The sequence below is a fragment of the Anser anser genome, assembly GCF_964211835.1.
Source record: "Anser anser genome assembly, chromosome: 15".
NCBI classification, from domain to species: Eukaryota; Metazoa; Chordata; class Aves; order Anseriformes; family Anatidae; genus Anser; species Anser anser.
The window spans coordinates 1,447,830-1,693,635 of NC_139736.1; the positions used below are offsets into that span (position 1 = coordinate 1,447,830).

Genomic DNA, 245,806 nt, shown 5'->3' on the forward strand with positions numbered 1-245,806 from the left:
CACCTGGCTCTGGGGGATGTACAGGATTTGTCCCTCCGCCTTTCGGTCCAAGCCTCTCAGATTTCCCTGCCCCAGCCACTTGGCCTGCGGGGGCAGGCCCCTGCCCACTGCTTCCCCCCAGGCTCCTCTGCCTTTCTCAGCAGCCTGGTGCCATGCTCTGACCTCCCGCACAGCCTACGGCACGCTCTGAGCAATCCCTGCTGGGCAGGAGCTGATGGCTCTGGTTTCCAGAGCGATGTGGCCCTGAAGATGACGAGCAGTTCAAAAGCAATAATTTCTTCCATTTCTTCCACGTTTTATCTGAGCATCCGTCCATCCTCCCCTCGCCTGATGGCTGGGGCCACGCTTTGCACACGCACACGCAAGCGGCGCTGGGAGCCCGATGACCCCGCTACGGCCAGCATTAGAAAGCGGCCCCGAGCAGCGCCTGCCCTCGCCTCTCCCCAGCACACCCCAAACACCTGCCGTGCCCTAGGTGTGGAACACGCACCCTGCGGCCCGGCCAGCATCCAAAGCCGCCAAGTCGTGGTGTACCCAGCACCGGGCACGGCCGGGCGCAGGCGAGCCTCACGTTGCCCTCGGGAAGAGGCAGAACTGCCCGGGGGGGGGGGCCCGGGGTGCCGAAGGGCCCGGCCAGCAGCACACCCCCGGCTGCCTCCCGGTCCCCATCGCCCAGCAGGGGCCGGGGGCTCCGTGCCCGGGGCGGGAGGCCGGGAGCCCTGCGGGGAGGCGGTGGCGGCAGCACCCCCAGCTCCCCCCGCACCCCCACCGCCCCCAGCCCCCGCAGCTCCCCCCGTACCCCCGACACCCCCGGCTCCCCCCCCGGCTCCCCGCAGCTCTCGGCGGCGCCGGGGCCGGGCGGGGCGGGGGCGGCCCGGGCGGGCGGCGGGGCTGGAGCGGCGCCGGGTTTCCGCCGGGCGGGAGGCGGAGCGGGAGGCGGCGGGCCGCGGCCCGGGCGGAGCGCACAGCCCAGCCGAGCCGAGCCGAGCCGAGCCGAGCCGGGCGGCGCCGGGCCGGGGCTGTCAGCAGCGGCAGAGCGGGAGCCCAGCGGGGCCGGGCCGGGCCGGGCACCGCGGCGGGAGCAGCGCAGCCCTGCGGGGAGGCCGCCATGCCGGGCGGGCGCTGAGCCGGGCGGAGCGGGACCGGGAGCGGGAGCGGGGCGGAGCGGAGCGGAGCGGAGCGAGGCCGGGCCCGGGCCGGGCCGGGCCGGGGGAGCGGCGGTGCGGGGCCATGCCATGCCCGTAGGGAGAGATGCCTTTTGGAAATGGAGACACTGGATCACAGCGCAAACATGGCGTCCCCGCGGCGCGGCTGCCCCTCTCGGGCTGGTGCCTGCTCTGCTCCCTGCTGTGCGGGGGGCTGGCGGCCGGCAGGACCCCCCCGGCCCCCGCCTGCCAGCCCTGCGCCGCCGACTGTACCTGCGCCGGCGGCCGGCCCGGCGCCGCCTGCATCGCCAACTGCTCGGCCCGGGGGCTGCAGCGCCCCCCCGGAGCCCCCCCGGCCGCCACGGCCCTGTGAGTACCGCGGGGCGGCGGGGCCGGGAGCGGGGCTGCTCGGGCTGTGCGGCGGGGGGACGGCACCGGGGCGCCCGGGGAAGTTAGCCGGGGGGGGGGGGGCTGCGGCGTTAGGCGGCCGCAGAAGGGAAAAGGGCTTCGGTGCGTGACCCCTGCGGGCCCGGCTGCGGCGCTGCTCGGCTCCGGGAGCCGGAGCGGGAGCGAGGTGCCCGGCACGGTGCTGGTGTCCGGGCGGTGACGGCCGCTGGGCGCCCGGGCACGCACCTGGAGGCTCGCTGCCAGGCGCCGGCCCCGACCCGCTGCTGCCGCCCGCCGCTCCCCAAGCGCTGGTGGCCCGCGGGGCGAGTGAGACCCCCCCGGAGACCCCCCCCGGGATTGTGCAGAGCAGAGCTCCCCGTGGGCGGATCCAGGGCAGCCGGGGGTGTCTGGGGTGCTGGGGGCTGCGAGGCGGAGGGGAATGGCCGGGGAGAGCTGCGGCGAGAAACGAGCGGCTGGATGCGGCTTAAGGGCTGTCCTGTTCGCAGCAAGTGAAAAAGGCTCGATTCAGAAGTTCAAACCAAAATCCTATGACAAAAGTGCTAGAATGGGGTGACCCTTGTGCTTGCGTCCAGGTACTGACTTCGTTGTTTTGGGAACATCAGCCTGAAAGGTGTGTGTCTTGGAGGGGTGTTAGAGGGGTCCGTATGCTCAGTCCCTTCGAGTTACTGTGTGATGTGAAAAACAGCAAGGGGAGAAGTTGTGGGGGTTGTTTCTTTTCTTTTCTCTTCTTTTCTTTTTTTTTTTTTTTTAACATCAAAATTTGTTCTATATATGGAATAACTTTCCTCTTCTCGAGGACACAAAAGTTTTGAGTGATTCATGTAGGAAAGATGACGTGGGGTCCGGCACGATAGAAGAATCTCCTTTGAACTAATTTCTACGGGTATTTCAATAAGTTAAAGGTCTGCTTTTCTCTTCTGAGTTTCCACTTTGTAGTGTCAGTATAGATGAACAAATATTGCAAAAGTCATAAATACCACAGAAAACATTAAATCAGCGAGATGTATCTTGATTAACTTCAGGAAAACACACAACCTGTAAGTCCAACAGATGAGGTGTTTTCCAAGTGTTTACTTACATGACATGTTTCGAGTTTTCCAGAGAAAACCATTGCTTTGTGCAGAAAGTCCCTAACTGGGAGAGGCTGATTTTTATCTAGGGCTTTCTGAGGTTGCGTTATCTGTTGTCGGTTAGACTTGTGGATCTACTGCTCCGAAGACTGAACGTGCCGTCGCAGCAGAGGTGGAACGTGCCAGGGCTTCGCTGGTCGCTTGTCGAGCAGCCTTCTGAAGACTGCCTGTGCTAGGTCGCTCCTTTGGCTGCTTAAGGATTTGGGGCTATTAGAGTGTGTTTCTAGGATTATTAATTTTGGTAGTAAGTGTTTGAGACTGTTTATGTTACTGTTGTTCAGAGGCATTGAGTTATAAAAGCTCCCAGACCATTTTGGATTGGATCCTGTTACGCAGTGACAAATTGAAGATAGACATAAAGCTTGGGCAGGTCAACAAAACAAAGTGTCCAGAGTGCGGGAAGAGGGAATCCACTAAAGCAAATAGACTGAAACTGCAGGGTGGCATTACCGATGTTTTCTTCCATTTTTAATGGGGAAATAATTCTTTACTGCGCTGTTGAGAGCCGTGTGTTAAGGGGAAGAGCTTTGCTCCACTGAGGAATGGTCGTCAGCCTGTAGTGGACAGTAAGGTCCCTTGTCAGCCAGCAGATCGTCTGGTGTGTGTAGTCACGGCTCAGGTGAAAAAATGTGTGCTGGTAATCTTCCAGTGACTGGTGAAGATGTGCTGAAGTGGTCTGCTGTGGCACGCAGGTGTCCTCTGGGGAGAAGTTTACTTTCCTGATTGATCTCCTGACAATGAGAAAGAAGGCAGGTGTGCTTACGTTGTTGTTATAACCATGAAAGATTTACAGATGAATTTTGGTTGGGGTGAGAGGGACTCTGGCTCGTGACCGAGTGAGGTTATGCAACCGGTTTTATCTATGTATTTCACGTTTCTTTTATTGAACGCCATCAATTTAGGTAAATAATGCTTTTAATAATTTGCTGCCTGTTCTCTCATTAGAGGAAAAATTTATATCTCAACAAAATATTGCTTCTTAATTACTCTGAAATGAAAACAGCCTTTAAGAAGGCAGAGTTCAGAAAATTACCGTCACCGAAGCTCCCTGATTCTGCGGCAGGCGTGTGCCAGCAGTTGCACTAAGCAAACGTGACACCGTACCACACTGTGCAAGTAGGGCCTAGGAAATGAATTCCTCTTGTATCCGGCATCGTGGACCTAGCAACTCTGAATAACAAAATGCCAACTTTGGCAGCGCTGTTACTATGAGTTCAGAAGAAATGCCACATGGAGGAATCACTAAGGAAATAAGCTCTGCTGCTTGCAGCCGTAGCTGGGAGCAGTGTCCGGGCAGACCGAACGGGGATGTCGGCCCCAGCCCGCTGCTGCAGCCGGGTTCCCGAAGTGCGGTGCAGAGTCTGGCTGGAGGCAGGAGCACAGCCTGTTTTTTCCAAAGCGTCTGCAGTGCGCAACGTAAAAACTGTGCTTCACGAGCAACACGCTTCAAGTGGCAGCATTTGCACTTCTGAGATTCCTCATCTGAGAAATGTTCTGCTCTGATCTCTTTGCACGTGCGTTGCTTTCAGGGCTACTGGGTTTTGTTCACGTTTACTTTCAGACCTAGCTGTTTGACGAGACGGTATCGCCTCTTTCATTCCTCAGCTGGAAATAAACCTCACAAAGCTTTTCTGACTTTCCCCTGCAAATACTGACTGTTTCTGGCATATCTTTAGTATCGTGGTAATTTTGAAGCAGAGATTAGAATCTCAATTTGTAAGACTGTAGAGCTGAAACTCCCTTATTTTTCCTCCCTCATTAATGTGGAGCACTATTTGTGGATGGGCAAGAAAGAGGAGGTGAAAATATCAGAGCAACTGCTATCGCCACACGCCTGCATAAGCTTTGCAGGTTTAGGGGTCATAACTTTCATCCAAAACCCCGTGTGTGGGGTTTTTTGTTTGTTTGTTTTTTGTAGATTTGGCAAGGAGTCCTGGGGTTACGCTGCCCAGCTGGTGACTTCACCTAAGCAAACCTCCTAAAAATAAACAGATTTCATGATTCAAGAACCTACAGTCTGTAATAAGTCTTTAAATTGCAAGAGTTGGCAATGGTCAGTAGATTTTGGTATTGTTACATGATGCAGTAAAAGCTTTTTCAAAGCTCAAGGTGTCTTCAAAAGCTATTGGAAAAAAAAATCCAATTAAAACTAAAATCCAGTTCAAGTAAAACCACAAGCTGTGGAGTGTCTGTACAAAGCTGTCCAGTCTACAAAGGCAAAATAGATTAACTTCTGTTTCTAGAAAAAACGTAAATAACTTGGAATGTCATTCTCATAAGAAGCCGTATCCCTAGTGAAAAGAAGGCTGTGTTTCTCTTCTGTAAGGAATTTTGGAGGGGGAAAAAGGCCCAAATGAGGTGCTAGATAAATATTTTGCAAACAAGATTCATTCAGCCTGTGGAAGGAACCAATCACGTAAGCAAATCGTAAATGCAATTAGAGCACCAAACAAGGAGGCAATTCTGCATTATTCTATCAGAGCATAATGGTTTCTGGTGTTAGTGAAGTGTCACCGTGATGCCATCACAGCAATGGCACGAGCATGAGGTTCGGGTTATTTATTATGCTGCTTCCTTCAGTTTCGGGGAAGTTTGAACGCTGATCCCATGACTGAGAAGTTTACCTGGAAACCTTGGCCTTTTTTTTTTTTTTTTTTTTTTTTTTTTTGCTGGTGTTTAAAAATGTAGTAGAAGAAAAGGCATCCACCGGAGGGGTGGTGGTTGCAGGTGTCCCTGCTCCTTGGCAAATGTAATAAAACAGCCACGAGCAGCATCGAAGTGTCTCACTTCTTTGCCCTGGGATCTCAGCGGCTGGAGGGCCCTGCCTTGGAGAATCCAGGGGAGCTTTTGGAGCAGTGAGTAATTCCTTCCCCTGTTCACCATGGAGAGATTACAGGGGTGTGATAACTTCTGGTATTAGTAGAAAGGATCGTGGTAGTGCTCGCCTCATGTTTCGGGGTTCCTTTGACATCTGGTTTATTTTTTTTTTTAACTGATACTGTTTTTACATTGATATTTTCCCTCCTATTTCCTGCGAATTTAAAGTTTACTGGTGGCGTCTCAATCTATCTGTGGCTTTTTCCCCATTGGAGTGAAAGTGTGGGCCCAGTCCTGCCTTTTTCCTCCTGCTGGCAAGCCCCCTCCAGGTCTCTCTCAGGTTTCACCCAGCTGCTTTGTTAAACTCGTGTACAGGGGGGTAAGCAGAAAATCACTTGATCGGAAGGGGGGGTGGAACAGACTCATCTGGTTTGTTGATGCTTTGCTCCCTGCTTGCCATTTAACGGAATCCCTTGTTTTATCTCGTCATGCCGCGGTTTCCACGCTGTGGTTTCCACGCTACGTCTCCGCGTCATCCTTTTCTCATTTCTTCGAGCTTTGTTGTCTTTTGATTGATCGTTGCAGTTCAGCTTGATTTCGTGTCTTGCATTTATTTACCCCACATGTCCCCAGACGTTTCTCCCAGCTGGGAGCTGTACGGAGGTCCCCACTCTTATGTGGGGGACACGGCACTTGTGAAATAGTCCCCCCAATAGCCAACAGCAGGGTTTGGGCAGTCGCTGTCAGGCTTAAAAAGAACATTTCTGTCCCTTCCACGGTGTGCTCTTGGCGGCTCTGCTGGTGGGCAGTGCCCAAGGCACTGTCACTGTTCGGAAGGGTTTTTTTTGCCCACCCTTCTCACCCGGGTCTTGCTGAGATCGGGCTGAAGGCCTGGCCAGCGACATCTGGGCTGCAGAGCTGCCGGCCGCGCTCCCCTCGCAGCTTCTGCCACCTACACGCCCTGCCGCGCGTCACCGCCTGTCCGTCAGGAGGGTGAGGGCTTCGCATCAGGCCTCCCCGGTCCTCAGTTCTTAACCCACATTTGCACGGAACAATTAGCTTGTTTTTCATATCAAAGGGCTGTTGTTTGCTTAGACATTGAATCTATGTTGGCGTCTCTGTTTGCCAAAACTAAAAATGTCAAATTGAAACATAACATTAGTTTTTGCTTTGCAAAGAGCACAGGGAACAAGAAAACACTACTACCACCATTCCCATTTTTTAAAGGGTAACTATCGTCAGGAAGAGTTTCAACAACATGCAAGTTGACCATCCGTAGCATTTGTGGTAAATTATAGGAACCATGACAAGTAAACAGATTTTGTCCTCACTTTTCCAACTGCTCCCTTTCTCCCAAAAGATTGCATCAATTTAATGATGTGCTACCACTGAATTTGAACAGAGATAATCAGAACAAACTAAGCACAGTGTTCTGGAGTCAGCTGTTCCCTGCCTGTCTGGTGGTAAAAATAGTTCCCCTCAGGTTAGGAACAAGCACATCTCTTTGGCTTCCCGGCATCGGGCCTAGTAAAAACTTTAATAAACTGAGATCAGAGAGGAAGCTTCAGATATGGTGTGCGTTGTTGTCTTCGATGCAGTGTCATTTTTAATTTAATTGGAAACCTGTGGTGAGATAGTGTGACAGGCCGGTTTGGTAGCAGTGCTCGATGGAAGGGAAACGATGTTCAGTTTGTAGTGGGGCATCTCCCACCCAGGGCGTTTTTCAGTCAGGGTGCACGAGTGTTAACGCTGGGTCCCGCTCTTCCTCCAGCCCCGGAGCCGTGGGCTGCACCCCCCGGAGCCGTGGGCTGCCCCAGCAGCGCGGTGCCGGAGGTGCTGGCTGTTGCTCTTTGCTCCAGCGCGATCAGAAGGTTGTGCCAACCGACAGCAGATGGCCTGCAGCAGCTCTGGATTTTGATGTGCCTACGGGGCAATCTGTAGTGACACAAATTGTGGCTCCAAGCCAGGATCCAGCCAGTCCTTTCCTATTCATTTGGAAGTGCGCCTGGGCACCATACCGTGCCCTTATTTCTTCTAGCTAGCTGGGTAACCTGCATTCTGCCCTCCTATGCAGACAAATCCTTGTATCAAAAAAAAACCAACCACATTTGGCTCGGTGTAATGCTGTTTTGCACGTCTGTGATGAAGTCATGAGGTCTAATCGCTAGTTTGAAACGGAGATTTCCAGGGTGGTGTTTGTAGCCTCGGGTGGAACGTGTGCCCGCTTCCCCGGGCAGACGCCGCTGATGGTGCTTGCAGACCCCCGCGGTCGCCTCCTCACCGTTCGCTGCAACATCTGCTGGCAGTACCTCGGCCCTGGCTCGCGCAGCATCCACGCTGCTTGGGCTCCTCTAGCAGGGAGGCAGATTTCTGCAGACCCCAGAAGCAACAGAGCATTTCTCTCTGCAGCTTTGAGACGGGCGGTGGAGCCTTTGCTTCCTTTCCCTTGCGTGGGGGCTTGGATGGGATTCCGTAAACATCTTTCCCTGCCTGGTCAAGGGGCACTGGTTGTGCTGGGAATGGGTTAAATAGGTTCTGCTGCAGCAAATGCTCCATGTCGGAGAGGTGGGAGTGGCTCTCTAAAAAGAGGATCTAGGGTGTGGGTTGAGTCCTCCTGAGGGAGGGACCCGGGGAACAGCTAAGCCTGGGAAAGCAGAGCCGAGAGCCCGGCCGAGCAGTTGCCTTGGCCAAAGCTGTTAGTTTCTCTCTCAAAGCCACGCCTCGGGAAGGGGGTGGAGTGAGTCCGGCCCGAAGCGTGCGGCTTTTGGTGTAGGTCAGGTTGGTAGCAGCGTCTGTGCCTGGTCCCACCAGGACCTTGTGCTGGAGCTGCGTGTGCTCCTGCTGCGTGTGCTCGTGCTGCGCCGCAGGCAGGTCCGGCGCTGCGAGCTGTCAGGCGGCCGGGGCGTGCGAGGAACGCGGGGCCGAGCCAGAGGGATCCGCGCGTTGTGCCGCAGCCGTGTGAGCACACGGGTCCCTCTAAGAGCTGAAAAAAACATTGTTCTTTTTAATGTATTTATTTTAGGGCAAACTCATGTTGTTTGAAAGAGCACTCCAGAAGCGGCTATTTTTGTACTTGTGTGCTCATCGGCTTGCCTCACAGCTGGGCTGGTTACGTTTTTAGGGCTGAATACAGTTTAGCCTTTCCAAGCGTGGCCTGGATAAAACAGATGTTTCGATTCCCGTCTCCGCTGCTGACGCTCCCCTATACCACATTTCTGACGGGAGGACCCCCGTGCTGGCACGCGGGCCCAGCACCGTGTGCGGTGGAGGGCCAGCGCCCCGTGCCATGCGTGGGGCCCAGTGCCAGCACCCCCTGTCCCGCTGGCAGCAGGGAGCGGAACGCTGTCAGAAAGGGAATTAATGTTGGTGGATTTTGCCTCATGGGTTGCTTCTGTGCTGTTGCTTAACGGCTTTCACGTGCAGAGGCTGTGGAGCTGTTTGAGAGCAGGGAGAACCATAGGAGCCAGGCTCTTCAGCCAGTGCCAAGTTGTCCATGGAGAGATAAAATGATAATTGTGGGCCCCATCCTGCAATGCGTGCTCCCAGCACAGAGCATGTGTGCAGCATTTCCTCTCCCGGGGCTTAGAGCTATGGGAACAGTCAGAAACCTCAGTGAGATGCAGAGTAGAGAGTCTCCAAGACAAGTGTTGCAGCCACATCCGCTGCACATAGCTGTGCTCTTCACTCCCTCAGACACCTCTGCGTAAGCTGGCTTCCTTCGTCGGAAGGAGGAGGACAGGGATTTGGGGACAGTGTCTCGTCATCCACAGACAGATCCTTGCACAGGAGCATTGGGAAGGCGTCGTGAAAGGGTCCTCGCTCCGCCTGCAGCAGTGCAGTGAGCGTAGTGTGCTGCCTGCGGCGTGGAGCTGGCCCTCGGCAGAGTTGTGTTTCACCCCAGATGGAAAGAGTTGGAAAGCCTTCTGGAAAGAGTGAGTTTCAGAAGGGGAAGTTTGGATATGGAAAGAGCAATCAACTGGCACCTTTATTATTTTGTATCGCTGGACCACTTCGGGGATCTCATAGGTTAGGCACTGTGCAGACGTAGTGAAGAGACAGGTCTTGACCAAGGACTGCGGATTGTTCAAGCAGGGTGATTCCCTGGGAGTAGAGCTTCCATTGGAAAAATATCTTGGCTCCTGACCAGCCCTCTGCGAAGCAGTTTTAGAGGACAGCTCATTATTGCTACCTTGGTGATTTTCTAGAAGAGAACTGTTACATAAGCAACAAGTTTGTGAATCTGTTAGTCAGGATCCCTTCTCAGCTGTTTCACCACAATATTTAAAAAAAAAAGGGGGGGGGGGGCATGGGGGAAGGTCCCTATGTCCTCCCATACACAAGAGGTGACTGCAAGTAGAGAGCCACTGAAATGAGCAGTGACATTGGCCAGAGATTCATAAGTAATGAATTAAATCTGTGCAGATCAAAGGTTTCTATCAGAGTGTGGGAACATTATTTTACTCCAACAGAGGGAAAACATGAAGTCATTGGCTTTATGTCCTGAACTTTGTCTAGATTTGCAACCCTTGATTGCATAGATCAGTACAAAATTTGTATCAGAAGTCTTTAAAAAAGTGAGTGAAGAGAAAACGAAGGTACTAAGACAAAAGCTAGAAAGGGCCGACAGACTTTGTTAGTCTTTCAGTTGCATTAAGAAAATTCGCTGTAGCTAATATAAGCGGTGCATTGGGTTCACACCAGCAGTAAGCAAAGGCTTTCCTTAAGAAAAAGACAAAAAAATGCTGCCGCTTTGTGCAATAAAGCTGTTGTAGGGCACAGAACATACTAGGACAGGACCATGGAAACAAAGCTTGGGTGGTACTTGAGGCTCTGCTAGACCGACAGAATACAATTCCCAAGTTTTAATTTAGAAAGAAGACACACCCCATTTTTTACAGGGAGTGCCAACAGCATCATTAGTTCTTGATTTTTTACTTCATACAAGACAAAACAACTTCAGTAGCATGACAGTCAGAGCCTGAACTCTGAGGCCCGTGGCCCTTGCAGCTGCCCCTGCTTTCAGTCATTGCATCCAGCAGTAAGTAATTTCTTGAAAAGCTTTCTGCCTTTCCAGTGCTTGCAAGAGAATAAACTGTAAGGGTAGTAATGTCACTGTCCTTGGACAGTTTAGTTTCTGATCACACTCGCAGATTGCATCTGATACAACCAACAATTTAAGTTGTATTGGATTTTTTTTTTTTGCGCTGAGTGCAGTGACCCATGTTATGCAGCCAGCCGGGTTGGAGGATCGCCCTCCAACATGATTTAGAATTTGCAGCATTTAAAAGGTTAATAACAGCTAGCTATCAGATCTGTAAAACAAGCCAGCAAGGCCCACTGCTACATTCTGGCTTCCTTTGGATTGACAACTCCAAGTCCGTAGCATGATCCCGTAACTTTGGAGAGAATCGGGAGAGGAAACTACATTTGAAAAATAATCTCCAACACCCCCACTCCCACAGGACACAAAACTCTCTAGCTACTTGGGAAAGACATTTCACAAGTCATCGGACTGCCCTGGATCTTTTGAGGGCCTGCAGCCCTACCCCAAATCCTCTCCTCTTGCTGGTGGTTGGTGTGATCAACAACATGGAGGCCTTTTTGTCCTTGTGCCCACTGACAACTCCCGTCCTCTCCTAAGGAGAGGGGAAATGAAAGTGGAGCCAGTGTTTTGTGCATTGGCTTGCCAGGCAATTCCTGAAATTGCTAAGTTCTGCAGCAGCCCTGGAGGCTGTGTACAGCACGCTTAAGGCCATGATTTGTTTCTCCTTCTGTCCTTCTCCCCTCCACAATCAGAGAATTGAAGTGCATACCTTAGTTTGGGAAGAGAGCCGAGCTACTGGGGGCAGTGTTGTCTAACAGCTGGAACACAGGGGAAAGCAGGACTTCTTGCTTTTGTTTTCAATTCTGACCCTGGTTGCGTGGGCTGGGCTGCCATTGACTCGGCTGCACTCAGTCTCCCCTGTCTGAGCAATGGGGCTGATGCGTCCTTGCCTCATGGGAGTATTGTAGTGGTTATTTATGGGAATTAAGTGCTTGTGGAAGGCTTAAATGTGTGGCTGCTGGATAGATGCCCTGGATTTCTAATTCCTACTGCTTGGTGCTCTGCCATCCTTGTGAGAAGGCAGCGAAGCAATGTCCTGTACCAACTCTCGGGATGCTGATTCTGCAGTCCGAGCAAGGTACAGGGCAGGGCAGCAAAACACAGGCTTTTGCTCATTTTGGTGGTTTATTTGTGATCTTGCTCCTGCCCTCTTGCCTCATCCCCGCCCTGCCATCATCCCCCAAACGAAGCACACCAGCTCCGCTGGCGCGTACGGTGCGGCAGGTATTGGAGCCAGCTGGATCCCGCTGTGCTGCTATAGCCATCATTTTCCTTTTGAACGCATCTGAAAAGAGAAGAGTCTGGTTTGCTGCCCAGTTTTATTTTAGCTTCAAGGCAGTGCCATCAGTTTCCCAAACAGACATCCCAGCCCCAAATACGAAGTCTGTGCTGGCTCCAGGGTGCCAGCTCCCAAGAAGAACGTGGCTGCGGGCTACTCGTGGGAAGGACGTGGGGACAGGGCTGATTTCCTCACCAGGAGCAGCCCGAGGAGAGGAGCCGTGCAGCCCCAGGCTGCAGTTGCAGATGGGACTGCACAAGGCCAGAGCCATGCTGCTGGGACAGGACGGCCTGTGTCCACCCGGCAGGCTTTTGGCCACGTTTGTGATCCTCGCTGCCCTCTGCGGGGAGCAAGGCCTGGGCTCGGCCTGCGGTGCTGCTCCAGAGCACCCTGCCTCGGCCTGGCACCATTTTACCTCGGCCGGGTGCCATTTTGTCGCGCCAGCGGCCATCTTACACAGCTGTGAGGCAGCTCTGGCTCTGTCGTGCTGTCCCCCTGTGCCGCTGCGGGCAGGTCTCTGTGGTGTTAACGGTCCAGCCCTGCTCCTTGGCCCCGGGCAGCCCTCCTGGGTGCCTTCAGGCAGCAGGTCTGGGGCACTCAGCCTCTCTCAGCCACCGCTGGGCCCATCGTGGCACTGCAGGTGGCTGGCAGCGATGTGGTCTCACAGGCGGGCCTCAGGAGATGTGAGGTCTGTCTGGGCTGGGGCAGACCTCCACGTGTCCGCCTCCTTTCCTGCTTTGTGCCGCTGTGGTCTCTGTCGGCTCCACGAGCAGCTGGCGCCTGCTGGGCGTGCAGGTCCCCAGGCTGTGCACACCTCACCATGAGGCAGGGCTCGGCCGCAGGGAAGGGGTGCTGCGAGCCGTGTTTTTGGGGCTGGGCATCCCATGGGGCCGAGCCGGCTGCCAGCCTCGGGCTGCAGAGCTGGGCCTGCCGCCACTGTGTGGGTCTGGGATCCGGCAATCGGTAGCTCTTGGCTGTGGCGCGTACTGTGGGATCCCTGCTGTTGGTTGTTTGTTTAATGATGGCTGATTACAGGGAGAGGAGACTGCCCCTTTCCACCTCCTTAGGGGTGCGCTTCAGTATTCCTACTGGGAGTGCGAGGACGCCTTGATCCTCTGCCTAATCAAACTGACTGGAGGGCACTAACAGCCGTGTTTCGGCCGCGCTGCTGCCACTGCAGCCTGGAGTGTGGCCTTCCAGAGGGAGGGGGGTTGTCTTTTACAATGTGAAACACATTTCAGCAGCAGCATTTTTTTTTTTTTTCATTGAATCTGGAGGAATAAAAGCCCCCAGCAGGAGCCTTGAGCTTACTGTTCAGATGAGATACAGGCCTGTGGCAGGGATAGGTCCCAGATCTCCTGGCAGCAGCTCAACTACTACACTTGTTTCTTTTAAGTTCTCGGGGTCCTAATTCTTCCCGTCTCACGGGCAGTCTGGCGGCAGCGCAGGCGGCGCTGACAGCCTGTCGAGGAGCACGCGAGCTTGCCGTGAGTGGCAGAGCATCAGCACAGAGCCGCGTGTGTGGTGTGGCCGTGAGAACGGTCCCGTCAGATTGATGTTACTGAATTAATCTACAGAACTGAAGAGCGTGGGTGACTTGTGTTTTGTGAGTCTGGTTGCTGCACAGGCCACAGGCGGGTGAGAGCCTTGGCCTTGGCAGCATCAGGTCCTGGCTTCTGTCGAGCAGTGTGTCAGTCCTGCCCGTCCTTCCCGGGGGCACCACGCTGTGCTGAGCAAGGGCTGCTCCTAAACCCTGCTTGGCTGCCAGCGTGTGCATGACATGAAATATTCCAACTCTCATACTGCAAGGACAGGTTTCTGGGTCTTGGGATACTGGGAGTCCACATATTTCAGCTCTCAATATACAGCTTTAGCTATGACCTGAGTGCGCTGTGGAGGTCCTGGTGTTGAGCAGTTTCAGCAGACGTCTATTCTGGTGCACAGGCTGAGGCTGCACAGGGACTCAGCACCACTAATTGACGAAACCCAGCCCTAGCAATGGGTGTACAATAGCCATTTACTCACATGTCACACTTTACGCCAGGGACTTTGGTGACAGACTGTGGAAGTAAGTGGCTTTCAGCAGATGCCTGTAAAATTTTACAGCCAGTCTTATAGTGGGAACTTCAGGACTGTTTGTGTTGGGCCCAAAGACTTTCTGTCCTGACAGCAGAACAGGGCTTTCAGGCCTCTGACCTACTACCAGTCTTTGGATGATGAGGAAGAAGCTGGTGGAGTAAGTTCCTGACATATCAACAGTGCTGGCATTTATTCGTACGTAAAGCTCAATTCAAAATGCAGAGATTCAGTTGTATCTGTGCTGCATGATACCTTGCATGGTACGTGTGGGCTTGCAGAAAAAAAACAAAGCTCTGGAAATTGTTAATTGTATGTGTACTACTGTGAGCCATGGACAGGACTGGGACCTTGTAGTGCTGGGTACCATACACAGGCATGCTGAATAACAGACTTTATCCTCAGGATCTCGTGATAGAAATAGACGAGGCAAAAGAAAAAGGAAATCTTCCTGTTTTACAGCTGGTTAAGGCTGTAAAAGCTTTATGCGCACAGGGTTTGAGGTCCTACAAGCAGCGTGTATCAGAGCCGGGCCCTGAGCCTCCCGAGCTTCTGAGGTGCAGCTGAGTGCGATAAACGTGGGCTTGCGAGTGCACATGGGGCTGATCTGCCACGAAGATCTCGCAGTGCAAGTGCAGGATTACATCTAGGTGCCGCTGCTCTGGAGCATCTTCAGACTGGGAGAGCTGTAGTCAGTCTTGCCCTAGTCCCGAATGCAGCGCAGCATGGCTTAGATGTGGTTCGGTTCGGAGTGGGGAGAGCAACACCTAGTCACCGTGTTCTTTTGCTGCCTCTCAGAGAGCTGTCCTTGCTCCAGACCCTGTTCCTGGTGTGCGTGGAGGCCCTGCCTCTGCAGGCCTGTGTGGGGACTGTTCCTCTGCGCTGACCTCCAGGAAGCAGGATTCGTTGGGAGAAGTTTGGTGTGACAGACGGGAGGAACAACAGTTCACCATGAGTTTGTGCCCGGGTTCTGGATTAATCATTACTGCACTTAATGTGTTTTAGCTCAAAGCCAGCACCGTCTACATCACCTGACCGCTCTACAGGCAAAACCAACGGGATATCAGATTTTGGCATGGCTTCGCTACCCGGAAGCGGGGTTTCTGCAAGGCATGAGGGAATGGAGAGCAATGGTTAATCGGCAGGATGGAGTTAATCATTCACTGAATTCCTTAGCTACAAACCCTTTCCTCAGTAATTTTTTGGTGCGTTGCTGGAAAGGAAATTGGGGTATGCGAAGCAAAACCATACTTAACAAGTCACAGTAGCCCTGGTGTGTGTAGGATTTCTTGCTTTTTGCTGAGGGTGGAGCTCTCCTGTGGGAGGAGATGCTTGAATGAGCTGATAGAGCTGAGCGGTGCTGGGAAACTCGATATATCTGCACCTTTCTCTTCGGATGCATGTGCCAGAAATTGGGATTGAAGAAGGAAACGTCTGGCCTTTCACCTACCTGAGACCCAAGGCAAAGATCTGTATTTTTCTTGCAGCAGTCAATGGCATCAGCAACACCTCCAACACAAGTGGGAAAACTTATCTTAATAAACTAGCTAGGATGCAGTTACTCAGAAGAGTCTGGCTTTGCCAGCCAAAACATGAGTCAGCCATCTCTCATAAATCTCGAGATTAAAAATAAACCAAAAAAGGCCAAATGTTGCCTTGAGCCTCAAGTCCCATGTCAGAGACATCTGTATCTCTTAGAAAGGAAATGTATTTAAAAAAATCAGCAAAATAAAAGGGAAGGAAAAAAATAGAGATTATCGTTTAATGCCACGATTTCAGGAGGCAGGTTTAAGGAAACCATCCCTTCTCTAATGGCACAGCTCAATGCATCTTCCAAGTCCCCTTTTTGTGTTGAAGTGGGTTGGGAAACGGTCATCTAGAGCCATGTACCATGGGACACGATATGGAAGTTGGTTAGGATATCAAGTGAGGCTGATAGAGTCTTTGTGGTTGCTAAAGAGGCAGCCAAAATCTTGAGGGTCATTTTTAGAGGATTAGTCCTGTGATCAGATGGATTATATGATATTTCTGCTGTTTAGCAGTAAATATTTAATCTGTAGGTAACCCAAGGCTGAACTGATTACTGTGTTAGACAGAGCTAGCCTTTGATCCAGGAATCTGGGTCTGTCTTCCTTCTTCCCAGCCCTGATTCAGCTCCCGTTGCCTTCTTCAGGAATGCTGAGTGGACCCACACTGTGTGACTGTAATCAGGGGACCTGATGATTCAGGCTGTATTTTGTGTGTAATACCAAATTCAAGTACTGTGAAGTGTGAAATGGGAAGGGCAGGTTACTCCAACTCACTGATTTCAGAGGTCTCTTCTGTTCTCCCCGTTCTGCCAGCTTCACCATGTCCGCATGTGAAACAGACATATCTTATCAATATTTCTTCATGCCTTCTCAGGACTCCTGTGAAAAAATATCATTTGAAGCCTGATTCTGATCCGGCTCCTAGCAAGAAAATCACGGTGTTGTTGAGCTGAATACTGTAAACTCACACCAAGAAGTACATGGGTAGGAGAACAGATTCGGACTTCTCCTGTGCCAGTAGAGCTTGTGAGACCTTGGATGCCAAGTCCAGTGGCTTGTGCCAGCCCCTGGGGTGCGTGCACATAATAGACGTGGACTGATTGCTTGTGTAGCTGATTGCTTCCAATCTGAAACTACAAGCAGTAATTGCTCGCTGTAAGTTACCAGGACTCCCCACATGGAATCTTATTAGACAGTTAATGGGAGAGCAGAGGGAGCATTTTGAAGCACACTTGGTGATATGTTGAACTAAGGAAGATTTGTCTAAGAGTACAGATGTATGCTTGTCCAAAAGCTTGCCTGTGGCTGCTGGGTTGACAGCTCTCTGACCGTGGATGCTGGAGTGCTTGAGCATCCTGCTCAGATTCCAGGTAGGATGAGCGTGCCAGCTGCTTCCAGGGTCCTTTGGGAGCTGCTGTTGTGCAGGGAGGGGCTCCTGGAACCAGCTCTGTGGTTGCATTTCTTGGGAAGTCTCTCCCACTTCTTTCCATGCCATTAGTGATGTTCCCGACCCGGTTTGCCTCCTCCTTTATGATGAAGCCACAGTCTGGCAAGGGAGGGAAGAGGTTGCGGAAGGAGAATTCTGAAATCACCCAAATCCATAGTTCAGAGACATCCAGTTGCGAAAGATTCTTCCTGGTAAGGGGAAGCGTTGGTTCCACAGGGTGCTTGATAACCCACAGCCTGCCTCCTGCTTTCCGGGCTTGTCTGTCCTGCTGCCAGACTCTGGCTAGTTAAGTGGGTGCCATTGATCAGAGTCTGACAGTAGCTTTTCTGAGGAAAAAAAAAAAAAAAGAGGTTTCTCAACCTCCTGGAAGCACAGGGCAAAGCATTGCTCTCAGGACCATTGGTGCAAACGCAGAAGAGCCCAGCTAAGTCAGCAGAGGCGCTGCAGTTGCTTGCCGAGGGATGGAGCCAGCCTTCTGGGTAGTCACCTTGCTCCCTTAACTTGTGTGGCGGTGCCCTGTGGTTCTTCATCTTTTTCCTTCTGCCACTCTGTCTTAATCTGCAACATCAGTTCAGTTGGCCTTTATCTGAGAGAAAGCCCTATTTGCACATCCCTTTTGCTCACTGAATCAGGGAATGTAGCCACTTGTCCCTACACCTTTTCAGTAACAGAGTAGCTGGTGAACTCTTATTGTGCTCGGCACACACCCAGAGCAGTGTTTGTCACTCACCTGGTACTGTGCTGCTCTGTTCTCTTCTCCTGTCTGCTGTGACAGGCAGATGGAGCCAAAATAAGCCAAATAAGAACGAAAAATAACCCAGTTGGTGTTAGTCATGCTGCAGAATGCGTTAGCAGTTCAACAATGGCCTTAAACACCTAGTGGGATCCAATTTAAACCCATAAAAGTGAGGAAGTCCGGACTTGGAGCCTGTTCTACCTGTGTGAGCAGCCGTGCTGTAGTAGCTGTGGCACAAGCAGCCTAGGGAGGTGCTGGGATTTTTTTTGACTCTGTTAAACAATTGTCATTTGTTTCCAAGGATTTGATTTTATTGCTCCTCCTATTTCAGACAGCAGGAAATAAAAGAAAAAAATCAAGACACCTCAGATACAAATTTTCACTTGCTCAAATTGTGCTGAAGGTAGGAGATGGGGACTCCAGGTAGCTTCATGAAAGTGTCATAAGATTTGACAATTCCGAATGTAATAATAAAAAATATATGAAATCAATGCTAAATGCTTGGACAGAAGAACACCCGTAAACCTGGAGCCTGGCAGCTGTGGGATTTGTCATCTTTGGGTGCCCTCATTGGCCCTGTTTTAACTTTAAGGTGGTTCCTCTTTGGCCCTGCCGTTGATAGAGGGTTCCCTGGAGAACCCCTTGAGGTCAGCTGGAATGGAACGAGTTGAAAATACTGCAGGAGGATGGCTGGGGTGGGAGAGGGATGGCCTTGCCACTCTGCTGGTTATCAGGCTGAGCAGTATGTTGGCCTGACCATAAGGAATGGTTTGGGTCACGCTAGTAAAGGTCAGCAAATTCTGTTCCCCCATCCCTTCTCCTTGGGAAGAGTTCGGGCACCTGAGACCAGGAGCTCGGTCTTTGTGTGATACAAGGGAACAGTGTCACAGACACAACCCCCTTTTTGCACTGATAACCAAGCCCTAAGCATGTGCGAGTAACGGTTATCTCGTTTCCAGCGTGCTGCCTTCCTCTTCATCTGCTGTAAACCTTGGCATGAGCCCTCTGATTTAACACAGTTTCCAAACCCTGTGGGAGGTGGGGAGCCGGCCTGCCTGTGCAGGACCCAAAATGCTTCGGGGTCTTCCCCGGCTCTCCCTGAGTCTCTCCTTCCTGGGGATGTGAGAGGAGCCCCAGCCCTGGTGCGGGGTGAGGACAGAGCTCTGTGAGCATCCTGCTGCCCCTCGGAGTGGTGCTCAGCAGCCAGCCCTGGGGCAGTGTGCGTGTGCGTGTGCTGACGGGGAGCGCTGTGCAGGAGGAAGCGTTTGCCAGACATGGCAGGCAGCTCTCTGAGGTTTCTTGGCAGGAGGGTGTGGAAAATGTTGGAAAGGAAAAATGGAGCAAAGCAGTCTGCAGCTCAGTCTGCCTCGAGATCAGACGTGTGCGGGGCTGGGAGGCTCTGCCTCACACGCTCCCCGGTCCTTCTGCCTGCATGAAACCCCCCTTCAGTCACTGCGATACTCACGGTCCCTACGTGCTTCTAATTTTATTTTATTTTGAGGGAAACAGTAGCTCTTTGACAGGCTTCCAAAGGATAAGAAAGGCTATTTATCTGGAAAACCCTCGGGGTCTCTGTCTTCCTGAACCCACCACAGACTAAAGCACAGCTTCCAGCAAGTCTGAGCTGCTGTTTGCAGGGGAAGAGGGGCGCACTCGGTGCAGGTTCTTGTTCTTTGAGTAGGCATGGCTGGGCAGCGATCCCAACGTGGCTCGGACACGTAACGGGCTGTTTTTGTCTTTTAGTACATGACCCAGGACCTTTTCTGACCGCAGGTGCCCGGGCTGCAGTTTCCCATTCTGCTGGAGCAGCTCTGCTCTCCGGGCAGGCGCAAGGCACCTGGCAGTCTGTCTGTCTGTCCGTCCGTCGGGGTGCACAGCCTCTGTCGGGACGGCACAGAGGTGCTGCCCTGCTGGCTGCTGCTGCAGGGGTCTCTGGCATTTCTCATCGTCCCAGGGAGCTGTGCTTGGTCCCGTGAGCAGAAAGCAGCACTCCCCGGCAGGTGTGCGGACAGCAGGCGATGGATCAGGGGCACGTCAGCAGGATGACAGAGGTTTCAGGGCTTGCTCCGTGGCATCCCTTTCCCAAGGCACTGGTGGTTCTTCTTTCCATCTGAGGCTCTGCTTCGGTGCTGGATTGCAGCAAGAAATAGCAGCGGCTGCGTTTCAGTGGTGCATGACATAATCCCTGTGCACACAGTGGGTTTCAGTGAGTTAAGTTGGTAATGTCCTTTTGGATCTGAGAGGCAGAGAGGTGCTATGGAAACGTAACTTGTTATTATTATATGGGAATGAAATTTGTTATTTCACTCTTCTGCCTCGGTTTGTGATTACACCATGGAGCAATTTTTAGCCTTGGCAAGGAGGTGATTTAACATAAGACCAAAGATGCAGCTTAACTCAGTGTCTACCATAAATCCTGAGAAATGATGATGCTGTCTGAGGCTCTGTGCGCCTTGAGAACTGGGCGAATGTTCTTTCTGCCAGCAGAGCTGATGTAAGGTCTGATTTATGAATGTAATACTTCTTGACATTGCTGCGGTGTCCAAAGATTACCAAGGATGTTTACCGAAACCCTCTGGAGTCTCCGTATGGAGCCTAAGAAGGGATCAGACTGAATTTACATGTCCTGCTGTGCCAAGCCTGCTCTTGGTAACCGTCCAGTCTCCGCAGCGCGTAGGGCAGGGGCAGCCGATGGCGCTAGCAGGACATGCTGGCACCCTCTTTGCCCGGCACGCAGCGCAGGAACGCGAGCTCACACCTCCGTTGTGCAGGGCCCCTTTCCTGAGCACTTTGGGGGCTTGGTGTTGCTCGGATTCGTGCTCTTCTTTCCATTTTAAACAAAGCACATTTACTGGCAGTTTGTGTTTACCACTAACACTCTCTTACACAATCACCCTCATGTTTTTTTATTTTTTATTTTATTTTTTTATCTTCAGCTTATAAGAGTAGGGTAGAGTCGTTTTTAACGTAATCATTAAGTTGAGACATAATCCAAGACAGTTGTCTGAACCTGAAGCGAAGCACCAGGCTCCCCAGAGGCTCTTCAGGCAGCGCTGTCAGCGTCTCATTTTGGGCAGCACTGTGCCAGGGAGGGGAGCCGCTTTGGTTGTGTTGTACTCAGCAAAAAATGAAACAGCAACAACAAAATCAGTTTGTTTACAGTAAAAAAAAAAAAAAAAGGAAGGGGAAGGGATGTGCCTTTTTTCTTTTTCCTTGCCTGTCTCTGCTCCAGTGACATCTGCCCAACACCTGCTGGCTCTCTGCTAGCCCCTTCTCCCTTCTCGGTGAGTGCCCCGACCAGCGTGTGATGTGCACTGGCTGTGGGTGTTAGCAGCAAATGCCTGTAGTCAAGGTGAATTGTCAGAGGACCAGCTCCTGGGAACTCTGGAAGAAACCTGAACTGGGGAAGACTGAAGCTGAATAATGAAGAAAGGATTCTGAAAGCAAGGATTCTGAGGGCTGCTTTGGTGGGGAGCTGGGGGGGCACCCCGAGCCCTGCTCTGTCCTAGTGAGTGCTTGGTGGGGAACAGACAATCCTTAAACAGATTTACAGGTGGATGTGCATGTAGGCACTGACCTGGGGAAGAAATGTCTCTTGGCTTTGCATATGAAAAGCAAAAAAGAAAAGTACATAGAATAGGCTACCATCGGTGAGGTTCACCCCGGGGCACAGAGCCAGCACAAACATGGGCCATGAAACCACTTCAGCCTTCTCCTGAGGTCTGGAGGGGGACAGCAGTGTTTCACGGGCCTTGTTCTGGTCTTGTAGGTGGGGGGATGATAACCCCGGCTAGCTGAACCGCAGCAGGCTCTGCCTGGGACTTCTCACCAGGGCTCAGGCACGCGGCGCGTCGGGCAGAAACAGAAATCCAGCTGTGGGCTCTGGGACGTCCCCTGCCTGCTCTTGCTGGTGTGATTAAGAAATCGGGGCAAAAAGCATCGTAAAAACTGCAGGGAAGGGATGCTTGCCAGAAAGAAAGAGTAATTAAAGAAAAAGGGTGGCTGTAGTAGAAGAAAAAATGCTGATTGTGAATCATCAACTGTCCGTGACTTTCCCGCTGTAAAAGGTTGAATGGTCCGGTCTGTGTATTTGTGCTGGCAGTGAGTGATCTCTACAATAACAGCCATACCCTGTTTAGCTTTGCTACTATTTGGAGGAACTGTGCCAGGACTTATTGGAATCCCCCAGGCAGGCATTTAGAAGTCTTTAAAGATCAGGGGGGCTGGTGGGGAGCATAAACCCCTACTCGGTCTCCAGAGAAATTGGCTTTGTTTAATAAAAAAAAAAAAAATCCACAGTAGGATGCTGAAGTGTGGTGAGACGTTTAATATGACAGCTTTTAATGCGATCAGGAAAGGAATACCTCCCGGTAGTATTTGCAGGTATTAAATCATTAGGAAGATTACCAGAGTTGCAAGGCCATTTTTTTTTCCCTAGGCAGTTTATTCCACATAATGATGATTTAAAAAAAAAGGTTATAGGCGTCAGTCTTGCGGGAGAAAGGAGCAGACACAGTAGTGATCCTACCTCTAAGAGACCACAAACATGACCTGTGGTCTGAAGTGAATGGAATTATCCTCTCTGTGATTCTCTCACAACAAAGTCAGACCAACCGAGTCTCTGTTGTGTGATTAATCCGAGGGACAGACATCCATCCCTTTTCCAGAGCTGATCGGCAAAGCAGACTGCAGAGACAGGCACCTGCTGAGAAGAGGGCTGTGCGCTCGGCTAGCCGGAGGCCTCCTTGCAGCACGCCCCGTGCTGGTGCGAGCACTGCCTGGGGGCCGGTGGCCCTGCGGCAGCCGGTGGCCCTGCAGCGTCCGTCCCTGCCATCGAGGCGTGCTCCGGCAGTGAGAGGGCTCCCTGCTGCGGGCTGGGTTTGTGGGCTGTGGTTGGGGTGCAGGCCTGGACCTCGGAGCCCCTTTCCTGCCGGCTGTTGTAGCTCTGATTTCCTATTTCTGCTTGGGCTGCGATGGAACAGATTCTCCAGAGATGGTGTTCCTCACCTGAGAGCACTTCGGACTTGGTACGCAAGTGGGTAATGTATGTGCCAGGACAGGGGATGGGCATGGTGAAGGGCTGGGGCCTTCTGTGCCTTTCCCCAAGGAAGGCAGAGTGCACCTCGTGCTCTCAGCAGCTGGTGGCCGTGGGACGCAGCCCCAGCTCTGGGAGCGCAGCACGAGCCCTTCTGGGCAGCAGGTAGTAGGAAGAGGTTGCACTTGCTGGAGGTCTTGCAGTGAAGCAGCACAGAAGCTTTGTCAAAGCCAGCAGAGGCGAGCCCAAAGGGCCTTTGGCTGAGCCAGAGGTCGGAGGTAGATTGGTTTCGTTGCTCCAGGCAGGTGGAGGCCAGTCCGTGTCTTGGGGGAGAGTTGAGCTGAGGGGAGCGGTGCGAGAGCAAGTTATCTTGAGGTCAGCTGCATCTTTCCAGGATAAGCTGATGACTGGACTGGAGCATTGTTCCAGAGCTCTTTCCAGGGATCTGTTCTTTGGTCTCCACCCCATACCCCCAGATAGGCCGCACCGTGGATTTATCAGCCGTTAATGTTTGGCAGAAGTGCGGACAGCTATTCTTCACAGGGAGATCGTGTTAAAAGTTTTGGCTCTCTCCTATCTAGACTTTAAATTTTCCAAGGAATGGGTAGAGAGTTAGAAGTGCAACTCCTGTTTAACCCGTGAGATCCAAACGTTTCCTTTCTGCGGCGCGAGGCCCAGGTTGTTCAGCTGTGGCACTGCTAACGTGTCGGTGTGCCGTCTGCGCCCTTCGCACGCTGAGAAATCGCTGGCGTCTCTTAATGCGCAGCGCATGAAAACGAGTGGATCCCTGGGGTACATCTGTTGACGTCAAGGCTGAATTCAGCCCATCACTTCTTGACAAGTCTTGTCCTAAAATTCCCTGTAATTGTAGTGTTTTGACGGGTTGAGCAGGGAAGAGTCCATCTCCTCTGATGAGGGAGGTGTGACAAAAACCCCGAGTCTGGCTGGTACCGATGCAGGGAGTGCAGAAAGCAGGATGGGTTTACAGGCAGACACTGAGCAGAACCCTGCTCTCGGTGGTCCAGCAAAGAGCCAGCAATGTTCGTCAGGGGCAGCCGGGCCTGGCACACCGTCCGACCTGCTGAGGACCTCCACTCCGCTGGCAGCAGTGTCTGCACACACTCAGCCTGGCTGCTCGCTGAAGAAGCACAAAGTATGGCCAGCAACCGGAGCAAACCTCAGATTCCCTCTGGGTGATGGGAGCCTCAGGTTGCTTCTGGGTGATGGGCCCGACCTGAGCACTCGAGGAGCTCCTCGAGCCTCTGTGCCTGTGCCTAAACCAAGAACCGAGGATGACCGAGGATGAGGAGAGCGGCAGGGGCTCCTCAGCCCTCGCTCAGCAGCCCCAGCAGCAGAGGCAGTGCTAAGGACAGGCCGTGTCCCCTCTTGCCGGGGCAGTACATGAGCTGTCAGCTCTTCCAAACAAATCCACTATTGTGTCCCACACCTGTCTGCAAGATCTTCTGGAGGGGGCAGCTGTGCCTCAGGTCCCTGCCGAGGCCCAAGCAAGCTGCTCAGTTCCCTTTGTGCCTGCTTTGGGGCCTCTGAACATCGGTGTTTTCTGGAGTCAAAATATTCCGACTACATCACAGAAGACTTTCTAATGCTAAAAGGAAGCAACCCAACCACACGCATTAATAATGCCAGAAACATGCAAGTCCATTCTGCCCTGGAACCAGTGGATCTATATTGGGTTCTAATTGGTTTTTGTTTTCAGAAGGAAGATGTTTGAGGACCTATAGCGAACGTATTCCAGAAACGTTCAGAGCAGAGCTCTCCAATCCAAACAACCACATTTGAAAAAATACAGGGAGAGCTCGTATCAGTAACAGCACCGGAACACGCGGATTAAGGAAAGGCCTGTCCTTGGGCGTTCTGTAAACCATTTCCCTCCTCTCCTCCTTTCTGTCTGTCTTTCTGTCTGTCTTCGCAGTTGCAGAGCAGACTGGCTTTGGGTCTTTATCGTGCCCCGTGATTTATGGCACATAACAGCAAGCAAAGCTGCTGTTTAATGAATTCCTTGGACGTTTGTGTTCCACTAGGGATTCGCGGGCCAGACTTCGAATTACCATGCCCTTGTGCATGAGATGTTTACAGCGAAGCAGGAGGTTGGAAGCCCTTTCTCCCTGGCAGCTGTGGAAATGCCGTTACCTAAAGCTTCAGCAGGAGCCGTGACGCAGGGAGACCCCAAGGTGCAGCCTGCCTGCCGCCGGGCATGCTGCTGCTGCTCGGGGTGCATGCCTCTGTTTGCTTTAGGGTGCTTAATTAATCAGTTTTGCTTTTTTTGCCCTTTAAATAGATAAAACCTCTAGAGCTGATTCTAAGTCTCTGTTATTTGCCCCGCAGACCAGAATGTTAACTGCATGTTTGGGCAGTTTCTCCAGATGTGTTTTATTTAACAAATAGACACAGCAACTCCTGCAGAACTCCTGCCTGGACCTTTTAGTGAAGTACATATTTAGACATTTAAAACAACAGTCTCAGATTCGTTTGTTTCTGTAGTTGATAAAATGGATATGAATAAGAAAATCCCTTTGGGGGCAAAATATCTATCTGTTTGTCTGTCTCTGAGTCTATGTATGTATGTATCTGACTGTCTATCTATTTTAAGACCTAGAATATTTTAACTCGCAGGAATCTAGGGAGTGTGGAAGTGAACTGGGACAGGAAAGGAGATGTGCTTTAGCAGCTGCCATAGGTGATGTTGCTGGACACTGCAGCAGCACTCGGGTGTAGGAGAAACCCGAATCCTTGGCCAACGTTTCAGAAGTCACCCCGGTGTTGGGTGCCCACCCTGAAGCACAGGGAGGAGATGAAGGTTTCAGGAGCTGTCATCTGCAGAGCCAAAATCTTCTGCCGGGCTCAGCATCCCCCCGGTGGGGCTCCAGCTGGGCCCTGGTCACAGCAGCCCAGCAGCATCTGGGCCTTTCAGGGGGCCACCTGGGATCATCCTGGTGCCTGCCCCATGCCTCGTGCTGGTCTGGTGTCCCTGCCAGCGTAGCTTCAGCCTCAGGAATCACAGAGCTTTGCCCTTGTTACTGCTTAATGCGTATCACTTCCTGAGGACTTTAAAGGTTTTTTTCTCCGATTGCTGTAGCACAGGACTCGTTTCCCTCACCGTACTCATGTCACTTCTTTTCCTGCTGTTGGTGCAGACTGCCAAACGTTTAGTTTCTTCCTCCCCCGTAGATGTGTCTGCATCCACTGCTGTTTGTGCTCCTGCTTTCATTTAGATGCTTTTTTTTTTTTTTGAATGTCAGTTGCATTTTTATCATATTTTGTTCGAGTTAGTTACGGATCGTTGCACTGCCTGGGTGAGGGAGAGGATGCTGCACAGATAACTGCCCCGTTCCTTCACCTGGCTTAGGACTACAGTGAGCAGCCCAGGCTTGCTGCAAACCAGTGCCCGAAGCATGTATATAACCAGCTCCCCTAGACTTTTTAAGAAGCACTAGCTTGGAGACAGCTCCGCTCCCGGATCAGGACCATTCCTCTGCAGGCACGTGGTGGGGAGCAGCCAAGTCTCCCTCCAGCTCCTCTAAAGTTTATTTTGCTGTGGAGAGCTGTGGCAAGCGCTTTTCAGAGGTGACCATCAGAAAAGCCCTACTCGTCGTCTCTCTGGGGTGTTCCTTGAAGAAATGGGGTACCTGGAAGAGCGGCTGGCTGAGACCTAGCCCAGATCTGCGGAAGGGACCTCGCGGGGAGGCAGCGCTCCTGCGGGTGGCCAGGATGGGGCCCGGCAGCGTGCGGGTGCCCCGCGACAGCCGCCGGGGTCCCTGGGTGCGGGAGCGGGGCCGGGAGCGGGTGGAGGTGGCCGAGCGTTACATAACGCACCGCTCCGCTCCAAAGACACATTCAAGTGATTAATTTGAGGCTCTGGCAGCCGCTTCCCTGTAATAATATTTTAAACATTACTTTTCCACTGCTTCTTGCCAGCAATCGTTATTTTGCGCTGTGGAGGCTGTAAAATTTCACTTCAAGGATGGGTTTCACTCCCGTTACAAAATGTGTCTGGAATGTGCAGATGTTTCCTTCGGGGAATAGGGAGCCAATCCGCTGTAACACATCATCCCCACGGGGAGGACTCAACGTGCTAGGCAGCCCTATTCACAAAATCACAAACAAACACACACACACAGAGCCCCGCGGAGCCGTACCCGGGCCGGGGATGTCGCTCAGAGCCCCGCTGATGGCTCTGATGGCAGAGGCTTCGGTCCGGGCTGCGGGGACGCGCGCTGGGGGCAGAGCGGTCCCGCTGCCTGCAGGAGCTGTGCACGTTGTTCGTGCAGCTTGGCTCTTGCTCGGTGCCACATATTGCTGTTCGCTGGAGATGGATCGAAAGAGCTATGAAAACTTTGGTACATTGGGTGCTAACGGCCTGCAGGTATCCAAGGGCTTTGCGTGCCAAGGACAAAGGAGAGAGGTGCCAGAGCTAGAGAAAACGGAGAGCTGGGATTTAATTGGACAAAAAAAGTTTGCGTGGAGTGTGGGGACCGCTGAAATCCCACTTTCGTGGAACAGCCACTGGCAAGAGGAAGCCCCGGCTTTTGGGACTTCCAATTAAGACTGTAGCTATCCCTGAAGAATATCTTATGGGGCTGGTCCTGTTTTTATAGGAGGATCCGGGAGATCACTCATTCTTTTGCTCGTGTCATTTTCTCTCAGTGTCATCCTTACTGCAGAGCCCTGCTGCTGGGGGGGTCGGGCCCTCGGCTCTCCTCGAGGGGTGGTGGTGGCGGTGCCCACGGCCGGGGGTGCCTGGAGCAGGGCTGCCCCGGGACCTGGGAGTGCTGGAGGTGCTCTGCAGTCCTCCCTCGGCCCCACACCGACTGCTCCCTCGGCCCTGAGCCCCCTGCACAGCTCTTCTCCTGTCTGCAGGTCAGGAAACCCAGTCTGTCGGGGATGGGTGCTATTTTTCTGCAGCTCCACGTGGTGTATCTGGGCTGTCCTAAACTGTGCTGAGCTGCGTTGTTCAAAACCCTGCCTCTAGCGTTGTGAGGTCATTTGGGGCCCATAGCTTCCCTAGAGAGAACCTAGTTTGGGGTGTTGGGTAGATTTTGGTAATGGGGTCTGCCTTGATCCTGATGTGCACCTCTGTTTTTATCAATGGACGGGCTACCTTTGCTTTATACCCCACAGAAAAACTAAGTGGAGCCTGGAGAATAAATGACAGCAGTTATGGGAAAAAAAGCGTACAAGAGAAATGTTGATAGCAACAAGTATGGACTGAGGGGTCGAGTGCATCAAACACTGATAAGCAAAAGAATAAAACGAAAAACCTGTGGCCAACAAGGTTGGGAACAGTAAGGAGTTGCTCGAGTATATTGGGAACTAAAGAAATTGAACGATACCGGTCTGGTAGTAGATAGTCATGGTCAAATTATCAATGAAAATACAGAAAAGGCAGGACTGTTCAGTAAATATTTGTTTTCTATTTGGAAAAAAGCCAGATGATGTATTTGTATCATATGAGGATGATGAAATACTTTCCACTCCAACAGTAACTGAAGAGGATGTTAAACAGCTGCTATTAATGTTAGACCTTCTTAAACTAGCAAGTTCAGATATTTTGCATCCAAGAATTTTAAAAGATCTGGCTGAGGAGCCCTATGGGCTATTAATGTTCACTTTTAGGGAATTTTTGGGCAGTAGGGAAATTCCCAAGGACTGGAGCAATATGAACACGGTGCCAGTGTTAACAGAAGGTAAATGGGATGGTGCAAGTGTTTATTAGGCTGCTGTCCTGATCTTCTAGCCCGAGGCAAAACAATACAGTGCACAGCATGGACATAAGCTAAAACTTAAAGGGGATAGTGTAATTAGTGGCAATCAACATGGAAAATTCACTTGTGGAAAATAGATCTCGTGAACGTCTGCCTTTTGAGTAAGTTTACAGATGGAGTAAATGAAGATGATGATGTTGATGTAATACACATATGACTTCTGTAGGTATTTGACTCAATGCAACATATATTTGTCGGGAATTGGAAAGAAAAAAATCATGACATATATTAAAGGGATTAAATATTGGCTTCAGAATGTAAGAATAAACGGAGTCATCCTGAAGAGCTGGGTTGCAGCGAGGTCTCAGCCTGATTGCTGACTGCCTCTGTAGCGTATTTGTCCACAGGCTGGAGGACAACAAGAAACGGAGCTCTGCTGCGGCTGAGCGTTGGACGCAAAAATAGAGCAAGGATGCTGCCAGTTGTCAGAGCGCGCATCTGGGAGCGAGGGGCACCGTGTCCTGGTGTGTGGGATGGGATTTTCTCCTGGACACCAGGGCTCGCAGGGCGGGTGCTCGCTGGGTGCGTGGTGGAGGGCGCTGCCACCAAGGGAGGTGTAAGCCCGGAGCTGTGGAGTAGAGGGGCTGTGTTTCCTGGTGTCCTCACCGCCTGAAGGTAGTGATGTGCTAAAGAATTCAGCCATGAGCATGTCCAAAGGACTGTGTTCGGAGAGACAGCAGGAGCCGCCTGCTTGCTGCACCAGAGGGACAGAGCTAGGTGACTGCGGTAGCGCAAGAAGCAGGCTGCCAGAAGGGAAGGGTTGGTAGCTTTGTGTCCCATCCCGGTCTTTCCCCAGACTGGCTCATGCACTGGGTAGGTCCCAGGGCTTCAGAACATCTGGAGAGCCTGTCCCTCTCTTACGAGACCACGGAAAGCAGAGAGAGCATCAGGATTGCAAGGAACACACAGACCGGACTGTGCTGCAGCCGTGGTTTGGCCAGGTCTCCGGTCCCGAACACGCTGCGCTTCTCTGCTCGTCAGGCTCCCCTGGTCTGTGGCTGTCTGTCGCAGGCTGCGGGCCGTGAGCTCTGTGGTTGTGCTCAGCATTGTTGTTTTCGCAGAGCAGCACCATTTACTTTGGGCTATTTTTAAACATAGCGAGTGCTGATGTGACCGCCCCAAATCCCAGAGTTTTCTCTCTGCAGAAGGAGAAGAAAATAAGTGAGGGGCTCAGCGTCCTCGCAGCTCAGGCGGTGCCGCAGAACGTTGCTGAAGGTTGATCTTCAACAGCTAGCGGCGCTGCCAGGCCCGGGCCGGGCTGCATGTGCCCGGGCTTTGCCTCCAGTCCCATCCCCGCTGCCTGCAGCTGGCAGCCTGCCCTCGCAGCTGAAGGGTGCTGCTGAGAGCCCGGAGCAGGGAATCTCCTAGGTGTGAAGAAACGGTGTTGGTAAAACACGTCGGAGGTGAAAATCATTTGACAGACACGGTTAAAATATACACAGAAATGTTTTTCTTTAGCAGCCACCCGGGAACTTGGGGAAACTTGCTCGTCTGTTACAGATTGCTGTTAGCTAAAGGTCAAACCAATTGGTAGTGTCAGCTACAAAAGGGAAAGCGTTTCAGGGAGCGTTATCGCCCGTGGGAAGTGACTGCAGAGATCTGGCGACTGGGCCAGCGCTCCCGGCGGTGGAAAAGACGGATCTGCTCCTGCACTGCGGCGGGTGGCGGCGGGTCTGTGCCGGCGGTGGCACACGGGATGGTGGCATGCGGGGTGGTGGCATATGGGATGGTGGCATGCGGGGTGGTGGCACGCCAGGCAGCTGCTGCCCCGTGCCCTGCAGGAGGTTTGGGCCGGGGGCACTTCGGAGCAGGCCCTGGGTGTCTGGCACTCCCTTTGGCAATGACCGCTGAGCAGGTCACCCCAAAACCTTGACGTTAGTCTGCTTCCCCCTCGTGTTTTGTGCTGCTCTGGTGGTTGCAGGTCCGAAGCGGGGTTACGTGTAGCCCCGGCTGCTCACACAGCCAGAAGGGAGCAGTGGGGACATCGGTAGAGGGCAACACTGACCCTTGTCCCTCAGCAGCTTTCAGCCCCGAGTCCTGCCCTATCTGTTTCTCAGTGTTTTGGGTCCAGATTGTCCGCTTTGTCCAGCATGCACAGGCGACTTTGGCTGGTAGGTGATGTTACCACCAAATCCCTTGTGAGTCCTTCGTGAACCCCCATCAGGCCCCGTTGTGCTGCTCCGTGGCTTTGTGCTCCTCCTGGTTGTGCAGTGGGGTCTGTGAGCGGTGTGTCAGCCTGCGATGCCACCGAGGGGGGGGGGCTCCCCGGGGTGGGGCTTTTTCGGGGAAGAAGTGTGCGTCTGCTTGGAAGGCGGCTGGACTTGGGCTGCGGGCTTCTGACATTGTCTTCTTGAGCTCTGCCATGTGTGCTGGGAAGATGCTTTGTTTTGATGGATCTTTGGTTTCTGTGCAAACTTTCCATGAAACAAACATATATTTGCAGGGCTGACATTTAGCTGGATGAAGCTGCAGACAGCTTGTTTATGTGCAGCACTAATTATGGACATTAACTTTATTTAAATATTTGGGTTGCTGCTTTCTCAAACTCGGTCTTCTCTGTTCCGATCTTTCAGTGTGATGTCGGAGGCCGAGCAGGGCTGGGTACCTCCTGCCGCGATGTCTCGAGCCCTGTGTTTTGCCACCTTAGCTCACCTCTTGGCAGTGGGAGGACCGCTTCCAGTGCCAGCTGTGGGCGCTGGTGGCTCGGAAGGTGGAGCCGCCTTGGAAAGCCTCTCGTGGCAGCGACCATCCGGAGCTGTAGCCAGCTCCTCACCCCACCGTGGTGCTGGTGGGAGCTCCTGCTGACCCCCACAAGCGCAGGAGGCCCTCGGTGGCTCCCCAGTGCCCCCCTTGCGCTCGGCTCCATTGTTTAAACGTTGGGAACGAGGAGATGAAGTCAGTCACAGCCTAAAAATAGCCTGTAAAACGAGCCGTTCTGTGGGTCCCTGTGCAGACAGCAGCGCTCCGGTTCCTGGGAGCCTCTGTGAAAAGCCCCCACCCAGCCCTCCCGGCCGGGGGGAGCGGGACGGAGCGGGGTGGCAGTGCCTGGGAGCCGCCCTGCCAGAGCACGACGTCGCTCCGGGAGGTAACGCGTCCCCTCGTTCCAGTGCCTTCATCCCCGCTCCTGCTGCTCGTAACCGTATTTGGGAAGGTCTGAGCGAAGCTGCCTGGCTGCGGGAGGCGAGGAGCTGCTCTTTCGGTCCCAGCTGTGCCTCAGACAGCCCCCACCTGGCGCTCGGGTGCCTTCGGTGTGCGCTCAGCTGGCGCCGCGTCCCCGCGTGGTCCCCGTGCCGCGGGTGGGCGCAGCCGCAGGGCGAGGAGGGAGCGTGGGCGAGCGGCGGCACAGCCGTGCCTGGCGGGTCCCCAGCTCGGCTCCGTCTCATGCAGGGCTCAGAGCAGTCTCCTCCCGTGCTGCTGGAAGCACAGGCTCTCCCAGCCCCTTTTTTTGGCTGCCGAAAGGAACCCGGACACGCAGTGCCCAGCTTCACCCCTGAGCTCACCCGTTATGCCGAGAGCCACGGGGAGCGTTCTGTGCACCCTGCAGATCACCTCCCTCTGCGGGATCTCCGGGAACCTGTGCCCGGAGCAGGACGAGTGGGATCTACTCCAGATCCGCGTGTCCGCTCTGCTGGTGCTCCGGGAGAGCTCCGTGCAGGCTGCGAGGGGAGGGAGCTCGGAGGGGCAGCAGGAGCAGGCAGTGCCTGCACCCCCTGCTCCTGGTCCTGCCCCAAGCCCGTGGCAGAGCTGGGGCTCACACCTGGGGCTCCTCGTGCCGAGCCCGACCCGCTCTGGGCACATCTGCCTTGCAAGGGCATGTGTGAGAGCGTTGTGCAGCTCTCCCAGGAGAGCACAGCGTGTACGAACAGTGCAGAAACGCCTGTGTCCCAGCCTGCCTTGTCCTTATCAACAGTCAGGATTTTGCTGTGGGAAGAAAAACATTTATTTTTTAGATGAATATTTGTGAAAACATCTTTTGGGGCAAATTCCTCGGAGAGAGCTGATGCTCGGGCCAGCGTTTGAAACTCATAAATTTAAAATGAGCAAATAAATTGTCGTCGTGCTGTGACAGCCTCGGGAGCTGAGGGTGCTCCCCCGGCTGCCAGCCCCAGCGTGCTGCTCCCCGCTCAGGACTGCACCTCGAGCAGGGCTGCAGGTCCTCCCCAGGCACCCCGCTCTGCACAAGTGAGCCCGTGCTTTTTCACATCTCCTTCGCCACTGTGGCATCAATCTCTGTTCCTTGCTCTGCGCACAAAGTGCTGCTACTCCTACTGTGCTTCCTAGGAGAGGTGCAAGCCAAAAACGAGGAAAAAAAAAAAGGAATCAGATCAGCAAAAACCTATAATTTTCCTGGCTCAAGCATGCAAAAACACATAGGGTTTTTCCTCCGCTTTTCTGGAAAGTCTATTACGTACGTCAGGCGGTGTCAGCACAGCGCTGCTGCGTGGGGCACCGTGCTGCCTGCTGTTCCTGGAGGCAGAAGAGCACTTGCCGTGGTGGCACCTAGGACAGCGTTTTGGCGTGTGGGCTGCCTCTGGGACAGGCTGCTGCCGGCAGCTGGCCGAGGGCTCTGAGGGAGCGGGGCTGTCGTGTCCCAGAAGCCGTCTTGCGTGTCCCCCATCACTTGTTTTCCCTCTGCAAGGTGTGAACGGTGCAGCCTGGCTCTCGGCGGGGAGCGTGACCCAGCGGGGGGTTAGAAATGGGAGCGGAGGTGCCCTGATGCCACCTGTGGAGTCCCCTGGGCCGGGGCTTGCTGCTGCCGCCGGTCGGTGCCTCTCCTGCCCGCGTGCCGCGCGCTCGAGCCCGGGCACCCGTCGTGTCCTGAAGGTGCCCCCGGGTGGGTGTTGGGCGAGGTCTGTGCGGTGTGCCGAGGGCAGAAAGGGGAGCTCCTTCCCCTGGCAGTTGTGCTGGGGAAAGTGGGACTGAGGCAGCCCAGGAAAGGCCTCTGGAATCGGGAGTGGGGTGGAGAAGTCGAATAAGAACAATTATTCGGTGTTCACCGTGCTGAAAATAGGGCAGCGTCCGATGAAGTGGTATCTCTCACAGGTCTAAACAAACCCAAGGAAGCAGTGGGTCTTGTAAAGCGTGCGGGCGAGGGGACTTGTTGCTGTGGGCTCTTGCAGAGCCCAGGCTGGCTGAGGAAGGGGTCAGACAGCACCGGCTGTTGGATGCCGTGGGCACAGCTGTTCTGCAGTCTGTGTAGCTGCTCCAGCTGCTAAAACTCTGTCTTTGGACCAAAATGGGGCCCGGCCCTGTCCCATGACTTTCACTTCGGTCACACAAACACGAGGCAAACCCCTTTCTGTGGGGGCTGTCCTGGCTCAGGGAAGTCTGGCTGGTGGAGGGAGGCTGCTGGGGATTGCTCAGCCTTGCACACCCACAGCAAAAAAGCGATTCTCCCCAAAGGGTGCTGCAGAGGCTTCGTTTACTCACCTCGTGCATCCTGCAGTGCCAGGCCAGCTGGGGAAGATGGGCTGGGAGAAAGAAAAGCTTTTGCTGTGATTGCAAGATGGGGGTGCGTGGACACCTGGTGTGCTGGAGGCAGAATGCTTTATCCCTCCTGCTCTGGTGTAAGCCCCTTTACAGACACTGCAGAGGCTCCTGTGCAGGCTCTGGGTGGAAACAGGAACATGCCCAAGCTGCCTCCTTTCCCTGGCACCTCTGGAGCTCCACTGCCTCCAGCAGTCAGCTCTGCTGCGGCTCACAGGCCTGGAGCTCCTTTGCTAATGAGTCGCTGCAGCTCTCCCCCCGCCTGCACGCAGGCTCCCCTCTGCACAGACGCTTCTCCCTGTCTGCGGATGCTTTTCCCATTACTGTTCTGGCGGGGCTCCACGCACCAAAAGGGCTGGGGAAGGCACAAGCCAGCACTGCCCCCCTTCCCTTCCCTTCCCTCCCTTTTTTTTTGTGAAGTGAGCGGGCCCACAAATGACATAATGAGAGCATGACATCAGGCTTGGCAGGCGGAGGCGTGCTATACTCTGCTCGACATTATATGTTCTGTGGAATTAAGAAGAAAAAAACAGCAGTGCACCAAAAAAAGCCCGTCCACCGCAGCGCTGCAGAAATAAACACCCCGGCTGCCCGGGGCTGCCGCGGGGACGTGGAGCCGCTGTTCCCCGGCCGCCCCCCGCCTGCCGCAGCGCCAGTGGCCCGGCTGGGGGCTCCCAGCGCTGCTGCTCGTCCCTGCCGGCGGCTGCTCTAGGGCACGCGAGGGCTGTGTGTGATTTGTGCCCCCAGAAGTGATGGGCCCTGTCCAGGAGATGTCTGTGGCGGTGTCTGTGGCTGATGTTTGCTCACACTCCGTCCGTGGGACGGGCTGCTGCTAGCCCTGCCGCTAGCCCTGCCGTTAGCCCTGCCGTTAGCCCTGCCGCTAGCCCTGCCGCCCTCCCTGCGGCACACGCGGCTCCAGAGAGGTTCAGGGGCTCGCCCAGCCTCGCGCAGGAATTGGTAGCGGAGCTGGGAAGGAGCTCCAGGCTCCCAAGGTTCGGGCAGACGCCCTCGTTACCAAATGTTCGCGTCTCCGCAGCTTCGCCTTCCCCACATGACCGATTCTACTTCCAGAAGAAGTTTTCTCAAAACTTCCCTTGCTCGCTATGTAAGTTAAATGTGGCTGCGTTTTCTGGGGTGTCTGGGGAGCGGCGCAGGGAGCTCTCCCCGCAGGGCATCCTTCACACAGTTCTTGTTCTGTACCGAAGTCGTCGGTGGCTTTTGGTGCCTCTCCCAGGTTCTGCAGAGGGGTGGGCCAAGCTCTCCCTGCCTCCTTTGGCAGCACACAGCTCCGCTTTGCAGGTGTGGAAACTGAGGTGGGATCAAGGAGTTGTGGCCGGCCCACAGCTGCCCTCTCTCCAGGCACCACAGCGCGTTCTCAGTGCCACCCCCGGCACAACTGAACCAAGTTTTTCTTTCTTCTCGTGGGGGAGAGCGGCAGTCTGCATGTGCTGCGCATTTCAATGGGGAGCTTTGTTTGCTGCTGGCTTCGGCTCTGCCTTGAACCTGCTCCGAATTTCCTCCAGCCTGGCAGTGGGCTGGGAAAACACAGTCGTGGCAGTTTGTGGCACCGGGGCTGAGCTCCGTCCCGCAGCCTGTGCCGGGGGTTTTATTGGTCGGTAGTTCTTTCCTGCCTGTTTTTTTTTTTTTTTTCTGCAACCTACTTTGGTTCGCAGCCATCTTTCCCATGCCAGGAAGGCGTAATATTATTTTCCATACAAGTTGGGGGGGGAGCAGCGGGAGCCGAGCTGAGCCAGGCGGCTGGAGGTGGCAGGCGCTGGCACCGCCGCCGCTCCCGGCCTCTCGCCCGGGGCCACCAGCGGGGCTCTGCTCCCCTTCGGGGCTCCTCACCGGGGGGCTCTGGGGAGGCGGAAAGCTGGGAGGCCTTCTGCTGATTCTTCATCAAATCGTGATGGCGAGGGTAGAAAATAGCGAAGGAATTAGGCTCCGGCCTGTACCTAACGGTGCAGGATCTCTTCCCCTCTGCGCTGCTCAGCGCGCAGTGACATCTAGTGTCAGTCCGCGAGCCGTGTAAACGCAGCGCTGAGCTGGGACCTGCTGCCCCTGCTCGCATCTTCCCTGTTCGCCGGGGCTGGTGTCAGCGGCCCTGCCCGGGGGCTCCTCCTGCAGCAGGGGCAGCGTGGGGGCAGCCGGGGCCTGGGGCCGGCATCCCCGGCCGCCACATGGTCCCCAGCGCCATCGGTGGTGCCGAGGGCTTGGCCCTGCCCTGCGCACGCTCTCCGTGCAGCCAGCCGACGTCGCCAAGGGGCTCTTTGAGACGCCAAAGCCCCGATTTTGTAACAGCAGGACGGTTTGTTCTGGAGGTTTCTCTTGTCTGGGCAAGGAGCAAAAAGGCCAGGGCACGAGAGACGTCGGAGCTGGAACGCCATTTCCTTCTGTCTGGGGCTCGAGGTGCTGCCTAAAAATTAACTGGATAATTTTCCAGTTTCCCAGAGGAGCAGAGAAATGCTCTTGCTGTTAAAGCTCGGCCCTTGCTTACCTGACAGGTACACCGTGCTTCTGCAGCGCAGTCCTGCTGGCGTGGCCCTCCCGCCGTAGGCTGCCTGGCTGGCTGACACATTTGCGAGCTTTTTTTTTTTTTTTAAGTGTGTTTGTTGATCTTTTATTTTGCACATTTCTTGGCCTTCTTTAGTGGTGTTGCTGGTGAACTCTTCTGAATCCACTCTCAGCTTGGCAGAGAACTCCTGGACAGCAAAATTGGGAAAAATAAACTCAAACCTTTTAAAGAGACATCCATCCTTGTTACTTATCCCCATAGTTTCCTGGAATCATAAGTAGTTTGTCTGCCAATTTGGCGTAATTCTCTTCATTCAGATAAATTAAGTTTAAATATCAAAATCAAGAATTAATCCACGAGAGGGTAAAAATAAGAAGTGAGACAGTGAGGAGAAGTTACAAGAGGTGCTCGGGATAAAGGTGAGGAGGGAGCAGGGTCGGAGGATGTCTCTGTCGGTGCAGCGTGCCTACAGCTGCGGGGAGCTGGGCAGCGCCTCCAGACCTGTCCGCCTCCCTGCAGCGCTGCCAGAAATCCTGGAAGGAGAATAACCATTGCAAGGGCTCGGAATAAGTATTTTGGTGCTGCTAAAAGAAGGTTTTGGCCAACGGGGATTCATCTGAAACCGAAGAGTGAAGTTTATTGGGAACGAGCAGGGAGCAATCAGCGAAACTTTCACTTCTAGCTGAGTGACATTTTAAAATTGAAAGAGAGGACGTGAGGTGAAAACAGAGAGCTGAATAGGAGGACAAAAACAATTTTTCTTTGGATGAGTTGAAGGCTATTAGTGTTACAGAGAGTGATTAAAGATTTTCTAAACGGTGTTTGTTTTATAGGGAAAGTCTAGCCTGATTTTAAACAGGAAATATTCTTTGCTCCTTCATTTCTTGTACGCTTTTTCAAAAAGGGACAAAAAGATCTTTAAAGCTGAATGCATCAGTTGTGTAATTAATTACCTGTTCTTTGGCATTAGGGATAGACTTGAAAGTTCCTCCAAATTTTTCTTCTGTAAGTTAATTACTATTTTAGCCTAAACTCTTTCTTAATTATTTCTTTGAACATATGTTAGACTTGCATAATTTTTTGAAGGATACCTCAAATTTAGTAGTACGTTAGTCATGTCTGTAATTGCTCTAGATATGCTGTAGAATGGTATGCATATAATGATAGTCCTAATCTTTATGTACACTTCATACAAAGCTGTGAGCAGCAGATGCTGTATAGCTGGGAGAGGTGTTTTCCTTGGCTGGGAGAACCGTTCCCTGCTAGCACACCGAAACCTTTCTGCCTGCAGCCTGGACCGAGTTTGGAGCGAGGCTCTTCTAAGCTCCAGTGATGGAGGAATGACAAAAAGTTGAACAAAAGCTGAAAGCTGTGTTTTCTTTCTCTAGGGATCTTTCCAGTAACGAGATCAGTGTTTTAGATGTTCAGACGTTCAGAAGCCTGACTTCTCTGGCAAAACTGTAAGTACCCGCGGCGCCCTTCCAGCCGTCCCGCTACCAGCGCGGCCCTCAGCTGGTACCACGCACACGCTTGTGCTGCACGAGTCAGCCTGGTTCTCGCTCGACCTCAGCTGCTGGGCCCCAGCTGCGTGCGTCCGTGGTCTCGTTCCTCGGGGCGTTGAGCTGCACAGTCCCGGGAACGACCGATCGCTCACTGGCGTTGGGAGTCAGGCAGGGGCGGGCAGGCTGCACTGCCAGGTGGAGGGGGGATCGGGGCGGGAGAGCAAGCTACATTTGTCACAAGATGGGTTGCAAAACAGAAAATGAGGATAAAGCTGCGGTGTTCAAATCCCACTTACCTTGGAGGGAATTGGGTACTGAATACAAGGGTCCTTTGAGGAGCCCAGCGTTGGTGGAACAAAGGCCTGCCTGCGTGTCCACTGCTCCCAACACCCTGCCATGTCTCATTTCACCAAAACTGTGCAGACTCCTTGTGGGCCAGGAGAAGGGGGGAGACCGTTCGCAAACTCACTGAACGGGCTGCCCCGAGAGGTTGTGGAGTCTCTCTCCTTGGAGATGCTTAAAAGCCACCTGGGTATGGTCCTGGGCAGTCCTCTCCAGGTGGCCTTGCTTGAGCAGGGCTTTGGACTAGATGACCTCCAGAAGTCACTTCCAACCCGAAACACTCTGTCATTCTGTGACGTAGTTTCTCACAGAAAATTTTGCTATCATATGTAAGTAGCTTTTGAGACCAGGGGTGGTCAGAGGGTAGCCAGTCACTAAGCAGGGCTTGGAAGAGAGGTTGATCCTGTGTGTTGGCAAGGAAGTTGTTACCAGTATGATGAATGATTGCTGAACTTCCCTTTTCATTTTTTACAGAGATATAAGCCACAACAAGATTTCTACATTAGAAGATGGAATATTTGATAATTTATTTAATTTAAGTGAAATGTAAGTTCATTCTCTTTGTTTCCCCGGCTCTTTACTGAGACCTGCCCTTGAAACAGCCCTTCCCTTTCCTGGGGGTGGGAGGCAGCACTGTCCTGGGGAGATCAGGGCTACGAACTGCTCCGCCACGAGTGGTGGCACACTCTTTGCTATTTGTGTTAAGGGGGGAACTGAAGCCCTCCGTCCCCATTAACCCCTGCAGCTCTGCCTGCTTGCCAGCTGCTCCCTTGGTGAGGTTTTGACAGTGCAAGCCTCGTCTTTCTCTGTGACATTTTGAAAACTTGTGAACCTTAGGAAACACGGAGCTGGTGGAGGGAGCCTAAATCTGCTTGGCTGCTCCTCTGCCGTGAAGGGATGAGGAGTGGATACGCTGACTGCCACCTTCTCATTACCAGGCCTCCCTGATGTTACTTCTCCTCTCTCCAACTGCTGCTTCCTCGCCCTCCTGCAGTCTCTGCAGCTCCTTTTTGGACTCTCTCCAATTTCTTCCTCAGGCTGTGTCCTGCTCCTGGGTCCTCTCGGTACCCTTCAAGCCTAACCTCCTCCCAGACTTTGCTTCTGTCTCCTGGATACCTCCAGACTCTGCTGCTGCCCTCTTGGCCTCTCTGCTTCTCTCCCACACCAGCTCTGCCGGAGGTGTCACGGTTTCTGGCCGTGCTCCAGGCCCTGCTCGCTGTTCCTGGTTGTGTGGTCACACACTGGGACCGGGGACCTAATGAAAAGCTGCCACACAGCTGTCAAAGTCGCTTGAAGACACTTGGAGAAGTTCTCCCTAAGTGATTCAGGTTCTTACCCTTATAATGCTTTTTAACTGAAGTAATTAAAATCCGTGCTGATACGTGACGTGATGCCAGGGAACGCCACACAGTTCCAGAAGGGGTACACGAAATCACAGCACAGAATGGTGTTTCTGTATCTGCACGACCCCAGGGATTAACCCTGTGCAATCGCTCTCAGCAAGCAAGAAAAAAGCTCAGCTATGCACTCTCCATGAAGACTAAGACACAAAGAGCATTTTCAGCTCTGCATTTTTACTTGCAAATGGCACTGAAAAGACAGAAGGGATCCATGCTGTGTCCAAGTGAGCCTGTCCCTGCTGAGGCTGGCCTGCAAAGTGGTGCTTTCAGTATAAAAATCCTGGGTTCAGCCCCTGCGGCAGCCCAGCCCAGCTGGCGTCAGCTAAACAAACATCTTTCCATCTCTGTCCTGTTCGCAGCTGAATGCCAAAGGCTGTAATTTGGATCAAGCTTAGCTGCAATTAAAGTTTCCATCTTTTCATTAAACTGCCACATGGAAAGATTATCATTGACTTTGCATTTCTTTTTTGACAGATCAATTTTATTCTCTTAGCTATTTTTTAATGGAGCTGTAAATAGTCTCCCTTAGCTGCTGAGGCTGCCATTACATCCAATGGCTGTTAGATGGCAGACTATTTTAAATATAAGACTGTGTCTGTAATTTGCTTCTAATTGCAACAATTATTTGTAGAGTGAAAAAAGTACTTGGAGTACTTGCCTAATTCTAGCCTCTAGAAAAATCATGTTAATTATTGCTTGATTCCCTATTCATTAACTCCCCTAAGCAGTTCTTTCTGAAGCATTTCGCTGGAGTTGCGCAGATGGGAACAGTGAGGGATCTGCACATTGCTGTAATTAACACTTAGCACATGCTTCCCGTTGTCAAGTTAATGCACAACTTTTCTCTGATCTCCTGTTACAGAAACTTAAGTTGGAATCCATTTTTTTGTGACTGCAAACTTTCCTGGTTGCCCCGCTGGGTGGAAGACAGAAAAGTGACGGTTCTCCAGGCATCAGATACGAGATGTGCCCAGCCTCCTGCGGTGGCAAACCTTTCTCTCTTCAACGTTTCATTCGTCAACACTACTTGTGGTAAGGAGGCACGGCGGGCTGTGGTGGGCGAGGTGACTAAACCCGTGGAAACGGTGGGCCCGAGGGGAGCTGGTGATCCCAGCTAGACCTCCGTATGCCTCAAGTCCCTAGTTCTAACCTAATTAAGCACATAATGGTAACAATTGTCTGTACCTTGATGCATTAAGGATAGTCGGTCACACCACGGCTGGGATCAGCAAACTCATTACAGACCCAGCTTCAAGCAGCCCTCAGGTGGTGCTAGCCCCGTCTCTGGCTGGAGGATTTCGTTCTCTCGTGCATTTAACAATCTGACTCTAAGCTGTGAAATATCATTGGAGTTGGTGGGACTGGAGGACGTGCCAAGCTGAATCTTTGCAGGTGATGTTTTCTGGGGCAGTTCAGTGTAAAAAGGGGATAGGCTGGGGAGAGCCTGCCAGCTGCTGGTAGCTGTTACTGGCCAGCAGGGAGCTAAGGAGCACAGCCAGGCTGGTGTTAAAAACAAGGTAGTTCCCACGCATGGCCCTCCTCAGGGGGACTTTTCTTCAGAAAAGTGGCCCGGCGTTTGCAGGAAGGCCGTGGAGAAGGCCGGACGGTTGGATGGGTTGGATATGGGAAGATCACGCGAGGCCAGCGCCGTTGAGATGTTTGGGGGAATGTTGTAGCAACCAGCAGAAACACGCAGGCAGCCCCGGCTCGGCTGCGTGGGCAGAGCTGGACGGGAGGCAGGCGGCCCCAGCTGGGCTGCGGCTGAGCACCGTGTGCCTGGGGCAGGGCCTCTGCAAGCGGCTGGGGGGGGAGCAAAGCCCCGCGGGTGAGACACGGACGTCTGTGAATGCATCCTTCTGCACCTCCCGGGTACAGGCTGTGTGACACTGTCCTCTTCTCTAGCACCACGTTTTGTCTGCAGGCGGGTGGGAAGCTCTCGGCTGTCCCCAGGGCTGAAGGTGGCTGCAATGTCTGCGCACCCCCAGTGTGGGCCTCGGGGAGAGTCCTGTGGCAATTCCCCTGTGCCCCAGTGTGCCCCTCTGCCCAGCTGTGTTTGGTTACAGGCTTGTGGCTGGATGTGAAACTGCACCAGCCCAGCCACGGTGCTACCGAGGGACAGCCTTTTCTCCCGGCCCTACCTGGGGGCTGCTCCTTGGGCCTCCTTTCAGGGTCAGACTGTGAGCGGCTCCGTGTCCTGTGGCACCGTCAGGCTCTCCAATGACCCCTGTTATTGTGCATTCCTGCTCCATAAATCTGTGGAAGTGGCTTTATTTCTGTTGGCATTAGTTAGTAGAAAGAGATGGAAGTCATTGCTGAGGGATTGAAGACTGCCAGGCAAGACTCAAAAAGGAAGCGGTTGGAGTAGAAGCAGCCCACTCACCGGGGTGTGGGGTGGTGTCTCTTGGAGTTTCATCAAGCCATGGCTTCACAGTGTCAGTTTGTAAGAGGATCTTCTGTTCTCCCCCCAGGAGCTCAATATATAACGTGCCTGACAAGCAACCACACAGGTGATGCTGAACTGGTCATCCTCTTCACGTCTGCTCTCCCCGGGAACCTCACCGAGGAGACCTGCAGTGCCCTCTGTTACGCCGAAGGCCAGGAATACGGAGGTTTCAGCACCCAGGGGCAGTGTTTGTGTGGTTCTGCCCATGAACCGAACTCTTCCTCCAGTTGTTTGCTGTTTTGCACTGAGCATTTGCCTGGGCAGGCCTGCAGTGGCCCATCGCTCGTCCACTTTCCCTTCGAGGCTCAGCTGTCTGTGTCTTTCACAGGACTCCAGCCCCGGTATGGCCTACACCAGGCCGTGCTCTTCAACGTCAGTATTCCCATTGCCGTCAGCACTTTACAGTGGGATTTTGGGGACCAGACAGAGGTTCTCAACACCACTGGAAATGCAGTTGTCCACAGGTACGCCTTACCTGGGCAGTACAATGTCACCGCCACCCTCTTTGTGGGCACCAGGTTCACATACGTGCAGGCAGAAGTTGAGGTGGTGGCTTCGCCCCAGAAGTTAGAACTGCAGTGCCCTTCCTTGATCAAGACCAACGAGAGTCTGGACATACGGATCCGTAACAGGGGCGGCAGTGGCCTCACGGTGTTGTACGGTATCACGGCAGAGGCTGGAGAGCTGGGCAGAGGTAAGCGGGGCTGGCTGGGAGGCCTGAGGGTGCTGAGCAAGGGAGGGGGTGGCTCTGGGTCCTGAGGCTACCCTTGCCACTCCTTCCTAATGAGGAGTAAGGGGTGAGTCCATAGGTACTCCTGGCACCCCTGTGTGCTTTACCTGGGCTGACCAAGCAGTGCTTTGCCCTGTGCTGGGCCACGAACAGGACCGCACAGAGAGCAGCTGAGCAGTGAATGGGATTTGCTGGCATCAGGACGGGCAGGACACTCCTGCTGCCTTGTGCCCCAGGTTGGGTTGGGGTGTGTGATCCCATAGGAAGGGCATCATGCCTGTGTTCTTCTGCCTCTCGCAGCGGTTCACCCCATGTGTCCCCCCGACGGCTTGGTTTTTCCGGGCAACAACCACTGCTACCGGCTGGTGGTGGAGAAGGCCGAGTGGCTGGAGGCGCAGCAGCACTGCCAGGAGCACGGCAACGGAGAGCTGGCCTTTGTCAGCAGCCCTGAGATCCAGGGCTTCCTGGTCGCTCACGTCATCAGGTAAGCGGGGAGGGTAAGGGTTAAGATTTCCTGGGGAGGGATGTTGTGCTTCTGGGGTTACATCTGCAGGGGTGTCTGGGGGGAAGAGCCCGGCAGCGGGCAGCCCTCTGCAGCCAGTCGGTCTGGTGGGATGCATGGGTCCGAGCTGAGGGTGATACGGCACGGGGAGAAGCTGGGTGTGAGGCTGCTGAGCAAGGAGGAGGAATAAGCAGAGCTCGAGCCTTGCTGTACTTGGCTTGTTTCTGCAGAGGCTGTAGAGGGAAGTAGAGTCAGAAAGACTGGAAATCAGAACTGGCATTTGTGGGATTGCGGCTGGTGGGCATCTTGTGCCTGTGTTTGTGCCTGTGGCTGCCTCTGAACTGGGTCAGAGACGTCCACTGGGTCCAGCACAGTCTGCAGGCAGCGAAGGGGGTCAGGTGCTGGTGGCCAGGAGGTGTTTGGCTGCTAGGCAGGGCCGGAAGGTGACCTTAGAAGCAGCTCCCCCCATCAGCAGAGCTACAGCTGGATTGTCCAGTGCGGGACACCGGGACGTCCAGCAGCTGCTCCAGCACAGCACAAGCCAGCGCTGTAATCCTGCCTCTCAGCTAGGAATCCCACATCCTGGACACACGGCTGCAGCCTGCAGCCCAGGCCACATCCCCTCTGCTTTTGTGTCCCGAGAAGGAGCAGCGCTCCTCTGAGCGTCAGGCTCCGGGAACATCTGTTCCACCTCAGCACTCGGGCTCTGTAAACAGGCATCGCTGGAGCGTCAGCCTGGGGTTACGTGGCCTCTCCAAGTGCCCTCTCTGCACCCAGCCGGCATGGGGGAAGGAACACGAGCAGGGGAGCTGTGGGGGCCTGACAGCTCTTGTCAGCACTCCCAGGTGAGGATGTTGCAGATACCGTGTTAATAAACGTGGCCCAGAAAGCACGTGCAGAGGGAACAACTGCATGTGACGTAGGTTTTGAACAGACCTGCTTGAGGCCTGGCAGCCCGTCTCCCCAAACGTGTGTCCTTGCCTCGTTCCCTTCACATTAGGCTTTATCCTGAGGTTACAGATGTGGTCCCTGCCCTGGGGAAGAGGAGTCTGCCCCTTGCCGTGGGTTAGGAGCTGGTCACTTGGTGTGCTGATTTTTCAGGCATTGCGTGCAAGGCTTTTGATGGACTGCAGTGCAAGGAAATCATGAGACCTCGGATTAGAGTGAGCCGCCCAAGCTGTTTCCCAGCTGCTGCCCCACATTGTTCTCCTCCCCAGCCCCCTTTATTTAATCTCTTTATTTTATTAATCCATTCAGATAAACATGAATGAGACAGTTCCAGGATGCGATTTCCCTGGTGATAAAAGACAAATCAAGCAAGCCGCAGGTTTTTGGAACATGCAGCTTCCATAGTTTCTTGTGGGAAAATGACAGAAGCTGAAATCTGTTTTCCATTAGAGCACGTAGCAGCAAGGACTGCTCTTTTCTCTCCTTCGCTCCTATCATTTGATGACCTCCCCAGGAGCAATGCGCACTGAACCAGTGCCCTCTCCTCCTCAGAGCCCACACCCCTTCCAGGGGACCCCCTTTTCCTCTGATGCAGTGCAAAGAGTCCCTCTTCCCTTTCAGGCCTCCTCAGACTTTGTTCTGCTCCTGCTGCCCCAAGGAAGGCAGCTCTTTCCTTCCTCGGAGGTGGAGGGACACCCTCCCCTTGCCTCAGATGAAGTATCTGGAGCCCACTCATTGCTCTCTGCAAGGTTATGGGCCTAGCAGTGGGGCAGGGGTGGGAAGCAATCCATCCAGCCTTTTCCTTTCTCTCTTTTTTTTTTTTTTTTCTGATGACTTGAAGTTAGATCATAGCTGGAATTAGAAGAGGAAAAACTCGATCGGGTTTTACTGATGGCAGCAAACAGGCGGTTTCCTACCCATTCTCCCTAATCCCCTGCCAGTGGTTCGGGAGCAGAGCGGAGCGGCTATTTATTTTTTAATCTTATTTGCAGTGAAAACGACTGATTCACAGAACAGTTATTTTCGTCGTCGTTTTTCAGCATGACCTCATTAATCATTCCATCTGTCGTGAGCCCAGCGGTGGAGAGACACCAGTTACCTCCCCTGTCTGCTCGGTGCACGGCAGCTGGACCGGGCTGCCAGCGTGCTGCAGCAGAGGGCAAGGCCACAGCAGGAGGGGCTGGGGAGAAAAAGCGGGGGGTTCGAAGGGTGTGCGGTGAGGCTCTTCCCCCCAGAAGTTAATGTGGAACAAACGCCTCGCTTTCTGCTGGGTGCGATTAGAAACAGTCGTCGAGGCTGTTTGTGGCTATGAAAGACCATTCAGCACTTTCCACCAGGATCTCTGCTGGGATTCATCCAGTTTCCAAATGTGGAAGGGCCGTGTCATCTTCCTAAAACGGTCCTGGCGGTTTCTCTTGCATGTGGGGCTCTTCTTCCTGCAGTGCTTTGGCCGCTGCTGCTGTGCGTTGCCCCCCGCTGTGTTTGCTGCCTTTCGGTGGTGACTGAGGAGTTTATTATCTTCCAGCAGCTGCATCAGAGCTGAACGGGAGCTGAACAGGAGCTCCCATAACTGGCACCATCTGAGCTTTAATCCTGCCCTGGTGCCGATTCCACTTGCAGTGGAGAATCAACCAATGGCAAATTCCACAGGTCCCCAGAAACCAAACGAAAGCTTTCTAAAAGTTGCATCTTTTTTTTTCAGACAGTTTTGTATGACCGTAAAATTCCCCTCAAGTCATGACTCAGTAAAAAAAAGTATCTGTGAAGGTCATTTAAACGGCGACGCAGGCAGGCTGCTCTAACAAACTGCTCTGCTAGGAGAGGCCTGAGGTTGCAGTCAACCTGCTGAACCGCCTGCTGCAGCCATCCCCATGAGCTCCTTCTCCCTCCCTTGCAGTGTGCCGTTGGTTTGCTGGCTCTGTCAGATCCTTTGGGCTCTGCTGTCCCCTCTACACCAGAGGGCGGGTGGCTTTCTGCAGCCAGTAGTGCAGGGGCCTGAGCAGCTGGTGGACAGCAGAATGGTGCACCAGGAAGGAGCTGCTGTTAGAACAATAAGTGTTAGTGGCAGAATGGATTCTGGAATCCTTTCGTAACTGAAAGGTTCCTTTACATGCGTCTTCTTACACCCGGATGGAGCTGTTGTTGTTAAGATTATTATTTTCATAGAGAACCATAGATGGCATCTGTCCCAGATCTTTCTAATACTCATAATTTCCTGAAATCCACCCCCCCCCTTCTTCTTCTTCTTCTTTTTTTTTTTTTTTTTGAAGGAGCCTTGATGTCTGGATTGGATTCAATGATTTTGCAAGCACTGGAGCACAGCAAAGAGGCGAAGGATTTAATCTGGAGAGCTGTCAGAACTGGCTGCCAGGAGAACCCCATCCATCAAACGCTGATCACTGTGTCCGGATGGGCCCAACCGGGCAGTGTAACACAGACCTGTGCATGGCCAAGCACAGCTACGTGTGCGAGTACAAGCCAACAGGTGGGCTCTGCTTTCCTCCTGCTCTCAGCTGACATCTGAGGCAGGCAGGTGTCCTGGTGGTGTGTGCCAGGGAAAAATAGGGCTGCATGGAGGGGGCTGTCCAGACCATTGCCCCCTTACCAAGTGGCACTGTCAGCAACCACAACATTCCTGTTGCAAGGAATTTGGCCCACTCCTATCTTTGCCATCTATAGAAGTAAAGAGAGAAGTGAAGCTCTGATGTGGAGCTTTGGAAAGAGCTTCTCCCCATTATCTGAGCAGTCAGTGCTGCTGCCTGCGTGTGGGGCTGTGGCGCTGCTGTCATGACTTCTTTCTGTGCCATCTTGTAGTTTGTGAGATGTTGGGGTACTGTATAGGAATATATATATATATATATATACTATGGGGCCTTGGAGATTGTTACGTGAGCCTCATTTGTCCAAATACTTGCTTTGTAAACAGGAGTTCTCTTAAATGCCGAAAACTTCCTTGTGGGAAACCCTGTGTTTGAGACACACGTGGCTTTGAAAAACGTGACAGAAGATGTGCTGTCAGCTCCGTTGCAAACTGGGGAGGTAAGGAGAGTTTTCTTATCCTATTGCTGCAGAGATGGTCCAAGAAGACACGGGTAGGTGAGAGCCTTGCTGTGTTTTGCAGGTGATGGTGTTCCCTGAGCTGGCGTTCAGGCATGAGGGGTATTTGACTGCCCTGGAGTTTGTGACACAAGACCTGCATCAGCCCGTTCAAGTGAGGTTCCAGGTGCACAGACCAATAGATGGAGAAGGTGAGACATCTCTCAACACTTCGGCTGTTGTTAGGGCTGATGCCACGAGGGCCATGTCAAACTGAGTGTGAGTGGCTTTCTTGTGGCCCTCTGGCTTCAAAGCTTCTGCTTTGAAGCCTTAAAAACTCAGAGATTTGGTTCTATGCTTTATGGAGACTCAAGTGCAAAATCTGCAGGTGTAGCTGGACAGCCTGAGGTTGCCTTTAAGAAGTAGGTGTCCTGGGGAAATGAGTAGAGGGACAAACCAAGTGGATGAATTTTACATTGGCCTGACAGCTTAGAAAGGGGCAGAGCCGCAACTGCATGGATCAAAGGCAGGATAAAAACGGTCCTGTTGGAGCCAACCAGCACAGCCAGAGGAGAGATTTCTGGGTGGAGCGGTGGTCCTGGAAAAGCAGTGACCAGAGAACAGCTGAGCAACTAAATAACGGCTCTTCATCAGCTGTGGCAATGTGGATGTGGTGGGTTAGCAATGGGGACTGGAGTCTGGGCTGACAGCTCTAACAGGGACGGTACAAAGGGACAAACTCAGCTGACTGCAGTGCTGAGAATGTCTCCTCTCCCATTGCTTTTGTGGCAGAAGTCCTAAAACAAAGAAGCACTTGTCTTATTCAGAGACCCCAGGGTGTTGCCAGTTATGCCTGTGGTTATCCCTGCTTAGTGAACAGGCCTCTCCTGGACCTGCGTGTGAGGATGGTTCCAGGCACGTCTGTCCGCCAGCTCTGACTTGAAGCGGAACATTCAAATTCGACATCAAATGCAGAGCTGGTAGTTATAGGGTCTTGTGTTTCTCTGTTTAGTTTAAGCTGACCAGCAGCTGCCACTTAGGAATGATGCTTCTTCCCCACAAGAACCCCAAGCAGTTTCTTACAGCTTTGTGACCTGTCTCCGTGCCCGAGGAATGATGAGAGCGTATGGAACACACGTAGAAGGGAATTAATCTTCTGAGTTATACTTTTACACTTTAGGAAGACATGACATGTCTAATGGAACGTGTTCTGGTCCATCTGGCCCTGCAGGTTAATGAGGAAGAGGATTTTCTTGAGCCCGTTTGTTCCTGATGGATGAGATGATCCAGAAAGCCCTTTACTGCTTGTACAACAGCTCGATACTCACAGTTTGACAACAATTAATTTTGCAGGCAATTCTTTGCTATAGCCATATATTTGGCTGATTACGAAAGGATATTTTTTGACACTGAAAATCTGATACTTTAACATGGAAACATTAACTTAAGAAAAGGTACTTAATGTGTTTTCAGTGTCAAAGCCAGCTCTGCTTTTGCTTGGAACAGCTTTCGCTTGAACATAGATCTCTCTTAGATTGCAAATTGGCGCATTCTCACTGGAAAAGAGACTGACTTTGTTTTTAACAATCTTCCTGCCTTTGTGAAATTTTCCACTAAAACAGGACACTTTTTACTTACGTAGCACCAGGATGCATTGCAGTTGCAGCTTTTACTAAGACTGGAGTCATCATCAGTCACAGTGGGAAAAAATATGGTGAATTTGGAGCAATGTAGAAGTGCACTAAGAGTTGCCTGTTAGAACACTAATCTTTGCTTCCTCTTTCACCTCTTCCAGATTACCAGGAGGGACAAAATGCTACAGAACCATTCCGTACTTCTCAGGATGATGGGAACTGGACTCTACTTGAATGTCCTCCTGGCTTCCAGTGGTGTCATTTGACTGATTTGTGCTCATTGGCAAACAACTGCTGCAATGCGACAGAGTGCACCAACAGTTCTCTTGCCAGCAGCCCCGCGTCCCTTCAGCACAATGAGAGCCAGCCCAGCTATCAGCTCACCAAGGAGTTTCTCTTCACAGTACCAGCTGGCCCTTCCTCCCCCTATCTGGTCAGTGTTTATTACTGCTGCGCCTCGTGGCTGGGTGGGCGGGTGTCTCTGGGTGCTTTGGGTAAAGTAAGAATTGTTCCCAGTTTGCAGATGGAGAAGCTGAAGTCCATTCAGATGAAGCGATTTGCCCAGAATCACACGGAATACTTGGCAGGCCTGGCACAGGGCTCATGCCACCACTGTCTGTTTTCTTCTCTGCAGGCTGTGGCTCCCTGCAGTAACGACCTAGTGCAGTCAGTTAAAACACCGTGCAGCCTCTCTGCTATTCCCATTGCACTTAGCAAGTGCAGATAGAGCATAGAGCTGAGTTCCTTGTTAGCACATGACATTTTTGGTTTAAAGTGGCCAAGGAGAGCAGAGTGGTGAAATATTTCCCCACGCAGCGTTTGGATCTGCGGCTTTTCTGTGGGTTTCCCTTTGGCAGTAAATCCAGCTGTTTTGCCCAGGCAGGAGTTGGGTGCTGAGTGCTCTCAACTTGATGCATCAATCCAAAAATGTTCCCTCTCTCTGCAGGTCACATTCAGAAAAGAAGATATTTTTGTCAGGGCCAAGGATGTCTTCAGTATCCAGCACAGCGCAGGCTTGGGCTCGTTCCTCCAGTGCCAGCCAAGCCCCACGTCCCCTTACAGAACCAACTTCTTCAGCACAAACTCTTCAGGTTGGGCACTCGGGCCGTCTGCCAGCTCCGCCGGCGCCACCTGGATCAACAACACAGTTTGCTCTCTCCGAGTCCGCTACGCCGAGGAGCAGCGGGTCCCGGTGATCAGCCCCCACAACACGGGGCTGGAGCAGCCGGGGCACTACACGGTCAGAGCCAGCGTGGACAACGGGCCCTTCAGCGCCAACCTCTCTTGCACTTTCTGGGTCGCCTCCCGGGTGTCGGGCCTGCGCGTTGTCCACCCGGCCCCCCAGGGAGGCAAGGTGTACGTGCCGTCCAACCACACTGCCCTGCTGGTCAAGCTCTCCTCGGGCGCCAACGCCACAGCCCGCTGGCTGGGCGACAACCACACCGTCCCCTTCGAAGGGAGCTGCCCCGCGGCTGTGGCTCTGCTGACTTCCGACTGCGCCAGGGAGACCAACGACACCTGGTTTGCCGTGCTCAGCCTGAGCGGGCTCAGGGAGGGGGCCAGCAGCCACGTGCTCGTGGCGGAGAACGCCGTCAGCTCCCAGAACATCACCGTCGTAGTGAAAGTGGAGGAGCCCATCCGCGGGCTGAGGGCCACTCCTGACCCTGAGAGCAGAGTCCTGCTGAATACACGCGTGGTGAGTGGCTGCTGCTGCTGCTAATTAATGATTTTTAGCCTTTACTGCTGACGGCGTGGGTTTGACAAGAGGAGGACTGGGGGTCAGGGCACAGCGCTGCTTGCTGCTAAGCGCTGGCTCGTGGGCCATGCAGTCAGCGTTGCTGCTGGGACGTGCATGTGGCAAAACCCCCTGCTGCTCGCTGGCAGGAAGGCAGCTCAGCTGTGTGCTCACTTTAATTCCCTCAGGTAAGGCAGCACGTAGTGTGAGGGGCATACCGGCTTTGCATTTGCCCAGGGGATCGCTCAGAAAATTGATGTATTATCAGAGGCCAGTGATTACCTCCTTTTGACTTGTTAAGGTAGTTATCCTTTTAGGCATTTTGATTTGCTCTACTAAATCCTTACACCAGCCGGCTGAAGCTATAGGCATGTTTCACCCATCCATCAAAGTCTTGGATTGCTCTGGTGTTTGCAGTCTGTTTTTTTTTCCCTCAAATCCGCTGTCCCCAGAACTACAGCCGAGCGTAGGAACCTGTTTAATAGCTGCCCGTTGATATCTGTGAAATGCTGTGTTCAGCTTCTGGCTGCTTGTGGCAGAACCCTGTGCCTGCAGTGCCTTCTGGTCTCACCCTCCCTAGCTGCCACGGTCTGCTCAGGAGGCATGGTAGGAGGGAGGAAGAAACCCTGCCCTGTCCAGCGTGAGGCAACCACGTTAGCCTTTGGGTCAGGCAGCGTCCATGGATGAGAGTCAGAGACTGAGTTTGCAGGTGTAGGTGAAGCTGAGTCGTTTCTGTAAGATTTCAGAAATGTTTTCAGCCAGCGAGGAGACCTGATGCCCAGAGCAGAGCATTACGGTGTGGGAGCAGGCAGTGTGGCTTCTGCTCCCAGCTCTGCTGCTGGTTTTTAGGGTCGGGGTGTGCAGTGCTCTGTCAGTGACACAGCTGCAGATGGTCTTGCAGCCCTGTGTCGTGCTCTGAGAGTGCTGTCTGACTGATACGTGATGCCTCCCGGTCTGGCTCTGCTTCTTCTCCAGGTCATCTGGAGATCTCCTGGGAAGCACTGTGCATGCTTTTCCCTTGCCCTAGTGTAAAATGTCCTCATGCCTTTCAGAGCTACGTCCCTGTGATGGAAGCCGGGTCAGATGTGACTTTCCGCTGGACAGTAGATGATAAGCCATCTTTCACTTTTTACAATGTTGTCTTCAACGTTATCTACCAAAGCCCAGCTGTGTACAAGCTTTCGGTAAGCTAAGGCCTTTCCCATAATACCATTTTAATCCTGGGTTTCCATTTCATCCCGCAAACTAAGCAGGAAAAGCAGCAGGGAGAGGAGAAAGCAGAGGTTTCTGCAGACACCGTGCCCCGTTCAGGAGCTGCCAGCAGTGCAGGCTTATGCTGTGCGCCGCACTGAGTTGAGGTTTTCACTGGGCTCCTAACGAGCTCATCTGTTGTTCCTCACTGAGCTGCTCGTGCAAATGCACATAGTCGGTTTCTTCTTATGGCCTCCTCTCCTGCTGGCTTCTCCATCTTTCTCGTCTTTGTGTTCCCTTTTCCCCACGTTCTACTTTCTTTTCATGGGGTACCTGTCCTTACTCCCTCCCAGCAGGAACGAGGCAGTGACCCCCCAGCAGGGTGCTGCCCACTGCCTTGGCACGCAGTAGATGTGCATTTAGAACCAGGCAGGGGCAGGATTCAAATGTAAGACTTCTGTAGCCAGGACAGAGCTTCTGCCACAAGCTCTTCTGGTCTCTGTCCTGTTCTCTTTCTACTGGTGCAGACAGGAACAGTGATTTTTGTCATGACACCAGAAGAAGGAGGGAGGAATCTGCTTTGGAAGAGGAGCTTACCTCTGGCCAGGACATCTTTCTGGTTCATGCCATGTACTGCCATGCACAGTCTTGGTCTGGCTCCAAGCTGCTTGACACATTTGCAGGGTAATTGCTGGCTTCCTGAAGGGACACCAGCCCTAGCTCTGAGGGCACGCTCATGCTAACTTGCTGGGTTCAGCACCGTGCTGGCAAGCTTGGGTTGCTTTTACTTACGGAGTTGAAAAGGTGCCGTTAGTCTGGGCTCAGTGTAACAGGTCCACAGAAGCAGAGGCACAAACTTTTATCTGCTGGTACTTTTATCTGCTGGTGCGAGAGGTCCCAGCTGGGTTTGAAGGGTCCCTTCTGTCAGCAGCTCAGCTCTCCGGCAGGTGAGGAGATGGCAAGATGCCTCATCACTAGGTATTAGTGTTACATGCCTGGATAATCTTGCGGATCCTGCTCTACTTCTGTCATGCTCCTTCAGTCTCTCGCCTGTCCCTTCCCCTCCTCTGCCCAACTTTGCTCTCACTGTCTGCACCCACCAAGCACAGGGTGCTGGGGCTGCACTTGGCATGTTGAGTTTAGGAGTCCCCCCATCCCCACACTGTGCTTGGAGCCACTCACCTGCAGCTGTCCCAGGGAGACTGGGTGGTTCTTGCTCCCTCGGTGTCTGCAAGTCCCTGTGCTCAGCAGCTGGAAACAGAGCACGGGGCACACAGAGCAGGCAAAAGGATGGCTGGCAGGGTCAGGGCCAGAGGAGCCTCGGGATGAGCAGCCTTTCTGTCCTCTTGCTGGCCAGAACCAGCCCTTCCTTGGGCTTAGTGGTGGAGGTGTGGTGGGTCCAGTAAGAGGAGGCTGTGCCAGGTGGGTAAAACCATAAACCTTCCAGTTTATGCTGCTTTCCGGTGCCATTCAGGCCACTGCTTCTGCCTCCCTGTCCCCCAGGCTGCTCTTCTCTGACCTACCCTGCCCGCCTGCCTGGGGCGATCTCTCCCCGGTGGTGAAGCCCCTCTCCGAGGAGAGGGCAGCACAGCACGGTGATCCCAAACGCGTTCTTTGTCCCACTGTCCTTCCCAGCTCACCGCCTCCAACCACGTCAGTAACTTTACAGTCAACTACAACGTCACAGTCGAGATGATGAACAAGATGAAGAACCTGACTGTGCTGGGCGTCCTGCCGGTCCTCCCGCAGAACAGCACCGTGGAGTTTACAGCGAGAGTTCAGGTTGATTCAGCTGTGGACGCTCTGTTCCTGTGAGTCCTTTGCAAGTTGCCTGGACTTAGGGTTTTGCTGCGCATGACTTACCGGCCTTCCCTACATTAGGACTCTTCTCAGGGCCAGTTGATTTCCAATGTCCCATTCTTCAGCCGCTGTCTCACCGATTTGACATGTTAACTGCTGTCTAGTTAATCCCTGGAAGTGTGATTCAGTCACACTAGCTGGGACCTGTACTTCAAACCTAAAATACTTTTCTTTTAAAGGTTTGCAATGCTGCTTCAATGTTTAGTTCCCCCTCTTCTTACCAGTGCTGTGTTCCTCTTACAGCCACGGTTATGCAGCATTGGCACAGCTACTGCATTGGTACTTGGCATTATAATTCCTGTGTTTTTTTTTTTTTTTTCCAAAAAAAAAAAACATCCCTGCCTCTGAAAGACCCGAGCTTGGGGCTTGTGTTGAACAGTGCAACATGGTCTGTATATTTCTCCAGGTGGGATTTTGGAGATGATGTCCAGGAGACATACCAGTTCAAACCTCCCTACAACAAGTCTTTCCTTGTTCCTGATCCCAGCGTCCATGAGGTTGTAATCGAGCACAATGTGTCACACGTCTATGAACACCCAGGTAAGCTCGGGCTGGTTCTCTGTGGACGAAGGGACTCAGACATTTTTGTTGGGGGGGTCACAAGGTGTCTTCAAATAAAATGGCTTGCTCGTTCTTGAGCAAACTGCCGGAGGAAATGGAAGTCTCTAGCAGTTTGCCTAATTTTTCTGCTCTCTTCCTCTGCAGGTGAATACGCTCTGGTGGTTCAAGTATCAAACCAGTTTGAGAACCTCACCCACTTGGCCCCAGTTCACATCCACAGTTACCTGATCGATGTGAAGATGGAAGCAGAGGAAGATGTTTTGGTTGTAAGCCGTCCGGTCACCTTCAGAGCTAGTGCACTGCCGTCTCCTTACGGTGTCTGGTACACCTGGGACTTCGGGGACGGGTCCTCGCTGTTGACAGTGAGCCAGCCTACGGTGACCTACAGCTACTCCAGAAGAGGGGTCTACAACATCACCGTGTCAGTGAACAACACCATAAGCAGTGTGGAGACAGTGGAGTGTTACCAGGTGTTTGAAGAGATAACGGGGCTCCGTGTTTCTGTAGATGAGGCAGCCGAGCTGGGTGCAGCTGTAACTGTTAATGCTTCGGTGCAGACAGGGGACAGTATCACCTGGATATTTGATATGGGGGACGGGACGGTGCTGAGGAGCCAGGTGCCAGTGGTCGAACACGTGTACACAAAGGACATCAACTGCACCGTGAACGTGACAGCTCTGAATCCTGTGAACTCTGTCTCCCAAGCTGTTCCTGTCCGGATATTTGTCCTGGAAGTACTCAAAATAGACCCTACTTCTTGCATCCTTGAGCATCCAGATGTGCAGCTCACTGCGTATGTGACGGGGAATCCTGAGGAATACATCTTCGATTGGACCTTTGGAGATGGGTCATCCAACGTCACGGTCAGCGGGGACCCCGTAGTGATGCACAACTTCACCCGGAGCGGGACGTTCCTCCTCTCGCTGACCCTCTCGAGCAGGTTTAACAAGGCTCATTATTTCACCAGTGTCTGTGTGGAGCCAGAGATAGTCAATGTCACGCTTCTCCCTTCCAAGCAGTTTGTGAGGCTTGGTGAGGAGAGCAGCTTCCAGGTCAGCGCCATGCCCCCCTACCAGTACCGCTACCGCTGGGATTTTGGAAACAATGAGTCCACGAGATCGAGTGGGACTGAAGTCACCTACACTTACAAGAACACAGGGGTCTTCCTGGTGACAGTGACTGTCTCCAACAATGTCTCTTTCAATAACGACACAGCATTTGTGGAAGTCCAGGAACCCATTGGGGTAGCAAAGATTGAATATAACGGGACGAGGGTGTTGGAGCTGAACCAGATCTACCTGTTCTCTGCCAGCATGAATGGGACCAAAGTGAATTACTTCTGGGACTTCGGAGATGGCACTACCCAGCCTGGCCAAATCACCACCCACTCCTACAACAACACAGGCCACTACACAATTAGTGTGACAGGCCGGAATGACGTGAGCTCTAATGAGACCAGGATTGATGTCACAGTGAAACGGCGGCTTCAGGGGATTACCATCAATGCCAGCAGGACAGTGGTGCCATTGAACGGCTCGGTGACCTTTGTATCCACGCTGGTAGCTGGCAGTGCCATCCGCTACTCTTGGATCCTCTGTGACCGGTGCACTCCCATCCAAGGCTCCTCCACAATTTCCTACACCTTCCGCTCCGTGGGCACGTTCAATGTCATTGTGACAGCAGAGAACGAGATCAGCTCGTTGCAGGACAGCATCTACGTCTACGTCCTGGAACAGATCGAAGGCCTGCAGGTGGCTAGCAGTGACCTGGTGGAGGACATCTACTTCCCAACGAACAAAACACTCCATCTGCAGGCAGTGGTGAGAGAGGGGACAAACATCTCTTACAGCTGGGTAGCCCAAAAAGATGGCCATGCTGTGCAGACCTTCACTGGGAAAACCTTCTCCTTGAACATCCTAGAAGCTGGGAACTACACTGTCTATCTGAAAGCCACTAACATGCTGGGATGTGCAACCGCTAACAAGACACTGGAATTCATCGAAAGCCTTGGTCTTTTAAAGCCTTATGCCTTCCCCAACCCAGTTGCTATTAATGCCTCTGTTAACATAAGTGCCACCATAACCAGTGGCACTGGTATTACCTATGTTTGGTACCTGGAGGATGGCTTCTCTCCTGTTACATCCGAACCCTTTATTATACACTCCTTCCAAAGCCCTGGAACTATGGAGGTCATCGTTGGAGCAGAAAACAAGCTGGATTCGACCAATGCAACAATTTATGTCTGTGTGGAGGAGGTCATAGAGGGCCTGAGTATAGGCACTGCGGAACTGGACTGTAGGTATGTCTCATCGGGCTCCACCGTGGTCTTTGAGGGGGAGTTGCAGAAGGGGACCGAAGTGACGTGGCTTTGGGAGGTGCCAAACGGCACGTTGACAGGCCAGTCCGTGGCAGTCACGTTCCCCACAGCGGGCCTTTATACGGTCTATCTGAATGCATCAAATGACATCAGCTGGGCTCTGGCCAGCAGGAATATCTCTGTGCTGGACAGGATTCAAGGACTGGAAGTTCTTGCCAGCAAGAAGGTGGTAGAGCCAGGAGAACAGGTCACCTTCGTCATCAGGATGGTGTCGGGGACCTCCGTGAGTTACTTGGTGAGCATAAGCGGGGACTACTCCGTGGTGCTCAACGGGTCCAAGTACACGCATGAGTTCACCAAGAGCGGTGATTATTTGGTGACCGTGACCGTGCAGAACCAAATCAGCATCGCGCACGCCCAGGTGCTCATCTCCGTCCTGGAGGCCGTCCGCGATGTCAGGCTCCTGAACTGCTGCGAGCGAGGCGTACCCACGGGCACGGAGAAGAGCTTCAGCGCCCAGGTGGGGAGCGGCTCCCGCGTGTCCTTCTCCTGGCAGTTCTCCCTCTGGAAAGAGCAGGGCCGCTCCGTGGTCACCATGGCAGGAGAGAGTGTTTCCTACACTCCAGAAGCTGCGGGGCTGCTCGAGATTTACCTCCGTGCCTTCAACGACTTGGGAGGTGTCAATATCACCAGAACCATCCAGGTCCAGGACCCGATAGTCCACGTCTCCCTCACCGCCTCCAATGCCTTCGTCAACAGGACAGCGCTGTTTGAGGCCGTGGTGGTGCCCAGTGCCAGGGGCGTGGAGTTCCTGTGGACCTTTGGGGACGGCTCTTCCACTCAAATGACCAGGGTCGCAGTGGCCAACTATTCTTACCTGAGCCCTGGGGATTACCTGGTGGAGGTGAACGCCACCAATCTCATCAGCTTCCTCACGGCCCGCCTCACCGTCACTGTCAGAGTTCTGGAGTGTGAGGAGCCAGAGGTGGAGCTGGCCTTGCCCCCTCAAGTCGTGATGAAGCGGTCCCAGAGGAACTACCTAGAGGCACAGCTTGACCTGCGGGGGTGCATCAAGTACCAGACGGAGCACCTGTGGGAGATATACCGGGCACCCAGCTGCCTGAGCCTGGACGAGTCCAGCAGGATCCATCTGCCCAACGTTGATGTGAACAGGCCGCAGCTAGTTATACCAAAGCTTGCCCTGGAAGTTGGGAACTACTGCTTCGTCTTCATCGTCTCCTTTGGAGATACCCCACTGTCCAAAAGCATCTTTGCCAACGTGACCATGATACCAAGTAAACTGGTCCCAATTATTGATGGGGGCTCATACCGCGTGTGGTCCAACACGCAGGACTTAATCTTGGACGGGGAGAAATCCTACGACCCGAACTTGGAAGATGGTGAACAGACTCCGCTGTTTTACCAGTGGTCTTGTACATTCTCCTCCAAGGTAAGAGCATTTTTGCACGGTCACAGAGGGTGATAATTTGGGAGCTCCAGCTCCACGTCAGCTCCACTATATGCATTAAGGTCTGGGTGAAATGGTGACAAGGGGAGCTTTTGTCAGCACCTTTAACAAAGCTGCTCAGGAAGGAGGGTTGCAAAGATTGCCCAATTCCCGGCTCAGCGTGGTGGTACAAAGGTTTTGGGAGGAGCTGTGCAAGGCAGTCTGCTGCGGTCCGGGGCTGTGCACTGCCCCTGCGTGCTTCAGAAGCATTTGCACTGGAAGCTGAAGCATCCTCATTGCTGCTTCCTTTGGACTTGGCCTCTGCATCACAGTTTCAGTGTAGCTGCTTCCACAACCTGGAGGAATTACAGAGCTGCTGAGTGCAGTCCAAGGAGCTGAGGGCCCTGGTCCCTCTTCCATTAACAGTTCAAGGTCTCTGATAGCAGCGGGGGCCAGCACTGGACTTCAGAGGAGGCAAGTCCCCAGGAGGCAGTCCCAGACAAGTCAGTGTGCCTGTCCTCCTGGCACACCGAAACGATCTGACACTGCAGTGGTAAAAGGGCAGGGGAGAGTTGCCGTTCAAATTGTCATGGGAGATCCACCTGGGGAATATTTTTTTAATTGAATGCAGGATTGTTTTGCTTGTAAAAGATCATTGTTTTCTGTCTTTACAAAGTAAAAAGAACGTGAAGTGTGTGCGGATTAGACTTTCAAGTTTAATTTGACGTTTTTTGTGTTGTTTGGCAATGTTTATAAACTTTAATTCATGAAAAGTTAATTGCTATCAAATAAGAATTTGGAACTCAGATGAAATACAGGAGTGTTTCAAATACTTCTTACTAACCTGAAGAATAGGATAATGTGCTTTATTATCCACACCACCCCGTTGCTCCCACCCCGGCGGTGGCGTTGTGCAGTAAGGTCTGTGGCAGTGATTTGGCGTTGTGTGGACCTGAATGTTTTGGCTGTGGACTAACCCGACGTGCACCCGTACCAAGGAGGGTTTGAAAGTTCTTTTCTCCTTGCAAGCAGAGCTCGGCTGCAGGGTGCTCTCTGAATTTCAGTGCCAAGGGAGGAAATGTCACAATTCCCAAAGCTGTATTAGAAGCAGATGTGGAGTACACGTTCAACCTCACTGTCTGGAAGGAGGGTATGAATCCCGAGGCAACGAATCAAACCGTACGTACCACAAAACACTGTCACTTTCTGCCTTTGTGCGCCTGTTGCTGGGCACAGCCAAGCTGGACGTCTGCTGGATGTCTGTTCTGTCTAGAACCTTCCAAGGAAGAACTAGAACTTTCTGAGGTTCTAGTTCCAAGGTCTCCTTCCCTGGCCTGAGCCGAGAGCCAGCACCAGTCCCGTGGGGGGCTGTGGAAGGCTCTGCTGTCGGAGGTGCAGGGGAAGGAGATTTTCGGGCATCACTGGGGCTCCATAACCAATCCCACCCAGGTCATTGGCAGGAACAGACACGGGTATTTCCGTGATATATTCGTCTATGCAGCCTTGGGCTGTCCTGCCAGGCCCTTTTAGTTTCTTCCTTCCTGCGGAGCTGGGGTTGGTCTCACTGTGCAGCCTGGTGTTAGTCACCAGCAGCAGATCTGTAGGAGAACAGCAAAGCAGCCCATGGTCAGTCGCTGTTCCGCTGCTGTGTGCAGTGCTGGGCCCTTCATACGTGACGTTTCTAGGATCTTCCCTGATTTTTGCCCAGAGAGAGCTTCCTAAGAGTTGGTCCTTAATTTCACTGTCAACAGTTCCTCTCTTCTCTCCTTCTGAATTTTTTTAAGGGAGGGTTTTTAAGTGCATGTTGTTTATGTCAAATTAAGCCCAACACTGAATGCATCTGCAGTCCGACAGCAGTTATGGTTTATGTCAGAAACATTCATCGTGGTGTGTTTGGCAATTAGAGATATAGTTAGTCTGAAAATGGAAATTCTTACTGCCTGGGTTTTAAACCAAAGCTGGAGGATAAAAAGAAAAAAATTAAATTGATAGTCTTTCAAGGACATTCCGTACTATCTGGTTTCCATGCATGAGCGCAAAACAATGATTCCAGTGTCATAGGAAATTTGCAAATACTGGAGGAATGAATGAAGCTTCAATGCGCTCAGGCTTAATGCTGCGGAATATTTATCCCCTTTTAAAAGTCTGCCATACTAAACAGTGTCTTCACTACTGTCTTTCTTTGAATTCAGAATATTCACTATGCCAGGGCAGAGGGCTCTGGCCCGTGCTAGACAGTCCTGCTTCCTAGGGGATTAAAGGCGTTTGGACAAAGAACGGGGCAGAGCTCAGCAGTCATTGTGTCTGGAGACCGGTGCTTCTGAAGCCTTCCTCCCTCGGAGTGCTTTACCGGGGAGGTGTGGTAGATGCCTTGAGATGTGCAGCTTAGATCAGAGATAGAAGTCCAGAATAACACCCTGCTCTCTGGATAAGGCGGTTCTTCCACCTGCCGAGCAAGGAGCGTTTGATGCACAGCGGGAGTTGCATCTAGCTCATTTTGCCATCGTTCCTGTCTCTCCGGGACGTAGTTGTGCCAGAAGTGCTCACAGCACTCGAGAGCCCAGGCGTCGGGCCCTGAGAGCTGGCGTGCAGGCTGGTGCCAAGCTCGGTAGCTGAGAGCAGGAGCTGGCGAGGCAGCCTGGGGGACCGGGCGCTGCCTTTGCAGAGGACACCCTCAGTTCACCAGGCTCACTGGCTTGCTCTGAGCCCTCTGTTGTTCTGTAAATGCTTCCTGCTAAGCACCCTTTTGTGCCGAGGACAGGAACCCACAGCCCCGCACTGTGTGCACTGCAGAAGCGTGTGATCCCTCGGGGTCAGGCTCTGCACAGCTGCAGAGGCAGGGCCAGGGGTTTGGCCCCCAGAAAACAAAGGAGAGTTGCAGTTGCTTCCTGGAGCAGGTGCTCACCAGATGTTTGGTCTGCGTTATAATGGAGGCTTTCCTCCTTCCATTTAGACTTCTCTTTCCCAAGATGTAGTGCAGATTTCTCTTTTGTAGGGCTGAGAGCTGCCCTGAGATGCTCAGAACAGCAAAGTGCTTCAGGCAGCATCATCCCCACCCTAAATGGCAAATAGGACTCACTGGGAATTCAATAAGGGGTACAAGAGGGGCATTTTGAAAATGATTTGTGTTGAAAAATGCAAATAAAATAAACCCAGAATTTCCTTGATTGGCCCAGCTTGGCTTTGGGTGTCTCTTGAAAACTGGTGGCAGAACAACTCACCTCGCCCAGCATAAGAAAACTGAGGTAGCTTAAGTCTGACCTGAGATCCTTCGGAAATCCCTCTCTGCTGTTCCCTTAGCACAGAGTCGGCTGGTGCAGAGCAACTTCTGCTCGGAGAACCAGGTGCTGGGATGGCTGCTCACTGGTTAGATGTCTGTATTCTTGTCCCCCAGCCTCTCAGATCTCCTGACGGAGCCTCTTGTTTTCCCAGGTGTTCATCAAGAGGGGAGGAGTCCCTATCGTGTCCCTGGAGTGCGTTTCCTGCAAGGCTCAGTCTGTCTACGAAGTCAGCAAGAGCTCCTACGTGTACCTGGAGGGGACCTGCCAGAACTGTCACAATGACTCCAAGCTCGGGGTAAAGCCATCAGCAGTGCTGGTTGTTGCTCCACACTTGGTAGACTGCAGGGAGAATGGGGGAGTCAGAGAGGACAGGGTGGAAAGACTGAGTCCCCTGGCAAGCTGTCAGAGCTTCGCCTTGCCCAAGGTTGTGCCAGCTGCATCCTGATGGAGATAGCTGCTCTGGTGGGCCTGCAGGCTGCGGGACACGTGCCCTGTTAGTCCTCCAGCAGTGTCTACCCAAGGGGAGGCCTTGCTGCGTCGTTTTCAAGCCAAGCCTATGAGTGACCAGACCTTTCTATGCAAAGGCCACATTTTTCCTGTAACAGATCAGTAAAATGCTTTTATCTCCCTGCTGGTTGGCATTTCACACGCTGTTCTGGTGGTTCAAGCAGAGGTTGCTCAGTCCCTCATGCTCTCCTTTAATTACGGCTTCCACTACACAGCATCTCTGCAACCTGTTGAATGAAACAGGTCTTAGAAGTGGAAGTCCCTCTGTGAGAGCTAATCTGTATTTCACCCAGCAAGGCAAGCGTGTACTTGCATGGCATTTTCTGGCCGGCTCTCTCACCAATCCTCTTGTTATCGCAATTGTACATTTGTGCTATTAACAGTAATCATCCAGGACACGTTCAGCTTACAGCATATAAAACATGGTATCCCGTGGAGACTCCACCAGTACTTAATTTATTTCCTGTGTTTTGTATTCTGTATTATGAAATATTCTGTCGGAGGATGATGTAAGCCCAGAGACTAAAGTAGATCTCACAGTGGAAATATTCCCACCAGACATTTTGGAAAGGTTCCAGTTCTTGTTGCTGTAGCACACGAGACTAAAGCTGAATTATCAACTGCAAATTTGGCAGACGCTCCCACTAGAAATCTGTTACTTTTTATAAGAGACTCAATCTGAAAACGTTTCAGGGGCATAACTTCAGATTTAAACAAAACCTCTCCTGTCTTTCCCCTCTTCATCTCTGTAGAGATGGGCAGCGCACAGCTTTAAAAACAAGTCCCTCATACTGGACAAAAGAACTACATCCACTGGCGACACAGGAATGAACCTGGTCTTGAGGCAAGGGGCGCTGAAGGACGGGGAGGGATATACTTTCACCCTCCACATCACAGACCTCACGACAGGGGAGGAAGGCTTTGCCTCTATCGACCTGCTGCCCAACCAGCCACCCGTCGGAGGGTCCTGCAGGCTGTTTCCCAAAGGACCGCTCAGGGCACTGATGGCAAAGGTGCACTTTGAGTGTACAGGTGAGTGTGCTGGGCACTTGCCAGCCCTCTCTGTTCTTTGTAGGCAAATGCTTCTCCTGCTCAGTAAGTTACCAGCTGCCCTTATTCTCACTGAAGTTTTCTTTTCCCTGAACTCCAGCCCCAGGACACTGTTGGTCAGGCGTGAGTTCAGAAGCGGACCTTTCCATTTCTGTTCCCTAGAGCTTGGACCATGAGCAGTTTTGTGTGATCAAATCAAGGAGCTCTCTAAAATTCATGGCAGGCACTTTTTTTATATATATTTGTCCATGTATTTGAATGGCAGTATCCAGGGCAGGACAGTACTCATGGAAGAAACTGGCGTTTGGGGGCAGGAAAAAGAACATAGATGCTCAAAACTGAGTCACACAGACGTGGGAAGAGCAGAGACAAAGCACTGGGGCCTTCTCTTCCATGTGGGCTGGATGTTCCCATCAGCAGTTACCTTCTCAACCAGCTGCAGAGACAGCAACAAAGAGACCAGCTTTGGAAAAGCGGCCTGGCTGACAGCCTATAGCCTTGGGCCAACGAATAAGTGCCTCTGAAAACCTTATTTCCCCAAATGATTAGTGTTAGAGATTAATGTGTTCTGTGCACAAATGCTGGGAAGCCACGCCGCAGAGGAAATGACGAGCCCTGCTGGTTCTGGGGAGGCTGGTCACCAAAGCGCAGCTTAAGCTGGAGGAGAAACAGAAGTGTGTTCAGCGTGCTGTGACTGTAACTTTGGTACGGGCTACCCAGAGTAATTATGAAATCAGTACATCTTTGGAGCAGTGGGAATTTTAGCTCTGGGTGATTGTTTTTAAGCTGAAGGGAATGCTCAGGACACAGCCCTGCTGATCTGTGTCCAGTGCTGCGAGCCCTGGCACAGCCAGGTCCTCCCAGTCCTTCGGTGGTGCCCACTGGCAAATGCACAGTGAATTTCCCCACTGCCCGGCCCCACAAGATACCCTGTATTTCCCAGGAGCTTCAAGGAAACCTTTGTGCAGGTTCTGTCCTAGAGCCTGAGGGCTGCACCAAGCTCTGCCTAATGTAAGATTTTGCAGGATTGGTGCAGAAACCGTGGCCTTGGATGAGTGCTGCTCTATTCTCACTTTTATTTTATTTGGGAGCTCTTCACAAACCTGTTTAAATGTTACAGGGTACAAACACCCACGCAGAAACCCCTAAACAGCAGGAAAAGAGTGTCAAACCTTTGCATTGCAGGCCTGAAAACATCATCTGGCCTGGTGGAAGCTGCCCCGACTGTGGGCTCCAGGGTGGTGGCAGCAGCCCCCCGGTGCCCTCGCCCCCAGTCACCTCTGTTTGGGTTTGTTTGCAGGCTGGCGGGACACGGAAAACGTGGACGACCCGCTGGTGTACATCCTGCTGGCGTCGCGCCGCCGCGCCGGGCACTACCACGAGTTCTGCGTGTACAAGGGCAGCCGTGCCGAGCACAGCGCCTTCCTGCCCCCGGGCTTCCAGGAGAGCGGCTTCGTCGTGTCCGTGTCAGTCCTCGTCCAGGACCAGCTGGGTGCCACCGTGGTGGCCGTTAACCGGTAAGGCTGGGGGGAGGCTGCCGTGGGGCTGCGCGCCGTGCCAGGGTCCGGCCGAGGCTCCCGAGTCTCAGCATCATGCCTTAACCACCGGGTCCCTTTCCTGAAGGGCTCAGCACATCCTGGGTGAAATGTTCACCTCCTGGACAAGGCCGCTGGCAGGAAGGCAAGGGGAGACTCAGCAAAAGTGAGGCGCTGCTGTCACAGAGAGCTCCACTCTTTGTGGTCATCTCCCAAGGGGGAGACTTTTTCCCAGCAGTTGCGGCTCTCCTGACCTCCCTCTTAATTTTCTGCTGATGTTTTGCTTTTAAGGCACGATGTCGCTTTTTCAGAAGGTCTCTGATGCTCTGTGCTCTGCCACCTTCTGTGCATCAAGAGCTCCCGAAGGAGAATTGGCAGCAGCAAGCACTGGTGCTGCGGGAGGCCTGGTGGCCTGCTGCTGCGAGCCAGGGAGGTGCCGCGTAGCTGAGGTGGAGAGCACGAGCATTGGAACAGGGTGAAAGGCATTGCAGCTCGAGTCTCAGCAGGGCCAGCGCCTTAAAATCCCAGTTACCCCTTCTACAAACACCCCTTGGCTTCCAGTGTGCTCCGTGCAGGCAACAAGTGCCCCTGGGTCCTGGGGAAGCCTCCCGAGCTGGTCTCAGTGCCTCCTGACCCAGCTCTGTGCCTGCTCCTCCTCCGGGCCGATTTGCAGCTCTCCGCACTGTCCGTGCGGTCCCGGCCCCCCGGGGGGGAGCACACAGCCCTGCAGTGCCTGGGGAGGACAATCTGTGACCCAGCTGTTCCTCAGGCCCGAGGGAATGGTGCCAAAAGCAGCGCAGCTCCTCCCAGCACTCTGGTCCTGTTTTTAAGCGCTCTTTACTCTCTGTCCCATTAAACCTGGATTTTCTCCTCTGGGCTCAGCGCACCTGTGTGTGTCCGCAGAGCTGGGCCACCGAGGAGGCAGGCTCAGGTCCCCGAAGTTCCTACATACTGGTGCAAACTGGGCACCAGGGCAGGCATTAGCAATGCTCTCACTGTTGTTTAACCATCTGGTCCCCCCTTATCTTCCTTCCCAGCTTCCCGTTCTGCCCCCAGCCCCGTCTGACAGCATGCACTTCAACCAAACGCCTTTTTTCTTTGGCAGCTCCATGGAAATCGGCTTACCCAGGGGGTTCCCCAGCCTCTCCTACTGGCTCTACAATCAAACTGACACCGTGCTCCAGGGCTTAGTGAAACAGGGGGACCCTCAGCAGGTCATCGAGTACTCCCTGGCCCTCATCACCATCTTAAATGAGGTAAAGCAGCACTCTGCCCAAGAGGGGCCTCCGGAACCCCTTGCGATCGCCAGTAATGTTCTTTGGCCAGGTTTTGTACAGCGATGTAGGGAAATGACTAATGCTACAGTTTTCCATGTAAATCGGCATATGTGCATGGTGGGAGCTGGGCTGGAGTGGTTTTCACGCATCAAAAAGAGAGTAACAGTCTCCAGACACATGATGACCAGAGAAAGCTGAGGGGCTGTAAAATAAAGCAGGGGTCCCAGGGAAGGCAATGGCCAGGGCATCCCCTGTTCAGCTATCATGTTCAGATAGTTTTTCCTCTCAACTGCTAACCTCAAGACTAACCGCTGAATTTAAAAGCAGAAATCTTGGCCCAAATTCCCCCATCTGCCCCATGCTTCCCTTGAAGCCACCCCACTTCATTGCAGCAGGCCTGGAAACTCCCGGTAGCTGCTCAGGTGCTGCCCCGGGTGCGAAGGAGACCTCCTTGTCCTGACTGCTGAGCTGGAAAGCTCTTCTGGCTGCACAAGAGGCTCTTGATCTACAGTGCAGGAGCATCATCCTCCTGGCAGCTTTTGCTTTCACTCCTGTCTAACGTAGGGCCCAGTCCCTCCGTGCGTCTCTGTAGGCAGGGTAGGAGTTTTGGTCTGCAGTCGTGCTTTCCTCCCCCAGAAAAGCCTTCTGCATGCCTGGGCACCAGGCGGGGGTGAGGCCCATGAGCACAGGCACTGTGCTGAGCTGGACAGGGGCTGCACACTGGTGTGCTGCCGAGCTGTCATGTGCGAGGCTGGTAAGTGAATCGCTGAGAGCGCACAGGTGGAAGTGAGGAAGTTCTGCTGGAAACCCAGCTCATTAGATCGCCGTCTGGGGAGAAGAAAAGGCAGGGAGAAGGTGTAGAATGCAGGAGAGGTGCCTTCAGCACAGCTCATTACTCTGAAGCAGCCTGATGTGTTCCCTCACTGCCTGCTTTGATCCCCTCAGTATGAGCGGTCAGAGCTTCTGGAGCCCGAGACTGGGAATGAGTTTGAGCTGCGGACCTGGACTCGCAACAATATCACAGAAACCCTGAACTCGCTGAACGTGAACACGGTGGATGATATCCAGCAGATCTCAGCAGCGCTGGCTCAGTGCACGGTACGTACTTCGTCACCACCTCCTCCCACCTCCTGCCCTTCAGGTGCAGCTTAGGAGCTCTCCAGTTCTTGTTCTGCTTCCCTGCCCCTCTCTGCCCCACACGCACTGCACAAGGACAGGTGTCATTTGTTGATATCGTTAGGGTTTCAGTGGAGATGCCCTAACCATTGTCAGCTCTGCCCCTTGCCACGCCACCGATCTGGCAGGCAGGGGTGAGATGATGCATTCATATGCTGGAAGGCAGCACCTAGGAACTCTGTGCTTCTCCATACCAGCCTTGCTATGGCAGCTTGCTAGCAAGAGGGTTCTTTAACTAGCAGATGAAGACTGTAGGAAAGGCCCCAGCAGGTTAGAGAGACACTGGAATAAGTTGCTGAGGGATGCGCAGCGTCTCCAAGGACAGGCTGGGCTCCACCAGGAGTAACACAAGTAGAGGCAGACCTGCCTTGAGCCAGGGGCCAAAGCCAAGGGCTGATGTTCCTTCCAGCCCTGTACAAGACGAGAAGCACTTCTTTGCTCTGCCGTTGACTGGAAGCGCTGTTTTCCCCGGCCAGCCAGCAGTTTCAGCTCCCTGGTGCTGGGGCTGCTGCCTGTTGGATTGAGGAGTGGTATTATGTGTTTTGTCAGATGGGCAAAGGGAAGAGAGCCCGGTTATATAATGCACTGGGGTTTTGGTGGTCAGCCAGGCTGCTCTGGCATGCCGTTGCTTCCCCGCCCTCCCAAGTCTTTCCTTCTCGGGACAGGAGTCAGGTACCCTGACCTTGGCTGCTCATCGCCCCCCCAGCCAGGTCAGCAACCTTGCTCGCTGGGAACAGGCTCTCATTGAAATCATGGACAGACTACTGCATCCCACCCACAGAGTCCCTGGTCTGCTGCTCCTTCCTCAGCTTCGGCGTCTGTAAACCTCAAAAATCACTTCTGTCTGTTCATCCTTGTTCAGGGATTTGGGGTTCCGCACACCCCGTTCTGATGCCAAAGTGCTTTGTTTCTGTCTCTCACCCTTGCTCTTGCCTTGTGACTTGATCTCACTGTGGAAGCTTAAGTCTAAAAATAGAATTTTTGTTCCATGGGAAAAGGTGATGTCCTAGGATTAGTTTGTGCTCTGGATTGGAATAAAAAGCTTATAAAAAGAGTAATATAGAATTTCCCAAATGGTTCAGAGTTCATAGATAGAACTAGATTTTATTCATATAGAATATGAATCACTATCATATTCACTAGATTCTATTCATATAGAATTCACTTTCCTAAAGCAGTGTCAATCAGTGCTGATACTTTTTGATTTTTCCTACAGGGGAGAGGAAAAATCAGAATGAATTTCTCCTGGAGGGGAAAAAAGCATCTCATTCTTCTTAGTAGGTTCTTTCCTCCTGACCTCCTTGATACCTCAGTCTGCCTTGCTGTCATACAGCGTACATCCTAGCTTCTCATAGCTTACAAATACAAGCAAAACCAGGGGAATTCTAGACCTGCAGACGCTGTTTTAATTCTTCACCAAAACATATGGTGAATCACGTCTGAATCCTGTGATGATTAAAAGAAAAAGATGAATAAGAGCTAGGAACTGGCCCGTGGTAACAGCTTCCATGTGTTGCCTCGGTCCCTCCCATCCAGCCCTCGAGAGCGCTGGGAGCTGCAGGCCGTGGCTGGAACATTCTGTTTCTTGGACACGTCTGGGAGCGGAGGGAGGGACATCCATCATGCCTGAGTGGCAGGATCCCTCCCACAGTTTCCAGGAGTATTTGGACACCGAAGTGGATTCAGTTAGGGCCAGACCTTGCTGCCATTGAAGACAGTTGAGCGTGTGGAGGAATCCTGTGCAGCTCCTCCTGGTTGATTTCTGTAGGAGCAGTGTGTGGGCCCAAGCGGGTGATCCATGAGTTGCAACGCCAGGAGCACGCTTGGTCCTTACGGCCGACTTTCAGGGAATCTGAACGTGCTGCCCTTCGTGGTCCTTTCCAACCCTAACACGTCCTCCATCACCTCTTAGCGTGTCTGCCTGCACGCTGGCAGGTGGGAGCATGAGGGGAGGTGGATGGAAGGCTTCTGGAGACACCCACAAAGTCTTGGCACCTCTCAGTGTGGGCAGAGCAGCCCTGGTCTCTGCGGGTACCTCCTTGGGGCTGGAAAGAGTAAGGATAACTTGGAGAATGAAAGCAGTGTTTGAACGAATGTTCTCGGGTCTTTGTAGGACTGAGCCAGCTGAGTCAGGCTGTGTTTCCCTGTGCAGGTGGTGAGCAAGGAGATGGTCTGCAAGTCCTGCCTGACGAGGACCTTGAACAAGCTGGAGACCATGATGACCATTCTGCAGGGGGAAACGACCCAGGGCACCGTGACCCCGACGGGCATCGCCGACAACATTCTCAACATCACGGGTGGGTTCTGTTCGCGCGGGAGCGGGTGGCGTTTGACCACGCTGCTGTGGGCACAGAGCTCCCTGCTCGGGCTGCTGGACAGCAGCAGGCTGAGGGAAGCTCTGCAGGCTTTCAGCTGGACCAGAGGTTTGGCTCGTGCCTTTTTGAGATGTTAGGGGAATCGTGTCTAAGATGTGGAGCATGGCACCCCCATTGCTTTATTCGTCCTGCACTGTTCCCAGGGTTATCCTGGCTTTGTCAGCTGTCTCTGTGGATATTTAAATATGACAGCTGTTAGTAAACTCTCCAGTACTTCAGGGAATTGTCGTTCTTGTAACGAATGAATAACAGATACGGTTTCCAGATACTCGCCTTCCTGGTTGCATTCTGAGCAGGGTACCAATCTTCACTGGGGCACCCCTGAATACTGGAAATTCCCACCTGGCTACAAGCAGTGACACCTTCTTTGCACTACTCATTATACATTTCTGAGTGTTTTTCACTATATGATGCAAAACCTTGGTAACATGTTTGTTTTATCCGTTCCTTCCCTGTTTCCCAATCTGCTGTTCCTGTCACCTCACAGGGGGAAAATAAAGCCTGTTGTGATTAAGTCCTCATCACCAAACGTTGTAGATGAGTCCAGACATGGCAGGAAGAGTTGACAGCTCTATTTTCAGCTCAGGGCTACTGAACGCTTCCAGCATGGAAGGTCACATGTATGCAGTGCAGAGTTACAGTGAGAAAACAGCAAGGAAAGGCCTGTCTGATTGTTTTGGGAAGGTGTCAGATGTTACCTAGTCGTTAGTAGTTATCTAGACTATTTACCAGTTCCTCTGTTTGCTTTTTCATTTCTCTCCTGACAGGTGACTTAATCCACCTCGTCAATACGGTTTCACAAGAGTCCAAGCCCCAGGAACTGCTTGCTGATTCCCACAATCTGCTGCTGGCTCCCAAAGCCTACAACCTGTCTTCCAGCCTGATGCGCATCCTCATGAAGTCTCGAGTGCTGAATGAAGAGCCCCTTGAGCTGGTGGGAGGAGAAATTAAGGCCACAGGCAAAAGATCTGATCCCTTTAACTTGCTTTGCTATGAGAACACGCCAAACTGCCAGTTCTCCATCCCCCAGGCTTTCAACACCACCCTTTCCAACTTGACCGACGTTATTCAAGTCATGTTCCAAGTGGACTCCAATCCATTCCCGTTCGGTTACATCAGCAACTACACCGTGTCCACGAAGGTGGCCTCCATGGAGTTCCAGACCCACAACGGAGTGCAGATCCCCATTGGCAGCCTGGACTCGGAGAAAGCCATCACCGTGATGGTGTCAAACAACACGGACGCTGACAATCTCGCTGCTGGCACCGAAGTCATCGAGGCAAGAACGTCTGTGAACCTCATCGTGACCATGGAGAGCAACAATCGAGAAGCAGGGCTGCACTTCAGGCTCACCTACAAAGTCCTGAACGGTAGCTCAGAGCCAGCTCCCCGTGCTTTTTGCTGTTTCTTCCCGTGGGTGGGGAGGGCTGGGTTGGAGGCACAGGACAGCTGTGTCAGGGGATGTGTTTGGGAGCACATCTCGGGACAGCAAGTCCCGTACTGCACTGCTGAGGTTCCAGCTGTCATGGGCATTATCCAACCCCGCTGCAAGCCTTGTCTGATTCTGACACTGAGAAGCCTTTTGCTTTTCCCAGCAAAACGTGGTTTCTGTGAGCCGTGTTAGCACTGCAGGCAGTTTGTCCCGTCTCTGGACCAGGTACACTGGTATCCAGAGCCTCCTGCTCAGGAATCCTCCGAGCTGCAGGCAGAGTGCAGGCAGGAAAAGCATCTCTCCCAGCTCTGCGTTCCTGACACTCCACCCTGAGCATCCACTGCTGGCAGCGGCCGTGTGGCTGAGCTCTCCCTGGTGTTTATAAAGTACTTTCTGTTCTTTCTCTCTCTCCCCGTGCAGATCACTACGTCGCGAGCGAGCCTGAGCCGTTCATCATGGCCTATCTCCACCATGAACCAGAGCCCAACGAGTACAACTGCACTGCCTCCAAGAAAATCAGCCTGGAGGCCCTGTCTGGAGATGACCACAAGCTCTACACCTTCTTCACCTCGCCACTGTAAGAGCACCCTCCCTTGTGATCCCTGCCGCTGTCCCGTGGACGTACACGAGGGATTCCCAGAGCTTTGCCATGGCTAATGCCAGGCTGCCGCGGGCTGCTGTGCATGTGGGCTTCGGAGCCAAGCTCTCTTCTTTTTGTCAGAGCAGTCTTCTTGTAACTTCAGTCGCTGACTTGCTGCCTTTCCCAGGAGTGTGTGTGTTCATGCCTCCTGTTATTTATGAGCTGTTCCTAGGCGTTATCTGAGAAGAAAGACGGGCAGCTTGGGAATAGGCGGGGCAGGAGTGGAGCCACTGTTGTGTAAGTTGACACAACTTCCATGGCTTTTGGTAACAGCACGCTCAAAGAGGAATTAATCCTCCTAATGAGCGAGTCTGCTCCCAGCCAAGAACTGAAGTTGCTCTGGAAGAGTCGTGGGGGTCAGTGGGACACAGGGAAGGGCGGGCGGGAGAGCTATGTAAGGCTGCCTGCACAGAGAAGAGAGGGGGGCAGGCAATGCAGTGCTCCCAGGTACTGAAATAATGCAAAGAGAGAAGAATTCAAGGGGTCTGTAGAGCCCCAGAACTTCTGCACAGAGGGCTGTGCAGATTATACCATGTTCACCGGGCCTTTCTTTCTCCTCCTGTGTGCTTACCTGTCCCTGCAGGGGGGTGATTTCCGTGGGCACACATCCGTCACACTGGGGTTTGTGTCTCTTCAGCCCATGGGTACTAATGTCTTGCTGTCTTGCCCTTTCCAGAACGGATGACACCATCCAGAAGTATTACTTCAACATCACCAACCATTTCAGCTGGTCCCCGGTGGAGGTGACCCTGGGGCTGTACACGTCCCTGTGCCAGTACTTCAGCGAGCAGGAGAGGCGGTGGAAGACAGAAGGCATCGTCCCGCTCGAGGAGACCAGGCCAGACCAGGCTGTGTGCTTAACCCAGCACCTCACCGCCTTCGGGGCCAGCCTCTTTGTGCCCCCAAACTCTGTCCAGTTCATCTTCCCTGTGAGTAGAACAAAGCAGAGGCTGTGTGACGTTGTCACTTCTGAACAACCTGTGGTCACCTAGAGGTCTTGGGCTCCTGCTGGCGTTCACGTTCGGGCTGGGTGGTGGCTGGCAGACCAGCACCCGTACCCGCGTACCTTTGGGAGCCGCAGACAAGCACAGAGGGGCTGTGTCCCCTGGGCATGAGTCCTGGCTGCTGATGCTAAAAGCAGACGTTTGCAGATGGCTTTATTCCCCAGTCTGAATACGTCGCAGTGTGCTCACCTCTTTCATGAGATGCCAAATGCTCCTCCCAGCTGTCAGAGCATTGTTTTATCCCAGAGAGCTTGCACCTGCCAGCTGCTCCCTGGCTCCCGGGAGCAACTGGGGCTCCTTCCAGCTCCGTCGCTGTGCCGTAGGTGGGAGCAGAGAGCTCTCTGCAGCTGCTGCTGTCTGCTCTGCAGGGGCTGCGAGCGAGTGAGCCCTGAGCACGGTGTGAGCAGGGACAGGTCTCTGGTTGCACGTGGTGTTGTGAGTGATGCTTGTAGCCAGCAAGGAGGCAGCACAGCCCCCAGGGAGCAGCGGGGTCCTCCTGAGGAAAGACAGTGTCTTTCAACATGGCTCTTTTTTTCCAGGCTCCAGGCCCTGGCCTCAACTACATCGTTCTGCTGACGTGCGCCGTCTGCTTTGTGACCTACTCGGTGGCCGCGCTGATTGTGCACAAGCTGGACATGATTGACATCAACCGCGTCGGGGTGATTCCCTTCTGCGGGAAGAACGGGCTGTATAAATACGAGATCCTGGTGAAAACTGGCTGGGGCAGAGGATCAGGTTAGCCCACAGACCCCTCCCGTGCTTGACTGCTAGGGTGACATCTGTGCAGCTCCCTGAGAGCTCCCCTCAGCACATCCTGCACCAAATGTTCCCTGGCAGAGCCCAGAGCCCAGCTGTCATGTGAAGGAGCACCAAGCGGTCAGCTCAGGGCCTCCCCACAGCATTCAGATGTTTTTGTGTGTGTGATGATGGAGCCGGTCAAGAGCCAGGAGAAAAGCGTGCTGCCTCACCTCTTGCTGTAGGGTGCACCTGCTGCTAGGGGGAGCCACCCGGTACAGAGATACCTGCAGGAGCAGCTGGGAGGCAGCGGTTGTGCATCACTGCTGAAGCTCCCCTGCTCCAGATCCCTGAAAGGATCATCCTTTCCTGCGGAAGCACCCAGGCCTTGTGGGCACTGTAGATTGATCATTTTGCTGTCCACCCCCATCCATCGCTTCGTTCTCCCTGCTGAATCTTTCCTAGCAGCATGAAGGCAGAAAGCTTGGCTTTCTGATCTGGGGCTGGGTTTGTAGCTTGAGCTGCCAGAAATATCATCCCAAGCCTGGAAAACGCAGGGAGCTGGGATGTGGGAGCTCTGAGCAACGGTGGAGGTAGGATGCCATCATGTCACTGCTAGAGGCATGTTCCCATTGATCGTAGTGTAACCACTGGTTTCACTGGGAGCTGCTGTGTTCCGAAGTCACCCCAAGGACCATCCAGGTTGAGCAGGTGGACTGGGGAGCATCTGGCAATGGGTACCGGAGAGAAGTCAAAGCAAACAAGTCTTCTGACTGTCTGATGGAAAAAACATCCAGAATAAACGTCTCCTCCCAGTAGGGTGTTGGCAAGTCAAGGAATTCCAGATTCAGTCCCCTCCAAAGTGGAAAACCACGAGTATGCCAAGGAGCATGCACCAGGCCAGTCTGAGCAGCTGCCCTGCAGGTTGTGTGTAACACCGTCCCGGGGCGTGGGACAGCTGTTGAGGGCATTTCTTCCTACCAGGTCCCCAGGTGGCCACTCTGAAGGACCAAGGAACCTGGCCCCACGTCCCTGGCAGGAAGGCAGGGCTGGGAACAGCTCCACCTTGGGTGAACTTCCCTAACCAAGCCCCGTTAACCCTGCCAGGTACCACAGCGCACGTGGGGATCGCCCTGTACGGCGTGGACAACAAAAGTGGGCACAGGCACCTGGATGGGGAAAACGCCTTCCACCGCAACAGCCTTGACGTGTTTCAGATCGCCACGGAGCGGAACCTGGGCAGCATCTGGCGCATCCGCATTTGGCACGACAACAAAGGTGGGGCAGGAGCAGGCATGGGGGGCTGAGGCTGCCATCGGGCATCGCAGGCTCACACAGGGGATGTCTGGTGCGAAACACATCTCTTTATCCCTTAACCCTTAGGACTCAGCCCCTCGTGGTACCTGCAGCACGTCATCGTGCGGGACCTGCAGAGCAGCAAGAGCTACTTCTTCCTGGTGAACGACTGGCTGTCCGTGGAGAGCGAAGAGAACGACGGCATGGTGGAGAAAGAGGTTTATGCTGCCAGTGAGTGCTCAGCTCCTGGGCGCAGGGCAGGGAGGCTGGGCAGCGCGGCAGCTCCCATTGCACCGAGGAAGGGCTCGTGCAGGAGACTGTGCAGAGAGACCGCAGAGCCTGCGCGCTGCTACTGTCTCACTGATGATTTGCACAGCCAGATGCTTTGCTGGGTCCTTTGTGCTAGAGGACAAGGCATAGCTGGGATCCAGCTTTGCAAAAAGGTCTGCGTAGGTGCAGTGGGGATACTCTTTGAATATCAGCCTGCAAGGGGGGACTGTGCCAGCCCCAGCTGGGTACCCTCTCCTGTGCTGCTGACCCTGAAAGTCTCTCTTTGTGCTCAGGTGAGACGGAGCTGAGGAGCTTCTCCCGGATCTTCATAGCAGAGCTGCAGCGAGGATTCTTCGAGAAGCACGTCTGGCTGTCCATGTGGGACCGCCCGCCTCGCAGCCGCTTCACCCGTGTCCAGAGGGCCACCTGCTGCTCCCTCCTCGTCTTCCTCTTCCTCTGTGCCAATGCCGTGTGGTACGGCATGGTGGGGAACGTACACCTCAGGTGCGCTGTGCTCTGCCCAGTCCCTGACCTCCTCCTCCTGTGCTTCCCCTTAGGTGGGGCAGGACAGACCTTAGGTCTGCTGCAAACAGCTGCCTTGCTTGTGGACTTGAGCCTGCCCTGCCCCTTGCAAAGAATTTGGGATCAGGACACGGGTCGTGGAGGACCAAGGAGAGCCTGATCAGCTTTTCCCCTTGCCCAGTTTTGCTGTGCCATCTGTTAGCACAGCCTGTGCCCCATTTCTTTCCCTGCACGCCTGAAATACCCAGTTGTGCTCTTCTGTCTTACTCTCTGCTTGGCTGGCAACCCTGAGTGCGCCTGCTAACACCCACTTCTGATCTCTCCCGGTTCTCTCCAGCAACGGAGCCATTTCCAACCTGGTGCCTGTTAACGTGGACACCGTGGCTGTCGGTCTGGTGTCCAGCGTGGTGGTCTACCCTCTCTACTTGGTCATTTTATTTCTCTTCCGGATGGCTCGTGGCAAGGTAATAAGGAGTAGCTGCTGGCTGCCCAAATGGGTGTGCTCGTCTGGTTTGCTCATCTGGGGCTATGTTCTGCCCTTGGTGGTATATCCCTTCTTCAGCTCGTTGTCTCCCTGCTGCCCTTCTGCACTGCCCTGCCTCATGGCCGCAGCCTGGGAAGTAGCAGGGCTCTGGCCCCCTGTTGAGCAGGGAGCAGCCCCTGGCTTTATTTAGAGGGACAGATCACTGTCATACACATCTGCTGGGTGATACTGGGTGCTGGCAGTGCCCAGACAGACACCAAAAGGATAGGTTCTAAAAGCTATTTAGGCACGCACTTCATCTTGATTTTGGTAGGTGGTAAGTACCCAAATGCCACTGAAAGGTGTGACCCTCCGCTGCTTTGGTAGGAGCTTGAGAGAAGCTCAGTCGAGCATTCCTAATGAAATACCTGCCCTGGGTACAAATTCAGCTGCCTGAACAGAGCTGTGGTTAGGCAGCTGTGGAAGGATTAGCTGGGGATTTAATGACTAGTTACACACAATTAACAGCCTCATTAAGTACTGCAGCCAGCTGCTCAGTGACTGATGAGCAGCAAATGTGTCTGATATTTCTTTTTCCTATAAGCACTCCCTGCTTCTGCAGGAAATTGTAAACCCCTGCAGCTTTTAGGGAACTTGTAGGGGGTGCAGCCCAGAGGGTACTGGGCTGTGGGATGGTGCCCAAGGCAGCTGGGAGGCAGGGAAGGATGTGCCTGTTCTCAGCCCCACCGGGCACATTGTCACCTCTGCTCCTCGAGTTCTGCTCAAGCCTTCCTGTCTCCTGCAGGTCTCCATCAACCACACGCTGACTCACTCCGACCAGCAGTCCCTGGAGATCGACAACTACCTGGACTCCTCGATCCTCGACAGCTCCTTCCCCACCTTCCCTGGGCTGCGGGCAGAGGTAAGCTGCTTCGTGCCTGGAAGCCACGCGGGCTCTGTGGGCTCTCCCCGCACAGCTGCATCCACCGCCGTCAGTGCCAGGACTAAGGCACTCGTGCCACTGGACAGCACTGGTGGTGGGGAGAGCCACAGCCTTTTGTCTCTGCATACCTGCTGTTCCGGCCAGGCAGCAGCCAGTGTGACATCCCTGAAATGCCTCCTCTTCCTCCACAGGCCTTCTCTGAGCAAACCAAAACAGATCTGTTCTTGGAGGATTCCAAAAGGTAAGTGGGCTTCTGGGGATGGAACAAGTAGGATTTCAATTTTGTTTTCTTCTTCTTGTCTCCCGCAAATTATGTCTTCCTTATCAGGGCTGCAGGCTAGCACATGTGAAACTTGACGTTTCACAGCTTATGTACTGTTTTGGGTGGGAGAACGGAGGGCCTTCAAAGGCCGGCTGCCCGCAGGCAGTGGAGCTCTGCTGGCCTGTGGTTTACCAGAGCCGGTAACTCCTTGTTGCCAGGGGGTGGGAGGTAGCTTTGTTCTGAGCAGTCACGCAGAGCCCTGCGGATCTCAGCCCAGCCGCGTGCGGGCAGATGGGGCTGTGCTCCCGCAGCTCTTCCCCTGCCAGGCAGGCCTGCATGCTAGCGCCGTGCCTTCCTCGTGCTCCCCATTCTGCTGACCGCACACCGCGCTCTGTTCTCCCGCAGCCTCGTGCGGTGGCCCTCCAGCGAGGCCCTGCTCAGCTGGCCAGACCTCCTCAGCGACCCCTCCATCATGGGCAACACCATCCAGAAGCTGAAGAGAGGCCGGGCCAGCCGCCACCTGGGGCTGGAGGCCCCGCTAGCGGCTGAGGAGGACAGCCTGTCGCTTGGCGTTCACCAGGGGCAGCCGCGATACTTCTCTGCCTCAGGTGGGTGCGAGCAGCGCTGCTCTGTGCCGGGGCTGGAGTGCTGCGGGGAGGTGCGGGAGAAGTGGTCTGGTGCTTGGGAGCTCCAGGGAAGCAGAATAGCAGAGCTTGCCACCAGGCTGGCTTCAATTTGCAAGGCAGAATAAGGGGATCGCATCTTTTAATGGGGATTTCAGAACCCTCCCGGGGCGGGGGTCTGCGTGCTGTGCTCCTGCTGATGCCCTGTGCTCTGTTTCCCCAGATGAGGACCTCATACGGCAGATCCTAGCAGACGGAGCTAGTGGCATCTCGCACTCCCAGGACCTGGGGCCGTACATGAGGGCTGAAACGGATCTGATCTCAGGCCTGTAAGTACGGGGGGAGTGGAGTTCCCCCCCACAAGGCAGGCGGAGCCGGTGTCTCCTGTCCTTGCCCTTGCTGGTGTTGTGCCTGCCAGCTCTGCTGCACGCAGCCACAGCGAGCTGAGCTGGGCTTCGTGGCATTGCGAAGCCCCGGGACAGCCTTGTCACGCAGTCACTGTGATGCCTGCAGCCTCCACAGCCTGGGCTCCGGGAGGGCTCTGCGTCCCTTCCAGGAGCCACCTGGAATATCCCCTAAAGCCCTGGCTGGAGAAATGTCTCCAGAGCTTCGTGGGCTGCTGCTGAAGTGCCAGGGAGGCACTTCGGGGAGGGGGTTTGAATCCCCGGTGTGTTACCGTGCCCAGAGCACCCTGCGTTGGGGCGCTGGCACTGCCTGCTCAGGCTGGCAGCTCACAGCCAGATAGCCAGCACAAAGCAGCAGGGCGAGGGAGGAGAAAGTCTTCCAGCCCTCTGCAAAAGGCAGAACAGTGTCAGTGCACTGGCAGCCTGAGCCTGCTGCCGTACAAAATGCCTCTGCCTGGCCCAGGCTGACGCCGCAGCACCCGCACAGCTCACCGACAGCACCCCTTTGCCTCGGCAGCTCCAGCGTGTTCGGGGAGAAGGTGGAGACTGTCATGATGCAGAAGCTGAACGACAAAGGCCAGGGCATGGCAGCCCCTCCCCGGGAAGTGAGCAGGTCGGCCAAGTCGACGTGGACAGGTACCAGGGCTGTGCCCAGCGGCAGCACCGTGGGCCCTCGGGGACGGGCAGGGGCCTTTGGGGACGGTCGGGGGCCTTGGCACACAGCACGGCTGTGAGGAACAGGCAGGTAAGCAGAGCGTTAGGAGAGGCTGCTCCCAGCAGGGGTGCGTTTGCTGTTTCCTGCCAGTTTGGGGGCCTGAATCGAGCAGACCCCAGGACACCATTCGTTCTGTCGTATCCCCTGCCATACACCCTGGGGAAGCTCAGCTCGCAGCTTCCCCGGTTCCTCTGCTCCCTGCAGCTCCCTGCAGCCACCAATTCCTTCATTCATCTAGCACAAGGATGCAGAGCGAGGGTCTCTGTATGTAGCCTGGGGGAAAAAGGAGCCAAATGCCAACAAAAGTTCAAACCAACCAACAAAGCAGAGGAGAAGAGGTGCTTCCTACAGGACCGTGCGACACAGCAGCCAGCCAGCTGGGGCCGCACGAGCGGGATGTCAGGCCTGGGGGGTGGGAAGTGCCAGGCTGCCCTGCACAGGTCCCATGGAGAAGCTAAGCACCAGTTCTGGTAGTGAGCTCTTGGCTTCCCGAGGCACAGCCTCCTTAGGACAGGCTGCAGCAGAGAGAATTGGACACGGCAGTAAATCCTCCTGGATCTGCTAAAATCCCTCCGTTCGTCAGCTTGATGAATGGCCGTAGTATCTTTATGCCGGCACTGGTTCAGATGGGTGGGTGAAAGAAGCTGTGCCCGAGCAAGCCCCAGGGCAGGGTGGCTTGGCAGTCTGAAGCCGCTGTGACAGATCTGTGTGGCTTTTCACAGGTCTTGACCCACAGCACTTCCAGGCAGGCCGGGCATGCCCTGTTTCCTGGGGCTCTAATGGAAAGCAGGGAGCTGATCCCACTGCCAAGGCAGGATCCCATCTCCTGCTGCCCACCCTGCTGCTGCAGATGGGAGGCTGCTGTGCTGGGCTGGCTGTGGTTCAGGCTGCTGTCCCTGTTCGTGCTTAGTGGGAGATGTCTGGGACAATCCCTCCAAACTCTCCCGGGGCTGGCGGTTCTCTGCTGCGATGAGGGATGTGCTCAGCCCTTCCTGTGCCCGCTGGGGCCCTTTAGCAGTGACGGTTGCTCTCGTTTCTTCTCCCTCCAGTCACAGACCAAACATTCAGGAAGCGCCTGCTGCCCCCCTGGTGCTCCTATCTGGCTCATGGTATCAGTCTCTTCCTCTTTGCCACCTCCACGGGGGTCTCCGTGTGGATTGGGGTAGGCTTTTCCTCCAGCGTCGCCCTCATGTGGCTTATCTCAGGGATATTCAGCTTCCTGGCATCCTTCTTGGTCTGGGAGCCCCTGAAGGTAAGGACAACAAAAGGGAGGACACGAGCACTTATCTGTATGTGTGCACATATTAGCTGTAATTAACATCTTGTCCAGGTACTAATTAAGTCTTTATCAGACACAGGGGACTGAATTCTGCAGAGGGGGGAGGGTGGGCACGATAGCAGCGTTAGGGGCGGCAGGGCTGGTGGCAATTCGTTTAACAGGCAGTCTGGCTGCTCCACAAAGTGGTGCTGAGCTGTCGTGCCTGTCGCTGAAGGGCAAACAGGAGCTGCTGCCCAGTGGTTCTGGCGGCACAGCTCTGCTCTGCGAGCCCACAACGTGCTGGTGTCCCCAGGTGCTGCTGGAAGCCCTCTATTTCTCACTGGTTGCCAAGCGCTTGCACCCAGAGGAAGACGACACCTTGGTGGAGCACCCGTTTGTTGAGCACGTTTCTGAGAAGATCAGCAAAGTCCGACCCCCGCAGGGATTTGCCCTTTTCCAGGCCAAGGAGGAGGCCAGGAAGGTCAAGCTGCTGCACAGGATGCTGAAGGTAAGGCCCTGATGCCCGGGGTGAGCAGAGGTAGAGCGCTGGCTCCAGCAGCTGAGCTCCGTCCTTGTGTGGGTCCTCCCAGTCCACCTGTGACCTCCTGAGCTAGCAGACGCAGGTGTCCAGTCCCTGCCTCAGTTTTCCCATCTTTAGAAGTCAGACAGTGACGTTCATCTTCTCTGTGAATATCTGAGGTGTCCGGACAGCAGAACTGTAAGGGGGCGGCCGTGTGTCCTCGATTTGGAGCAGCTGGTGTGTTTGTCTCTGTAACTCGGGTGTCTGAGGCTAGGGCAAGGTGTGCAGCATCAACTTGCACAAAGAAAATTAATTAACGGGGTCTTGTGAAACATAACAAGTCCCCGCCTAGGAGCAGAAGTCTCAGTTTCTTTGTAGATCATTCAGTACTTACCTTCCACGCTGGTGCTGGGAATACACGGCTGCTTTAGAGCATCCAGCTACTGTTAACTGAGTGCCATTCCTTTAAAGAAGGGAAACTCCTGTACCTGCTTTTATAAACCGAGCTGCCAGCTACAGCAGCTGCTGCAGGGAGGTTGTGCAGTGCGTGTCAGTGGTGCTGGGCTGGCCGCTCTGAGGGGAGGAAAAAAAAAAGCCTGTGGCCTGGGTTTTGTTTTAAACTGCTTCCCACGTGGGAATTACCAGCACGCTCTGGGGCCTGATCCTGCTGCAATCAGTGGAAGGCATTGATTCCTGCAGGATCAGGACTGGGACCTGACCTCATCCTGCTGTTGGGTACAACCTCTTTCTGCTCTCTGCTTGCCAGAACTTCCTCATCTACATGATGTTCTTGCTGGTGATCCTGCTTACCAACTACGGAGATGCCACCCGCAACAGCAGGGCCTTCCTCCTGCAGAGCTCCATCAAGCAGCAGCTGGGCAGCAGCGAATTCCTCCGCATCAAGAGGTAACTGCAGAGAGCCTGGGCTGGGGAGGGCTGAGCGATCCCCTCCTCAGGGTGCTCTGATGGCCAGCCAGCAGGGCGAGGGGGGCAGGTACCTGCCAGTCCCTTCCAGGCCTCCAGGATTTCCCTGGGGGTCAGCATCGAGTGGATTCATTCACCTTTGGGTCTTGCCCATCAAAAAACCGTTCTCACCCACCTGGAGCACCGCTCACAGAGCGGGTGCAGGAACTGCCCTGCCGGCTGGCCGGCCACGTGGAGGAGAGCAGCCCAGTTACCTGCAGCCCAGTTACCTGCCCAAAACGCAGCTCCTCCCCTCCACGTGGAACCCAGACATTCGGATCACGGCTGAGACCTGCAGACACTGCCCCAGCAGAGCTGCTCCAGGAGCTTTGCCTCTCACAGCCGTTCCCTTTTGCAGGTCGGATCAGTTTTGGGTCTGGATGTCGCAGGTGTTCCTCCCGTACCTCTACAACAACCGCTCGGGTCAGGAGAGCCACAGCACCACGCTGGGGGCGGCCCGGCTGCGCCAGCTCCGGCTGCAGGAAGGTAGGGGGGCAGCAGCCTGGGGCCCCGCTGTCACCTGCTGGGGGGGTGGCACTGCCTGGAGGGTGAAACGGCTGGGTCTGGATGCAGTGGGGTGCTGAGTGGAGCAAGGCAGGGGTTATGGAGGCACTTTGCTCTTTGCAGCATATGTATTAGTTGCTTCTGGTTCTCCTTCCACCAGCGGTGAAATGAACTGGGGGCAGTTATGAGGATGGAGGGGTTTACACTGAAGGGAGAGGTTGATGTGATTTCGGGAGGTGTGGGTGAGGACATGGGGGTGGAGGGGAGATGCTAAGGGTGAAAGCTCAGCTGTGTGCCCCCGCACCAGGGTGCTGTGCGGGTGACGGTGTTGGTCTCCTTCCAGCTGAGTGCCAGCTCACTGCCCACGACTTCCTCCGTGGGCTGGGCACAGCTGCCGGGAAGAACTGCAGCACCTCGCCCAGCTTCTCCACGGCTGACTACGCAGCTGGCTGGGAAAGGGCAGCCGTGAACGTGACAGCCGCGTGGTCCTACTCGCCGCCCGACCTCGCCGGGTAAGGAGCTGCCCAGCCCGCAGCTATCTGTGCCTCTGCTCCACGTGCTGGGGACGTTGGGACTTCTCGGGTGATTTGGTGCCCTGGGTGGTTCCCAGCCCTCGCCTCAGTAAGGTCAGCTGCAGCCCCTGAGCCCAGCAGAGAGTAAATTAACACAAAAATGCCAGGGGCTTTTCCTGAAGGCATCCATGCTGGCCCCTGCATGCTGGCAGTTTGAGTGGTAGCAGGCACTTGGCTCCTGCTTTAGCTACCTGCTCAGTCTGCCCGTAGGAGAGCGCACCGGGGCTGTTCTGTCTCCAGCTCTCACCCCGTGGCTCTTCTTCCTCTGCAGGGTCTGGTACTGGGGTTACATCTCTTTCTATGATACCGGTGGTTACATCCAGGAGCTGGGGGCTTCACTAGAGGAAAGCAGGGCTCAGCTGCATTACCTTCAGCAGCACACCTGGATCGACAACATGTAAGTGTGGCAGGGGCGAAGGAAATGTTTTGCTGTCACCAAGATTTTTAAGGGGCACTACTGGGGGTGCCACTGGGGAGAGGGAGAGAACCTACGACCCTACAAAGTGATGGCACCAAAGCCCAGGGTCGGTGTCGCCCCAGGCCCCTGAGCTGCTGTTCTTCCCTCCGCAGGAGCCGGGCAGTCTTCGTGGAGCTGATGCAGTACAACCCCAGCGTGGACCTGCACGCGGCCATCACCCTGCAGCTGGAGTTCCTGGGTGCCGGCCAGGCTGTCACCGCGCTCACCATCAGCCCCTTCCCGCTGCTGCGGCTCAGCGGCGGCGTCACGCTGCAGCTGCTCATGATGGTCAGTGTGGTGCCTCGCCCTGCGCCCCTCTCCCCTTCGGTCACCCCAGAGGTGCTCGGGGGCCTATCCCCAAGAAAAGCAGCGCTGGTAACCGCAGACTAAAGCTCCCCCGGCTGGGCCAGGGCCGGGTGGAAGCAGAGCCCTCTTCCCCGGGTGCTGCCACCCTGCCACGTGTGCCTTGGATGGGCTTTGGGGAGCTTCGCTGCTAGGGCAAGATGGAGCAGGACAGAGGGAGCAAGGGGAAGGCATGGGAGGACTGAGGAAGTGTGCTCCAGGGGTAGGCTTGCAGGTCTTGGCCTAGTACGTGGGGTTTTTGCTGTCCTGGGGTGCTGCAAGGTCTCCTGGTGCAGCCTGGCAGGCAAGTATTGCCCCCTCCTTCCCTGGTAACCTCTCCCTTCTTCCCCCAGGTCTTCCTCATGGTGTTCGTGGTCTACTTCGTGGTGTCTGAGTCACTTTCCATCAAGAAGGAGGGCAGGGCCTACTTCACCCTGTGGGGCAACTACGGCCAGTGGGTCTTCATCCTCCTCACCACCTGCACCGTGGTGGTGCACCTCAGCCAGGCCACCCTTGCTGACCAGCAGTGGCTCAAGTACCTCAATAACAGGAAGGGCTTCACCAACTTCTACCAGGTGGCCTTTCTCAACACCATCTTCAGCACCTTGGCAGCCTCCCTCCTCTTCCTCCTGACCGTGCAGGTACAGAGAGGGCTGGCTGGCAGGGGTGTGGGCTTTGGGCTTTGGTCAGGGATGTGTTGGTTTTTGTTGGTGTTGTTTATTTTTTTTTTTAACATCTGGGGCTGGAATCAGACCCAGGGATGTCTGTACCTCCACATTAATGACCGGACAGCCCCATGTCCTGAGCCCGTGGGCTCTGGTTTAGCAGACGTGCAGGCTGTGCCTGCTTTCCCATTACAAGTTCGTGTGCGCGGTCCAAGAGCAGGCAGCGCTGTAATGCCTCTTCTCAGGGCAGGGAGAGCAAGGGAGAGGCTCTGCGGTGCTGGGCAGGTCTCGCAGCACCCTCTGCACGTGTTGTGACACCGTGTTGTGACACCGTTCTCTCCCTCGGTCCTAGGCAGCCCAGCAGCTGCGCTTTGTCAGGCAGTGGTCTGTGTTCGGGAAGACCTTTCAGAAGTCCATGAAGGAGCTGACGGCTGCAGGGCTGGCCTTCGTGGTGCTCCTCCTGGCGTATGCACAGCTTGGCTTCCTGGTGAGTACCTGCTCCCCTTGACTCGCCTGGCGGGGGGCTGGCTGCAAGCAAGGACTGCCCAGGGTTGTGTGACCCACCCTGTCCCTCCTCGTGCCACAGCTGCCAGCAGAGCCCCGCGGCTCCGCAGGGCAAAGACTTTGTAAGATGGGGTAGTGAGTGTTGGGGGACACTGTGCCACCAACTGATCCCTTCTTGTTGTATCTCTGCTGTCCCCTTTGCAGCTTTTCTCCTCCTCCTCGGAGTCCTTCCGCAGCGTCGGCAGCAGCCTCCTGCTGCTCTTCACCATGGTGCGGGGCAGCACAAACCTCCGCCCCGGCCCGCCCGAGTCCTCCGGCCTCTACTACCTGTTCTGCACCAGCTATATCATCCTGGAGGTGTGGATCGTGCTGAGGCTCTTCACCGTGGTGCTTGTCTACAGCTACCGGGAGATGCACTTTGAGCTGTACCGCCCTGCCTTCGAGCCCCAGGACTACGAGATGGTGGAGCTCTTCGTGCGCAGGCTGAAAATGTGGATGGGCTTCAGCAAAGCCAAGGAGGTGAGTGCAGCCCAGGAGAGTTTATGCAGAAGGGCTCTGGCAGCAGGCTTTAAGGTGCAGGCTATTGCAGAGAAACAATGTCCTCCGTCCTCAGCCCTGCTTTGCCTCCAGCTGCTTCCCACCACTGCTCACAGTCAGGTCCACCCAGCCCCCCTGGTGGGGAGGGATGGAGCAGGGGCAGATCCTAGAGGCCCAAGGGCTGGTTCAGTGATGGGGCACTGTAGAGGCCTTGGCTGCCAGGTCTCAGACCCGTTGTTCCAGGTGATTTTTCTTTGGGATCCATCCCCAGGTCGCTGGGGTGCGCTGTACCACAGCATTCCCACTTGTCAGCTCCTGAACTAATTCCATCTCCCCTCTTTCCCCCACCCCTTTCTCTCCCAGTTCCGCCACAAGGTGAGGTTTGAAGGGATGGAACCGCTGCCGTCCCGAGACTCCAGCGATTCCAAGTCCTTTCGGGGCCCCACGCCCAGCGCCGCCTCCGACAGCTCCAGGGCCTCCACCTCCTCCAGCCAGCTGGACGGGCTGAGCCTCGTGCTGAGCGCCCGCGACAGCCTGGAGGTGGACGCTGACATCCAGCGGCTCCTTTCCCTCTTCGAGATGCTGCTAGCCCAGTTCGACCGGGTCAACCAAGTGACGGAGGACGTGTACCGCATCGAGCACCAGCTGGAGGGCTCCCAGAGCCGCCGCTGCAGGAAGAGGCACGCGCAGGGGGCGGAGGACGTCCTCAGCAGGTACTGTGCGGGCAGCGCAGAGCAGGGGCCCTCGCCCGAAATCTCCTCTGACGTGGACCTGCAGCCCCCGCGGGACGCCCCCCTGTCCCCCCAGTCCCCCGCCGCCCCGCCGGGCAGCAGGGGCTCGGTGCCCAGCCGGCTCCTTCGCGCCAGCAGAGGCGTCAGCGCGGCGGCTTCCCTGCTGCCCCCGCACAAGGCGCACGCCGCGCTGGCTCCGGCCGTGAAGAAGAAGCGGCCTCTCCGGGCCAAGAACAGGGTGCACCCGACTGTCAAGTAGCCGTGCTGCGGGAGGGCAGAGCGAGCCTTGGAAGGGGTTTGCGGAGGTGGGCTGTGCCCGCTGCGCTCACCCGGAGCCTCGGGAGCTGCCGCTTCCGAGCGCCGCGCCGTGCCGGCTGTGCCTGGCGGGGCGCGCGGGGCCGCTGCCGGCGACGGGGCTGGCGCAGCCTCCGTCCTCCACGCTCCTGGCCTCGCGGGTCGGGCGCGCTGGCGTCCTCACGGGTGGCTGCCAGCGTCAAGGGTTCTTTGGAAAAGGCTGAGCCTTTCCTCGTGGACAGCCGGGGAAGACGGCACTGGTTACGGTGAGCGTGCAGAAAAAAATCGATTACAGTAGGGCAGTATTAAAAAGTTGTCTCTTTCGTTAAACGGCCCCATCTTCAAGCAGACCGCCTAGGGCGACTGTGACGAGGACACTTTACTGGGGCCCAGCATAGGGTGACTGGTACGAGGCTCACCTCCCCTTCCTTGCTGGCTGTGCCAGGCGGAAGGGGGAGAGGGGAGCCCCTGGCCTTGAGGGTTTGAACTGAGTCTTGGATTTTGTCGACCAGACACACTGTGGAGGAAAGCTACAGGTTTCAAGAAGATATTTAACCTTTTTTTTTTTAAGCATAAATATATATAGATATAGATAAATGATATCTACACCCAGATCAGTTAATTTCCAGTATTGGCTACTTTTATCCTCCAGAAATTGGTATTATTTGTATTTAAAGAGATCCAATATTTAAAACAAAGGACATTGCAAGCGGCGAGCTGCCAGCCCTGCTGCCCAGCCAGGCTCGGAGGGGTAAGGAGCAGCAGTTTGACCCAAAGGGGCCGGACACCCCGGGCTGCTTTCAGTCGGCGCTGAGCAGGGGGTTGCCAACGTGCTGGCTTCGCTGCGGACCCCCCCACCCCACCCCGCCACCCACCAGCGCTCGCCCCCCGTGCGGCGGCCCAGGGGTGAGCGTGCTGCTGGCTGCTTGGCTTTTCTAACCCAAGGAATGTATTGACGTAAGTATATGTATTTTTTTGGTTTACTTGTTCCTATGTACTGCCCAGCACTTTAAACAATGCTTTCCTCAGCTAACAATGACACATGCGATCTAACAAGAACGGGATAATATATCACAAAAGCAGTATTTTTTGTTGTTGTTGTTGTTTAAATCATAAACTGAAATGAGCAAGTGAAGGATAAACTGAACGCAGCCCCCACCCCAGCCCGAGCTGGCCACAGCCTTACCTCCTGGGCTCTTCACAGGGAGAAGCCCGACTGCATTTGGAGGGGGCTCTAACAGCGCTTTTGTCGGGGCCAGAAGGAGGCAGAGTGCCCGCAGCCCCGCTCGGTGACTCGCAGCACGCTGGGGCTGTGCCTGTGCTTGCAGGGCTGGGGCTGGGGCAGCGAGCGCCCCTGGTGCAGGGGCAGCGAGCACCACGACCCCTGCAGCAGCTGAAGCCTTGCCAGGGCCTGCGTTCACTTTGTCCTCGCCATTTCACATTATGTATATTGTAAGTAATTTATATGTTGGTTTTGTTGTGTTTTGTTTTTTTTTAAATGTATATATTTTTGTATGTTTGCTATATTTTCATAGCATCGGTAACGTGTTTGAAACATGTAGATAGGAGACAGAATACTATTGTCAGAGTTATTTAAAGGATGTATTAAGTGCTTCTTTCTGGGAATGTCCCATGTATATAAAGTATTAGGTGTCTGTGTGCATGTGGTGCGTGTGCTCTCGAGGTTTGGGCCGGGCTGGCTCAGGGCCAGTCCCCGCAGGTGCAGCAGGGCGTGGTGGGGATCCCGCAGTGCACTCGGTGCTTTTCCTGAATCTGCTCCCCGCTTTGGAAGCGTAACGGAAGGGAAGCCGTGGGCAGCACGAACGCCGCCGGGGGGGGACAGTGTGTCTTGCCGCGGCTGCTGCTGCTCCTGGAAGCATCCTTCCTGGGCACCGGGGGTGCCCAGCCCAGGGAGGAGACCTCTGGGAGCAGGCAGACGCAGGGGTCTTCTTGGATGCTTCCACGGGTAAGCACGCCGGTGGTGAGTGTCCCCCTCCAGCTCCGAGCACTTTCTGCCATGCTGTTAGGTACCTGCGAAGATTTCATTCCTGGGCTTCAGGTGCCTGCCCCCGTCCCTTCCGGGTGACTGTGGGAGGATGCACAGGTGCTCTTTGTGAAGGCTTCGGGCCTGGTGTAAAGTGCCCTTGAAAAACTCCATTGCTATGAAGGACAGGGGCTGTGGAATGTTGCAGAAGGCTGCAGACAGGAGAAAAGGTGCGCTGTGCAATGAAGAGCGCTTACAGTGAGTTGGTGGTTGGTCACCATAAAGGTTGTTGCAAGAGCAGATTTCAGAGGGAAGTGGAGTGCAGAGTGGTGAAAACTGTTAGTGCCCGGAAAGCTTTCCTCAGGGAACGGAAGAGGCAGGTTGAAGAGATGGCAGAGAAGTGCCAGGGGTTGAGTAGAACCAGGGGAGAGGGGCAATGGCAGCCCTCGAGCAGCTGGGGATGGGGGTTCTCGCCCAGGAGAGCTCCTAAGCACAACTGCACCCCAACAGCCACTTTTAAACTCCAGCTCCACACGTGACTGCACATTTCCTTCCTGCTGCAGTGGAATAATGTGGGTGGATACAGCCACCCCTAAGGGCCATGCCCCCTTCCCCTTTGGTTACAGGTGCCTGCTCTCGCCGCACCACCAGCACCCGCGGTCAGCACCAGCGCAGGGCGGGACAGGGACGGGGCTGTCAGTGCCAGCCTGTGGGTCAGGGGGACTGGTCGGTGAGTGAAACGAACCAAGCAGGTCTTGGAAGGCTCTGGGTCGCTGGCATCACTAAAAGGCCTTTGCCCCACCCCCCGAAAAAAAGAACCAGTTCAGAGCTCAGCTCCTTCCCCCTGACCCCCAGCTTGAATATGTTCATTGAAAAGAAGTTGTTACTAGAGTTAAGTACAGGTAGGAGAGAGGGAGGCAAGAGGCAGCAGTGAGCAGGGACCTGAGTGCTCAGAACAGCCTTCAATAAGCTAAATGTGCGGGTTGGACAAGGATGCTCCCCAGTGAAGCATCGGGATTCTTGGTCCCAAGTGTCTGTTCCTTACCAAGCTTGCTTCGTGTGTGTGTGAGTGTGAGTTGATGCACGTGACTTACCAAGTGCTTCTTCTAATCAAAGAGGAGCAGAAACAGGCCAAGACAACTGCCCTACTTCTTACCTTAACTTGAAGTATGGAGAGCAGCTCTGGAACCCACACAGGTGTTTCTTGAAAAGCCAGACACCTCAATGAGGGCCCATGTGCTTAGTGGGCGCCACGGACAGCTTTCAAGCAATCATAGTTCTCACTGCAGCATTTATTTGTACAAACTATAGCAATACTCACAGGGTTCCTTCACTGTCACAGCTAAGGTACTACATATACATGCACTTAGCTGCAGCCAGCGTTACTAGTCATGGAGTTATACTGTCAGCAGCAATGAACTTGACGTACAGCCCTAACCAACAGGTACTCCTGAATGTATATTTCTGTGTTTGTAGTCACCAAGAGATGGTTTCTTATTTATTGTCTTTAGTCTCATACAGATGTAACAGTATCAAGCTGCTTAAATAAAATAAAAAAAAAACTATCCACTAGTTTAAAAGGGAGAGGGAAGGACCTCTATATAAATGCTTTTTTTTTTTTAAACAGATGATTGTGATCAATATGCCAATTTTAACTGTCTGGTCAGCATTTCACTGCAACCAAAAATACCGTATTTTGTAACTGTGGGGATGTTTCTTAAAAAAAGTGACAAGGTCAAATAAAAGATGACTGCTACAACCTGGCTCCAGTACTTTTGTTGCACTCACTCCAGCCCCTCAGCCAGGCAGTGACCTACCCACCGCTACCAGCAAGAGATCAGGAAAGGCGCAGGGGCACTCACCAGAGCCTGTCCAGCTGCCTGAACAGGCAGACATTCCTACCCACCCCATTTGTTCTTTTTGTCCGTGACCAGAATTTTAATTGAGGTTTCCTGCACAATATGCGAGACTTTCTTACATCAATGAACCAATTAGGGACGCTTTGGTCTGTAATTAACTACATCAGCCTGCTAGCGAGGGATCTGCCATCACCACAAAGGCAAATTGCCCATGACATTATCATCAGACATGGTTCGAGTCTTCCCAGGTCAGCAAGCACCCACTGACCATACAAATACTTTATTTCCTTTAGGACTTATTTACTTATAAACACTCAAAACACAACATACACTTAGAGTTCCCAAACAGCCCTGCATCAATTAGTAGCATTTCATACATTGTCCTTTTGCCAGTCACTTCACAGTTCCATGTGCTGAGTGCACTTGTATTCAGCTCCACTGCAAAGGCTCTGCAGCTACCCCTTATCAGAAAGCCACACTTCCCTTTAGTCACAAAGCAGGAGATTAAAGTACTCACAGTATAGGCCAGCTTACATGGTGGCTCCCAGTTTGGTAGTGTAGTGTCTGAGGACCATCTCACCACAAGATGGGCTACGTAATCCCATTCCACCTGCACATGCTTGCACTGAAAGGACAGCTTGTTAATTACAACAGCCAAGGTCCCAGGAGGAGAGCCTGGCATTCGGCGTTAGTGCAATAGGCAAAACTCATTCAGCGATGATGCCACCAGGACAAGTCAACAGTCCTTCAAAAAGGGCTTTACCGAGTGCACAGAGAGGGCTGAGTTATCCCCAGCACTGCTGCAATTAGTAGAAATCCTGCAGCTGAACCTAGAAACCCCATCTGGCCTCTGGCTAAAATCCTTGCAGCCAGCCCCCAGTGGGTGAAACTGTTTCGCCCAAGTGGTTCGTGCCCCAGCCCTTTGTCATTCTGCTCCTTCACTGAGTGACACTCACCTCCCTGCTTTGTGTTACTTCTGGTAGCAAAAACATTTCTCCTGGGCTGAGGGAGGGTTTGATGCGAGTCTTTCACAATGGAGATGCATTCTTGGGAATTTAAGCAGCATGTCTAGCTTAACCTTTACCAGAGCTGGCAGCAGAGCAAGTCTCAGATTCTGTAGAGTTCAAGTCCCAAGAGTCAACGAGACCTGGAGAGAAGCAGAGATTCCAGGTTGCTTAGAAATAGTGACTGGGTTTCCAGTACTCTGTATTTAATTCCCAATAAAGGGGTCAAAATTCCTACGATTCTGCCATCTTCCACCTCTGTGATGAAGTGCAGAGTATCACACTTTGTCTGCTCCCACCAGACACTGGTGTTGAAGGAGTCTAGAGAAAGGTTCTGCAAGAATGTTCCCATCAAAAATGGAAGCCCTGGAATAGCCCAAACCAAATAAAAACAAAATGTGGAGTTGGTCCTCTCTTGGAGCATCTGCTGGGGATACACAGTATCTTCATCAGACAACAGTGGCAGGCTGAGACAGTGAAACATACTTGAACCTCCTGATAAAGTTCAGCGCTGAATCCACAAGAAAGCAGCACAGCCACACTGTTATTTGCCAAACCTTTCTCCTCTGTCTGGGCAGCTGCACAGTCAGCAAGCAGGTGAAACGCATTCACTGCCTTGTCTGTCCCAGGACACACCAACCCAGTGGGATCTACACAAATTCGGTGAAGTCATCCACCGAGGAGATCAGCCGCTTCCTCTGACCAGTCTCATAGGTTGGTGGAGGATCCTGAGGTATCTGGGGAGGGGGCTTTGTCGGAGCAGATGAATGCATTTGCAGAGGAAGGCCAGGAGTTTGGTACTGGGTTTCTTCACGTAGCTGAAAGTCAAATGAGAACAGATGAGCTCCGTATTCTCTGAAATTCTTTTCACTCTCCATTTGGCCACGGCAGGACAGGTTACTCAGTACAGCTTTTTCTGCAATCCCTATTACAGTGCCGAATACAGGCAGCTCTGTGTCCAGATATCGGGGTCCCCAATGCACTTATCACAAGGGAAGGTGCTTGGAAGCCTATAAATCCAGATCTACATCACTCCACTTACCATTCCTGCAAGAGCTGGATTTTAACCTTTATATATGCATTATTCCTCTTACTCAGTAAGTTTTGACAGCTGATTTTATTTGCCTTATTTATAACAACACAGTAAGGCAGAGCCCGGTTCTAAACACCAAGAACAGACATCTTTACTCACCCGGTGCCTTAGCCTCTTGATATGACGTAGCCTAGCAATCCATTTGGATGGGTAGGTGTCAGTAGGGTTTGATCGACTATGGTGAACTTGGGAAGCCATCTAATTTGGGAAGGATGGGGAAAAGCAGGGAAAGAGAAGACGGATGCACATTAACATAACCATGCCAATAACATTAACAAGAACATTTCAGTACTGTTTGACAGCGATTGAAATGTAAGTTCACGTAGTAATTGACTCAAAGGTTGGCAGAAATAACTGAGGCAGAACGCTTATTTGTTTTAGCAAGCCCTACTCACCAGCTACTTTCCTTGGTAGCTGGTGAAAGACCACGAAGCCAGTTGAAGGACAAAGTCTCAGGGAGCGCAGGGGTACTCACGTTAGCATGCAGGGCCATCTGACGGGCTACGAACGGCAGATTCTTGTCAGAGATGATCTTAGCGACACTTGTGTCTACAAGACCCTCCATGTCTTTGTTTTAAAGAAAGAAGAAAAGTTCTTGTCAGGCAGTTAAGAGAGAAGAACAAGACAAAAGTTGCCAGTAACTAAATGGACAAGTGACATAAACCTGAAGAACTGCTTCACAGAATTTCAGAAGCTCCCATCAAACACTACAGCTCCAACTTTAACAGACAGAATTTAGACCACAACTTAACACAACAGGATCTCAAATCCTCTGTAAATGTTTGAGGGGAACCTGCTGAGCTCATTATTATATGAACTAAAGTGGAACAAAAAAATACCCCAGAAGTGCTCATTTGGTAAAAGGAAAGCAAACACCCCTGCAGGTAACTGCATGAGCATTGCTGAACTCAGCGTGGAACCCCAAGGATCAGGACCTGCAGCGCTGGGAAGGACACTGGCAGCCAACAGCTACAGGGGTCTCCACCTCCCAACTCCCACAGCATTCCCAAGCAGTGCTTGGAGGGATCTGCTCTACTCTGCGATCTTTATCTTAAGCTTGAAGACGATACGAGTGGCACAGTGGAAAGATGTCAAAAATAGGGTAAGACACATAAATAGGATGTATACAGATGTCACTAGGCAGCAAATTGGTTTTGGAGAGTTTTTCTTGGAAGCTTTTACTTTTGGAATGCAAAAACATTGCAAAGTGATGTCAATTATTGCACCACCACCAATAAAGAAAAGACTGAGAACAAATGCTGGAGGGATTCCTACCTTTTCGACACTGCAGCGTCACCAGATTACAGTCATAGTCAAGCGGTGTTATGATAACATGCACAAAATTGAACTGACCCTAACGGGAAAACAATACAACAGTCAAATACATTTTACTGGCATCCAATGTGACTCTGGTGAATGCTGTACACTATCATGTGTGAATCCACTTGAGGCAAATAAATTCCACTCATGATCTCAACACTGCTCACCAAGATAATGCACATCAGATTAAGGTTTTACAAACAGCCAAATGCCTGTTTTATAATATGCCTGCAAGTAAAATCTTGTACCTTTATTGTTCCCAGTTTAAAGTCCTCTCCAGAATCATTGTAAACAATAGAAACAAAATCATTCCCAAGGTGCCTTTTCTTGTCACAGCGATATTTATCCAAATCCTTTGTGGGCATCAGAGTAGCAATGTGGAAAATGGCTGAAGAGGAAACAGAAGGACCCTTAGGCTGAGCTAGGAAAACAATGCTGCAAGCAGCAATGGTCAATACGCAGCATTTGTCTGCAAGACAACGTAGTACCAGCACCACTGTAATGAAAAAATACATTGTGCTCCCTCAATAGGTTTGTCCCTGTTTGTGACAGCTGAATCCAGTCCTTCTGGATTGCTCCTGTGGTACCCGGAGCATGGAGCACAGTGGGCAGCTCTTTGCCAGTGAAAGGGCGGCCTCTGAAAGCTCTGCAGCTGCCAGTTCTTAGGTGCTGCCTTCCATGGTCCTCCCTAGCACCACGCTTAGAAAAGTGAATTACAGGTCTGGTTTACAGCACATGATGTACACTGGGATAAGCATTCTCATCAAGCTGGGGTAGTTAGCTATCTGTTCGTAGAAAATGAACAGGGGACTGGGCGTGTGCTTCTGGCTAATTTTTTCCATGTCACACTGTAGCATGGTGAGCAGAAACTGGTTTGAGGAAGAACGGTTGAATACCTTAAACCAGGCCTTTCCCTAGCTGAGCTCTGCAGAGCACCAGGGGCCCTGGTGAGTAACATGCAGCTGCTCCACTGAACCGGACAAAGTCTGATGACTGGGATTCACAGAGCTGCATGAAAACGTCTGGGAAGTTCCTCATGGCTTGCTGGATCCCAGTTGGTATCTGCACTGCTTAGTACTGTGGGAGCTGGGTAATGCTGCAGTTCAAAGAGTGACCACAGTAACAACCCTCCTGCTTTCAATGCTGCTCTTCATCGAAATCGTTAGCAGAGTTTTGACATGCACGTACTGTCCTCAGCTAACAGCCTTCAAAGCGGCTCAGGACCAAGCAGTTTATTCCGCAAACCTCTACACAAATCCCTATCAATCTTTCATAGTACAGATTATTTTAGAAGTGGTATGATTTTTCTTAAAGAAGGCAGGTATGCACCTCTCCCTTACTTGGGTTGCAGAGACATCAGAAAGAGAATGGAGGGAGAACACAGCCCCAGGCCATCCTTACTAAACTCGTGGAAAAGGAAGCTTGTAGAAAGCAGCTCAGTCTTAAAATAAGAAGAAACCATCCTTCCACTTCTAACTTCTGGAGAAGTCTTACCTTGCATAATGTCATCGTGCCAACAGTAGGTAAACTGTCCATCCTCCCCACACACGTCCAGGCCACCAAGGTAAATTTTATCTGGCTGACAATCTTTAAGTTCAATGAGTTTCCCTAAGCCAGTCAGGAACTCTGTATAGCGATAGGATCCGTGTTCATTCGACAGAATAGCAATTTCATTGTTGCTCTAGAAAACAAGAACATAGCAGTCCCACAATGAATGTTAAGAGCACTCCATCAGCGTGAGTGATTAGGTTATTACCTCCCCAGAAGGGATTCACACAGGCACTGATTTTTAATGCAAGAAGCTAAGGAAAAACAAGGCTACTGCAGGAGCAGTACAGATCACACAGCTGGAGTAGCAGAGCCCAGCCTTCTGTTGAGATGTAACCATTAAATCATGAACGCAACTGCTCACAACTCACCTGGCCTTCTCCAACGTAGAGCACTGCGATCTTGTGTGTATCGTAAGAAGGAATTTGATCCAGGAGCTGCACTGATTTTTCAAACGTCTGCAATCAAAACATTTGTCACATCTTTAAAAAGTTACATCTCCAAACATTCACTGCCCTCCATAAACCAGGACAGCAGCAGGCCACACACAGACTATGACAGCACAGTGTAAGCAAAGATTCCTGACCTTCACTAGTGCCCTCATTAAATGCTGCCCTACTTTGTTCTGCAAGAGCAGAGTGCATCAGGTCAGGGTACAGAGCTGTGCTATATGGCAGCTGTCACCAAGATTTTTTTAATACTTCAGATGAGATTAGTCTGGCAAACTGCACAGGCTAGATGTCCTTTTGATGACATATTACATCATCTATTCACTTCAGCTCCAGGCATGAAAAATTATCACGTCTCTTGCTCTGAAGAATATTGTTAACACAAAGCATCACCTTATCTCACCTAGGCTCCCTGCTGCCTCACCACCTGAACTAGAAGCGAGGGAAAAACTTTCACCAGAGGGTCTGTGGTGCTCAGCTCATGAGCACTCCCGCGCTACTTCCCCAGGAAGCCTGTGATTTATTTCTCCTGCAACCACAGAAAGCATCTTGGCCACTCCCAATTATCCTGATGGCTGACAGGTTTGTCTAGCCATGTTCTGCCAATACCACCTAGTGCTCAGTTTTCATCCCTCACTCCTCCTACCAGCAATAAAACAAGAACCCACAAATCATCCTGTCTTCTGGCTGGGACTCTGCAACAGCACCAACAGAACCTCCCAACATCTCAAGCTGAATACACAGGCAGAATGTTGGAGCTACCGGGAATGGGGTATAGAAAATTTCCCATCTGTAGCACTGTCAGTAAGAACCACCTTTAAATCGCACCATATGAGCTGGAAAGTAATAAGGTTAGAAAAATTAACTACGAGAATTAAAAAAAAGATCCTTGCCTACCTCGTTTGGCAACAAAAGGGGCTTGTTGTTTTCATCACCAAAGAATGGGGAATGGTACAATTGTAAAAACACAAAGCTAAGGGAGAGAGAGAAAAACATGTCCTGTTACCATACAAAATTCAGTCCATTTTGACCTCTTGTATGTAAGAACATTACGTAAAGAAGAAAAAAGCAATTAAAATGCTAGCCGAGTATTACTCATCTTCTAGAGACACTGGGTGCCTGGACTACCTGCAGTTTGTAATAAACCCCTGTCATAAAAAACAATCATTATGTCAAACGGTGGCAGCTGCACAAAGCCTCAGTTAAAAAGGCAATCTACTGGTAGAACAAAGGAGTAGGAACACACTCCTTCCTCACAGTTACGTGGGGTACTTCTAGTCTGCAAGACAGATGATTTTAGAGACACTTGTATTTTATAAAATTAACCGTAAGACGAAGATTGTCTCATAACATAATCTGGGGCAACTACCAAGTTCAAAAAAAAAAATATTATACTCCCTCATCTTTCTTTTGCACATTAGATTTCCTGAACAGCAAGACTAGCAATTCATCCTATTTACAGCAAAATTAACTCTAGGTGACTGCATTCAAGTCACACGTGCATTTGGACCCTACACTGGGTTCCATTTATTTATACTTATTTCCTAAGACTGCGAAGTTAATTTAGTAACAGAGGATTGAACATTTCTATATTAGGGCCTGAAAAAAAACAAGTAATTCATCTTTCCTTTTAATCTGTTACTGTCCCGTAGATCCCACAAAGCCTGCAGACCCATTTGAATAAATCCAGCCCTGGCTCCAGCAATTACAAGCTTACTGTTTCTAGATTCAGATATGCTCCTCAACGCACCTTGGGTTTATTCCAGGTACTTTCTCAGCATTGGAGGCTGCTGTCCTGCTCCTGAAGGCATCTCTCTCGATCCTTTTCCCTCTCCTTGATGGGGCTGAGTCAGAGATGGTGTATCCCCTGGGCCGGTGCCCGGAGGGGGAGCGAGGCGAGGTGGCAAGGCCAGTTCCATCCAAGCCCCCTGACCCAGCTGCTCTGGCATCCTCTCCCTTGCTCAGCCAACTGCCCAGCCCTTCCCCTTCCAGGTTCCCAGACTGAGATTTTGATTTCACTTCTGTGCTCAGTCTCCTTGTTACTTCTCTGCCATTTGCATCTTTGAGAACCTCCTGCAGTGTCTGTAGCTCGGGGGAAGAGCTCGACTTGCTGAGCGGCTGGGATGGCTGGAAGGAAAGCTCCTCCAGCGTTCGGCCATCCTCCGGGGGCAGGACTCTCCCGATGGGAATACCACCCTCCACCAGGTCATCTGATTTCAAAGATTTTTCTTCTTGGCTAGAGGTTGAGGAGGACTTAAAGAGAAAGAAACAAATACAAACAGTTTTCCTAATGGACAAAACATAAGTTGACAACAGTAATAATTAAGGCAGCCTATGACGCTTCCCGAGAAAGATGAGTAGATTGGTCCCAATACAAAGGAACACAGATCGAGGGCCCTGCACGAAACAGGTATTTACTGCTCCTGCTCCGCATGCAGTCTCCCATGAGCCACACAACTCAGTCATGACTGTGTGCGCATTTTGGTACCACCAGTGAGTAACTAAAAAAGGTGCCAAGAGGCACAGACAACTTATCCCATGTGTCTGAAGATGGGGTTGCAATACAGCATAAAAGTGCTGTTTGTTTCTGCTTACCCTGCTATAAGACTCGTGGGGTTTACCAAACCTTTCCTCACTCAAGACTTGTTCAGAACATGAAGTTTCAAAATCTTCACTCTCCGGAGACTCAGCCGGGAACTCAGTTTCCTTTAGCTCCATTTCGGATGGGCTCCCTTCCTCCAGCACTACCGCAGATTCTACCAAGACACAATGCAGAAGAACTGAAGTCTGCACGGAGGTATAGACTGGCAGGTCCCCATCCTTTCCTCTGAAGTACCAGCCTTTTCCCTATGGGATTTCAATGGAAGGCCATATTGAATGAGTGGTCTGGTTCTTTGATTTCACATCATGTCAGACTTGCTCCTGGTTTCCCTTTTGTAAAGAATAACTGATCACCTTACCCTGACAGCAAAGGCCTGCGTCTACGTTTGTCAAAACAAGTGCAGTTGTTTCCAATTTTCACTGATGAACAAGCAGGGGACAGAATGAAGAAAATGGGACCTTGTACATCCATACTCAGCTATGAGGACACACAGGAACTACAGAGATGTAAGAAAATACAAGACTAGCATTAAAAGTTCATCGTTATCCAGGCAGTGAAGAGATCAGTTCTATGCAAGTATGCAAAGAAATAAGTTTTTCTTGTATTGAAATGTAATGCTCCTGGTGCCTTGTAGTGGCCTAGAAGGAGATAAGAAATTTTACTAGGAGCCATTTACTTGCAGTTTGGCAGTTTTCCTAGTATGTCTCAGTAGAAGCAAAACAATTCAGCCCTAGACATGTGAAAGGACAAGAGAGCAGGAGTAATACATGCACTGCAGCAATACTGGGAAACCTGCATGTGGCATCTGATCAGACAAATGGGTAATGAAACCACACTGACAAGAAAGCTCCTTGGAAGCCCTGCCTACGGTGGAGGAAGTTATTGCAGCGTTTAACGTTCTGTCTACTTCAGGCTGTGACCCTGACCACAGGGATGAGTCTGACCAAAGGCTCCTCCTGGCCTTGCTTTTTGTCCTGAGGAAAAGGCTGGAGAACAGGAGGCTTCCCATTATGCACACAAGGGACTGGAAGACCAATCTGAAAGGCCAAGATTTGTTTTCCAAATTAAAAAAAAAAAAAAAAAAAAAGCACACACCAAAACTAAAGAAAAATCAGCAAAACATTAAAAAAAAAATCACTAAAGCAGCTTTTCCTGGATTGATTTCAGCTCGCAGGACCAAAGTTATTTCAAAGAAGCAATTAAGAGTTAGCATTGCACACACATACTTTCAACGAAAAAAAAATAAAAAAACTAAAACAAAACAAAAACAAAACAACGTGCTGATCTGGTTAGCTGTCCAAGCCAGAACACACCTGCATATATCCAGCATTTCCAAGCTTCCCTAGCTCTTGCATCACTGCCAAGATTGCTGGTGATTTTTAAAAATGTAAACGCTCGCTGATTATACTTTAGGTGGGAATAGAAGAATTTGAGCAGGGAGAAGTATAGAAAAACATTTTACTGCAGCATCTTTGTGCTGCTTTAAGAAGCCTATGTCAAAAAATAAAACAGCAGATAAGAATACTCTGGTGTTCTACACAGAATTTTCCACTGAAGGAAAGAAGACAGAAGGAAATTTCAACCCTCCAATTAAAGTCACAAAGTACTGCAGATCATCAAAGCAATGCAGGGGCTGTGCTCACAACCTATGCAATTTGATCTCTGCTTAATTTAATGACAAAGTAAATTTTACTGAAGCAGAGAAAGTTTTTATACTGATATTGGGCCTCCAAAAAGCTAGAATTTAATCCCATTTCCACCTTTTCTTTTAAAAAACTGTAAACCAGCATCCACTGTAACATCAAACTTTTAATATGTATTTATCGGCTTCTTTCATCAGATTCTGTGTCCAATTCTGACAGATTTCTGTGGGCTGAGTAGCAGGGGACTTCGTTTCTGGGTAGCTTGTCCTGTAGCATATTACACGTTATTCTCAGAATAGGGAGCTTTCACATTTAGCAGAACACAAAGCCAATTGTAAACTGAAGCTGAAAATAAATAATTAATCAAGCCACTCAGACATTTTGACAGGCCATTGAATGCTGTGCCTCATGACTCACAATCCACCCCAGTTAAAAGAAAAGTTGCTTTAAGAAATTGCCTGCACTTGCAAATGTTGCATCTGGCTTGGACTTCTTCATGCTAGTCAAGATCCCATTTGTTGAGAGTAATGAGACCGGGTACAGACAGGAGACATGGAAGGGGAAAATGAAGTATGAGGGATACATTTTCTATGAATCAGAGGTGTTCTTCTATGGCAATACTTTTTTTTTTTTTTCCCTTAAAGATATATAAATATACCTGCCCAGGATATGCTCCTGTGCAACTTCCCTTGACAACTGGACTGGTACATGGAAGAGAAAGAGGCCACTGCAAAGGGAAATCAAGTGAGCAGCTACATCAAAAGGAAGGAGAGACTATATGAAAAGAAAATAAAATTAAAAAGCACAGAGTTTAAAATGTAACCAAGAATCTATTTAAAAATAAAAAATAATAAATAAATAAATAAATAAAACAAAGGAAAGAACAAGCTGGGATAAGCTCACTAGATGCCAAAGGGATACTTCAAGGGTGCAAGGTTTCAACACGAATAAGGAGGCATAAACACATTCAAACAATGCAGACTCAAACTGCTTTCTTTGAAGAATGCATCTTTGTGAGTTTCAGAAACAGAAAGTTCCTCAGTGATGTCCTAGCACAAACAGAAAACCAGTCTGAGCTTTTCCTGAGATACACACTTTTGGCAAAAGATAATTTTTAAATGCACAGAAGGGTCTGAAGAGCAGAAATACGGATGAAGACTCACGGATTTAACCTCTTAAGAGGAAGAACACCATGCATATGAGAGCCTGACAGCAAAACTTCTTCAAAACGTTCACTTCACTTGCAGCTGGCTGGCTACTGTAGAAGTTAAGAATATGACCAAAATGATTTTCTCACTGACTGCCACAGGAGCGGCATTCAGGTGAGTGTTTCTTCTGACTGATCGGTTAATGCTGATATAGCACAAATCTGTAGGACTCAACAGGAATTTTCATGGATAAGAATTTTTTTTTCTTTTTAACTGGATTTCCAAAACAACCCATACCATTGATGCCGCCTGCTCAGAACAGCCTTGCCTGTTGCTATCACCGGTCAGTTTTGCTAGCACTAGTGATGCTGACAGCCTCAGCTAGATGTTAGTAACAGCTCCGAGCTGGGATTCCTGACAGCTGTACAAGTTCCAGCTGTTGGTCAACAGTAACATCCAGCATTAACAGTTCTTTTCAAAGTAAACCAGCACCAACATCACCAGGCACTAGAGCCAATACGGTGACAAACCCTGGCCACTACATTAAAGCCATCAAAGAAAATTCAAGTGATTCAACTGCACCAGTCTGAAGGCTAAACAGTCTTTTTAAAAGGTGAATACATCCACAGCTGCTGGGATTTGAACTCTGCCATCTTGGCTGTAAAAAAAGTGGCAACTAACCAACCCTAGCTGACAAAGACTGTAATAGCCTGTTTTCCTAGGAACCTAGCACTGCCAGTGCCCCAAAAAAACTGTTATACTGTAGACAAATGGAAGTGCTGCATGGGAAGATCCACTCACACATGGGATGCTCAGATCAGTGGGAAAGAGAAAATATCCATGACTTTATTTTCATTTGGCAAACAGTTATCACGAAACACATTACTCCTGCAAAGAAGCTGCACTGCTCCTCTCTTTCTTTTATTCAAGAAAGAGAGCTACTTTTCTGATGAAACATCAGAAGCAAGGAGGGAAGGAATTTTTCACCGAAAACTACTAAGAGAAGAACTGATTCCCTTTCTCATTACTGTTATTCCTCAAGCCACTAACTTGCATTTCAGGAACACCTACAGTAACTTCAACAGACTTGAAACAGGCTATTGACAGCTATGCTAGACACACAACTGGCTTGACATCTCTCACCTGTATTGGAACGTTGGAGAAGCGATGGTTTGGCTGTCCCAGTGGCCAAGCTGGAGGAGGGGACAGAGAGGGACTTGTATAGAGCCGTTTCTCGGTGTTCTTTAAAACGTTCTGCAGCCATGAGTGCATTAGACAGCTCTTGCAGGGGCATATTGTTAATATCTGAAGAAAACGGACTGAGCGGGTTCTCCAGACTCATTAGCCAGCTTGTGTTACCTGGTGAAGAAAATTAGGGAAGAGCATTAAGGACTTTCACTCCAGAAAGTTTACAACTCACGCTGAAAAAAGCACACATTGTTTTGGATTTTGCAAGTATCCAAACAGAGAAAGTTCTCAGTTCTCCTGACATTTGGCAGGATCACTTGGTTGTTTCCTATTTTCAGCACGTAGCTCCCACTACTCTATACCTCATCCCAAGTTCTTCAAAAACAATCCTTAGTAAACTCATTACCACAGCAGATTCCCAAAAGGTATTCAAAATGCTCAGGTATTTTAATTAATGATACTAGGTCAGTTATTTTCTCAGGAAGCAACTTCAGCTGAAAAAGACAATTCCCAGTTAATGTACTGCAGTATTCAAGAACTTTGACCTTCAGCATGTCATTAATCCCTCCCTAACAGCAGATGCAACTATGCAACTCAAGAAGAGTTCACTCCACACCCAGGTAAAGATACCTGTCGGTCTGCGCACTAGGATTTCTGCCCAGCCCTGTGTCAGCAGAGGGACATACGCAGCTAAGTTTGCTTTTTCTTTTTGCAGAGGAGTCTGCGGAGCAGGATTAGACTTCTCTGATCGAGATGGAGGAGCAGGAGGACTCTGTGTCCCTTGGGAAGCCGAACCACCAGGGAAGTGGGAGGCTGAGCTGTCTAAGGCACCAACACGTAAGGCATGACCACCTAGCAAGACAAGCACAACACAGAAGGGAAAAATGTTTAGTTGATACTAAAAATATTTATAGTAATTATTTACTAGTTAAGTAAATAATAAAAATATCAGAGAAATTGTAAAGCCTTTGAGATCCTCTAGTATCTGTGCGCACAGTATTGAGAACCTGAGAGAGCTTTACCTTCCATGTATTTCTTATAAACCACGTGGTTAGATAGATACAGGTGGTTCTCACTGCAAGTGCTCACCACTTAACCAACTCAAAGCTTTCCTGCAAGGAAAGGCAAGCAGGAGGAGCACCAGCACCACTGAGACCAACAGCTGCTGCTACCTGCCCACCATTAAGTAGCAGACAGGTCCAGATTCTCAACTCAGTTTAGACACAGGTCTCTTCAGCAGGCGCTAGGACGTTTAAACCTGTGACACAGACCCAGCAACGGCAGTAAGACTCCAGGATAGGAATTTACCAGACATGGATCTGACTCTGTTGCGAGAGCTTCTGCAAACCTGCTGCCCAGCTTGAGATTCCAGTTTTGCTGGAGCTTCTTTAGTTTGTCTCACTTGCAAAACAGGGTCTGAGCTGTGAAAAAAAAAAGATATTGGTGGTATTGAGAGAGGATCGTGTCATGTTGGACAAATACAACAGTCCTCTTGTGGTAAGAGAAAAACCTTGGGAAAAAAAAAAGCACAGTAATAATGGTGGACTTTTAAAGTGACTTTGTTAGGTGGAAGTTTCTAGAAATGGGAGCAAAAGTTACCTTGATTCTGTGCTGCTTTGGAACTCTCCAGAGTCTAAGCCAAGCAAGGACCTTGTCCCTGTTCCAACACTTGTAGTGATAGTCACCAGCTTGTTACCAACCAGCCAGGTCTTTGTCCTTCCTCCAGCCAACAGAAACTCACCCACAGGAGACCTAAAAAGACATTTGTGACGAACACAGCTCTCAGACTGCAAAGCACAGAGCCTCCAGAGCAGCTGATTTCTTGTAACTACGTAGGAGATACTGTCTGCTTTCTTCCTTTTTACGGCAATTGAAACATATTCCCCAATCGATGTATGCATTACCCACCAGGATAAGGGATGAGCTGACTTTCATATCAGCAGATAGCAGCCCCACCACTACAATCCTGGCCACACGTTACAGAGCATTACGGGAACAAGGCTTGTCTGGGCTACGTGTCCCCTTCTGTAAGGCTTTCACAAGAAAAGTGCCCTTGATTTGAAGCCAGCTGGCATGGTAGTCAGTTCTATAGCAAAAACTGCTATCATCAAGCAAGGGCATGGAGCAAAGCAGTGCTCACAAACAGCGTGCCACTGGGGCTACACAACCTTCTGTGCATCTCCTTCTGATCAGCTCAAGGCTGAGGACAAGGCTGGCTGGCTGCAACGAACTTCTCTCATCTAACTTCATATTTACACAAGCCAGATTTTATCTGCAAGAAATGGCTCCTAGGCCTGCCAGAATCTCAAGGGTGTCACAGCAATTTTCCACTGATAAAGTAAAATATGAACCTCAAACAAAAACATTTCTCCCCTGGTCACCGACTGACCCCTACCTCTTTGGCACCGCAGTGAAGTTTGAAAAGACATATCGGGCCATCATATCCAGACAGGTCTCAGTGAGTTCCAGATGGAGGTTTTTTAAATTGTCATCAGCCTGAGCCATTGAATTTTCATCTGCAGAGCCCAGGCTTGAACTAGTGATGGATGTCTGTATCCGACTAGAAGAGAACGTTTCCAACTGATAGATCACATTGCAAAATGTTTATCCCCATCACCCAGAAGACAGTATGATGCAGAACCACCTGTGATACATGCATGTGCCAGAACAGAGAAGTAGCCTGTCATTAAACCCAGGATGTAATCAAAATATTTTTGGATCTCCTTCATGTCGTGCTTTGTAGATTGTCACTGGAAAATGTGTGTTTTATCTTGAGACTGAGAAACATTTAGATCACCATCAACTGACTAGGTGAGGCCAGTGCTCTCCGATGTCTGGTGGCCCATGGGCAAGTGCGCCAAGCAAATAGGGAACGGCAGCACCATGCTTTGAATTGGCTAATCTATAGTGAGGGCAAGCATTCTGTGACATAAGCAACCTGCAGAGTTTCCCAGGCAACATGTTGCCCATGAGCCATAAATCAAGTCGTTCTAGAATTTACTTTATAATATTGTGGTTTACTTTTCCCTCTGTTACATCTCTTTCATAGATTGATTTTATTTTTCTTCAAATAAATGCAACAGATATGTTTTCTTTAATTTAATTTGAAATAGAAAAAAATTGCACTCTGTACAGGACATTGGCATGAGACTAGAAAGTAATTCTGCCTTCAAATTAACAAAGTTAGCAATGCAATTTAAAACAATTGCAGTAACAGGTTGGATTGGGATGCTTTTACAAAGAAGACTCCTTATGCCATCATAATAAAAGCTAAGCTGAGGTACAGCCAAATTTTTACAAAGTGACAACTTCTTTGGCATCACTAAAGTTAATTATCTGAGCTTTTAGTTGCTACAATTTGCACTTAAATACAAGAGAAAAAAATCACCTAATAGATTAATGAGGATATCAGAGAATCGAGTGCCAGAATTATATTCACAGTCTACTCACGTCAGTTTCTTTCCACTGAATAACGTATAGCTACAGTCAAAAGCACAAAAATACACGCAATAAAATCCTACGGATAGGAATCCTTAAGGATCAAGGCACAAACATTCAGGTTCAGATTTCCAATCAACACAGCAATGTTATAGACACCAATTTAACTTTCAAGGGAAGCAATCCAAGAATAGGTTTAAAAAACTAGCATAAATCATTTCATCTTTCATGTGAGCAAATCCACGTCTGTGATTAAAACGTGTTTTCTTTAGCCATAAAAGCAAAAGCTTCCTATGGGCTGAGCATGTTTCACCTTTCACTGCTCTATGGAGAGACAAATGAAGGTTTTGGTGTCCTTGTATTTTGACCAGAGTACTTCTGACAGCCCCCTCTGCATCAAAAAAACAAATCCCAAACCCAGGCCAGAACTATTCCTCACAGTTTGGAAAGATGACCTACCCATAAGTTTGCAGAGTATAAGAAGCATCTCCTGCAGCAAGTCACTGCTTAGAAAGCTGAAGTTTCAGTGAGCTTTAACCAGTTTGCTCACTTACACAGAATGCAACCTTTTTCTTTTTCTTTTTTTTTCTCCCCATCACCATCTTTTGCAAATAGATATTTTTTCTTGCTAAAGCATCAGAGAACAGGGCAAAGCAGACACACACAATGCACAGGGCAATGTGGCAGCCCAACAGCCGGCATTGGGAAGCCATGGCATATCCATGATACTTTCCCAAAACCTAGACTGTGGCTAGGACCAGATTTTTAATGTGGATCAAAGTCATGCAAGCATCCCACATGCAAATCCACCCTGCTTCCACCCACCCTTGCAGTAAAATTTCCAAGTGCTGAATTGCTCTTGGATTCTCCCCATTTAAAGTGCCTCTACCTGCGGACCACATGTTCAGACACACTGATGCTGCGGGATCGGAAGGCATCAACTGCAGAGGATTCTTTCAGCTCTTTCACTGGAGGAGAGTTATTCAAGCCTTGCTTTGCATTTTTGGCTAGTCTTAAACTACTAGGTGGAGAAGCACCAAGCCCCATAAGAGGTCACAGGAAGGGAGGAAATCATTGAAGGGATGTAGGTTGAAAGGTCACAGGTCACAGGGTCAATATTGGGGGATCCCGGAGGGTGATGTAAAATAAAACAAATGCCAAAAAAGGAAAATAAAAATTAAAACGTACAAACAAGCAGAGCTGAAAGCATTAAAAAGACAAACCACATTTTGAAAACAAGGTTTTAAATGTGCTACAAAACAAATGAAATTAGTACAGGTTAAAACAAAAAAACTGATTGAAATGATTGTTGGAATACTGAACTGTTAAACAAAGGCAAGAGAATCTTATTGCTAATTTGGCACAAAGTTCTCAAGTCTGAGAAGGTTTGTGCAGTTCAGCCACCTCTTGTGTTATCTCACCTCAACAATTCAGCGCAGCTAAAATAAAATTGACTACTCACACAAAGACCAGATCCCCGGATCCTAAAATGCTTTACCAATATCAGGTAGCAGCACATTCTTCTCAGAGAGACAGGAATGTAACATCATCTAACATTGTTAGGCCTGGCCTGAGCCTGAGCTTCAACTCTGAACCACAAAAACTTACCAGGGTCGGTGAGAGGTGTCCCTTGGCTCAGATCTTGAGACACTGGGGGAGACTCAGCCTGTCTGAAACTGATCCTTCTCGCACTGCACTGCATGGATGCGGGGACAAGAAGGCAAACATCCTCTCCACTGCTGCTGACTGCATGATGCTTTTGTCAAATAAGCTATCTTACTTCAGGTGGATCAAGATAACCCACTTGACTTTCAAGAGGAACAGAAAAGAAGATAAGCCTTCACACTGTCTGGTGCCAACCACATGTGGCAGATGACAGCAATTAACATCTAAGAGGCACTTCAATTAGTCAGAGCTGAGCTGCATGCCTGGCTGGGTACCAATATGTAGGTAACAGTTGGTTCAGCAGTTCACATTGCCCTATATAAAATGAAGATACCCATTTAACCCTTTTGAATCTTCCTAAACATGATTTATTTGCTCTCCTCCTTTCAGCGAATGAGTACATTTCAGATAGTCACCTGGATGGATTAGAGTTTATTTCTCCTCCTCCTCCCAGTGACCTCTGACAGGTTACATTTTGGCCACAACTGGAGATGTGACCACAGAGAGCAGAGGTCCACACTCTGAGATAATCACCTACACCAACACCGTGCCATTCAGCAGCCTTGAAAATTGTTGGGATCTTCATCTCTTTCAACACCCAGCACCTTAGCTAGAGCACAGAAATGCTTATTCTTTGGGGCTCAAAGCACAGAAAACAAGCATGTAAGTTTCTCAAGCAAGGAAGCAGTTATCTGCTCAAAGCTATTTCTTCTCTCATTTAGCTAGAATCTAAACTCGAAAGCAGAGGCATCACTGCCATTCTGGCGTTTCAAGTTGCTGCCTGAGTACAGCCCACACTCCTTAGCAGAGATTTCTATGAAAGTGATCTGGCAGCGTTAGCGAAAGCCTTTAGATACAGTAGTATTCCAACCAGGTTGAATTTAACATTTTTTTTGGAAAAAAAAAAGATTAGCTGAAATTCTAATTCAAGAGACAAGTGTCAAAAGGCTTCTCTTCCAAATTTCTGAATGAAAGAGGAGGAGATGGGAGAGATGAAACACAAAACAGGGTTTACAGCTATAGCATTAGGGCAGGGATGGTGTTTCTTCATTGCAAGATACTCATTGAGCCTTGCAGTTAAAGTAGAGGCACTTTCCCCAGGGTTCAAATGCCACTGGATGCTTACTGCATATTAACACTGAAGCAAGTTAAGTGAACCAATTTAGGTACGTCCTACAGGTAAAAGGACATTAGAGAATCCCTGAATGCCTTTCAAGCAATACTCTTCCATCCCTGCAAACGTTACTTTGAAAGACTACTGACAAGGTACATTCTGACTTCTAAAGATACCAGGCTTTGTTTAAAACTAACATACTGGTTTCAAAATTAAAAAAAAAAAAAAGGATCAGGCCATTCAGCCACAGAGAAGGCAGCTGTCTGCCACCCAGTACATTGACTTGAGCAACATCACTATGGAAAAACACATTTTTTGCTATCTTAATGTATACAGGTTGCTAATCAACATAATTTATCTCACAATCATTTATAATAGTCATTAGAGATCAATTATTAAAAGGAGTTAACACTAACAATATAAATACGGTTCTCTACTACTTCTGGTATTACCCTTCTCTATTCTGGTAGCAGTGTACCTGAAAGAACCATTGCTTTCCAAAAATTAACCAAAAAAAACCCCACACCTTAGTGTAAAAACTTACAGAACAGACAGTGATGCCTTCATATGTACTACCAGACTGTCAGACAGGTTTGATTTCAACTTCTTACCAAACTTAGTTTGTCTTTTACCAATCCCCTGACCTAAAGAGGTTTACTTTGCTTGCTTAAATGCACTGTCAGATTTTGGATAACTAGACAGCTTCCTTCCAAAAAACATAGGAATGGTGTGAGCACAAGAACAGGGAACACAAGACCCTCCTGGAATCTACCATCATTTACCTTTTTGGCCGCTCATTGAGGCTTGTACTACGAGCTCTGAAACTGTCCTTCTCAGGCGTGTCATCAAAGGAGAGGAGGACATTCGAGCGCAAACCCTGCCAATTGAGACAAACATGTAACAGTCTGAATGAGCAGGACTTGCAGCTGAAAGACTGCAATCGTGGCCAATGCACAAGAACTCACATCTAGTCTTGAAAAAGAAGTTAACAAGAAAATGAGTTTTTCTCTGGCTTCAAACAGAACCTTTATACCTCTCAAACCAGTATAAGCTGTCATTTTTATTTATGCACTGTTTGATTCAGTAGTATCCATTACCTTTGTAATATAGGGGACAAAGTCCTTTCGGAAGGGAAGGCGACACCGAATGAACCACATAGCTATCACGTGATGGGCCAGGCAAACAATGTACTGGTTAAACCTAGAACAGCAAAAAGATCTCCACAGAGTTTAATGCTGTGATATGATGCCATTCCAGAAGTGAACAGAGGGACTTTTCTATCTGAGAAATACTCCTTTACCCACTGTAAGTTTCAAAAAAAGAAATACAGAGTTCTATTTAAGAAAAACAGACATTTTGTCTGAGGAGATTATGTCCCACCTTCAGAAAAGGCTTGGAGATACCAGAAATAGCAATATCCAATACATAACCTTGATCCAAGTAATACAAAAAAAGCTTATCTTATTCTCTTTATTTTACAGATGAAGAAGGAGAAGAAGCGTGTTTGCTATGAACTTACTTGGAAGGGTTTGTGTACGGTAGGGAGATGGCAAACACACTGGCATACTGCTCTGCCGCAAAGTTCCTGTAGAGGTGAGGCAGCCTTGCTAGAGCTAGAACAGTTCAAGAAGAAAACCAACACAGGTGAGGTCTGAACATGAGCTGTTCAATACCAGAATTCAGTTTAATTTGAATTGTTTTGTTTCTTCTAAATCATCAGCTGACATGAATACTAACATCATGGTGTAACTTCACACTATTTAAATTATAAGCAGCAAGGCAGGGAAAACAAGCTTTGTATTTCCCATCACTGTATGGTGGCACTGCACAAAACATGCCTCTTTCTTCACTGTGTGCAAGTGCCTTAAAGCAATAACAACCAAGAGATGATCAAACATTGATATTTTGCGAATGGTGAAAGGACATTACCAAAAAACAAGAATTTGCTGACTAAATGGAATCAAAATACTTATATTCAATGCAAACAAAACATTTACAACTGTAGAAGATCAAACGTAGAAGAACATTACAACTTACTTGAAAGAAATTCTAAGAGAGGGATTGCCATATTGGCCGTAGCAGAAATGTGGGTTAATTTGACTATTAAGACAGGAAGCGCCTTTATGATGATGTCAGGCATCTCGACACTACAGACAGAGAGTGCCACAACGCACTGGTTCGCACAGCGATAAATAAGACCATGTTCTAGGCAGTACACTATTTCACGCTAGAAGAGTAAAAAAAGGAAAAAAAAAAAGAAAAAAAGTCATAATACAGGGAAAGAAAAACTGTGTGACATACCATCTCTTGACTTCTGTTAGCATTTCAGAATAACTTGCGAGGTATCACTACTGCAAGGCCTGTATGATACACGTGAATTCGTATCCAAAATGCACTAACACAGAATCCTGAAAGAGGCTGTATGTATTCTAGGCCAAAATCTTACTACGGGACATAGTCAGGTAGAAATTTTAGAAATGATTACTTAAGCTTCTGATTAAATACAGGGATGTATCAAATCCTTTTTATGGACAATTTTTGTGTCTTTCTGTTCAATTTTTACATTTACCAGGGTCTTCCAGCAGAAGGTGATGTCACTCAATAATGTGTGAGTGGGGGAATGAGCATAGATGGAGAACAGTGAAACTAACCAACCAGTTACTGCTGCACAAAGTTAGAGAAGTGACAGAGAAGGAAATACTCCACTATAGAGGCTCAGCCCTGTCATTTCCCCCCCGATACACACAAGGTTCCTCGTACCTGTTTAGCCTTGTCCAGGTAATTATGGTAAGATATTAAAGCCGTCAGCACTGGTACTACAGCCAGATGCAAATCAGTGCGAGAAAAGCCTTCTGGGGTACCATGGAGCCTGTCAGTCGTCTTTTTGTCTGTGAGCTGATATATCACACGTTAAGTTAGAATATCTTATACTAAGAATACTCTCTAAAAGGCAGTGGAAAGGCACTGCCCATAGCTACCTTTGCACATGTAAACATATACAATACATATAGAAAGAACAAACATCGATTATTAAATACCTAAAACAACCCTCACAATAAGGGAAGGTGAGTGAGGATTGAAAACAAGCATGATAACATACTAAAAATACTATACTTCAAAATACTAGACTGAAGAAAAAAAAATCAAAAAAATATTAAGCAAACTAAGGATCTGGTGATTATATATCAGTAGGGCATGTGGCATTACCATATAGCTCAGTGCAGACGCCAGGAGGTCTATGTTACAAGGAGAAGTTAAAAACAGCACTTTATAGCGGAGAGATTCTGGCAATTTGTTGAGGACCAACTTCAACACCTTCCAGTCTGTCTCCTGGAAAGAAAGAAAAAAATTAAGGTGAAAAATTTTTGTGTGATTTCTATTCAGTTTGAAAGCAAGACCAATCACATTTCAGACATACCATTTCCTAGGCAGATGTATTTCTTGCCATGGTAGCTACATAAAAAGAAGTGACATATATTTGTCACAAGTTATTTCCTGTCTTTCATCCAGCTCTAGGTGCAATACTGGCACTGAAAACTAAAAAAACGACTTGTATCCAGACCTGACTGAGCTCAACCAGACGGAGCCAGAATTCAACTCTCCTAACCACTAGTATAAATGAGCTTCCAGAGCAAGACACCCTCTCAGAACGCAACAATGTCCAAAACCAGCATTAATGAGCAAATTACATTTATATTTCATTAGCAACTGAAAAATTTACTAACTCTCATTAAACTTCAAAAACTTGCAATTGGACAGTTTCTTTTCGTTTCAAATGCCCTTTCAGAAATAGGACGATTCTTTGATCTTTGTTTAACAAATACATTTTTGCCTTTGTCTGCTCTGAAGCAGAGCACAATGAAAGCCTTGCTGAGTTCCTAAAGAGCTGAACTGCTGCTCCGACTGGTGGTTATAAAGTTGTACAACTACACACAGGTGCTCAAGGAGGAGGATTTAAGTATTGCTTTCCAGGCATTACTTAGATTCTCTGGGATGGCATTCTCTAGCCAGACATTTTCAGTTGACATATTTCATATGAAGATGGTAGCTGTCATTAAGGGGGGACATACTTGCTTCAAACACTGCAGAAGGACGCCAAAGACCATTGAGTATGGCAAATGCCCTATACGAATGGTGGTGTTCTGGGAAGGCACACTGGGACTTCCTGAAGGTGGAGAGAGCGTACCAGTCGGCTTTTTCTCGGAAGTTCTCTTCTCTGCTTCTCTGCAACATGAGAATGCAGAAAAATAACGTAATGTAAAATGAAGACTGGAACAGCCTATCCACATTACCTACATTAGCTACCCTATTTGATAGCTAGTTCTTGATAACCAAACAGCAACACAATACTATTTTCAATTAAAAAACATGGGATTGCCAAGCAGACCAAGGTTTCGGTTTGGTCAGCATAAATGCTTTTTCTATCCAGACCCCTAGCAAATTTAGAGAGGTATCCTTTGTGGTGTGTTACACAGAAAACATCAGAATGAGCTGTAAAATTAAAATAGCCAGATCTGTGCAAATCATTGAATCAAACCTCAATAGGAGAACTGGTTCCAGACAAGAAATTGCAAACATTTCTGTGAATTTTTGACACAGAAATTCCACGCCTGAGATTGATAATTCTGCAGATAAGTCATTTGAAAAAGCAGAGTTATTAATTGAGACCATCCTAAGCTGTAACTATAGAGTCGCCTAGCAAGAGATTCGTCGGGATTTGGAAGGTTTAGACAAACTGGAGATGAACTATTAAACTCATGCAAGACCGCAGAATAGTTCTGAAAACAGCATTTGCAAAATGCTATGAGAAACCTACACAAAGTCACATAGACAGTAAGGGCTGAATCTCACTGCTCCATCCTTGTTGGAAAGGCCAAGACGGTGGAGGGAGTCAGCTCGAAGCATCAACAGGAAATCAAACACCTGCAATAGAGAAGACACTGGAGTAACTAAAAACCCAGGCCAGTCACATACTCTCCCACCTCCCGTTCTCCCACCTGCAGGTACAAAGGGATTTCTTCCAGATGCTGTGGCTAGTTCTGTACTTCTGCTAGCCAAGAAACATTTAATTTTGCTTCTGACAAGCTCTACGGCACACATTGCCCACTTGTAATCTAAGATTCCCAGAGACAGCATGCAGCTCTTGACCTGCAAGTACGGGTTACTGCTCATACCTGCAACCTGATGCTGCTAGCAACAGCTAGGCTGTACGAATACATATAATGGCGCTGGACGTGGTGAATCAGCATCTCGTATACCCGCACTGCATGGCTGGAAGGTAAGCTGTAGAGTTTTGTCTACAAAGGAACAGAAACACAATCTAAAGGCAGACCGACACTGGTTATTCAGAAATGTATATCTGCACTGAGAATTCAAGAACAACACAGCTAAGCCTTGCTCCTGAAAGCAAGACGAACAGACTGCTCTGGTCAGAACCTCTGCAGAGACTTCAGAGCAACTTTGCCTGGCTTCAGAAGGGCAGTGTTCAGAACAAACAGCTCTTTGCAACTGCTTCAACTGTATCTCAGGATATGCTACCCAAACACAGTGGGATCTATTCAAGGTTACGAGCCAATCTCCTTCTGCTACAGTTTATGAACACATCTGCCCTCCATATGTGAAAATGCACTCATATTCTCTGTACAACGGTAATTAAGAGGAAAAAAAAACATTTAGCAGTCACACAATACCCAAAACAAAAGAAGTGACCAGAAAAGTTAAACTTTGAAGTGTGCAGATCAAAAGGCAGATAGTAGAAGTTATGTGAAAAAAAAAATGGAGTCTAGCAAACGACTATTCTGAAGAACACTTGTTTAACACTCTGCCATGTTTACCTGAAGAATTATCAGGAGTCCGAGAACTGCTGTCTTGACATCCTCCAGAGAAGCTGAATATGATAGCAAATCCCTCTCTTCCAGTTCAGATGGAGATAAGAGAGAATGCGCAGCCACCTGTTTTAAAAAAAAAGAAACATAACACAACACTTTAAATCCGCAGCACAACTTTTCTTTAATTCTATCTTGGAAGATCAAACAAGACCACAGAAAGTCACCCTTGCTGGAAATTTTGCAAGCTCTGGCATGTAGCTTGGATGGGTGTTGATAGGGTTTTGAAAGCTCTGTGCTCCATGCCTGCATCCTACAAAACCTAGCAATTTTCCAGTACCCTGCTGATCCATGCAAGTCGTAAGATTCATGGGTTAGTCTCCTCAGCCACAGTAAAAGGATCTGGCGAAAGCCGTCATGATGCTACTGACAGTTGAGCAAACTCTGCCTCACCTTTTCTATGATATCAAGCAAGCTGTTAAAGTGATGCGTGTTGCAGCCTTCAGCAAGGTCCACAAGTAGCTGAGTGGCCAGTTTTCGAACTTGATGGTCTTTATCCTCTGGAATGTGAGCCAGCTGAGAGATCACAACCAAGTTTATCAGCTCTTCCTGCAAGAGAACAGATTTTAATAAGCCCGTACATTTTGCTGTCAGTTTTTCAGTCAGCATGTTAAAGAGGCAAACAGAACAAAAACAACACTGCTATCAGGATTACTCCTCAACTAACCATTCGGTTCCTTGATCTTTCCTCTTCCCTCCAGTTAAGTATTTCTGTATATCCCTCCTTCCAAACACTTAACACTTTTGTTGAACTTTGTTTCAATGTTTTGGCTTTCATCTATTCTACAGATGACGTCAACAGCCTATCTGAGCCTGGGCTAAGGGAATTCTGTGCTTTTTTTGTGTGTTTTTGGTTTTTTTTGTTTGTTTGTTTTTGTTTTTTGACAGGCAGGAAACACGACAGTAATACGTTTTCACAAATCTTCAAGGAATCCAAGAAGCACCTCTGCGCCTTCTGTCCTCTGACACACTCTGGGTACATTCCAAGGGACTGAAGACATCTCCTCTCTCAGACAGCTTCCATCTTGGATCACAATTAAACTGGAAGCACCAAGACAAGTCAATCTGCCCATGTCAGATTCTGTTCAGACCTCACCTTCTTACAAAGATTTTAAATTAACTCATCACCTCTCACCCCAACCTTCTGTTCTTCCAAACCAAGACTTATATGGAATTAACAACTTTAAAACAAGGAAGCGAATCCACGAGCAAGGATGTCCTCAAAACACTTCACAGCAGCTCCCGCTGCAAGTCACGCAGACTTTTACTCAGCTAAGAGCAACTGAGAGGCAAGCTCTCCTACAAGCATCCTAAAGCAATGTTTGTTGTGTTCAACATTTAAAGCAGAGTTCTGTGCATTCTTCAGTGGCAGAGATGACACCATAAAACACACCTCAACAAAGCCTTTAAGAGCTCACATGTAATCATCAGGAACAGATAAACACATACCTCATAGAACTGTCTGTTAATACTCAGTACAAAGGACAACACATCCAGAACTTTAATACGAACAGCACTACGACTTTCATTCCTAAAATAGGAAGAGCAAATTCAAGATGAGTAAAATGAAGTTGCTGGTATTTAGGTGAGGGGGGAAGAGGAGAAAAGGAAAATAAAACTCAATCAAACTAAGAAATTTTTTAAGAGTTAGAACATTAACTGTTAGAGGGCAACTCAGCCTTCAATTAATGTCTCTACATACAAAATGAGATTCAAGAACAAATGGAAACTAGAATCCCAGTTCAACTTTTTTCCTACAATTCAACTTTTACTGCTACTGAAGACCTGTAACTGCAGCTTTTCCACTTCCAGTCCAAACTAGGAAGCGTATGTCAGAAGAACAAGTGCTCTGGTAAGCAAATTCAAAATCAAACATACAGCAGAAAGATCAAGCTGTTCCCTCAGCAACATTTCACAAATGAGACAAGTTTTTTATTGGTGCATGTTGGTATTTTAGAGCAATAACAATATTTTTAGGAGTGCCAATTCAAAGACAGTTACTACTTTAGTATTGGATAACCACATACAGCCTCAAGGCTTAACAGTAAACTCTTGTTTGGTGTCAGAACCATAAAGTGTTCTGCAGTGGAGCATGTAACTGCCTAAGTTAACTGGAATAGCACCATCCAATGGAAATAAATGAAAGTAGGGAAAAAAAAAGAACACAACTCAGTGGTAAGATTTTCTTCTGCTAAACAAAATTCTTTCACGTACTATGCCCTGGAAATACCGTACTTATTATTAGTCACTCCCTAACATTAGAAATTCAGAAAACAAAGTTACTTAACATGGAAAGGTGGCAAAAAACATTTGAAAGTACCTTGTATTCATAAAATTATGATTTCATACCTGAAGAATCTCTCCATTAACATCTGCAGGTTGTGAATCCAGCCATCTTTGGCAGGATGAATGGACTGCGCTCTGTATGCTATCAAGTTTAGTACAGAAGATTCCTTTCATGGAAAGATTAAGAATTTTTTTAGTGTATAAACAAATACAATACATTCATTTTTTGTCCTCTCTCTAAGAACAAGGTTCATGCGAAAGGTAAGTCCTTGCTGACATTTTCTAACCACTTCTTATTTCAGGACTTGCAGTTTTCAACTGTACTGAGTAACAAAACTGTTTCAACTGGCTGTAAAGAAAGAAGATAACAGGGAAAATCTTACTGGTCTTTGATCAGCACATCTTTCCACCAGCTCAAAAAACCTCTCTTCAGAGCCATGAAATTCATTCTGGTCACAGAGTTCTTCTACTGTAGTCAAAAGATCATGTACAATGGACTTAAGTTCTTGGCTCTCTAAACTCTGAAACAAAAGGCAAAAACATTCCTAAAAGACTTCTACTTTACCAGAAAGTACTAACTTTTAAATACAAACAGAAAACTCAGCTGATAGCCACAGTATCGAGAATAAGGCCAAACCTCCATCTGACTTCAAAGTGCACTATAGTGTACAAACAGGAGATGAATTTGCAAAAATATTTATGGCAGTCTTTTAATTGAAAGCACATCAAGATAGGCTCAACACTTACCTGAAGCTGTTGCAGTAATCGCTCAATGATGTCCAAAAGGATATCCCATGTTACAGCTTGCAGTTCCTTCCCATACTTCTTTATTAGACGTGTTATGGACAGAACTATCTCATAAGATACAACTGCATTGGGACATGTCATGGCCTGGAATACAAAGTGCTTCAGTTAGTTAACAACTGGTAAGCCGTGGTCAGAAACCCTCTCAAATTCAAATGAAACATGCCTTGCTCAGTATGAAGTTAGCCTGAAAGCCAGTGATAAATAAATCTAAGTCAATATACACAAACACCAAAGCAAAGAACCATTTCATAAAGTGGTTACACCCTCCTGCAAGCAGCTGTAGATCAGATGTCAAATACAGCCCCATCTTAAAAAGCAGGCATGTGAGGTTTTAAAGATACTAACTCCTGCCTGATCCTCTTGGAAGAGAAAATTTTAATGGAGCTCTGAAGACACTGTCCCTCAAAGTTTTGTACCACACACCAAAAAGAGTGAAAGTTTTTGCTTGATTTTTATTTTTTAAGCTAGCATCCACAACATAGATATTTTATAAAAAGAATTCAGAATTTGCATTTCTGGCCAACAGAGATATACAGATACTCCAGAAGGAGGCCTCAGTTTTAAACCTAAAATCTCTGTTGTTTTATTCTTTCTCCACACTTCATCCAGCATACCCAATTGCTACCTTTCAGCCACAAAAAGATTTCTTTGGTGTAGGGGGCTACATTTTTGCTCTAAATCTGTGCAAGTCTGGATGTATACCTGATTAAAAAGTTCCTCCAGCATCCCATCTTACCTTGAGGAATGAAGGCAGCACTGAAGTTGGGGAATTCTTGAGTGAATTGAGGCGATGAGCACCCCAGAGAGCCATCCCAACGAAGAACACAGCTCCTCTCAGCAGCGCAGCATCCGCCATGTAAGCTCTGTGAACAGATGGAAAGAAAGCCTTAGACCATGCGAGGGCACAAGACTCAATAGGAATATACACTATCAAGACAGTAATTACCAGCTGTTACACATTTGAGCCTTGCATAGCAATTTATAAACGTTAAATGTAGAAAAGCATTTAGTATGATTTTAGTTTTAAACGAAGGAAAAATAAATTCAGAAAAGCTAAAAAATGAGCATTTCAGCAGCATAACTAGGAAGAGGATACACTCCTAAGCACCAGAACTTTCAGCATGTTCTTCTCAAGTCAGTGATTCTCTGTCTACCTCAATGGGGCCTCTACAGAACTGCTAGGATTTTGTTAGATAGACCTTCTTTACCTGTCTTCCATGATCCTGCACATGTTGTAGATGGCACTGTGTCCCAAGTGAGTTCCCAAAAGGTTGCGCATAAGCTGCAAATTCAAAGAGAACACTCCGATTGTTAAAACGCTCCTTAGCCTAAATATGCAGTCAGCAGGCCAACCATAATTGTTATGGTAAGTAAATGTGTTCCATGCCATTTCCACACCACAACAGAAAAAGTAGCCCATCACATCAGCTGAGACAGAAGCACAGATAAGTTACATGGAAGTGACAGAATTCACACTAATAGCGTGCTGATCCCTTAATACTTGAAGCAATTATTAATTTATTTACACTTAAAACCAAAGTGAAATTCATGGCAAATGTTTCCATGCACGTGGCCCTTCATCTATGAGTCCAAAACAGTGAAGTCATTAGAAACAAAGCTATGAGAAAGTTCTGACCTTCCAGCACGGCTCACAGAGCTCCTTCACATTGATGGTACGGCACAAAGTGATGATAAATACTGGCAGATTCTCTGATGGCAGACAATTATAGCAAACAACGGCATCTAGGACTTGCAAGGAAATCTTTGGAAAGAGAAGGATAAAATGGTTATACACTTCTCTAGGATCAAAACGGGTCAAAACCTAAGCTGACAGACCCAGGGAAACTTCTGGAAGTCATAGGGGATAGAAATATGTCTTTTTTCTTTATTTTATTTTTTTAAACTCAGAGCAGTATGGAAAGCCATAAAAAGCACTACTGAAAAACTGAATTGCTTATCAAATTCATGCATGCTCTCTTTCTTTTAGAATAAAATTAATATTTGTATAAGAGAGATGATGGCTTACAAACACTTTATAACATCATATTAACTCTCATCTAAGAATAAACTGGGATGAGAGTCTGACGATCTGATTTTGTTTGTAACAGATACAGTTCCAAAGAATTTCAAAGAACTCTAAGTACTGAGTGAAATTACTGACCTCTATGTCCACAGATGATGAAGTCTGAATGCACAAGATGCATATCTTGCTGTTAGGAAAGAACATTTAATCATAATTATTTGCTTAATATGATTTTAGGCAAATTACAAAGAGCCAAAACAGACAAGTAAATTGGCGTGTTATTTTCCTTATCATTCCCCCACTTTGGCTTTGTTGATAACATTCCTAGGAACAGTACAACCTTTTATAAACAGTTAGGTTACAGATGCACTTAAATGACCTCTCAGTATGCCGCTGTTAACAAAACAGCAGACAGAGACTCTTTGTGAGACTAAGCAATGCAGTCAGGTTAATCTCATGAAATGGGGAAAACACATGCAACAATAAAACAAAGAGGATCTGAACATTGCAAGAAAATCAAATATTTGTCAAAAGTGTCAGGTATGACCTGGAATGAAAGAGATCCAGATCAGACGAAAAAGATTCCACTTAATCTGCATATTGATCTGCAACTTTGCCCCATAAAAAGCCAAGAATAAGCATTTAGGGGTTAAAAAACTTACTGGACCATGTCAGCTACATAGTCTTCCAGATAGCAGCTGTTGAATTTCACCAGGTTTACTAAAACCAGAAGGAACTCAGAAGACAAACCAACATCCATCCACTGTAGTACAAAGTCAGCTAAAGGAAGAAAATAAATCATTACACTATGCTTTCTATCCAGAAGTGTTATCACTACTACCTTTTTCTTTTATCACTGAATACCTGCCCCTTGGCTTATTCCCAGCAAATTTAAGAGAGGTAAAGACAATACTCACCTAGCTCTTCTTCCAAATAAGTGATATATCGCCCATTCTCTGTTAGAGCCTTGAACACTTCGAGCCGTTCATGCAAGTCTTCATTGGAGGGATAGTCCTTAATAACTTTAAAAAAATGTGCTCTGAGAATTCCTAATCTCTCACCCTTAAAAAAAAAAAAAAAAAAGTTGGGGAGAGAAACGAGAGAGTAACAAAAAAAAAAAAAAAAAGACCTGGACCTGATCAAGGTCTGTAACAGTAATCTTGATGCTTGAAATTATTTTGTTTTCCTACAGGCTACCAAAGTCTTGAAAATACTTTCATCTCTACTGGCTACTGACAAAAGCTCAGGACTTCTCAATCTGTCCTAACATTTATCAGAATTGAGGGTAAGTAAACCAAAGAAACTGCAACAGACTGCATTGTCAGGAGAACATTTAAAAACAAACAGACAAACAAAACAGAATTTATACCTATTTTTTTCCTAAGCATCTACCCTTATTTTTTTCAGGATACTGAAAAGTAGGACTTTGGTCTGGTACAGTCTTACATTTGAATAGCACACTGTGAAATCTGAAGAATTCATAGCATGCTTAACTTGGCCAGGCTAGAAACGCATCTCATACAGAACTTCTTGCACACTTGATATGCTGAAACATCAGAAATGGCTGCAGACTAGGACTAATATGTCTGGACAAAGACCATAAAAAAAATTGCTTTATTATGCCTGAACTTAACCCAAACTATTCTTTTAAAAAAAAAAAATAGTCAAGCAGATTTAAGTTAAAAGGCTGCCTCTTCCCATTTACTCTGCACAACCAAAAAAAAAAAAAAGAAACATGGAAAGTCAGAGAAAAAATTTGCCCGATATTTTTCAAGTCATACTCTGAATAAACCCCAGTTCAAGTACAGTGTTTTTTCTAGAGGTTGTTTTCACCTGTCCTTGAACGATTGACTTCAGCAGATGAAGAACAGCATGCCTGGCTTCAGCTGGGCGCTCTGGCTGGAGCATATCAGCTACCACTTTCCATATAGCTTCCACCGCATGCTGAAAACAAATGTAAGAGGCAGTAGTAGGAAAGGTACGCTTCTTCTGGCATCTTCACCCAGTAGAGGCCAGTCATTAATTATGGCACGTTAACGGACAAGAGCTCCAGGGATCTCATGGCTGGAGTTCCCTTTTCTGAGGGACACTCTCACCTTGCCAGTCATAAGCTCAGGCAAACCACGTGTGATACCAAATCCTGGCCTGTGCAACAACCTGCACCCCGGTACCCGAAGTTCTTCATTCACACAACATTTGGGCAGAAACCTTCACTTAAACGTGAGTTTAAAACCAATTTGAAGTTGCTTATTAACAGGACAGAAGGAGCTAGCACACACCTCTCCTGCAGGATTAACATCATCTCCTGCAAACTGTCCTGATCAGGCCTGCGTACAGGCAGCGTCCTCTTTCCGTTTAGTTCAAGAAGCCCGTCAGCTACATGCTCTCTGCTCCGCTGCTGCTAGGCTGGACCAGACTAATTTCCTTGGCGTGTGGGCCACCCTTTTTTCAGGTTTGGACAGCGCAAAATGTTGCTTCTGGGATTACCAATTTGAAAAGGCGGATTAAACTACAGGAACCTCTTACGAGAGGCCAAGAGCTGTTATTTAAATTTTCAAGCTTCAAACATTCACTGAACACTTTGAAACCTACCTCTTCGATTTTTTTGGTTTTTGCCACTTCACAGATTTGGCTGATCGCTCGTATCCTATTACTTAATCCACATTCTATGCTCAGTTCCTGGAAAGAAATGTAGAAACAAGCTAACAGTGTATCTTATTAGAAACACTTATCCATTTCCCAAGGGGGATCACGAGCTGTTTGAAAAAGGAATTACACATTTGCCCAAAATGATCTAACTGTTAGTCATTACTGGAGCTTTTCAGGAATTTCTCCAAAAACTTTTTTCCATGAGCAAACGATGATTTGTCAGAACGAGAACTTTCACAGAACGGGAGCCAAGCAGCTTTTCACTCCAGGACAACACATCTCATTTTCTTTAGGAAAGTTAATAACTGTGGCACTCATCCACACACAAGAGGCAGGCAGGTAAAGGAGGGATGTAAGCCTGGCTCTCCAGCTTGCAGCAGCACGGCTGCTCCGGCACAGACAGTGAGGGATTCTGCTCTCTTTTTCTCCTGTATGTGTCTTCCTCCCTATGTGGCAACTGTTCCTTTTACAGACGTGCTGGACCAATTACTGGAATCTTTTCTTTTTTTCCACAAACCCATGACATCTTCATAAAGCAGAAAGTTTCCAGCTTGCACTGCCACTACATAAATTTAATCAAGCTCAGATTATGCATGCAAAACAACATATTTTGAGAAAACACCCTGTAAGCTGATGTAACAGAGGATAACATCACGCTGTAAAATACTCCTAAACTATTCAAACACTGAATAATTAAAATGCTGCAACTTCAAAGCACGCAAGTTTTACATCCATTTCGCTAGAGTGAACTGAGGGAGAAGGTAAAAAGGCAAGATCACAGAGGGAACAAACGGCAACACAGAAAGGAGAATGAGCAAGTCCTCCTGGCTGCGTGCCGTCTGCCTTCCCAGGAGATCCAGACCCCAGCCCCACCGCGACCGCAGTCACCCCTCACACCTTGAGTATTTCTGCAGTGATGATAAACTCTGTCTGCTTGCCCTCCGATGACTTTGAGCTTCCCCGGGACGTTCCCAGCCCCAAGAGATTCTTGAACTTCTCCTTCAGCCCAGAATCCTTGCTTTGAGGCTTTGCCATCGCTGACAAGCAAGCAGCGCCGAGCCCCTGCACACGCAGAGCGGTTACCGTTGGGGGGGGGGGGGGGGCCAGGCAGAGCCTTCAAGCCCAAACCCACCCGTGCCGGCCCGGGCGGGCACGGGCCCCAAGCCCTGCCCCCGGTGCGAGGACCACACGGGGCCGTCACCTCCCCGCGAGCACCGAACGAGCCCGAGCTCCCCGGGGCTGGCCGGGCGGGGGGGGGGGGGGGGCGGCAGAGCCCCGGGCGGGCCCCGCAGCAGCAGCAGCGCCCCTGCAGCCCCCCCACCGCCTGCCCCAGCCTCAGCCCCGCTCCCCCCGTCCCACCCCGGGGGCAGGGCACAGGCCCCGGCACCCCCGGGCCCAGCGGAGCCTCCCCGGTCCCCTCCCGGTCCCCTCAGCCCGGCCCCGCTCCCCTGCCGGAGCCACCCCCCCCCAGTCCGCCGCCGCCGCCGCCGCTCACCCGCCGCAGGCCCGGCCCCGGCCCCCCGCCCCCGGAAGCCTTCCCCGCCGCTTCCGTCGCCGTGCCGCCGCGGGGCGGCCTGGGGCCGGTAGTACCGGGGCCATGTGTGCGGCTGGGCCCGCGGCAGGCGGCGGGCGGGCGGCCCGGCGGCTCGGCAGGGCCGGGGCCGGGGCCGGGGCCGGAGGTACGGGGAGGGGAGGCCGCGGTCCTCCCGGGGAGCCCCCGGCCCGGCCGTGCTGCGGGCAGAGGGGGCCTGGGCGGCCGTGACGGCGGCGGGAGGGAGGCTGCGGCCCGGGGGGGGCTGTACGGCCTGCCCCGGGCCTGCCCTGCCCCGGTCCTGCCCCGAGGGCCAGGACGCGGAGCCCCGCTGGGCACCGGGCCCCGGCTCCCCAGGCCCCTCGCCCCGGGGGCTCCCAGCTCCGGGGGTGCCGCCGCTTTGGGGTTGCGGGAAGGGGACTCGGTCCCGGTCCCCCGCCGGGGCTCCTGGCTCAGGGCCGGTGATGGAAGCTGGTGGCCGGGGATGGTCTCTGGGCTGAGCGCCTCTCTCCTGCCTCTTGCAGCGAGCCGGGCCCTGAGCTCTGCCAGCGCCCCGAAGCGCAGCAGGAGGGGGAAGAGCGTCGCCATCGCCTACGAACCTGAGCCCCCGGGGCCAAAATGGGAGCCCGAGAACTGGCGGCAGCAGCTGGAGCGCATCCGGGAGATGAGGAGGGCCAGAGACGCTCCCGTCGATGAGATGGGAGTGGAGAGGTGCTATGACAGCAGCGCTCCTCCGCAGGTAACCCTGCTCTGCCAGGCGGGCACCTGGAAGCACAGCCCGCCTCCGCAGCACCCGGGCCTCCTCCGGGCTCGAGTTGCCCCTGGTTTGGATATCTCCAGAACGGAAGAATAAATGCAGGGCACGTCTGGACTCTAGGCTGGAGTGGGCCCACCAGAGGTTGCTGCACAGGCACACGTGTGAGAGAAATCGCTTATCCTGCTGGTGGAGGGGAGTCGGCTGCTCCTGCTCCTGGCTCGGGGGCTCCAGGCAGTCCCCGTGTCGTGGTGCTGGGTGCTGGCAGTTCTCTGCTCGTGTTCAGCCCTTGCTGGGCATTAGGGGCTAACTAGCAAACACATCTGTGAAGTGCCCTTTTCCTCTGCTTAAACCGTCAGAAGAGTTACCAGACTGAGCCAAGAGCAGGGGCTGAGGCAAAAATGAGACGATCTGGGAGTTGGAGGAGAAATCCTGAAAATGCATTACAGCTGTCTTTCATGGCAGGCTGGCCGGGCATGAAGGCATGTTCCTTTTTTCTTAAAAAGTCTCTGTAGGAGCCCAAGGAAAATATCCAGCAAGATGGCTCTAATACAGGGGAAAAACAATACAGGGAGAAGGTGAGGGGAGCTGAGAAAAAAACTTTCCAGGCTGCTTTAGTGCTCTTCAGAGCAGCGCAGAAGCATAGATTGTCTTCCTTCCCCCTCGTGGTCGTCCTTAAAGGAGATGCTGCTTGAAAGGCAGGGTCGTGCTGGGACGGCAGCGTGCTCCCCAAGCCTGGGAACGCAATCAAAGGCCTCAAATGGCACCTCCCGCTGAGGGCAGCATTTGCATTGGTACAAAAAACAAAGCGAGACGAGGACGTGGCGCAGCGCAGGACTGTAGGGCCGTGCTCTCCTGTGCGTGGCCAGCGTGGGGACGCGGGGATCCCACGGGCAGGCTCGGAGGGGTTGTGCAGGTACAGCTGCAGTGCAGGTAGCACGTCCCTCCTGGCCGGCGCTGAGCCTGGGATCCTGCATGACAAGGAAATAAAGTTTTTACCCCAGGGGAGGAGGATTGTTGCTTCCAACATAAAGTGGATGTTGTAACCCTCATTACAGCACCAACACGCTTCACACAACTCCTGATGTCAATAGAGGAACTTCTGGGTTTTATGCCCCGTTTCCCGGTCTCTGACACTTTAATTGGGTTTCCCAAGGAGCTTACTGGAGCAAGATGCCCAGTTCCTACTGATGCCTAGTGGAAAAGGAACGGGATTTTCAAAAACTACTTTATACCACAAGTTATATATAAAAAAAATCGGACTTTTGTATTTCTATGACCTGTGGGGTCTCCTGAGAATCCCATTATCAGGAAAAGATTAGTCTGGCCCTTTGTGGCCAAGCACTGGTGTCCTTGGATGTGAGATCCCAGCACACAGTAGCTGTTCTCTGCCCTTTTATGTATGCTGACTGCTTAGATTGAAGGTGTTTTTTTGTCCCCTTTATTGTGTGGTAGCGGTAAAAGGTTACATACAATTTCAGCTGTTATGGATGGATAGGGCTGAAACAGCGTGGGTACACATTGGGCACTGGAATCAGGATGGTGCTGGGTGGGAGAACCCCGCCCCAGAGAGCAGGATCCTCTGAGCCTTTTGGTGTCTCCCTGCTCCTTCCCCCAGGTCATGCGCTACCAAGTCCTGCTGTCGCTGATGCTCTCCAGCCAGACCAAGGACCAGGTGACGTCTGCTGCCATGCTGCGCCTCCGGCAGCGCGGCCTCACGGTTGACAGCATTTTGCAGATGGATGATGTGACGCTTGGGCAGATCATTTATCCTGTAGGATTCTGGAGGGTGAGTGCCGGACCGCAACAGCACCCGACACGCGTGTGGAGGAACCTCTTCCACCTTCCTCAGCACCCATGTAGCTGACAGAGACCGCTCAGAAGCCGTGGAGAGGAACATGGGGTGGGTGGCTTGGCCTTCGCAGGCTGTATCTCGTGGCCAGTGGCTGTGCTGAAAGCAGGTGCTGAAGGCAGGAGGTGGGTGTGAATCAGCCCTGCCCCTGAGACTTACCCCAGCCTGTGTTCAGCCTCTGTTCCATGCCCCGTGGTGATCTTTTCCCTGGAGTCGAGTTACAGGCTGTATTTTATGCCGGTTTTAGCAATTTGTATTCACAGCAAGCTTGTTTGCTGCAGTGCCTGCAGAGTGCAGAGGAGGCTGGAGCTAATCAGCTTTCAGCGTTTTCAAGGAGAACTCAAAGACCTCTGCCACCCCTCTGCAAACTCCAGTGCCTGGCCTCACACACAATGCACACTGAGGAATGTTTTTATTTTTTTCTGAGCTGTTTGTCTCTTTTCTCTGCATTGGAGGGCAACTTGTCTTGTCTGCCTTTCCCCTTGGTTTTCCAGAACAAGGTGAAGTACATAAAGCAGACGACAGCCATCCTGAAGCAGAAGTACGGGGGCGACATACCAAGCACTGTGGAGGAGCTGGTGAAGCTGCCAGGAGTGGGGCCCAAAATGGCCCACTTGGCCATGAACATTGCCTGGAACAGTGTGTCTGGGATAGGTAGGTTGGACTGTATTTTCCACATTCCTCTCCTCCTAAATCCTGCCCGATCCATCCCTGGGTAGAGGAGATGCATTACAAGCTGCCTGCCCCGGGAGCCTGATCGTATCACTTCGATTTTGTCATCTGCAGACTTTATCTTGTGTTTGGGTGGGTGCAGGATGCAGCCCTCAGCTACTCACAGTGGATGTGTTGCTAGGATTTAAGCATGGACTGTTTTGCCCAAAATTTGAAGGAAAAATCCCCAAGTACAGTTCCCAAGTTCCACTCCCCCCACTCAGATGCTGATAAGCAGAGCAAGTATTGCTTAATTGGGTAGGCATCCAAAAAGATGTACCAGTAGAATAATGCTTTGAAATCTTGGAGTCAGGTGAAAGGGAGTTGGGGATAGTTTTGTGATTTGTAGATAGTTCTAGGATGGTCTGAGGCTGGTTTGTTGCTGGTTTTGTTTTTTACCAAGGTTGTTGGCAAGCCTTTAAGAGGGCAGAAGCAGGGCTCAGCCTGCAGCGCCGGTTGGTTGAAATCAGTGACTCACAATGAGTTGGAAAAAGAAATGGTCTCAGGCAACCTGCAGGTACTGAATTTCTGATGTTTTAGTTCTTGCAGCTGGGCCCCTTCAGGAAGGGGACCAGGGCTGCACTATGCGGCCGGCAGATGGAGCTGGGAGATCAGCGCAGCCCGAGGACCCTGGGGACAGATTAATATTCCAAGAGTATTTGCTGGTTAATGGAGGGCCCTGGAAAGGCCAGTAACGGTGCCACCTGATGACTGCCTGCCACTAAAGCCAGCACACAACCCCAGCTGACCCCTGCAGCCCCACTGGTGCTTGCCAGCTGTGCAAAATGTGGCTCCTCTGCAAGTCAGCAGCATGTGGGGGCTGTTTTCTCCCTGCTGTGGGGGAGGGAAGTCCAGTGGGAGCCGAACTAGCCAACTATTTTCCAAATAATTGTGTGTTCAGTTTTGATTTAGGAGGCAAGACTTAGTCTTCCTGTTTACAGCAGTTTCCTGGGTTTTGCCCAATTAGCCATAGAGACAGGTTTATCGCTGCTGATCTAACAATAATATACTTTGCATTCTGAGCTTTTTAGCTCAAAGCACTTTCTAAACATTTGTTTAAACCTCACAAACCCTCTTGTGTTAGTAGGCATTATGAAATGTGTTTTCCATCTGGGTAAACTAAGGGGCAGAGATTGCAACTTGCGTAACATCAGCTGAAACACCCAGAGGAAGAGAACCCGGGACAGGCTGCCCTGTGCCTGCTAGATCAGAGCGCGGAAACCTTTGTAGGAAGGCTGTGGAAGATTGTGTCAGTGTGCTGCTAGCTGTGTGGTATGAGATATCCACCCTGTCTGCTGTTGGCGCTGCGCCTAGGAAGAAACCAGCATGTTTGTTCTGCGGGCGAGCCTCCCCTTCTGTTTCACCTGCCGTGTTGCTGCAGGGCCACGGAGGAAGCCCGCCGCAGGGTGCTGAACCTGGTTTGCTGTGACAAGCAGCCCTGGCTGCGCGCTTTCCATTCAGCCGTGTCTGCCCCCCACCTAAACTCTGGGCTCTCCCTTCCTAGCTGTGGACACCCACGTGCACAGGATCACAAACAGGCTGAAGTGGGTGAAGAAGGCGACCAGATACCCTGAGGAAACTCGGGTAGCGCTGGAGGACTGGCTGCCCAGGTGAGGTCTGAGCCCCCAGCCTCGTTCCTCGATACCAAGCCCCTAGTTGGAGGAGCCACATCTGCACACAACCCTGCCGACGGCATTTTCAGTGGCAGCAGTCCGGGCCTCCTTTTTATGGAAGGACTTGTCTGCAGGTGTCTCTCCTCTCCCACAGGGCTGCTGCAGCAGCATCTCAGCTACTGGGTGGGTTCCCTGCTGTCAGATGTGTGTGTGTCAGTCACCACTAGTTCAGGAAGGTACCTGCAGGCCTTGGTGCCATACTGTTTTGCCTAAACAAATTTATTATGACCCAAGCCAGATACTTTCTGCACGGGACCTTGCTGAGTCTAACGGCCACAGCACTATTGGGCCACGGTTGGATTCTGGCCTTCACTGAGGCTTAATTTTCAGTATCAAATGCCAGTTGACAGGTAGAGCTCTCCAGTCTGTCATAATCTCCACATCTGGCACGCACGCAAGAGAACGACCACATGTGCTTTGTGTGGCTGTCCTCTGCCTCTCCTCCTTCCCTCCCTGCCAAGTTCAGAGGGCTCAGGAGAAGCTAGGAGGGCTGTTCTAGCAAGAGGCAGCTTGGGCAGCCAGAAGGAACAAGCAGTGAGTGAAAGGTATCCACTTAAAGCCATGATCTGTTCTTTAACCTCTCTGAGCAGCTGCACTGGAAAGCTCACTTTCTCCTTTCGCTACAGGGATCTCTGGAGGGAGATAAACTGGCTCTTGGTGGGCTTTGGCCAGCAGACCTGCCTGCCCGTGAATCCTCGCTGCAAAGAATGCCTCAATCAAGATATTTGCCCAGCTGCTAAGAGACGCTGAGGGAGCATCCTGGCTTCAGCTGCTTCGGCCCAGAGCTGAGCCCTAGGACTGCTGTGCTTTGCACAGGGCTGACTGTGTGACTGCAGGGAAATGGGAGACTGCTGCTGCCGCCAGCTAAGCATCTCTGGAGAGGGAGAAGCTGCTGGCAGTGGCTGAGCTCTCAAGAGGAAAAAGGGTCTTTCAAAGTGCAGCAGTCCTGCTGCGTCAGTGCTGCCGGCTCCAGCCCCCGGGTGAATGCCTGAGTGTGCCCCGGCCCAGCACCAGGCTGTGCGGTGTCAGGAACAGCTGGAGAGGAGTGCTTTGTGCTGCTGCTGCTTGTAAATACACGTTTAATAAAGGTGGTGGGTTGTTTTTTAACACATGTGCAGTTTGCTGGCACCTCTGCAACACAAGGCAGGGGGAGGAGAGCTCCGATGGCCTCACCGCAGCGTGAGCCCATAGCAACCAGCCCTGCCAGCTAAGAGCAGGCTGCTTGCAACCTGCCAAGTCGCCTGCCTGGCGCTGGCAGCAAGAGAACCATGGTCAGTAAGGTCCAACTAAAAGCTTCCCAACCCAGGGCCAGAGGCAGCCGCTGCCTGGACAAGTCACCTTTGAGTCCTGCTAGCACAGGAGCCTAGGGGCCGCAGCGCACGGTGAGCAGGTGACAATCCAGCTTCACGCTCTTACTTGTCAGATGCGTGCTAGCAGAGCTTACATAGCCACAGGATCCAGGTTAGTGTGTGCCTCAGAAGCTGACGGAGGGGCCACCACCCACGTGCGTGTTTTGTTCTTCAAAGAAAGGGCAGCGCTGACTTCATTGTACAGCTTCAAAGGAATAATTTCAGCTACTCTTTAAACAGGCAAGGGAGGAAGCAAAGTTTATAATGTGCTAAAGAAGGCTGTAATTCCGCTCTGAAGTTCCCTACTAAACAGATGAAGAATGAGCAAATAAGTGGTACATGGGAAAACAAAGTTTATTACTGACATTACAGTGTACATTGTTTTTACAATGCAACTAACAGCCTTACGCTTTATTGATTTATTTTTTTTCCACGTTAAATGTACAGGAACTGAATAATTACTACTGAGCTACAAGATGTCAGCAATATGATAAGTGCTTTAACCAGGAGCAATTTCCATGGACTAAGCAGAGATTAAGATTTTGAAATCTTATCAGTACAGCCTTGCACACCTGATTTCTTTTGATCTGCATTCAGAACTACGTGTTCTTTTTTCCCCCCTTAACTACAGCGGTCCAGTCTTGGGTGAGAAATGCGGTATTTACAAACGAGTCTGTGCTCTCTGACATGCACGGTGGGTCGAGTTCATGGCGTAGCGGGGAGCGCTCTGCCCCGCACAGACTGGAGCACTGTCTGGGGTTTGGCTACGCAGGCACTGGAAGCAACGTGCATACCGTGAAAAAGGAGGGCTCCTTCAGTCATTACTGATTTCCTACACAAGCAAATATTTTGGGGACCAAAAAGAGAGGAGCTAATCGTCTTTGAGGTGGGGTAGAGAAGAGGCCTCTAGTTATTGGCAGAGTCCTGGTGGGGGGAAAAGCCTCTCTGCATCCTGAGCCGTCATCCTGCCGCCAGTCTCGTCACCAATAGCCAAACACCTGCGCCAGTCCCTCTCCAAAGGCATTTTTTCCAACCTGTTCAGCCCATCAACACTTTGCACTTTCGTAAAAGAGAAATCTCCTTCACCCCTGAGGGTTTCCGTGCTCTCGCCAGCCAGCAGCAGCCCCGGCAGCTCTGTGGCCCCGCGCTGCCCCTGTGCTGAGCCGCGGGCAGCTGCCGAGGAGAGCAGCAAATGTTATAAGGCACCTTTTAGTTCAGCGTTTAGGAAATGCACACAGAGTCACAACAACATCCGTAGTGCGCCGACCAACCCAAAGGCCTCTGCCTTGTAATACATCGGCTCCGGGGAATAATACAGGGCAAAGTCGCAGCCAAGTCTTTTGTTTAAAATAGTCATTAACGGCCAAGTTATTGCTGCCATTTGCATTGAGCTGGGAAAAGTGGTTTTGCACGCAACTGTGCCCAGTCCCTTCCCCCTGCGGCTTTGACACTGGAGCCAAAACACAGGGCAGGCTCCGCGGCCGGGCCCGGGGCGCTGTGAGAGGCACGGGGGGAGCCAGCCCATCGCCGCCGGGACCTTCCCCGGCGAAACACCTCCGCCTGCAGCCCGCGGGCGCATCGTGTTTCGTCTTCCTTGTTCACAGCCAAAGGCGAGTAATAAAGAGCTTACACTGGCTTCATCTGCAGTGCTTTAAAGGTCTGTTTCGAGGGTCTGAAAACACCCTGCTTTTGGTACTAAAGGAGGACACAGCGCCAAAGCCATTGCCCAGGACATCAACCCTCTAACTATGAGTCTGCTCTGTCACCAGCCCCACTGAGACCCGGGAGCTTTGGGGACCCCGCCAGCCCTGCCCAGGGACGGGGGACACAAGGGGGGAGCGGGAGGCAGGGAGCACGTGCCGGCCCCGAGGGCTCCCTGGAGACACGCTCAGCCCTGCAGCATCTCCTGCACCGCTCGCTGCGTTGTGCAAACCGTGGGGCCGGGGGCACTTGGGGGCTGCGTTTGTCTTGCTTGCACATCCTGCCACCTGGGAGGACGGGGTGGAAAAGGGGCTTTTATTGCTGGGGCAGAAGTTGCTGCTGGGAGGGAGGCTCCTAAATCAACTGGAAACAGATAGGACTTCATTAAAAACAACGAGAACTTTTTCATTTCAATAGCAAAGCCAACACGAGCGATTTACAGCCACTGCCCGTTTTCCCATCGCGAGGGAGTAAAGCTGCAGGCCGGGTGCCGGGGGTGCTGCCACCCCCCCGGCCACCCACCACGGCGAGGCCGTAAGACATTTGCGCAGGGGCACAGAGCATCCCATGGGGCTCAGCCTGGGACACCCGCAAAACCAAAACTAACACCCCAATTTTAAAAAAAAAGTAACAAAAGCCTAAATTATGCAGGTAAGAAACGAGAGTTAAACTCTTCCAGTCTTTTCTCAGCAGGAACAGGGGACAGCAGGCAGCCAGACCGGGCTGAAGAGCAAGCAAGAAAAGGAGCTTTGGTCACATTTGTCTTATGAGAATCGCTGGTGAGTAACAACAATAATAATAATAATAACAACAATAAAAAAGGACTTTAAAATACGCCTCATAAAAGCAACCAGTGAAGAGCAGAGCACAAAGCATCTCACGTGGACACTGAAGGAGAGGGCGCAGGCACCTCTGAACGTCCGGCCAGGTGCGGGGGAAGGCAGGCAGCGCCACCAGCGAGGTTCAGAAATTACTGAAAATCTCTCGCTTCTTGTTCCAGTCCATCTGCGGAGCCCTCTTCTTCACCCGCTTGGCCCGCACCTTCTCCTTGGCCTCGGCAGCCGTGGGGCTCAGGCTCAGCCCGCTCTCCTCAAACGGGTCCCTCTTCTCCGAGTCTCCGTCCTGCACAGAGAGGGGAGGTCACCCTGCTGCCCCCAGCACCGCGCTCCCAAAGCCACCCAGCACATCCCGTCCCCACACTGCCGGGAGCAGAAATCTCCAAGCACGTGTGAGATAAGCGAACTCGCAGGTTTTTGGAGGAGGTCAAAGCCCCTGCCCCACGTCACGCCTGTGGTTTAACCGGCGGCAGCAGCGTCTGCATAGCCACAGGGTACATGGTTACACTGCGGGTGTTGTTCCTGCAGGTGGGCACTGCAGCAAGGCACCCCTGTGCTCGCATGGCCAGGCTCCAGTTTGCTCCAGAGCACCAGAGGACAGCCAGAGCCAGGATCAGGCAGTGCCGGTGGGCACACGCAGCAGCACCTGCCTGCGTGCCCATTTTGCCCATTTCCCCAAGCACGTTTTGCTTCGGGAGCTGTACTGAGAAGAGCATCCTTCTGTCTGCCTAATAAGAGTGCTGTATGATACAGAAATCAGCTTTCCTTTCTGAAGTCACTGCAGCAGCATCCTGCACGCACCACGCTCATGTGAACAGCAGACAAACATGCAGAATAAAAACCTTCATTTTTAAGGAAACATCCTAAAGCCTGCCCACCGACATTGCCTTAACGCACACACGAAGCTCCAAAGGGACTTCACAAACCCTGCCGGTAGCCATGGGCAGGTCTCCCATCAGTGCTGCCGTCAAGAAAACTGGTTTGCTTTGACTTGCAGACGCAAACTGGTTCGCATGCACTGCTTAGCACCGCACACCATAGCCGAGGAGCAGGACATGTATTATTTAATGCTCAGAGAGAAATGGAGCTGCCAGACTGCAGGTGCTTGGCCCAGCTCTCGGACACAGCTGGCATGCACAGCCTCCGAGCCCAAGATGCTCGAGAGGCTCCGCGCACCTCAGTCCTAAAACCCTTGAAGGCACCTTTTCGCCTTACACCTCCAAACCATCAGAGCACCAGTTAGTTCGCTGCCATTACCCCTTGGCGCTCTCCTCTGCTGGCCCTTGGGGCAGCCCCGTCTCCCCAGGGCAGAGCACACAGAGCCCACCAGTCCCTGGGGCACAGCACGCAGCCGGACCCTTGCAAACCACCCCCTAACGCAGGACATCTGCTGCTGCTGGCAGAGCCCTTCTGTCCCCTGACAAGGAGCGGAAGGAATCTGCAGCCACCACTTAACCCAACCCCGCTCCTGCCCATCTGAAAGCAGAAGGGAAGCCAGAACACGATGGTATGTAATTCCCACTCGAGCGCTGTTACATCTCTCCGACGTGGGTCTGGGGGGCAGCCTGCCACTGCTGGCCCCCTCCCTGGGCACGCACAGCCCTGGCAGCAGCTCGCCTTGCCCCCGCACGCTCCAGCCAGACGTGCTCGGGACGGCCTCCCAAGGGGTCATCGACGCCCCCAGAAACGCAGCTGCCTCTGGGCTGGAGCCAGCAGCTGCCCCGAGCTCCCGGCTGCATTTCATGCGGATTTACAGGGCAGGGCATGAAAGCAAACTCCCTGTTTTGCTTGCTGGGTGGATACAAGTGTACCCAAGTCTGCAATCTGAAACTGAAATTGCATTTAGAGGCATTTTTACCTACCCGGTACCATAACACAAACACATACACACGTAAGCATGTACAAAGAAGAGGGTGTGTGATTGGGATTTTTACCTCTGATTCCTTCCCGGGACTTTGAAGGTCACTGTGAGATGAAGATGTGGATCCTCCATTCAGCTGTTGGAAATGAAATTGTTAGTCCAGTTTGTGCAAAGACAGAAGCAAAATAAATAAATAAAATAAATGATTTGGCCTTATGGGGTCAAGCATCACAGCCAGCCCCTGGTGCAACACTCAGTGTCTCCAGGGATGAGGCCAGCAGCACAGAGGGAGCTGGAGGGGGGCTCCTGCCCCAAATTGACCCCGCGGACACCAGGAATACCCTGGGACTCATGGTGCAGAGCTGGGGGAGCCACTGCTCCCCAGTTCCCACCACCCACCCACCTCCTCCCACTGTCCCTGGGGAAAAGGAGCGAACAGGGCTCACACCAGCCTCGTGCAAACCCGAAATTAAAGCTGCATCAGGAAGCAATTACAATTAGCTGGCAGTGGTTAAGCTGAGTTAAACGAGCCTCGGGGATGCTGAGAGGTTCCCCCTGCTCTGAGCCCACCCGGGACTGCCCAGCCCCCCGACAGGCGAGGACTCACCTGCGTCTGCGCGGATCCGTTCGTCAGGGGCTGAGGCACCACACCTGCGGGCCGCACAAAGGAAACGCGGTGAATCCACTCGTAAATACACTGCCGGGCACCGAGGGGAGCGACCCCCAGCATCGCCCCCAGCCGAGCCCCTCCTGGCACAGGGTCCCCCCCCCCCCAAGCCCCAAAAGCCCAGCGTGCCCCTTCCCTCGGAGCTGCGGCCAGACCCAGCCCGCGCTGCCTCCGAGCCCAGGCAAACGCCTCTGTGCCCCCGTTCCCTCCGGAACCACATTCTTCCGAAACCCCAACTTCATTTGATTTCCCTGTTTTCATCAAAAGAAAACGCCTTCCAGGAAGGGGACCGAGCAACTTCCCTCCGCGAGCACCAAATGCGGTGCGCTCCCACTTTCTGACAGTTAAGTAATTTTTCTTCAGGAGCTGTTTAATCAGAAATCTTAAACACCAGCCCAACGCTATTTGCTGAACTCAGCATCTTGGTGTCGCAACAGCATGGGGCGAACAACCCGCCTTTCATGTACCTTGCCATTTTTTCGCCCGGTTCCAACGATTTGCGCTAATAGCGCTCCAAACAATGGCAAATTTGTTGCAGATGAGCTGCCAGTCACCGCGACCCAGCCATTGCTAGAGGCAGCCCGGGACAGACGAGTCGTGGCGTCGCAGATGTGCTAATTGCGACAGGGCTAACGACTGAGCACGAACACTTCTGGGGGCGCAGGCCCCTCTCTGTGCGCAGCGTGGGGTGAGAGCGGCTCGGCGGGACCCCAGGGTGCCCCCAGCACACAGCGGCCGAGCAGAAAACAATGCGGTGCGTGCGCTCCTTGTGTAACGCTAGCTCCAGTGAAGCAAGAGCTGCGCTTGCAGCCAAGGGCAGCCTGCAACTGCAGCAACCCAGGGCTGCTGATTTCACAGCTCCAAGCCATCGTCCGTGCGTCACAGAGAGCTGGCCGGACTTCCCAAAGAACTGATTCGGGGGCTGCAGCAGTGCAAGCTGTAGGGGTTTCCGATGTAAATCAGGGCACTTTTTTATTTAATAAAACCAAAACATGACTTTGAAAATGTGCTGGTGTGACAGCCTCAGCTGTGGCACGGGGACAGCCGAGCCCAGCCCATGCAGGCCAGGCAGGCCCGGTCCTTGCTGACCCCCAAGGAAAGCATCCAGCAGGGAGCTGCAGAGCCAGGGCCCAGCACTTGAGCACCCACCCGCGCACCGTGGCGTGCGGCCGGCCCCGGCCACGTCCCCGCCGCAGGGAACAAGGGCTCCTTTGTGCTCCTGCCAGCAGCCAGCGCTCGCACCGGCTCCTCCTCAACCGGTTCGGAGCATCTGACACCGCTTTCGCCCCGCGTGCTCCTCAGCACGGTTTGACCCGTTCCTTCGGACAAATCTTCCCGTTGAGCACCTGGCAGACCAGCAATGTCCTGCAGAGTTCGGGTCGGACAGGGGCTGGCAGCGTGGGAAGCAGAGCCCCCCGTCCGGCTGCAGGGCAGCTCCCTCCCCAGGGCAGGTCGGGGAGCAGCCGGGCTGCTTTCTCTGCCAGGTTTCGACAGCAAGGGAAACATTTCCTGCAGCAGCCGCCCCTGTGATCGCTGTCGCGTGAAGCCCTTCCCTCGACACGCACGCGGGGCCAGCCCCAGCGTTTCTCCCTGCACCTTCGGGCTCCGTCTCGGGAGCAGAGCGGTGCGGGGTCGTCCTGCCCTCCCTCCTGCAGCCCCACATCAGCACTACGGGGCCGGCTGCTCTGCTCCCAGGCACGGCAAACAAAGCAGGAGCGGCCCCAGGACCCGCCACCAGAACGGGTCCCACCTGAGCATCCCTCCCCGAGCAGTGTGCTCAGCGCTGCCCCAGCACCCCATCACGCTCCTCATCCCAGCCACCTTCCGGCAGCGAGTTCCTGGGTTAATTATTCACCGTGCAAAAATAACGAATTGTTTTTTTGGCTAGATTAGGAAGTATTCTCACTGCTTATAAATAGCTGGGTGGTGCTCAGGAAACTACTGAGGGATGAGACAAGGGAAACATGACTCTGGCACTTCTGAAATCCCACCCAGTGTCCCAGTGAGTCACAGGAGCGGTGGGGTCGCCCAGCAGAGCCGAGTCTCACCTTTGGTGTGCTCCTCGGTGGGGGTCACCCCCAGCTTCTTGAAGTAATCATCTGTTTCGGGGTCCACCACCAGGAGCCTGGCTTCGCTCTCCCTGGCCTTGATGTGGGACACGACCTCCGAGTGCCTCAGCCCCTCCACGTTTATCCCGTTCACCTGCAAAGCAGCACCATCAGGACCAGGTCTGGCTCCCGCGGCACAGACAGGGGAGCGACCCCTGCGTTCACCTTTCACGTCACCAAAAAACCTCTGTCTCTGCCCCAACTGCTGAACCCCCTGTAGGGAGACCTGGCCACAGCCTCTGCCACCACCCCAGCTGCCCAGGAACACGCTGGTTCCCCTCCAATGATTTCATTCACCTTAGCTTTGCCCCAGACATCTCAGCCTGCACTGAGATCTGCGTGTCCTGCTCCACAGGGCTCGTGGCCGTTTGTCCCTCTGGGAGAAGAGCAAGGGAGGATTTCCCGTGTCCCGGTGGCTGAGCAGAGCTCGGCCTTTCTGTCCTGGTCCCCGGCGCACTGACTCATTTTCCCTTCACTGCACGCGACCTGGGACCCACCAGCAGTCAGGATTTCTCCTCCCAATTGTTCCGCGGGCAGAAAGGGAACAATCGTGATTTCTAGGCATTGTTTGTGCTCAGGAACGAACACACCCATTGTCCCACATGAAAAGGTCTCGATGCCACTCTGGTTGCAGGGCCCTTTTTTGCTGCTCATGATAAACCACGGTCAGCGCCGCAGCCTCCGGCACCCCCCAGCCTGCCCCGGGGGTGCAGCAGGGCTGGGGGCATCAAATATTTATCGGAGCCCCAAAGAGCCGGCTCGGGGGGATTGGGTTTCCGAGCTCTCCAGCTCACCCCTTGCCGCTTTGTGTGCGCCAGGCACCTGGCCAAGGGCCGATAAATAAATAACAAAATCCCTCACTGTGACATTGGGCCGCTCTGAACCGCAGCCACGGGTGCCCCGCTCGCAGCCCCAGGCTGCTCCCCGCGATAAAACACCGCAGTGCTGGGGGCAAGCACGAGGAGCAGCCCTGGCATGGGGCAGGAGGCAGCCGGCGGCTCCCACGGGCTCCTGCGTGATTATTCACGGGGCTGGAAAGAGGGCGAGGGCTTTGGTCTTCGCTCACTTCCCCGCCTCGGGGACCGCCCGGCTCCGCAGGATGCGCGCGTTTTCTTCCAAGCGTGCAAATCCCTCGTCCCTCCGGACCCGGGGGTGGGGGCACGGGCTGGTACCCAGCTCGGGCAGGGCCAGCCCCCTGCCCCCGGCACGGGGCGTCCAGGTGCTCCCAGCACGCAGGAGCCGAAGCAGGGAGCAGGGCTGCTCCTGGGGCGCTGGCTCTCGGAACAAGCCCCGTCTGTCTGTCTGTGCTGCCCAAGCCCTGCCCGGAGCGCGCACAGCTCTGAATGGGGGAACTCAGTACTCGGTAAAAATGGCAAGGCACAAACAAGCCAAGGGGAGGGTGATCAGCAGCCACATCAAAAATTCTGTTGTTCGGCAATAAGTGAACAGGAAATCGCTTCCAAGAGCAGTTTTTCCCCTAATCTTTCACAACCTCATGCCTGAAGACCTCTCTGCAGAGCTTTTCCCCTCTGTTTCCAAATGCCTGCCCTGCCCAGCAGCGCGTTGGCTCGGCCGGGTGGCACCAAGCTGCCCCAAACCCATAGCAGATGGGGGGTGTTGGGACACAAGCAGCCCCCCCGGGTGGCTGGGATGGGGCCAGTCCCGCTTGCCCCCACAAAGCCACCTCCCCATGCCAGCGCCACCAAGTGCAGGGTGCTCTCTGCTCCGGTCTGGCTGTGTCAGGGAGGTGGCACCCCCAAACCCCCATCCGTGCTCATCCCCGGGCCCGGCACCCTGCGTGGGCACCAGCATCAGGCTCTGTGTTACGGGGCAATGTGGCAGGGATCTGATGGAAAAGGTCAAGGGATGGGGGCTCGATTTAGCGTCAGGCATCTCAGCTGAGTTGTAGGGTCACGGCACTTCTGCTCTCCCTCTCCCCACGTGCAAGAGGGGCACAGGACCCAGCTGCTCCTGCCACGCTGGGCAGGGTCCGAGCACCCCAAAAGACCTCCAGGCTGATGGGAACAGTGTGCCGAGCCCCCAGCATTACCTCCACCAGCCGGTCCTGGGGCCGCAGTCCCGCTCTGGAGGCTGGCGAGTCCGGGTCGACCGAGCGGATGAACTGCCCCGGCCGGGACTTCTCGCTGTGCAGGTTGAAGCCGTAGCCATTGGGGCCTTTCTTCAGGTGGCAGAGACGTGGGCACAGCTCTTTCTGTCCGTTTAAATCCTGGTTGAAAGAAGAAGGTGGGGGGGTGGATAAAAGGTGGTGTTTAATTTATAGGTTTGGGTTTGTTCTGAATCATAACTAAAACTAACAAGGAAGCAACATATCTGCGCACCATCCTCCCCTGCCAGCTAAACAGGGACAGGTTAACAAATGAATTTCCTCTCATTGAGTTTATTTTAGAAAACCAATTGTCCAAAACCATTCCAGAGAAATTGAAACAACAAAAAATGCATTTCCTTCTCCAGCAGCAGCCCAGATAAGCCTGCCCCACCCGGGGGGTGCCGAGCCCCTCCAGGCAGCGCGGGCAGGGCCCGACCCCCGTGGCTGGGTGCAGCGCAGCCGGGCAGGGGCAGCGCCTTAACCTCTGTTATTTATTTAAGGCAGCGCCGTGCCCTTGGTCCCAGTGACACCAGCACGGCACACGGCTCCATCCTCTCCCTCCCAGCTCTGCAGCCACGTTCCCGGCCGTTGGCAGAGATGGCTCCGTGCCACGGGGACAGGCTGGCCCTCCTGCACGGCTCTGGAGAAGGATGGCCGTGTCCCTGCCCCAGCCCCAAGCTGTCACACCTGGATGCCTTGTTCCAGGAGGGCTCACCATCAGCAACTAATGACTGAGGGAATCAGGCCTCTTGCCCTGCACACACCACCAGTGTCCATCCTTCCATCCCAGAATCGGGTCTTGCCTGGCTCGGGAGCTGCTGCCAGCACAGACCCCATCCCTCGGGGCACCCTCACCCTGCCAGCTATGTGGGGCTGCCTTTAGTGGCCCCGCTTCCAAGGAAGAGCACCTTCCCCAAACCCGCTTCGGGCTGCCTGCCTGCTTCACCAGTTCTCTGTGACCAGCTAAAAAATACCCAGAAATAACTGGAAGCACTGAGCAGCGCCAAGCTGAGCGGGAGGACGTGCAGGACCACCCGACCACCTTGAGTCGCGGCTGCTCTGCAGCCATCTCCTGGTGGCACCGTCGAGAACTTACGGAAACACCAAGCTGGGCTGGGCGGAAAAGGCAGAAAAGCCCTGCAGAAGTCACGGCTTTGCAGAGAAGCTGTGTTTTGCAGGGGGGAAGAAAAACACAAGCCCCCGCACATGGTGCTTTCCCCCCCTGCGACCCACAGGGCTGCTCCCGGTCAGAAGGGTGCCTGCAGCACATAAAGGCTGAGCTTGCCGCAGGCAGCAGCAGAACGTTAGAGGAGCACGTGAGGAGTTTAGTGCTTCCCCCCATCACATGCAAAATGCTTTATGGCTCCGCAGGGCGCCGGGGGAGCAGCAAGCAGCAGGTTTTCCGCAGGCTCGCAAGAGCCATTTCTGCTCCCACGAAAGGAGCTGCTCCACGCCAGCCCCGGCGCAGCCCGGCCGGGCAGCAGCCGGGCACACCAACACGGCCGCGTCTCGAGCAGGAGCTGCTTCAGAAATAGAAGCAGGTTTTCATTTTTCTGGTCTGTGGTTTAAGGAAAACATTCCCTGTGGCTGGGTTTTAAATTTGCATTAACAGAAATGCTGCTCCCCTCCTGCTATTAGACCTCAGATATTTGTTTTCCAGATCGCATTTGCGGTACAATCTCTTATAACCTTTCATTTAAAATAAGACACCCGAGGAAATTTCCCCAATTTTCCCATCTTGTCCAAAAGGTGCTGTGAAAGACAGCTCCCAACATCCCTGTCCCTGGGTTTAATGCAGCGGGGAGCCCCCCTCCCGCCCCCTCCTGCATTGCTGCGGCCCCGAGCACAGCCGCCAGCTCAATGGGATGTAAATAAATATCCCGACAGAGCTCTCCTCGAGCTGTTTATGAAATACTCGAGCTGGTGGGGTTCACAGCAGGCTGGGGAGTTCAGCGGATGGCTCCAGCACGACCACAGCCTACTCTGCGTTGGGAATGAGAACGCAAAAAGAGCCACGGAGCAACGAGATTGGCCCTGGCACTGGGACGCACGCTGAGGCCGGAGGTGGACGGGGAACTCACTTGGGTGCTTCTAGCCACGAAGCAGCTGGAACAGCTTAACCCCACGCCTGCGAACAGACGAGGCGGGAGGCAAGCAACCGAGGTCTTGGCAATGCCGTGGCTCCTCGGGGCCCCAGCGCCCAGCTCCTCAAGAGTGTTCCCAGGCAGGAGCCACCACTGGCAGTGCCCGGCGTGGGCACAGGGCTCGTGTGGGCTCCACGGGCTGCAGGACCCCAGTGTTTACAGAGAGCGACTTTGCAATACAGCTTAAAAAAAAAAATCAAGGAGGGGGCTTGAAGAAAAGCCTCAATGACCGCTGATACACACTGCAGCCCTCACAGCCTTGTGAAGCTGAGCTTGCGGGGCAAATGGATGCTATCAGGACAAGTCCTGGGGGAAAACAGACTGTTTCCCATACACTCCTGCCTGCGGAGATGGTCTCAGCATCAATGCCTCGATGCACACAGTGGTTCTCAAAAGGGAAGAGCCACCAGCTTGGTATCCATGGATCAACAGCGCACGGCTGGGCGCAGCCAGCCAGCGGGACCCGCACACGGATCTTCTCGCTCTGCAGATTCAGCAAGCCCGCGTTTTCCCATGGCCTCAGTGCAGTTAGTTCACCCTCTCTGCAAACGCTTCCAGCTCGCCTCGTGGAGTTCTTCAACAGCCGGAGAAAACAGGAAATGATTCAACCGCGGAGCGGGGTCAGCGTGTCGAGGGCCCGGCGCGACCCCAGGGGATGCACAGGGCTCCAAGCACTGGGAAAAGGGGCTGCCTCTCTCCGGCAGAAAGGAACAAGTCTAGCATCACCTATCTGGGCTTAGCAATTCAGGTTTTGAGCCATTTTCCTCTTAGCCCGTTTTTAAGGGGTCACAGCTCCAGCACCACTCCGAAAGCACCAAGGCAGACACACAGAGCGGCTCCCTGCGCGCACCGTGCCAGCCAGCGGGGTGTCGCGGCCAGGCTCAGGGTCACCAAAATAAATCACACAGAAACCAGGCAGCAGAAGACAACTCCTGCAGCAGCTTTTTGGGGGTACCCAGTGCTGCATCCTGCACAGGCTTTGCTCTGCTCTCACCGCCACTTCTTAAATTCAAGGTCCTTAACTGAGACGAATTCCAAATCTTTCTTTAAAAAAGAAGCCCCAGGTCAGCCACAGCATCTGCTCTGAGCAGCATGCAGAAATCCTCGGGCAGAACTGCTCATCCCTCTGCTGAGAGGATCTAGGGCTTTTGCTGGGCTGTTAAACCTCCCGACTACCGCGGTCCTCAGCCATCAGAAAAAGCAGGTCTCTGATCTCAGCTCTGGAAAGCCCCTCTCTGGGACTCCGCAAACACCGAAGATCCCCTCGCTGCACTCAGACTCGAGCACATGCTTAAACACTTTGCACTTACGCGCTTTGTTGACACGGAGCCGCCGTTTCTCTTGCCAGCTCTGCTATTTATTTTCTTTACGACCTGTGCCAACGCTTCCCTGGTTGTGTTCTGGGAAGATATTTCCTGAGCTCCCGGAGGGATTTCGCCTTTGTGAAACCCAAGCCCTCCGTCGAGGCGCTCCCCGCCACGGCAGCGCGTTATCGGGGCTCCCTGGAACCCACCCGAGCTCGGAAGCCCCGGGGGGGCTGCGCGCTGCCTTCCCACCCCGCTCCCCGCAGCACCCGCCAGGCCCCGCCGCCTTCCCACGCCACGGCCGTAAGAGCCGGTTTGTGGGAGCTAGACTCACACACGTACAGGAGAGCCAACAAAAATTAACTGTGTATTTGTCTACTCGCACGCAATAAAGCAATCCTTTTCCTAGGTAGCCAGATACCGCGCTGCCCACTGATTGCACACGGTGGATTAACAAGCAACGGCACGCCGTATTCCCCCTACAAGCATTACTCCACGTACACACCCACGTATGTACAGATGTGTATGCACTCTTAAACACCACACGGACACAAAGCTGTGGTGCTGCACCGCCACTGGAGCTACCGCTTGAGGCAAATCGTCGTCATTTTAGAAGGAAAGAGGTTTTGGAAACACTATTCAAGCCGGCTCATTTAAAAAAGCACAAACAAAATATGCAATAACAATGAAACACTTCAGAAAAAAAAAAACAACTGTTTGGGTGTTGCCAGTTCTCACAATCTCATTGCAGCTCCAGCACCGAGGCTGTCCCTTGAGGTTTGCGGCGCTGCAGCCAGCGGCCGTGGCCCCAGGCTCAGCGCCACGTCCGCGCAGGGCACTGCGGTGACCGGGACTCACGGGCAGATCCCGTTCCCGTTCCGTACGGGTGGATGCTTCAGGTACACCCACTGCAGAGCCAGCACCATAAACGTGACCAGCTCTGACTACCGAGGGGTTCCCACGCAGCCGAGGAGCAGGCATCACCTCCACGTGAGCAGAACCTGCCCTCTGAAGCGCCGATGCACCGCGGCACAACGAGAGGAGAAGCCGGGAAAGGGGCCAAGGCGAGGAAGCCGCTCTGCCAGGGCTGCCTGAACCCAAACCCCCGGCCCCAGGCTCCCTCCCGGTGCACACCCCAGCTCGGGGGCTTTGCTGGGTTTCGGCGCAGCTGAATCAGGCCCAGCCGGTGCCGACAGCACCGCTCCGCCTGGACGCGCTCCAGGCTGCAAATCACCCCGTGACATGTCGAGCTTTTCCGCCTCTGCTCCAGCCGAGCTGGAGAAAACACAGGCAGGAGCGTTCCTGCCTAATTTACATTGTTAACATATTTTCTTTCAAGTCGGCTCCCGTGGCGTTTCCTCTCCTTTTGCATGGGGTTTTGCTCAGAAAATGGCTCCTCTGCTCGCTCCTTTGCCTCTCAAAGCCCGGGTGGCACAGGGGGAGCCCTGCCCTCGGGATGCCCGGCGAGCAGCGGGGCACTGCAGAGCCCCAGCACCGCACGGGGAGCACCGAGGGGTGGAAACCCGAGCAGGAAGGGGCCGGGGCCACAGCACCGCCAGAACAACGGCCCCATTGACACCCGCCCGACACGGGCACCCTCCCTTGGCAGTAACAGTTACATCGGGAGCTGAGCCGCAGGCAGCCTTTAATTGCCACTATTATTACCACCGTTTTCAAAGGCTGCTGCCTTCGCTCAGATGCGGGGACGCACGTAACTTCCCACAGATGCTCATCGCCCTGATTTGGGACGGGCAGGGGGATCCGCACGTCCCTGCCACGGAAACCTGCCGCCTGCTGTGCGGCAAAGAGGAGCCAACCTGCAGCCCCGCTCGCAGTGAGGTACGAGGGGATTTGGGCCCGTGCCACAGCCGGGATTACTGCCTCCGTTCACCGCGGTGCCAGCGATCCAACGCCTGCTACAGCGGGGCCGGTTTTCATTCCCCTTCCCCCAGGAATGACTCAAGTTTTCCCAGTAAAGCAGCACCAAAAAGGGGGCTATTGTGGCCTCGCATCCCCCAGGGCCAGAAGGACCTCGGTGACACCAAGGAGTAGGGGACCACGGGCAGGGCTGGGCGATGGGGACCACAAATGTCAAAGGCTCCCACAAGCAGCAGGGGCAGCGCAGGGCAGGCAGAGCACCCCCGGGCTCCGCGCTGCAAAGAGGCAGCCGCTCGCCCTCTGCCCTACCGCCAGCAGGGATTTGCTGCTCGGATCTGGGAAACCCCAAGACAGGATGCTCCAGGGCTCCCTAAACCCCCGGCCGGCCCCAGGGCCCCACCGGGATGCTGCAGCCCCCCAAACACCGTGGGGAAGGAGCGGGGGCTCCCGGTGAGCCTGCGGCCGCACGCATTTCACCCAGCTCCAACCCACAGCTCGGAGACAGCCAGAGCCAAACGCGGCTTCAGCTCCAGATGTTGGTGAAAAGCTATAAATAACGGGGGGGAAGGGGAGGCCAGGCTGGCGGGACGGCAGTCCCACGGAAACTCCAGCAGATGTTCCCCCTCCTCGCAGTCCCGGGGAGGAGCTGGGGGTGATGTGGGAAGGATTAGGGGAGGAAAGAGGCATTTCCAGCACCCAGAGGTGTCCCGGCCACACGGTTAAATTTAGAGGTTCTTATTTAGAGGTTTAGAGGTTTTGCAGCAGCTCTGACGCTGCTGCATGAGCCAGGAGTCCTGCTCCCCTCTCCCAGGCCAGGAATAACCCCTGGGGCAGGAGCAGCTCAGCCTCCACACAGTAAACAAGCTGCTTCCATTTTTGCCCAGCCACAACCCTAATTACCGCCCTCCTCGCTACCCAGAGAGGTGCTCTGGCTTAGACACCAGCAGTCAAAAAAGAGAACAGCTCGCTTCACTCTTCCAATAACAACCCGGCAGCTTGACTGACAGTTGCTCTTAAAACGTGTTTTTTCCAAGCATCTTCTCGGCACCGGCAGCCGCTGCCGCCACATCACAACAGTCAGAGAAAGTTTTGAGCGTTCCCCGGGGATAAACACCAACTGCAGCAGCACTCACTGCAATCGCTACCCTAACAGAAAAGGAGGAGTGAAAACTCTGCCGAGCTGCAACAGAACACCTTCTGGCAAAGCCTGCCATCGCCCCAGTCTGTGCTGGGTTGTCTCAGCTCCCCCGGCAGCTCAGGGAGGAGCGGGGGGCTGCAGGGCCCCGAAGGGATGCGTGATGGGCACAGCAGCACTGCCGCAGCACCACGACCCGCAGCCCCCCAGGCAATGGCAGAGGGCAGTCAGAGACCTAAAAATGCTCAGCCATCGGCACCCAAAATCAGCCACCGGCCACCACGCAGCCTGGGCGTCCCAAGGACAATGAGATGGAGCAGCGGGACCCCGGGATGTGGCAGTCCCCTCCCTGCCTTATGACCCCCGCCACCCCGGCCAAGCTCCCCACTGCTGTCACAGCCCCGACCGCACAGCTTGGTCATCACCCACCCGAACCGCCAGCACCTTCTCTGCCAGACCCGAACGTGAGGCCTGGGCTGCTTTAGAGTACTCCAATTGCTTCCATTATTCCAATTGCTTCAATTATTCAAATTGCTCCAGCTGGGTTGGAGTAATAGAAACATCAAAAATATATATATTTTTTTCTTTTTTTTAAGGGTAGAAGCCATGAAGGATTTGCATGCTTTTCCTTAAGGGCTCCAGCACTCCTCCCCACACACAGCCCTGCAGCAGCCAGGCGCTGCGCCCTTGCTCTGGGAACACCCAATTCCCGACGGCGCTGCTCCGGGTGCTCCCGCAGCGCAGGGTGCTGAGCACGCACGCAGGGCACGGCGCTGGCTGGATGCGTCCCGCTGCTTTCTCTGCCAAAGCGCAGCACAAAGGGAGCAAATGAGTATCGCAGGCAAGCTCAGAGACAGCAAAGTGATTCCAATTAGCAGCGGAAAGCATCCAGCCCGGGTACTCAGCAGGACCTAGAGCCAAGCTGCAGCTGATATGGTAATTTGGACATTTTCAGCGAGCGAGCTTTTAGCTCGTCGGGCCTGCCGCAGCAAACAAAGCGCGAATTTGGAGTGGTGACAGCTGCACGGGGCAGCAAGCCCCCACCGGGTAACGCTCCCCATCGGGTAACGTGCCCCGTGCCTGCCAGCTCTCGAGAGCAGAAATCGTGCCAAAACGCTGCGCTTCCTCAAGAGCGGCGGGCGCCGTGCCGGCATCAGCCCCGGGGCCGGCAGCAACGCGCTCTGCACCACCCCCAGGACACGCACTGCAGCACCCGGGTCCTCCTGAGCCCACGCACCCAGCCCGGTCCCTTCCGTGCGTTACGGGACGCAAACCTTGCGTGAGAGCAGGGCAGCTGCGGCAGTGCCAGGCTGCAACAGAGCCAAGCCTTGGCCGCGGCCCCTCAGACCCCACCGGAGGCTGTCATCCCCAGAAACCGCTGGGCAGAAGAGGACACGAGCGGGATGCAAAAGGTGGGGAGAAGCGGCAGAGCCCCTCTCCGTGCTCCCCAGCACCGGGCCGCAGCGTGACAGAACCCCCCAGGCACCACGGGGCCTCTCGGGAGGTGCTGCAGCAGGACCGTGCCCTGCCTGGTGTCCCCCAGCGAGGGCCACGCGCCCTGGGCACGGCCCCCCCCGGCAGCTGCCCCAGCCAGGCACCGCCAGCCCCGCCACGAGCCACGCGCTCAGCCCGACCCCGCGGGGTCCCGCTGCTCCCCGCCGCCCAGCAGCGGTGCCAAGCACTGCGATCTCCGTGTCATTTCTCAGGAATCCCCCAGCTGGGGAATTTCTCAGCGAGAAGCTGCAAAAGCCAGCCTTTTTTCTTTTTTTTTTTCCCTCCCCCTCCGCTGGCGTTCGGGCAGACGCAGGCAGCGAGGGAAGCTCGCTCTCCTCTCCCCAGCGCACGCATTCCCACCCCCGGCAGGGCTGCAGCCAGGACCGGCACCACGCGCTTGGCTGGAGCAGGGGAGCAGCTGGCCCCGGAGGGAAACGGAGGGAGGCAGGGCAGGGGAGAGAGAAAACGCCACGTGCATGTGTTTGCTTTGAGAGAGACAACTTTTCCAGCGCGATCTGCCAAGGGAACTCGCAGCCGGGAAGCCCGCGTGCAGGGGGAGAGCAGCTATAGGATGACACGGGGCAGCAACGCAGATCCTCGTGGGCTGGGGTTTGTCCACCAGGAAAAACAAGGGATCTGCCTGCTGGAAGCAGAGGCAGCCCACAGAGCCCGAGGGAGCCGCTTGCCTGTAGGTGGGAGGGAAGGAGGCAAGGTGGTCGCTCTGTGCAGGGCTCCAGCTGCTGGGAAGGGGGAAAAGTCCTTCCCACGGCCGCCACGAACCTCTCCAGGGCGAGGGAAGGGATTGCTGCTGGGCCACGGGGAGGCAGGGACTGGGAACAGCCTCCCAGGGGCAGGTGACTCCCATGGAGCTGCCCAAGCCGGGTGCTGGCAGCCCCTGGGGGGGACGTGCCCTGCTCTGTCCCAAAGCAGAGGCACCGCTGCCAGCCTTGGTGGCACATCCCGGTTGTTTGCTTGCTTACAGAGAGCTTACAGCCTGTGAGCCCGGGACAGTGGGGTCTCCGGCCATAGCCACCCCCATAAAACCACCGACCACGCGGTATCAGCCTGCCCTTTGGACTCTTCAGCTTCTTGCCGAGGCCAAGCCTTGAGCAATCACCAAATCGCTCATTAATGCTGCTCCCCCCAACTGCCTTCATTAATCCCAGCCACCGGCAGGAACCCAGGACCCCAGCCGTACCGGCTTTGGGCTCCCGCTGCAGCGGGGTCGCCAGGTGCCGCCGTGAGGTCCCCGGCCCCACGCCAGCAGCTGCAGCGGGCTCCCACCACCACTGCCCCACGGTGACCAGCTTGGCACCGCGGCTGCTCAGGGGAACCCTCCTGGAGACAGGGGTGCTCCCACGCAACGCACTGGGGAGCCCCAGGGGCTCATTGCAATGGAAGGGTCACCACGTAGGGCAGGCAGCGACCCACGTCCCATGGGGCCAGCACCAGCCTCCTAAAGCCCCCCAGGAGCTGCCTGGAAAGCCTGACTTCCTGAGGCGGGGAGCAGCAACGGGCAGGGCAGTAAATAACCCACGGCCCTGCAGAAAGCGGGCTGATGGCTGAGCTGTGTGACACGGGATGGGAGAGCCCGAGAGCCCCCAGTCCCTGCCCAGAGCCCACACGGCCTCCCCAACCCTGGAGAAAAAGGCAAAGGCGGGTCACGGGGACTATTTTAGACTTGCAGAGCCCAACAAAGCACACACAAAGAGGCAGAGACCCCCCCCCAAGCCATCACAGTGGCCCTCTGGGGCTGTCCCCTCCGCTCTGCCACCGAGCCCACCCCGTGCCCACGCGTGGGGCTGGCAGATGCGAAGGAGCTGGGCAGGACGAGCTGATGGCACGGGCTCACGGTCACACTGCAACACTGCTGCGTGCCTCCCAGCAGCGCTCCCCGGCACGGGGACACGTCCACACCTCCCCGGCACAGGGACACGTCCACACCTCCCCGCCCGGCCCCCGCCGGTGAAGCGGGGAGAACAGGCGCTGCTCTGTGAGCCCACCGCGCCGGGGAGCATCAGGGACCGGGGAAGTTCAATAGTTTACTACCAATATTTGTCTTGGCCGGGCAGCAGAGCTTTTGGGAGGAAACGGGGCGGGGGGAGGGCTCCCAACATCCTCTGCATTCCTTATAATGAAAGTAAAGGCAGTGCTGCGGCACCCGTGCCTGGGGTTAACTAAATGTAAGGCCTTTTTTATTTCGAGACCCTGCAATAAAATATCCAGGGGGGCAACTTTCAGCAGGCAGAAGGGAGTGAGGCACCTCACTATTGGCCCTCAATGGGACATGCAAACTACCCCCACCTCCCAAACCCTGCAACTCAAAGCTTTTACACAAAATCTGCCCTGGGCACACCACCTGGAGCTGATGGCTCCACCGGAGGCTCTCCTTCACATCCATAAACTCAGCCTCTTTCCAAAACGCCAGTGCCAGCCCCATCCCATAACACTGCTGGAAATCACGGGATCGAAGCAGGACCTGGTACACCGGGGAACAGAGCTACTTCCCACACAGCTGCGGTGCTCAGCTCAAAATCCGCAGATTTTAAACCCAGCTCCCCAAACCGGGACGGCCGCAGATGCCCCTTGCTTGCCGCAGGCTGCAGGAAGCCACACGTTTATCTCCGCCGGGGCGGCCAAACAGCACGGCCGCGCTGGGGCAGATAAGGGCAGCGCTGGCAAAGCCCCACGTAGCGACCAGCGGAGCAGGGCACATGCAAGGGGGGCACAGGGAACCCCCCGATAACCGCTGGAGCCAGCGCAGGGCTGCGGCTGCAGGCACCGATAACCCCAGGGGAGGCGAGCACGCGGCCAGGCGCTCTCAGCACCCCGGTGTTTGCCCCCATGCCGATGCCGGTCCCCCTTTCTGAAGACCCCCAAACTGCCGCAGGCCGTCCCCACGGGAAGAGCTGAAAAGAAACAGAAAACCTGAGGCAGCAAGGAAAGCAGCCGCCCCGGGAAGCCCCAGGCTGGCAGAGAGGGGTCTGGGTGCCAGGAAGGCCCAGCAGCCGCTGCAAGGAGCGGCACAAGGCAGTTTTTATTCCTGCTTTTGGGCTGCCCCGAGCACCCCTCAGCACAAGGCGGGTCTCCTGCGTACCCCATCCCTGGGGCAGACCCAGCCCCGATATCAAGGCAAGCCCTGTCCTCATAAACAGCTTCCAGGCAAGAGCGGGGAACTTTTCCAGGCAAAGCAGACCATTCATCCTTCTTAGAACTAATTAGGGCTTGTCTTAATTAAATCCCGCTAACCATGAACAACTGCAGGGCCAGAATTAACTGCTTTACCTGGGATGCCCTCTGGCCGCTCACGCGGGACGGTCAGCCCAGGGCGAGCCAGCGGGTGCTGCAGACAGGGAGCGCTGCCCGTGCTGGGCACAGGGGACAAGGTGGGAGCAGCCTGGGCTTAGCCGAGGTGACCGAAGCCCCACAAACCAGACCCAGCACCCGGGGGATGGCACAGCCACACCATCCCTGGTGGCCACGGAGCACCTCGGGGCAGGAGGTTAACCTGCAGGGCAGCGAGCAGGGATTAGCCCGCCCGCCGCCTTTTGTGCCGCTCATTTCTTTAAGGGGATTAGTCCCTGTAAATCCATAAGAGGGTTTTAATGACATAACACCGCGGGGGACTCCTCCGGGTCTCTGCAGGCAGCGAGCCTTGCTTAACGGGATTTGCAGCAGGCAGCACTGAAGGTCTGTATCCTGACCCCAATTCGCTGCTGCCCCCGCGCCCCGTTCCCTTCATCCGCCCACTCCCAGGTGCTTCCCCACAGGTACGCACAGCCAGGGCTCGAGTGGCAGCAGTACCAGCCACGGGGCAGCACAGGGCACAGCTCAGTGCCGTGTCCCTGCGGAGGGGAAGAGCCCCAAAGCCACTGCTGCAGCACCAGCACCCGTAGGAAGTCACCTTTCCCTTAGGGACAAAGCTACTTTGAGTTTGGCTTTCCTGGAGTCACCGCTGACAGATACCTACATTTACTCATAACAGACTTGTGCAAGGCTTTAGTGGGAAGAGAGATATTTGGCCAAAAAAACGCAGCTCCAAGTCTGGTCATGGTTTAAGCGTACACAGCAGTCGAACCAAAACACTCCGGAGTGCAGGCAAGAGCGGCAATGAAATTAAATTACAATGCTGAACTTGCCAGAAATAATTATGTCTACAAGTTGGGTTTTAATTCCTTATTTATAGAAACCTGTGGACCTGGAGAAGCCCTTTGCTGATTAAGAGTTTAATTTTCTCGCTCATATCCCAGCCTGGAGCCTCCCGAGACCACCACCTGTAAAACCTCCGTACCTAGAGACGGAGCCAAGGACTGGGAGCCAAACCTGGCTCTCTTCAGACCTTAATTTAGTGTGCCAAGCTCTCCTGTAATGCTGGGCAAGCCGCTCAACCGCTCAGTCTCCCTGCCCAAAGAGCAGGAAAGACACATATGGAGCGAGGCAACGCCACAGCCATCGCATCTCACTTGTGTGCTATTACAGCTGCAATCAGTGCGGGGATACTGCCTTGCGGATTAAAGAGAGCTCTTTAAAAGCTCGTTTGGAAGCCGCGTGTGCCCGCCCGACAGCTGGAAGCCGCGGCCCCTTCCAGCCCAGGAATGTGCGCCGTGAAGGCGGCGCGCGCACCGCACGCTCGCCCCGTGGGCTCCCACTCCCCGTGAGCGCTGCCGTAACCCCGGCACCTCACCCTGCGCCGGAGCCGCCCCACGCCTGCTGCCACCTCCAGTCCCCGGCCACTTTCCAGTCCCCCACACTGGCTCTGCCCAGGGCATCGCCCACGGCAGCACCAGGGCTGGAGCCAAGCGCCTCCAGGCCCAGCCACCTCGCACGGGGCACCAGGCGCAATCCTGGATAGAGACGACTGGAACCATGTGGTTCCCGCATTAATTTGGGTCTCGGGAATAAAGAACACAAAACAAAAGCCACATTGTTTTAAGGTGAGAAAGCTAAAGCACTCAACACTTTAGAGCTTTACAGAAATAAAAGCATTTTCTTATGAAAACTGACATTTTTGCACCTGAAAACAAACTCATCGCAAAAATCATCACAAAAAAATTATCAAGTTTGACCCACAGATTTCCAGCCCTGTGGCTGAAGCCACCCATGAGCTGCTGCATCCCATCACAGCCGCCCCGCAGGAGCTGCAGCCCAGCCCAGGACCACGAGCAACGTGCCAGGACAGAGCAAAGTCACGGCGGAGGCGCTGTGCAGCTGCCAGGGCACACGCAGAAGGTCCAGATCCTGCCAGATGATTTTTAATTTATTTGAAAGCATTTAATATTTGTACTATTGAACAGAACCATTAAACGGCTGGCGCGGAGCCCGCGAGGAGCAGGGCTGTTATTAAAGCAAGCTGCTCGAGCGCATCCCTGCGAGCAGAGGGGGGCCAGGGCTGGCTGCAGCAGAGCAAGCTGCAGTTTGAACTGCTCCCATTAACACTGGGGTTTTTTAAAATCATTTTGAGGGAAAGCTTTTGATTACCCAGGGATGCAGAAAGGAACATCACTGGCTGCAGTTCAGCCCCTCCAATGCAGTGAGGTCACATCTCTTGGTGTTAGCAGTGTCATCGCTCTGCAGCCAGGCGATGGGCCGGGATGCAAACACCACCCACCAGGAGGTGGCAGGTCCCTGGGGGGTGACCCCGCTGTCCCCTCACCAGGCCAAGCATCCCTCAGGAGCACGTGGCCCCAGGAACAAAGACCCTTGGCAGGGCGCAGCTCCTCCCGATGCTAATCTGCCTCCCGCTCCCTTCCACTTGCTTTGTGTTTCACTAAAAATATCCCACGGAGGAAGTTTCTGCCGCGGGGTGGATGCTCTCCTCCAGGGAGGGGCTTCCTGCACCACCCCACGTGAAAACACCCCCCGGCGAGCTCCTCGCTGGGACCCACGGCCCTGCCGAGCTGCAGGGGGGGCTCCCGCTCGCCCCTTCCCTCGGTCCCACAGCCCAGCTGCAGACCGTGGGTGCTTTGGGTGCTGGGACACAGGCACAGCCCGCAGGGAAGGAAGCATTTGATATCCAAATGCGTGCCCCCAACCCCTCCGTCTGTGAGGGAGCAGGGTGCAGAGCCAGGGCTGGCCCTGCCAAAGTGCAGCACGGAGAGCATCGCGCTGCCGTCTGCACCTTGCGGCGCTGGGGGAGCGCCCCTGGGATGGGAGGAGCAGGATGAGGCTCAGACCCCTGCTGAGAGCTGTGAGCGCTGCGGGATCATCCAAACCTGGGGCTCCAGCAAATCCCACTGCACAGGATGTACTGCAATACCCGCCCAAAACTGATACCAAAACAAAATAAGTTAACGGACTGCTGGTACACAAGGGGGAGCAGACCTGTAGGCACAGGGCCAGGACTGCCCCTGTCTGCACCAAGGGGATGGGACCAGAGCCCCCCAAACAGCACGGACCCCAAGATGCTGCACAGCCCTGCACCACAGAGAGCTGCAAGAAACGCATCCAGCTCCTGAAAGCCCCTGCAAAGGTACTCTGCAAAAACACAGGTTTCATCCTACTCCTTTTAAGAAAGCCCCAACGTCCAGGACTGTCAGAGAAACAGTCTGAAAGATTGATTATTGGTGCGCATTTGCCCTATCCCCAATCCCCATCCCCAAGTCGCTGCAGCTGCTCCCGTGCCCCGGGTGCTGTCCTCGCACCGAGTCCACCCGGCCCCGCGACACTCGATGCCGGCGAGCCCGGCGCTATCAATAATGCAGCGGGGTCAGCGCCAGCTCGGGGCCGCCGGCTTCCCCGCGGCTCAGCTGCACACCAGCCTCTGCCTCCCGGACGGGATTAACGTGCTAATCCCAAAAGAAAGCCCGGCTTCAGCTCCTTGGGCTGGGCTCCAGCCGTGCCAGAGCCCTTCGCCCATCCCGTGCACCCCGGGGTGCTGCCTCCCTGGCTCCTTTGGGGCATTTTCTCTTCTCCAGCAAGGGCAGGGGAAGCTGCGCTCCCATCCCAGACCCTCAGCTGGACACAGCAGAGCAGCACCCCAGCAGAGCAGCACCCCAGCTGCTGTGGGCATCGCTGGGCAACAGCTCCAGCGCAGAAAGCGCTTCACAAAGGTTTTTAAGCAAAAAAACAAGACAAGGTGGATGTATGCCTGCTTGAACAGCCAGGCTGGTGGCATACACAGGGCACCCTCCCGGCGCTCCCCTTTCCAAGCCGCACTGCTCAGCTCTGGGCGCTCCTGCTGCCAGGCTGCACCCCTGCACCTCGCCGGGCTGGGACTGAGCTGCAGCCTGAAGGGAACCCAAAGAGAAGGAAAGCCACGACTACTGCAGTGTCCACAGAGATGCTGCAGGAAGAGCAGGGAACAGGGCTGGGATGCAGCCACAGCTCCCCGGGTCCACGCTGGAGAGGTTTATCTGAGCCTTGATCCGTGCCTCAGCCCCAAGCAGGGGGAACCAGGGACTCATCCTGCTGTCCCCTCTGCTCACAGCCAGCCCCAGGACCTGGGGAGCACAGGATGCTGCAGGGAAGTGCTTTAATTTAAAGCACGAATTTATTTATTTTTTTAAATTGCATAATTACTGCAGACATTTCTGCTCATGTTAGGTTTTATTACATCTTTGTGGTTATTCTACAAGCCCTAAATTTTGGGCCTCAACTGAGCTGGCAAAGCTCCCCAAAAACATCTGTCCCGAGTTATTCTTCTTCCAGCGCTCCGGCAGAAAGCTGGCGGCAGGAGATGTTGCAATGCGGAGTTTCATTTGCAACAGAAACAAAAGTTCTTATGCCTGACCCAAACAGCAGGGTAAATATTTACTGCCCCCATGTCAGCACTGCCCCGCACCTGCGGGTCCCCGAGGCCACGCGCTCGGCCCTGCTCCTCCAGGGCACGGCACGGCCACCCCCAGGTCCCCGCTGCCGAGCGCAGGACGGGCCCGTGGCACGCACCAGGCTCAGCTCCTGCTCGCTGTCACGAAGGGCCCCCCAGGGGGGTCGCCCATTTTCCTGCTCGCTTTATGGCTTGTGGTTCTTGCCAGGCTCAGGCAGGGGCCAAACAAAACCCGGCCACTGATTCCCCCGCGTTAAAGTTCCCGGCACAGGAAAACAGGCTGCTTGAATCCAGAAGCTGCTAAACAAAATGTGGGCTCATTTTCCAAAAGACGATAAATGACAGTCATCGCAGCCCCTTCGCATCCCCAGCCCCCAAATCATGCTTTGGTGTGACCAGAACGACAACAGGGGAACTGCATCACCCCGAACGCCTCTCCAGGGCCTTGTTCTTGTTTCTCCTGCAAACACAGCTGGAGGCAGCGAGTCCCAACAGGAGCAAACCCCCAGGGACGCCGCTAATGAGCACATCGGACCTGCACGGCTGTAACGGGGACCCAGGCTCCGCCGGGCAGTGTCCCCCTGGGAGCAGCAGGGCGAGCCGAGCCGCGGGCAGCCCCAGCCCCCAGCTGCCCGTGCCCCACAGCACAGCGGCAGCCCGAGCATTTCACACCACCGCCAACTGCGCCGTCCCAAAGGCACCTTGGCAATAAAAGCAGCTCACAGAGGAACGCAGCACCCGACGCACCTGAACAGCCCGAGCGGAGCCGGGACCTGCACCGCCCTCCACCACAGCGTGCCCACCGCCTCCAAAACCCCACGAGCCCTGGGAACTGGGGGACACGGGGACAAGGAAGCCCAGGGACAAGGAAGCAGCACCAGCACGGCACGTTCATGGGGCTCAGCCCTTCTGTCAGCACCGCTGAGCCTGGGTCACACCTCACCTCCCCGCAGGAGGCACTGGTGTGGCCAGCTTTGTTTGCCTGCAGGGCAAATTGCATTGCAGATTCAAGGCAGGGATTTTAAAGACAAGACTTTCAGAATATTTGGGTACTCAGAGGTGTCCCCTCAAGCATGGGGGACACAAACTGAGCTCAGAGCAGTAGGATGGGGCCATGCGGACCCTGCTCCCAGAGCCACAAGTGCCCTGGTGCCGGGGACAGCACCGCTCCGATGGGCGCACGCTGCTGGCAGCCAGCCCTGCTCTCAGGGCAGGCAGCCTGATTTTAAATACATGCTGAATTATTCATCGCGCTACAGTGCTTGCTGGAGGCACAGGGTCCTGGACACCGGGTCGCTGCTGGGGCGTGCGTTAACCTCCCTGCCCAGAGCCACCGCCACTTCTCGCTCAGAAGTGGAAGGCAGCAGCAGGGGGAGGCCGCCAGGGCTCTGCCCACTGCATCGCCACCCCACTGCCCACAGCTCGGGCACCCCGAGCTGCCAGATTTCCCTCCTCTTTCTTTCAGCTGCTCCTTGCTTTAGGCTGCACCGAACAACCTGGCTTCACATAAAGCACAGCTGCAGCCTTTACATGAACAAAGGCCGCCAGTGCAGCCCCATCCTGCCCCAAGCATCAGCCCCGGTCCCCACAGCGGCAGGTGGAGGCCGTGGGTCTGCAGGAGGAGCAGAGCTGCCATCTCTCCTCCTTCCCTGAACACCTCCAGGGAAGGACACAAAAGCACCAGACGAAGCCCAGCTTGCCCTGGTGCTGCTGAGCCCAGCACCTGGCCCCTGCCAGATCTGGTTTAGGGGAGTCCCTAATGGGACCCCAGCTGCCATGGCCCCACAGCCCGTCCCAAAGCCAGCACCGGAGGGCTGAGTGCTGCAGGACACAGGGTGCAGCCATCACTGCCCTGGGCTCCAGCTGCTTTGGGACCCAGCAGGACGCCCACACCGCCCACACCATGCTCCTGGGCAGCTCTGCCTTGAAGCAAGGACCCCAAGGCCCAGGACCCAGGTCCTGCAGCTCCGGCCACCCGCAGCCCCGGCGCAGAAGTGACCTTGGGCAGGAGAGCCTGCAGCATGCAGCTCTTCAAAGCGCTGCCGCAGGAGCAAAACAAACGCAGAGCTGCTGCCAGCACCCGACGGGCTAAGAACCACTCGGCAGCCCCGCAAACAGCCCCCGTCCCCATGGGTGGGCATCAGCCCCAGGACAGCCACCACTGCTGGGGCGCCCCAGGGATGGCCTTGCCCCGGAGCAGCCCCGTCCCGAGCTCCCCCCACAGCCCCGTATGGCAAAGCCGCTGCGGGTCCCTTTGTCCAGCTGGGGCACTGCATCTGCTGGATGCCAGCGCTGGCACCACCGGCCCCAAAGGCAGCCCCACGCTGTGCGCTCCCCCGGGCCAAGTCCCACAGGTGCCCCCCCCTCGCACCCCAGCCCGCTCGGCTCTCCCTGTCCCACCCTCTCCTTGGAGGGAGCTGAAACCCAAAGGCCGGAAAGGACCGGCCCGTTCCCCGCGCCCGACTTCCCGTCAGCACAAACTGCTGGATTTCACCCAGCAAAAGAAACAGAGACAGTATAGGAAACCCCCCAGCCCGGGAAGCCGTGCCCGGCCGCTCCCAGCGCGGCCCCGCTCCCCCCAGGCCCCATCCCCTCCCTCTGGCTGTCCCGGGGGAGCACAAGCCCCCACGGCGCTGACCTCCATCCTCACCCAGAGCTTCAAACAGCCTCACATCACGCAGCCTCCAGCCCGTCCTCCCCAGGAAGGGCGGCCCCCCCCAGGACAGGCACACCCCTGCGGGATGCAGGCGGCCCCGGAGGGAAGGGCTGCAGGCAAGACCCCCCCACACCCACATCGCTGTGCCGCCTGCCCCACGCCGGCATCACGTCTCACTTCCACGGGGGGGATTTCCTCAGCTGGGGCGCTCCTGAGGACGTGAAGCTGCTGAAGCCGAATTGGGGAGTGGGAAAAGCCTTGCCCCAAAGACCTCCCCAGCCCGGCCAGGGGCACAAGCCCCAAGCTGGTGGCAGGAGGCTTGCACAGCCCCAGCTGCAGGTTTCACCCCTGGGTGACTCGGGTGGGTGCAGGATGGGGACAGCCAGCTGCACGGCGGTGGCAGTAATGTCTCGGTCCCACGCTGCTCCTGCCACGCTCGCACCCTGAGCGAGGAGGGTGCTGGGCCGAGCACGCTGCCTATCTGCGAGTGCAAGGCAGCGCCGTCACCGCCAGCCCAGCCCCAGCGGGGAGCCAGCCATGGAAACTGGACATCTTCCACCTCAAATTCTTTCCTTTTTGGAAAGGAGTTTACCAATAAAAGGCACTTACTGCAGAATCACAGCCCAGACCCAGGCCACTTGAAAAAGAGCTAATTTCCTTCCTATTTAAGCAAAAAGCTGAGAACACATTCGACCAGATGTTCCCTCCCTCCTAGAAATAACGGAGGCAAAAGGGGCTGATTCACCAAGGGCAGCTCCACCAAGCCCCCAGTCTGTGCTGCCTGTCCCTGTGGGCCGGGGACACAGACCTCAGCCAGGCCCCACGGGACACTCGTCCCTAGGGCTGGGTGACCCCCCCCGGTCCCCCTGCAGCCCCTGTGACCCTCTGGGAGCGCAGGGAGGGAGAGGCCAGCACAGCACCCAGCAGCCGATGCTGCTTCGAGCAGAGCGGATGAGGCCACGGGGCAGCTCACCCACAGCCCCAGGACACACCAGGACACACACCAGGGTCCCCAGACCCAACAGCCACATCCAGAAGGTTTTTCTCACGGGAAGCAAACCGTGCTCGGAGAGGGAGGTGCTCCCAGGGCGGCCGCATCCTGCCGCCCAGCACCACCAGCTCTGCGCTCACCTTCCTGCTGCCGTGCGAGGAGAAGCTGTGCGAGTGCCGCTGGAGGCTGCCCCCGCTCAGGTCCAGCTGCGGCTTCCAGACCTCCCCGTTGTCGCTGCCCACCGACTTGGTGGGCGAGACGCCGGAGCCCAGCAGGACCCCGCTGTGCACCATCTCCTCCGTGCACGTCAGGCGCAGGCTGCACAGGTACTCGTCCGTCTCCTTGTCCACCACGAGCAAGCGAGTCTCCGTCTCCACAGCTTTGATGCGCTGCACGACCTGCGGAGGAGGGAGGGAAACCAGTGAGCAGAAAGCCCGGGACACCCCAGCCGGGGCAGGAGCTGCACCCAAGGACCCCCAGCCTTGCAGCTTGGACCCCCAGTCCTTGAAGCCCCTTGAAGCAGCTTCGGCCTTGCTACCACCTCCGCTGGTGATGGGGCAAGGGGCAGGTCTTTGGCGGGGGGGGGGGGCCAGGATGGCACATCTGCTGCCTGCAGCCCCAGGTGACAACAGTGACAATTCCTTCCAGCCCAACCCAAGGGACAAATCTGCCTGGGGCAGCTGCACGCACATCGCCTGGCATCACCCCTCTGCCCAGAGGCCATCACACTGCACGCCGAGCGTCACAGGTCCTGCTGCCTGGCTTTGTCCCTTGGGTCCTGCTGCCTGGCTTTGTCCCTCGGAGGGGGAGCACGATCTGCCCCACTACACAACCTGCCCCGCACGCCCCCCATCCCTTTATCTGGGGCTTCCTTCTCTCCCCAAACCCAGGGGCACAGCGGAGAGCCAGGGCACCCAAGGAGGCCCCGCGAACCAGCGCACACACGCAGTGCCCCAGCTGCTTTGCGAGGCTCTCCCCTCCCCAGGAGGATTTACAAAAGAAACAATCTGATCTGCATTCATCCTCTCCTGCGCTACCGGACAGAGGAGATAAGAGAAACCAGCACCAGGAGCTGGGCCCGTCCCTGCTGGTATCCAGCTCCAGGCCCCGCTGAATAGGGGCCATTGTCCTCACACAGCCTCGCTTTTTTACATTTTTTTGTGACTGCAGCTCCTCTGAAAGGAGCTGGCGGTGTCAGCCCAGCGGGGAGGAAGGGGAGAGCCGGGCAGTTCGCACGTGGGAAAGTGGAGAGCTGCGCTCAGCAGCCCCGGAGGAGCCGGGCCTGGCACGTGAGGGGCACAACACAACGGGGTGGGAATGGGGCAAAGCGAGGACATGAGCACGGGGCAGAGACAGCCTCTGGGACTCCCTGCCAGCAGGCTCAGAGGACGGGCTCTGATGGGGCAAACACCTCCTCCTCCCTGCACGGCCTTCATCCCAGGGATGAGGATGGGTCCTGATGCTGCTCAGCAGCCGTCCCCAGCTGCAGGGGGCCGCTGGCCACCGCTCACTGCCCCGCAGACCCACACCGCCCCAGGCGTGCTGGGAAAGCCCCAAAGCAGTGCAGGCTTCCTTACAGCGCTCCTGCTCTGATCTAGGTCATGCCGGCCAGACACGCTGCAACCGCCAAGGTTAGAAGTGACAAATGAGCCTAATGTGCAATTAGCTAGCATTTATTTACTCCCCTGCAAGCTCCATTCAAGGTCAACAGACCCGGTATCTGCAAATGAAAAAAAAACAACCAAGAGGAAATTTATAGACTGCAGACAGGGCTGCCTGTCCTCAACAAACCAATCCACCGAGCGCTGAAGCCCTCCAGCCCTGCGCCAGGCGGCAGCTTGCCCAGGGCTCCCATCCATAACCAGCCTGAAGGGTGCTTCTCCGCCGAGCCCCAGAAAATCCATCTGCTCCTTTTCACATCTATTTATAAGCGACATCAGGCGACGCTGCTGACACCGGCAAGGCAGCGCCTGAGCGAAGCCACTTCTCCAGAAGGGGATCTGGGAGCAGGCAGCCAGCACGCTGTGGCAGGAGAGGCAGCACCACGGAGCTGCCGCCAGCGTGGGAGCTCAGTGGGGCCGGGAGCGGGGCCGGTCCCTGCAAGCACCACGTGCAGGGGAACTGCAGGTGCCAGCGCACGTTCCTCAAAGCTGCTGCACAGAGCAAAGCGTTCTCCTTTTTGGAAAGCCCCAGCTCAAGCACTGCACAAGCTGCACCACGCTCAGCTGCAGTCAGCACTGGGGGGCTCACAACACAAGACCCCCCCCCCCCAGCGAGCTCCCAGATCCTCCCAAACCAACTGCAGCCTCATGACAGCAGAAGCACCCTGAGACACTGCAGGTGCCACAACACGCTGGCTATGGCACAGTGGCCCAGCTGCCCCCCAGCTCCACACGGGCACAGCAGCAGTGGAACAAGCATCCTCCCGGCCCCGCTCTGGCACTGCCACAAGTGCTGAGGGCTGTGCTGGGACACCGAGCAGGCACAGATCCCCCATCCCTGCCAGAAGGTCTTGCCGTGACAAGCCACCTGAGCAGCGAGGTGCTTTGGAGATGGAGCAGAGGGGCTGAGAGCAGAGCAGCAACCAGGTGCAGAGCCCAGTAACCTACCCGCCTCCGAGCCATGGCCGCCACCTCACTCGCAGCTTTTCTGAAGACAACTCAGCCTCCCCGACACATCCGGACCTTCCCAGCGCTGCTCCCAGCCCCACATCCTCCGCGACTCCACCCAGACCGGCTCCCACCCCGGCTGCACCAGCACCAGCACCAGCCTGGCAGAGCCCGCTGGGCCCGTCCACTCCAAGCAAACCCCAGCTGCCCGGGAAGGAGACCTGAGGAGCTGCCGGGATGGCACAGTTCCCCTCTCCTGCTCTGGATGTGATGCCTCCACCCTCACACAGCTCTGGCATCCCCAGGGGGGACCTGGAGGCTTTCCTGCACCGCCTTTTAACAGCACCACTTGGTTGCCTTTGCACTTGCCCCACTGGTACAGACACTTGTAGAAGAAGGGTTCCCATCCGAGACCTCCCCACGTACAGAGACCACCACGGCACGAGCTCCCCATGGAGCCCTGTGACCGGGCACAGGGGCTGCTCCTGGCCACCAGCAGCACGGCTCCACCAGGAGCCCTTTGCTCCCACCAGCTGCCGGACACACACATCTCGCACACAGCCCCCAGCTCTGCCTGCCCTGGGACGTTTGCCGTGCCATGCAATCAAAGCACAGCTTCTCCACGAGGCAGGGCTGACCCACGGCAGGCAGAGGCAGGCTGCCCAGAGCAGCTCCCCGCTGGGGCTGCAGGGCTCCAGACCAGCAGTACCCAGTCGCACACCCCGTACTCAGCACCCACTGGGTTTGGGCACTGCCTGAAGGCAGCACCCTGCTGCTCTGCCCACCCACCGGGAGGAGACAAGCGAGCAGCCAGGACGCAGTTCTCATCCCAGATGGGAACAGGACGCCCTGAGAACACGTCCTGCCTTCGCTCCTTGGGGAAGGCCGTGGAAGCAGAGCACAGACGCAAATATCATCAACTTCAGCCTGAAACATAGTTGCACCAAACAGCAAGGCCTTGCGTGCTCCCAGCTCTGTCCTGCCACAGCTTCAGGGCAGGACAAAGACGGGAGGCCACGGCGAGCCCGGCTGCTCTCAGCCATCCACAGGAGCCAGCATCCAACCACCACAGCATCACCCATCCCAACACGTCAGTGCTGGGCATTTTGTTGGGGAAAGACTTCTCCCCAGCTGGGTTTTGAGGGAAGACAAAGGGCAATCCCAGGGCAGGGCTGCTCCTGCCCGCACGCTCAGGCGCTGATGACACCACAGTGGGAGCACTTCAGGACAGCGAGCTCTGGGACAGCCTGGGTGGGATGCTCCATCCATACTCCATCCCATCCCACAGCAGGCTCAATCCTGCCTCTGCCAGCTGGAAATGGAAGAAGGAAAGTCTCTCCCATTTCACTTTACCTACAAGACCCCCCACACGTTTCAGAGACATGTGCCGCTGTCTTGGCGCTGCTATCGCTCACTCCCCAGCATCCGATTTTCAGCGGGGAGCTCTGCTGGCTTCCAGTGGGGGCGAGCAGCCCAGCTCTCTGCCCAGCTAGATCAAAGACATGGATCCTCCTTCAGCCACATTCAAGACAAACATCAACTTTTACACAGCTGGCTGAGATCATCAAAACAAGCTAAATTAGCATGAGAGCCCCCCCAGGCCCACAGTGAAGAGCCCACAGGGCTTTCCTGGAGTCACCTAGACTGGCCACGATGCCCTGAACACACCAACATCCGTGCCAGCAGGGGAAACCCACACACCCCCAAGACACCACCGGGGCTGCAGCCTGCACCAGCCACGTCCCTGCTTGGCCCCAATAAAGCACTGGCAGCGGGTGCCAGGCGCGTGCTTTAAGTTACCACAACGCTACGCCCCGCGGAGCCCTGCGGGCCACGAGGCAGATGGGCACGCTGGGTGCTGTGCCCCCGCAAGGGACAGCGGCTCCAGCCAGCCCGGAGCAGCCCCAAGCTCGCCGCCTGTTTTCTGGACAGGGCTGTTTTAACAAACACGAGTTTTGATTTTATAAACAGAAAAGGACAAGGCCTGAAGCAGGCAGCCTCTGCAGCGGAGCTGGGAAGCAGCTCGCTTGGATCCCCCCCCAGCTGCGGCCACGGCCTCACACCAGATATTATTCCCCCACCAGCCCTATCTCACCTAAGCCAGCCAAACTGCGGAACGCCTGCGGAGCTTTATCGGTAGATTTTGAGGCGTCCTCGTCCGCTCCGCGCTGCAGAAGGAGCTTGCCCAAAGTGGCCGAGGGAACGCGGAGCAGAGCCGGAAACACAGCCCGGCTCCCCCGGCTGCGTTTCGCCAGGGATTGCATAACGCGGCGGTGCCCGGCCGTGCCCCAGCACCTTCGCCTTCCCCCCCTCGCCCACCCGGCGGGCCGGGGGCACCCCTACCCCAGCCCCGCACGGCAGGGGCACGGCCCGGACCCCCGGCTGCTCCGGGGGGGTCGAGGGGCTGCGTCCCCCCAGCGGATCTGGCCCGGCGCCGGGGGGCACCCAGCGCGCCCCAGCCCCCCGGGACCCTCCCTTGGGGACATTTTGGGAGCACCCCCCCCATCCTCCCGGCCCGGCCCGCTCGGGGAGGCCAGCACGGGGATGGGTGCCGGGCCTGGGGGGGAGGAAGGGGGGGGCTGCGGGGGTCCCCTGCCCGGACCTGGTGGTGGGTCTCCTGCTCCACGTTGAGCCCGTTCACCTCCACGACGCGGTCCCCGGCGCGCAGCCCCGCCGCCTCGGCGGGGGAGCCGGGCTCCACTTTGCGGATGAACTGCCCGCTCTTGCCCTTCTCGCCGTGCAGGTGGAAGCCGTAGCCGTTCTCCCCTTTCAGCATGTGGCACAGCCGCGGCTTCAGCTGGTCCTTGGCCATGGCCGGGGCCGGCGGAGCGGAGCGCGGAGCGGAGCGGGGCGGGGGCGGCCGCGGGGCCCTTTTTATGCGCGGCGCGGGGCGGGCGCGGGGCGGCGGGGAGCGGAGGGGCGGGACGGGGCCGGCAGCGGGGCCGGGGCCGGCTCGGGGGCTGGGGTTTGGGCTGGGATTGGGGCTGGGATTGGGGCCGGGGCCGGGGCGCTGCGCAGCGCGGCCATGCTGCGCGCTGCCCGCGGCGCCGGGAGCGAGGCGGGCGGGGAGGGGACGGCGGCGGGGACGGGGACGGGGACGGGGACGGGCGGGGAGAGGCGGAGCCGGAGCTGGGGACGGGGATGGGGACGGGGACGGAGCGGGCGGAGCCGGGAACGGAGCTGGACGGAACCGATGGAGCCTCCCGGGGCCGATGGAGAGGGGGCGCGCGGAGCCGGGATGCCTGGGGCGCGCGGAGAGGAGCCGCCCGGGGCTGCTGGGGGCTGAGCGGGACCCCCCGGGGCTGAGCGGGACCCCCGGGGCTGATCGGACCCCCCGGGGCTGAGCGGGACCCCCCGGGGCTGCTGGGGGCTGAGCGGGACCCCCCGGGGCTGAGCGGGACCCCCGGGGCTGAGCGGGACCCCCGGGGCTGATCGGACCCCCCGGGGCTGCTGGGGGCTGAGCGGGACCCCCGGGGCTGATCGGACCCCCCGGGGCTGATCGGACCCCCCGGGGCTGCTGGGGGCTGAGCGGGACCCCCCGGGGCTGAGCGGGACCCCTGGGGCTGATTGGACCCCCCGGGGCTGCTGGGGGCTGAGCGGGACCCCCGGGGCTGATCGGACCCCCCGGGGCTGCTGGGGGCTGAGCGGGAGCCCCCGGGGCTCTGCTCCGGCCCCCGTTGCCCGCCCCCCCCCCCGGCGCAGCACAGAGCCCCCGGGCTGCAGGGAGCGGGACCCCCGAGGGGCCAGGGCCGGAGCCCCGCAGCCCAGCCCGGCCCCGCAGCCGGCCCCCCGCTGCCCTCCAGCCCCGCGAGGAGCACCCCGACACGGGAGGGAAGCTGGGGCTGAGCCCCTGAGCCCGAGCTGCTGGGGGAGCTGGGTACTGAGCGGGCAGGATGCAGCACGGCCGCTCTGCCCACCCTGCCACGGCCTGTGACCGTGGGGAGATGCAGAGCTCTTCGGGGGCCTCTGATCCGGCCAGTCTGGCACATGTGGAGCTGCCGGCCTGATGCGGGCATCCCTTCATGTGAAGGAGCTCGGAAATGGGGTGCTCAGCTTCATGCTGAGGACCAGCCCCGGGGCCAGCTGCCGCAGGCTTGTCCTTCCCACGTCCCTTCCGCCTCCATTTCTGCAGGACACCAAGTTCTCCCCAATGATCTCCCCAGCTTGGTACACATGTAGCTTCTGACAAATGTTTTGTGTCCCCCAAATGCCAGGCCACAGGGATGGGGGTCATGAGTTTGCAGGCCTGCAGCTCCGGGCCGTGCCCTGTGAGCAGCGTTCCTGGCAGGAGAGCCTCTTGCTGCAGCCCCCGTGCCCAGCTGAGCGGCCATCCAGGTCCCACTGTGGAACACACTTGCTCTGGTGGAACACGGAGGTCCCCATCTTTGCCCCTTTGCATCCCTGATCTTCATTTCCTTGAAATCTTTTGCAAGGAGGAAATGACCCAGATTAGTTGTCCCAGAGCTGGTGCTGCCGTGTCATGTTCCCAGCTCACAGGTTTTCTAGCTCTCCTCCGTGGCATTTCTCCCACCCCAACTGCTTTCCTAGCAGATTTTTATAGAGCTGAAGCAAACGCAGTGGCCAGCCTGAGGTGGTAAATACAAATCTCCAGCGGTGAATACTGAGTTGCTTTTAATTTGCAGTCTGCTTAAAATAAAATAAAATGAAATAAAGACTTACACTGAAGTTCTGCATGAAACCGCTTTTCAGCTGGAAGGTGTTGGAACCAAAAAGATGCTTGCTGACGTGTCTTCACTGCTATCCTGGAAAAAAGGCATTGCTGTTCTCTCCAGGACTTCCCACCCCCGTTTCCTACAGGCAGCGTGGGCAGCGGGGTGGTGCACACAGGAGGGGCGGCTGGTGCTGGGCGCAGACCCCCGGGACCCCCGGTGGCGGCACGGCCCCCCGGGAGCTCTGGCAGCCGTGGCCGAGGTCGCGGTGCCGGCCCCGCGCCGCCAGGTTTGCTCCCTGCAGCGCCGCAGAAGCGCCGAGCCCTGCGCAAAGCCTGCGGTGACATGAGAGGAGGCCGGCGAGTCGGGGAATTCGGAGACCATTTTATTTGCTGTATAACATAACTGCTCCCCTGAGCCTCTTTGTGGAGTCCTGAAGCTTTTTTTTTATCAGGCTAGAGGAGTGCGAATAATTGATTTTTCCACTCAGTGGCCAAACCAAAAAACTGGAGGGAGGGGGAGAGGCGAAGGAATCGTTTCAAGTTTATTTGAACAAAAAAGTTATTCTTTTTATTCAGTGCAATAAAAGCACAAGTGAGAAAATCTTTTGGGTGGTCAGACAGAACATTTTAACCCTTTGGGGCATTTTTTTTGAACTGTTGGTGACTTGTAAAGTAAGAAGGGGGAAATATCATTTCAAAGAGGTGAAAATGGAATGTGTGCACTTTCCCAAAATGTTTATTTTTTAACTTACATATTTTCTAAAGTACAATGTGAATTAGTTGACATTTTTCAGACTCATCATCCCCAAAAGGCATCCAGCTTCATGTAAAGCAGTTGGAAAGAACTTGAAACTACGTTGTTTCAACTACATTGAAACTACAAGCGTGCACCCTTGCACAGTACAAACCCCTTCCACGTGAGCTTGCTGCTTCCCAAGCCACAGCCGCCCATTTGTGGCCCACCACGGCCAAAAAAGAGGAGGAGAGACCGTGGGGGGGTTCCCGCACCTTCTGGTATGACAGAGCCGTGATTAGACTCAGCAGACGCTGCACAGATGATTTTCCCTTCCACTTACCTCTCTGTGTGTTGATTCATGCAAACAGCTACGTCCTAACTGGGCTCACCTGAACGCAGGGGAAGTTTTCGGGACCCGTGTGCTAATTGAGCTGGGAGGGTTTGAGGCTCTTGATTTGACATCTGCCTGTAATTCACCCGCCGCGCTGCGCGAAGCGGTGTCACGGAATTACACCTGTGTGCCAACTCTGTTTGCTTTCGGGCCGGCAGCGTTGCGTAACCGACACAAAACGCACACACGCGCGCTCCGAGAAGTTTCACAACGGCAGAAATGCGGGCGGACGGGCAGGCTCCCCGCGCTGGAGGAGCGGCGGATCTCTAAGGCTCATAGCTTAGGGTCTGCCTGATTCAGAAATCGGCAACGACTCGGCTGCTCGACCCGAGCCTGCTCCCACCGGCTCGCTTTGAGCTGGTGGAAGGGCGGTAGGACGGGAGGCGGAGGGCGGTTTGCCAGGGCTGGTGACGGAGCCGCTGGGCCGTGTACTTCCAAAGAAAGTTTTGCACGTGCCTTTGGGCCATCTTCCACCCGAGAGGCATTTTTGGCCCGACCAACGGGGTGTTTTCAAGCTGCCACGACACTGGCGCTCCCTTCGCCTCCTCTGCACGCAGCGTTCGTCAGACACCGGTCCCACCTCAGCCGTGGGAGCAGGCAGCTGCTGACGGGGCAATGCTCTTCCTCCCACGCAGCCTCTTCCTCCTCCCTGCCAGCGCCCTCTGACCAGAGCTGGCAGTGATGCCTGCTGGTCCCGCACCGGCAGCTGCGGAGGGCCGTTGCCACTCGTGCAACTATCCCTGAGCGCTAAGAACCGACGTCCCAGCCTTTGCCAGGCGTCCCTGGCACGGACACGGTGACAGCCTGAGCTGCCTTCCCCCCTCGGTTTGCCGTAGCTCCGTGTGGGGTGGCCGTGCCCGTTGGTCCCGGCGGGGCTCTCACGGAGCAGGGAAAGGCCGGCGGTGTGTTTGTGCTGCGGGAGGGCCCGGGAGCGAGGGGAGGGCTTGTGCAACGCGCCGCCTCGCTTTCTCTAGGCCTCCTTGTGTGGCACTATTGAGCTGTAAACAATTTGCAGGTGAGGTTTGTAGGGATAGGAGAATTAATCATCGGGAGGATTAATAACACGCTTTGTGGGTTGCAAAAGTCCGGGCAGCTCAGCTGTGCTCCCGGGAGCTGGGGGTGCCTGCTTCACGGGCTGGCAGATAGGAATCTGCCCGAGCCCGTCGTTATTTGCAACCAGATAACAGGGCTGTAGGTGTTGCGCCAGACAGAGGCCGACTGCACCTGGCATTGTGCAGGGACGTGGCTGGTGACAGCCCGTCCCCGTCCGAGGAATACCTGTGTGTGTGTGCTGTGTAACACAGAAAGTACCAACCACCACCCTGGGAAGACATCCGTCACTCTCCCCACGTGTTTGTCCCTATCATTCCAGCACACTAAAAAGGAAAATCGGGCGCTGACATTTCCAGCCAGGGCCATGAATTCCCACAGGCGGGTCCCAGACCCTCACCCAAGGCTGCACGCTCCCAGGGCTGCCCTGCCCCGGGCACACCGGGAGCAGTGGGATTCAGCGAGCCCGTCGGGATGCCCGGTGCCTCTCCCAGATGCTAGCAATTACCACCCTGCTCAATTCAGTCCAGCACCAGAGACAACAGGCTCTGCTAGCAAGTAATTAGCCCTGTTCGTTTTATTAAATAGCCAGGGCAGCACGCTAATTGCATGCTTTGCTTCAGGCTCAGTAAATCGGAACTGAAAGTGGATGTAAGAGAGAGCAGCACCGAGCCCTCCAGAGGGCTCTGGAGCACCCATCCCTGGGTGCACCCATCCCCAGAGCACCCACCCCGGGCGAGGCTGGTGGCAGCGCAGCGCAGGTGCCCACGTCTGCGGAAATAGCAGCGTGGCGGGGGGGAACTCCCCGGGCAGGAATGCACCCGCAAGGTCACTGCCGGGCCCGGCCAGGCCGGCAGCACTGCCGCTGGGTGAGAAAGTCGCCGTTCAGCCACACCGTGGATGGGCATGGAGCCGGCACGGTGCTCCCCAGCCCTCAGGATGGGAGCACGGGGGTCCTGCCCCTGGCGTTTCCCCTTTGGGCTCCCGGGAACAGCCCCAGGCTGCTCCAGCTCGGCGAGGGAGATCTCTGCCTGTGTCTCGGAGCCGCTGTTGCCTTATCAGCCCTCCCAACAACTTTGAAATAGGCCAAGCCAAAAGCACAGAGATAGCGTTATCTCCCTGCTCTCTGCATCTCCTCGCCCTTATCTCCAGCCTTTCAATTCCCCAAAGCGGCATCGGCATGAGGCTGTGGACAGCCTGCGGGCTGGGAACGCGCCTGCTGCAGACCCGGCACAGCCCGGCACAGCCCGGCACATCCTGGCACATCCCAGTACAGCCGGGCACGGCACAGCATCAGGTCCCCAGGGACCTCCGGGGCCATCTCCCGCACCACCGGGGCTACCAGCCCTGCCGAGGGCTCGCCGTCCCAGCCCATCGCCGCCCCGAGCAGGAGCTGCCCTGACACAGCAGGGCTCAGCCCTGGCCTGGCAGGGTGAGGAGCAGCTCCTGGGCAGCTCCACTGGGGAGGAAATTCCTCGGGGAGTTTTCTTCCTCCCGGAGCGCTCAGGGCCCCGCAGCCATTGTGTGCACAGCCCCAAGCAGGAGCCCGCGTCGGCTCCTCCGGGGCTGCGGTTCCTGACCCAGACCTGAGCAGCCACGGCCCGGCCCCACGTGCCCGCGGCCTGGTGGATGCCGCTGGCCTCCTGGGAGAGGCCGGGAGCCAGGAAGGAAGCGGAGCCGCCCCGGGCTCGGGCCAGGAGGGGTGGGACATCTTCCTGCGTGCTGCAGCCCCCAGGATTCGCCCATCACTTGGGCTGGAACAAAACGCACCCACTGGCACGACGGGCGGGTGACGGAGCACCCCGTCTGGGAAAGCCTCACTGTGTCAGCCGGCCCCCGTTTTGGGCCTGCAGAGCTCCCACATTGCAGGGATAGATCTGTACGGGGGCCGGAGCCAGGCCCAGGCTCCCCGGGCCCTGCATGGGGACCCGGAGCTCCAGAGCTCCTCCGCGTGCCACCCCAATCCCCACGCAGAGCCGCGGGTCAGCCTCAGCCCCAAGTTCCCAGCCCCCTGGTTTTGGCAGGGGCTATGCAGGCAGAAGGGCACCCATGGGAGCTGCCCCCTCCAGGGCTGCTCTGGGATGGGGACGTGGTTCAGAGCCCCTGCCCTGCTCCCAGCTCTCCTGTCCCACAGCATCGGCATGGCCACAAGATGGCATGGCAAAGCCATCCGGTGCCACCCCGTTCCCCCCACAAGCAGCCTCCCCCAAAAAACCCCGGTGCTGTATTTTGTCTCAGGGTCCCCCCGGTCCAGGCACACAGACCCCGGAGCATCTGCATGGCCGCGGGCAGGATGGAGGCAAAGCTCTCCTGGGACTTGCCTTTAAGATGGGATTGGATTAATGCTTGTCAGAGAGGGGTAATTAAATGCCTTTGTAAGGTTTCTTCCTGTTTACTGGGATCGTTGACCCAAGGGAATGCTCAGATGTCTCCAGAGAGCTGAGAGCACAAGGGAAATTACTTTGCCCCAGCAAAGTTTTCCCTTTGGGGAATCAGCTCGTGCTCCTCCGCAGCAGCAGGAAGGAATATTTTACAAGGTAAAAGGGCTTGTGGTTAACTGAGCATCTGCTGGTTTTGCCCCAATATCGACACACACGAGTGCTTCTTTCCTACGCACGGGGGTGGGAGCACACTCAAGTCGTGTCCCTCGTCACATCGCCCTTCGTCGCCCTCTCCGTGCACCCCCCGTGCGATGCTGACCTTTACGTTTCCCACCTCATTTTGCCACTTACCTCCATCGAGAACAGCAAACCGCCTCTGCGGCCACTCCAGAGGCTGATTGGCACTGCAGCAGCCCTGGCCCTGCTCAAGTGCAACAGCCTAATGGGTTAGGGGCAATTATCTGCCATTTGTGCCATCCGCGTACCGTGCTGCGCTAATGAGGAGCAGGAATCTGTCAAACTTGGAAACCGTGGGGGAAACAGAGAGGGGACACGGAGGGGAAACCGATCCTTCACGTGCAAAACGCTGAAATGCCCCCTGGCAGGCACCAGCGGGGATTCTCCCTTCCGATGGGAAGCAGGCGGCAGGCAGCCCCGCTGTCCCCGCGCTGTGATCCCACCACAGCAGCCGGACCCCCCAAAATCCAGATCCCACCCATCCCAGCACGTGTGTTACTGCCTCGCCCCCCCTGGCCCAGCGCCCACACCCTGTTTTAGCGGGGAACAGCTTTTCTCTTTCATCAGCAGAGATGAAATCACAATTAAGCTCTAAACAGAGAAACAAGCAACCAGAGCAGCGAGCACTTGCAGAGCTTTCGTTCAACAGGGTCCAGGAAAGATTTCAAACTTGGTCATCTTAGCTGAGAACCCCCCGGCAGTAACTCCCCGATGGGCACTAAAGGAGATTCACTGTACGGCTGCAGAAGAAACTCTGTCAAGGAGTTAAATCACATCAGAAAAACCTGGGAGTGACCAGAACACCAAAGTGTCTGAGCCCTGTCTGAGCCATGCCAGCTTCTGCTAAAAAATAAATAAATAAATAAATAAATAAATAAAATAAAAATAAAATAAATTGCAACATGAAACACGTTTCCTTTGATCATTTCTCATTTTAATGAGGGCAGGTTCCTAGGAAGCAAACAGTACATGTTTGTGTTATATTGCAAACAAGCTAGTACAGAAATCTAAAAAAAATAAACAAAATAAATATTTTCCCTGTTTTATTTCTCCCCAAGTTTATAGCACTAAGTTGACCTGAAAACAAGATGAATTTACCACTGTGTCTGGACAGTGGGCAAGAAAAATCGGATTTTTTTTGAACGCAGCTGTCTGTATGGTTTCGGAGAGGTCAGAAACCCGGAGAGCCGCCGATGAAACTCCTCCTCACCAGCCACGGAAACAGTCCCCACCTCGGGCAGCCAGTGCTCCTCCAGCGCCCGGAGCATCCCTGCCGGGACCCTTCAGCGGAGCAGAGCCACGTCTTCAATTGGGAGAGGCTGAAAGAAGAAAAGGACCCCAGGTTATTACATGGTTATTACCCAGGACATCCAGCTGTGGCCCCATCACCCGGCTCTGCCCTCCCCACAAGGACATTTCCCCTCTGAACAGTGCTCAAAACCAGCCACGGACTCACGACGTGGGCTCAGAGCTTCCCCACCAGCACTGCGGACCCCTTCTGTTCCCACAAGAGACAGCGCACACAAATCAAGCCCCACGGCTCAAGCACCTGTATGAACACCCAGGTACCGGGCTGGGACCTGCTGCAAGGATCTCGTGGAGATTCTGCTGCGGAATCAGAGCGCTGCGCCCTCACCGCGACACAGGCTCTGTCCGTGCTTCCAGCCAGGCTGCCGGAGGGGCTGGCTGAGCTGACCTGCCTGGGCTTTCCCCAAAAGTTAATAATCCCATATTGCCTCCAAAAAATGAAGGCGGGGGGTGTGGATGGGAACATGGCTACGTGTTTCGGGGCCGATCCAACATCTAAAAGCATCCCTGGATTTCAGCCGGATGTTGGCTCCTGCTTTACATGAGGGAAAATAGATTTAATGTTTGGACACAGCCCCAAAGCAGTCCCACGCAGCTTGGCCAAGCGGAGAGGGCAGGGAGAGGGGTCCTGCAGAGGGGTGATGCCGGGAGCTCCTCAGCACCTCCAGCACCACAAACACCCCTCCATGGCACTGACAGCTCGGTCCCTGCAGGGTGCGGATTTGGGATACCCCAAACACGGGCACAGAAATCCCCCAGCTCCTTTTTCTGCCCCCAGACCCAGGTGCAGCCCCTCCGAACGCATCTCACCGGGAGGAAGCCTGGGCTGCCCGCTCCATCCTGCTGGGACCTCGGGGTCCAAGTTTCAAGACGCAGCGGAGACTTCCGCAAGCTCACGCGACCGCAGCCACCCAGAGCCGGGGCTGGAACCCCCCCACGGCGCGGGCTGTCCCGCGGGGTCCCGGCTCCCCACTCCCCAGCCGGGGCATCCCCCCTGGTGCAGGGGGCATCTCCCCGCAGCCCGGCGATGCCGTGGGGTCTCTGCTCGGGTTGTTCTCCCACCGGGCGTCCCCCCACCCCCCACCCCCGATGCCTGCACGGTGGGAGACGGCAGCAAGGCTCCCGCACCCAGACACCCGCTGGCACCCCTCCAGCCCCCCAGGGTGCCGCAGGGGGACCGCAGCAAGGCTCCCGCACCCCAAAGCGCCACCTCCCCGGCCCTGTGCAGCGGGACATCCCCGCGCCCCGTCCCCGCGCCCCCTCCCGGCGCCCTGCCGTCGGGTCCCGCTTTACCTGAGCTCCGCGGGCGGCGGGCGGCGGCCGGGCGGGGGCCGGTCGGGGCCCCCCCCAGCCCCAGCCCCGCCGGAGCAGGCGCTGCAGGAGGCGGCCGGGACCGGGATGCGGCGGCGGCGGCGGCGGCGGGGGGGGGGCGGGCGGCGGGGACCCCCCGTCGGGGCGGCCCGGGGGCTGGGGGGCGGCGGGCGCGGGACCCCCGGGGCGGCGGGGGGGCTCGGGCGGCAGCTCCCGGCGCCAGAGGTACGGGGAGCGGCGGACGCCCATGAGCAGCCCCGAGGCTCTCCCCACCGTGTGGTACCGGGGGCTGGCGACGTGCTTGTACCAAGCGCCGGCCGGCGGGGCCGCCGGCAGCATCAGCCCCAGCAGCACCAGGGCCCCCCAGGCGCCCCCCGACAGCCGCCCCCTCGCCATCGCTGCGGGCAGCAGGCTTCCCGGCCGCCCCGGCCCCGGGTGCCCCAGCGAAGGCAGCCCCGCGCCCGAGCCCCGCCGGTTTATAGCGCCGCCGGGAGGGGCACCCCGCGGCTCCGCCCCGCAGCCCCCCGCCGCCCCGCGGACCTCCCCCCCGCCGCCCCTCGGCCTCCCCTCCCCTGGCCCCCAGCAGCCCTCCCAGCCCGCAGCATCCCCCCGCCGCCCCGAGCGTCCCCCTGCCGCCCCCCGCGCCCCCGCCGCAGCCTCCGGCATCCTCTGCACCGCCCCAAGCATCCCTGAGCCCCTGGGCAGCCCCCTCCCGGCCCCAAGCACCCGTCCGCAGCCCTGCGCCACCCCTGCAGCCCCACAAAGCTCTCTTCAGCTCAGCATCCCCCCCCCAAGACCCCAAGGACCTGCCCGACGGCAGCAGGATTTAGTGCTGGAGGAAGAGAGAGGTTTCAAACTGACCGCAAGTGAGGACCCCCAGAGGGGATCTGCGCCCCCCACCTCACTGCCCAGAGAGGAACGAGCTGCAAGGCACAGGAACACGCCCTGGAGGAACTGTAAGTAAGAAGAAACCGGTGGTTTTCAGCAAGATTAATTCTGAGCAGGGCACTTCTCAGTGCCTCTGAACTTGCCATGGTGCAGGGCAAAATGGGCTTGCTAAAGAGGTGCAAAGCAGTGGGAAGAGAGAAGACACCGTGCCTGTGCCGGGGGCTCTGGGGGCTGCTGTGCTCGTGCACAGCTCGCCCCGCTATGAATGCTACCCAGGGGATCACAGCCTGCTCTTGGGGATTCCCTTGGGATGCCTGCCAGCTTGTGCTCCCCTCCCTGAAGCCTTCACACTCCAGAGAAGTGACAGGACCCGACAATTTCAGCCCCTTCCAATGGTCCTCTGGTGCCACTTGTTACACACGTTAATCGTGAGTGTTTAGGGTTCAGTAACACCAGTCCTGCAGCCTCCTGCAGTACATTGCCTGGATGGAAACCTTGCGACCACACGATGTTTTGTCTGTAGGTATTTTGGAGAGATGCAAGGAGCTGGCTGCTCTGCTCCCTCGTGCGATTCAGCAGCTGCAGCGAGCTGGAGCAAGCAGCCACTTGCACTTTCTCCTGCAGCAAAGTGTTCACGGCTGCTTGCAGTGGATCTGTCAGTGCTGCTCCCCCTCCTCTTCAGCAGCTCAGTTCTTCTTACGGGTTGTAACCACCAGTTTTGCCCTTTCAGTCAGCTGACTTTTCCCCCCAGATTCCCTGATAAAACCAAGTAGGTCATACTGATGCTCATTGGTGAGCAATTCCAGTTCCTCTTGCTTACTGAGTTTATTACCCAATTTCTTGGCATAATACCCTAAACTATGACTAAATCATTTCTGTTCTTCAGGCCGCACGGTAACTTGATTAATTTTGTTCTCAGCATCTTGCATGCTCCTATGTGCCCATTTCACCTCTCCGTGTTGCTATTTCAATGTGTTCCCATGTGGGCAGCCTGCTGCCCGCCGTCGGGCTCCCTCTGAACCAGCATCCACCCTGCCCCTCTGCCCAGGGATGCTGAGCAAAATTGCAAAGCAGCATTGAGACACAGGGAAGTGTAAATGGGTCAGCGCAAAGCCTCACTTTTTTCCTGTTCAGGAAAGGTGAGGAGGGAGTGAAATTCCTGGATGCTCTGAAGGGCATTCTTGCCTCTTCCTGAGCTGAGAGTAAGAAGTCACGTGCTTGCAGAACCGAAAACATTTTTGTTATTGATCCAGACACGGAGAGTCGAATTCAGTCATGGCACAACTTCTTGGAAGCACCCAGGTTTACCATAAGGATGGAGCCGGGCTTCCGTCTTCCACTGAGCAGATCACTGATGGACAGGCTATTTTTGTCACACTTTGAGTGCTCTGGAAATTATGAATGGCCTCAGCACTTCCCTGTTTCAATAGAGCCATTAATGAAGGGCATCAGTACAGCACACAGACAATCACATCGCATCCCTGGTCACCAAACCCCAGTTCACGATGGGACACGCGCTATCAGCTTTATTTCACTCAATAAAAAGCCATTATACCTCCTCCCGCCCGAGAGCAGTGTCATTTCTGAACAACCCGGTGCTGGGGTCTGGAAAAGGCAGAGACTTGTCTCCAACCCTGCCCCAGTTCCAAACCGAGCCGGCAGCTCAGCAGCTTGTGTTTGGCTGCATCAACATACAAACGTGGGCTCAAGCTTCCTGCCAGGAGTGGAAGATTTCTGCATTCCTAGAGCTCTGCCTGAATTGTCTTTTCTGTGTATTTTTGGCATAACTTGAATAACTTGTCATGCTGATAAACCCTCCGGGAGCTGAACCGAACCCTTTCCTCCCCATGCACCGAACGACCTGTGCGTGGCACCTCAAGATGCTCCAAGCCGGTGCGTGAAGGCTCCGGCTCCCTAGCACAGTGCACACTTCCCCTCCCAAGTATTTTCAAATATCATAGGAACAAAACAGCTGAGAAGCAATTTATCTTCTATTTCTATTCTGGGTAACCCTATCCCGCTCACAGAACTGATGTTTCTGCAGACACTGCAAGCACGCCCGTGGACACATCGATCATGCTGTGCTGCTCCGAGGGGGCCTTCGTGCCAGGAACTCCTCAGATGAACAAAATCTTGATTCCTCTTGGCAGACAAAGAGCTTTTGAACAACGCCTGGCTCCTGTGAAAGTTTAGTGCAGGCTCACTCAGGATTTCAGCCTTTTAGGTCACTTCTATAAGCTACATGCGCTTGTTTACATCTGAGCAGAGTCCAGCCAGCCTCAAGCTCTTTCAAAAACCTCACGTCTATGTTTTCACTTAATTAACACAATTAGCCCCAGCACCACATTTGCCAACAACGCGGAGACTGAGCCAAGACTTTGCTCAGCTTCCCCAGTGCTCAGGCAAACCCTCGATGAAGTTATTCCGAACTTGTAGAGGTGATGGGGAGTGGGATCTAACCATCTGGCTCTGCAGCTGAAAGAATCTAAGGCCTTTTTCTTTATTTTGGAACAAAACGTGTCTTTCTGTGAGGGGAAGGCTCTGCTATAGGAAGAGCCCTGGCTCCTGGTCACTGCTCACTGCTCGGACTCTCCAAGATCTGCCTCCTCTGTCTCCTGCACCGTCTCCACCACGGGGCTCGAGCTGAGACGTCAGGGCATGAACCAGGGTTTCAATCTGCAAAACTGGGGGCAAGAGGGGTGAGCAGCCCGAGGCGTCACGTCTTAACCCCCTGCAATAAACCCAGCCGAGCTCTCCTGTCAGAGCCCTGCCTCTACCCAATTTAATGTGCCTTGTGCTCTCGCCTCCCACCACACACATTACTGCACCCATTCAGGATTTGTGGCTTTTGAGAATGATCTAAATGAATTTGATGTCCCAGAAAGAGGCACTTGAAAAATAAACCGGTGTGGTTTAATGATAGCATTTTCCACATTTTTATTATAATGACTCTGGTGTTTATTGGAAGGTTAGCAACTCATCCGAGCATGAAAACAAAGCAATTTAAGAGGCCAGCCCGGTGATGGGGCCTCTGCCACACTTGGTCATTACTGCTCATTCTGTATATGACACTTTTTGGCCATTTGGCCTCTCCAGCATCTCCCTGTGGGAGTTCAATGACAGGCTGGAGGCAAGACCATTTTGGATGAGGAGACTCGTAGGTTGGTACAGAACCTGCCCTCCTCTGGCCACAGAGCTCTCTGCAGACCCACAGCCCGCTTAGCTGCAGCCATCCTCTTTTTTTCAGGCCTCACCTTGAATGCTGCGTGCAGCTCCGGGCTCCACAACATAAAAATGTTGGTATGGTCCCTGAAAGCACCCAGAGGAGGGCAACGAGGCTGGTAAAGGGGCAGGAAGGCTCCCCGAGGCTGTGCCAAGCAGGGCGCTGCTGCTGAGGGTTGCCCTTCACATGGGGTTTGAAGCTCAGGGAGTGAGCGACCTGGCACCGAAGGTCCCCCCTGTAGCGGTGAGCACGGTTTACACCCCTTGTGTCGGGGGACAGCAGCCGTGCCCTGCTCTCCGTCTCCTCCTGCACGCCCCGGTGCCGCGGCTCACCCTTCACCGACTTTCCCCGGCTCGCGCCGCCGCTGCCTGCAGCGCTGCCTCAGCCCCGAGTGACTGAAGGCTTAATGGCAAGGAGAAAATATTCCCACACGTGTGGCTCAGCGAACCCTGACGCTTTCCAGCAGCCAGCCCACCGCTGAGCTCTCTCGGTGAATCAGAGCGAGCGCGTTTCGCTCAGCGGGGCGCACGAGCCACTTAGCGAGGTGGGACCCAGGCGGGCGCAGTCCCGCGGGCACCGACACGGCAGGCAGCCTCGGCTGCTGGGCCCAGGAATAACAACACCGTGTGCCATTTCCTCGCATCTAGAGTGTGGCCCGGTGCAATAAATTCAGATTAGGGAGCGATTCCTTTCACCAGTGATTCAGAACATGCTGATTAAATGCTATTTCTCTGTTCCTCTGAAGTAAAGCAACTGCAGCTGATACAAACAAATTACGATTTCAAACTGCGAGGCGAGAGGCACCTTGACTCCACCATAAAGCCTTCCGCGTGTTTTGGTGGCTCTGAAGAGAAAGAGGAAGCAGTAAGTGGTGTTTCCTAACGTTTCAGATCTTCCAAAGTGCACCAAATTAATTATTTTATTCCTAAGAAACGACTAATTCATCACTATTTTTAGGCTCGTGCACTATTTTAAGAGATTTTTCCAGGGTCCAATCACATGGAAGTTAAGCAGCAAGCAGTGAAGTCTCCAAAGGATAATAAACTCTCTCAAATTACTTTGCTAATGGAACAAAGAGTACTGTGAATGTCACACACACTATAACAAAAGTGGTAGAAACCTTTACGTGAAACAATGGATCCATTAGCACTACATTTCAAAAAAAAAGAAAATAAAAATAAAAAGCCCGACTCAGAGTACTTTTGCATAGTTTCCCAACGTTTGCCATTCCAAGGCAAATGAACTTGTTTGTTCGCTCAGGCCCCGCAGCTGAGCCCACAGCGCGGCACGCAATTCCTAATTGCACACACGCTCAACGGCGTCGATCACTTCGGATTCCAAAGCCCTTTATAGACAACAATTAAGCCCCATTGCACCCAGCTGAGTCAGTGGAATGATTTCTGCTTAAAACTGAGGTACGGAGAGGGAATAGCTGAACTGCTGATCAGAGGCAAAACCCGAGCGGAGGTGCAGCCCCAGGCCCCTGCACTGCCCACCGCGCCGGGCTAATTGGTCACTTCATAACGAAGCAGCCCGGCATCTCGCAAGCACGGGCACGGTCCCGCAACTCCTACGTGACTCAGACACATGAACCTGGCACCGACGGGGCCACTTGTGTGGAGGGATAGGCTGTCAGAATGGAGCGGATCACCTGCACGTCCAGGCCTCTGTTTGGCCTCTTTTGCCTCCAATCGCTGGCAGAATATTAGGAGAGCCCCTAAACATCTCAAGGGCTGAAGCAATGCCATCATAGTGTGGTTTGGATACGGCATAGCAGCACCAATGGATCATGATGAAAAAATCGCACGGATGTGCTATGACAATATTGCCTTAGAAAAGCAATAAGGAAGCAACAAAGACGAAAATCCGAAAAGCAGGTAAAAGAGCAGGGGAAAAAAGATGACATCAAATGAATGTCTCTAAGGCAAGCAGATTTCTCAGCCCCCTCCATTCCATGATTCAGTCTTTCTCCTGGAAGTAATTTACAATAATGAAAGTGAGCTAATACCCAGATGTGTGAAGTGCAGAGTATATTTGGCTCCGATCTGAGGCATGTTTACTGTAAGGAGGAAGAGTTGTGAGATGAATCTTTTCTTTGACAGCTCTGAGATCTCTTAACCAAATCCCACACAACGCTGAAGTGCTCTCCTATTTTCCTGAAATTTAATTAGCTGAGGCTATATTGTACACACAATTATATGTGTGTAAGATAATTGGAGCAGAGGGCTCCAAGGCATATAGCTGAGAACAAAATTTGTCTTCAAGCAACTCTGCACAGGTGGAGTGTGTTTGGTTTGGCATGAACGCTGCTGGATTAAGAGCTATATTTGTAAAACCCTTTGAGATATCAAAAAGGAGGCACATTAACAGTCCTATTCCTGGGCCATCCTTACAAGTGGAATCAAATGTGCTACAACTGTGTTGCAATAAGAAGAAGCACAATGTCCTACACTGATGGCATGCAATTCTTAGTTATTTATGCAGTCCTTGTGGGTGCGAGATGGACGCCCCCAAAATCCAGCAGCACACAAAAAAACTGACATCCTTCAAAGTGGTCTGCTTGGCCAGGATGAGGAGCCAGGAGCTCCCAGCTGCGCTCCCGGAGCCAGCGGCTGTTTGCTGTGCGACCCTCCACCTTCGGAGCCTGCCCAGTGTAAAAGGGGGGTGCAAATACATTCCAGTCTGAAAAAGCACACCTAGACCTCCAGGCATTTGCCAGGGCTGACCGGGGGCTGGCGGCTGGGGCTGGGTCATGGCTCAGCTTCCTGAGCACCACCGAAGCCCCCGCACTGCCTGGTCCCGCGGCCCTGCGAGCTCTGCTCCTCACTGCAGGCAGGAGGCAGCTCGGCGCTGCCTTTGCTTTGCTTCTGTCCGTTTACGTTAGCTGCCTTAATGTTATTTGAAAGCCGAGAGCTCTCTCGAGGCCCTCTTCCTGTTCTGGGAATTTGCACATTGGCTCTTCACCTTGAAAGCTTAATGCCGCTTCTTCCCCCTGCTGTTTCTTTGAATTCCCGTCGAGGTACTGTGCTTTCTGTTAGCTGCACTTAGTGTGCTCTCATCCTCCAACATGCAGTTGCTAAAGAAAACTCTATCACTAGGCTAATGCTTACGAATGCCTTAAAATACAACTCTGCTTCCCAGCATGTACCTCTATTTATGCTTTAAGGATAGCTCCCCTCCCTGCTCATCCTCTCCCTCTTTAAGGAACCACCGCTTTTCAGAAAAGCTTGTAGCACTAAATTATGTTTTTTTTCTCACATTTAGAATTTGGAGGAAAATTCCCTGGTGAAATCTGAAATCTTACAAAGTGCGTTGTGCCTATTGGCAAATGGAGAGGCTGAAGCCTTCGTATGCCTGTGCAACTGATCTTGTAGAAAGAAAAACAAGCTTCCGTTAAAACAGGTGAACAACCGGTGTGATTAATAATTGCAGGCTGGGATATTTTTTAAATGTGGGAAAATAACAGGCCACCTTTCTTCCAGTCTCACAGACACAGCCGTTGGTATGTTTGATCCAAAACTGAGACTAAAAAGTGGCCAAACCCCACTGACACCTGCGCACCTTGAAATGCTGCAAAACTGGTTCCAGCGTGCACGGCCTGACAAGAGGGGACGTCTTGGAGGAAGGCAACGCGGTGTGCTTGGGACAAACAATGCTGATTTTATAATAGCATAAAATGATTAGAAAAATGCACGGGTCTCCAAAGACTATGGACGTTCAGGGCTGTACATTTAGGCCTGCCTCGAAGTGAGGAAGCTGCACAGCTTGCAGCCCAGCTGGACAGAGGAGCCCGGTGTTGCCCCCTGCTCATACAAAGCTTCAGCTTCCACCTCCAGGCCCTGCAGACACAGAAGCCAGCACCCTGCAAGGGCAGGGTGGCTGCTGACCCTGCCCCGCCGCGCTGCCAGGCGCTGCTGGCCGCAGGACGAGGTGACAGCAGAGGCTGGGCCACTGCTGACGCTGGACCGCTGCCACTGGCACGCTCCGGGACAAAGCACAGGGAGAAACACAGACCCAGCTACCTCCTTTGCAGCTAAACAGAGTGCCTGAGACTTTAAAAATATATTAAGCTCTGAGAAAATTGTCACTTTTAACAGAAACTTTGTCAAACGAAAGCGTATCTCGCTACTATGCACTAAGTATCTTCACTGCAAATGAACCGCATCCACCTCAAGCTGTGAGTGTGAAATTAATCTAAAGGCATAACCTTTAGGTCTACATTTTGGCAGTATTTTAGTGCTAAATTATAAATATTTGATCTGATGCTCTTCTGAGTAAAATGGATTTGAAAAAATCTATGAAGAAAACTCATCCGCAGAGTTATCAATTATTCCAAAGTATATTTATTGCTGATTAAATGACTTGAAGAGTGCCTTTTTCTTCTGAGATTATCATGTAATATTTAGCAATTAAACATGGAAATTAACTACCACTAGCATCATTATTAATCCTTTATCTTGGGACAAAAACATTGCCATCTTGACAACACATAGAACTAAGTACCAACCAAGAAATGATACACCGAAGCCTAGTTAATTATATATGATTATATTTCTTTATAGTTTTGGGTCACACTTAGTGATGAGATCCAGACTCCATTTGCAATCCAGAGAGAAATAAAACAGCATCCTTAAGTCATCAGCGAAGAATGATTCAATCCATTGAAAGAGTATTATAAAAACCTCTTTGCACTGTGAAATAAATTAATCTACACCCATGACTCACACACACTGGCAGTATGATTTTTCAGAATGACAATGAGTTGAAAACCAACTTTGGAGAAAAGACCGAGTATCAGCTTTTTAGCAATTCTCCGACTTGCTGAAGGTCCAGACATCAAGAAAGCAGTAGCATCTTCTGCAATAATAGTGAAATGGCACGGATAATTTTTTTTCTTACATTTTACAACATCACGCAGGGTTGTTCAGACCTGCTGTTTGGCAGTGTCATGGAGCAAGGACCGGAGGCATGAGTTAAGGAGACCTAACCTCTGCCGAAGGCTGCATCGGCAGCGTGCCAGAAGCACGTGGACCGGGTTTGTTTTAATCATCAGACGGTTACTTGTAGAGGACAGTCTGGATCTGGCCTCCCATCTTGCACTGGAAGGATTAATAACCTTACATGCTCTTTGTTCAAAATAAACTTCCTGGATCCACTTTAAAGTTGAGGACTTTGTGAGACTGCAAAGTCCGACTCCTAGGAAAAAAAAAAACAACCTTTTGAGCTTGCGTTGCTGATGGAAGTTTAGCTTCTCAGCAAAGGGACACGAAACCATCAGCAGTTCCTTCTCCATACTGATTATAGTAACTATCATCTGAGAAGCAGAAAATGCCCCAGCTGACGATTTGCCAGGGCTGCTGCCTGCAAGCCGCCGTGGCACCCTGGAAAAGAGCCAGGTGCTTCCTTTCACCAGGAACATCACGCAGGCCGCTGATGGGAAAAGCACGCTTGTAGGGCCGCAGTTCGCAGGATTCGCTCAGCGCTCCGGGCCTGCGGGAAGCGGTGCCTCAGGTCTGCTCCTACCCACAAAACTGAGACCCTTGGGGTGAAATCTGTAAAGTACAAAGTCCGGTTCTGGCCAGTTGCTTTGTCGCAATGTTCATTGTGATGAGTAATGTCACTTTTAAGGCTAATTATGCAGGTATATTTATTATCCTATGCTCAGCCATGGCGCTGGGGTACTTGCGTAATTTCACAGACGAGTGACACTTAAGACAGCACATTACTGTCAGCAGCCTCCATCTCATTTCATGCTAATTGCTCTCCAAAATTGTGTGATGCAGTTTTGACACAAAAACATTTTCAACAGTATCATTAATTCCGAGGGGGGGGTACATTTCCTGAAGTAATTGCAGCCAACATCCTCAGTCATTCCTAATTATTTAATATAGCCCCACCCAAACACACTTTAATGTTGATTACCAAAAAGACATGTATTATCTACTCTCCACTGTGAAGTGTGATAAATGGGTCTCTCTGGGAGAAAGTAAATATTACCTGTTGTATCCAGAAACCCCAAATATTGAATTACTTAGTTTATCTGCTTTCCAAAATACTTATCTAATCTATTACTTTATTTATTCTACTGCAGATGTTCTTAAATGCTGATGGTTTTGGACTAAATAACATCAGGACACATTTTAACGAACTCGCTATGTTTTTTGTCCTAAAATAATTGTTTATGCATCACAGAAATGAAGACCCTCTTTTAACCCAAATGACAAGGAATTCAGTGAAAAGAAAGCAGATCTGAATGATGGAAGTGCTGCTCGTCCAGTCTTCCAGCTAGCGGTGTCGCACGAGAGTAGGTCCTAAGAATTTATGGTACATTTTAATGTGTAATTTAATGTGGTTTATTATCATTTCCCTTGCTAGAAAACTGACTTTATTTTGGGATGTTTTTTTCTTTACGAGTTGTCATATCGTGCCACCAAGTAACCCGAGCATCCATTGACCGGCTTCGCTGAGGCATCGCGTGTCCCGGAACCGTTCCTCAGCCGCCCTCCGACACCAGCTCTGCAGGGCACGGGAGGAGCCCAGGAAAACCGGGCCATTTTGTCATTTCTAGGACAGATGGCAGCCTCTGACTCAGGGGATAGGACTCCAGGAATGTTTGCTGATCGGGGTGACGTGATGCTCATCTGGTGACACACGCGGTGATGTGGCAGAGCCAGCGCCTCACGCCACGACCTCGGAGTTTCTTGAGAGTTGTTTAGCTAGATCTAGCAGCCAAGGTCCCGCGTTTGAAAGGGATCTGCTCTCATTTTTAACGAGTGGAAAGGAAAGTGACCCCGGATAGGTCATTTTGTGGGAATCCAGATTAAGGAAAAGTCGGGAGATACAGAAGTTGGAAGAACTGTTTGTGCGGGTGCCCTGCGCTGCACGCAGACAGTTTTTATGGTTTCCGAGCTGCCTTCCAGAGGAACATGGCTGCTGAGCCGGCCGCTCTGCGCGCTCCTGGAGCACCCCCTTCTGTCTGAGGCGCCGCAGCTCTGTCTGTGACACGCAGACATATGTAAAATACGGGATCGGCCCCCAAAGCAGGGGCAGGAGCTGCGTTTCGCTACCGAACCACCCGACGCGCCGCGTGCCGGTACCGGGGGCCGAGCGCTGCGGTACCACACGGCCCGGCAGCGGCGGCGCCCTGTGAGGCGGTGTAACGCGTGTCGGTGCGGACATGCCCCGTTCGTGTGCTAGCGTACGCAATTATGATTTCCCACAGTGTTTCGGCTGCATTTTTAACGTTTTTCGCTTGTTTTTGTGGTGTCTTTGCGCCACTGACGCCCGCTTTGCCACCGGCCGTGTGACAGGGCCGGGCCGGGCCGGGGCAGGGCTGAGGCCTCCCGCGTCCCTCACGGCGCTGCCCCCGGCCGGGGGAAGCCAAACCCCCGCCGCAGGCCCCGGGGCGCCGAGGGCCCGCCGCCGGGTGCCGGTAGCGGCCGGCGCGGAGCAGCGAGATGCGGCCAGAGGGGGGGTGTAAGGGCCCGGCCGGGGCGGCGCTCTGCCCCTCCTTCTCTATGGTCGGAGCTGGCGGACGCGCGTGACGTCACGCGGCGTGGCGCCGCGGGCCGCCCTCGGAGGGTAATGGTTGGGGGGGGGGGGGCGGTGACGCGGCGCTCTAGGCGGAGTCTCTACGGCCAGCCTGGGCGGGCGCCGCTCTCTATGGTCGGCCGCCGGCCAGAGCGTCGTCAGCGGCGGGCCGGGCCGGGCGGCGCTCTAGGCCGCGTCTCGGTGGCGCGGGCGGTTGCTAGGCGGAGCGGGGCCTAGGCCGCGGCGGGGTGGGCGCCGCCATGGCGGCCTCGGGGCCGGGCCCGGCTTCGGCTTCTTCGGGCTGCGGCGCGGCGGGGCCGGCGGAGGGGCCGTGCGTGCTGTGCTGCGGGGAGCTCGACGTGGTGGCGCTGGGCCGCTGCGACCACCCCATCTGCTACCGCTGCTCCGTGCGGATGCGGGCGCTGTGCGGCGTGCGGTACTGCGCCGTGTGCCGCGAGGAGCTGCGCCAGGTCGGCACCGCCGCGGGGCTGAGAGACGGGGGACGGGGACGGGGACGGGCCCCGCCGAGGGCTCGGGGCCGGGCGCTGCCCCCGGCCGGGTTCCGGGGGCTCGGGGAGGGTTGGGGCTCCGAGCTCAGGGCCTTCGCCCCGCGGTTCCCGTCCGGGTCCTGCTGGCGTGAGAGCCCGGGTGTGGGGGTGCTCCGTGAGCAGCCCCCCCCCCCCGGTGCCGCTTCTCCGCCGGGGGGTGTTGTGGCACGGGACCCCCTGGCAGGGCTTTGGGGAAGTGGCCCCGAGTCGGTGGTTTCACTGCGGGGATGGAGCGGGGGGTCTGGTGCCAGTAGGGGCCGGGCGAAGAAACTTTGTTCAGGGGTGTTGGGAGAGACAAATACTCGTGTCTGAACTGATGTGAAAAAAGAAAAGCTTTTAGAGGAGAAGGCTTTTAGAAGAAAAGAAAGAAAACCTCTTAGAAGAAAAGAATTGTTGCTAGCATTGTGCGAGAAATCACACTGAGGGGGTTCAGGAAATGAAGTAAAATAAGTCTGCCAGGGGAGCTCTTCCTCTCCCCTGTGACAAAAGGAGACACCCCTCTTCCCCCCCCACTAATTCTGGTTACTTTGGCTGCTTTTCGTGTTGTTCAAGTAGTTTGGAGGGACTGAAGATCCCTGAGGCTGCACGCTCAAGATCCTCAGACTTTGTGGAGGCCAGAAATGTTGATGTGTTTTTTTTAAGCTGACCTCAGTAGCGCATGAGTAGCCTCTGTGTAGAGAAAGATAGAAATTTAAGTGATTTTTGTCTCTGATCATCCTCTGGGGAGCTGCTGCTCTGCCTCTGCTGTGTTTTCGGAGAAGCCAACTGTGATGTTGCTCTTCTGCCTTAACGCTGCTTGTCTTAGGGTCACAGATGGACTGTTAATCTTGAGGTCTTCCCAGGTTTGTAATAATCGCTGCGTTATGTGGCCTGAACTTTGGTTCATAAGCCATCTTTTTCTCTCATGTGTTAACTGTTAAAAGCGATCCTTCTGTTAGAGTTGCCCGAGAGGTCCTTCCTAATGGCTGGGCTCTTTTTCCCCTCATCTTTAAGCGGTGCCGTAATGCTGCTCTGTGTGTGCACCCGTCTGCCCCAAGGAAAGAAAAAGGATTCTGGGGGCCATGAACCGCATCCGGACTGTCCTTAAACGAACTGGTCCTATAAGTAGGATCTAACACAGGGTCTCTTCATTTGCATGGTGTGTGTGGAATTAGAAGAGGCAAGGACAGCTCTGCCAGACCTCAGCTGGTGCTGTACTGATCCCTGTAGATTGACCTGGTAAGTGCCACATCCAGAGGAAATGGAAATAGCTCCGAAGATGGCTGGCACCACGGAGCAGGATGGAGGAGAAAGCAGGATATACTTGTTATGGTAATGTGTGCTCTCAGTGGTGCGTAATTGCTGTGCTGGAGTTAGGAAGGATTACTTGACCTGGAAAGCAACCCTGACATATACTTGGATGGGGCGTGGGGGATCAGTCGGTGTGTTTACTTCGCGTTGTATTGAACTCCTGTGATAAAATCTGCTTTGCTGTGACCCATTCCTCTGTTCCAAAATGCGCTTCAGGTTGAGGTGAAATGTCTAGAGAGCTTTACTGAAACTATTTTTTTTAAACAGCTGAAGTTAGGCATTTATCCAACAGACTTAGACTTGTATTCTCTTTATTTTAAGCTTGGTATTTCAGAGAGGTGTGTGTGTCTGTGCATATATAAAAAACACTTTGGTTAACTTAATAGTAGCCTGGCTGTAAAGAAAGCTTTAAAAAAGAACATGCACACAACTTGCTCCAAGGTATTTCAGCACAACAGGGGTAGAGGAGTGACTTAACACGACTGAACTGCACGTGTAGTATATAATGGAATTCTTTTATTAAGGCTGTAAGCATTTCCAGAGTTATTGTATTTGCGGTGACTGCTCAGGACGATTAGCATATTTGTGTCTTAGCCTTCCTGAGCTGCCGCAGGGAATTCCAGCTGTTCCATCAGTATTGCTGCCCCACCAGCACTTCCCAAAGTGGGGGGGTGCTGTAGCACACCGAGGGGCACGAGACTTCTCAGGAAGGACGCAGCACTGCCGGTGGCTGCGCTGTGCCGCCCAGGGTGCAGGGCGGTCACCGGGAGCAGCCAGGTTCCCTTGGAAGGGGTACAAATACTTTGGGAAGGGAGCTAGCGTTCTGTTTCTCACTTTCCAGGTGAGACAGGAAAGAAGCAGCCGTGGTTTCCCAGTCAGGCTCTGAGTGCTGCCACTTCTCACTATCAGGCTCTAAGTCTGGGTGGTCTGCTGCCAGGAGGCAGCTGAGCGTGGGGCTCTGGACAGACACTTGCTGCAGAATGGGTTGAATTGCTGGCAGATATTTACTCTCAGCGTGGTTGCGGTAGCAAAGCATCATAAAAGAGTCTCCTAACCCAGTTCAAAATCCAAAGACCAGGCTGGTCCCACCCCCCTCCGCCTGGTGCTCCTGCTGGAGGTTGATAAGCAGCCGTCACGCTGCTTTGCTGACAGTCTTTGCTGACAGTCATGGGGGCAGTAGCTGGTGGTGACGAGCAGCTGGGCCTGGCACGGCTCGGGGCGTGTTGTCCAAGCCTTAGGCTATGAGGAGGTCCCTGACAAAGTTTGTGCTGAGGAGCCGGTCTGTAATCCCAACGGCCGTGCAGCCCACGTGTTCCCTGTCTGATTCCCGCGTTGTGTTGCCCACAGGTTGTCTTCGGACGGAAGCTTACGTCCTTCTCAACAATAGCACTTAACCAGTTGCAGCATGAGAAGAAATATGACATTTATTTTATGGATGCAGAGGTTTATGCGCTGTACAGGTAAGCGCCGGCATTCCTTTCTGTAACGTATCCCTAAAACACATGTTCTTATCTGCGTTACGTGGCCGGAAACGCATGCTCTAATAGAGCAGCGTGGTTTTGTTTGATGGAAGTGGTGGCTGCCGTGCTGCGCGCGTTACTCACCGGGCAGCGCAGGTGGCTTTGGTGGGATGAGGAGCTGGAGCGGCACGGTTGGCACGAGCTCTCAGTACCATGGTCATCAAAGAGAGCAGCTCCTCAAACCCTGGAGTGTTAGGTTTACAGAAGCATAATACAGGAGTGTTGCTCTGTCAAGAAAAGTTGCTTTTTGCTTCTTTACCAGCAGCAAACTTGCTGGAAGGCTTTTAATTCCTTGTATGGCTGCCCTGTAAATTAGTAAAGGCAAAATTACTATGATAATGTTATTTATTCCTGTGTTGCGTAAGGACTACTCAAAATCATTTGTATACTACATCAGATGAAAAGAAGAGCGTCCTCTTCTTCCTTCAAAGGTGTTAGTTCTAAATGGGAGAGAAGAAGGTGAAGTAAAAAAAAAAACGGGGTAAAAGTGTGACATCAGCATCGTGTTCTAAAAATACTTTTTATAACACGCTTATTAGGAAGCTTTAAGTTTAGTTAAGACCACTTAAAAGGAAAGAAGAGCAAAAAAAAAAAAAGGTGAAACCATGTAGGCAGTGGTACCTTTTTCTTGGAGAGTCACATATTTTATCTAATCTAACCTGATTGGGGCTAAAAATGCAGCTTTGCTGATACATTTATAATTTTGTGTGACTTCCAATTTACGGAATTGGGCAATGGGCTTTAGCGAGCAGAAGCAGTTGGAAATGTTCTGATTAATTATACACCAGCTCTGGGAATTGCTTTTGATGATCTGATTTCTGGAGAGCTGCTGAGATTGCCGTTCTGGGGGCAGAAATAAGTGCGCGTGATTGGGGTCTCCTGCTGAGACCAGTGCTCCGCCTTCAGCTCCGGTTGGGAAGCATTGGAGTTACTTCTTTTCCTCCTTTTCCATTACAGTTTTTTATGTCCCCCCCATATACTTTGGTTTCTGCAGTAGAAAGCAAAATTAAACTAGATGTGAACCTTGCATGCATCAGCTGAGCCTTCAGTAAGCCGGGGGTTGTTGCACGGACATGTTCCAGTCCACGTGCAAACGGTGCACTGCTGGAGTATTTCCTAGCAACTGTTTGGCTCCTTTCTTGTACTAATTTGGTTCTGTCCTGTTCCTGACAGATGACAAAGTGTTCTTGGAGTAAGCAGGACGCTAACCTCGTTGCAAATTGCTGGGGGAGCTATAAAAATGCGGATTCTGCTACTGACAGAACATTTGGTTTTGATAAAGGTAGCGGGTTGCTGAGAGGGAATCGGATAATATTTAGTAAATCTTTCTTTGTCCCTTAGGAAGTTGCTGCAGCATGAATGCTTTTTGTGTCCGGATCTGAAGCCATTCAACACGTTTGCAGATCTGGAACAGCACATGAGAAAGCAGCATGAACTCTTCTGTTGCAAGCTCTGTGTTAAACACTTAAAGGTGAGCTGGTTCTGTGTCCTGGCGTGGGAAGGAGGGCTGAGTCCTTACGTGACCTGCAGGGTACCTGGGGAGGTGGGAAGAAGGGGGTGGCTGAACAGCGCCAGTTTGCTTTTTAAGTTTCTTCTGTCTGCCTGCAGCCAGGCCAGTTGCTTCCTTTTAACTCTGCCTTCTTTCATAAACTGATTAATGAAAGAGGCCTGAAGGTTCTGAATGGATTATGTTTTAAATTAAACCCGACCATGTTAATAACCTTCTGAGGTTAGCTCCTCCCCCGCAGTGTATGTAAATAACAAACCCTAACTGTCTGATAGGAAGTTAGTCCTGAGCTGTAGGCACTACAGCTGTAACTAGAGATTTGGTATCTATTGAGACCCGTGATGACTTTACAAGCTGTAACTCAGAAAATATTGGTGCCAGTTCAGAAGGCAGAGTGTATCATGGCAGGATGGATTTCTCTCTCAGATCAGAGACAACATAGCATTTACAGTTGACTCATGGACAGGATGAGAGTCCATCTTGCTGGTTTAATGAACTATAATTATATTTCATTATCTTGTTTATTTGTTCAGAGCAAATTTCCTGTATCTTGTTGATTTGATTGGAAAATGAAATTTAACTGTTGTCTGCAATTGAGGTCCACCGTGTTTGATGTACACACGTACAAAATGACCGAGGCTGTTTTAAAATGTGTTTTACAACCTGGTAAAGATAAAGCAGTTACTGGAAAGCTGAGTTGTCTGCCTGTACTGGGTCTTAAAGCTCCACATCTTGCTATCACCATCATTGTCCTTTTTTCTTAGCCCACCCAAATTTCCCTTAGACCAGCTGCTGTTATGCCAGTCAGGCAATGCTTTTTCCAGTCTGAAAGTCAGAATTCCACCTTTCCCTAGAGCTGGTGTGTTTTCCTGTGTCTGAATAGCATGTCAGACAAAATCAGCAGCCGCTGTTAAATGAGTGCTAGGACTGCTAACCTCTGTGTCTAGTAGTCGTCAGCATTGTGTATTGCTGTAGGAGGGAATTTAATTCATGAGCGCGGTTTTTTAGAACTCGATACACATGATTTTGTACGTGTTTGTTTTCTCTGAAACCAATCGAGTATCAGCTTAGAGGAATGCACTTATATGGTGTCACAGCTGGTTTATGCCAGTTGAACTGTAGGTTATTGCCAAAAGGGGCAAGATCCAGAAGTGGTCGGGGTTGAGATGAATGAATACCTATGCATCTTTTTTGCAGAGTTAGCTTTCACTGAAATAATTTGATTCTCATTCCTGTGGTCATGCAACCAATAGTGCTAATTCAAGGGAAGTGAGCTGGAGAGGCCAACACAACTTCTTTTGGTTGCAGCATCCTTTGAACTCTGGTTAAGAGGTGTTTCCACAGTCAGCCTAAGTAGCCATCACTAAAGCTTGTTTATCATCATCTCTCCCAAAGACGTCACAAACTATAGTAGAATTTGTTGGCTTTTAATTTCAGAATACTGCAGGCACGTTTTTATTTCGGAGGAAGGTTCCATGTGGGCTGCAAAGAAGTTCTTAAACTCGTAGAAGCTTTGGTCAGTCAACCCTAGCTAAGCCAAGCGAGCCTTTTCCTGGAATAAGTTACGCCTCCTTGTTGAGGAGGCAAGAAATTAAGGATATTCTGTTCTCAAGGGTGTATTGATCTTTTTGGCATCTTCAGAACCCTTTCTACTAAAATAGCTTGTGTTAGTAGGGACAGAAGACTGCAGAATCTGTTCATTGAACTGTATCATCTGTATGTAGCTATGTTGGGGTAGTTGCTGTCTGAGGAGCATTAAACAGTTCACTTCTCTTCCACTTTTTTTTTTGAGTCAGCATGCAAAATGCTGTACTTTCATTTAAAAAAAGTAGGCCTTTTTTCCAACAGAGGTTTAAAAGTTTGTTACATCATGTTAATACACACACTTGTGAAAGGAAAACAGTGAATTAGATCTGTTTCCAGTGTTTGAGGTGAGTGAAGTACAAGTGAGATGTAATTTCATTCAATCTCTTGAATTTTGGTTCCTAGTCACTGAAAATGTTAGGTGTCTGATGTCACATTGCATCTTTCTAAAGAAATCTTTGACTCCTGCAAGTGAGTAAGTTGTGTGAGCCTAGCTTATTCCATTTTATATGTATTTCTTCAGATTTTTACGTACGAACGGAAATGGTATACTCGTAAGGACCTTGCTCGCCATCGAATCCATGGAGATCCAGATGACACCTCTCATCGTGGGCATCCCCTGTGTAAATTCTGTGACGAGCGTTATTTGGATAATGATGAGTTACTGAAACATCTAAGACGAGATCATTATTTTTGTCACTTCTGTGACTCTGATGGTGCTCAGGAATACTACAGGTTTGTGAAAGTTTAATTTCTCTTTCTGTAGCTTAAATTTTAGAGAAATTGTTTCGATCTGCTTTGAGTTTTTGTAAGAGTAGTGCTCGAAGACAGAGGGCAAGAATGTGTGAGCAGATTGGCTGTAGGCTCTCTTGTTCCTTAAACCAGTAGCTGCAGTAATTACTTTCTGTCTAGTTTGTGCTTTAAAGTCATCCTCATCCACATTAATGTTGGGTGTTAAGTTACATTTTGGAGCGTGACAGGCAGGCGTCTGCAGCAGTGTAGTGTGTTAACTAATACTCTGACATCTATGTGCAAAGCAGATAGAAGTAGATTTTCTTTTATGAAACACATGCCTTGCGTACAGTTGGATGTGACAAGTATCATCCAGTAGTTTCAGCTTAACGTCTGGGATTATGCATTAAGGTATGTGTCTAGGCTGCACAGAAATGGTTTCAGTTGGAAAACTTGCCTGGAGATAAAGACAAGCCTAGGCAGTTGGTTCTTTCTTTGCAAGATGGAGTAAAGAATAACCGTATGCCATTAGTAAAATGTGTTGGGAAAGTTGCAGCTCAGCCTCTTTTCTCTTTCCAGTGATTATGAATACCTTCGTGAACACTTCCGCGAAAAGCACTTCCTTTGCGAAGAGGGACGGTGCAGTACAGAACAGTTTACCCACGCTTTCCGCACAGAAATAGATTATAAAGCGCACAAAACAGCCTGCCACAGCAAGAACAGGGCCGAGGCCAGGCAGAACCGGCAGATAGACCTTCAGTTTACCTATGCTCCTAGGCACCAGAGGAGAACAGAAGGTAAGTGTGGCTGGGCCCTGAGCTACCTGATGTCATCTCAGAGTCTGCCTTGCTGTGAGCGAGGAGATGGAGCAGATGACCACCAGAGGTCTTTTCTTTCCTAAATTATTCAATGATTCTTTTCCTTCATGTGCGGATTCAGTTATGATAAATAATTTTAGTGAAACTAAACTTCTCCAACAGGTAATTACACGAATTACTTATATTACAGTTAGTATGAAGTAGCGATGAACGAGAAGCATGAGACCAGAGGAACATATCCGCTTAGGTGTGCTGAGATTGAGATACATACTTTTATTTTATTTAGAGAAATCTGCATAAAAATGAGATTACTCAAAACTCACATTGCAGGTTAAAATACGTGGAATCTATATACTGCAAAATATAGTTCAGTCATAGAATCATTTAGGTTGGAAAAGACTCTTAAGATCAAGTCCAACCATTAACGTAGCAGTCCTGGAGGCTACATACTACTTAATCATCAGAAGGAAATCAAGATAGGTTTCTGTGTACTAGTGTGTTTTTTGCTCCTTTTCAGGCATAGTGTGATGCCCAGATTAGAGAAATAACTTTAAGAATGATCAACCCTCCCTCCTGTTCAGGTGTTATAGGTGGAGAGGACTATGAGGAAGTTGACAGGTACAACAGGCAAGGAAGGTCAGGCAGATTGGGTGGCCGAGGAAGTCAGCAAAACAGAAGAGGCAGCTGGAGGTATAAGAGGTGAGTGGCAAAACATTTTGTGGATTTTACTGCTGCTTGATGCTGTTTCTTACTTAGTTATTAAGAGGCTTTTGGTGGACCGGCAGGAAGGAAGTGGGTACAAAATTTGGAAACTTTCATAGTGAATCCTTAGTTGAGAGCAGAACTAGTTTTCAGTCTTAGCCTGCATGCTGACTGGGTGCTTGATGAAAGTGTAACTGTTTTGTGCGAAGTTTAAGCTTTCTGGACTTGCCAAGGAAAATGAACACTGTAATCTTCAATGTGTGGGTTAACTAAAATCAGAAACCTAAATTAATTTCAGCAACTGTTTTTGTGCCAACTTTTAAAATAGGCTTTTCTGAAGTAAGTGATAAGTCTTTGCAGGTTTAATGGACTTTTTGGTCTGGGTAATCATGAAGTTCATGTTCTAAGGACCATGCTTTTCATTGAACAAACAGATCTCTGTGTGGCCAGACTGAATGCTTTGGAAAAAGAAGAGGGTTAAGTATTGAAATGAAAGTTTGCATTTATATGTCTATTCATTCACACAAGACCTGAGTGCTTTATACATACTGCACATCTATTTTTCTTCTTTTTCTCCCTGGAAAGTCAGCTGGTTCATTACTGGTAATTTCACCAGGGGAAAAAGTCCATCTCTAAACACTTTATGTGTTGGTGTCGCATGTGGATTGTGCATGTGTTGAGAGTTCATGACAAGCCATGTTTCAAAGAATTACTTTGGCCTACAAATAAGACGTTCATACATCTGAAAATGTGAGAGAGGTGTCCCCATGCATCTTTGGTACTGTCTCTCCCAGTTCACTCCAGTTGGTTTCTTCTGTCCTGGATTGTTGTCACCATGTAGAACTTGCAAATCCAGGGGTTAAATGTTGCCCATCTTACCAGCTGGTGTCAGGGTGTATCCCAGCAGTGGGTTTGTTTCAGCCTTCTCAGCAGGTGGCAGCACAAGGCCAGGGACTGTCAACAGACCTGACACCAGAGAGGTGAGAGCTGGAGTGAGACAAATGTGCTCAGTAATCCTTGCTGTTTGACCAAGAAAACCTGCCCTGTCCTGTAGGGAAGAAGAAGACAGAGATGTTGCAGCGGCGGTCAGGGCATCTGTAGCAGCAAAACGTCAGGAAGAGAAAAAACGGGTAGAAGAGGACAGCAGCAGTAGAGGTAAAAAGGAGGACCTGAGGGATTCAGAAGTATCCAGCTCCAAACGCGTTACAAAGTCTTCAAATGAAACTCCAGGTTAGTGCTGAACATGTTCTGCAGCTGCAGGGAAGCATGATGGTTCAGGAGATCGGGCTGGCAAAAGTGTGAATTGCCGTGCACTGTTCTCAAAAGCTGGGGGATATGGGGAGAGCTATGCAGAATCTTAATCTGACAGTTGTTTGTGTCAAAATGTGTCTGAGTGGGCTGGGGTTCTTGCAGCAGTTTATACATAAAATGGAGCAGGGTATAAATACGAAACGCAATTAACATACAACAGTATATATGGTGTTTTATCCAAAACTATCGTCTAAGGCTGCTGTTTTCTACTCTAGTGTGCAAAAACTGATTTATTGTGGTGCTTAAGCTGAGTGTTCCGTTTTTTTGTGAAGAAGTTGACCCCAGTAAAAGTTTGTAATGGGTCAAAGCAAACTTTTAATTGTTCCAAATGAGGTTTAGGGGCAAATAAAGACGATGCAGTTGTTTTGATATTGCTGTTGCTTCAGATCCCTTTTTCTCTGCCTTACTGCTTCTACAACAGGATTTGCACATAGTTTGTACGCTTTCATAATGAGCTGAGAGCTGCTGAGAGCTCTGGTTGGTTAATGGGTATAGCTCAGCTGGGGATGGGAGGCAAGGTTATCTCCTCCTGCTGCTAGCCCAGCTTTTGCTGCGTGTCAAAGCTGTTACCAATCTGTCCTTGAACTGCTGCAGTCCACAGCACTGCATTTTAAGGCAAATGCAAATTGGAAACGATTGATGTTTCGATGTAAACTGACTGCCCAGGAGCTGACTGCTGAGTAGTCTGGGCACCTGTGCAGCAGAGGTGTGATGAAAGCTCAGAGGAGCAGCTTTCCAAGTAAAGCATCAGCATACTCAGAGAATCCTAACCCTGTGCGGGCAGTTGAGTGCTAGCCCCTGGGAGAAGCATGGAGCAGGCAGCTGGGGGCATTGACATCTTAGTTTCTAGAGGATTTCCTCGCAGACATCTTAGCAGCCAACGTTTTGCTCATATTAAGTATCATGAGTTGTCCGTATGCTAAAGCCAGTACCCGGTGACATAATGGTGAATGTGGTTAATTGAAGGAAACAGTGATGCATGGACTTAAAATTTCCTTTTTGGAATGTCAGTTAATGACCTCATCAGCTGCTGAAAATAGGGCTTGTTAATACTGCTGTCATGTTCAGTGATAGCTTCCCTCTGAAATGAATGGATTTCAGTTGAAATATTTCTTTGCTCTTTTTGTCAAAACTCCAAAAGAAGCAGCTGCTAATGGTGCTTTAAGCCAAGATGACTTTCCAGCAATTGGTTCAGCAGTGGGACCTCTACAAGGGTAAGTTTGTTCACGGCTGCAGCGTTGAGAGCTGATGTAAAAACTCACGCGGGTTCTGTTTCTGTAGAAAATAATTTTACAGATCACTTAGACTTCAAGTGCTCCCCTTCCCCAGTTCCTATTCTGCTTCAGACTGTTTCTGTCTTAGTCGCCTGCATGAACAGCAGAGGCTGTTGCTTCAGTTCATGGCTTGACTTATTTATTTATTTATTTATTTAGTGCTGCGATTTCAGGGTAATTCCCAGTATTAATTCCAGACTTTTTTTTTTTTTTAACTCAGTAGCTTATCTTGAGGGAGCCATATGCTATAGGTTTTAAAACTCATCATCTCCTTAAATGGGTGGTAATTCAAATAGAATCTGTGCAGGACGTGGCAGCTAGAGTGCACCTCTGAACGTTGTGTGTATGGCCTGCTGGTCGAGGTAAGGTGTACTAAGACAGTACTGGTAATACAGCAAGGCTAGTGTGACTGCTTTGAAGAGACTCGTTCCAGACATGGTTTATAAGCCTGAGGGTAGTTACATCCTGTTAAGTTATGCCTGCTGTACCACCCTAAGTGGTAAGTTTGGGGAAGAGTGCAGTCAGGTGTGGAGCTTGTTCTGCCTGGTGGGGTTCTGCTGCCTCTGCACCGCTGGTGTAACTAGGTGTACTTGTCCTTTTTCACAGCTCTGCCCAGCTAGCAGCAGTTAAGCTTAAAGAAGAAGATTTCCCAAGCTTGTCATCCTCTGCTGCACCTACAATCTCTTCTGGGATGTCTTTGACATATACAGCGACTGCAAAGAAAACAGCTTTTCAAGAGGAGGATTTTCCAGCTCTGGTGTCCAAAATGAGGCCTAACAATAAAACAATAACTAACATCACATCTGCATGGAACAATGGTTCCAGTAAAAACGTGGTCAAAGCCATTAGCAGCCCGTGTGTAAATCAGATGGCCAAGAAAACATCCTCCTTGAATAGCACTAAAGGAAGTAAGAAGAGCAATAAACTCTGTCAGTCGGATGATGAAGACAATGGTAGTGGCTTGACAACCCAGGAGATCAGAAACACACCAACAATGTTTGATGTCTCATCCTTGCTGGCAGCTTCTACCTCACAAACTTTTACAAAAGTGAGCAAGAAAAAGAGGATGGGGGTTGAGAAGCAGAGACCATCATCCCCACACCTGTTACAGGAGACAGCGTTTCCCAAATCATCCGTTGAAAAGCTGCCAGAAGCAGAGCAGACACCAAACGCATCTTCTGCTCTTCACGCCCCTGACAGATCCACAACTGTCATGAATGGTCATTCGGAAAAATCGTTAGCAATCTGTAGTACACCCAAAGAGCCCCCTGGCCTTAAAAAGCCCACAGTGACTAACCAATGCCCTTTACCTCAGGAAGACTTCCCAGCACTTGGGAGCTCAGGATCAGCTCGAATGCCGCCACCACCAGGTGAGCACTGCAGGGCACAGTCAGCTTTGCTTGGCTGGAGCTTGGAGAAATGTGGCCAAAATTAAAAGGCAGTCTGGGAAACAGACAGTCCTGAATGTCCTCTGTAAAACAAGTCTGATTTGGTGGCAGTGTGAAGACACCTCTGCTCCTTGCATCTGCAGGTGTCTGTCTTTTGGGAGGGCCTCACAGATGAGCAGCCGATCTTTACGTGTCACTTTCTAATGAGCACAAAAGTGTAGGTAGTGTCTGGAAGCTCCCGTGGACAAAGGAAGTCCCTCTTTAGCTGTGATCTGTACCTGCTGATACCTGTCAGTTGGCTTCCTTGGTCAATTGTTCTGCATTTGCAGAGGTGCAGTGCCCTTACTTTTAGTGGTGCCATAATCCTGTAAAACTGGAGCAACATAGCAACAAATGTGACCTGCAGTGGTTTTAATGAAAGTGGCATCACATCAGGAGATGGCTTGCGTAGCTGCTTTGTTCTGTGCTGCTCCGCGGATAATTGTAGGTGAAGTACACTAGAACATGCGATGCCTAGTTCTGTTGTGACTTCTGGAGTGATTTCCGTTTGTTTTAACAATGTGAGTGTTTTACCATCAGGATTTGAGTGGGGTTGGGGTTGGTTTTTTTTTTTTTTTTTTGATTAGTGCCTTGTGAAAAATGAACTCGATAGTTTACCACTCTGTAGAGTAACATCAGCCACTCTGAAATGCTTCTTGACCTGACTGTAGGGGCAACGGATCTCTACCTCTTCAATTTTTTTAGGTTTATTCTGATATAGTGGCCTGTATTGTTGACTCGTAACTTCCTGGTGCTTCTGAGAGTACATCAGACCATTGGTGTTGATTACAGATGGTGGTACGTGGGTGCCACAGGTATGTGCTCTAATTGCCTGCCCATTTCTGCTTTCATTTAGGCTTTAACACTGTGGTGCTATTAAAGAGTCCTCCTCCGCCTCCAGGACTGTCCGTGCCTGTTAGTAAACCCCCTCCAGGTTTTGCTGTTATTCCAGCCGCCAATATCTCTGAACCCGTCACTACATCTTTGAAAGAGTAAGTAAAAGACCTTTCAGTTAGAGTAACTTCACACATTGTGTCTCAGATATGTCATAGGGCCTTCAGGTGAATCATGAAATATTGCGAGGGGATTATTGTTAAGCAGGTGCTGCACCAGAGGCCAGCCACGTAACGATTCCGCTGTGGAGTCCCATGGCCAGTCAGGAGACTCGTGTAAAAGCAGGCACAGGCATTGCTTGGATGCGAGTCTGGGGAAGTGAAAACATGCACGTTGGCAGCACAGCCAGTCTAGAGAAGAGAAGGTTTGGAAACAGATCTACAACAGCTACAACATATTTCTTATTCTTTCAGTTGATTCTGTCTGACTCCTAGAAGCAAGGTGCTGAAGCGTGCTTTTCTTGACAACCCCTAAATGCCTTTCTTCATTGCTCTGATCTTTCTAGTAGCTGGTCTCTGGCTGAGCCCTTCTGGGCTAGAGAGCTGAGATTATGAGAAACTGGGAAGGGAAAAATTTGTAGAAGTTGAATACCGATGTTTGTATTTATCTGTTCTGCTTTATTTGTGGCATGGTCTGTTGTCATGCCTTTTTGGTGAACCTTGCTTACAAAATCACTAGTCAAGGCTACGTTAAATTTGAATTTCATGTGTTCTGTCTAGGTAAAGCTGGAATCTGATCCAGTAATCCCACAGGATGCATTTCATCCCATCAAGATGGCTATATGCTGCTTATAGTAGTTGGGTGGCGGGGGGAGTGCATCCTATAGAAAAGAATAGCCATATAACATCTATCTTTTTATAACATGAAGCAGTATCAAATTCCTTTTTTTTTTTTTCCTCCCCCAAATGCAGGCCAAAATCTTGTCATGGGTCATACTTGATACCTGAAAACTTCCAGCAAAGGAATATCCAGCTAATACAATCCATTAAAGAATTTCTCCAAAGCGATGAGTCCAAGTTCAATAAATTTAAAACTCATTCTGGGCAATTCAGACAGGTGAGTGGGCAAGAACCTTCCCGTTCCTGAAATCTTCCTCTCTGTTCAGTTCATGCAGCGCATCTGTCACTGTTTGGTATTGGTGAGAGGGCTACACAGGTTTTCTTTTCCTCTGTGCTCCACTGTAGCTCTCTTGTAGTGCTAAGGTAGCAAAAAAAGCAGTGAGGATGATGTGGCCTGGGAGAAAGTGAGTCCATTTTTAGATGAATGGGACTTTTTTCTTTTTCTTTTTGAATTTCTAACTGTTCCAATTCTCTTTTCACTGAAGGGGCTGATTTCTGCAGCACAGTATTACAAAAGTTGCCGAGAACTCCTTGGGGATAATTTCAAGAAAATTTTTAATGAGTTGTTGGTGTTGTTGCCGGACACAGTTAAGCAACAAGAACTGCTTTCTGCTCACAATGATTTCAGAATCAAAGAAAAGCAAAGTTCAAACAAACCCAAAAAGAACAAAAAGCACGTTTGGCAAACGGACTCCAACTCTGATCTTGACTGCTGCATCTGCCCAACATGTAAGCAAGTACTAACTCAGCAGGACATTGTCACCCATAAAGCTTTGCATATTGAGGATGAGGAGTTCCCTTCCTTACAAGCAATCAGTAGAATCATAAGTTAGCTTTCCTGAAGACCAATAAAACAGTTTGTCTATGAATATGCACTTTTTGGAATGAGGTTTGACAGTGTAGTGTGGCTGAGAGCCGCTGCTGGCTGAGTACTCATACGCAGGTAACTGTTAGAGAGCCCTCTCAGTGCTGTTCATAAATAATGTGCAAAGGGATCACTGGACTGCACCGTAGCTAATTAACATCCAAAGTCTGAGCTTCCAAAATGCCTGAGTAGAATTAGGGCAAAATCGCAGGGTGGGCAGGTGGGGGCCACCTTTCTCCTGTAACGCAATAGCTGAGGAAATACTTTCTGATCTGACGACTGACAGGGGACACAATAGTGGAATATGCATCTGGTTTGGGTTTTTTCTTTCTCTTTTTGGGGGGCGGGGGGAGATTTTGAATCACTGAAATGAATGGAAGCAGCAGTGGCTTCCCTTATATTCTGATTTGTGTGCTATTTCTGTGACCACGGAAATCAAAGTAGTCAGGGGTGCAAAGATGCTGAAAAGGAAAAGATCCTACTCACCAATGAATGAGACCGTTTCAGTTGTGTGTCTATAAATATTGGGCTGCAGCAAAGAATAATCCTGTCTGAAAACGGAGTTAATTCTACTACTTGAAGAATTGGACTGATCGGTGTGGTTAGTTGAACCTGAGGTTTGAAGTTGCCTCTGACCTTTTATGTAACATGTTCTTTAAAGAAACTTATTTTGTAGCACTGCATGTAGAATCACGTTAAAGCTTTACTTCCTGTAAAGCACACTTCACAGTAATTTTATTTAATGACTGCCATGTTTCTAATTTCTTGGATGTATTAATGGTGGTAGTTCCAAGCAACAGCGTATTGGGACATTAAATGCTGCTGATCACTGACCATGTTTATCTGCAGTGCCTTTAAGTGCATTTATCTGTTTACAGTGGTCTACACTAACAAGGATAATTTGTTCAGACTGTATGGAGTGTTTACATCCTGCACCTCCCTTGGTGATATCGGTCTGCAGTAGCTTTGCTTATGTTGCTTGCCGTCTATGAATTGCACCTCTAGGAAATGGGAGTTGAATCTGTTCATCGTTTGAAGTGACTCCTCCAGCAGCAGCTCTGATGCGATGGAGTGACGAGACCTCCCTGCAGTGCACTTTCATGGCTATAATTGTCTGATTCTTGCCCATCCTTGCAGACCAGGTTTAGTTGTTTTAACATGTTGAAGTTAATTTATGTAATTTTTAAGTGACAAAATACTGCTTTTATATAAGCATTTATATGAACATGAGCTCAGACTATTACTAAAGAGCTAGTCCTGGCTACAGAAATTTTTTCTTGCCTTATACTTTTTATTTTTTGCTTGCTGTCAGGCTGCAAAGTGCTTTTGGTTTCTTTTCCAAATAATTAAGGCTGTTTTGAATACCTGAGCGTGTTGTATTCAGCACAGGGGACAGACTGCATGCCCTGAAACGGGGAGGGGAGGATCGTTTGGCTGCATGGCTGTTTATAAAATGCATGAATATATTGCAAGTAGTAATGCTTCCATGTTCCTGCTTCGAGTCGGGTTCCTCTCGAGCGGAGCCGGGCCTGATGCCCGTGACACTACCACGAACCACGACAGACCTGACTGCGCTGGCACTTGGGCGCTTCACTTTCGATGCCAGCTGCCCGTGCCACGTCCAGTCAGCAATGGATCTACAGCGTCAACTCTTTTTTTTTTTCCCCTGTATGTTCCTTTGGTTTGTAAAGTTCAGAGGAAACGAAATGCGTATACTCTCCAGGAGTTTCTTATGTCTTCCCTTTATTTTCAGTTAATTTCTTCTGTGTTAGCAGATCCGTAGTTCCCGCCTGGCAGGTTGAGAACTCCAAGTGCTGCTGTAAGCTTCCTCGAGGCGATTGATCTCTTTGGCCTGATGATGCAGTTCCCTTGTTCCCTGTGCTCACCTGGTTAAATAAAGTGTTACCAAATTTTTTCAGGCCGCTTCTTTTCATTTTAAACTCTTTATTGAAAATAAGTTGCGGTTGGTACACAGACACTGAAAATACATAATCACAGATTATTCTCTCAAAAGATATTTTTTATATATTTATATATATACAAAAGTTGTAAACATTTTTAACTTATTTTCATACACAGTCCACTTTATACTACAATGCACGTAAGATTAGTGACAACTGCAACTCTTTGAAGCGGTCTGCTTATACGGAGGTATCTGCAAAAAACTGAAATCTGCAAACCACATTTGGTATCAGTTTGTTATTAAAACTTGTAAAGAATCTGAGGTTTAAATGCATATTGCAACAAAATATAGGCAGCTGAACTTGGGTTTCAAGTCGATACAGTAAAGGCCTTTTCTGAGCCTCACTGGTGGTGGGGAGGGTCTTCTGACATACAGCTTCAAAATGCAATCGAGGAAAGTACTATGAATAAAACAGAGTGGAGCTACATCCATCTGCCGCACTTCAGGAAAACAAGGCGGAAAGGAAGTCTGCAAATATATACAGTAGCTTTTATAGAGAGAAATACTGATTCCACATAAGTAATGATGTGATTTTACTAATGAATAGACAATGACCGCAGTTGGTTTAATTCTGTTTAAATGATCTCATAGCTGCAGCAGGCAGAACGAAGAGCCAGCCATATGTGCTCGGAGGGGACAGTGCTGGCTGGGGAGAGAGATGGGTGTTGATATAACCCCCAGTAAAGAATATCTGGGGGATGGAAAAAGCAGGGAAGAAACGCAATAGCTGTTACTTACTGTTGTTTTATGAACTAATTTCCAGTGCTGTTGTGTAGCTACCTGCAATTTGCCTGACAGGAAACTCATCTTACAAAGTGCCTTGCCAAAACAGCAAGTAAAATCCAACTGCTCGCAGACGTGACTTAAACTGCATGAGATTTAGAAGCATGTGGTTGGGGGGAGATGTTTTTTCTAAGCATCAGTTAAGCAAAGCTTCCACCTTCCTAGGAATAGCTTAAAATGTTGGAAACAATTTCCAGTTAACATCTTTCTTTCAAATACTCTTTTAATGTGCTTAAATTATAAGTTCATAAAAACAAAAAACACCTCAAGATGCGTTTAACTTCAGCAATGAGAAATATCTGTGTTGTCACAACAGAACCTCCTGGAGCAGGATGACCTTGTAGAATAAATCTCCAGGAAAGGTACAGGATTGTTCAGATTCTCTTCTTTACACCCAAATTCAATGCTAACACTATGTAGAAGCTTTTGGCACGCTAGCCTGAGAGCAGCACAGTCCTGCCCTCTGCAAGCTCGAGTTAGCTGCTGGGCTTCTGGAGATCTCTAGAACAGAGAATATATTAAACAGCTTGCAGGAACAGCATGAGGGTAGCAGCTGGCATGGCACGAATTCACAGCAAAATTCAGGCATGCTTTTAAGACTCGGTGTGGATAGATACGAGGAAAGCAGCTACTGTCTACCACAGTGAATCCACAGGGAGAAAAAGCGGGCGAAAGAAGTATGAAGACTGATGTTAAGAATACTGAAACCTCAAAGAAGATACTACAGGCGTTACACTGAGGGATCTAGTAATTCTCTAACCATGAGCCCATAAGGTTATATTTAGTTACAGGCCGTACCTGCACACTCTGGTCTGCCTGACAAGTCACTGACACGCTATGTGCTACGACAGTAACGGTACCACTAACACAGCGAACGGCTGGCGGGAACACTGCGGGGTCTCAAAGAGCTTGGAAACAGGGTTTGGTACAACTGGTAGGCATGTATCAGCACTGGCCAGGGAAGGGCCGGTGCCTCACGCTTCCTTTAATTAAGCGTGCTTTAATTCAGCAGGGCCACGTGGGCTACCATGCTGTCACTGGGGGGCGGGGAGTTACACAAGAGTTCATCAACAGTCTTGCCAACAAAGCAGAAAATGGTTTTTCTTTCAAGGTGGGTAAATGCTGTTTCCAAGGCATGTGTGCCTTAGGTGTTGCAGTGCCACGGTAATTACATTTTTTTCCCATCCTGTCTGGCTGACGCAGCCTGAGGGGCGACTGTTCGTGAGTGAACTCGTCACTGTTGCCTGGAACAAATACATCAATTGTGGGACGCCCGCCCGGCTTTCTGCCCGCCCTTCTGCCATGGAAGCAGGGCAGCGCCCACCCTGCGGCTGCAGGAGAGGCGCTGGCTCCTTCCCAGTGGCACCAGGCGGGAGCCAAGTGAAGGTTTCTCGGGGTGGCGCTGGTGCGGCTGGACCAAGGATGTAATTCCCAGCTCCAGTTCACCCGAGGAGCAATCTGCTCTGCCTCATCCCTGCCGGGAACCTTCCCAGGTGCCCAAACCTCGTCCTCCTCTCCGCCGAGCAAAGCACATCCAGGGCCTTGCCCACTCACAGCGCCAAGCGCCATTTACTAATGAATTTCGGGGAGCAACGACTGTAAAAAGAAGCTGACCTTGAGAGGAACAACCGTGCCTGGCCCAGGGATGGAGTCGCAGTTGTGCTGCTGTGGTACCCATGGCACAGCTGCTGCTCTTAGGTCAGTGGCAGCGTGGGTGTGCGCGGGTGTGCGCGGGTGTGCGCAGCCCTCCTGTGTCCCGCTGCCACCGGGTGGAAGGAGGGGGGGGGGATGGAAAGGAAAGAAATGCAATGTAGGCCTGGGGTGCGTACATTCAGATGTTGTAATATTCAGCACGTTTACACCACTGATCAGGACACTTCTCGCAGTCAGACAGAACTTTAGTTCTTTACGGTTACAAGGAAACTCTGGAACAGTTATATAGTTAGAAAAAATACAATGTACCGAACAAACATTATCTCACATACAATCAATTTAAACATTTAAATTGATTATAATTTTGCTAAAATATTAACACAAGTACTGTTTGTGCTGCTAAAATTTCAGTGTTCCCTCTAAGGAAAATATTGCTACAGTTCTACTGTACCCTGTATTAAAATCTTTTGCCTTTTTTTTTTTTTTCAGCAAGACTGGCTCTAGAAAAATCGCAGGGGTCGTATAATGAATTTAGGCTTATACTGTACTGGTGTTTGGATGTCCCTGGTCTACTTAATGCACGGATTTCTCCCTGCCTGACTGGCACAGGCCAAGTGCAGATGCCCCTAGGTCACCCTTCCTGCACCAGCTGGGCAGGAGACGCTCAGGTCAGGCAGCGTGCCATCCTCCTGCTCTCTGCCCTGGCTCCCTCGCTGCTGAGGGCAGCTCCGCAGGCAGCAGGCGAAGCTCTTTACAACACCTTAGAGTTAAAAAGTGGGTGCAAAGGTGCGGGCAGGGAGATGCGCAGCCTCTGGTGCTGTCATCGTAGAGAAAAGCCACGGTGGAAACCGCTGGGGGCTGCCAGGTCCCCGTGTCACTACGCACAGGGGGTGGCTCTGTAGGAGAAGTGTCTGAGCTGGGAGGTGCTGGGTGAGAACAGCCCCGCACGGCTGCGCAGCGCTGGGTGCTGCCCAGCGAGCGTGAAGGTCCGGATCCAGTAATGCCAGCATTCACTTCAAATGCACGTGTTAATCTGACCTAACTAGCAGGGGAGTCAAGTTACGCGTTTTGTCACTGATGACTGCCTGTGATGAGGTTTGCTGCTTATTAATTAATGCATTTATTTGCAATTTTGCAGCAGAAATGAGCTGTGTTAATGATGATGACAAAAAACTGCTGGATTTTTTTTTTTTTTTTTTTTTGCTACAAGAACAGCTGTGGCAGTCCCTTAACTATTGCTTGTCAGGAGGTCAGAAGGCAACACACGACTTCTGCCAGCATAAAGCAGCAAGGCAAAACCTCCCTCCCCAGCAGCCAGGCACCGGGAGCCAGGGGAGCCGGGGCTGCCGAGGACAGAGCCTCCACCGAGGCGGTCGGGAATCCACCCCTCCGCAACGCCGCTTCAGTCTTAGCAGCAAACAGCTCAGCTCACTGCCCCCTGCACCCAGGTGCCTGAAAGCCATCAGGTTGCCGACGAGGATCTACTGGGTTTTTCCTATTTCCTTGGTTTAGCCAAGGCTGTAATTCTGCAGCTGGAAACCAAAACTCAGCCTCTGTCGTGGGCATTTTATCATGAGCCGCATTCTGCCGCTATGTGCAAACATGGGCTGCGTGCGCCCCCGGGATGGACTTCAGAGCCTACGGGGGCTTTTCAGTGCTCCCTTTGAATTGCGCATTGCTGGAGCCCGCAGTGCCAAACACACATTCACACCTGAGGTTTTTGCTGCAGATTACGACAGATGGTGGTTGCTCCCTGTATAAAAATACACGTTATATGCTGCTTCCTAATTGACTTAGACTTCGAGTCACTGAGACACCCACACCTTTTGTGATGGCAACTCTGAGTTTGAGAGTGAGTAAGTGTTCAGTATTGCCAATCAGTAACTACTTGTAAATTTGCAAACTTTAACAACCCCCGATGAAGAAGTGGAACTGTAACACGCCATATTTTCCACTGGTAAAAGCCTATTTCTAATTAGCAGACAACTATTGCTGAACTGTTTTCCAAAGCAAGTTTCAAACAGCAACTTTTCGTGCCCTCAACCAGACCCGTGTTGAAGCACAGAAGCCGTTTGGATAACCAACATAAACCCCAAACCTCTGTGCCTCCACCCCCCGTGCTGCTTGCATCCTAAACTACGTTTGAAACACCTGTTTAGTTGTCATGGTTGGTTTTTGTACAGTAAATATATACAAAGAAAAGTTAACACAGACACCGCTTATGTCTTTGTAAATTTGGCACTTTCCTTGGACTCTGCTTTTACGCTGTACACAAAAACTCTGCAGCAGCTCCCAGCAGCGGGACCAGCCCGGGGCCGGCCGCCCCAGCGCTCGCTGCAACGAGACCAGTTCTGTGTTAGCTCTGGAAGAACGAGATAAATATCAACTCATCAGCTACTGTGTTTTCTAACAGGAGAAGGTATTGTTGGCGTTCCTAGGCACTCACTGGAACCCGGCGCCCATAGCCTGCTGTTAAAACGAGCCTCAGAGAAGGTACTTATTTGTCTTTTGCCACCTGTGGTAGCGACCTTCCTGCCTTCTGACTTAGAGGGAACACTGCTTTTATAAAACCCTTGGACAGGTAAGACAAGAACCAATACCACTGTACAGAATTCACTGCACAACTAGCTAATAGTAAGGAACCCAGCACTGACTTGCCACATTAAGGAAATGGTACTGAATACATTTGCAATCAACCGGTTAACTGTACTGCACCGTAGGACGTGCTCTATTTGTACACGGCCGCGTGGCACCCTCGTCCCTCAGTATGCTGGCACTTGGTAACCTTTCGGGTTGGCGTCTGAGGTCTCGGTGAACGGGGGGCTCTGGTAGGTCTCTGTGCTCTCGATGCCGCTGCCGGTGGGGTACCCGGGGTACGAGGCGTTGGGGTCAGCCGTGAACTGGTCGGTGGCAAAGAGCGACATGTCAGTCCCCAGGCGGTATCTCTGCAGCGCCTTCACCGCCAGCGCGACCTGCCGAGGGATGGAGAGGGTTGGGGTGAGCGCAGCGCCGCGGCCAGGGCACCTCCTTCCCCGGCACACAGCCCTCCGGCCCCCCGCTGTTTGGTCCCGGGCCAAGGAAATAGGTCAGTCCTGCAGAGACTCCCTCGCCCTCTCCCAGGTTGCAAGTATTCAGGTCGCAAATCGTGGGAAATGCAAGCGGCAGAGCTGCGAGAGCACCGCGTTGCTTTTATTTAAGGAGGTTTCATTAACAAGTCAATTAGTTTATAAATGACAGACTCAGGGAAAAAAAAAAACAAATGCCTGCATGAACCAGGAACGGTTCCCAACCACCGCGAATGCTGCCGGTGGCCGTGCACCACACATGGATCGGGCAGAGCACCCAAATTTGTAACCCCTATCAGGGCCAGGAGCCCCGGGGAGCGGAGCAGGAGCTCACCGGGCACATGGAGGGGCTGCTGCAGGTGGGGACTGGTGTCCCCCCCAGCCCTCCCCACTACTGGTGGGTGGCAGCAGCCCGGGAGCAGCCCTCGCTGCCAGCCCCGAGCCTGTTGGGGCAGCGGATGGATGCTGTGGGACGGGGGCAGCGGATGGATGCTGTGGGATGGGGGCAGCGGATGGATGCTGTGGGATGGGGGCAGTGGATGGATGCTGTGGGATGGGGGCAGCAGATGGATGCTGTGGGATGGGGGCAGCGGATGGATGCTGTGGGATGGGGGCAGCGGATGGATGCTGTGGGACGGGGGCAGCGGATGGATGCTGTGGGATGGGGGCAGCAGATGGATGCAGTGCAATGGGGGCAGCGGATGGATGCTGTGGGACGGGGGCAGCGGATGGATGCTGTGGGACGGGCAGGGTGGCTCGCCCGGCTCCCCTGGCAGCGGCTGCGCTGAGCAGGCAGTGCGGCAACACAGCGATTGGATCTGCCCGTGGAGAAGAGCTGCAGGGGAGCTGGGATTAAAGGAGATATATTTGGGTAATAACAGAGCGGGGAGCCGTAAAACTGGCGAGTAACTGGAAGCAGGCTGCTGCTGCTGGAAAGGCTCAGGCAGGCTCTTGCTCCAGTTCTTTTAAGGCACTATGGAATTAGCGCGCATCTCGCGTGCTCTCTGCCTGCAAACAGCCTGAGCGGGGGTGGAAATGACCCAGGGGCCTCCCCTGCTCCTCCACACGTGGCCCTCTGGCAAGCACGGGTTATTTTCCCTGGCCCCAGCCCCAGCTCCACAGGCAGGTGCTGAGCCCAAGAGGCGCAGGCACTGCAGGCACATGCAGGGGCTGGCAGCTGCAGGTAAGGGACCCCGCGGGGTTGCTGCGGTGCTTTACACCCTCTGGCAGACATCCCTCTACCTCCCGTGGTTGTTGGTACAGCCACAGGACGCACAGAGCCTGAAAGGGAGTGCACGGGGGGTCCCAGCAGTCCCCACCCCAGCACTCGCTCCTCCCGGGGAGGGCAGAGGAGCACCCAGCCTGGCTTCCCCCGGGGCTGAGCTGCTGAGCCTGCGAGCTGCCCAAATCCCCCGCAATCCCGTGGGACAGGCTCATTGTGGCAAACCTCTCCTGGGGACTCATTTGCTTCAAAGCACGGTCAGAACAAGGCCCTGGGGGGGGGTCTACCAAGGCGCTGAAATGAGGGCAGCTCGTGGCCAGCAACGTGTTTTCGATGGAAATGCAACTTTCCAGCGGCAGGAGAAGGGGAAGTTTGGAATTCCCCGGGGAGAGGGGAACAGAGCTGGTGCTTCCCGGGTAGGGAACCACAAGTTTCACCTTTCTGCAGAGGGGCAGGGGGAGGGACTGCAGGTTACTTCCACACTGGCCCACCAGGATTCACTTCTCCAAACCGTGCCCCAAATTCCTCCTTCCAGCTCAGCGCTGAGCCCATAGAAGGTTTCATTTCTCCTCTTCCCAGCTGAGCTCCGAGTCGGGTCATTTCTTCTGTAAACATTAAGTTTGTGCCGTGGTGAATATTCACCGGCACAACGCCCAGCTGCGGTGACTGCTGTCTGCCCAGCACGGGGCTCAGACCCTGGCGGTGACAGCGGGAGGCAGTGCTCACGAGATGATGCCCTGGGTGCTGCACTGCCACGCTGCACCTCTGGATAAAGAGCAGCAGGTCCCAGGATAGGATTCGTGACAAGTCCAGAAGCTGAACTCACCCAGACAACGATGGAGAAGAAGGAAAAGGCGATTGCTGCCCGGGCAGCATCTGCTCCTTGCAAAGCCCCTTTGCTCATTTTCGTCCGTTGCCACTGGTTTGCTAGGAAGCAGAAGGCTACAAACCACAGGAAGGACAAGAAACCTAAAAGAGAACAGAGCTGGTCAGTGCTGTTACTGCCCACAGGAAGGGCAAGGACCTCTGCTGCCAGACCCCAGTGATCTGTCTGCTGACGACCAAACACTGCCATCCAGATTTTCAAGTAGTGACAGCGATCTTGGGTGCCTTGGCCTGTGGAGTGGCCCAAAGAGATCTGTTTTAGAAGAGGCTGATTTACAACCACCAGAGAAAACAACAGGGCTGGAGGGGCGGCCTTGCAGCCCTGGCGTGGCAGGAGCCGCCGAGCCGTGGAGGCGCAGGGGTGTCAGGCAGGAGGCAGCTCTGCTCTTCGCTGCTGCCCTCCGCTGACTGTGCTCCTGCTTCCAGCCCTGCCGGGCTCGGGGGGATTGAGCAAAAATGCTCCGTTGATTATTTCTTACTGGAACCAAGGCTGGCTGAGCAAGATAGGGCTGCAGCTCCCCTAATTCAATCACCAGCCAACAGCAGTGCCTGATGCCAAGGAGCTCACAACAGTCACAAAGGAAGTCATAAGCACACTGTACCAAGCAGCAATGCTTTCCAGCGCTGGAAGGAGGAGCTGCAAAACCTGGAGCCTTTCGTGACGCTGTTTTAAGGGCCTCCAGCTTTCCTGAGCGCCCCCAGCACAAAGCTCATCCCATGCGCCGATTCTGGGTGGCAGCACAGGCAGGGGTCTGGGCCCCGGCAGGCAGGATGCTGAGCTACCACGCGTCTTCCCAAGGATTATCGACACATCAGTATGAGCAGCCGCACCGCCGGTCCCGTGGGGCAGCCGGCTGCAAAGCACAGTCTGGCTGCAGGGGGAGGAAAGGAGCTTCCTTTATTCCCCTTCATCTTGCCAGTTGTTTTTAAGAATGATAAAAAATGCATGCACATATCCAAATACGTTGCAAGATTTACAGGGCTTAGCGTATACATTGCCTTGTAGTCAGAATTTGCTCCTAACTGCGGTTTAGGAGAACACAGCCCTTGTTTCCTTCTCTTACACCATTGGACCTGGGGCTTCCTGACCAGCTCTGGCCAGCCCGGCCCTGCTTGAGCTGCTGACCTGCCCTCACAGCAGCAAAACCCTCCAGCCAGGATCACACATGCCTCCCTTTTCCAAGTCACAGACTAACAAAACAGCCTCTTTTTGCAGAACGTGGCTAACGTCTGCTGCCCCAGATCTCTGTGGACACATTTTCAGATTCAGGATGATCCCCCCTTGTCCTCAGCGACAAATGGGACCTCTGGGGCTTGTTCTCCAAAGGCCATCCTCAGCACCGTGCATGCTTTCGAGTTCTCCAGGTCTGTTATAATCGGGCTTTACCAGCAGCTGGCACCCATTAAGGAATCAGATCCTCCCCAAAACGTGGACACGGGAAGATTCATGCCTGAGATACGGCCTGGGACACGGGCAGGGTGGCCAGTATGTGGTGAGCAGGGTGGCCCCAGCAGGTCCCAGTGCAGCAGACAGCGTCCCGCAGGGGGCTGCCACAGCTCCCCAGCCTCGGGGTGTTAGGGGAGCAAAGGCCAGGCGGGCCTGGCCTGGGCCAGAAGGACCCGGCGGGCACGGTATGGCCCTCGAAGGCCCCTCGGAGGGCTGACACAGCCTGCGTGAGCCCAGCCTTCCCAGGGGCTCCGGGAAGGGCTGGTTTCAGTTCTGTACCAGCACCATTTCCACTTGTGATCACGTTCACCCTCTGCTAGCACTCCTGTGAGATGAGCCTTTGCTCCCAACACCCTGCATCACGCGCCGGGCCCACAGCAGCTCCCGAGAGGCATCGGGCTGCCCTTGTGCTGCTGCTCTGCTCCTGGTGGTGCTGGCCGGGGCTGTCACTGTCCCACGACTTCCACGGTCACATCCCGCAGGGGGGCCAGGCGGCTCCCACAGCTCGGTGGCACCTAGACCCAGCCCAGGTGGACCCAGACCTAGACCCAGACCGGGTGGAAGTGGGTGCTTGGAAATTTACAACCCTGAGAAGGAAGGGGGCTGAGCTGGCAGGGGGTTGTTGTGCACTGGTCCTGACTCCCGGGGGGGACCCGTGCACCGGAGGAGCTCTGCACCCTCCCGAGTGCTGGGGGGAAGGAGAATACCAGGAAGAAGTGCAGGAGCCGGCAGATAATTATAGTTTTAGGCTCTGCAGACAACAGAGTGCAAACACCAGGAAAGATACGTTACAGCCGTAATTACAGCCTGGTTCCAAGCAAGCGCACGTCTACAGGAGCAGCTGGAAGAGCAGCTGGAAGAGCAAGTCCCAAACACCACTCGCACAGCGCCGTGGCCGTGGCAGTCCTGCCCGTGCCCAGTGCTCCCTCCCAGCGGGCTGCAGCAGCCGCAGCTCCCCCCGCCCCGTCAGGGAACCCCACTGCAGGGACAGCCCCGTAACTCGGGCACCTTGTAACGTTAACGCTCCTTGCACAGCCAGGGAGGAGCAGCACAGCTGTCGGGGTGATCCCTCCGATCTAGCCCTGATCCCACACGCAAGCCCTCTTTCCCCCCAGCGAAATCAAGCTGTGGGGTCGCGCTGTGAGTAACTCCCCCGCGGCCTGCACGGGCAGCAGCTGCCATGTAACAGCCGGCAGCAGGCACCGGGGCGATCCGGGCGAAGGGACGAGGACTTTCTTTTCTCATCCCGCCCCCTCGCTGCCTGATCTGCAATGTTCCTTCTCACCCCAGCACGCTCCTCACCCTCTTATTTCCCAAATGTATTCTCAGCTTTTATATTAAAGCGTGCAGTAATGCAGAGGTCACGTGCGGGGAGGATGAAACAGTGGCAAGGAGGTACGAGGAAATCAAGAGGCAGGGAGGAAGAAAAGGAAGCGGACAGCCTAAGAGAGTCTCACAAGGTCTCTAGAGATTAACACAGAGATAGTTAATGCAAACTACGCTCAGACTTTGCACTCTGAGCTGCACAGATTGGCTCTGAGGACGCCGAACCCAGCAGCTGGGTGCCCTGGGTGCTGGGAGCAGCGCAGGTGGGCACAACGGCTGCAACCCCTGCGGCCGTGCGGGCAGCACGTGCCAGCAGAGCTCCGCACTCCATCTCGGCCGCAAGATCTGCTTCTGGAAGCAACCACCTGCCTGGCATCTCTGGGCGAGTGGGTGTTCAGGCTACAGCAGTAAGGAAGGTTGGGGACAGCCATCATTTTAGAAAAGTGAAGGCACGGAAACAGGAATGGGATAAAATGCAGCAGGCATGACCCCACCCTGACATAGCCCCGTGGAAGCGCCCGCAGCAGGAGGGTGTTTTGCACGCCGAGCACCGTGTGCGCTGACAGCTGGCATCGCTGCTGGACTCACGGCCTGATTTGGGAGCTTAGCTGGGGAGGGGAAGGGGCGGACTGGCCGACCCAGCAGGGTGCTGCCGCTCCCTGACCCCTCCCGATGGCACAACCTGCGTGTAAATGGGTCTTGTGCCAGCAAGGAAGTGATTTACTCGTTTTTTACCAAGAAGCCTACAGGGGGAAAGGCCCAAGGGAGGAGGAAGGACACACGCAGCTGACGTGATGCACCCAGAGCATGCACACTGACCCCTGGCCCCAGCAAAAAAAGTCACCGCTGGCAGCACAGCTGCGTTTGGAGGCTGTGGACGGGGTTGACTTACCAGGACAGACCCCTGGTGCAACACTGCAGCCAAGAGCAGAGCAATGCCTGAAGGACAGAAGCTCTGTAGGGCAGAAACCCGTCTTCTGCAGCTTGCTGCTGAGCCCCTGAACACACACACAGTGTGTGGAAGTGCAAAAGAGGGATGAGGCAGAGACCGAACCGGTACCATTTCACACATGCTTTGCAGGGGAGAGCGCAGCTCTTACAAGGTGCAAGGCAGGGGAGGGTCACAGCCTCACACCGAGACACGCACAGCCCGGCAGAAGATGGATGGGGATGTTCCCCTCCCATTCGAATTGAAGGGTTGCAGGCACCGAGCCCCACGGAAGGGGCTGTAAATATCACCTAACAAGGGCTGGCCGCCGGAGCTCTAACACCACGGCAATCAGCTTTCCAGCAAGGAGAGGACATCCTTAACAACAGGCAAGAGCAGGGAGGCAATGACGGATGTTTCCACCTGGGACCAGAGAGCCATCAGCTCTGCTCGCGCTGGATAAATCACCTTCAGACTTCGCTAACACGAGAGCCTGGAAATCGAGAACATCAGCTGCAAACTCAGCCAGAAAACTCCCAGAGCAGCCAAGCGGAGGATGGCCTCTCCTGGCACAACACATCCCGCCTGCTCGCGTTCACACGGCTGAGCCCCAGGCCAAGGGGCTCAGGACAGCCCAGAAGATCCGTGGCAGTCCTCGGAGACCCAGCGCCACCTGCAAGCCCCAGTCCTGGAGGCAGCGAGGGCCTGCGATGGTGTCTCAGCTCCTGCTGTAGAAGCACGCTTCTGCTTTGTTCAGAAACACACGCACACAGTGAAAACAGACCCAGATGTAGCTGATGAAACAACAGTTGTTTGAGCCGGAAACAGGAGACGTGGGAGGGGAAAATGCCCCGTCTGGGCTCTGGGATGTGACCACCAAGCTTTGCTTCTCCGGGTGGCCTCACAGATGCCAGCTCAGCAAACGTCTCCGGCTGCAGAAGCAACACGGATGAGTGGGACCCCCCTGACCCCAAGGCACCACACACGGCTTCCTCACTGCTGCCCCTGAGCTCACCGCTTTGGGACAGCCCTTCTGCCACTTCTCCCCTCCCCGATTAAGGCACGCGAGTCGTGCCACGCCACGGGAGGAGAGGAGGGCTCAGGCGCGGAGCTGCAGGGCACAGCGACGACCCCGCACGCCCCACGGAGCCGGCACTGTCCTGCTGAGCACAGCACAGCCAGAGCGGTACCTGAAAAGCCGAGGTCCAGCAGGACGGCCCGCTTGCGGTCCTTCACGCTGCTGATCTGCTGGAACTGGAGGTCCACAACAAAGAAGAAGATGCAGCCGAAGAAGGAAATGATGCCGATGGCGATGCCGTAACTGCAGGCACTCTCGTTCTCATTGAAGATGCAGAGCAGCTCGGGGGACTGGCTGTCCTTGTTCACATAGCACTCGTTCACAATGGAGCCAAACACCACGATGGAGAAGATCTGCGGAACGAAGGGGAAAATGCAACTTCAGCTCTTTACATTTAACTGTTTTCCAACAGCACCATAATTGGATTCGGTCCTGCGTTTGACTCCATGGCAACATGGCATTTGTTAGGCAGATCAGAGAATCACAGACCAGCCTGGGTGGGAAGGGACCTTACGGACCGCCTGGGTCCCCCACCAGACCACGTTCCCACTCGCAGCTTCTCGGTGGCCCTAAGCAAGGCGCCGGTGGACGGCACCTTGGTCTTCCACTGCTGCCGGCCTGTTTGCCTTTCAGCGGCTTGGCTGGCGGTGTGTTTTAAGAGATGCTATTCTCCAGACAGGCTGGGGAGGAAAAAATAAACAGATTGGCCAGGCAGGTCTCTGCACAGGCTTTCTGCTTGTGCTGCTCTGTGCTGTCAGGCTGTGCTCAATAAAGCCCCTTGTGTAACTGCGGAGCGGAGAGAAATGAAGTTACAGAGGATAATTGAGCTGCTGAGCAGGCTGGCCCTGGGAAGGACTGAGCGCCTGCCGGAGGGGCAGGGCAGCACAGGGGCACGGGGAGCAGCTCGGGGATATGGGGAGCAGCTCTGGGGCATGTGGAGCAGCTTGGGGGTATGGGGAGCAGCTCACCTGGCTGCTGCAGGAAGGAGGAAGAGGCTGCAGCAACGCTGCCACGCAAACAACGGGGCAATCTTATGCGTGGCTTAGCAGGGTCTGAAGGATGCAGCGCCTGCACCCATTATCCAGTGACCCAGTCCCAGCCTTGCGAAGGACAGCAGGGAAGAGGGCTTGCTGGTGGCTGCCCCAGTCCTGCCACTCACCGCCGGGACCTGTGGCAGAGCCAAGAGCGGGGCCATGGGCTGATGTTGCCGTCCTGGGCCCCTGGAGCAGATCTGCTCCCAGCCAGGGCTGCAGAGCCACGGCTCACAGGGGTGGGAGAAGGAGCTGCCCCGAGGCGGCCCCGAGCCCAGCACCCAGCGGGCTGTCTCACGTCCCAGCTGCAGGAAGGAGCGGGGCCGCAGCGCAGTGTCAATTAACACCATTCACAGGGCTGCACGCTCAGGTCATTCCCTGATCCCTCCCAAACCAAAGGCAGCAAGCAGAACCCCGGGACCAGCCGCATTACAATTCGCTCTGGAGCCTGCTCTGGCACAGCCTAGGAAGCGCCGCGCCGCTGTTTCGCTTGCTGGGCTCAGAGCAAGGCAGGCAGCGAGACCTGCAGACGCCTTTGCACCACGCTGTGCATCTCTGATCTTGTCACTTGCCGCCAGCACCAGCCCACGGGATCCCTGCGTGCCTCCAAACCCCGCCGGCTCACAGGACACAGCCGGAGGCCACGTCTGCAGGCAGAGAGGCCGCGCGCTCCTCCGGCGAGCCTACCGGCAGCAGGTAGGGTCTTGGGGCACAGCTCCTGGTCTGGCAGCCCCACTGCCTCTTTGCAGTAACGGCACAGTCCCGAGTGCACGAGACCGAGACAGGCAGCAGACAGTGGCAGCAGCTGCACAGCCACCTGATAACCTGCAGCCTGTGGCCCCTGCGAAGTCATTCTGCGTGCCCGACGCCCCACCGAACAGCCACCCCCGCTCCCAGCGGGTAGTGGTAGCAAAGCTGGGGTGGACGGGAGCAGGATGGACTACAAGGAAACCCTTCGGAAAGCTCCCAGCACACCTTAGCGTAACGCTGTGACATACATTTTCTCCCAAGCACCGGCCAGATGTCTCACACCTGACTGCCCTGAAGCATTTCATCCAGACAGCCCTTCCTCCCTCTCCTCTACTTCCTTCCAGGGCTTGGGTGAAGCTGGGACAGAGGCTGTTCTCACTGAAGCTACTTACACATGCAAGAGTCTCATTAGCAAACCTGCCTTAGACCACCTCCACTAACTCTCCCCCAGACTGGAGGGGACAACAAGGCAGCAGATCTACAAGAGAATGCATTACTAAGGTGTGAGGGATTGGTGCAGGGTATTTTCTTTCTCTGTAGGGTGTCATCTGAAATAAACGATGAGCAGAAGCAGCAGAAATAGTCTCCGGAGAACATCCTCTCCGAGGCGCATGAGAGCTCCTGCAAGCAGCCACCCCAGCACCCCAAGCCCGGGAAGTGGCCACCAGCCTCTCAGCCTGATCTCTGCAGGCACAGGACCCTCAGGACAACTGAGGGCAGAGCTCACCTTCGAACCCTGTTAGCTAGGAGCTCAGTTAGTGACAGCAGACTCCTGCTGCACCTAAAAACCAGGCTAGCCCCCTGCTGGGCCACGCTGGGTGCTGGGGATGCTCTGAGAGCTGCCTGCTCGTTCAGCCGGCGGCCCTGCGCTACCCCAACGCACAGCACCCAGCCCCGAGACCCCACGTGGCACCGCTGCAGGGAAACGGCCAGCCAGGCTCCCCCAAATGCTCTGTAGCTGCACGGAAATGAGCCGTCGGTCCCACCACGGGGTGTGAGATGGGGCAGCGCTCACCCCGAACACCCGGCACTGCTGGAGGTGTGCAGGTTTCCAAGAGCGCATCTGCAAAATGCGGGTGCAACTTTTGATCTACTCCGAGGCGTTAATATGGGATATAAAGATAAACCCAGACGTCCTTCTGAGCATTCCCCCATCTTCAAATATAACCAGCGTCCAGGGTCCTTTCCCTTATCCAGCCGTGAGCTCTGTGCTAACCTGCGTCACCGCCTGCATTTGCCCCTGTTCCTCGCTAGCGCTGCACTTAACGGAGCTCGGCCGTCTCACCGCGACGGGCACATCATCATGCAAAGAACAAGAGGGCCGCATTGTAAGAAAGAAACAACAACAAACAGTAATAATAATTTTCCCAGCGCTTTGGCAGCAGCTGTAATATCAGCAGTTGTAAAAATCTGTTCATAAATAATGCAAAATTGTTATTTACCATCAGAAATAGCAGCAGCATTTATAAAACAGGCCCTGGAAGAAATAATGTGATTCTGGAAAACATGAATAATTGAGAACCTCTGATTCCACTGGATTATTTCTCTGGCAGGCCAGTGAACTTGTACTCAGCTTCTCAGATAAGTGTTTTACTTCGTCCTCCCAGGATTAACAGTCCTCCCCGGACTACTTCTTCTTGCTTTCCGACGCCTCCCGGGGGCTCGCCGCCTGGGTGGGTGAGGCAGAGGGGCCGTGCCTGCCCGCGGTGCTGGTGCTGCCTGCACAGCCCCGGTGTGCTGGGCGAGGAGAAGGCAAATCCCACGCTGCAGCACAGTAAGAGTACAATTACGGCCGGGACGCAGGTTTGTACCTGGCTCTGTCAAAGGACGATGCGCAGAGAGCACCGAGGAGCAGCAAAAAGCCAGAAGGTGCCTGGGGTGCACGCGGCACTCCTGGGACTGCTGCAAGCGTGATGGTTACCAGAGACGGCAAGAGCAGACGCTTTGCTTAGCTCAGTGCAGAGAAACACATCCTCCTTGCAGCTGGGTGATGCTCAGCCCAGCATCAGGGAAGGGGCTGAAGGGGCTGAAGCTCCAGCAGCCCCGGCCGGCCGAGGGGCTTGCAGGGACAGGGTGGCGAGAGCCGCTCGCGAGGCAGGCAAGCCCACGGCGCCCACGGGACACGCAGCCCTTCTCGGGAGGCCAAAATAGTAACGGATTTCAAGTGCACGCATTTGATAGATGCGCTCAAAACATCAGCGCTGGCTGAAATAGTCCTGTCAAAACATGCTCTTCAGGGAAAACAAGTCTTCCCGTGTTTTTCTCTCCCCTTCCCCCCGTGACTGAAATTTTATAGCTTTTCTTGGAAAAACAACTGGTGCTGGTAAAACATCTTAACGAGAATAGATTTGGTATTGTTTTTCTATGTGTAGGTTAAAAAAGGAGTTTTGAGGAAATATGGGTAGGTGGGAGAAAATGAAACCCCTACGAATTTTCTGAAGATCACAAAAAACAAGTGTCGTTTCCCAACTATCTCTGCAAACCTCATTTGCTCAAGCCCATAACCAGTTCATCAGAGACCTGGGAGAGAAAAGGCACGGTCAGCCTTTCCACAGCGAGTGTGATTTTGGAGGTCTGAGCAGAGAGGCAGGACCCCAGCTCTCCAGAGGCACCCTGCACCTCCCACATCTCAGCTGGACCCCAGCCCCTGCGCCCAGGGGGTGCCAGCGACCAGGCAGAGCAGCACCCACAGCACGGGGGCATGGGCTGCACAAACCCACGCACCCCAAGCCCGGCCCCCTTTCCACATCTCCCACATTTTACAAAGCTCCCGAGCCTTCACCTGAGCCACTCCACTGTCCAGCTGAACAACAAAGAGCAGCAAATTTGGCTCCCGCTGAGTGAACCGGTGCAAAACCCAGGAGAAGGCTGGATACCTCCAGCCACCCCTGCGTGAAAGTCTCCCCCCCCCAGAGCTTCCAGGTAACCGTACTTTCGGCTGGGGATCCCGTTGGTTTCGATATCCAAAGCGCTGGACCCAGATGCACATCACGTCTGCTTTCCTGGCTCTCCTGCCCACCTCCCTTTTTCCCCACTCACCCCACCAGCGCCCGCTTCGTCCTCGCTGGCAGCTGCTGCCGAGCGCAGGGGCTGGTGACCGATGCTCGGTGCCAGTGGTGGACGCCCCCGCGGGGGCTCTGGGGCAGGGAGGTGACCGTGCACAGCTAGCTGGCAGCGGGCAGCACGGACACTCGGACAGCCCGGCAGCAGCAGACCAAATGACGCCTCACTCTTTCCCCAAAAGAAGGAAAGGAGGAGCCGGAGAGGGCAGGAGGAAGCTTGCTCGGCTGTGCCAAGCTCTGGCCAGCCCCACAGCCGCTGCCAGGGAGCTGGGGCTGCAGCAGCAGCCCCACAGCAGGCACCAGTGGCACCATTTCAGGTGTGCATGAAGCTGGGACCCACGGCTGCCTTGCTTGCGCCAGAATTTTGCCATCTGGAAGCGAGCGGCTGGCCAGGCTGCCCTGGCTCGGTTCTGTCATTGTGCTTTGCGGATCCGCATCCCCTCCCGGGGCTTGAGGCTGCTGGACCGCAGGACCTGCACACCCTTCTTCCAGGTTGCTTTCAGCCTTCTGTCACCCAGGCACCTAAAATGTGCTTAAGGAGACCTGACAATCTGAGCACAGTCATCGCAAGGAAAACTGAAAGCCTGAAAACCACGAGAGCACAAGCTGAAAAAGCTTCAGTGTGCGAGCTGTCAGCCATTTTAAGGTGAGGTGTTTCCACTGCTGAGGCACTGCGCTTCGATTTGGGACCTATAAAAAACATTGCCAGAAGGTGTGGGGTTGTAGGAGACTGTAACACCTTGCCTTGATTACACACGCAAGCAACTGCTAATGTCAACATCCAGGAAATGTAACGCACGAGGAAAAATAATCCATCCCTCGTTTGCTCTGCTGTAGCTCTCTATCGATGGTGCTAGGCACAACCCAAACAGACAGAGAGCCAGCACCAGCCCGTGTCCCCCCTGGTTTATCTTTACAGTTGTCAGTCCCAGGGAAGTTTCCAGCACAGATCTGTGTAATTTATTGCAGAGTGTGAAGACCAGGAGCTGCTGTTAGCACTGCCAGAGCTCCCCCAAGGACCGGGGGTATGACCACAAAGGAAAGGCCTGACGCAGTTTCTGGCACAGGACCGGATAGTGTGACGCTGACCCTAATAGGTTTATGGACGTGTCTGACGGGCTAATCAGCCTGTGAAGGATGCGTATCGATGACCACATGACCGATTTTTACTGAATTACTTTCTGTAATGTGGCAAAAGACGCTGGCTGAAACACAGTGTCCATTCAAAGTACCTAACCTAGTGATGCCATCTGAGCAGACATCAAACCAACAGCATTTTGAACCAGTGGTAACAGGAAAACGGCAATTTAGTAGCATTTTAAGCTCAGTTGTGGCGAAACTTCTGTATAATTCCATTAACAAAAATGTTAATTTTAAGTTCTGCCTTTAATCTACAGCCCACGGAAAGAGAGAATTAAGGCAGAAATCTGGTGACCTTGCTGAAAAGCAGCCAAGCCCAGACCAAACCCAGAGCAGCTAAGATCACAAAATGACTCTTGGCATCGCCGCGGGCTCCCTAAGAGCCAGCCCAGCCCTGCATCTCCTCTCGAAGAGCCACGAGGCCTCACGTGTGTGAACCCCTGAAGGCGTGGGAGCTACCCAGAGCGTGCAGCACTGGGAACACTTGGCGTTCCTTGCCGATGTCCACCGCGGTGTACGTGGGCTGCGTGTGGGAGCAGAGCAACCCAAAGGGGGCACCCCACCACCTCCTCCTCGGACACCGAACCACCACCGGACACGTCCCTTGCCAAAGTCACAACTCAGCAAAGCACCTCTGCCTTGCTGAAAGGCAGTGGTTTACCCTGTTACGGGCTAAGACCCAGACCTGTGCAGAGCCAAGCCCAAGAAGACCTTCCTGGATCTGAGCAGAAGGAACCTCTGGTCCTGAGAGCCGGCTGTCTCATACCAAAGGGCACGGGGATTTCCACCCTGCTGCTACGCCCATGCCAGGTGATCACGTTTGGCTGCCGTAGTTCAGTCTCCTAATAAAGGTTTCACCCTTAAAAGCATACGACTAACACAAGGAAAAGCCGACAAACGCTGTGCCCGATGAGATAAAATACTGCACAGGAAAAGCTCTCAATGTACGGGTGATGAACTAGAAATTCATTCAGCTTTAAGAAACGAGAGAAAAAGGCCCCACCGGACAATGCAAGGCAGCTGCCAGCCCAAACCGCTCCGATTCTGCGAATTCCCCTTAAAAGCTGAGTGACCACTAAGAAGTATAGATAGCAATGGTAGTTACAGAGAAGGGAACTCATGATTCTGCAGGCATCCTCAGTGAATATCGCGTTTGTTTTGCCGTGCAAAAAATGTCTAAAAAGGAAACCACAAGAGTGATCACATCTTCATCTGACAAACTGCATCAGACAGAGGGGGAAGAGATGAATGAGGAACTGTTAAATGGTTCTTTCCAGCTCATGCCAGGAGAGTTTTGGGTTTTTTTTCCCTTCAGATATTCAAAATTACTATATATGTCATGGAAAGGTTGCTAGATGAGGCACAATCAGGAATCCCCTTTCACCAAAACTTACATTTGGGAATTCCTAAACTGAAGTCACTGCTCACCCCCGAGTCCCTCCGTTGTTTGCCAGCACGAGGGCTGAGCCTGCGGCCCCAAAGCAACTGCTGGAGTCACGAAATGGAGCTGGGTCCCCATCGGTGAAACCCCACCGATGGCCATCAGCTGGATGGGCACCAGGTGTGAAGGCTGGCCCCAGCCAGGGGCTCTCCTTCGCCCACGTCGCCACCCAAACCAGCACATCCCAAAGGAGCCGAGGCAGCTCCCTCCTCCTCGCTCCAAAGGAACGTCCTACGAGGCGGCTAGGGTCAAGTCACCAAGGTTTGGTCCAACGACACGGGTTAAACACACTTTAAAAACCGCAACAGCAAACAACAGGAAGGGGAATCACATGAAAAAAACCTGCCCCAACACTTACACTCAGTCCGGCCTCAGCCAAGGGGCTTCTGAAGAACCCCAGAGGCTGCAGATGTGAGCACAGGCAGCTCACCTTCCCCGCGGCTGCAAGACCGGCGAGGTTTCTGTTTGTTCTGCAAATAAAGGAGCATCGCGGCGGCTGTGGGGCCGTGCCACCTATCCTGGCCGCAGCGGGGTGTGATAAGCAGCCGGCAGCCCCTGCTGTGTGCCGCCACGCTCCCCAGCCCAGCAAGGAGGAGTTTTGGGGCAGAACAGAAAGGCAGCGAGGTCTCACAGACCGACACGGCTTTGTAGTGTTTCGGCTGCCGCCTGTCCAAGCTCTCCATCTTAAAACGGGCCGTGGGTTTGATCTGGCACAAGCAGCGAAGCAAAAAGAGACTGGGCACACTTAGCTTTACAAAGCAAGAAATAATGAGAGCCACGCAAACAGGAGGGACGGAAACCGGCACTGAGCTCACAGCTCGTGCCGACCAACGTCCCTGCTGGGCTGGGAAGGAGCCATAAACGCTGAGCTGGTTTACGACAGGTTGCAGCCTGCAACAGCCAAGCCAAGGCCAGCCGAGGACTCCAGATCCCCACGCTGGACGAGCGAGGGAGAAGGGTCCCTGACAGCTCTGCCAACAAATGTGAGACCCAGGAAATGTGGTCTGAATGGCTTTTAATGTGAGCTTCCTGAGCCTGATGCACAACCCACTGAAAAGACCACAAAAAATCCCTGTGAGCTCAGTGGGCTTTGGAGATGACTGAATGCCACCAACTGCCCGGGTATAGTCCCAGGAAGGTGACGTTCATCCAAGCCAGCGGGCCCTTCCCTGCCCAGAGGTGATGCACTTCTGTAGTCGTAAGCACTTGCTTTTCTCAGCTTCCTTTTGAACCGAGACCTATGAAACGAATGACTTCCCTACTGAGTAAACCAGCCAGCAAATCCATGTGTGAATATTTCCTAAGCTGGGCTTTTCAGCTCACCTCCCACATTCTGTTCCTGTCTCCCAGCAGGGTCCAATCCCCCCTGTACAAGGGTGGTGAGCTCCCTGGGTGGGTGGTGGCAGCTTTTTTTCAAGAGGAACCAAACTCACCATCTGTTGGTCAACAGTTTAGCTGGCCATGCCCCAAACCAACACCGTAGCCAACGCTTTGCCACACAGAGGATCCCAGTGGATCCCAACCAAGTTTTCCAGACCAAAGTGACACTTTCAGGAAACACCTGCCACCGTGTGCCACCCAAACCCTGTGCCAAGCATCGCGTCTGTCCCATGCCTGGGAACTCCGGATCCACAACCAACCTCCACCTTCCTCCAGCAATGGAGCCCTTATAAAAGCTGGCTCCGATCCAGCAAAACATTTGAGCGTGTGGTTTAACTTTCAGCATGTGATTGCAGCTGGAATTGCTCATGTGCTTCAAGGTAAGCACATGCTTCCATGTCGTGCTGCTCGGGGCCTTGGCCGGAGGCACCCCAGGGAGCCCCAAACATACCCGTTGTGTGGGCTGGAGGATGGCAGCCGGGGGGGCAGCACCTCCCTTCACACCTTTCCTTTGCTCACTGTACATATTTGGCACTGCTGAAGGTGACACAGAGCCAGCGGGCGAGGGCCTCCTTGCAAGAGCATGGATGAGCCTCCAGGGGCTCTGCTCTCCCCCAGCCTCCAAGCACCAGAACCAGGAGCTGGCCGTGGCGAGGGCTGGGCAGAGCCTCCCCACCGGGGGCTTTTGGGAAGGGGCAGGCATTGCAGAGCCCGCTGGCCGTGTACACTTGCAGATTTTAGCAGGTAAAAGCCAGGCATTGCAGGGAGGCGGATCAGGGCTGCCGTTAACCCCCAGCAGCCTGGCAGCACAGCTCCCGCGAGCTCCCATGCGCAGCTTTCCGGGTTGCTTATTCATGGAGCACCAACGGGCAGAGCCTTCGCTGGGCGGCTGCACGGCTTATCCCACCTCCTGCCTCCCTGCTGTGCGGTACAACACATGCATGGGAAACAGCCAAAAATATGACATCCTAGAAGAACAGGGGCAGCTGGGCAAGGCTGGCTGTAGGATTTCTTCTCTCACACACACGCACGCGTGCACAGAGCGAGGAAGGAAGGAAAATGTCCTCTGCTTCCTGATTTACACCGTTCTGTAGGCTTTGCTCAAGCGCCAGCGACAAAACCATTGAGGAGCTGTGGCAGCGCCCACCCGCTGTGCCCTGCCCTGCTCCCGAGGAGCATCCCGCAGCCCCCCGTGGGCGCTGGCCGGCCCCACGCCGCGTGTGGCTGCCCCTCGCGTGAGGGTGCGCGGTGCCTGCTCGCTGGGCAGAACGGGCGCAGCTCAGCACCCGGCGGCTGCGTGCTGCAAGGGGCCACACTCTGCAAGGGGCTGCGTGCTGCGAGGGGCTGCGAGGTGCAAGAAGGGGCTGCGAGGTGCAAGAAGGGGCTGCGGGGTGCAAGAAGGGGCTGCGGGGTGCAAGAAGGGGCTGCGTGCTGCGAGGGGCTGCGTGCTGCGAGGGGCTGCAAGGTGCAAGAAGGGGCTGCAAGGTGCAAGGAGGGGCTGCGGGGTGGAAGGGGCTGCGTGCTGCGACGGGCTGCGAGGTGCAAGAAGGGGCTGCAAGGTGCAAGAAGGTGCCGCCCGGTGCGCGGTGCCGCCCGGTGCGGAGCCGCGGCGCGCTGCCCCCCGCCTTACCCAGGCCGTCACGCGGAGGATGGTCTGCGGCTGCTTGAGGAAATCCAGGGGGTCGATGGCGCCCCCCGCCCGGCCGGCTCCGAAGGAGGCTCCCTCCATCTTCCCCCGCCGCCCGCTCCGCTCCGCTCCGCTCCGCTCCGAGCCGAGCCGAGCCGCGCGCGCCCCGCGCCGGCCGCGCGCCTGCCCGCCCCCCGCGCGCCTCCCGCGTGGGCTCGGCCGCGGCACCGCGCGGGGGCAGCGGGAGGGCCCGGCCCGGCCCACGGGGGGAGCCGGCGGGCGGAGGCACGGGGAGATGCACCCAGCACGGGCTGCGGCCGGGCATCCCCGGGGGAGGTGGTCGGGGGCACTGTGAGATGGCCGCGGGCACCGGGAGGTGGCCACGGGCAGCAGGAGGTGGCCACGGGCACCGTGCGATGGCCACGGGCACTGTGCGATGGCCGCGGACACCAGGAGATGGTCAAGGTGCAGCAGGCAACGGCCACGGGCACCAGGCAGTGGCCACGGACACTGTGCAATGATCAAGGGCACCGAGGGATGGCCACGGGCACCATGCTGCGGCCGTGACGCTGTGTGATGGCCACAGGCACCATGCAATGGTCAGGGACACCATGCAGTGGCCACGGGCACTGTGAGATGGCCACAGGCACCATGCAATGGCCATGGGCACCATGAGGTGGCCACAGGCACGGTGCAATGGCCATGGGCACCATGAGGTGGCCACGGACACCATGAGATGGTCAGGGACACCATGTGGCAACCAGGGACACATCGTGATGGCCATGGGTGCCGTGTGACGGCCAGGAACACGCTGCTGCAGCCGTGACACTGTGCTACAGCTGGGGACGCCGTGCTAGGGCGGTGGTGGCTGTGCTATGGCCATGCACGTGCTGTATCTGAGGGAGGTGTGCTGCTGCTGGAGTCGCCGTGATGCAGCTGTGGTCTCTGTGCTGTGGCTGATGTCACCTCGCTGCACCCAGGGACAGCTTGCTGCAGCCACCGCACGGCCGCCAGCACACCCCACCGCAGCCAGTGCCACCGTGCAGCAGCAAGGGACGCCTGTGCCACAGCCCCAGGCACCAGCACTGCTCCAGCAGGGACGTGCCGTGCCCCCAAGCCGCCATGCCACCCGGCTCCTGCTCAGCCCCTGCTGCAGGGCACCCCTCGCTCCCCTCCCGTTAGCACCCAGCAGCTCCGTGAGGCCCTGCCAGGCACAGGAGGGATTTTGGAGCGGTGCGAAGGAGGTGCCCCGCTGGGTGCCTTTGGCGGGGAGCAGGAGGTCTCTGCCTCAGCCCTGCCCAGCGCTACGCACCCGCTGCCTGCTGCAGGCTGGGGGCTGCAGCCCTCGCTTGCCTGGTGCAGGACCAGCGGCAAGCAGAGCTGCGGGACGGGGAGAGGCCAAGCCCCATCCCCGCTCCCCCCCAGGGAAGGTAGAAAGGAGGAAAAGGCGAGCCATTTTACGGAGGGAAACCCTCGGTTATTACAAAGGGAGTTTCCCCCCACGGCTCCAGGACCATCTCCTGAGTTAGTCGGGGTAGCGCCACGCCGATGATCCTGGTTCCATAGCTACCGATGCCATGACAACTCTGACATCATCCCTGCCCGGACGGCAACTGCAGGGGAAGCGGCGGAGAGCAGCACGCATGCACGGCTGGCACCGCATGCACGGCTGGCACCGCATGCACGGCTGGCACCGCATGCACGGCTGGCACCGAGCGGGGCTGCGGGCAGGGCCGGGGGCTTCGTGCGGCCCCACCACAGCTCGCCCCCAGCCTGCTGTCTGTGCAGCTCCCTGCCCCTCTGGGGACAGGGATGTAGCTGGGACCACACTGCATCGCACGGGGTACATGCGTAGCAGGCGTGTTAAGCCCTTGCAATGCAAAACGCCCCAAAAAGCAAAGAGTTCTTGGGTGCTGGGCCTCGTCTCCAAGCTCAAAGCTTGGCCTTTTGCACCTCTGTCTGCCTGTTCTTTCTGGCAGGTGGGACCAGGTTTAACTGTTAAAGCTCACGATGATGCCATCCAGTTTCTCAATTACAGGTGAGTCATCGTCTCTCCAGATCTATTTCTGACTCTCAGCAGGAAGAGCAGGATTCAGCCTTTCGTTCCTCAATGTCACCAGCTCAGTAGAAATCACATTTTACTATGTAAAAAAGAAGAGAACGCCGGGCTGGTTCCTCCTGCTTGCTTCTGGCAGGGTTTTCCTGGGGCTGGCCAGGGATTTTATCCCACTGTCGCGAGCGTCACCAGCTCGTCCCTGAATTGCAGATGAACAACAAAGAGGTAACTATTTGAGGGTTACCACAGGTGAGATTTTCAAACAGCTCCAGTGGTTTACAAGCAGCTGTTCCAGTGACCTCAAAATCATTTTAATGTGTTGGGAAAAACCACCCTGTCTCCGTCAGCCCAGAGCTACGTACGGAGGCGAGGCCAGCCCTGCTCCCAGAGGGCAGAAGGTGCCGCAGGGGCCCCGCTGCCGGGGCTGCCCGTCGGGGCCCAGCGCGCCCCGCACCTCGCCCTGCGAGCGGACGTCCCGTACCGGCACTGCCACGCCGTACACCACAGGTGGGTCCTCAACGTCCTCAGCTCCCACCGGGACGAGGCTGCGGGCAGACCCAGATCAGTGACATGAAGAGAAGAGGTGGCGCAGTGCACATGCAGGAAAGCGGTGTGCTCCTGCTCCTGGGGCTACTGCGCAGGGAATCGTCCTGACCTCTGGGGGCTACTCCGCTTTTCTGGGGGCATTGGAAAAAACCTCCCCACCCTTCAGGGCCTCTGCTCCCCCTTCTGAAGGGTCTTGCCCAGCTCATCTGTCCAGACTGGGGCAGGGGAATTTGGGCAACACAAAGCACAACAAGACCAAGACACTGTCTGAATCCTTTAGATACTAGTGTAGAACAAATCATAACCGTTTCCAAACAGATAACTGGTTTATACTCTTCAGGGAATGGCTGGGATGCACGAGGCAAGATCCCCACGGAAATCCCTGCTTCTAAACTCGTCCTCCTTCTTTGAGGTTCCTCTCTCCAACTTCTGCTGTGTGCAGTATGTTTTATACAATCATTTTTCATGTCATGCTGTGCTAGCTTTTGTCCCTTGCTACTGTGCCGATAAAGTGCAGCAGCTATCTCTGGTGTACACGTCAACTGCGCTTCTATTTCACTTCCTATTGCTGCAAGTAAGCTAACAGATAGACCGAGGCAGGCAACAACAGGAAAGGACATCAGGTCTTGAACATTTTCCCCCATCAAATAGGGAAAAAGAGCAGTGTTTGGAAATGCACTTCCCAGAGCATTCATTCAGCTGTTACAAGTTCTGCGTTTACCGTTCCCCCCAGACCTCAGCGACAGGGAGCAGAAGGAGCAGCAAGCAAACACGTGCCTGAGATGCATCCATGTTTTGGTTTTACACGAGTTTAATTAAGGGTGGTGCAAAACGAGAGTTTGCCTCGTGCTTCCCGTAGCCACACTGCCTCCTTAAGCTTTGCCTCCAACACAAAAAAGCAATTTGTTTTTTACCCAGGGGTAAGCGCACAGACACGGTGACCTTGAGGAAACAAGATGCGGGGCCTTCGCCTTCAGAACTAGTTTGAGTCAGCCCCATCCATCCGGCTAAGGGCTGACTTCGGCTACCTCCACAGAGGGAAGAGTGGCAATGGGTTTTCAAGGGCACACGACTGCGCATAACCAGTTTTTGAAAGCTCCCCAAGCTACCCGCTGTAAGCTGAACGACTGCGAGCAGTGCCGGTGCCATTCTGCGAAGCAGAACTTTATTTGCAAAGATCTTCAACGCATCCTGCTCCACAACGCCTGATCCTGGGATCGGGACCTGACCACGGGGAGTCCAGCAAGGGGCGAGATGAGTTAATGCCAGTTCTTGCAGCAAGGCTGATCAGATGGTCTCTGCAGGGGAGGGCAGCAGTGGGACACCCCAATTTTGCAAACCAAACAACCGCTTGGCTACAGCTTCTACTTAACAACTCCAAAGCCAAATACTGATGTGAAACCGCCCAGCCCTCGGAGCTGCTTCGGTGACATATTTATAGTAAAGCTGCCTCAGAACAAGACAACGAGCTGGCAGCAGGCGTTCTGCAGCACGGCCCAAGGGGGACAAGCAGCCTTCGCCCGCGGTTTACAGCCCATCAGCCTCAGCACTTCCATTCGGCCTGATGTCTTTTATACAGGCGTAGGTGGTGAGAGAGCTTGCCCTTTACATCGCTTGAATGGCGTGCTTGAAGCAGTGCTTTTGCTGTACATTCACTTACTTGTTGCTCTGAAATGCTTTGCTGGGCATTCATTAGGGTTTGGCTAATACTGCTCTCAGCCATTAGGCTCCAGAAAACAGGACACTCAGGGGCATTATTTTTGAGAGGTACTGAGAAATTCACAGCGTGCAGTAACAGAGAGAATGGCCTTCCTGATTAGCAATACCTTTGAACGCCATCACTAAGAAAGCTACCTCATGCCCTCCATCCTAAGAGATCCAAAAATATCTGGAAGTTCCTTTATTAGGTGGCTACACATCCAGGTCTGAAACGCAGCCGTTTCTCAGGTGGGATTCAGCAGTTACCGTGCAAGTATAAACTCAAGATAAACACACTATAAAAAAATGCAGAAAATTTGACTGACTGAAGTCACCAGGGGAAGATTTGGATGGTGGAATTCAATTAATTAAGATAGCGTTTGTTTAGAACAGAAGAGTTAATATCTCAGCACTTGCATAAAAAACGAACTGCACAAAACCCCTACCGGGTTTCAAAATGCTTTCCAGTGGTGCAATTGCAAGCACGATGTCTTATCTGCTAAACTTACTCCTTGCTTCTTCTCAAAGTATTTCATAGCAAACCAGTAATCGCACCTGTTTCAGCACCCAGGCTGAACTCTACGTGAAGGTGCACAAACACCTCGGAAAGTGCTAGACAAGAGGGAAATCAGATCCCTGGCTGTTTTCCAAACTGGCCTCCTTAGCACCACAACAAGGAGTCACCTCGTGTAGAGCCTGACCAAAACGTTGACTTTGGTGCTTGTCGTCTGCTACCTGCTTGGCGTTGCAGCTAAGAAGGCACGGTAATGAGAGCAGAGCTGACAGCTACGAGGACACGGGGCAGCCTCAGAGCAGCTCAAGCCATGCTCTGACACGCACAGCTTCTGCAGCTCTCATTTGAGACACGTCCAGCTCTGCTTCCAAAGGAGCTCTCCCAGCTCAGCCATTCCGTTATCGTTTCTCCCCATGTTGCACAACACTGCAAGATTCACAGTGCAAGTTCTGGGGGAAAAAAGGGTCCTGATGTTTGCACAGCAAACGTGGTATTTGTAGTACGATATTGAAAATGAGGAACACCTCGTTTCTTAACTGAACACAGCAAATATCAACCGGGTCCTTGGATTCTAAAGAAAGATGTCACCTGACATAAAGGAGATTTGAGAGACAGATTAAGACGAGAGATTTTTATTATAATGAACAATCATGGGCCCAGGACTGTGCAGTGCAAACACAATGAAATGGCCTCCCTGACAGAGATTGTCATCTAAATAGAAAACACAGGAAAAGGCTGGTGAACCTGCTATTTTTATCCCCATTTTGCAGAAGTGGAAGTGCAGCTACGGAAGATGAAGCGACTTACCTAGAGCCTAGCAAGAAGCCTATGGTCAATGAAGAACTGAACTTCTGAGTCTCCAGCCACGTGTTCCAGCCATACGGGCCTCACCTTGTGTATCTTGCGCAGGGCGTTATCTTTTACCCCCTCTAAGAAGCATCACACGAAGCACAGCCACAGCATCCACTTTTTCACATTACTGCTAGCTAGGTGTCAGTGATAGGGGAAGCAGGGAAAGCTTGGCTTTGCCTGACCAAACTTGGTGTTCGAAAGGAAAGTCCCCTAGCATCAACTTGAGTTTAGAGCTAAAGCTCGGTGTTCTGGATAAAACAGAAGCTTTGAGGGAATGCATGAAATAGCTGCCTGGTGTGTACTGTGAGAAAGACAGCAATTTAACTCAGCTGTTTCCTTTCTTGCAGATGTGCAAATTCAAAGCAAAGCTCCCATGAAACTTCTTGGGATTTATTCCTGTATCTTGCCATGCAGAAAGGCCGGTTGCATCCCTGTCTCTCAACAGCAACAGTGTTGTTGAAGTCCTAACTGTCCTCTGATCTTCCTTCCAAACCCTCTTTTTTCCATAAAGCATTCAGAGCAGATGACAACTGCATCAAACAATCTTGATCCTCCTGACTAAAATTTTCATGACTGTGTATGTTTGCCCTTACCTGTGTTTGCTCTGTGCAAAGCTCCATTGGTGCTTAGGCTGTGCGTGCCTCGGTACTCTGCTCTCCTCTGGTTTTGTACCTAGAACAGCTCACGGTGAAAGCAAGCACTGCCCTGTGTTACACAAACAGTGCTCTGTATAAGGAAGTGACTGTTACAAAATTATCAGATAAAGCTCCTTTACCCTCTCCCATCTGTTAACTGCTTGTTTGAAAAGCCAAGATTTATCCAAATACAACCAGTTATGTGCTGAAGAGCAGGTAGGAAGCAAGCTGGAAATAGCATCCAGGCAGTGGTTTTTTATACTTCCAAGTGCAGACTTTAGCTGCTGGCGTAAAAGTAACATCTCTCTCATCTGTGCAGTTATAGAAGAAGTACTGCACACAGCCACTAGTTTGAGAAGTAACTGAAGTCACCAAAATCTCCTCACGCAACCCACCAGAGGGACTGGAGCAGCTTGCTATTTTAAAGGAGTGCAAGAAATGCTAAAGCCAAATACAAGCTTTGTTGCCCTCTACTGTTTACTTGGTTAAGATGCAAAGCAAATTTTCTTCCTAGCCAACAGAGATCTGGGAAGAACACTGCGGTAACAGACAACAGAAACCAAGAAGCTAGAGTGATATTTGGGAGGGAAAACCTGAGACCAGGAGGAAACTTCTACACTGGGAGAGCTCTAAAGGAAACTCAACAACCCAGAGTAGCACAGGAACAGAGGGCACCTTTCAGCAGCAAGGTCACAGGAGCCAGGAGCAGAACCCAGCAGGCCTGAGTGCCAGGGCCACTGCCTAGACCGTGCCAGCTGCTGTGAGCCCAGATGAGTGCCAGGGTAACTTTCAGGGCTGTACCAGCTAACATCCATTAGCCCAGCGTGCACAGACAGGATAGCCACACATCAAAGGGAACAGAAAGTTTCAAAGCCTTGCAGACAAATATTAGTGTTGCTTGTTTGTCTTTGCTTCTGCAGACATTAATCACAAAAATGAAGAACTGATAGCAATGCCAGATACCAGTGTCAGGACGGATAAGGGTGCTGAGTCCCACTGATCCTCAGTTGGTAAGAACCAACCTTTGTCGCAGAGTTTTGTGGCCTGCAGTGTTTTCTGACTTGCAGCAGACTACGCTGCATCCCAGCTACCACCAGCTCTCAGCTCCCTCAGCTGTGAATTAATCGTGGATTGCTGCAGACACCCGAGCTGTCTCTGTGTGAGCTGGCGAGGAAGCAGCAGTGGTGTTCACACACACCTCCCTGCGGGACGTGCCAACCCAGGTCAGTGCTCCAGCTGACCACAGTGCTGACCCCTTCCCTCTGACAGTCCTGCCTTTCTAACTGACGGCTTGCCTATGTGCTGGTAGCTGTGGTTTTGCTTAACCTGCTTGATTTCCATTCTCTTATTAAACCACAAAATCAAGAGCTGACTTCACACAACCTTATTGGCAGTTTCTACTGACGTGCTTCCTCCCGACTACAGAAAACACTGAGCAGCTCCTCTCCATCGCTCAGACAAAAAGCCTGAACAGCCATTCCAGGAATGGAAAAAAAATGCTGCTAGGAAGGGGGAAAACAAACAAACCCACTACCCTCTCCAAGCCTGAAAAACTCCAACAGGAAGAAATATCACACACGACCTGTAATAGGCTGGAGACACATGCAAGCAAAGCCACTCCTGAGGATCTTACTGTAAACAGGAGATTGTATACACCCAACACACTGCAAAGGAACAGCTAATCCCTGGAAAAATGTTAAAGGCACAGTGCTGCTTCCGTCAACATCTGCACTTGCCACTTACTCAAGCAACTCTGCCTCCCATTCATGAAGAAAATTCCCTCGTGGCTCCCTGCTCTTTGCTTTTAGGAAAAAAAAAGTCAGCTATGAATGGAACCCAGTTTGTGAAGTCAGTAAGTCCTCTGACAAGCTGAAAGGTTAGCCAGGTGCCTAGGACACAGAGCAGCTCTTGAGTAAGGTCTGAGAAGCTCCTCAAGCAGCACCTGCTCCTGACTGTGCTTATCTTGCAAGGGTTCCTCGTGCTGATAGGAAGCAGCTTTCCCTTTCTGGCCATGCATGGCTGTTCAGTGACTATGCAGTTAACAAGCATCGCCCTCCAGTGGGTGACACCCCCAACTGCCATCTTGCTCAAATTCAGCAGGATTTGAGCTACTCCCAACTGTAATGCTACCTTCCATGCTGTTAGAAGCACAGCACAGAAAATCCCCCCCCCAGCCCCCAGAGAAACTCTGACCTGACGGACAAGGACCTGGTCTACGTCGCTGCTGTTTTGTAGCTTCGTGTTCTGAAGAGAATTGCAGCAATTCAGCAGCACAACGGAAAAAGAACCGGTTGCAGCCCCACCTTGTCTGATCAATACACACAGAATCACACAACCTCGGCTGAGCTCAGTAAGATATCGGCATGCAGAAGGCTGGACACGCCAGCGCACCCCGATGGCTTTTCATAAGGCCTCATGCAGTAGGGAAGCCAGGAACGAACTCAGTTGCTTTATTATTTTCACATAAACAGGAAACATAATTTGAATACAGATTTTTTTTAAAACTGGATTTAATCAAGTGCATTTAGGAGAGAATTCACAATTTTCCCCTTCTTTTTATGTACACAAATACAAATATCTTCAATAGAAATTCCATATATAAGATTAAAACTTTAGATGTGTTATAAACGAGCAGCAAAAAAATAAATCCTTTCTTGGACAGTCAAGTCCACAGAGATGTTATGCCTGAAAAACACACAAGCCAAAGCTCTTCTGCAAAGCCATAAACAGGAGAGAACAGAGAACTCAAGCATGTATTTTACCAAATGGCCACTTAGCAAAGTTACAAACGGCCCTATTAACATCCTGGTAGCCACAGCTCGTGGCATCGCTGTAAGCAGGCATTTGCTACAGACGCTCGCTTCGTTGGTTTTTTTTCTTCTTTCAAGACGTGGACAGAGGCACGGTGGAAGGCTGCCGTCCTCCTGCCCATCACCAGCTGCTTGCCTGCAAATGGCAGCAGCAGTCCTGGGACTTGCCAGCAGAGACCACGTGTGCTTGCACAAACAAGTGCAACTCTAACCTGGCCCATTTTCAGCACTAAGATGAAATAGGACAAGACAGGTGCTTTACCAGCCTCCACATTTATACTGAAGCAAATTCGCAAGAAATCTCACAGCCTGCTCCCATGAGCAATGAAATTGTTGAGGGCAGATTAGAAAGGAACAGAAAAATGATCCCTTAGGACAACCACGTTCAGCAGAAAATGCTTGTCCACACCAATTGGCAATTTAGGCCAAGTCTGAAAAAAGGGGGCTACAGCCTTTTTGTTGGTCCTCACCGCACTAGTGGATACCTACGTGCTTCATTTTGGGAATTGAGTTCTTTACTAAAAAACAAGAACTAGGGGCCTGAATTTATTTGTTCTAAGAACCTCACCATGCCAATAGGGAATTTTTCTGAGCACTTTTAATAATCTACTTAAATCCCTTGAAGTAAGAAGTCAGATTGCACACTTCGTGAAACACTTACCAGATTTGTTTGGTTTGTGTTTAGGAATGTTATTAAATAAAACTTGCTAGAATAACCAGTCCATAAAACGTGTCATACTCTTTTAACAGGTTCAACTTGAAAAGATTTGAACGTGCCATATATCTTCCAAATATATTTCCAAAGTTCTGATTGCTTTTCTAAACACTAAGGAGCCCCACGTACAAAGGTTTGAAGATCAAAGTTCTCAGCTGCAGACCGTCATCACCCTAATACTGTTATAAAAGTACCATTATCATCCAACTCCCACTCTATCAGTAAATTTACAAACATTCTGCAGTGCATCAAATAAGGAAGCTTACTAAAACACACCAGAAAAGCTCAGTACAGAAGGAAGCAGCCTCTTACTGTCATGGTTTGTGCAAACTCCTGCAAACTTTCACTGCCAGAAATGCAATAAGGGCACGATATTCCTATCTATTTTAAGAATTTGAAAGTATTTGGACTTTTTTTTATATATAAACTGTCTCTTTAAAGAGACGTGCATTTATACACGTTGCGGTGTAAATCATTTACGCTGCTATTGCACTTTCATCTGAAATTCACACTTACATATCAGTAACACTGATGCAATATAGCTGACCTAGGGCAAACACCTCTAACATGGATTCTGGCCAGTATCTATAGAAGGAAATCTACCTTAGGGACTCCTTCGAGTCTTCTGTGCAGTAAATACTATCTAAAGCTGACAATACAACCCTAAGCTGGACTCAAAAACTGCAAGGGGGGTTGTAAAGTCCTTTTGTTCTAGGGAGACTTTTAGCTAGGTGAAAACACAAGAATGTCAAACAGGTCAGCAAATCCCAATCAAGAATTTCAAAACACAAATGACATCTCAGAAATACCGTATGCTAAACAAAACTGAATACGCTTCATTACAGGTATCAGTCTCAGACCGTTACAGCTATTTTCACAACTGACAACAGTTCGTAGCAGAGATGAACAATTATCTGCTTTAAAAGTAAGAAGTAGTAAGAAACTCGGTAGGCCTTCTTGTCATACTGCTTCTGCATTCAAAGAAAATAAGCAATCAATTTAAAACATTTGAATTTCACCCAGCTGATACTTCCTTCCATTTGTGATTTTTTTTTTTGTCTTGTTTTAGGTCACTTTTCTACGATGTCATCTTACATAAGTTGAAACGCAGAAATAACATGAGAAATCAAGGTTCCATGACTTTAGCACTTAAACGTACCTGCTTTCAGAGCTTGTAGCAAAGCAACTGAATGAAAGTTTAACAACAAGCACTGGAGATGTCTGAAGAAGAGCTCAAGGGGTACAGACCTGGCACAAAACACAGTATGAATTTGCCCTATCAGAACAGAAGTTAAAATGACAATTAAAAATGCATTTTCTACAACATCAGGGTAGTGCTTGCAGACAAACGTAAAATGTCACAAGGCAGTCCTCTAGAACAGTGTGCAGGAAAACGAATTCTAGTCACAGAAACAAGCAAATGCCCCTAAAATAAGGAAATGTTGCAATGAAGAAGTCTTCACAAGTTTGTCAGTAACTTAACTTCACAGGTTGCTGGAATTCCTGTGCCAAATGTAAGGCCTCAGTCCCTCAGATAATGCATTTGATACGACCATTTATCAAAATGCTATTAGGATAAGATTTTCAAGCCGGCTTTCAGAATTGGTTTCACCTTTATTTTCACAAGCCGTATCAGTCACACACACAGGCGCACCAACACACGTATTTACTCGCACATCTCCCTGTAGTGACTCAACACCAGAGTGAATTGGTCTGTTAGATTTCAGAGCAGTCTCTACGGATTAATCACAACTACCGTCTTTCCAACCATCTCTCCAGCGCTCATCCACACGAGAGCAGTCAAATTCAGACTTCCCCAGTTTCCTGTTCACTTCATTATGAAGAAGACACAACCACTGGGAGAAGTTATTTCTGTTGCTAGTATCAGGCTGATTTGTTCGCAACCTGCAAACAGGGAAGAGGAAACAAGTGTTACTGCTTTACAGTCACCCATTTCAATACCCAAAGAAGGCACATAGCACACAGACAGCCAGTCTCTTGCTGAACATTTTTTGCCATGTGATGCCTACTAAGTCGCTACCTAGGTTTCAAACATTTTTGCCTGTTCATCACCCCCCAAAAAAAATATTGAAATTTTTGATAAATATATTGACAGTAACAGGGGTAGAAAATTTTACCAAACATCACAGCCTATTTCAGTCTTTGCTTCCACTGCTGTGGTTGCCAGTAAAGGGGCTCTTCTGAGATATAAGCACACTTGCCTACTGAAATCTGAATTATTCCAAGTCGCAGTATAATTCCACAACTGAGGGCAAGTCCAGTTTGAACCAGGAAGACAATAAAACAACCTTGGGGAGGCCTTGGAGGCAGCATACAACCTAACAGCACTAGAAAAGGTATTTGTTTTCTGAATAAGTGTGTCTTTGATCTGTGCAGTGGAAGAAACCAGTTCAGGTACCTATAAACCCCAACAGCAGGAAGAGCTGCTAATATGCAAATACCTGCTGCAAGCCAGCACTTCAGGCCCAGCTACCGGGAAAAAAAAAAAAAATCAAAGAGGCAAATGACCTTTCCCTCAGATCCTCGGCACAGTGCTCACAGGGGTAAAACTTGGAGAAGAGGTTGATGAAGTCTCTCATCTCCTTCTGCTGGGTGCTGGTGGGGCGGTCGGGGTAGTAGGCTGCCATGGTGTGCAGGAAGGCCCAGGTGTTTCGGCCCAGCTGCTCGCTGTCCAGGGGGCAGTCTGGGGGCGGCTCCTTCTCCTCCACCACAACCTGCAGCAGGAGAGAATCCCAGAGTCACAGAATGGCCGAGGTTGGAAGGGACCTCTGAAGATCATCTAGTCCAACCCCCCTGCTGAGCAGGACCACCTAGAGCACATTGCGCAGGATGGCATCCAGATGGCTTCTGAATACCTCCAGAGAAGGAGATTCCACAACCTCTCTGGGCAGCCTGTCCCACCTTCCCAGTACAGAAGTGCCCCCTCATATTGAGCCAGAACCTCCTGAGCTTTTTTTTTTTGTGCCTGCTGCCTCTCGTCCTGTCACTGGGCACAACCGAGAAGAGTCCAGCTCCATCCTCTTGACAGCCCCCCATTACGCATTAACAAGGTCTCCCCTCACTCTTCTCTTTTCCCGGCTACCCAGGCCCAGCTCTCTCTGCCCGCCCTCCTACACCAGGCGCCCCAGCCCCTCGCTATTTTATTAGCCCTACGGCTTAGCCCTAAGCGAGGGTTGTGAGGGGACATCAGCACCGGGGGGCACAGCCCCTTGACACCCCAGCACAGGGACAGCGGCCGAGCTGGGGGCAGCCCCTGCCCCGTTCCCTTCCCCGGGGGGGGGCAAGAACCGGGCCCGCGGCCCCAGCGCCCCCGGGGCTGTGAGGGGAGGGGAGGCCCCGGCCCCGCCGCCTCACCCCGCCGCCCGGCGCCGCCCGCTTCCTCTGCTCGCGGAGCCAGCTCTTGAAGTCCGTGCAGGCCCGGCACGGCTTCTTGGCCGGCTCCTCCGCCCCGGAGCCCGCGGCGCCGGCGAAGGGGAAGGCGAAGGGGCCGCCCTCAGCGCCCGGGAACGGCGCGGCCCCTCGGCCCGGCCGGCCCTCGCTGGGCGCCGCCATCTTGGCGCCGCGGTGCACCCTGGGCCGGGGGAGGCCGCCGCGGGAGGCCGAGCTGGGGGGGGGGGGGGGGGGGGGTAATAAAACATTTGGGGGGGGGTGGGGAGGGGCAGGGTCTGCTTCGGGGGATGGGGAGGAGGGGGGGGGGTCTTTCATACAGGGCTGGTGACACGAGCCCTCCCTCCAGTGCTCTGTAAGGATACAAACGTGTGCACCTGTCTGTATATGCGTTTACTCTGTATTTACCATACGTACCCAGGCCAGTCTGTATACGTATTTACAGGTTATTCACCATACATACCCAGGCCTGTCTGTGTGAATATTTACAGGTTATTCACCATACGTACCCAGGCCAGTCTGTATACGTATTTACAGGTTATTCACCATACATACCCAGGCCTGTCTGTGTGAATATTTACAGGTTATTCACCATACAGACCAAGGCCATTCGTATATATATTTACAGGTTATTCACCATACATACCCAGGCCTGTCTGCGTACATATTTACAGCTTATTCACCCTACAGACCAAGGCAAATGTTCAGTTTCCACAGCCAAGCCCTACATCTAGCTACTGCTACTCCAGCCGGGGCAAAGCTGAGCCCCTGCAGCGCCGCGATGCTGTGCCTCAGCCAGAGCCCGCTCGCCCTCCACACGATGACACTGAGTGTCCTCCGCACCGCCTCGGGGGCTGCAGCAGCTCTTTGGGGGGCCACAATACCTGGGGGGCCACAGCAGCTGTGCCGATGCCTGTACGCAGCACACAGGCCCGGCCAGGACACCCAGTGGTACGGGGCACTCTCCTACATGGCAGTTGTGGTGGTGGCACCTCAGCACCATCCCGTGACACAGCCGGCACCCCAATCTGGAGAACAAACAACTGTTTGACCCAGCCTGAACCCGTGCACCTGCAACAGGATGTATCCATAACCAATTTTACGTTTTTTAGAAACCGTCATGTGCTCGTGTCCCGGTAAAATTATACCAAGGAGGGATTTGCCCAGACTGTTTGCACATTATGCAAGGGTAGAGCTTGCCAAGGACATTTCCCCCAGGTCTCCTGTGCTGAGTGGATGTTCAGCAGCTTTCCTTTTATTCCTGTTCTGGCGATCCATGGGGGTTGCAAGCACACTGCGGCTGCGGCTCAGCTCAGGTCTGACCCTGGGCGGTGGTCCCGCACAGCACCAACTTCAGAGTCTTTCACTGCCCCTTGGAAAGGCAAAGTAGCTGGGGTGTAGCACCGTGCTGGAAGTGCACATAAGGCTTGCAGACAATTAATTTGTGGGTGCCACTGCCAAAAGTGTATCCTCTGGCCAGCCTCTGAGACAGAGCAGTGTTGTGAAGTTCTTAATGGGGATCCTGAGAACGAAAAATCAGAAGGCAGCACAGGGTTGCTCTTTTCTTTCTATTTGGCTCGATGCCGTCATGCCATTAGAGATTTCCAGGCCACAGGATACATCTCCCACTGTGGACAATGCACTCTGGAACATGGAGTTTGTGCCCATTTCCACTTCTCACCTCTGTGTCCTACAGACCAAGTGAAAAATACAGAATTTTGTTTAATACATGCAAATGTACAGCCGGGATGAAAGAGAGATGAAATTTCATCTTAAGAAATTTCGTATCAGCTGTCTGGGATAGTTTTTTTGACACACACAACCTCTTCTTCCCATTCAGGCAGCACCAGCCCTTTTCGTGTCCCTTCAGGCAGTGTTGGTGTGCCTATGGAGCAGCTCTAGCCTTCTGGAAATGGCTGTACTTCTCCACATCTTGTTTCTTCCCGACTGTGTCACAGCCTATTTGAAGTGCACCTTGAGACTTTTCCCTGATGTTAAATTAAATGCTGTTGTGCTGCAAATTCTGCAAAGACACAATTTGTATGAAAGGTGCTAGGAAAGTACTTCTCATTTTCTGTTCTTATCCTCTGATATATTTAACACAGCATGGCATAACATTTTTAGTAGGTAATGCATCATTTTAGAAAAATGCTTCAGAGACTCGCCTTCAGAAAAGATTTCAGACTTAGCGTGCTTTATGTGGAAACGGCTGATATGTTTCCTGGTCTGCGTAGTGCTGAGCTGGTGATCTGGATCTCCATTCTTGGGCCTGGATCCATTTTTTATATTTGCGATTTGATGAGAACATTTTGTTGCTGATATTCGTGTGGGAGGGAGAAGAGAGATGCGTAACTGATTACAACTACTAAAATGTCTTTGTCTGAAGTTATAGACAACAGTATAAATTTCATACACGAAGGAAAGACCTAGTAAGAGAAAATATGTTCTTTATATTTGTTTTCTTTGTACACCAATAAATATTTAAATGACATTGATGACCTCATTCTTTTTTTTTTTTTTTTAATTCTGAGGAAAAGGTATTGTGGCATCTAGAAGAGACCAGGGGAAATTCCTACAGTGCTTTACTCTTCAGCCGTTAGGCAATTAAATAATTGCAGAAATGTCTGTAAGACAAAGCAATGTCTTTGAATGGCTGTTAACAGTCTGTTTGCTTCCTCCACCGTGATTTCATTTATATACTTAACTAAAATGTAAGCAAGATTGATATTTATTTGAAAGTAAATAGTTCATAAACTGTAAAGAAGCTGTTGCTTAAGGTGGGATTGGTACTCGGTGTTGCTCCCCCTGCATCTTTTCTGGTCAGCTGTAAGAGCAGACCTGGCTCTCTAGGAAAAGCTGCTCCCAGTTTTCTGTGTTCAGCATCATCTCATTCCAGAGCTGAAGAGGAAAAGCATGGAGAGATGCTCACACTCAGATCACACCAAGGAAATCCACTCTCCTGTCTGACTGAATCCAGGCGCAGAGCCTGATCTACCTTCCTTCACGGAGCGGCGGGGCCATCCCCTGCCCTGCCCTGCGGCCCCTTTTCGTGGGGTGGCTCTGTGCTGCTCTGTGAGGTGGCTCCTGGGCTGACCAAGGGGGCTGCATCCAGCTGGGGCTGCGGCACAGCTCGAGGAGCTCCTTTTGGAGGACTCCTACTCCAAATCTAGTGCAGACCCTTGTCTAGTGCTGACACTTGTCACATCTCCGCAGTGAGCTTCGGCAGGCTGAGCTGGTGCATATTCCCACCTAGCACTTTGACTGAGGAGCTGGCGGTGTAATAAAGCCTGTTGCCAAGAATGTGTCTAAAAAGCCCCCTCGTAAGAGCAGTGGTCTCCTGCGACAAGGACGGAAGCATCGCCACGTGCTGCCCGGCTGAGGCTTCCTCACTCTGGCACCCGGTGCCTCTGGGCACTCCTGGGTGGGACTCCGCTAACAGTGCCCCTATGTTTTATTTAATGTAATTGTATCTGCAAGACAGGGCTCACCGAGGTCTGCCAGACAGGTACCTCTTCTGAACAGCTGCCTGATCTGTGGCTGGAATAGGGTAACGTGCAGGGCTGTAATGACACTAATTACCAGGAAGCATTGGTAAACCCTGAACGTGAGAAAACGTGAAGGGTGTGTTTGTGTTTCTCAGAGGAAGGCTGCTGTTTGATGTTCTGCCCTTATCTCCGGCGGCCGCTAAACAAGAGCTTGTGGACTGGCAGCTGACGGTGGGTGCACGGGGGAGGAAGAAAAAACGGGAGATGATCTGTGCCTGAGGCCAGGCACGGAGCCCACTGCTCGCCCTCGAGCCAGCCAGGACTGGGCACCTCCAAGCCCCGCTGTACAGCCGCAGCTCCCGGGGTGCAGGGGAGCAGGGTCTGAGAGCAGCGGCAAGGCAGGCAGGAGCACAGGAGGGGAGACCCCAAGGAGGGGAGGCCCCAAGGAGGCTCCAGGCAGTTCTTCTGCCAGCAGCTGGACCCTTAGCAGTGCGCACGTGCGTGTGGGTATGGTTATGTCTACAGAAAAGCTGCTGATTTTCACGGATAACTAGCACAATTAACAGAGAGATGAATCTCTGCTACCCTTATGGCCCACTTTCTAGGTTACAACAGGGTTGTATGGAAAGGTAACACCCAGCCCAGGCCGCCTGCTGCCCTGCGCTTCTCTCTGTTGCTGTGCTTGGAAGTCAGGTTGTGACCAGAGAACAAGGAGTGATGTCTGCAAAGGCTTTTGCTTCATCTGGGAATCTAAACAGCATCGACTTTTCGTGAATTTATTTAGAGTGCTTTGGAAAATTTTCGCAGACTGGTTGAGGTTGGCAGGGACCTCCGGGTCCATCTGGTGCAACCCCTGGTCCAGCAGGGCCACCCAGAGCTGGTGCCCAGCACCACGTCCAGGCAGCTTTGGGAGATCTCCAAGGAGGAGACTCTGCAACCTCTCTGGGCAGCCCTGTGCCTCTCAGGATTTACCCCATATCTCTCAGGATGTTACTGTAGTTTTTCTGTGATGGTTTATGGATACTTCCTGTTGAATATAACTGTTGCCCTCACCAGGGTGATATACTGCCAGGAAGCTGACATCTATGAACAGGTAAGGAAGTGAGCTTAAAGTCCAACCGATTAGAAAGACGACAACCTTAGGAATTCGTCATATAGTTTCTTGTGAAAGTACAGCGAACTAGGAAATAGCAGCAGAAAATCATAATGTATATTTCCAGGTACATGAATCATTTATATCGAACGGCTTTGTTTGTATACAAGAAAAGCATCACTTGCAGAATTTCCCAAGGCACGAATCTCGCTGTTACCAGGAAGGAGCCTGCTGCTGTGCTGGGACACTTCAGTGCCAGGAATGGCAGAGCTGCCGTAGGGCACACGTTTACAAGGGCAGGGATAGGGAGAAAAGTAAAAATTATTTTAAGCAAGTCAATACAGCCTTTCCTCTGATTCCCCTGTGTCACACTCCATTCTTTGTCTCCTACATCCCAGGCTCTCCGTGGAATTAATTCTTGCATTCTGAGCACAAACACAAGCGAGTCTGGGGTTTTTATTTTGTGTTCTTGAAGAAGAATAAAACTCAAAATCTTCAGCAGGCAGCTTCCACTGCTCTCAGCATCACTGCAAGGAGACTGGCCCGGCTGCTCTCAGTGAATGCCAGGAGAGCTCTGGGCCAGGCTGCAGCACGGGCATGGCCTTCTGCACCTGAACACACTTTGTTTTAGCAAGAAGATGCTACTTGGAGATAGTTTTAAAATGTTGTACATCTCTGGTACCATGCTGTTTTTGATGTGGATTTTGAGGGTCCTTCCTTATCAGAGACTCCCTTTTTTTGCCTCCTAAAACTAACGATCCTTTTGTTACAAGAGCTGTGCTTTTAGAATAGCTTGCACCATGCAGGACAGGGGTACGTGGGGTTCTGTCCTCTTCCTCACCTTTATGCAGCTCTCCCTGACTTACAGGTGATTCCTTTTTCAAAGCAAGTAAGTTTCAACTGGTGGTGGAGGAAGAGATTTTTCTCCGCTAACAATTGCTGTGAGAGTGTACTGACTTGCTAAGAATTAAACAGTGCTGAAGCAACAGTTGGCCTTCCATACCACTCTTCTCCCTGCCAGGCTGTTGGCTGAGGATTAAACATTGTTTTTCCTGTTTGATGACGGGGAATGGGAACACGAAGATGCTGTCTTCACTTTGAAACAAAGGCAAATTTTTAACTTAGGCTACCAGTGCTGGTAGAAACCCCGAGGAGATAAGGCACTTTGCATATTCTGTTTATCGGTGGCAGTGGGGAATGAGGAAAAGAAAACAGTAGGATGAGCACTTCTGACTAATCTGTGAGGATCACAACGGTCTTGCATGTGAGCAGATTTTATCATAGTCAGTGTGAAATAAGAACAGATTTTGCCGACACAAAACCAGTATTTCTGCCTATTTGCTCTGTTTCCCACTGGCCTTTTGGGTTGGGTTCCTGAGGGTTTCCCCGGAGGATGCCCAGGCATGCTGCCCGCCACGGTGCCGAGGTGCAGCCTCCACTGCCCGGTCCCCGCGCGTACACACGCTGTGCTGGCCTCTCACCACAAAAAGCAGTCACCGAACACCTTTTGTCTCTTTGCTCTAGGAAACCATGCAGGAAACTTTCTCTTGCACTGGCATTAAGTTTCATTCTCATCCTTCCTGGAAGTTTTGTTCTTGAATCATGCCCTCGCCCTCTGCATAACCTCAGAAAAACAAGCAACTTTTACAAAGGAACTGTGAAATTGTTGCCCCGGGTGCTTGGTAAACGGTTGGGGGGTGTTTTACAGGCCACCGGGGCACTTCTTGAAAAAAAGCTGCTTTCTCCCCTGGGCTTGGCAGCTGGATCCCACGAGCATTTAAAGGGAAAACCAACCACTAAGCTCTGCTGCTGTCACCCTCCAGCTGGCAGATGCGAGGTTTGGGGGCTTGCTGTGCTGCAATGTTTTTTTTTTTACCAGTTGCCTGACTGGGGCCCTGCTGCCAGCATACTGGGAGGGAACAGGACCCCAGTGCATGGGGGCAACAATCGAGGTGTCCCCAGCTCCAGCCCGTGGCAGGAGATCAGCCCGGACCAGGGGCTGGCAGTGGTGGAGGAAACCCTGTGGGGAAACAGAAATGGGCTGCGAGGAGAAAGAGCCTTGCGGTGAGGAACAAGCCCAGTCTCAGGGCATCTCAGTCTCCGTAGCAGGAGGAAACTGCTATAGCCTGAAGCAGTTCGCTGGGATCCAAAGGAAAACTCCGCGTATGGGTACCGAAAGCACTGGCACTGAGGAGGGATGTATATTTTCTGCAGCTCCCAAAACGCAGCCGGTCTTGGGGATGGAGAAGTGAGGCATTGTGCACAAAGTGCTTCTGAATCGGATTCTGCTGCCCACTGAAAAATCCCTTATTTTGTGCAGCAGCTGCTCAAGTTAGAAGGAAATTAAATACCTTCCTCTAGATTAAATGCTGTAAAATCTTTCATCCCAGCCTATGTGAATGTTCAGCGGCTTAGTTTGTTTATGAAGTGAAGGATATTTTTGTCAACTCCGGTGTTTGATTTTTTTTTTCTTTTGATCAGGGCCTGTTTCTCTTTTTAATGGAAGTCTAAAACCTCTTTGTATTCTTAAAATTACCTTTTAGCAGCTGGCCTTTTCATTAAAGGTGCTGATAGGTTATGTACTGTCGCAGGTGACCTTCACGAACAGCAAAGGGCAGGTTTTGATCCTGAAGGTGATGCTGGGAGGAGATTAAGGTCTCATGCAGGTGGCTTACCAGGCAAGGGCCCCCCCCCGCCATGCCCATGGCCCAGCGGCTTCGTTTCACTATCCCTGCCTCGCAGCTGCAATATCTCAAGGGTGGCTTCAGGGCTTTTTATCTTTGCCTTTCCCCAGCAAATGTGCAAGAGGTCAGTGAGTCAAACCAGCAGCAGCTCCTCCTGTGCTGGAAGTAAAATGAGAAACGCATGAGTTTGAGTCCCCCGCACCTGCAGCCATGACCAACCCGTGCCTAAATCCTGTACGTGGTAGAGGGTGCTCGTAACATGGCCCTTTCTCTTTTTTGTGTGTGTGTGTGTGTTGGTTGGAAGATCATATGAAACAAAAAGAAAATCACACCCTTAGTGTTTATTTGTCACGGACATTGTACTCGTGGTGGAGGGAAGCTGCTCTTGTGATCGAAATAGGGCAGGGGGAAGCCCAGGAGGCCTGGGGCTTTGTGTGGCTCTGCTGTGCCTTGAAGGCACTGAATGATCTCTGTCTTTTCAGACCAAGGGCTCTCCGGAGCAGGTGCCCTGGTTCAGCACCCTATGCCTGTACCTGGGGCCCGAACCCTTTCTCCTACACAAGGCACCCAAAGCAGCTGTGCCGTGGCGGTGGCAATGTTCCCCACCTCTGCAAGGCACACGTGGGTTTCTGGAAGGGGGCTACAAAGCAGGCAGGGACAGACT

The 245,806-nt window shown here is 52.8% G+C and overlaps 8 protein-coding genes and 1 long non-coding RNA gene across 25 annotated transcripts; 3 read left to right on the forward strand and 6 right to left on the reverse strand.

The window, feature by feature from the left end:
• Positions 1–1,016: 1,016 nt before the first annotated feature.
• PKD1 (polycystin 1, transient receptor potential channel interacting) lies at positions 1,017–89,739 on the forward strand. Its single transcript, XM_083800147.1, has 46 exons — positions 1,017–1,514; positions 37,880–37,951; positions 38,810–38,881; positions 40,598–40,767; positions 42,204–42,872; positions 43,209–43,392; positions 46,629–46,843; positions 47,285–47,397; positions 47,480–47,606; positions 49,190–49,461; positions 49,975–50,724; positions 51,816–51,947; positions 53,590–53,765; positions 54,221–54,354; positions 54,520–58,142; positions 59,172–59,318; positions 61,572–61,715; positions 62,680–62,959; positions 64,278–64,494; positions 65,618–65,768; positions 66,735–66,887; positions 69,118–69,262; positions 70,108–70,710; positions 71,193–71,349; positions 72,089–72,341; positions 72,956–73,151; positions 74,259–74,429; positions 74,535–74,678; positions 75,011–75,221; positions 75,577–75,703; positions 76,508–76,624; positions 76,837–76,886; positions 77,313–77,515; positions 77,754–77,859; positions 78,452–78,570; positions 79,699–79,901; positions 80,221–80,415; positions 81,194–81,333; positions 81,749–81,876; positions 82,238–82,406; positions 82,738–82,863; positions 83,037–83,211; positions 83,619–83,906; positions 84,283–84,417; positions 84,639–84,953; positions 85,335–89,739. Exons 1-46 carry the CDS (start codon positions 1,252–1,254, stop codon positions 85,959–85,961), a joined length of 13,167 nt encoding a protein of 4,388 aa, XP_083656273.1. The 5' UTR covers positions 1,017–1,251; the 3' UTR covers positions 85,962–89,739.
• Positions 5,313–37,873, reverse strand: LOC310882042. Its single transcript, XR_014572791.1, has 2 exons — positions 33,920–37,873; positions 5,313–33,431 (listed from the first exon to the last, which is right to left on the reverse strand). It is a non-coding gene; the product is annotated as an uncharacterized lncRNA (long non-coding RNA).
• A 333-nt stretch (positions 89,740–90,072) lies between the features above and the next one.
• TSC2 (TSC complex subunit 2) lies at positions 90,073–123,328 on the reverse strand. 6 transcript variants are annotated; one of them, XM_083800149.1, is made up of 42 exons: positions 123,197–123,328; positions 122,599–122,763; positions 121,645–121,731; positions 120,886–120,996; positions 119,970–120,114; positions 119,715–119,832; positions 119,191–119,239; positions 118,666–118,791; positions 118,238–118,311; positions 117,766–117,892; positions 116,970–117,113; positions 116,606–116,743; positions 116,286–116,389; positions 115,386–115,467; positions 114,330–114,485; positions 113,886–114,002; positions 113,226–113,348; positions 112,868–112,974; positions 112,122–112,275; positions 111,259–111,381; positions 110,812–110,946; positions 110,089–110,278; positions 109,571–109,664; positions 109,149–109,251; positions 108,834–108,928; positions 106,162–106,290; positions 104,230–104,394; positions 103,434–103,586; positions 103,143–103,255; positions 102,465–102,686; positions 101,790–102,005; positions 100,157–100,225; positions 97,849–98,009; positions 97,004–97,506; positions 96,151–96,226; positions 95,176–95,262; positions 94,751–94,937; positions 93,505–93,644; positions 93,212–93,290; positions 92,412–92,503; positions 92,036–92,134; positions 90,073–91,661 (listed from the first exon to the last, which is right to left on the reverse strand). In XM_083800149.1, exons 2-42 carry the CDS (start codon positions 122,734–122,736, stop codon positions 91,494–91,496), a joined length of 5,499 nt encoding a protein of 1,832 aa, XP_083656275.1. In that variant the 5' UTR covers positions 122,737–122,763; positions 123,197–123,328; the 3' UTR covers positions 90,073–91,493. The 6 variants fall into 6 exon arrangements, with proteins under 6 accessions (XP_083656275.1, XP_083656274.1, XP_083656278.1 ...); XM_083800148.1 differs by having other exon boundaries at positions 106,162–106,293; XM_083800152.1 differs by lacking the exon at positions 106,162–106,290.
• On the forward strand, positions 123,257–129,332 carry NTHL1 (nth like DNA glycosylase 1). 7 transcript variants are annotated; one of them, XM_083800156.1, is made up of 6 exons: positions 123,257–123,380; positions 123,757–123,971; positions 125,605–125,775; positions 126,333–126,492; positions 128,054–128,159; positions 128,849–129,332. In XM_083800156.1, exons 1-6 carry the CDS (start codon positions 123,299–123,301, stop codon positions 128,970–128,972), a joined length of 858 nt encoding a protein of 285 aa, XP_083656282.1. In that variant the 5' UTR covers positions 123,257–123,298; the 3' UTR covers positions 128,973–129,332. The 7 variants fall into 7 exon arrangements, with proteins under 7 accessions (XP_083656282.1, XP_083656286.1, XP_083656287.1 ...); XM_083800160.1 differs by lacking the exons at positions 128,054–128,159; positions 128,849–129,332 and adding exons at positions 126,953–127,066; positions 127,634–128,047; XM_083800161.1 differs by lacking the exons at positions 128,054–128,159; positions 128,849–129,332 and adding exons at positions 126,953–127,066; positions 127,637–128,047.
• Positions 129,333–129,907: 575 nt separating this feature from the next.
• On the reverse strand, positions 129,908–163,886 carry NHERF2 (NHERF family PDZ scaffold protein 2). 2 transcript variants are annotated; one of them, XM_083800154.1, is made up of 7 exons: positions 163,430–163,886; positions 158,359–158,616; positions 138,795–138,971; positions 136,685–136,838; positions 134,577–134,620; positions 134,043–134,105; positions 129,908–132,394 (listed from the first exon to the last, which is right to left on the reverse strand). In XM_083800154.1, the coding sequence occupies exons 1-7, from the start codon at positions 163,637–163,639 to the stop codon at positions 132,236–132,238; spliced, it is 1,065 nt and encodes a 354-aa protein (XP_083656280.1). In that variant the 5' UTR covers positions 163,640–163,886; the 3' UTR covers positions 129,908–132,235. The 2 variants fall into 2 exon arrangements, with proteins under 2 accessions (XP_083656280.1, XP_083656281.1); XM_083800155.1 differs by lacking the exon at positions 163,430–163,886 and adding an exon at positions 160,828–160,961.
• A 7,301-nt stretch (positions 163,887–171,187) lies between these two features.
• On the reverse strand, positions 171,188–173,404 carry NPW (neuropeptide W). The gene is made up of 2 exons (XM_083799936.1): positions 172,896–173,404; positions 171,188–171,613 (listed from the first exon to the last, which is right to left on the reverse strand). Exons 1-2 carry the CDS (start codon positions 173,307–173,309, stop codon positions 171,578–171,580), a joined length of 450 nt encoding a protein of 149 aa, XP_083656062.1. The 5' UTR covers positions 173,310–173,404; the 3' UTR covers positions 171,188–171,577.
• Positions 173,405–184,677: 11,273 nt separating this feature from the next.
• Positions 184,678–201,780, forward strand: ZNF598 (zinc finger protein 598, E3 ubiquitin ligase). Of its 4 annotated transcripts, none has more exons than XM_083799930.1 (13): positions 184,678–185,024; positions 187,740–187,852; positions 189,254–189,383; positions 191,527–191,738; positions 192,315–192,532; positions 193,135–193,252; positions 193,690–193,731; positions 194,310–194,485; positions 195,711–195,780; positions 196,447–197,210; positions 198,124–198,259; positions 199,073–199,217; positions 199,486–201,780. In XM_083799930.1, exons 1-13 carry the CDS (start codon positions 184,815–184,817, stop codon positions 199,831–199,833), a joined length of 2,682 nt encoding a protein of 893 aa, XP_083656056.1. In that variant the 5' UTR covers positions 184,678–184,814; the 3' UTR covers positions 199,834–201,780. The 4 variants fall into 4 exon arrangements, with proteins under 4 accessions (XP_083656056.1, XP_083656055.1, XP_083656058.1 ...); XM_083799929.1 differs by having other exon boundaries at positions 184,683–185,024; positions 195,708–195,780; XM_083799932.1 differs by lacking the exon at positions 193,690–193,731 and having other exon boundaries at positions 184,684–185,024.
• A 2,653-nt stretch (positions 201,781–204,433) lies between these two features.
• On the reverse strand, positions 204,434–224,837 carry SYNGR3 (synaptogyrin 3). The gene is made up of 4 exons (XM_083799933.1): positions 224,650–224,837; positions 214,328–214,568; positions 209,378–209,520; positions 204,434–207,236 (listed from the first exon to the last, which is right to left on the reverse strand). The coding sequence occupies exons 1-4, from the start codon at positions 224,746–224,748 to the stop codon at positions 207,027–207,029; spliced, it is 693 nt and encodes a 230-aa protein (XP_083656059.1). The 5' UTR covers positions 224,749–224,837; the 3' UTR covers positions 204,434–207,026.
• An 8,539-nt stretch (positions 224,838–233,376) lies between these two features.
• GFER (growth factor, augmenter of liver regeneration) lies at positions 233,377–238,098 on the reverse strand. 2 transcript variants are annotated; one of them, XM_083799935.1, is made up of 3 exons: positions 237,848–238,098; positions 237,033–237,207; positions 233,377–236,377 (listed from the first exon to the last, which is right to left on the reverse strand). In XM_083799935.1, exons 1-3 carry the CDS (start codon positions 238,043–238,045, stop codon positions 236,301–236,303), a joined length of 450 nt encoding a protein of 149 aa, XP_083656061.1. In that variant the 5' UTR covers positions 238,046–238,098; the 3' UTR covers positions 233,377–236,300. The 2 variants fall into 2 exon arrangements, with proteins under 2 accessions (XP_083656061.1, XP_083656060.1); XM_083799934.1 differs by having other exon boundaries at positions 237,002–237,207; positions 237,848–238,092.
• Positions 238,099–245,806: the final 7,708 nt, after the last annotated feature.

Bases quoted from the DNA above. Each gene is read 5' to 3' on its own strand.
- GFER (XM_083799934.1), bottom strand. From the start codon at position 238,045: ATGGCGGCGCCCAGCGAGGGCCGGCCGGGCCGAGGGGCCGCGCCGTTC. The intron at 237,208-237,847 runs GTGAGGCGGCGG...CTCCTGCTGCAG, and splicing joins GGGCGGCGCCGGGCGGCGGG to GTTGTGGTGGAGGAGAAGGA. The intron at 236,378-237,001 runs GTCATTTGCCTC...CCCTGTTTGCAG, and splicing joins GCCGAGGATCTGAGGGAAAG to GTTGCGAACAAATCAGCCTG.
- NPW (XM_083799936.1), bottom strand. From the start codon at position 173,309: ATGGCGAGGGGGCGGCTGTCGGGGGGCGCCTGGGGGGCCCTGGTGCTG. The intron at 171,614-172,895 runs GTAAAGCGGGAC...TTCTTCTTTCAG, and splicing joins CCGCCGCCCGCGGAGCTCAG to CCTCTCCCAATTGAAGACGT.
- TSC2 (XM_083800148.1), bottom strand. From the start codon at position 122,736: ATGGCAAAGCCTCAAAGCAAGGATTCTGGGCTGAAGGAGAAGTTCAAG. The intron at 103,256-103,433 runs GTAACTTTTGCT...TTTTTTTCACAG, and splicing joins CAAAGCAGCACAGAATCAAG to CTCAGACCCTGTTTTGCAAG. The intron at 96,227-97,003 runs GTGCGTTGAGGA...TCTCTCCCTTAG, and splicing joins GTACCTGGAATAAACCCAAG to CTTTGTGTTTTTACAATTGT.
- PKD1 (XM_083800147.1), top strand. From the start codon at position 1,252: ATGCCTTTTGGAAATGGAGACACTGGATCACAGCGCAAACATGGCGTC. The intron at 73,152-74,258 runs GTTAGCCCACAG...TAACCCTGCCAG, and splicing joins TGGCTGGGGCAGAGGATCAG to GTACCACAGCGCACGTGGGG. The intron at 84,418-84,638 runs GTGAGTACCTGC...TCCCCTTTGCAG, and splicing joins ATGCACAGCTTGGCTTCCTG to CTTTTCTCCTCCTCCTCGGA.
- SYNGR3 (XM_083799933.1), bottom strand. From the start codon at position 224,748: ATGGAGGGAGCCTCCTTCGGAGCCGGCCGGGCGGGGGGCGCCATCGAC. The intron at 214,569-224,649 runs GTAAGGCGGGGG...TTCGTTCCGCAG, and splicing joins TCCTCCGCGTGACGGCCTGG to ATCTTCTCCATCGTGGTGTT. The intron at 209,521-214,327 runs GTACCGCTCTGG...GTTCTCTTTTAG, and splicing joins GCTGGACCTCGGCTTTTCAG to GTTTCTTGTCCTTCCTGTGG.
- NHERF2 (XM_083800154.1), bottom strand. From the start codon at position 163,639: ATGGCCAAGGACCAGCTGAAGCCGCGGCTGTGCCACATGCTGAAAGGG. The intron at 158,617-163,429 runs GTCCGGGCAGGG...CCTCCTCCGCAG, and splicing joins AGCAGGAGACCCACCACCAG to GTCGTGCAGCGCATCAAAGC. The intron at 134,106-134,576 runs GTGAGTCCTCGC...CATTTCCAACAG, and splicing joins ACGGATCCGCGCAGACGCAG to CTGAATGGAGGATCCACATC.
- ZNF598 (XM_083799929.1), top strand. From the start codon at position 184,815: ATGGCGGCCTCGGGGCCGGGCCCGGCTTCGGCTTCTTCGGGCTGCGGC. The intron at 185,025-187,739 runs GTCGGCACCGCC...TGTTGCCCACAG, and splicing joins GCCGCGAGGAGCTGCGCCAG to GTTGTCTTCGGACGGAAGCT. The intron at 189,384-191,526 runs GTGAGCTGGTTC...GTATTTCTTCAG, and splicing joins TCTGTGTTAAACACTTAAAG to ATTTTTACGTACGAACGGAA.
- NTHL1 (XM_083800156.1), top strand. From the start codon at position 123,299: ATGTGTGCGGCTGGGCCCGCGGCAGGCGGCGGGCGGGCGGCCCGGCGG. The intron at 123,381-123,756 runs GTACGGGGAGGG...TGCCTCTTGCAG, and splicing joins GGCCGGGGCCGGGGCCGGAG to CGAGCCGGGCCCTGAGCTCT. The intron at 125,776-126,332 runs GTGAGTGCCGGA...TTGGTTTTCCAG, and splicing joins ATCCTGTAGGATTCTGGAGG to AACAAGGTGAAGTACATAAA.